We start from the raw sequence: 243,793 nt of genomic DNA, 5'->3' as shown, positions 1-243,793 counted from the left end.
TTGCCATTGAATCTTAAACTCAAAAGCTGGTGGTTAGCTCTGACTGACTGGTTTCTCAGCTGCTCACTAAGGCATGTAGCATCATCCTCAAACATCCTCTGTCAAGATGGATTACATTATAGATGCTGTACTCTGCTGCTAATTAAGACTATTTCTTATTCATTTCAAGTGGTGTTTATTAAAACAGGTCTAAAAGCAGCCCAAAGGATCCATTAATACAAGTGGTGGTCAAAATAACAAAAAGGGCTTCATGATAAATTGGTGTCCTGTCCAGAGGACTGCATTGATTCCTGGGAAATCGGACAGGATTTATTTTAGTTTCATGTTTTGCCACTGCTTTATCAGGGGTGTGGTAGTGGTAAAACATGAAAATGAAATGAATATGATATAAATATCTAGTGGAAATTGTTAGGTCTAGTAATTGCTATGCAAAATTGTATAGCAGTCAACAAATATAAGGGGAGTTTACAGGATTAAGTGAACCCTATTGTACAGTTTTCTGATGCTGTTTCCATATTCAAGAATGAAAATTTCCCCTTATGAGTACTGCTTAAACTATTAGAATAATGGAGCACCGTCAGTGTTCATCCCATTTACATCATGACAACTACATGAAGTTGTGGAGTGCAGACTGCCAAGTAGTTATTAATTTACATTCACAGCATTTAGCAGACGCTTTTCCCAAAGCGACTTACAATTACGACAATTTAAGCAACTGGGGGTTAAGGGTCTTGCTCAGGGGCCCAACAGTGGCAACTTAGTGGTGGTGCTTTTTTCTATTTTATTTATGCATTTTCTCCCACTTTCTCCAAATTTAGCATAGTCATTTTGTCTTCCGCTGCTGGAGGATCCCCGATTGCAGTCGAGGTGGGTATATTGCTGCTCACACCTCCTCTGACCCGCACACAGCCCTCAACAGAATCCTCCCTCACCCATGCACTCTGCACAGGCACCTGTATCTGCCAATCAGGGTCCTTACACAGCGTTTGAAGACCCCACCCACATAGTTCGGTCATCCCGCCCTAGCAGAACCGTGTCTGCTGCAGGCACTGCCAATTATGCCCGCTAGATGGTGCCCAGCCAACCGGTGGCAACGCCGATTTTCGAATCTCTGCACTGGTGTAGCTTAACCGCTGAGCTACCACTGCTCTATTAACCTTCCTAACTCCTTTGAAAAAAGAAAAGATTTGCATTAAGAATGGTTCAACCTTTTTTAATCAGTATAGTACTTGTATGACAGAATTCAGAGTGTAATTTAAGTATTTTTTCCATTTTCCAACTGGACACTTATCATAAATTAGAGTAAGGGCATTACCAAATTTCCTGAAAATGAGTGGACAGATGACTACCTTACTGTCTGTGGAGTTTGTCATGCTGCTTATGTCCACATGCATTTCCTGCCACATGCCAAAAAATTGTGTATTGGTCAATCTAAATTTCCCAGTGGATTTAAAAGTGAATTAGTATGATCATGTTAAGGCTGTTTTTCTTCCTACCTACTCAGATAAGATCAAGACCCACAGTGAACCAAAGACAGCATAATGACTAAAATAAGTAGGATAAGGCCACATGGATTGAGGGACGGATGGATATTTAGCACATGCTAAATTATTCACTTAATAATCAAGACATTTTTAAACTTCAAGTTTTGTGTTCTGGAGTTCTCAGATGTATGTCTACAACATTCCAAAAAGAAAACACATCATGTATGACCTCAAAGAAGCAAATGCTGCTAATTAATTGTTGGATTACTATGCCATCTCAGAAAAAAAAATTAAATTACCATTCAATGGTGAGAATAATAATTTACAAATGATGAACCTTTAAGGCCCAGGATAGGGCATTTCAACAAATTCAGTCCAAGGTCAGACTGTTTAATGCTAATAGATAATTAAACCCCAAGAACCTGTGTAAGCACATGAAAAGCATATGTTCATGACAGTAGAATTAGAAAAAGCTAATTAAAAGCAATAGTTCATTTATCAAGTAATGATGCAGGTAAATTATTAAATGATCATTGCTGGAAAATAAACAGACAGCTTTGAGGGACTACTGAATAAAATGCACTACCGTTTGACTTATGAAGGCCAGGTTTTCCCATTAGAGATGATAACAGATGTGCAGGCTACCCCTTTAATTAGATTTTTTGCACACCAGATTAGTTTGTGAACATAAATGCACTGAGTGTGTGTTAAAAAAGAAAATGTAGATATGATCCATGTACTGTTAACTAAAATAATCTGTAAGACATTCAACATTCAGCTTAGCATTTGCATAGAAACCTGATATGCAGAATCATGTTTACAATAAGCTTTTAATTTACAACTTTACAACAAACAAAAATAAAGCAATAAAATCACAATATTTACATGATAAAACATTTAAAATTAGTAAACTACAAAAGTTGGACCAAAACCCCACAGGACATCAAGTACATTACAAAAAATGAAGTGGGCAGAGCAGACATATGGCAGCCCACCCAATACAAGGCTTGCTGGAGGTGTGAAGACTTAATAGCTTTAGTTTTCCAAAAAACTAAAAATACTTCTTGGAGGGCCAGTGGGCTTCACGGAGTTCTCTCGGCATGGCCTTTTTGCAGCAGGGGCCAGGGACCCAGTCTGACCTCGTTTCTTCAACTGTAAAAGTCAGGAATGATAAAAAATGAAGGAACATTGCCAAGACAGTTTAAAAGTCTACACAAATAGGATTTAAATGAAATAGTACAGTTTACATCTACAGTTCACTAAGTTATGGTGGAGTTATTGTTTATCAAATTGTGGTTTGAAGTTAGTGATAAAACAGTGTAAATGAACGTGGAAAGAAGCATTTGTTGCTGATGCGTTATGATAAACTGTCAAAGTTAATATGGTTTATTATATAATATTCCAAATACAAATTAGATAAATAGCAGAGTCGTCCATGATACTCTCCAAAACTAACTAAATAAATAAATTTAGTTCATGATGATATTTTAAAGCAGTATAGCAGTACAGTGTTAAATAAAGCAGTATAGCAGCACATATCCAGACTGAAATGTATTTAACTGGTAATTTTAAACAACGTTCTTAGTGACGATCATCTTACTGACATATAACACGTGAAAAAATCTTGGACCCATAAGACTGCTGAGCCATCTGATCAACGCTTAATTTTTGTCTTGATATAAGATTGATTAGACTGGAAAAAAAACACTGTTTTTGGAATGTTCAGCTTACAATACTGCAGAAAACTAGTCTATAATCACCATTATTAAATGGATCAAACAAATCCAAACCTTTTGGATATATCTAACTGATTTCTTTCAACACTTAAGAGCTTAACTCTGCTTGTAAACACCGACTTCTTAACCGACCAAGGCTTCTTAATAATGCCATAACACTTTAATGCCCCCTGGTGGTAAAAAAATACAGAGCTGAACATTGTTACGTAATTAAAAACAATGCTATTTAAACAAACTTAATATTATTAGCTGTATCAGGTCTTATTTAAAGCTTTGTTGTAAAATACCTGCTTCTTGGGGCTGGTAGATGCAGGTGGCTCCTTCTCTGGGGACAGTGTCTGGAAGAGGAATCCTCGAGTGTTTCTTGGTGCGAGAGGGTTGCCATCAGAAATGTTGGCAAGTTTTTGCAGCACTGCCCGTGGCTGACTAAGCAGGGATCCTCTTTTCACCTAATGACCAAAAAATATTTTAAATTTAATAGCAAAATAAAACAGCTGTTTTTATGATAGGGTGTGGAAGATTGTAGTAAATTGCTTCTGAAAATCTATTCAACTTTACAAATAAATAAATAAATAGGTGCTCATAGGTACCTATTAGAAATACAAATGTTTGTGGCCAGTCTATAATGTCTGAAAAGTCACAATTATAAATTAACAGACTAGATTAGGGACAGTGGAAGCCTAGTGGATAGAGCTTTGGGCTATCAATCGCAAGATTGTCGGTTCAAATCCAGGTTCTGCTATGCAGCCACTGTTGGGCCCTTGAGCTAGGCCCTTAAGCCTGTCAAAGGTGCCGTACAATGGTTGACCCTGTGCTCTGACCCCAGCTTCCAAACAATCTAGGATATGCGGGAAAAAAAATTGAATTGTACTGTACACATGTATTGTTTGTTGGTTTATTAGGATTTTAACGTCATGTTTTACACTTTGCTTACATTCATGACAGGAACGGTAGTTACTCATTACACAAGATTCATCAGTTCACAAGGTTATATCAAACACAGTCATGGACAATTTAGTGTCTTCAATTCACCTCACTTGCACGTCTTTGGACTGTGGGAGGAAACCGGAGCACCTGGAGGAAACCCACGCAGACACGGGGAGAACATGCAAACTCCACACAGAAAGGACCTGGACCGCCCCACCTGGGGATCGAACCCAGGACCTTCTTGCTGTGAAGCGACAGAGCTACCCACTTAGCCACCGTGCCGCCCACTGTACACGTGTATATGTATATATGAAAAATTAGCGTGTTCTTCTTCTAGCTTATAAAGATTATGTAATGTAATAAGGAATTTTTAAAGAAAAAACATTTCATAACACTAAGACAAAAAATTGTTTTTGTGTCTGTCAGCTGCTCTTGCATTCAGGGGTCACCACAGCAATCATTCTGGTCATCATACCTGACCTCGACACAGTTTTTACACAGGACCTGTTCTAACGCAGCGCTCCTTATTTCATGTAGCATTGGGACCGGTACTAAGTGCACCTTCCAATGGCTAGGCTTTTTGGCCACCCTCCCCTCCACCTAGCAAATAACACTTCTGAGATTCAAACTCCAGAACCCAGCAGGAGTGAACTAGCGTGTTTTTACCGCTGTGTGCCACCCAAGCGTCCTCATTAAAGAATGCATAAAGCATGCATAACCAGAAGGTCACACATTGTACTCACCACAGGTTGACAGGGCTTCTGAAATGGGTTGGTGTTTGAGACCTTGCTTTGCACAGGCACTGCAGGAAGCTCTGCAAACAGCAAAGCGTTTAGACCTTTAATGTACATACTTAAGGGACAGAAACACAAATACACAACATGTTGAGACACTGACCTTTCTTCTGGAGTGCTTTAGCAGTAAATTTCTTTGCAAGCTTCATAAACTGGCTGTCGTCTTCTCCAATTTTCTCCTCATCCTCCTCTAGTTCCTCATCTCTCTTAGCTGTTTCAGACTATAAAGAAACAGAACATTGGTCTCAAAAAGCAATTTACACTTTAAAAAATTGAAAGAAAGGCTTTGTAGATTTGTAGCAGGTGGGTTGTCTGAAGTGTTTTGGCCAATGTGTTTACTGATTCCAGTAAGCCAACACCATAGGAGGTGCACCGTTATCATGATCATTGTCTATTGTGTGTGTCAGGGTGCTTTTTTAAATGAAGCTCTTTTATTCAATCAGAAACCAACATGATGCCAGAAAATCAGCATATTTTGTACTAATAGGCATGAACAGCACTGTGCCAAAAGCAATGCCTGAAGTGGCATCTAAAAATGACTTCAGTAGGAGTTGGAAGTATCTAGACCAGCATTTCTCAACCTTTCTTCAGCCACAGCACCCTTTAAAAGTACACATACTCTGGAGTCACCACAGTGTAAAATGTATTTAACAAACATACACTGAATCACTGACAACCCACATACACACACACATGGTCCTTAAAAGAATGAGCCTCTAAAAATGTAAGAATATTTTCAAAGGCAGCCCAGATAAAACCAGAAAGCACACTGAATAAAAAAGGCTGATCTAGACAACACAAGTTACACTTGTTATAGACTGTTATATATAGAACAGATATATAACCGCAGAATTTTTTTTTAGTTCGATTTTAATGTCTATACAACAATTAAATGCTGTTCCATGCACCCCTACATACAATAACACTTATTATTATGCATTGAAATGCTCATACCTGCTCTCGCAGCCACTGCTCCCTTTCTACCCTCTCCTTGTGCCTCTGCAGCTCACTTTGATCCACTTCATCCTCCTCCTCTTCTTCACCCTCACCAGTTATTCCAAACTCCAAGTTATCATCTAAGAGTGAGGCGAACATACAAAAAAAAACACAATTATAAAACAATTCTATTCCTACCTACAGGTTCATTATCAACTAAGAAACAAGTTCTGCAATGGGTTTAAACCAACCAATGTTTTTCCAGCGAAAGCGTCGCTCTCGACCAGGTCCGTCTGAGTGCAGGTCTCCATCAGCCAGGTAACGCTCCTGATATAAGCGCAGTTTACGCTTGTCGTCATCAAGCACCTGTTTCCTAAAAGCACACACACACAGCTTAGAGTACAGGCTATAATACACTGCACTATCAATTATTCGAACCACTTGAGTTAAGCCTATTTTCTAGTATTGACTGCCGCCTAGTGGTACGTCTGTGACACTGCATGTCATCACTGAAGCAACTACACTGTAAATAACAGAATGAATGTACACATTTCCATAACCAACGTTTTAAACTGTAATTTCTTATCTCCATGTTGAAGACTATACATTCTACATTTATATATACTTCTATTAAACGCTGTATAGCTTTGATACTTTTTGTTCGTTCTTTCATTAACATTCAGGCTTCATTGAAACTGTACATATCAAAAATGTCAGTGTACAGGTATATTTCTGATTAAGCAAGTCAGTAAAGATTCCTATGTTAAAACTACAATTTGGAAGCAATAACATGCAGATTTATCTTTTACAATTATTTTTACAAAAATATTTAACACGCATCTCCTGTGAAAGCTCACCAGCTGCTATACTTAGACACAGAAATATAACTCTTCCCATCATGTATTCTTACATGTGGATTTTGTTGACTTGGTCCATCAGCTCCTCATCTGATGGCAAATCTTCCTGTAGCTCCTCTTCCTCATATTCGTCACCTCCCTCTTCGTCCTCGTCCTCACTGCCCAGGTCACTGCCTGACAGCTCAGCCTCAGAATCCACAAAGTCAGTCATTTTTCTAAAGACACAGAGTAACAAGATCAACTTGTAGTTACTAACTACTGACACATATACAGGTTAAATAAACATTTTATTTAAAGTATAAAAAAGGTAAGCCATTATGCCATTACTAAAATGAGTGTACACACATGTCCAATATGCTGTTAAAACACCTTATTCTCTAAAAGACTCCTGTGGTATCTGGTAACAGGACTTAACCGCAGGTCCTTCAACTTCTGTAGGTTCTAAAGTAATTCATCCTACAGTACCATCACGATAGCTGGTAAAAGGGACAGTTGTGGCCTAGTGGTTAAGGTACTGGACTAGTAATCCAAAGATTGCTGGTTCAAGCCACACCACTGCCAGGCTGACACTGTTGGGCCCTTGAGCAAGGCCCTTAACCCTCAATTGCTTAGACAATTTACTGTCACAGTACTGCAAGTCGCTTTGGATAAAGGCGTCTGCTAACTGCCGAAAATGTGCATACAAGCCCAGCCAAGTGATCATTGAGAAAAGTGATAATTGAGAAAACATTAATTAATTAATTGCCCCGATGTCCAGTTCTGATGCCTGGATGCCCATTGTAGGTGTTTTTGACAGTGAACTGGGGTAAGGCATGGCCTACAACTGCACAGCACTACACACATAAGAGTTCGACACATTCACCTCCTCCACAGTATTAAAATGACCTGCAGGTCATCAGTAGCTATTCTGTCAGTTGTACCTGACAGCATAGGCTCATGGTTTGTGGCCGAGATCACTCCTTGCTGTATTGTAAATACCTAAATCTATTTGTTTGGCTATAATGATCTGGCCTTAATTCCTCATCAGGTCTGCTGAATTTAACACGTGTTGATGGTGGTTACTTCTAGTACACATTTGACATAACCCTGACTGTGACAAGCAATCGTTATGTTTGTTTGTTTGTTATAATGCCATGTTGTAATATTCCACAATCATTTAGAAATAGGGACGGCTATGCATTTTTGGGGGGGGGGGGGGGGGGGGGGATCCTAATGTTTTGGCTTATAGATGGGTGGGTGTCCATTTATCAACTGCTAAATAGATGCATCTCAGGAGTAAGCTGACTGAAGTTGTTCAATACTATATAGAGATTGTTACACACCAACATTGGGCTGAATGTTAGTTATTTTCCCAATCCTCAATTTTTTAGACTAGTACATAAATCAAGTCAATTAATTACAATTAACATGACTTACATCTTCCTTTTGCCTGGGCGTTGTCCAAAGACTGCATCCCTTTCCTCATCCTCTTGCTCTTCTACCTCATCCTCATTCTCTTCATCAGCCTCTGAGTCTTCCTCGAGCTCATCCTGGTGGGGGAAAAAAAAACATAACATGTAACCCATGACTCCTCTATATATTACAAAAACGTCACACTCGCCCCTTACCTTTTCACTGTTGCTGTCTACATCGGACATGAGCCGAAACTCACAATTGTCTTCTTCCTCTTCTTCACCCTCTTCTACCTTGTTCCTATTAAAACAGACCAGTGTCAGTTCGACCACACTGTTTAATAATGAAAGAAATGATATGCAGATTAAGGCATTGACTTTACCGGTTGTTCTTCTGATCAGGAGGCAGGCTTGTGACAGATTGCACTGGAGAAGCAGCTACAAGAGAGCAGAGACAAATTATTTGAAAATACCAGTGTCATAAGTTTGTTTGTTTAATTCTTAATGCCATGTCATCTGCAATGGCTATTATCATGGGCCAGTGATAGCTCAGTGTTTAAGGTACTGGACTAGTAAACAGAAGGTTGCCGGTTCAAGCCCTGCCACCACCAAGTTGCCACTGTTGGGTCCCTGAGCAAGGCCCTTAACCCTCAATTGCTCATTGTGTTCCGCTCACTGTGTAAGTCGCTTTGGATAAAAGCGTCTGCTAAATGCTGAAAATGTAAATGAAAATGTATCATGGCTAACTAACAGATTATGTAAATGTTAAGGTAGTGAGTCAATTTTTTTTTTTTTCCAGTACGTACAGTGTCAGAAGTAAACCATTACATTTACATTTTCAGCACTTAGCAGACGCCTTTATCCAAAGCGACTTACAGTACCGTGTCAGTATACATTTTGAGCAATTGAGGGTTAAGGGGCTTGCTAAAGGACCCAACAGCAGCAACATGGCAGTGGTGGGGCTTGAACCAGTGACCTTTTAATTACTAATCCAGCACCTTAACCACTAGGCTACCACTGCCAACCAAATATTCTTTACACAAATATATACACTGATAAGGCCTAACATTATGACCACCTTCCTAATATTGTGTTGGTCCCCTTTTGCTGCCAAAACAGCCCTGCAACTGCAATGCACTGTGTATTCTGACACATTTCTATAAGAACCAGCATTAACTTCTTTAGCAATTTGAGCTACAGTAGCTCGTCTGTGTCCACACGGGCCAGCCTTCATTTCCATACGTGCATCAATGAGCCTTGGCCGCCCATGACCCTGTCACCGGTTTACCACTGTTCCTTTCTTGGACCACTTTTGATAGATACTGACCACTGCAGACGGTGAACACCCTACAAGAGCTGCAGTTTTGGAGATGCACTGACCCAGTCGTCAACATCACAATTTGGCCATTGTCAAACTCGCTCAAATCCTTACGCTTGTCCATTTTTCCTGCTTCCGACACATCAACTTTGAAGATAAAATGTTCACTTGCTGCCTAATATATCCCACCTACTAACAGGTGCCATGATGGAGATAATTCATGTTATTCACTTCATGTCATAATGTTAGTGCTTCAGTGGTCATAATGTTATGCCTAGTCAGTGTACACTCTGCATGTATACACACACTGTGTATACATGCAATGTCAATTTTGCTGTACAGCTATTTGGCAAATATAAATTTAGTAACGGATGATGATTGACAGTGTATAAACACTAGAAGTGTGTTAATCAAATAGACCGAAATAGCTGTTTATGGGGGCTGCCAGTGAACTTACCAGGGCTGCCAGTGAACTTTCCTGAGCAGAAATCAAGCAATTGATCCATATCAGTATCAGAGCTTCCACGACTGCCCTCAACTCTTTGTTCTGCCTCCAGCATTCTAAGCTCCTCTCTGGGTCTGCTGGCTCTCGCAGGTTGGGTGGAGAAGTTTCCGGAGCAAAGACCCAGTAGCTCGTCCTCGGCTCCTGTCTGACTCTGTCTAACCGCGGCAAAGCCTCCAGAACAGAGCCCTATCAATTCGTCCATATTGGCGTCCATAGCATTTTCATCCAGGTTGTCTAACAGCAGCTGCCTTTTGTGTGAGCGGCTTGGGCCACCACGTGGACCTACGTTTAAGAACCCATCAGCATCTAGCAGCTGTGACTGTGTGTCCTCCTCCAAGGAAAATGGGCCCTGCGAGTCTCCTCCCTCAGGGGAAGGGACACCGTACAAGTCCTGTGAATCCTCCACAGGAAGGGTGAGGGAGGGCTCAGACATCTTACCAGAACTCTGTATAGAAAAAATTAATAATAAACAGAAATTCATGACAATAATAATCTGAACATTTAGACAAAAAAAACAAACAAAACAAAATTGTCAAATAAGTAATGTGAACCTTTTTGAAACCATGTACAGTATAAATGTTGCTGTAGGTCTGATTTTCACTGAAACACTGGGCACAAGACAGGAACACAGCCTGGATAGGACACCAAACCATTATGGGACCTAGCCAATCGTGTCCATGTAGATGCCTGGCCAGTTGATGGATGATGGACTAGCGTAACAGACCGCTGTGCCACCCAGGCATACTGTTAGTTAATAATTAATAACATAATTGAAGCATAGTTATAATTAATGACACCGAGGTGTAATTGCCTTTTTGCCATTAAATATGTGACCAGATTAAAAATTAAAAGAATATGCCAGGAAAATGAGATTTGAGAGCTAAATAACATAGCTCACTCAAAAAGGATGGGAAAAAGCTTGTCGCACCATAACAATGCATACAAGAAACAACTGACCTATAATACTATTACTATGGCAAAAGAATTGACAGTAAATACTTTATTATACTGACCTTGGATGCTGATCCAAGAAAACTGGGTCTGAAGAAGCAAGGTGAAGGTGAACGGAACACAGCTGCTGAAAGACCTTTGCTTGTAGCACGGCTCACAGGCTGATATGATGGCAGTGTCGAACTTGTCAACTCAAAGCTGCTGTTATGACTGTTGTCCTTAGTCAAGGAGAGTGCGTCCTCATCTTCTGTAGAACCCATAAGGCCAGCAATATTTTAATTATATTTCTAAACAACATAGACTACACTAGCTGCCATATGGAACAGAAGGACAGGAAAGACAGACAGACTTTTGCTTACCCATTTTGCTGTCATTTTCTTGACAGGCTTGCTCAGATTGCCTCACACCATCCCTGAAAAGACCAAAAAAAAAAAAAAAAAGACATTAAATTTAGAAGACATACATTTTACGTTTATAAAAAACCCGAAACACAAGCTCACACTTACCCTGTTCTGGAGCAGGAGTTGCCTGCAAACAGCATCAGAGTTCCATCAGCATCTGGGGTGGGAGATGGACTTTTAAAAATGGGAAAGCTTGGTCTTTTGGATTTCTTGCTTCGGTTTGTTCCATCTTCGTCTTCCTCTCTTTCACCCTCATCGGCCTTCTCTCCCTCTTCATCACCATTACCACCCAACAACTCATCAACCCCCTATCAATTGACATGAGCAAAAACATGTTAATTGAAGACAAAATACAATAAAAACAAGTTAAACCATATATAAAGTCATGGCAAAATATTACACGTGGCCACTTTGGCAGATAGGTGCAGATTTTTCAAACAACGTATTTAAATTAAGTCGTTTTCTTGTTTTAAGTAAACATACAACTTCTAGGTTTAGAACTAAATTGTTTTAGCAGTGCCTGGCTTTTAAATTTGAAAAAGGTTAAGTGAAAAATGCTCAGATACCTCTTCATCCTCTGACTCGGTCATCTCTTCTTCCTCCTCCTCGCAATCTTCATTGTCAAGTCGATGAAGAGCAGCCCTGCGTTCTCTTTCTTCCTGCCGATGGATAGCCATGGCCTGCTGCAGGCGAGACTTCAGTAAAACCAGTTTCTCTCCTGAAATATTTGAAGACACACTTGCTCTTTAAAATACGGTCTGATTGACAGAAAATTAGACTTCTCTCAGTCCTGCTTGGTAGGATGGTGACCCACCAGAGTCATTCAATAGATGACCCTCTATCTGGTCCTAATGTACATTTTGTTGACAGATTCCAGAAAGCAAGAATTTTAGCAAATTAACCAAATACATGTGGACCACACAGACAAAGCCGATAAACCCCACCATACTGGAATCATATATGAAACCTAATAGTTAGTGTACCTGGCTTAGTGTGTACAGGTTCCTCTTCTTCCTTGTTGACAGTGACTGTAATCGATTCAGCATGCAGCTCCTCCTGACCAGAGGCAGTTTTGTCTTTTCTCACAACATTCACGTGCATTGACCGTTCTCCCTTTGAGCGAGCGACTGGTTGGACGTGCTTTAAAAAACGTTCTTTGAGGGCTTCCAGAGCTGAGCCACACACACACCACAAAAACTGAACAATGAGGCAAGCAGATTTAAACGTACACAAAGTATAAGCACACAAGAGAACAGTTGCTGTCTCTACTATTACTTGTATGTATGTAAGCCATTATGAGAGCAGTAATCTAACACAAATGCAGTCTTCATGACAACTGGGCACAATTTTCATTGTTTGTGCTGCCATTTCCAACTGCACAATTTTACGGCTACCTCATCAGCGTTTCAGTAAACACTTTTTAAATGATGATTTCTTTTAAGTAAAATACTGTTCAGCCCTACCTGGCCCTGTGTAAAAAAGGTAATTAAAATTAATGTACAAGATTCCACAATAAGAAAGACACTGGGCAAAAATGGCTTCCATGGGAGAGCTGCAAGGCACAAAAAAGCCCACATCTGAATGGCTCAAAAGCAACACATATAAGGGTTTGTAGTGGCTGAATCAAAGTCCTGGCCTGAATCCCATTAAGATGCAGTGGCGAAACCTTAAACAGGCAGTTCATGCTCAAAAACCCTTCAACATAGCTTATTAAAACAGTTCTGCAAAGAAGACATACAGAAGACATATCTTCTGTATAAATGACCTATGATCATTTAAAAATATAGATATCACATCTATAAACACCTATTTAAAAAAACCTCAGAATTGTTAAATATCAACTATTTACGTACCATGACCAAAAGAATTTGTGATTAAGCAAATTATGATAGTTAAATGTGGCAGGCCTACATGCTATTTCTTTTTGCATTAATGTGTATGTATGTTATGTAGATGTTGTGTGTAAAAATTCTGAGCTTGAGAAACTCAATTTGAGTAGGAATGAGTAAAATAATTTTGCCCAGTAAAAGCCCCACTTTCTCACCTGGATTTGCTTGCGGAGGCTCTAGCAGGACAAAAGCTCCATCGTCGGCACACAACTTTGCTACAGGTGGCGGCACCAAACCCAGTTCACGCAGTCTGGCCAGCTTATCCTTCTTAGGTTTGGACACCATTTGCTCCTGATCTGCTAGGGTAGAGCCTTCCTGTGCAGAGTGTTCTGTACCAGACTCAGTTTGCTGAACAAGTGGCACCTCATGGTCCTTTTGGGGGGATTTAACCATCTCAGTAACCTTCACAAACTGAGTAGTACTAGTCTCTTCCACTAACTCAGCATTTACGTCGATTCCTGTTTGGACTTGTTCTGTTTCAATAGCAGCTTGGGTCTCCTCTTCATTTGCAATATCCTCTTTTTGTTGGCTAGAGCTGTCTGGAGTCGGTCCACCCACATCAGTCTGCTGGTTTGATAACTGCTCTGGTTCCTCAGCTTGGTTGTGTTTGTTGGATGCTGCTGCAGATGTTTCCAACATACGGGCCTGGTATTTGGCAGATCTTAAATTTGAGGAAAATACTCATACAATTACTTTTTGTAAGAAATATATAGAATCCTAAAAAATACATTACTATAGAGTATTTAAAATGCCTACTGAAGCTGAGAATTGAATATGTGTATAATAAATATGCCTACTTTAACAATGCCATAGCAGGCACATCAGGGCGAACTCTTCTCTTGAAGAACTGGTCTATGCCTTTGGGCTCTGGCATATGGTATGGAAGCCCAATATTAGACTCTGAAAGAAAAAAATTAATTTAACAAGGGTTTTATTTCTCGAAAAAAAAACCCAGTTGTAGGTGGTGTTTTGTATGTAAAACTAACCTCTAACAAACCGCTGACTCTCACTGTGGAGATGCTTCATGGCCTCCTTACTAGCCTTTGCAGCTTTTCTCTCCTGAGAAGTCCAAACACAACAGATTTCATTGATAAACTAAGAAAAATAGAAGGCAAAAAAGAATAAAACAGAAATGTCAGATGTTTTACCTTACGATGAGGTTTGTCTTCCTGCTCTTCATCCTCTTCGGAATCAGCTAAATAGTTCTGCTTTAGAAAAGAGAATAAGCAAACTGTTACTTGCACAACAACGTTCGAAATATTTTGCCATTGTGCAGAGTAGAATTGCTTTTACTACTTTTAGCCAACCCAGTAGTACCTGGTCATTCAAGTGAAGAGGAGAATAATACACCCCTAAATAAACATGAGCTCACAGATGTCTATGATTGGCTAAAATTGCTTTGACTGGACAGGAAGATAAATGGCATGTACTTCAACCCAAAGGGTAGGGCTCTGTTAAACTAACAACTATGGCATGGTCAGGATTCAAACTTAGTCAGGTGCACCAATGTTTCAGCGGGAACAATTTAACCCTTAATTTCCCTTAATCACCTTGTGCTTGGCCTTCTGTTTTACAGCATTTCTAATGGCATCCAGAGACTCCTCTTCTTCCATCTCTCCCTCAGATATTTCATCCTCTAGCTGAGCATCAAATAGATCATTATCACCCAGCATGCAGCCACTGTCATTGAGAGCCTTGGGTAATGTGGACTGGGATTCCTGAGAACAATAAATTCTGATCAGTGTCAACGAATTATTTTTTGACAAACATTTATTGAACATCGAAATTTGACCCACTTCAGCAGTGTTGGCCTTCTCTTTATGTCGTTTCACTTTGGCACCTTTCCGCTTTTCCTTCTCTTTGCGTCTCTGTGACTTGTCCCTCTTTTTAGCTTCTTTGTGAGGTTTGCTTGGCAGCTCATCTTTTTCTGGCTCACTCTCATCGCTGTCTAGAGCAATTCTTTTCACCTTCTTTTTCTTTATTGGTTCATCCTCAGTGGTCCTACTGCCCTCCACACTAGATTCCTCCAAGACAAGAGCTTCAGCCATTCCAGACACAGCCTCCTCCCCATCACTGTCACTATCCTGCAGCACCTTCCGGGACCGTGGCTTTCGGGTCATGACGACTTCCTCATCTGAATCTAGAGCTTAAACGTTCAAACGAGATGGAACAATATTATATATACACACAAGTTAGTAGTTATGATAGTCTGCCAGCTAGTTCTGCACTGATTTCATATTTTGAACTAAAAAGTCAGGAGCTACCAGTCCAAATGTCTATGTTCTCTTCCTGTAGTGTATATGTTGGTTGATAAAACACTCATAATATGAACTCTGTAAAGTTTGATGGTTTATTTGTTACCTCCTTGAGCCTCAGTGCCAGTAGTGGTTTCAGTCATAGCCTCATCATTGGGTGAGCCTACACCACTGTCTGAATCACTTTCTGCCTTCGGGCTCTCATCAGGCAGATCGACAGCCTAGCATTAGAAACAAATCATTTATGTCAAACTTATGTAGATAACAGTTTAAACAGTTGGCAAATACAGCTTTGTGATAATAAAGCATAAATCTCTTAGTTATGGCTGCTTTGTACAATTATTGCCTAAATCAACAGCTGCTGTATGCAAAAATGATGTGGGTACTTTGCATCATGGCACAGTATAAAGGCAAAACTCTGCTTACCATTTTATAATAACTATACTAATGTCAGAAAGAACTTTAATATACCGACTGCATCTCTATGAACTATGATTAGCATGTTTAGTTAGTGCTTGTAATGAACTATTTGCTACAAACTTTGTATAAAATCTACATCCTGATGCTGAACTGGTTCCACTGTCTGTGTTTATGTTCATCTTACTGTTCTACCTTACTGCCATGTTTACTACATTACACATCAGTAAAGCAAATACACTTGAAGATATAAAAATTATTGATACATTCTATATTTTAATGGCTTTATAAGGTTGTCAGTTATCAGTTAGCCTTTGACTAATGTCAGTTGTTATTAGTTAAAAAAATTTGACAAAACTTGCATTCCTAATTGAACGCAAGGGGATGAATAGCCAAGTGGATATTGAAATTTGCTGTTCTTCCCACACCGGTTTAACCTGTATTATATATTAAACAAGTGTAGCATCAAATTAAACCTAACATGTGGCTCTATCATATCAAATAACTCAACAACCCATATTGCCAAGATACAGTTTAAAACCTATATAAAGCCTATTCTAACACCACATGGCACTGTTAACGAAACCAGGATAACTATGATTTTAAAAAATGTAGTGTGAAAGTGTCCTGTTTTTTAACGTGTAAAGGAAAAAGCTTACTTATGTAAGTGTTTGATCAGTATCGACATGAATTATGCATTGCAGAATAATGCAACAAATTATGCTCTTATTAAATTACAATTCTAATAATTAATGATTATATTATCATATGTAGAATATAATTTTAATATTGTATTTTTATTTATTGTTGTTTCAACATATGTTGTACTTTTTTTTAATGTGAGCCATGAAATATTAGTGTCAAATCACTCATATTTAATTAACAAACTAATTATACAGCACTAAAGTCAATTTTATTGATTGCTCAGAATGATTATAGGTTGGCATTCTTTGCAAGGAAGAAATTATTTTCCAAGTTTCCTTCAAATTTGGAGGCACAAATTCTTCATTGCCTAAATTTTAAATATTGAAAAAAAGCCACATTTTATACAATGATTTAAGTTTAACAAATAAACAATAATTTAACGTTAAAATGTGCAGTGAAACGTTCCCTGTAAAGAATGCACTAGCTTATGACCTACTAAACATGGAATTTGAACAGGGGTGTTTAAACCATATGACAGTATATTAGCTTATCCAAAATTATTTATTTCATTTTAAACAGCCAAGTAAAGAAGCCAACGTTAGGCCACTACCAACCTGAACTACCTTTAGTTTGTTAGAGAAATAGGAAGAGCCTAGCCATGATACCAAACAAACTAGTTTTGTTTTTAATCTAACACACAGCCAAGACTTAAAACCAATATTAAAGTAAACAAGAGAACAAATACATGAGCGCAAATTCACTGCCAAATATCCTGTAAGTTTATGCGCCCTTTATAAACACAGATAGCCTAGCTACTTTTGTTAGCAGCAGCCAGGGAGGTTAGCCATTACTAAATGCGCGCGGTTCTGATATGATTCTGCACTGCACATGAATAAACACACACCGATGTAATCACACATACTACTAAATACTAAGACTATTAATAATCTAAAGCTAAAGTCAATGTCATGAGTGCATAGTTACCCTCTGGGAGATAAGCAAGCTCATCTTTTGTCCGGTGCAGCTACTCGGTCCAAAAACACATTAAACTCACCAAACTACAACAGAACAAGTTTAAAAAACTACCACTCAGATGAAAGAGGTGTGTGTTAGTTTTATAAAAACATGAACTACAACACTGTGAGTAAATATATTTGTAGACTGTGGTTAGATATAAAAACCGTCTCCCGCCTGAACGGCGTAAAGAAATTAAGCTTCAATCCTTCGCGCGCAGCACTGAAAGCACTCGCCTTCTGTCAGTACGTCACTAAGATCCAGCTCTTTGGTTGGATTAGCCTCTGCTGAGCTCTTTAAGAACGCACCGATTGGCTAGCTGGTTCAATGGGTGTGTTTCAAACCACACAGTACCCTTAAATGTAGTGCAATGAATTTGTAGCAATTTCAATCAATGGCATAGCTATTGTTTTGACACACTATTTAGCAAATAGGATGCGGTTTGGGACGCATGCGTGACTGAAAATAAACCATCAACAATACTACTACTACTACTACTACGCATAATAATAATAGGATTTGAAAACGTTGCAGGTATTGTGGTAACAGAACACTGTATTATTAACTTACAAAGAAATATTTTAAAAAGCAACAAGGATTATTTGTGGTAAAACCTGGTATTAACTTACCAAACTTACATGTCTTCGGGGGTGGCACGGTGGCTAAGTGGGTAGCACTGTTGCCTCGCAGCAAGAAGGTCCTGGGTTTGATCCCCTGGTGGGGCGGTCCGGGTCCTTTCTGTGTGGAGTTTGCATGTTCTCCCCGTGTCTGTGTGGGTTTACTCTGGGTGCTCCGGTTTCCTCCCACAGTCCGAAGACATGTCTGTTTGTTTGTTTACTGGGATTTGATTTACTGGCAAGTGAGGTAAACTGAAGATACTAAGTTGTCCATCACTGTTTTCTATATAACCTTGTGTGAACTGATGAATCTTGTGTAATGAGTAACTACCGTTCCTGTCATGAATGTAACCAAAGTGTAAAACATGACGTTAAGATCCCAGTAAACAAACAAACAGACATGTCTTCGGACTGTGGGAGGAAACTGGAGTTTCCAGAGGAAACCCACACAGAAGCAGGGAGAACATGCAGACTTTACACAGAAAGGGTTCAGACCTCTCCACTCCCCAAACTATTATGCAAAGAGAAAGCCAGTCAGAACGCCACTGAGTTCTCTGGGCCTGAGCTTATCTCAGGTAGATCATCCAAAGAACAGTGGAAACATGTTGGTTCCATGTTTCACCTTATGTTTGGAAAATTTGAGTTCTCTGTGCCAAAGATAACAGATTTACTCTGATAAGATAACTCTGTTAACAGCAAAAGGTACAAAAGGTGAGATCTGTTATGGAATGGGGGTGCAACAGTGCATACAGCAAGGGTTTGTCAAGAGAATTAAGAAAATCACAGATATGTGTTTTATTACTTTTTTAAAATGCTGCGTCTTTTCTGGAAGTAGGGTTTGTAAAATAAATAGGTGACATGAAATCACACAGGGAAGGAAATATTTATGGAAACAAACAGTAAATAAGCATATTCATAACACTAAGATTCCTAACCATAGATTTTGGGTTTAAATAATTATTAAGCTCCAAGTTAAAATCCTTAAAAGTCCTAGACTGAGTATTAAACATCAATAGTTTTATTAGAATATAAAAAATGTTTATTTTAATTCAAGATTCAATGTCTCTGGCTGTTACACAGACATATGTTTATACATTTACATAATCGGGAACTACTGTCTGCACTAAATTAAACATCATGTTCATATACAATAATAATTAATTGGTGCTTTATTGGGGGAATGGGTCAGTGGCAGTTGACTACAAAAAGCAAACCTCTTGGGGCTTGAAATGCAGGCAAGATATTACATCAGTAATTGATTGCAAAAAAGTTTTATGTGTTACTATTAATATTTGAATGTGCTTCACGTGCCCCTTCCAAATAAACCCCTAATGTGTTTCAGTGTTGTTCTTTATTTGATCAAAATACAACCCAAATCAGAAAAAGTTGGAACAGTATGGAAAATGCTAATTTAAAAAATCTTTTCAGTCTTTTGTGGAAAAAGCCTAATTAAGACTGATGTTAATAATTCATTTTCTCTTGTCTGATTACTACTTAATAAAGTAATCAGGGTTACCTTGGGTAATTACAATTAGGCAATTATGTAATAATTGTGACAGACCTAAAAAGTAGATTATACAAATGTCAACCTATTTCGAACAAAGTTTGTAAACCAGCTTTTTGGATAATGAAGTAATCAGCATAACCAAATCTTGAGGTATGTGTAATTTGGAGCAGCAAGAACAGATCCAATATTTTCAACATAATTAAAAATAACTTTACAGTGCAGGCAGCAGGTATCACGTTCAACCGACACCCATTCTACATTCGAAACCAGACCTTACTCACTAGTGCACCAATTATGGTGATTAAACTATTTTTTTTAAAGTCAGAACTTGATAAAAGATGTACAATATGTGTACAAATGCTATGTAGAACATGCCTAATGTCCTAGTATACACAGTCAATTAGACACCTCTTCATAGTTAGAGCCTAGTAGGTGGGCGCCATTTAAAACACAGTAGGGTGTACGGACCGCCTTACTAGTGGTGCTCAATTGCGCTTGCGCACTGAGGCGTAGCCATTCTGACGCATGCGCAGTTACAAATCCAATGGATCCGCTTTAAATCACACCGAAGACAAGGCAGCGAGCAGATCGAGCACTAGCTACGCATCCTTCAAGTTCTTAAATTAGCCCTATTAAGCTTCGAGATACCGCCCCCAATTTCAGTGTCGGTACGGAGCCGCCAGGCCGGGACAGAGACGGAGAGAGAGCCCTCGGCCATGGAAGCGCTCGGACCCGGTAAGCGTTGAGGTGAACGTGCGCAGGCCGGGAAGAGGGCAGCACAGGTTGGCGAAGCGACTGACTGGGGGCCGCGGCGCTTAGCTTGCGCTGCTTCTTTCTGTAGGCCTTAGCCACACGCATCAAAACAAACGCGCTGTGAACTACGACTTTGTGCCAAAAAGCATAGCGACGACTGTTTACACGTCGAATGGCGTCGAAAAACAAGATGTATAATTAGAAAGCCAACAAGTGTGTATGGCATGGGCTTGTTGTTTATTGTGTACAAGCGCAGCGTACGCACACAGGCAGCAGTGCGGAAGATGGGACGGCATTGTGGCGATAATGGGAATTTAACTAAGAAAAAACGCTTTCATACTGGTCTGTCCAGACCCAGATGTGTGTAGTGGGATAAAAAATCTGGCTGCTTTTTATTTAAAAAAAATGTTGATGGCTCTATGTGAATCGGGTGTATTTATCATTGTGTTTGAGAATATTTGAGACATTTTAGCGAACGAAATTGAGGACGGATCATTGGCGTTTTTAACTGGAATGTTTTCCCTGTAAGAATGTGTGCATTATACGTTTCCTTTGGCGTTGACCATACTGTAAAATAACAGGTGACAGGTTTTACCCGCCACTTCAACATTTACTGGACATAACGACACCTGTACAAAGACAGCAAGCAGGACATTACGACACAGCGACATGGCATTACAATCGCCTCCTGCATTCTACACAAAGCCTTTGTTAGGGTCTTGTCGGCCAAAATGTCAACTATTTTGAAATGTAGGCTCGGTGTTTTATCACTCCACACGCCATTGTTTAAAAAAGAGGAAGAAAACGTTGAAATACAAGCAGCTTCAGAAGAATTGGCAATCTTGGTAAAGATAGTAACGTTATAATAGTAATAGTAACGTTATAAATGAGTGTGTATGTGGTTAAAATATGATAGTTTAACATTTAAAAATAATGTGTATTTATTAAAAAAATGCTTATTAATAGGAATTGTCTAGGTGTCAGTTATTAGCACCCCTACATGTGGTACTTTGTGCAATATCTCTTTGTCATCATAACTGGACTCAGTGTTCTGCAATGCTTAATTAGAGTTACCAGTCAAAGAATCTGAGAGCTCTATAATACAACATACACCATATGGCTAAAAGTAATTTGACACCTGCCCATGAATTTGTTGGATATCCCATTTAAAATAGTGGTAATTGTAAATAATGGAATTAAAATAGTGCACTCAATGTGATCTTTTCAGCAATAACAGAGCTTTTTTATAAGACTTTAAAGAATGTCTGTAGGAATTTGTGCCCAAGTGCATGCTTGGGCAATGATATTGACCATGAAGCCTCAATTGATGTTGCAGTTCATTTCATAGCTGTTCAGTGGGCTGGCATGCAGGTCGCTGGAGTTTTTTTAAAATCAAGAACTTCATCATGTCTTCATAGAACAGGAAAGGGCCTTTGCTAAACTGTTACAGCAAAATCGAAGCATATCATTTTCTTTATATAACTGATTTGTTCCAGCCACCAGCTTTTATTAGAGTTTAGGTCAGGGGATTGCAGTTGCTGTTAAAAATGCTTGGTATTGTGGGAATCAATTTTTTAGTTTGGATATGTGGAAACGATCATTGTCCTTCTGCCATATTTAATAGAATGGATTAGGTTAGTTTCTTGTCTATGTCCATTTTATGCAAAACACATCTTGAGTGTGTGTCAAAGCTCTAGTTTTATGTTGTATGAATATACAAACTTATTTCACTGACATTTAATGAATTCCAAGCGCAAATGTTTGTGGTTAGATCAAAGGAACAACTGGTCTAGGTATGACCTTTAAATAGATTGTTGTCATAGAAGTGGTGTGGTGGTGGTTTTGTGACTTGGTGAACTCAAAATGATGTTTTTCTGCACATCTTAAACTGGAATTGTTTTGTTACTCTAACCATTCTCCTTATTGTGTTATTGGACAAAATACAATCTTCCTCTTACTGGGAGGTTTATTACAACTTTATTTTACACTTCCTTATTATTAGTCAAATAGTGGATACATGCATTTTCAGACATGATGCTCTTTTATAGCCGTTGCCAATTGATGATTAAAGATGTCCAATGAATTTTTTTATTTCTTTTACTGTAATTGAGTTTTCACATTTTAATTAATAACTAAGGGGATTTGACTTGCCATCTCACATGTTTACCCCAGAGAAACAGGAAGCTTAAATTCTCACTCGGCCCTTAAGAATTAAACTGATGAGCATTAGAGCTAGAGGCACACAGCAAAGTTATTTGTGTAATGATTTAGGGTATGTCTGCATACAGCTGTTCTGCATCATAAACGTGGTGTTAACAATGGTTTTTAGTCCGTATCTGGTCCTCTGTGAAGTAGTGCTGTGCAGTTGTGCGAATGTGTTTATCATTACTAAAGGAATTTCCTATGTGATAAACACTGCTCATATTTGCAAACAAATGAAATATTTAACACATACATTACATTTACATCTCAAACAGCAAACATTTACTGTGTACTGCTGGACAGTATTACTAAGGTACTGATTATATACACTGTTAAGTGTTGCCATCTTAGAAAAATGATTTATTTAAATGTTTCTATGAACAAATAACCTTGCTTAGACAATTGTAGTTAGTGTAATTTATCAAAAATGTGTGATCATCCGGTTTTAAGTCAGAAAAGCCTGTTAAAATCAGAACCGAAGCATTAGATTTCCAGACGGCACCCTTTAATTGCCCAGTTATACATTAATTTAAATGCAGAGATGCTTTTTTTTAGAAATACGAATTTGGCTTACATTAAAAGGCCTAATTGCTGTTGTCATCTCACCCTGTAGAGAGATTAAAATCCATGCTTGTTTGTTTAATTGCTGAATCTCTAATGGCCTGTTATAAGGCATGTGTGTTTTTAAGGGTGTAGTGGGTATCGTTCAGGGAACGGCACTTTTTAAATTAATAATTAATTTCTAAAAATTTAAGTTGGCTTTTACCACATGAGCACCCAAGCATTTTAAATGAATAAGTGTTAATATAATTATGCTTAAAAGGAAATGGTTGTTCGGCATCACACAGCAGTATCTGCTATAAAAATAGACAAAGATGAGACAAAAATATTTGTATGTTAGGGATGCAAATTTTGCTAATTTCTTTTAACGGCTCACCAACAATGGCAGTGATAGCTCGGTGGTTAAGGTACTGGACTAGTAAACAGAAGGTTGCCGGTTCAAGCCCCACCACCACCAAGTTGCCACTGTTGGGTCCCTGAGCAAGGCCCTTAACCTTCAATTGCTCATTGTGTAAGTCGCTTTGGATAAAAGCGTCTGCTAAATGCAAATGTAAACTTAGTGTACAGTTTACTGACAAGCATATAATGTCCCTGTAAAATGGAAATCAGAGTTTCATAAAAACATGTATTAATGCTTTATTAAATGCATATTTCCAGAAAAGCTGGGACACTTCTGCAAAAAAAACAAACCTGAAATTTGTTAATATGCAGTCGGACTCAAACAAGCTTCTGTTTGTGATTTTAATAAGTAATATCTTCATCATTCATTACTCAATGAGATTCTAAGCAGAGCTGGTGCATGCACACTGAGGGTCTGTCAAGTGTCAAGGTGTGTTTCAAACCGGCGTTCTTAGTCTCAGTAGCTGTAGTGCTCAATTTAAATCATTAATTAATTAAAATGACATTTTTTAACCAAGCATTAACCGAACATTGAGTTCTTAGGTGATCTGTTAATCATTGACGTTCTTAATATATATATAAATTTCCCCTCTCACAACCATTTATGTGGGAGACAAACGTCAAAAGTGAAAACTGAAATAATTACAGTAGTGTGTTCGTATTAACTAAAAGTAGTTAATTATATATATTATAACTAAATTAATCTCTTTTTTGCTAGATAGACCTCTTAACATGGAAATGTGGTTTAAGTTACAGTAAGGTGTTGAAGTCCAATACTAGCTCTACATGTGCTATTTTAAACTCACTTAAGACCAATACCCAGCCATTATCATTTTTTTGCAGCTTAATGTATGTGAAGTAGTAAATCAAATCGCAGGCTTCCAAAAAGGAATCATGTTGCAAGCTGGCAAATGGAAAGCAATGCTCTCTGTGCTTGACTAACAGTTTTAGCATCACTTTTTTCCTCATTTGCATAAAGGTAACTCTAGCTCTAACTCTAACTTTAAGACTAACACCTGAACTAAAATGCCAATTATTTAATTAAGGCAAATGTGAGCAAAGAGGAGGCAAGATCTTTTGGGCCACTTGTCTCACAACATTTACATTGTCTCTGTCTTGAGACATAAGGTGTTCTATTCTTGAAATTTGTGAAACCAGTCACTGTGACATTATACTGTTTCACTGCATTTGGACATAATTGCTTTGTATTAAAAAATACTTGGCCTATTTAGCCTTGGTGTCCAGAGCAACCTGGTTTTATGAAGTACAGAGAACAACAATCACTGTGCTCTACCGAAACTCATAATGAAAAAGAACATCATTGTAATGTGTGACATTACATACCTGCTTGATGGGGTGCAACCTTCTCTGTAACTAAAATCATTCACGATGATTCCCACTATCTGCTTGCTAAGCTAAGCTCCTGTTTTATGCAGTAACAAAAGATTTTCCCGCTCAGCTGTATGTAGTGTACTGAGTAATGCTATTAGGATCATTTCCCTAGTTATGGCTGGGTCAACACAACACTTACTTAGGAGACATCAGACTTGCTGTTTTGTAACAAACTCTTATGAAGTAGTGCAGACTCGGTTGTCATTAGGTGCTGCATGCTTTAAATCATCCGTTTAGTCCTGTAGAACGTTATGATTGGAATCCAACTTTATGGCTCTTGTGTGCTCAGTTAGGGGCCAACTTCCAATAAGCCTACAGCACCCTCCACCCCTTCCCATCCCCACTCGGCTATCGACCGGCCAGGTTCAGGGTTGAAGCAGGGTTCCTCATCGCTGCTGTAATTATTAACACTGCTGGCCACTCAAGGCACCTGCGGTGGAGGTCAGGGAGAATCACGGATGGCCTTGTGTGGCTCTTGCACGCGATTCTGAGTTCTGTTAGACCCTGCCCCTGGTACTGCACTTGACAACCATGGGCCTTCTCGATCAGGGGTGGGTTTGGTGCCAATGGCAGGGGAGAGAGAGGCTCAAGTTAAAACTTGCCTGGATTGGGTGAGAAATGGAGAAATGAATAATAAAAGATAAAAAACGATTTACCTAGGCATTCAGCATGATGGACCCGTCTTTTCAGCTAATGCACATTAACTGCCTTCAGTTTTAACTTATCGATAAAGTACTATAGAGGATGTATTACAACAATAAGCTTCCATTTTATTTCTTCTTGTAAAAGTGGTCCAACATTTTAAGCCAGTAATGGCTCTGATACAGATACTGTATTGGATTGGGAGATCCGTATTGGCATGGTTTGTGCCCAACTAATGTATTTATTTATTTATTAAGAAGTTTATTATTTTATTCTGTGGTGCTATTGCTGGCATGGTTCTTATATATAGATATATACATTTTTAAGCCACATAGGAGGCTTTTTTGTCCTTTTAACGGCCGAGATGATAAACTTAATAAATCATTTGTCATTACAGCAACCATAAAAAGTAGTTACAAACTGTTACGTACAAGGGTCTATAAGAAAAAAAGCAGCAGTTTGCAGATCAGTTTTTTGTTCTGTTGTGTTTTTACTAATTACCATCTTGTGTGCATTTTTGTGTGCACTTGTCTGTAAACTGTGTGTGTGTTTTTGTGGGACAATATAGTTTTGATGCACAAACCTATTTCAAGTAAAAAATGAGGCAACATCCAGTCTGAAACAACCAACAGTATGACTGTATATCTCAATTTGTGAGCAACTTTTGTATATATATGAGTGCCAAGTGTTTGAAATTGTGTTTCTCTGCTACACTGCAAAAGGGCTTTGGTGGGGCTTAACAGGCCACAACAGTTCATATGTCTGGATGTGGAGGCACACCATTAAACATCACAATCCCCCAATGTGGTGCTTGTGTTAATTGGAGCATGTAGAAACATGAGGGGTTTTAAAATGGCCTTCATTATTATACAGTTATATAGTTTGCACCCCCAGTGTGTAGGACCCCCACATTGTACAGGGCAATGAGTTTATACAGATTCAAAGTGGTACAGAGTATGAAAATCAAGGACTGTTTAATTCTCTAGTCTCCCATGTGGTCCTGTTGCTGTCTGTGACAAATTCGGCTTCTTTTGTCTGGGTGGCTTATGTAGGTTAAATTAAGGCGGTAGAGGGGTTAAGCCAGTAATTGAATTGTCTTTTTTTTTTTTTTACATTTGAGAGGTACGATGGCAAAATCGTCGTTTGTTTGCCTTTCTCCGTCAGATTTAGAAAAATATATATAATAAATTCTTTCATGAACACATTTATTATTATTTTTTATTTATTTTTTTTTTTTTCTGCAGGCCCGCCTGCCCCTACCTCCCTTTTCCAGCCACCACGCCGGCCTGGCTTGGGCACGGTGGGGAAGCCGATTCGCCTGCTGGCCAATCACTTCCAGGTGCAGATCCCCAAAATCGATGTCTACCATTATGACATTGAAATCAAGCCGGAGAAACGTCCCCGGCGAGTCAACAGGTGAGAGATTGTGATGGTAAGCAGAGATAAAGAGCATGATAATGACTAGTTTTACTTTCTGACATTATTTTTTTTGTTTGTTGTTGTGCAGAGAGGTGGTGGACACCATGGTAAGACATTTCAAGATGCAGATCTTTGGGGACCGGCAGCCTGGATATGATGGCAAAAGGAACATGTACACGGCTAATCCACTGCCCATCGGGAGAGACAAGGTAAGCTCTAAATTTAGTTTGGAATAGTGATAGACACGAATGTGTATATTCTTATAAGTATTATACTTATAATAACTGTGACTGGTCCACTCAATAGTGAAGGTTTAGTTGCTAATAGTTTCTTTTGGCTGGACACACATTGGTCAGGGTAGGCCAGCCCCCCTTATGCACTTTGTCTTTTTTAAACTGATGTAATAAGCATATCCAAATTAAGTCAAATGTGTTAATAACTAAGTTAGGGATGCAAATTTTGCCAAATTCTTTTAAACGCTGACCGGTCATCATTAACCGACAAATACTGAGTTTTATAATAGTGTTTATACTTTTTACACGTGCAATGTGAGGCATCCGTGTGTGATTTTACAAAGCAGCGAACAATTACAACCCCTAGCTAAACATGTTTATCATAATAAAGATGTAGTCAGTATATTAAAGCTTTTTCTGACATTAGTGTAGTTATTTTGCATCATGCCCCAGTACGAAGGTAAAACTCTGCTTATCATTTTATAATAACTACTCTAGAGTTTTACCTTCGTACTGAGACATGATGCAAAATGCTGTAAAAAAAACACTTAACATGCTGTCAGCCTCTATACTGACACAAAACAGCCTCCGTTTGGGATTTTAATGCGTAATAGTTCCATATTTACTTAAATACTTTAAGGCTACATATATGGATCACTTTCATACTTTTCATTAAAAAAAGTAACAAAAATCTCATCAAGACAGATACATGTTGCCAGTCTGACTGCCTGGTGGGAAACATAGTTTCTACCTGACCTTGTTTGTATTTCACTGTGATTTTAATTGTTAGAGCATTGGGAGTATAATTCTAAAATAAACTTTGTGAATGGATTGTGTTTATTTGTTTTCGTGTTTATTATTGCAAAAGCCATACCCGGCCATATGCAAATACTGCCCATGCTTAAAGTATGTTTGCAGGGTTATGTAATACTTTCTCATATTTTTAAAAGACTTACTTTTCTTTTATTAAATGGCTAAATAAAATGATGTTTCCTCAAACATGGCTCATTGTGTTTGTGTGGTGGCTTTGCTGAGATTCCACTCGAGTGCCTGTGATTTGAATCTTAAATCGAAGTGTTAACCACAAAAAACAGGTGCATTTTTTTTGGATCTACTAAATACAACATGGATGCTACATGCCAACAAACTATAGCATAAGTAGCATAATAATATTTTACTGCTTCCAATATTTACATAGTCCTGTTAATGCTGGAAATGAGATGTCATCCTTTCTATATGTAAAGCTGCTACAGTTAATGACTTGTATGTTTAATGTTCGGCTTATGTCTGTCTGTTTCAGGTGGATTTGGAAGTAACTTTGCCGGGTGAGGGGAAGGATCAGACATTTAAGGTGTCTCTGCAGTGGGTGTCAGTGGTCAGTTTACAGATGCTTCTGGAGGCTCTGTCAGGTCACCTGAACGAGGTCCCAGAAGACTCTGTGCAGGCTCTGGATGTCATTACACGCCATCTTCCCTCCATGAGGTGTGTTTGTGTACTGTTTTATACCAGTTTTTTTCCTCTAAGAATACAGTTTAGCTTAAAGTACCATGTACAGTGGTGTAAAAAGTATTTGGCTCTTCCTATTTTTTATTTGCTATATCGTCACAACAGCCTTGCCATTAGTAGATGCACTTTGCAAGTGTGCTCTCAGTGCTGGTCCCAAGCTCAGATAAAATAAGGAAAGTTGTTGCATCAGAATGATAAGCTATTGTGGCCCCTAAAATACAGGAGCAACTAAAAGTAAAAAAAATACATTTCTGTCTCATAAAATGCCCATTTGCAGCATTTAAATAACAACTGACCGGTTTGCAGTTTTTACACATTTTCCATAAAAGAAAATACATGATCCACATATGGTGGATTTGAATTTCAAAAATGAAGACTTTGTCACTACACCGTCACTACACATCCTCTGTCGCTCTGTTGCTTTTAATCTGAGACCTTTTAATTATTTGCATTCTCTTGAGGTTTTTGTGAGTGTCAATTTTTGCGATGTTGTTTAATGGTGTTTAATTCGTTTCAGTGAAGTGGATTATGTGCTTAAGAAGAAACTGAAGCTACCCTTAAAAGATTGTTTCTGCTTTGGTTTGATTGTGCTGCTGTGCCCAATTATCTAGCCAGTGAAACAACAAGATGCCACACTTTTGTGACTAAAAGGATGTCAGCAATCATGCAAACCGCTACACTGAATTAGTGGACAAACATCAGCTCCTAAATGTGTCCTGCTGATTGTGCAAATTATAAAGTCTGGATATTTGGACCTGGCTTTTTTACAAAACCAGCTGACAAATGGCCAGAGAATTTGGATAACTGGGAATACCCTAGTTATATAATAGTAATAGTAGCACCTTAGAAGGGTAGTGGTATAACTTCTGAAAATAAGAAATATACTGCTAATTCTATCCAAGAAGAAAAAAACTAGGTGAAAGTCGTCTACATTCTATAATGAAAAAAGAAAAAGACAAGCTTTAGGTGCATCAGTGAAGGTACAGACCAAAACAAGAAGTCTTACAGTTAAGAGTTTATGCACACTGAGCTGGAAAAAGCTTCTGGTGGAAGTCTGTGCTCTACAAAGGCACCAGTCTATTAAGAAATGCAGTCGTCTATACTATTATAATAAAGTGTACCAAGTTGGAATTCTCCTCGTAAGTGGAAGGCTCAGATGAGGAGAAGCTAAGCACTCAGCTATCCTGGCTAAAAAACAATCGGGTGTCTGTGCAAGAGTTTCCTAGAACTAGGTCTTGAAGGAGGATGCAATCATGTTTTGTCTTGATTGTGTCAAAAGAACTGGATTAAACACTAATGCCTTAATCAGAAGGATCGTGTCTTGTTGTAGAACCTGTTGGTGCTTTCGTGGCACAGTTAAACATCAACAAACTGCAGATTTACCAAAGAACAGACTGCTAACCGATGAACCACCGTTTCCCTGTATTTGAGTAAAGCACTTTATATTTTTCCACACCTGATGCCAAATGGTCTAAAGTCATTTTTAACTGCTTGGTTATTCGAGCAGTTTGTGTAGAAGTACACAGGAAACAATGCCATTTTGCCAGTACAAAAGTGTTTTTGCTGCATGTTATGTAAATGCAGCCTGTTTCGTCACTCCACCGGTGTTTAGTTCACATTCAGCATTCTAATCTGCATAAATTGTAAACTGTGGTGTAATACTGCAGTGATATTAACATGAAATAATGGACATTTTTGTACTGTTTGCTTCCACGTTTGCTTAGTCTTGCTTGAATCCCTGCAGTAAACTGTTGCATTGTGTGTGTGGAAGGGTGACGATGAGCAAGCTTGGAAATAAACACGTTTGTCTATATATATATATATATATATATATATATATATATATATATATATATATATATATATATATATATATATATATATATATATACATACATACAATAGATGTAGAAAAAAGGATGTTGGTTTTTTATATTAAATCATATGCTTACTATGACTGTGGTGCAGGTATACTCCTGTAGGCCGCTCCTTCTTCTCTCCCCCTGAAGGCTACTACCACCCACTGGGAGGAGGAAGGGAAGTGTGGTTTGGTTTCCACCAATCTGTTCGTCCAGCTATGTGGAACATGATGCTCAACATTGATGGTAGGTGATCATTGAAAGGAACCTTAGCTCCTTCCTTTTGTTCTTATTGTCTGTCAGAAACAGATATGATTGTGTAAAGAGAATACATGTCTTAAATTTTGTCAACAGTTGATGAATGCAGATGTAAATGACTCACAGTTTGAGTACCTTGTCTGTTCATTTCTATTATCTGGCATATCCATAATTGACTTTTTAATTAAAGAAAACTTATTGGACTAGGACTAACATATTCAGTTCAGTTCTTTCGTAGTGTTTTTAATGCTTTGCTGTCCCCCTATAGTCTTTTTTTTAAATTAAAATGATATTACAGTGTGGCCACACTCTGTCCAGTATTTACTTTCTGCCCACTTTCCCAAAGTAAATACCTTCATCTGTGTTCACATATTGTGCTTGTGATGTATTCCACATGAAATATTAAACTGGATAACACATAATGGCTCTTTTATATAATATGCAAGTAATAAAGTTGTTCTAAGTGCCATATTTTCAATCAAAGCTAGATATTGTTAGAGCCACAGTATATGTACAACTGGTTTATGTAAAGTACATGATCTAAGGAAACAGAATTTTTATATTTAATTCATTATAGACTAGAAAAGTAAGGAGCTTCACTGCAGGTTGTTGCACAAAGTAATCAGATTATGACTGACTTATCTACCCACGGATTGTAACTTTATCTATTGTGTGCTTTGTTTTTTAATTTCCAGTTTCAGCCACTGCTTTCTACCGTGCCCAGCCAGTGATTGAGTTTATGTGTGAAGTTCTAGACATCCAAAACATTAATGAGCAAACTAAACCTCTCACAGATTCACAACGTGTTAAGTTCACAAAGGAGATCAGAGGTAAGCGAGCATCAACACATTGGACATGTGTACTGACACAGCCTTTGCCACATCCTTTCTGATTAGAGTTGCATAGAAAAATGTATACCAATGACCAAATCGTAAATCAGCTATGTGTAATGTGTATACTGGTTGTCATGCATTTGCCCGTGTTGCTGTTTTTGTGAACAGGACTGAAAGTTGAAGTCACACACTGTGGGCAGATGAAAAGGAAGTACAGAGTTTGCAATGTAACACGCCGCCCAGCAAGCCACCAGACGTGAGTGTTTTTGCAGCACAATTACGACGACTTGCAAGCATTTTTTTTTTTTTTTAGCAATTCTTAACTTCAAACCTCATCAGAATGTGAGACTCATGGGCTGTGTGAATGTTGTAAATGAATTCAGGTTTAATAAGGTGAAGTAAATTAAAACCAGTCCCACTTCACCTAAGGTGCACATGTCCGCAAATAATAAATGCATAAATACGTAAAAAAACAAACTCTTTATTTTGTAGGTTTCCCTTGCAACTAGAAAATGGACAGGCCATGGAATGTACCGTAGCTCAATATTTCAAACAAAAATACAGTCTGCAGCTTAAATACCCTCACTTACCCTGCCTTCAGGTGGGACAGGAACAGAAGCACACATACCTTCCCCTAGAGGTAAGTCCATGTAGAACCTCCCCAGTATGGAATTTCAGCTGACTTTTAGATTTCTTAAAATTTCATACTTCATCATAGGAAATGCATGTGGACATTCTTGATAGTGGTCTTTTTGGCTATTACAACTACACCTATTGTTAACATTTTCATTAAGTGGTGAATATCTCCATAGTTGTTCAGTGTAGCATTGTTTTAATTCAAATGATCAAAATTCTGACCTGTAAGAGCTGCTGCAGTGTATAGTTCTCCCTTGATATTTGTGGGTTGATGAGGTTAATCGCAGATTCGCGATCAATAATTGAATTAAAATTTTGGGGAAATTTGCAGACTACTATAGAAAATCGCAGACTAAGTGCACATAAACTTGCAAGTTCAAATCTCGACAGAGCCACTGTCCAGGGTCTTCTACACCACTGCTGCAGTTTGCTATCACAGTGACTATTTTGGGCACCTGTTCACATATTTTGCCTGTTTAGGGATTGCCTTTCTCTCCCTCCCCATGTCTGTTGGCCTATGTTGTCACTGTACTGTTATATACAGTATTTATAAAACATCCAATACTATGGAGTGTATTATTTGGTGTAGAGTACTTTTTGTGGCAAGTACAGTTTGATTTATGAGTAAAATTTTATGACTAAAACAATGGTTTTAGTTTAGTTATGTTTTAGTGTCCACCTATGTTTTAACCCTTATACTTAACAGCAGTAAGAGATTCTTACAAATAAACCTCAGTCTTCTTTCTCCTTCTTTAGGTCTGTAATATTGTGGCAGGCCAGCGCTGCATAAAGAAGTTAACTGATAATCAAACTTCTACTATGATCAAAGCCACAGCCCGCTCGGCACCAGATCGTCAAGAGGAGATCAGCAGGCTGGTCAGTGATGTTTTGCATCATTTCATATTGTACATCACCACAAACCTTGGTTTTCAATGAGATTTCACAGATGTTTAAAGAAAAGTGCCACATTTCACAACAGTCATGAAGTAACACTCAAATTGAATGATGGACTAAATGGAAGCTACAATACACAGCATTGCCAAACCTTAGTTGAATGTAAACCAAGAACATCCAGTGACTGTGTGAGGCTTCATACTCTGTCTGAAAGACGAATATTATAGTCCGTGTTTTGACAAACAAAAAAAAAATTTACATTTTTAATTTCACAGCAAATTTCATATTACATAGAAAATCATTGTACGGTTCGTGATGTCATTTTCTTGCCTGTGAATTAGATAAGGCTTTAACCATAATGTTTTCAATTAGTTTCCTTGTAGTCTTCCAGAAGTACAGAAAATTCCTAAGCTTCCTAAGAAACTACTCTTATCTAGTAATGATTTTGTTTTTATAGTTGAGTTCTACAGGTAACATTGTAATAAAATGTCCATCTAAACAACTCTTTGATATTTTAAATCAATTAATGCCATTATGAGGCGAACTACTCACCTGGGTTCCATCCTAATGTTTAAATCATTAATGCATGTTTACAATTCATCATATTTCATGCTGCTCTGCATGTATTCTGTAATTCGAACTTGACTTGATAAAATATCAAAGTCTGTTTAAAATACAATAAAGCTGATCAGTAAAATCTTTTCTTTCTACTTTTGTTTGCTAAATACAGATTAACAATTAAGAGAATTCACAAATCACATTCTTTTTTTTACTGCATTTTGCATAATGAAGGTCTGTGTATTTGAAAAATAAATCTATTTTATTTGCTCTAGATTATTTTTTTTATTGAGGTACAGATGTGCTTAAACTAATAACTACAATACAGTTGGCTTTTTAATAGCGTGTTTTTAAATATCAGGCTGCATAGTCTTTTGGAAACTTCATTGTTTTGTAAACAATCTATAATCATCTGCATCACATAATAAAGGATAAAATATATTGCTGTTTGTTCTCCAGGTCAAAAGCAACAGCATGGTTGGTGGGCCTGACCCCTACCTAAAAGAATTTGGCATTGTGGTACACAACGACATGACGGAAGTGACGGGGCGGGTCCTCCCAGCGCCCATGCTGCAGTATGGGGGCCGGGTATGTACAGACACTGGGAGGGACTGTGGCAGGGTGAGTACTGGGGGCACGGGTGCAGGGTGAGTACGGGTGGGGCCATAAACATGGGTGGTTGTGTGTGTTGTGACTTGTGGTGGGTTGAATGGACTAACCAAGAGGTGGATGATCAGACTTGATTTTGTGTAGGTTATGTGAATGTCACTGGGGCTCCATAATTATGGGTCAAATTTGAATAATGGTGCTCGGGTGGCCAGCAGTCTATTAGACTAGTCCACCACAGCTGAGATATGGGTATAAATCACAACGGTTTGATTCTTTTGGTTTGAATTGTTATAAATATTATCAATGTTAAGTGTAATTATTCAAATAAAATTATTGTAATCATTTAGCGTTTAAAAATAAACAATGTTTCTATGGGATATTAACAAAAGTGTTGTTAGAAGTAAATGAAATGCACAGGTATGGTAAAGAAGCCAGAACTTACAACACATGCAGCTGTTTTGGAGTTTTTACGTTTGATTTAAATTGCGGAATTTGATGTTAAAAAAAAATTCTTCCTGACGGTAATGAGCAGCTTGTGGTTCAATTGCTTAATAAGACCTCTTAGAGTCTTTCAGCTAACTTGCTAGTTGTCTATACTGCTCTAGGTTGTATACCACTAATGACTATTGGAAGTCAGTTGTTGCCTGGGAATAATTGTGCAGCCCTGCTGTCAAAGATCTAAATATTTAGCGGTGTTTATTGTCTGGATCAATATTATTTGATGTTTTTTGGGAGTTACCTATCAATCAAGTCTGATCATTGTCCTCATGAATGTATGACGCTTTTAAAAGACTGCTTTTCTGTTTGCCTGATGAGTTACTACTCCAGTTATATTTAGCATTTGTGATATGTTCTCCTACCGACGTTCAGGAGTGTAGAGCATGTGAAGAGAAAAGCAATCTGTCATTTTTCTATTTAAAAGTTTCTTCATGAAATGGTTGTATTCATCACTTTCTGTTTAATGACATGGTTTTAAATGATAAATAAACAATATGCTAACATGCTTGTAATGTATATTTTAATGCCAGCATGTTTCTATGTCTTGATGTTTTAACCCCTTGCTATTGTAATTATCTCCAGTCTTTAGGGTCTGTATGTTTCAGTACTGAAATACGAAGCATGATGGCTCATGTGATGGCAAAATTCTTAAGCTGTTTAACCCTCAATTTAAAACAATAAAGTCACATTTCAAGATTTTCTAAAGACTGGAGTTGTTTAGTTTAAGCAAAATAACTGTTTATAGCTGATGTTTGAAACCATTTGCTTTAAGTTGATATTGGTAATTCATATACTAGTCTTGATTCTTACTGGTGATGCTGGACAGATGTGGGTTTGAACAGTGTCTTTTCTGAGGTAATGCTCAAGGGTTCGCTAAGAGTGTAGGGACTCTCTCCCCAGAATAAGACAGTGGCTACACCGAACCAAGGAGTATGGGACATGAGGGGGAAGCAGTTCTATGCTGGCATTGAGATCAAGGTGTGGGCTGTAGCCTGCTTCGCCCCTCAGAAACAGTGCCGAGAGGACTTGCTCAAGTGAGTAGGCTTAAGTCTTTTTTTTTTTTTTTTTTTTTTAACCCACCCCACTGTAGGACCAAATGGCTGTCATAGGTGCAATGTGCTGTTAAGTGTCCACACAGACAGAATGACTTATTATCTGTTGTGCTGCTGCATTAGGACTAGTAAGGACTTACACAGATAGCATAAAACTAAGCATGCGTTCAGCAGAGATGTAGCAGTAATCTTAATTGCTACTGTGTGTCGGCCGTTTTTCTATATTCTCCATTAGCAGAAGAGAGGAGCGGGTGCTTGGGTGGCACACCAACAAGGTACGTTGGGGTCCCAAGCCTGGATAAAAAATAGAAGGGTTGTGCCAACAAAGGCATCCGGCTCGTTTTTACAATTTGGTATTCAAACCAAAAAAGGAGTTTAAACAGCAGCTGAAAGAAAAGGAAAAAATGTGACTGACGAAACTTTTTATACAACTGTAAAATGTCCATTGATCTATGCATTTATTCCGATGAATTAATAAATCAAAAGAAATAATAAATCAGCCTCAGGCTTGAAACACACTCAGTCTGTAGACAAAATTTGCATTTGAGAACCCATTTATGCAGGTGTGGATTAACATTTATTGGCTTATGCTCGCCAGTGTTTGTATTGCTGCCTGATCTGCATATATTTTCCTGTTAATATTTACTACATGATCAAAGGCCTAAATGAGCTACTAATGTTACAGTTCTGCAAATTCTGATTGACTTAAAAACATCAAACTTGTTCTGGCAATTCTAGATCAAACCAAAGTGGCCTTAAATGTTATGTTTTATTCTTGCAGGAGCTTCACAGACCAGTTGAGGAAGATCTCAAAGGATGCAGGCATGCCAATCCAAGGCCAGCCATGTTTCTGCAAGTATGCCCAGGGAGCGGACAGTGTTGAACCCATGTTCAAGCATCTTAAAATGTCTTACGTCGGTTTGCAGCTTATTGTGGTCATCCTGCCTGGGAAAACACCTGTCTATGGTAATGAGATTAAATCTGTTTTGAACTAATTCGTAATGTAACTAGAAACCTAAAAGTGCATTAGGAAGTACTTTAATGACCAATGAATTAACCATGGAAGCATAGTAAATGATGAGCCAGCACTGAAACGGTGTTTGCAAAAAATTTTTGCCTCTTGTTCTTTAGCGGAAGTAAAGCGTGTTGGAGACACTCTGCTTGGCATGGCAACTCAGTGTGTCCAAGTAAAGAATGTGGTAAAAACCTCCCCTCAGACACTCTCCAATCTCTGCCTCAAGATTAACGCCAAGCTGGGGGGCATTAACAATGTTTTGGTACCCCATCAAAGGTAAATTACACCTGCACTTAATCAGTGTCATTTAAATAATCCCACTGTCATGATGCTTAAAGGCTGGCACTTCTTTCTTGGTATACATAGGGCTTCATACACATGGCATTCTTTTTTCCCCCCTTAGGCCATCTGTATTTCAGCAGCCTGTAATCTTCCTGGGTGCAGACGTCACTCATCCACCAGCAGGTGATGGGAAGAAGCCGTCAATAGCGGCTGTGGTGGGCAGCATGGATGGCCACCCGAGCCGCTACTGTGCAACAGTCAGAGTTCAGACATCACGACAGGATCTGTCTCAGGAGCAGCTCTTTAGCCAGGAAGTTATCCAGGACCTCACCAACATGGTGCGCGAGTTGCTTATCCAGTTCTACAAATCCACCCGCTTCAAGCCCACACGCATCATCTATTACCGTGGTGGAGTGTCTGAGGGACAGATGAAACAGGTGAGACCAACAGAAAGTGGTCTGTTTACTTATTTATAGCTTTTCTGTAAATGAGCATTGACAACACTGCTTAAATTCTTAGAAGCACTAGCACTTAAAAACGCCAAATAAGTTATGAAAAAACAATTCAACTCTACACCCTCATAGTCACACTAACACTCTAACCACTATACACACACAAGTAAAGATAGCAAATTGACCCCCTACTTTGATTTTTAAAGAATCTATAATTTAGCCATGATAATAGCCATAGCAGCTGACATGGCATTAAGAATTAAACAAACGGGATGTGGTGTTATTCATCATTGGTAAAGTTTTCAGTAAGGACGCACACTCTGGCTAACATTTGCTTCATTTCTCAATATAGATGTAGGATCAGGAATTATTAATTAATGTTGAGATTTTTAATACAATTGAAATTGTAATAATTGAGAGTTTTGAGCTCTCACTCTGTTGACTAGTGGTGTTACACCTGTCTGTGTATTGTAGGTTGCCTGGCCAGAGCTGATAGCCATCAGGAAAGCATGCATCAGCCTGGAAGAGGATTATCGGCCGGGAATCACTTACATTGTAGTGCAGAAACGGCATCACACACGACTCTTCTGCTCAGACAAAGCTGAGAGGGTAAGGGTTCCAGGGCATCTAACTTCTTTACAACTGACTTATTTACACAGAATTTAATTGTTTCTTTATTCAAAATCTAGAGCTTAAACCTGACTGCTTTGTCATTCTCTGTAGGTTGGAAAGAGCGGTAATGTTCCAGCAGGCACTACAGTAGACAGCACTATCACACATCCTTCAGAGTTTGATTTCTACTTGTGCAGTCATGCTGGTATCCAGGTGAGTCACACCTTCCTTTTGATCATTTACTAATACATCCATCTGTATGTTAGTACATAATTCCATGTGTGCTTGCTGTAGGGCACCAGTCGCCCCTCACACTACCATGTGCTGTGGGACGACAATTGCTTTACTGCAGACGAACTGCAGCTGCTCACGTACCAGCTGTGCCACACCTACGTGCGCTGTACACGATCAGTGTCCATCCCAGCACCAGCCTACTACGCCCGACTCGTCGCCTTCCGTGCTCGCTACCACTTGGTGGACAAAGACCATGACAGGTATGGTTATTTTGTCTCATGGGTAGCTGTTATCAGTGAAAGACCCTTTTAGTTCCAGTTTGACTGTGTATTGAAAATAGGCCTTTAGCTGACCAGACATGACATGATAATTGTTGGACACTTATTATGAGGTTCATGTATTTCACCTCATTGTAGGGAAGTTAAACATTCTTTAACATTTCAATAATTTTGTCATGTATTTGTTGACAAACTGGAGATGTTCTGCCCATCTTTGCTTATCAAAGACTTTCCTAGATACTGCTATTGTTCTAAACATTGATCACCTGTTGACATCACATCATTATTTAGTTTTTTTTTTTGTACCTTAGTACTAGTCCTTGGGTGGCATTGTGGCTTGGTGGGTAGCACTGTCTCCTCACAGCAAGAAGGTCCTGGGTTCGATTCCCAGGTGGAATGGTTCGAGGTTGCATGTTCTCCCTGTGTCTGTGTGGATTTCCTCCCACAGTCCAAAGGGGGGTAGACATGCAAGTATCTACCCCCCCCCCCCCCAGTGTAGATACTGATACAGACTCACTCAGTGGTGGAAACAGCACAGTACAGGCTCGTGTTCTTTTTAAGAAACCTGTTAAGAACTTTTTGTAGTTCTTTTTCTAATGTAAGGTGGTTCTGCTGCACAATATTTAAAATAAGAGCTATTCTTAGTTAATTATTGTGATATTGTTATTGTTATAAAGGTCCCTTGAAAGGATAATTATAGGTGGTGGTGTTACTATTTTCTTTTAAATTACAACACAAAAAAAAGAAATTTGAGTCTTATTTCAATTGCATTATACAAGAAAAAAAAAATTTGAAATCGTAATCGACAATCGGTTATAATTTTAAAATAATTTTTTTTTTTTTTTTTTGCAAAATTGCTCAGCCCTATTACCAAGTACTGAATGTGGTGGTAAAGTAACAGTGCACATGGACATTTGTTAAGAGCTAGATGTTTTTCATTCGTTTCGAAATGATGCTTTTATGCTATTTTTTTCAATGCTTTTATGTATTAATAAATAAGCTCTCTGTTTACTGAGGCATTTTGTTGTATATTTTCATTATATTCTAAACACATTACCATAATACCTTTTTAAAGTGAGGAGTGAACACGTGTATATAAAAAAATTTAATATCATAAAGTTCATCTTTGGTCTTAGTTTAAAAAGACATATTTTACATTGTAAAACTGTCATATTTTGTATTCATTACATGTACATGTACATGTTGAAGCTGATGCTGACTCTAAGCCAGTCCCAATGCCTTGTGGCTTTGTCCAATCTGCATGAGTTAATAATAGTGTTACTTTCACCTGCATATATAGAAAAAAGTAGGTAGGGCAGCTCGGTGGGTATCACTGTCACCTCACAGCAAGAAGGTCCTGGGTTCGATTCCCAGGTGGAACGGTCTGGGTCCTTTCTGTGTGGAGTTTGCATGTTCTCCCCGTATCTGCATGGGTTTCCTCCGGGAGCTCCAGTTTTCTCCCACGATCCAAAGACATGCAGTGAGGTGAATTGAAGATACTAAATTGTCCGTGATTGTGTTTGACATTAAATTTGTGAACTGATGAATTTTGTGTATTGAGTAACTACTGTTTCGGTCATGAATGTAACCAAACTGTGTAAAGCGTGATAACTACATGATAATATGTTTGTTGACACTAACTCTTTCTTTGTGGATGTTTTACAGTGCGGAGGGCAGCCATGTGTCAGGCCAGAGTAACGGCCGAGACCCTCAAGCTCTGGCTAAAGCAGTGCAGATCCACTATGACACCCAGCACACCATGTACTTCGCTTAACTGCTTCAACCAGCAGGAAATGCACTTCTTTTCTCTCTTTCTGTCTCTTTCTATTTATGTTCCTGTTTTCTTTTTTACAATATTTGTTTTGTATTAATCCACACCAAAGCGGTTCCAAAGCCAGAGAGCCGGCCACGCATCCAGTTCAAGCGGCCGGTCTCAGAGGAACCGCCCACCAGCAATCCTCCACAGAGACCACTAGTCTCAAAGGCACAGAGTAAAAACCCAGTTGAGCCATTTTTAGTCTGTTTTTCAGTTCTGAATGTGTTTTTAATTTTTTATTGGTTATATACACTGATAGAGAACCTACGCCATTTCGTCATGACAGCTAAGCTGAGCTTTGTCTACTTTTTTACCTCAAGCCACCATTGGCTGAAATGTCACATTTGTCTTTTGCTTTTGAGAATGTTTTTTTTTTTTTCTGTCCTTTTTATGGTCGTATTTTAACTCTCTCTACTGAGTCTTTTACAAACGAGGTGATCTGGGTATCCATACCCATTACTCTGCTCTTCATCTATTTTGCAAAAGTTGTGTGTGTGTGTGTGTGTGTGTGTGTGTGTGTGTGTGTGTGTGTATGTGCGTGCGCGCATCCGTAGATTTTTCATGGCAGGCCACTGAATTGTAAAGGAAGTCAAGGAGTAAACTGCTGTAAATGCCTCAGTTCATTTTATAGCTCTTCACATAGATATATATAAATAAAATATACATATATCTATATAAATAAGCTTATTTCAGTAGATTTTGCAGGATTGCATAAGCTGGTGGTTTTGTGTAGCAGTAACATTATTCCACAGTCATAGCTGTGTGAGAATGGAGCATCGGGCCAGAGCAATCGGAGCTTGCAGCAGATTTGTGGTCGGATACAAACCAAGTATGTCCTTGTTTGGACTGGCCTGTTAGGTGCGTAACACAGGTATAGACAGGAAATCAACCAATCGCAATCTAGCGTAGTTGATAGAAATGGCAAAGCTTTTTAAATGGCAGCACTCTCCCCTCCCTTTATGCATTTTTACAGACTTACAATCAGATTTTTAAGAGTTTAATATAAATCCTGTTTGTGATTGTGTTGTTGGTGTAGAAAGCTGATGTTCTTATTGTTGTTTTGTTGTTAATGTCTTTGCTGTTATGTATATCAGACTGTCAGCAGCTCGGTTGAATTATGAATTTTTTCAGGAGTCGTTTCATTGGTGTTGGGTGAATCTGGTTCCGTAGCTGAACATGTTGTAGCATTCTGTCCATGGTTGCGGGGCCCAAAGTGCTTTGGTTGGTCTTCCTTTTGGCTCCATTTGTTACTTATGATTTAATGTATTTGAAGTAATGAATTATTGTGGCAAAGACTTTGCTTTGCTTTTTTTTTGCCCTTTTAACCCCACCTGTCTGACTTGTCGGGGAGATAGGGGATTACACAGAGAAATGATGAATGACAATCAGGGCTCAAGGGGAATTATTAGGGCTGTTTAAATAGTTTTTTTTTTTTTATTGTTGTTGAGTATATGTATCAATATATATAAAGTTTTTTTTTTTTCTTTTCAGATGAAAAAAAAAAAATTGTATCATAACTATGAGAGAAATATAAGCACTGCCTTTGTTCTCAACACCTGGTTTAGTGTAGGGGAATGACGAGCCTTGTCCTGTGTTGTGTGGTTTCCTAGGGCCTCAGCATGCACCTTATCAGGCTTGCTGCTCTCTAAAAACCCTTTTGTAACAAACCATAAGTAAAGCCACAGGTTTGCTATGAATGAGTTTGAGCGCATGCTTGTACAGGACATGAATTGGGGCCTGTTCAGAACGATGGGGTCAAGGCCCTGCTTGCAATAAGCTGGTTAAAGATGTTCATGGTTTTAATTAGTGATCCCACTATTTTTTAGTTCTGACAGAATGATTGTCTCATGAAGGAGCATGAAGGAGGTTGGTCAATGGTAAAATGATTATTCCAATTCCATATTATGACACAGCAATACAGTTGAATGAACAAGGGGATAAAGCTAAAATTCTTCTCATTTATGTGACTGCTGGTATGATAGCCTGTTGGCTTTTATGTTTGTGTTATTTTGCTTTTGTCAATCAGTGGGAATGTGCATTCAGTGGACTAGCTTTTTAGGCTTCATAGAAAAGTATCATATTTGGACTTTGCTCGCCTGCATGCCAGAGTATTGTTCTAAATCTCCTACAGAATATTTATTGTCACAGAAAAAGAAAAAAAAAATATCTTCTTCAAAAATGAATTATTTGTGACTGCTTCGGTTTTTTCTTAGGGTAGCAATATTGACCAGTCTTTAAACAACATTCAAAAATTCTTTCACAGACGTCAGTAATTCCTGTGGGTCAGACTGGACGCTGAGAGGAGGTGATGGGTCGAGTCTTGACACAAGCTCCAACTCAAACGAGGTACCTTTTTCAATCAGGGAGCACCAAAACTGACCCGTCACCCCCTCTGAGCTCATGCCAGGTTGCCGTTTGTGCTCTGCAATGTTGTGCGGCTTTGTTAACAACTGTCTTACAGCGTCCAGATGCCTCAGGAATGCGCAAGAATTACCTCTTTTTAACCTTTTTAAACGAATTCTCACTACCCCCTGTTTTAAGAGAGCATGATGTTTTTTTTAATATTCTCTTTGATATATATATATATAAAGATTCGGTATTGGACAAATTGTATTGTAATTTATTTCTTTTTTGTGCGTGTAGCTTTTGTGCTGTATTTTACTGTTCTGAGCTCTGTGACTTGTCTAATAGCAATAGAGGGCGCTCTTTGACTTGTCGGGGCTTCCTCTGGCCTTTCCTATCAGGTTGCCACATCAGTTGATGTATTGCTATTGACATTTTAAAAAAATCCCCTCTTCCTTTTTTAGCCTGCAGGGAATATTCGTGTTATTGTGCAAATTAATAAATTGGTATTTTATGCCTATATTCATGACTTGTCTTTGTTTTCCATTTTTCTATCTGTGTACAGAGTGTGTAACAAAAAATCATTAACAGAGGATCGAAAATAAAAAGACATAACTTAAAGCAAAATAATGTAAAGGATTAATGAAAGAAAACAATTAACATCATTAACAATGTTAAAAAGGTCAATAAACTTGGTAGCAAATGAATAAAATTGAAGGCTAGCATAGAGCAATACGGCTCTCTGTGAGTACCCAAAACTGACAGGCCGTGGTGGATAAAGTACCTGAAAGCTATACTTGAGTAAAAGTACAAATATCTTACTAGAAATTTACGATAGAAGTTAGTCACCTTTTAGTATTAGTATTAATATTACTTGAGTAAAAGTTTGATCCTGAAGTATCTGATGTTTAATGCACTTTTCTGGTGTTAAATGTACTTGAAAAGTATTGAAAGTAGAAGTACAAGTAAATGCTGTTAATAAAAACGCAAGTGGTCAGAATTAAAAAAAAAATTGTTCTTTTAAGCCTGTAAAGCACCTTAACAATGTAATGAGGTCTTCACAACATAAGAATTTAAAGAACAGATACATTTTCTTCCTTCCCTCTGAACATGATTTGTGCTGTTGACATCATCTATTTAAAATCGTCATTTAGTATTTAGGTTTTTTTTTTTTTTACCTCATTACTAGACCTAAATTGCCCTGTCCCAACTTTTTAAAAACTTGTTGTAGGCCTGAAATGCATGTATATGTATATTAACACTTGAAATGAAGTTGACCAGACAAAACATGAAATATCTTTGGTTCATATCTGCAATCAAATAAGATTCAATGTTCTATACTGTCTCAACTTTTTTTCTGATTTGGGTTAATAGATACACTGATCAGGCATAACATTAAAACCACGTTTCTACACTGACTGTCTGTTTTATCAGCTCCACTTACCATATAGAAGCACGTTGTAGTTCTACGATTACTGACTGTAGTCCATCTGTTTTTCTACATACTCAAACAGCAGTGGTGGACAGTGAGTGGACACGGTATTTAAAAACTCCAGCAGCGCTGCTGTGTCGGATCCACTCATACCAGCACAACAAACACTAACACACCATCACCATGTTAATGTCAATGCAGTGCTGAGATCATCCACCACCAAATAATACCTACTCTGTGTTGGTCCTGACCTTTAAAGAACAGGGTGAAAGCAGGCTAAAAAAGTATGTAGAGAAACAGATGGACTACAGTCAGTTATTGTAGAACTACAAAGTGCTTCTATATGGTAAGTGGAGCTGATAAAATGGACAGTGAGTGTAGAAACAAGGAGGTGGTTTTAATGTTATGGCTGATCAGTGTATCTCACAATAATCTAAAACCACTGAATTTGAAGCAAAACTCAAGAGAGTTTAATAACGTATGGCGCTTTTAAAGATGTACATTTTCCTGAATACCAGGAATCTTTCCTCTGCCCGGTAACACAAGTTACCTGAAGAAATATTTGTCGGCAGGTGAGTTTTTGAAAATGATAGACATGTCTTCAACAGTTTTGCACTGAATTAATTCCTGCTGATTGTTCATTCACTGTAGAGCCAAAATAACTTTATTTAAGAAGATATTTACAATAAACTACGTTGTTGGATATAGCAGTCCACAAATACTGTACAGAATGTAGCTAAAAGAGAAATATTGCCGTGTAGTGGTTACTGGAGGTAATGCTACATGATGTGACCAGAAAAAAAACATTGTTCAATGCAAGGTGACAAGTTAGCTAGCTGATTAATTTGCACAGTGTGAATTGACGATTGTCTAGTTAGCTAGCTGTTATTTTACCCATTGAACAGGTCAACTTGGCCGTCATCGCAACAATTTCCTCCCCCCCTGAGAGATCTGGCAGATGTACTGGAACTGGTGTTGAAGGAATACAGGGAGCGTAGCATAATTTTCCATATGTTAGGGCTCTCTGTAAGAATCCGCCAGTGAAAAAGGGGTCAGTGACTTTATATCTGTCAAGTGGGGTGTGTGCAAGCCTGTGGCACTGGGCTTAAACCTTGCCCCCATAAATTGTCTGTATACAGTTTGGGAGCCCCTCTCCATATACACATGGATTCTAGCTCCTTTTGTTTACATTTTACCTACCAAATACATGCAAGTAATGGACTGTCTACATTGCCTCCTGGGTGGCACAGTGGCTAAGTGGGTAGTGCTGTCATCTCACAGCAAGAAGGTCCTGGGTTCGATCCCCAGGTGGGGAGGTCCGGGTCCTTTCTGTGTGGAGTTTGCATGTTCTCCCCGTGTCTGCATGGGTTTACTCCGGGTGCTCCGGTTTCCTCCCACAGTCCAAAGACATGCGAGTGAGGTGAATCAGAGATACTAAATTGTCCATTGGCCAGAGATACTAAATTGGCCAGTGATAGCTCAGTGGTTAAGGTACTGGACTAGTAAACAGAAGGTTGCCGGTTCAAGCCCCGCCACCACCAAGTTGCCACTGTTGGGTCCCTGAGCAAGGCCCTTAACCCTCAATTGCTCATTGTGTAAGTCGCTTTGGATAAAAGCGTCTGCTAAATGCTGAAAATGTAAATTGTCCATGACTGTTCGATATAACCTTGTGAACTGATGAACCTTGTGTAATGAGTAACTACCGTTCCTGTCATGAATGTAACCAAAGTGTAAAACATGATGTTAAAATCCTAATAAACAAACAAACAAACATTGCCTCCTAGTGTAAAGGACCTGGTCAGTAGTTGAATAAAGCAATAAGCCACGAGAGACCGTGCGTTACTGCGATTTTAAAATCATAGCAGTAATGCACGGTCTCGAGTGGCTTATTGCTTTTATAAAACGGCGGTCAATATAAAATATAATAAAATACAACAAAGTTCAATGTATAAATGTTTTTATTTAAAAAAACACTTACAAAAAGAATTCTTCCGTGAAATCAGGTAGTCCGTTAACAGTGTTGCTAGGCAACATGAGAGCGAACATAACATTTGCAATAAACATGTCTCCACAAACAGTATTACACTATTTCTTGGACGAAACACCCGCTTAATGATTAGGATTACTGTTTATATTACGCTTCCATGTATAGTACATGACTTAAAATAGTGTTCAACCAAGTTTGTACTTTTTCTTTTCAGTGGCATATTAATGATGTGAGGTGGTCATATACATATATACGTATACGGTCATATACGTACGTGTACGTATATCAGGGATTTTACAACGGCTTAGAACGCGGCTCAGCCAATCAGATTTTAGGACCGGAACTATCCGTTTTATAATATATAATTCTTGCCAATGGATTGGCACTCTGTTGTGTCTGTTCCTGCCTTGTGCTCAGTATTTCAGGGTGGCTCTAGACCCAACATTTTCCCTAACCAGGATGGTATACTTTTATTATGTAAACCAATGGTGACAGCATATTGATGCTAAACAGCACAAATGTGACCATCATTCTTTTCTATTTTGTCTTTTGTGTTATTTCGCCTGCACCTGACACTGCTCTTATTTTATGTCCTGTTGTCATGACCACTGTTGCCAAGGAGAGGGGACCTTATGAATAAAAAGAAACTTGAACCAGGGATCTTGTAGCCATAATATTTAATTCATTAACTGAGACAATGATATTCACATTTAGAGACCACTAAGAGACAAGCAGAAAAAACCTTAAATACATTAGTAGTGACATGTAAAATATCTTCAGAACAGATTCTGATTTTAGATGTTTCATTACTTAAAATTAATGTTGAATTAAAATTACATTTTATAAAAAAATCAGTTATTAGAATGGTGGGTGAATGTTGGATGAATGTGTGAGGGGGAAAAAGTTTTGCTTACAGTATTTCGTGTTATAAATCCAACACATTTGATGTTCAGAGCCTGGTTTCATTTACAATATTAGTTAAGAGTGCTTTTTATACAATTGGTTTTACTTTAGAGGTTACATTGCATTCACCCTTTCAATACTATTCATCTTCCTTTTTAAGTCTAACAATTTATTTATTTATTAAGCTGATTTTAAAAATGACCTTTAGATTGTTTTGTGCTAATTGATCCACCTAACAGACCAGGCTCCCTCTCCCCCTCCCTCCCTCCCTTTTTGGCCTCTCACTGACTCCCTATTCATTTGTTCCTTGTGATTTGGGTGGTACTGTCTGGCGCTGTTTTATTTTATTTTTTTTTAGATAGCATTTATTAACATCCTAAACACCTCTCATGTTTTTGGGTTTGCAAGTAAATGGACTATCGGTGCCTGTAAATGGACAGTAATCTGCCTATTTTATTGTAAGGAAGAGAAAACTCTATGTCTAATTTTGCTAACCATTTTTCAGTCTAAGCATGATTTTGGTGGACAAACCTTCTTTCTCAGTGATTTGCTGCATTTGAATTCAGACAGCTCATCTTTTTGAGGACGTGCATTGGTCAGCTGGATGAAATCCATCTTCGATTGTAGTTCTGTGCTAAGGTATCAGATTGTATCTACCTGACCCAGCTGAGTAAGCCAACACCAAACCAGGAGAGCAGCAGACACATTTCTGACAAGCCTAGATTCCTTTTCCACCAAGGAGCCTCATTGCTTTTTACAGCGGTAAAACTTTGGCTCTCCAGGCAAACTGGTCCTAAAGTCTTCCACGGCTGAATTGGGACAAACAATAGCGCTGGTCTGTGTCAATTAATAATTCATTCCATCAAAGAAGAAGAGGGACACTGTTCACCTGGTAAACGCCTGAGGACGGAAGATTTTGAAGAGAACATATGAAAGGCTGCTTTGATGGGTTTGGAGTAAAGTTGTTAAAACATCGGAAGAGAGCACCGGCCAAGTAGAGGATTCAAAAATCTGAGTGCAACTGGACAATCAGTTGCAAGGCATCAACCAAGTAGCCCTAGCTAGACCTGTAGCAGAAGAAAAAGTGTCGTCCCGGTGGTGGCCCGACGGGTGGTACAGAGACAGCAGGATCATGGTGAACACAGGAATGCAGCTGATCAGCTTCACTTGTGCTGTTACAGGCTGGGTGATGGCCATTGCTGTGACAGCTCTGCCACAATGGAAGGTCACAGCCTTTATAGGGCCTAACATCCTCACGTCTGAAATTGTGTGGCAAGGCATCTGGATGAACTGTATCTATCAGACAACTGGCCACATGCAGTGCAAGACTTACGACTCGTTGCTGGCACTGCCGCCTGACATCCAGGCAGCCCGCGCCCTCATGTGTGTGGCAATTTTCATGGGCTGGCTGTCCTGCACGGTTTCCTGCTGCGGCATGAAGTGCACCACATGCGCCGGGGATGACCGCCATGCCAAGGCTGGCATAGCGTTGTCCGGCGGGGTGCTTTTCATCGTGACAGGCCTGTGCGTACTCATCCCCGTGTCCTGGACAGCCAACACTGTGGTGCAGGACTTCTACAACCCAAACATCCCCATTCAGAAGAAACGTGAGCTAGGACAGGCCATATACCTAGGGTGGGCAGCTGCTGTTATCCTGATCATAAGTGGCACTGTGCTAAGCTGTACCTGCTCTTACATTGAGAAAGGACCCTACAGACGTGGCTACATTGGTCGCAGCTTTGCTAACTCCAGGCCATCGCCGATGGATTCCCCAAAACCTATTACCACCAACACTTTGCCCCTTAGGGAATATGTTTAAGGGAAGAAAAACACGAATGGAGCATGAGACGACAATACAGGGGTAAAAAATTATTGCATAACATACTGATCAAGAGATGCAGTTAAGTAGTGGTACTACTAGCACAATCTTTTTATATGTATACTGTCTTTTTGCTTCTTTCTTTCAAGGTAGCAGAACTAAGTAAAACTGCACTATAGTAAAGTATTTCTTATTTATCAGGTAAACTGATAAAATGTTCGATACACACTAGACTAAATAGTTAAACACTCCACAGTTTTCTTGATGTTTAAATGTTTTTAAGTTTCTGGTCGTTTTGCGAATTGTGTGCATTATTAAAATAATAGAATATTTTTTGAGAAAACTTTGAAAATGCTGAAGTACTCCTTTCAAGTAATATTCCTGTATTTTTCTTTTAAATGTATATTTACTACAGTATATTTATCAACTAACACTTACAATGAAAGGCTAAGGGCAGTTGTTAAATCTGTCAATAATAAGTAAAAACCTAAAATTGTTAAAGATAATGATTGTGCCCTGATACATTTATACTATTCAATAACAAGCCTGACAGACTTGCGTGAAAACAATTCTTAGTTTTTGCAAATGAGTGCGTCTGCTGCATTTGTATTAAGCCATGTACAAAAAACTCATACACATATACAAATATGTGAGGCCTTTTCACCAACGTCTCACATACTGTACTTTTATCCAACCTTTAAACTATGTAGTAATTAAATTCTGGTTACTTACATTTTCATGACTACATAACATATACAATAACACAACCACAAATGTGTTCTTCTAAAACAGAGACTATCTGGAATAATACATTATAAAGGTTCTGAGCTTTATGCAGAAATAAATTTCACTAAACAAGACATTCAACAGTACACGCTTTGCTTAAATGTAGGGCAGCATGCTATCACATGGTGTCAAGTACCTTGGTTGATCCTCTCCTCCAGTCTGTGTGGAATGGGTTTACTTGGGTTCCCTTTGCGTCCCAAAACATGTACAAAGTAAACTGGCTGCTCCATGTTGCCCCTTGGTTCAAAAGTAAATGTGTGTAATGCCCTGTGATGGAGTGGTGTCTTGTGTTTTCAGGTGGTACTAAACCCACTGCCCTGACCAGAAAATATAGCAGCAATGTAGGTATGGGGTAGAAAAAAAAAGAAAAAAGGTTTGATCCTTATCTGTAGTCTGCAAGGTGTTTGATTTGTCTGTGTGAGGAACCCACTGCAAACCTAGGTATTATATGGTGTATATACAAAATGTACACCATTAGCTTGTTGGATATTCTAATATAATACCACCACCATCAATATGGAGTCTCAACGTATACACTTTCCACAAAAGGTGTGTCTGTGAGAACATGTGCTCTTTCACTCATAAGAGCATTTGTAAGGTCAGGCCCTGAAATAGAACAAGAAGGTCCAACAATAAGTATGTCTTACACGGTTTTTCTTTCGTTTCTCAGTACATGCTCTTAAAATGTTTGTTTGTGGTCATTACACACTGCCATTAATGTAACAGCATAAAATCATGTTGAAAATAAGTCTGATTTGAATACATCACAGTAACTCTGTGTTCTACAGTCTAATTTTTATGAAAAGTGTTTTTGACTATGTAAGCATGCTTGCTGTGTTTAAGGTGTATTTATTCATTTATTAGAAACATCGGCTTCATGTTGTGACAATAAATAAATGTGATAAAAAAAAAGGTTTATTAGTTATCTGCAGTAATTATGCAACAGAAATATATTTTCAGAAGAACTACAAAAATCCTTGACAAAAATAGTTAACATTTGTAAGAAACCTCTTCTGTTTTAGGTCTGAAAAATAAGCATTCTTTAAAGATACTGAGAATTTTCTTTTACACGCTAAATTTTATTTATTTTATTAGGATTTTATTGTCATATTTTACACACTTGGTTACATTCATGACAGGACAGATAGTTACAGGTTACACAAGATTCATCAATTCAAGTTTTGGACAGTCATGGACAATTTTGTAGCTTGAATTCACCTCACTTGCATGTCTTTGGACTGTGGGAGGAAACCCACATATACATGGGGAGAACATGCAAACTCCACACAGAAAGGACCCGGACCGCTCCACCTGGCAATCGAACCCAGGACCTTCTTGCTGTGAGGCGACAGTGCTACCCACTGAGCCACCGTGCCGTCAAAGTGAAGTCAAAAACTTGTAAGTAAATGCTGCAACATTAGCAGAATTCAACTGCTTAGTCAGATTCCAAGAAGAAGGACACCTGTGACAGTGCATCTAAAACAAGATTACAGAAAAATATTCAACAAACAACTCAACTCAACAAACAATAAACTAAAACTAGTATAGTTTAGTATATATATTACATTAACTAAATAAATGTTATGAAATACTGACCATGCAAGACACACAATCCCTCAATTTTTGTGAGAGGAATTACCTGAAATTCTTTCCTCTCCATCAGGTGAGTCTAAAGATGCCCATCTCTTTGGCGCTGTCTCTATAAGTGTGAGATCATCAGGCTTCAGTGTCTCCAACAGGTTCTTTCTCTGAAGGTATCTTTAAATGCATTACTAAGGACAATGATACTTTACTCCAGAGGCTGTTTAATGCTTACATATATTATAACCAGGGCTGGTATTACATTATGCTGTGTATTCTGTAAACCTCACAACAATGTTTGTGAAGTGCATCATTAAACAGCAGTTAAAATTGTTGGTAGAGCTTTTTCTGCCTATTTTATTGGTTTGTATGTTTTACACTCACTTTAGGAACCTAAGGTCTGTTCTTTTGTCTAATTAATAATTTCATTTGGTTTAAAACAGTGCTTTAAGGTTAATTAAATTATTATATACTACTAACACTAACACGTTACTCATAAAGCCAGCAGCCTGAGCACCACACAACTCCAGAGTACTGGGAAATTTGGCTCAAACCTCACTTTCAAGATCTTTTAAAGGTTTGCCTTGTTGTCCCTATGCCTGTGTAGCTTTCCTTCTTAGACACACGTGGCCAGTAGGTGGATTTGACACTTAACTGCTCTTAGGTGTCATTCAGTGAGTAAATGCTTAAGCACTTAACAACCTGCGTCAATATGAGAACAAAGTGTTTGCTGCTAATCTCTGGATCCACCATAACCCTAATCAGGTAAAAGTGGTAATTGAAGATGAATGAATAAAGACTTTAGTTAATCCAACTGATTTAGGCAGCCAGTAGGACTGGTTAATTCAAATACATAATCTTAAGAAAACTAATCATGTGGTTTGTGATTACCATTAATTAATGATCTACCCACCATGAATACAGAAGCAGTTTAGAGTACCACCTATGGACATGTTTTTGCACGGTAAGAAGAAAGTAAAATACTTAAAGTACACCCATGTGAATATGTCAGACTCCATACAGAATAAAACTGGGCGATAAAAGAACACATTAGGTCCTGGTTCTATTATGCTCCATAATTAACTTCTGATTTCCTGAAGTCAAATCTTTTTAGTCCTGGCAACTCTATGTCCCATTTATCCTGGGGTCCTGTGTAATTTGTTTTTACTATTTCTACTGTGGTAATATCAAATAATTTCCTTAGAGTTAAAATAAGCACAGTATATGTTCTAGGATACTGTAATCGATAGAAACGTTCTGCATCCTGCAACCATTCCAACATGTCAGCAATAGATGGTGAAAGAGCAGATCTGGTCACACATAAGTGAATAGGAAAAGAGTTTTGCTCATAAAGTTGGAAAGCAGCAGGAAGCTGCTTATGGAGTGAATCCCGTACTGAGCAAAGAGCATACCTGCAAAAAAAAAAGAAAAATTAGAACTAGGTGATTAATCACAATCAAAATATTGCATGAACTCATACCAAGACACTGCAGTTTTACCTGATCTCTAGCTATCTGTGCAAGTATAATTACCATTAGCAATGATTTTAAAACACTTTCTTGTGCTACAAAGAACAATCATTTGTTTAATCAAATTCTGTTTGATTGGAAGTCTAATGCCATTTGTAGAATGAGTCAATACCTTAACAAAGATTCAAGAGAATTAACAAATTAGATTATATTATACTCATCATAAGCAGCCTGACTTGGGTTACAAATTGCCTTGGATCTTTGTAGTTTTCCCACATACAGTTGTGGATTTTTTTTGACTGATGTGTATCAGTGCATTGTTTAAAAATCAAGTCAGGCTACATTGTAGTGGCATTTAGAATAAAAAGGGAAATAAACTGTCCAAGACAACTTCTGTGTTGGGACTTCTCCAACCTGTACTGCACAGATGAAAAGAACCAGCGGTTTTGTCTTCAGGTTATATGGAGCTTGACTTTAGGGAAGTTATTTTGTTGTATCTACAGTAGTGTTCAAAATAATAGCAGTCCAACATTATTAACCTGATAAATCACTGTTTTTAGTAGAAATGCTATTTCTACATAGCAAAAAATTCACTTGAAAGTGTAGTAGAGTAATGAAAACAAAACAAACCCAACAATTAGGACATGCATCCCACTCATTCTGAGTAATCGAAGCATTGATTGAAAGGGGGTTGTTCAAAATAATAGCAGTGAGGAGTTCAATTGGTGAAGTCATTCATTCTGCAGAAGAACGGGTGTCAGTTTTGGCCCTTATTTAATGTAGGAGGGTGGCAAATGTTGCACAGGTTGGTCATAGCTCATTTCCTTCTGAAATACTGGGTAAAATGGGTTGTTCCAGACATTGTTCTGATGAACAGCGTACTTTGATTAAAAAGTTGATTGTAGAGGGAAAAAACATACAGAGAAGTGCAGCAAATTCTAGGCTGCTCAGCTAAAATGATCTCAAATGCCTTGAAGTGACAACCAACACCTGAAAGATACGGAAGGAAGCGTGGAACTACTGTTCGAATGGATCGAAGAATAGCCAAAATAGCAAATACTCAGTTAATGATCACCTCCAGAAAGATCAAGGAACATCTACATTTACCAGTGAGTACAGAAGATGATTAAATGAAGCCAATTTACCAGCAAGAACTCCTGCAAAGTCCCGTTGTTAAGAAAAAGACATGTCCTGAATGGGTTAACATTTGCCAAGGAACACATTGACTGGTCCAAAGAGAAATGGCTCAACATTTTGTGGACTGGTGAAAGCAAAATTGTTCTATTTGGGTCTAGTGGCCGTAGACAGTATGTCAGACGACCCCCAAGCACTGAATTTAAGCCAAAGTTCACCGTGAAGACAGTAAAGCACGGTGGTACAAAATGATGATATGGGGATGTTTATCATACCATGGTGTTACGCATATTTATCACATACGAGGGATCATGGATCAGTTTAAATATATCAGAATACTTGAGCAGATCATGTTGCCCTATGTTGAAGAAGAAATGTCCTTAAAATGGGTGTTTCAACATGACAATGACCCAAAACATCTTGGTTACAGACAAACAAGATTGAGGTAATAGAGTGGCCAGCCCAATTCCCTGACTTCAATCCCAGAGAGAACTTGTGGGCTGAAATCTGAAACGTGTTTTTTTGAGGCAAAACCCAAAATTGCAGAAGAACTGTGGAATGTAGTCTAATCATCCTGGACTGGAATACCTGTTCAGAGGTGCCAGAAGTTGGATGACTCCATGCAACACAGATCTCAGAAACAATTGTTCTGCCACTAAATATTAGTTCAGTAATTTAAAGTAAAGTGAATCCTCAAACATTTTTTCATGTTATAGATACATGTTTTGAGTTTTTAAAGAAAAATGCTGGCACTGCTATTATTTTGAACAGCCTAATATTCATTTTTCTTAATTTTCTGTAAAGGATTGACACAAACTGACTAAATTTTGTTAATGTTTTGATTTAGAATTGAAAGTGGAGTATTTTCAGTGCATTTGCATTTATGGAAATAAAAGTTATTATAATGATTTTGTGCTTTATTCGCTTTTTTAAAATCACTGCTATTTTTTTGAACACCACTGTACAACATCCTGTCAGATGGTTTCATGTAGCTGTGTAATTACTATTTTATAAATAACATTATGTTTAAATGTCATTATTGCCTTATTTTTATTATTGTTAAGGCAGTAAGAACATTTTATTAATGGCCACCTTTGTCAGTAGTTTTACTAAGGCATATCTCTCTCAGGCAGTTGTAGCTCAGTGGTTAATGTAGTGGCCTAGTAATATGAAGGTTGCTGGTTCATGTCCCAATATGCCACTGTTGGGCCACTGAGCAAGGCCCTTAACCTTCAATTCCTTGCTATGTATTCGGTCAACTCTAAGTTGCTTTGTATAAAGCATCTGTAAATGTAAACGCTCCCGGGGTCTGGTAGAGAATGCCGTCACAATCTTACCATCAAGTCCTCTTACTGGTTCTCTTGATCAATTGGAAATGGATATTAGCACATTAGGAATGGCAGGAATAGTTCTAGAGAACCATACTAAACTGAACTGTACTTTAGTGTACAGTGCAATAGAAGAAGGGCACAAGTGTGTCAAGACTCCACTTTTAACGCAACACAAATATAAGCTGTATTCTATTTGCTGCCATAAGGGACGCTGTACTGACTGTAAAATGTGATTTTGTCCAGTTTGGTTGGGTAAAGCAGTTTAATTTAAAAAGCACAGCAAAACTAGGGATATGGAAAAGATGTACAACAGGATGTGTGCTTAAACTGTGCTGGCCTTGTGTTTGCTTCTGCAAACGTGAATTATTTAAATATATGCTAGTAATGCAGTAGCTGGAGTATTAGTTTTTTGTTAGACACCAAGTAACTTACATTTTCTCACTTAATTGACCCAGGACAGTGTCTATAGCATGTAGCAGTTTAAGCTGGAGGCGCTCTTGTAGTTGTGGAAATGAAGACAGTGGAGTGTTATTCAGCGCTACATTCTTCAGCGCCCTCATCTGTTCCACCAGGTTCCCCAAAGAACCCATCAAAAGAGTACAATCCTCAAGAACAGTTCTCCAAGTGTTTCGATTCGTCTCCAAACTCTGAAAACATTTTCTGAGTTCTTGCTGTAGCAGTAATAATGCAGGCTGAGACATTATTCCAACATTAAAATAATTTCTCAAAGTATGTTCTTAAAAATGGGCACCATGTGCAATATTCAAGTTAGTTACCCACATAACATGTATTACATGTCAGAGTGTGCAACAAGTGTGCAATTCGGGAAGCAATTTGCCTCTTAAATCTATGTGTAATTAGGACTCGAAAAAACTTAGTTCTCTTAGATTTAGAGAACTTGTATTTGCAGTAATCTGATGCGCACGTGAATGAAGCTACAGACAGCAATTTTGTTTAAGAAACGATTATAACTCACTACAAAGACTCGGCTGCAAAACTAATCAACATTGAGTTTCTACGGTTTGTGTATAAATACACGTGTTATTAATAATCGAATATTTCTAAAACACTACCTTTAACAATCGGCTAAACCGCCTGGCATTATGTGCCTAGATTACCGTGTTAGCATTTTACACCGTCCTGCCTTAACTACCAATCCAGACCTGCCTTTCACAAGCTCGTCCAATAAGCTCTGCAGGTATTGGTCAGTCTAGCCTGTTGTCCTAAAAGCGACGAATGAACTGTGGTGAAGCTTTGGTGAGAATGACGTCACATCTCTTTCTGCTTGTTCATTGGTTAAGACTTTTTGTGACTGAATTTGAAAAGTCTGAGACCGCTGTGGCTGTTTTTGAGTCGCGAGTGGCAACAAGATCAGCAGGAAAAAAGAAGATAAAAACTAAAGGCATTTACTAACGAATCTAATCAGGTAATAAAACGTCTAATAATATATATAACTGTTCCACTACTATAACCTGTATTAAGTAAATGTGCACCTACAGATCTAACGTTTTCACTGTATAGAATTGAACGCAGGCCTGAAACAACGAATCTGATGTGGATAATGCAATAGATCTACAGCTACATGCGATTGTTTTAACCCGATCTAAATACTATAGACATGTTGAGTTAGATTCGTTGTAATACTCGTGTTTATGTAACATTTGGAGTGTTGTTAAGAAAGCGGATTAAAAAACCGGGGTGTGTAAAGCTAACCGGCTGTTAGGTAGCTGCCTGAAATGTAATCGTTGAGGCCTTAAACACGACCAGTTTCGCTTTTTGAAACAGACTTGTATTTAACATAGACTTACAAATGTACCACAGCTTGACTCCTGACAATGATGTGTGTCAACATAGTCAATGTGTTCTGTACAGTCACAATTATTATACAGTTGACCATTATAGCTAAACTTTATATTAATTAAATACGAGTTGACCAAACATGTCAATGTTTGGTTATATTGGCACCAAGCCACATGATTCATAACTCCTTCTTGCAGACTCATGTAAAATGGTAATTTGTTTAATAGTTAATATTATATAATTACCTATATTTATATAGTATTATAATATAATACTGTATAATAGTGCTTGTGCCAGTGTAGCCATAAAGCCTGAGCCAGTTACCGGCTCATTCTAAAGTATTTCTTTAGGATGGTCAGGAACTGCAAATTGACCAGTTGGGTGCTGCAAGGTAGAATTAAAGTTTTTCATTCAAGTGATTGGGCAAAAATGCTTCATGACTGCAGATTTAAACACAGTTATAGAAGCACTAATTAAAACTAAGGGTAAAATCCACAACATGGCATTCCTCAGGATTTTCTATGAGTGAGACAAATGTTGGCTAGGTGGACGCATCTATTGAATCGATGTCTTCGTCGTTCCTGTCTTCTTTTCCATAAATTAAAGGTATCATTTTTTTTATGCAAATATTGAGATGGGTCCAATTTCAGGTGAATTTGAAATTACTGAGAGAAATGGTAAAAGTTTATCTTATGGCATTCATAATGATTTACGGGACACATGTTAAATCTTTAAAACTTAAGTGCTTGGTAGTTAGCGGTCAGTGTTTAATTGATCAGGTTTTCTTACAGGATTACCATGGCTCCCAGAAAACGAACCACAAATGCCAAAACCAAAAAGAATCCCAAGATGCCAAAACTGGAAGCCTTTCTTCTTGACTTTGATGATGAAGGTAAGAAAATTTACGTTCCACTTGACCACCTCATCAACCAAAGCTGCCCTAGGTGCCTGGGACAGGTAGATGATGTTCCTGGAATGATCAGATTTTTACTTTTACTTGCCCAGTTGACAAAACACTAAGTAAATATTGGATTACTTTTATAAGTATTGTCCAGCTTTGGACCTTTTACATGAAATTTAGCAGGTTGTACCTTCTTGTACATAAAAGCCATATAAAGATGATTTAAAGACCAAACATACAAAAGTTTGTGGGCCAACTTTCCGGCAGCAAGAACGGCCTTTTTCAGTTCCTGAGTGAAAATGCCTCTTTACACTAAAGTAATCAAACCATGTCTTAATATAAAGATACCACAGTGGTCTGCACAGAGCTTTGACCTCAACATAAATTAACACATTTGGGATGTATAGAATTGTTGATTATGCTCATGACCTTCTCATTCAACATCAGTGCATGAGCTCACAAATGATCTATAGACAGAATAGGCAGAAATTCCCGAAAAACTCAAACATCTTGGCCAAATACTTTAAAAAAAAAAACAGTACAGCAAACTTGTGGATAAACAAAGCAGCGTAAAGGATTCTAAGAAATGTCAGTAATGCTTTCTAGCAGTAAACCAGTGCAATATCATTACAGCCACAAGCTGTCATGTTGTTATTTGCTAAACATATACATACTAAAATTATAGTTCATCAGTATGTCTTTTTAAATGTTCTTATATGCAAATCCTAGATAATATACAGCATGAATACGTTTTGCACAATTTTGTTTATTTGGTCTTTTCTAATTTAACTGTTTTGGTTCTTGTATACACATGATTTATCACAAAGCAGCTTTACAGGAATTATATGCTAGACCCATAATGAGCAGTTTCATCTTTCAATTTAGCACTTATCTAACCAGCAGTGATCTATTTCCTCCCAACTTTAAACCTGTTTATCTTGCACACAGTTTGTACAATAGTTGAGAGGTTAAAGGAGAAGACCAACAACCTTCTGAAAGATGCAGACAACCTGTATAACATGGCCCTGATCAAGCTTCCCATGGCTGTGCGACAAATGAACTGGATGCAATATTGTGGTATGTCTATATTTACACAGTTCCACATCTTCATCTACATAATTTTGGTTCTGGCATACGCAACAATGTTTTATACCTTTATGATGTTTTTTTTTTTATTTAATTGTACATTTTTTCAATTTATAAACTGTCATAAACTATGTTTAGTAACTGCAAAAATAACTTTAATTTTGAATAAAGCCGTGATAATTGTCCATTCTTAAAATATTTTCATTTATGGTGTAGACATGCACAATATATTTGTTCTATTTATTTATATTTATACTGTTTATTTATGACACTGTAGTAATTAAAATGTATACTTGATAAATTCCACCCCTGCTGTCTGTCAGTTTATTTACTTACTGCACTTTTTAAAAAAGTGCTGCACTGGAGTAGTAGTCTAATTGCATTGTTATACATAACCCTGTATTGTTATATCTGTTAAAATATATATGAATAAAATATAATTAATAAGAAATTAAGATGTTTCCTTTATCTTATTAGGTTCTGAAAAGCAAGAAACACCAGTGAATGAAATAAAGGCAAGTTCTCAATTGTTTATCATTGCTTTAAAACTGGGCTTGTACAACAAAGTATGTTTTAGACAAATCTTCCAATAACTGAAGCAATTTAAGATTATTAAGATTATGATGTGTCTTATCACAAGAATGTCATTTAGTTTGATTGGAGGCTTTCCAATCATTTTTTTTTTTTTTTTCTTCTTAATTTTTATCATATGCAGCAAAAAGAAGATACTGCACAGGTGGAGCTCACCATAGCACAGGAACATACAATTCTCCCAAAATCTGCCAAAAAAGGTAATTATTTTATTATTTTCTGTTTTGCAGTTCTGCTCATAATGGTGAGTTTAATATAATTTGCTTTCTTTTTGTATGTTTGTAGCTTCAAAGAACAGTTCCAACTCTGAAGATGAAGAGAATGTGGCACCTAAGAAAAAGGTTGGTCTAAAAATATTTAACATTAAATTTGGAAACATCAGATCTGTTAAGAGATGGATCTTTAACATATATTGATACTGTAGTAAAGAAAAAATGCTTACTGCTCTGATAAAATGACTATCTATGTAAAACACAACTTTGGAATTAATAATTTCATTGGTTGTCCCATGGTTACACTTGCTCCTTATTTGCATAGAATTCAGGAAATTAGTTACATTTTGCTTTCATAAATCATTGCAAAAGAAGTTACCTGTCTTTATATAAATTAAATGGAATGCAGAAAGAAAATGCTTTGCTGTGCTGCAGATTGTGCTGCAGAAAGCATTATGTTTCTGATGTGTTTTTTTATTTTATTTTTTTATTACACACAACAGGGAAGACCTAAGAAAGCACCAACAACTTCAAAGAAGGCCAGAGCTCTGTCTGTGAGCAAGCAGAATAGCACTATTAGAAAGTAGGTTATGTACCTAAGCATATTATTTAGTTTTGTATATGGTTATATGTTGTATATGTATTTGGTTAACACAATCTTTGGTTTGTTTTATTTTAAGATCCACTAGGAAGCCCTTGGTCACCCCAGCCAGAAGTTTCTTGGATTCCTCTGTCATAGGCCTCACTCCACTTATTACACCTCGCTTTGATTCCAGGTGAGTACAGATTTTTCATGATTTTGGTCCAACATTTTTCTACCAAGATTTGCTGTCTGGTCAAGGTGCCTGCACTAGTTGTGGTTCTTTTCCATTGGGCATAGCGTTGCTCCCTGTACAAAACACAGCCCTTAGTATGACCCCACCACCAGCAGGTAAACTGATTTGTCGAAGTTTCAGCTCTCCTTGGACAGTGTGGGGGTTCAAGCAGGCAGACATGAATTAGATTATGATGGGAAATTGGTCCAATAACAACTTGGCCTCTATTCTGTACTTCATGTTTGAGCTCCAGGCTATTCTACAGCTGTTTGTGGCTGGATGCTCATTGCCCCTGCTATTAGACAGTCACGTGTCTGCTGTGCGTTTGTCCATCACAGAGACTGGGAATAATGGAGATCAGTGCATGACTTTCAGTATGAGATACTGATCTCTGTGTGAACCTGCACCTTTAAGAGGGGGCTTGTGTTCGGATTAGCCCTTCTTGGTCCAGTATGCGGCAGTAGAGATGCAGCTGGGTAATTGGATGCAAGTAAAAGGAAGGATTGTGAGAAAAATGCGTAAGTAGAATTCTTAAAAAATTGTGACATTGTTAATAACTCTGCTCTTTTGTCAGGTTGCCCAAGACTCCTGCGGTGCGAGTTCCTCGTCACAGAGAAAAGGTATACAGCATCTCTGTGAACGGCTCTCCTATCGCTGGAGGTGCAGAGGACATCATCATTAATGTGCCTCTGGGTAACGGAGAGGTTAGTGCTGCTCTGTTAATGTGATGTAGCTTCTTTATGAGAAATACAAGAGGTACTAATCTGTGAATAAAAAGCAAAGGAAGTAAAGGCCTTGTGTACTTATTTGGGTGCTTTTGTTTTTAGTGTATTCAGCTGCTGGCCAGTGAGATGGATTCTGTTGATTTGAGTCAGCTGGACGAGAAGGCCATGCGCTCTATCAGACAACTACAGGTATGTCTGACATTATAATCTCCCATCCCCCCCAAAATGAAAGCATTAATTCATAATACATTTATCTCGTGGTTAAACATATCTTTACTCCACAGAGCCGACTCACTACTATTTGTGGAACAAAGTGACCTGATTTCATTGATCTACTTTCTCATCACCCTGGTTTTTAAATGCCTCTTATTCTAATTGACATTTGTTGTTTTTAAACCTGTTCTATGTTGTCTGCCTGTTTTGTTAATGTCAAATGGATTTTACACTGTACATAATTTTATTTAGAGAATGTACAGTAGTTCTCATTATGCTTTTGTTTTGTAAATACAACACAAGTTGATTACCAGATGTTGCTTTTAGTGTACCAGCTCAGCTCATTTAGCTAAAATAAGAACTGTATATATCCTGCTGTTGTTTAAATACCAATAGCATAAGTGCAGACTATCTTGGTGTTTATCCCCCTGAACTTGAATTGTAACAGTGCTGCTTTATGAACAGCTGCAATTAATGTTCAAAACAAAAGAAATTTAGGATATTTTTCTGAATGCTGAGTAAACAACCTTGTCAAAGCAACCTTGTTTAACTTGTCTTTTATTCATTTATTTTTTTACCTGCTTTACTGTGGTCAGTGTTAAAGGGGGTCCTGCACTAATCAAACAGTGGAACCTAGGCAGGAACACACCCTGGTTAGGGTACCACTCTTAATAGCTCCTGTATGTCACAGTTTTAGAGTTGATCATAAATGTGTAATATTCTTTTAAAAGTGCTAAGGTGGTTGTAGAATTCATTCCAGTCACGCTCATAAATAGGACCAATGCTTTAACAATATTGTGCCTCAACATTTTTGAATTTTATTTTGGCAAAAACTGAAATCAAAATATACTTCTACTCTATTACAATGTTCATTTGAGAGGTAAGGGGAGTTAGCATTAGGAATCCTTTATTGGGGGTGGAGTTGTAGAATATTTCTGAGTAAATGTATAATTGACTATATAGTGTATGACAGTGCCAGTTAAATCACATTTTCCTTAAAAATGTTAAGTTAAACACAGACTACTCCACATGAAGCAGTGTGGAAAAATCTTATAGATGAGGTTGGCGTACAGCTTTTGATGCAGCCCTAACCCATTCTGCAGTGTTTCCTCCCAAACATGACACCATGTCACCCAGCAAACCAGCAATCTCAGCCCTCTCTTCAGCACAGGGGGTATCTACAAAATCAGTGCAAATCAAATATCACAAACCACACTGTGTTACACAGGTCTTTGATTATACAGTAATAATGCACACTTACCAGTCACTGAATTAGATGTTTGTGTAAATGCACACCTTGGAACATCATAAATGCTTTCAGTCATTTCTGAAAGAGAAACCAATAGAGATTGTAAATAAGTGAATGACAGTGAATCATGAATGACTGACAAGGTGAACACATACCATGCCGTCTCTCACTGGCTTTCTGGTTGGACAGAGGGGTATCGTAAATGGCCTCTTCATAATTCAAGGCTGCAAATACAGATGTACAGAAATGGTGTTAAATTCATTCTAGTTACATAGTGCTGTCAAACAAGATTAATGGTATTTTCTACCAGGTGGTAAACAAAGTAACAGAAACACCATTTAAAATGAGTAATTGATGGACTAGTAATTGAAAGGTCGCTGGTTCATGCCAGGTTGCCAGTGTTGGGCCCTAACCCTCAATTGCTTATACAGTATACTGTCACAGTATTGTAAGTCACTTTGGATACAACTGTCTGCTAAATGCCGAAAATGTAAATATAAACTTGGTATATAGAGCAAAATCCCTGACTCCAGACCAATTGAAAAAAATATTTATATGGTCAGAGTACTCAACATTTATTAAATTAAGGAACGCAAACAAATCTGTGATTAAATTGTGTTTTGCAATTTAAGATGTGATGTGAATCTTCTTAGGAGTGAGTGTCCTGTTAAGATAATTTCAAGAGTACAATGGGCAATCTTAAAAGAGGTGAGAAAGAATTAAAAGGTAGTAGCTGAAGACACTACAAACTGAAAAACCTATGTTTGTGTGTCCACTTTTGAAAAAACACTGAACAAGTATGGTGTTCACAGAAGGACACAACAAAGGAAGCTCAGGTCAGTTGGAGCTACTAAAACTCGCCCTAGGTGTGAGTGTGTATGAGAATGTGTTTGTTTGTATGTGTACTCTGTGATGGAATGGAAATTTGTGTGTCCCGGGGTGTCCCTTGCCTTTCACCCAATGAACACACACTGTGACCCTGACCAGGATAGAGCAATCGTAAACAGACAGTGAATGAACAAATGAATGAATTATTGGGAAAAATCCAGAAAAAAAGAAAGTCCTGAAGGAGAATGTCTACACGTCAGTTTGTAATGTTCAAATACATTTGGGTTTTCCAGCAGGACAGTTATGCAAAGAAAACAAGCATGTCCACCTCTGAATCAAAACATAAGGTCAAAGTCCTGAATCATATTAAGATACTGAGGCAAGTTCAACAAAACTATCCTTTTTTCTTTTCATTTCCATCAGTTTCTTACACTTCTGCAAAGAGTGGGCCAAAATTCCTCTACAGTGATGTAAAAGAGTCATTGCATGTTATAGCCAACATTTGATTGCAATTGTTACTGCCAAGATTGGCACAGCCAGTTATTAGGTATGGGGGTAATTTCTTTTCACATGGGTAATAAAAAATGGAATGATCATTTAAAAGCTGCATTGTGTGTTTACTCATGTTGTGTTTATCTTAAAATTAGTTAGAAGATCTGAAACATTTACAAAATGGAAAATACAGGAAAAATACTTTTTCCACAGCACTGTAATCTGTTAGCTATAGTAAGAAGTATGGATGATGGCACTAACCTTTGGGACATGGTAGGATGTCATAATCATTCTCAAGTTCGATCACTTCTGTTGTCTGCTCTAGTTCATCTCCTGTGTCGTGACTGCTATCATCAGTGTCACCCACATCTAAAGACATGAAATAGGAAAGAAATGAATAGTAACAATGGTGCATACTCAATTTAGACAAGAACAAAACAACATTTATTTTAAGGTCTAAAACACTTAAGAAAATACATTCTATATTTTATGTTTTAATTGTCCCACAGTTCTTTTTTTAAGACCAATAATGAAATCGTACTGGTATAACTGACAGTTAGCAGTTATGGAACAGCATACTGAACAGAACATTTGTGTGTAGATTTGCATTACATGTAAGAGGATCAGAGCGCATTCTGGTAGTACACTGACTGGATTGAGGCATGATGAAGTGAGACCTCCTAACCAGCGAACCACTCCCTGCTGGGGTTGAGCTACTGTCGCAGTTCAAGAGGCAAATACTGGACTGAGTTCTCCGCATGTGATCTGGCGCAACCTTCCTGAATACATAAACACATGGAACAGTGTGCATTGTATTAATTATATTAGTTCATCACACAGAATTAACCGCAGCTTATACAGAAATGAACAACACTATGTGATAAGTGCCAAAACTGTCTTAACCAATATTTTTTTAAATAAATTGTTCACTTTAAAAAATATATAGATAAACAAGGATTCTTCAAAAAGTTTCCACACTTTTAAAAACTCTATTTATTAAGAATTTTAAAAACAAATGACATCACTTTTCTACAGTCACCTTCCAATGCATTTTTCCCAGCGTCATACCAACTTATTAATGCCATCAGCAAAAAACATTTTTGGTTGAGCGCATAGCCACTGATGCACATGAAAATCTTCTACCCCTTAAAGCTTCTTTGAGCGGTTCAAAAGGTGGAAATCAGACGGTGCTAAACCTGGACTTTAAGCTCTCTCTCAGCTTCTCAGACACGACCAATACTACTCCAACGAAAATATAAAAGTGCAGAAACTTTTTGAAGATCCCTCATAGATTTTGCTTTCTTGGTTGTTTATAATAAGATAAGTATCTGTTTCAAAATCTACATTGCCAAACTAATAGAAATGTCAAAATGGGGTGTGAGATAAAGTTGTTTTCAGGGTGCTGAATAAATGTTTGAATTAAAAACACAGGAACTTGTTTTGTCTGTAAATTTTGAAGTAACCAACATATTGACAATTGTACTACAGTTCCAATCAGAAATGGAGAACTAATTTTTATTGGTTGAACGATACAGCAAATGAACAAAGACAATGAATTCTGTAAGAGGATATTTTGTTAATACTGGCATGTCACAATAATGAAACACCCACATTATACAAAAACCTACCGCTAGTCTGTATAACCAAAAGTTGGGCTACAACATGATTAAACCATTGTGATCAATACCAACCCTTAATTGGCTTTGCGCCTATAAATTGTTATGCAAACAGCACATAGAGATGTTCAAGCTGTGGTGCAACCATGGTGAAAACTAAGGAGCTGTGACAAAAGCTGAGAGAGGAGAATATGTCATTATACCAAGAGGGCAATGGCTTTAAGAAGATTTTGCATGAGAAGAATGGGAGAAGCTTCACCAAGAGGTGTCAGCAGCTTGTTAGCACTTGTTAGCAAAATCACTTATTAGAGGTTATTAAAGCAAAAAGATGTTCCACCAAGTACTTAAACTGAGGGTTAAATAATAGGGCTTATTGACGTTTGTCAATAGAACTGATGTTTTTCACTTAGTCTCGAAATTATGCCAACCTATCAAATTGCTTTGTTGTGTCAATAAATAAGCTCTCTGTTTACTGAGACTTCTTGTTGTATATTTTTATTCAGTTCTATCCACATCATAGAATACCTTTTGAGATGAGGAGGTACTATTTCTGATTGCAATTGGTATGGGTATGAACTGTGGTGTGTGAATAGCATTACCAATAAGAGGCAGGCTCAGTAGTGTTCGAGGCATGATGTTTCAGGGCTTTCAACAGCTGGCAAATCCAGTGATGTCTAAGATCTGCTGTTTCTGCTGCCTGTAACATTTCTAAACGTTATTATCATTTTCAAGGGTAGTAGGTTAGGACGGTTTAATGCTGCTCCACTCCAGTGCCCCTTTAAAAACATAATATTTGCACTTTACCATTTATTCAAGCTCACTCATGATCTATACGGACAATGATTGGTTCGTCTAAGGGTGGGACAGGGTATTCCTCATGACTGCTGCAGTTACAACCCTCTGTTTGCTTAACAATTAGAGATTGGTGCATGACTCTGTATGTGATTCAGATCTCCATATGAATCTGCATGCAGGTAAAAAAGAAGCAGTTGGCTATTGCTCACCTGTTAAATGGGATGTGTGTTGCTCAGCACTACCAAAGTCACACATAAAGCAGTATTCCATAAAGAGATTTACACACAACTCTCAGGTAGTCTGGTACATCGACCAGTCAACAAAGGCCATAGCTGCAGCAGCATTGACCATTCTTCCATCAAACACAACCAATCAAGTTTGTGTGGGTGCCTAGCTAGTCTATAGCACACTTGGATCTAGAGCATGAGATTGCTGCACCACATGAGTGCCAAGCATTGGACCTGCTGAAGTGACCGTCCTGTTATGAGTCCTTATCTGAATCCAATTAGACGTTTGCAAAAGTAGCTCAAAGTTGCAGTAGAAAGATGAAGCCCTTCAAACTTGTAAAGCTGACACAGTTTGGGACAAAAAGAGTGGGCCAATCTACCCACAGAGAGGTGAAGAAATCTCATTTAGAATTACACAAAATGCTAGATTAAAGTCCATTAAAGTCTTCCAAATGATAGGCTATAAAAATTAAGGGTACAAATATTTTTGTTCATCTAATTTTTATTTATTTAATTATTTAAAAATATGTTCAATGCAAATTTTAGAAAGTTTTATTAAATGTAAATTAAAGATGAATAGATACAGTACAATTCTATCAGTTTCAGCTTAATATATAGATAATTGAGGGTTTTTACATCCTCAAACTGGCTTAAAGTACACAGTAAAAAGCACCACAGGAACTCACCAGAACTTTCTTCTTCCCATTTTTAAGTGTAATCTCAAACAGATAAAGCTTGTTGTTAGTTCTCATTATCTCATTCACAGATTCAATCTGAAAAATAAAAAAATCAATCAGTCAAACTCTTACTAAGCCATATATTTAACAAAACAAGATACACAGCCTGGCAAAAAAAAGTCACACTAACATTTAGCTGAACTGCCTTTAGCTTTGATTATGGTGCACATTTACTATGGCCTTGTTTCAAAAACTTCACAATAGATCCAGAGTTGCATTATTATTATTATTATTTAATCCAGAGTTGCATTATTATTATTATTATTATTATTATTTAATCCAGAGTTGCATTATTATTATTATTATTATTATTTAATCCAGAGTTGCATTATTATTATTATTATTTAATCCAGAGTTGCATTTAATCCAGAGTTGCATTATTATTATTATTATTATTATTATTATTATTATTATTATTATTATTATTTAATCCAGAGTTGCATTATTATTATGATTATTATTATTATTTAATCCAGAGTTGCATTATTATTATTATTATTATTTAATCCAGAGTTGCATTATTATTATTATTATTATTATTATTATTATTATTATTATTATTATTATTATTTAATCCAGATTTGCATTATTATTATTATTATTATTATTATTATTATTATTATTATTATTACTATTTAATCCAGAGTTGCATTATTATTATTATTATTATTATTATTATTATTATTTAATCCAGAGTTGCATTATTATTGGCCATAATCTTGTATTGACAACTCGAGAGTGAAACTACTCTGTAAAGTCTTCTCCAGCACCATGCCAAGGACTTATTATTGGGGTAAGGTCAGTGAGCATGAGAAATCATTTTCACCACACATTTTTACTTGGCATTGTCGTCCTGTCTGCACATTTAAAGCTTTGCTTGCTAATTAGCTTCACTAACAAGTGGCTTTCCTATGCCAACTGTTAATCCTAATCCTTTGGGTTTATGTCGCATTGTGCATGTGGTAATGCTCTTACTTTCACTAATATAGCCATGAGTTTTTTTATCTTTATGATTCAACTTTTAAGTGATCTGCTTTGTTAGTTTAAGTGATATCTGATCATCCAAGATATTTCTGACCACTGTTCTTTCAGGTGTTAATAATGCGATGGGCAGTTCTTAACCACAATTACTGTAATTTTGGCCTCCTCTCTTTACTTTTCTTTGCTTGTTGCAGGCCTATATTAGTTATTTATTAGGATTTTAATGTCATGTTTTGCACACTTTGGTTATATTCACGACAGGACAGATAGTTACTGGTTACACAAGATTTATTAGTTCTAATTTTTGTATCTTCAATTCACCTCACTTGCATGTCTTTGGACTTTGGTAGGAAACCCACACAGACACGAGGACAACATGCAAACTCTACACAGACAGGACTTGGACCACCCCACCTGGGAATCAAACCCAGGACCTTTTTGCTGTGAGGCGACAGTGCTACCCACCGAGCCACTGTGCCACCCCTGCAGGTCTATTATATGACCCTTTCAAAAAACACTTTTTTTTAACCACATCCAGGATAGGTCTTTAGACATGGTTTAACAAACTGAGAAGCTACTCTGCATCAGTCACTGTGAAAGGCATTGTTGTCAGCTGTAACATATTAAATCAATGCAGTACTTATTAAGTCAAAGGCTCATGCGTATTTGCTTATTTAAATCCATTAGGTGACTTTTCCTTAGCCAGGTAGTGTATGTTCTCATGTTTTCGTGTATGTAAATGGTACACTACAACTTTATATGTAAGTTACATACTGTGTAGTAAAATACTATACAGACTAAATATAAAATGTGATATGCAAGAAAAAAGTAAACACCAGACCTTACCTCAAATAAGTTATATTGTCCTCTAAGCTTTAACTAAAAAAACAATGACACATCTTTATTGACTTTATAGACTTTTTTTCTTAAATTATACATGTATATCCTTACATAATATATACTGTATTATATTATATACTTCCTTATATAATATATTCTTTGTAGCGCCCAGGTGGCGCAGCGGGATATATTGCTTGCACACCAGCACCTCAGTTCAAAACTCGGTGTTGCCACTGGTCGGCTGGGCGCCATCTCGTGGGCATAATTGGCAGTGCCTGCAGCAGATACTAATTGTAACAGTAACAGTATCTGCAGGGTGGGGCCCGGACTATGTGTGGGTGGGTCTTCATACGCTGTGTAAGGACCCTGATTGGCGCCTGTGCAGAATGCATTGGCGAGAAGAGGAGGGCTGTGCACGTGTCGAAAGAGGCGTGTACAGCTACGTGCTCTTCTCGGATGCAATCTGGTATCTCTCAGCAGCGGAAGACAAAATTGAGTGCACTAAATGCATTAAAAAATCAATAATAATATATTCTTTATTATTATTATGAAAAATTCTCAAATCTATGTGTGCCATAATTATAAGGTATGTTTTTTTGTTAAAAATTCAAATGAAAGACCAGTAGCACAGTGAATGTTTTCCAGGGGCGCCAATATTTGTGAAGGGCACTTTACATGGCATTATATTGCACCACCTGACATGCTCTATTGTAGAACTAACACACACACACATTATTAAGGTTTGGAATAAAACAATACACACCATGACAAGCTCTCAAATTCACACACTTTGAACACCGGACTAAACCAGTGGCCATGACAGTTTCATGTTCCTCTTGTATTGTTGTATTTCTTACTTACATTAGAGTAAGAAAATCTGATTACTTTATTGTTATTAATTACTAAGTTGCTTTAACTTTGTGTTAATTATTAGTTATTTTTGAGCTGTATGTTTAACATTTCCATGTATTTCATGTTTCAAGTTGCAGTATCTTTAATATATTTAAAGCTTTAAAATGAACATTGTTTTTTAAGAATCAGTGCACAAAGTGTTCAAACATACTACAATAAATCACCTAAATATATGAAAATAACTTGTGCTAAAATCAGACTGAAATGAAAATGAAGTGATTTCTAATAGCACAATACAATAGACCAATTTTACCAACTAATATCTTTAATATCAATAAATTAAATATGAATACTTACAGTGATCCCAGGTTTCTTTTTGTAAAATAAGAGTGTTGTATTGTGGAGTTGAAACCAGTAGGTAACCCACCTAAGTTTCTGATGAAATCAGGAAAAGGATGGTGTCATTACAGAAGCACAGGTGATAAATGACTAAATTCAACGAACTGTGAATTCCAACATAATGTATAATACAAAACAATTAATCAGTCAGTCTGTAAAACTACAAAATAACTGCTTACTATTTTGTCTTTTCTTTTCTTCAAAAACCCTTGACATAATGGTGTAAAAACTACATCTTTGCCTTCTCCAGCAGCCATGTTGCACTGCAGCTTATGTCTGAGCTCAGTTATACTGAATAGAGATGTAACAAACATTAACTTCCTGTTTTTTGAGAATTTGGTTCAGGTTGAAAAGCCGTTTTGATTTCCACTTCTGTGTTTTATCCAACAGTGATGTATTGTCAACAGTGTAAAGGTAAAGATATTCCAAAGAATAAAGATTCCTAAATGTGTTTTAATTACACATTTGTTTTGTGTTGTTGAGCTTTAAGAACCAGTTTATAGTTTGTAAATTGATAACAAGAAAGCATTTATCTACTAATGGTAACATGCAGTTAAGTTGTTGTGTGTTACTGTATTTACTGAGGCTGAAATACATAGCGGTGACACGGTGGCTCAGTGGGTAGCACTATCGCCTCACAGCAAGAAGGTCCTGGGTTCGATCCCCAGGCGGGGCAGTGTGTCTGCAGTCCAGGGTGTTACTGTGTGCCTTGTGCCCATTGAAAAGCTGGGATAGACTCCAGCACCCCTCCCCCAGCGACTCTGATTGGATAAGCGGTTAAGAAAGTGAGTGAGTGGAATACATAGCATGCAGTATTATGGGAATGTTACAGTTTATTCATGATTGGCTACATCTGGAGTGGTGGCTGGCATCCTGTGATGGACTGGTATTTCTGTCTTGCATCCATTGTTTCCCAGTGAAATCAGGGTCACTGCCACCTTGTCCAAGATAAAACAGTTTATAAAAAACCCACAAAATGTCGATTTTTTTTTTTGTTATTTATAAATGTAAATATATCTGACATTTGGGCTATACTGTTAACAAATTAAGTTATGACTTTGAAATGCAGTGCACATTTCTGGTAGCTTTGAAGTTTGCATAGGATTTTACAATTTTATAATGTAGCTAACAGTTCGTCACATACTAGAAGCTGAGGGTTTTGGTAAGATGTATTTTTTGGTTATTTTTAAATGTATAATACTGGAAAGCTGACAATCTGAATTTTTGAACAATAAGCTTTTATGTTCGTATCATAAAGTCATCCAGAAATGGCTTCATTTATTTCTTTGTGAAACGGAAGGAATTAATAAAGAACATAACAGGAAGAAGTTTAAAAAATGTGGAACCAAAATCAGTTCTTGGAAGAGTTTTTCGTTAAAGGCTGGGGAACAAACATTTCAAACTACAGAGATTTAATCAAGATCACAGTTTTCAGAGTATTTAATTAATTAAAAAGGTTGTGCTTGGGTAAATTTGGTTATAAGGCAAATGTTAGATTAACTTTATTCTTTAATGTTAGCATTTTTTTGACGGGTGATATAAATTCTAAGCTAAGAATTCACACATTAACATGTTTACATTTTAATTGTTAGATTTATGGTCTTATTATATATTATGTGAAAGGAAATGGTCAAAGTTTGATTCAAATGCCTAAGTTCATTAATGGCCCAACAAATATAGAATTCAAACCCATAACTACTAAAAGTTTCATTTAATTTTCTACCACCACTTTATCCTGGGCTGTTAAAATCACAAAGAAAAAGATGACCTTAAAATTAAAAGCCCATGGTCTTGGTGTCCACATGCTTTTGGACAAATAGTGTACTTTGACATTTCGTTATCATTATGGTTGAGGTTTATTAAATCCATTTAATAAAAAGACTGTGATGCATCTTAGGCTTAACACCCCTGATCTGATAAATTAAAAAGAAAATGCATTAAAAAGAACACAGGGCTAGATCACACAGTAGTTTATTGTAAATGTTTGAAGGGTCAGAAATGAGTACAACAGTAGTTTAATGGTTCTGAAATGAGTTTGCACTGAAAATAATACAATATACCATGATGAAACTAAAGAGCAAAAAAAGCACTGTGATCATCTTAAACAGATTGATAAGAGTACATATTTAGTGTGGAGCTTATTGATGAGTTCTCATAGAGACCGTGTCCCATTGACCTGACCACAGAATCCACACTAGGATTTTCTAGAAGCATCCGAGACCTTGTGATCTTGTCGACATGGCAGGAAAGCTTAGTCAGCTCTCACTGCATAGTCTGTGACAGTTAGAGGTGGGCAAACATATAATAATATAAAAACAAAACATATATGATAAAAAAAACTTTTATTGTGTGTAATTCATGCAAAGTCAAACTGTTTTGTCTGACAAACATAAAGTTAATAAATTAATACATCTAAAGCATGCTCGAACAATTATGACCTTTGCTTGGAAATTGCTTAGTTTCAGCGCTTCCTGTAGGTGGATTTGAGTTTTGTACTGCCTTTTGTTCATTGTAGCTGAAGGTGACCACCAGCAATATTTACATTTATAAAGAGAGCTTTCCATTTACTCCCATTCAAACTCATGCTTCTGCGTGGACTAAAACGGGTCACGCCTGCTAATACTGATCAGAAAATAATAACGACGCATTTTAAAACCAGTCTGAAGTGTCTGTTGTGTTTAATTACACAAGATTGCTGATACGAGAGCAACTCAAACCTCCAGAGAAGAGAAACACAGTTAAAGAATAAGGATGCATTTCATTTTAAATAGAAAATGTAGCTATCTTGATCCTACTTGCTTCCTCTCAAAGGGGAATGACTGGACTGGAAGGGACGAGGATGAAAGGGGTGGGTTGCAGTTTTTCTTTTTTCCATAGACAAGATTGTAGTCACATGCTGCAACTGTAACTGATCACCGATGCTTGAGAAGTGCTTTATACATGGCAAAGCCCAACACTGCGCAGACAGTGGCCCCGACGCTGGCTCGCAGCCAGAAGGTCGAGTTCTTCAGGTCTGCTTGGGTCATATGCCTGCATGCGAGAGAGGACAGGAATTATCACAAAACATTCTTGATGCATTTCTTTAAGTGGTTAGATGACAAATGACAAATCCAAGCACAGTTATTTCTAAAGTACAAAAGAATAGTTTTTGTTCTTTAAATGCTAAGGAACAGAGACAGGTTGTAAGGTTCTATAGAATTATTCTGTGGTTCCCTTTATAGACTAGGGAGGGTCAGATTAGTAATACATCATCGGTTTCATGATTGGACAACTAAAATTAAATTTCTTATTGTCTTGTATAAAATGCACTATACTAATATGTTTGCTTGAGAAACGTTTGACATCTGATCATTTTAATTAACCTGAAACAGATTCACTCCAACAAACATTGTAAATGTTAAGTAAAGGACTCATGATGGTGTCATGTCATGGTGAGTCTGGAGCAAGACAGAAACAGGGGGCTAATTCATCTTATTAGCCCTGAATACTTTTCCTTACTTAATCACACCTCCTAGAGGCAATTTTGAATAGTCAAACCACTTTTTGGGAGGTGGAACGACTTTGGAAGACCATACTAAACACCTCACAGATCGTGACCATAGATAAGGTTTAAACCCATGCCCTTGGTACTTTAAGCTGTGCAGCACCCACACTACCATGTCTGTAAGTATTGTGACATTTGTATTGTGTCACTTAACCATATTAGATATTGTTTTTTTGTCATTTGATCATCCCCCAACACTGAAGTGTAAGAATTCTATGAACTGGGCCTAATAGCTACTTAGGATGTGGGAGAGGGAAAAGCAGAAGCACAGTGGAGAAAAAAGCAGTGAACGCTTTACAAGGAAAAAGGGGTATACATGATGAACGCATTGCTGTGATGCACAAGAAGAGAAGGAAAGGTACATTCTGTTTCAAAAGCAAAAATAAAGCACAAAGCCATTAAAACAACTGCACAGTGTGGGCTATTAAACAACAAGTCACGTCAGCCTTACCAGGAAATTTTTAACCTAAACTCAGCAGAATATCCTGCTTATGCCAAGTTCACACTACACGACTTTCTGATTTGTCGGGTCTCTGTACAGTTCACACTACACGACTGAATCTTTTGCACTCAGGAGTCTTTCAGTCGGTGTATATTTCACACTACACGACTGATCGGTGATAGGGGGTTTCACACTACATGATCTATCACCAACTGGAATCACAGGCGAGCTTCTCTGGTGTCCCTTTTTTTTTTCTTCTTTTTTTTTTTTTTTTTACAAAAACACACGCGAGAAGTGACGAGGGGTTTAATGAAACCACGTCCAAAAACGCATGTCAACAAGTAGCGAGCGATCAAAGTGTTTGTGTGCTGATATGCAGCGTAAAATCAAGGAGGAAAAAATAAATGAATCTGAGTGGATTTGGCAACATGAACAGTATGGATTGTTCTGTAGTGAGTTAGAGGTTAATTAATAATTTTGCAATGCAGTGTCGGTGTTACGTTTTGTAGAGGACGATCAAATCAGAAATACTGTAAAACGTGTGTGTGCCGGTGTATTCTGATATAAACTATATTATCTATATTATTAACTATATTGTCTGTCCCACTTGTTTCCTCTACACCGTATCCTGCGTTCTCATTGGCTGTTCGACATGTCACTCATTCTCAGTCGGACATCTCAGATCAGATATCTGACCTGCTAGAAAACTCAATCCAGTCGCCGAGCGCTCGGTGAGCCGGTCGGATCGAGTTGTTGGATAGTTCACACTTAGCGATTGAGAGCCGAGTTTTGATCGCCGAGTGAACGCCGAGTTGCTCCTCTCTAAACAGATGCTAAATGAAGGTGTAAACCTGTGTATGTATTGGAATGTTTGTTTATTAGGATTTTAATGTCATGTTTTACACTTTGGTTACATTCATGACAGAACAGGTAGTTACGGGTTACACAAGATTTATCAGCTCAAGATTAAAGTTAAACACTGTCACAGGCAATTTTGTATCTCCAATTTACCCAACATATACTGTATGTATTGGGAATGTGGGAGAGAACCCAACATCACAAATGTAGGTCACTTTAGATAAACAAATGCCAGAAATGTAAATGTACTACGTTTGTGTTACGACTGTAAAACATGTAAACCATTTCTTTTGCTTATAGGAAAGAAAAGGTTCATATATTAGGCAGTTCTGCAACAGTTCAGGCACACGTACAGTTGCCGACCGCTTATTTTCATCTACAAGAAAGAGACAGGGTCTTACAAAGAGCTGTATCGCTAATGGAGATCCTTATTTTTCTATTCTGTGATCTTTTCCCCTCACACAGCCAACACCACCAACTCTCAGAGGTCTACTTGCAGCTACACCACCCAGGCGCTCCTTTATTCTTATATTTCATTCTTTCATTTCAATGCTGTTTCGAGTAAACAGGTTTTAAATTTTTTCTTGTCATTTCTTGACATTGAAATTATTAATTTTTATAGAGGAGATGTTTATATAGGCAGCATAATAAATATTAACACACAATTTTGCTCTTTCACAACCCACAGCACATGCAGAAACTCAGAAAGCAGATACAACCCCATTCACTGAAAGCTGCCCTAACAAGACACAACATTTAACCATCCAGAAATAATTTTCCTCTCAATGAGACTGAAAACCGTCCTGGTCTAAAACACTGTAGCTAGCGGCCCAGGTGAGGTCGGTTATTACCTGGGTACAAACAGACTCCTCCATGTGGCTTGTGTCCTTTACATAGCAGACTGTGTGTACCTGATGGATGAGGCTGGTCTCCTTACCAGCCAAAAGACTAGCACACACCACAAAAACCCAAGGCTCCTTAAGTACATGCACAATGAGACGACAATTCAAAAACCCCATGTGGTAAAGTTGCGCTAGCTGCAACCCGCTCACCACACACCCCATGGCCACTTACAGACAGACACACAAACTGCAAGGAAGCGGAGAAAAAGCCTAACTCCTCGAGCAGTGGTTCTCAAACTGTAGCACAAGTACTACAAGTGAAAGTTGAAACTTGAACATGTGGTACTAAAATGATATGGTATGTAAGGTTCGGAAAACACTGTGTAAGCTACTCAGGCACTGTACTTTACTACATCTATACATCACACTCAGTGATATCCTGATACTTCAGAGACATATCTTTTAAAGAAATAGACCTCTGTCCAAATAAAATAAAGATCCTTCAAAAATCTAACATGGTCTTAAAAAACAGGTACCAAGATAAATAATACCAACTGTGAGAAATCAGACTTGATAAATTGCTAACGTACATCTCAACACAAAATGTACTGCTAGTGTTAGCAAGTACTGAAAAACAGCTACATGATGGCACAACACAACTTATACAGAGTAAACCTCTGTGTGCATTGTGCTCTTGATAAGTGTTTGTGTTTTTGTGTGTCGGTGCAAGGGTAAGTGTTGATCAGGGGTAATACTTGGACTACAAAGTTTGAGAACCACTGTCAAAGCCCAGTAAACTAACAGTGTTCATTGTGTATTGTGAAACTTTAATGTTGGTTGTGAGTTTGGCTAATGTCTTGCTAGAGTGGTGCAAATGTGATCCGTTATGTGTCAAATCATAGTGAGAGACACTTATCAAAACATAACATTAGGTTAAGCGCAGACAAGATCTTGACTAAAGCCTAACTGTTTAAGTCACAGGCAATGTTCAGTTCTTCAACAGAGGCATATGAGGACTTGAAGTATTTAGTGAAGGTCTATATATCAGCCACCAAACACAAAGCACCAAACCAGCAACCACAAGGATTTGCTAATTAGCAGAAATGTCTGTAAGTTACCTGAAGAGTGAAAAAATATTACCACAGTGAATAAACATACCAGCTATTAGTATTCTAACATCATTGTACACATGCTCTCACACACAGGTTGGGTTTATTCCTCATCATGTCCCTGCCCTTGATATTCATCATTAAGATTTTTCAGTCCAGGTAGTGAAACAGATAAAAGCAGACATGCATGCAAAATTAAGAAACATTTAGCAAAAGTGATGCAACACAAAAACAATCAGGCCCAGCCAAACAGATGAGAATGAACACCTACAGAGGGAAAGAAAAGAACATGACAAGAGTACAAAATTAAAATTCAATAATATTATATTAAAAATACAGGCTTTATAGGGCTCCAAGCAAATGTTTGTGTTAGCAAGGGACGAATAAAACCAACAAGGGACACAGAAAATTAAGAAATTGGAGATTTAAAATATGTGGTACTTTATAACCTGACAGCCTGATTTTTTATTATTTAATATTTCCACATACACTAATTCTGAAATCAGATTACAACCCTGAATTAAATACCAATAATTCATTTGTTGCAAAGCTAACAATTGTAGATGCTAAAACCTTTCCTCTTTATCGAATACAAAGTGATAGTAAATGTTTTTAAGAAAAAGCTGTATTTCTGATTAGATTCTGACAGAAAAAATCTTAATTGGTCGTTGCTATTTGGACAGTTAGCTAAAAAGCCATCAGCATACATGTAAGCATGAAATATGGCAGGAATGTCCAAACTTTTCTTGTTGGGGGCCAGATGAAGAAAAAAATGCAATGACAAGCCACTGACTATGTAAAAAAACAAAAAATAAACCTACCTAATAAAACACGTCTATTTTATTTGACTGATCAACTTTAATAATCCATCTTTGACAGGCTTGTGCAAACTGAAATCTTTTTCTTTTATGGGAGTTTTTTTGGAACCGCCATGTCTTTCCAAAAATTCAGGAACAATTCGGTGTAACGGTAATGTTTTGAGCTTGGAGAAATAAGATGGGGAGCTTTAGACTGTTTTTGTGTGACAGCGACAGCCAGTGTTTAAACTAAAAATCTTTTTTTTTAACCTGCAGGCCAACTTGCATTTAACTTATAAAACACCTCAAGGGTCAGTGTAAAATGGTAACGGGCCGCAGTTTGGACACCCCTGCCTTATGGGTCTGTTAAATATATATTTTGACTAGCTGCTTCATTGTGGTCAATAACAATGCCATTCGAAAACACTGGGCACAACGAAGGAATACAACCTGGTCAAGGAGCAAAGCCATCTCCGAACAACAAAGATGTTCATGCTCACTCACTGCCTGACGCTTTAGCTACAAGTTTTAGGAGTGAACCAATCAGAAATTGATTATGTCGAACACCACTCAGTGAGGACATCCAAGTACCAAACCTAGATCCTCAGTCTCATGTTATGCAGCACCAACACCTGACTAGCTCAGCACATACCACTATGCTGTTCTTAGTACCACTGTTTTAAAATCAATACTTAAACCTAATTTCTTGAATGTCTCCTGGGGAACCAAAGGAAGCATTAAGATTTAAAAAGTTGTTACATATTAAAAAAAGCGAAAATCATTTTAAAAATTATATTACACTTGCCACAAAGAGACATTTAAAAGTAAGACACAAAATATAATAAGAACCATAGCCAGAAAGAATTAAACGCTTTGAGGCTAGAGTACTGCAAGCAGGACAACGGATAAAAAAGTTAGTAAATGAGGAGTTGTTTGCATATCCACCCTATAGGATTTATACAAGAAATTTACTGACTCAGGCTGTCAGTTCTACCATTCAAATTCACATATTAATAGGGATGCTAGGAAAAACATCATTTCATTGAGCAAACTGGTTAATTGGTGGACGCTATCATTCATTCAAGAATCTGCCATGCATGCTTAAAAATGTCCAACAGCAGCAAGCAGCCAAGGATAGCAGTATTAAGTGAAGCATCATATGAATTGCAATGTACATATAATGTTCTACAAACAAAGTGTGTTAAAATAATAAAACCATAGCATTAATCTACATTATCCTGTCACTTGTTTGATAAAATAGATTTATGCACGTCCAGGCTATTTTCCCTAAAAATAAATGTCTGTACTGTTTTGCTACTAAAAAATGTAGTTAAAATACATAAAAGTAGAAAGAGCTACTAAAGGCTACTAAAAGATTCTCTGGTCCACCATATTAGCAGTTGCCACATAATAGTTTAGACTCCCAGGCCAATTCTAAAACAACCACTCTTCACTCACAAACCCCCAGTATACTCAGGGTCCTTGGAATTATCCCTAACCCTGTCAAGTCCAGGTCTCCAAGTTTTGAAAAGTCTTTTTATAGAAGCAGAGCCAAAGCTGGAGTGCAGAGGTATATAGTCGGTCAGCAGTAAGGCGGGTAGAATGCAGGGACATGGCTTAGCAATGACACTAAGCAAAGGTCCAAAGCATCTGAATAATGCTCTGGAGTCAAGCAGAAATGAAAGCCAACTCCCCTCGATCACATTACCATTGCAGGAGAAATTATCAAAATGTGACGCAAAATAAAAAAAGTTGCTTGAGATGACCTCAACATCTTAACAGTTTAAAAAAAATCAACCAAGCCCGACCAAAGAAACACAAAAAGCAGAATCAACAGTACAGAAAGAGCCAAGGCCCTGGACAGAATACCTCTACCATCAGTGGTGGATATGCAATGTAAAGAGAGGAGGCATGTTAGAAAGCGAGGGTTAAAGGTGGCCCTGAAGAGCAGAAAAGAAGTGGGGGGGGGGGGGGCAGAACTGGGCTCAGAGACCTGTTCACAATGACACTGTAGAGTTTGGCTCTGACCGAGCGCAGCAGCTCACTGTTCAGCAGGTTCTGACTGATGCAAAAAGTGCACCAGTTGCAGGTACACATGCAGCGTAGTTTGGCGTGGCTGCGGAGACAGACACACACAGATAGGAAGAGCAGATCAGAGTCAAGTGTGGTTTATGTCCTGGAGAACTGAGGCTTAATGGTTCCATTTCCTTTAATGATTAAAGCTTCTGCCCCTTCTCCACACAACTTAAAAATAAACCTAAAAATAGATCCACATTCACACTATAACTAAAGAATCCTTGGCTGCTGATTATGAAATAAAAAGTGCAGTTAAATACACAAAAAACACGTTATGGGGGATGAGGGGCACTGTAAGTATGCTGAAAGCTAGTACGTGGGTTTGTAGAGTGTGCCTTTACAAAGAAGAGTGTGCGTTGGGTCATTGCCCTGCTGTAGAAATCATATTGTTTGACTCAAACCTAGTTGTCTTACACTAGGGGGCACCCTTCACTCTAAAATGTGCTGATAATCCTCTGATTTCACATTCAAGGCCTCCAGTTTCAGAGGCAGCAAAGCAGCCCCACAACATTATGGATCCTCCACATGTTTCACTTTTCTTTAAAGCCTTCTTTTCGTTATCTATAAGCATAACACTAGTATGCGTTGCCAAGGACCTCTAGTTTGGCTTTATCTGTTCATAAAACATTTTCCCAGAAGGATTGTGGTTTGTCTGTGTAGGTTTTGGTATAGTTCAGTAGTTCTTTATGCCCATCTTTAAGCAGTGGGGTCCTCCTCTACGTTCAGCTTTTTTGTTCAGTGTACAGCGAATGGTATGGATTGAAACCATCACTCCAGATGTCTCAAGCTCAGTCTGAAGTTCGCTGTTTCCTGGGTAGTAACCTTCTTGATAACATTCCGAACTGTTGAAGCCGGGATGCCAAGGTCTGGCAATAGTCTAGTATCTTTTAGACTGCTTGTGCTTGGTGATAATGGAATTTCTGGTTAGCTCAGACAGCTCTCGTCTTTGCCATTGTGAACAAGAAAGAGGAAATAAACTGGTCTTTGTAGTCATCAAAGCCCCCATTAATAAGCTAATTCAATTATTGTGAACACTGACATATTGGGGACAGGTGAGTAATTTTTCAATTAATCACAGGTTAGATTTTGTCCTTCGTTTTAAACTGAACAAATGGTGCAATTAATTGTTTTAATTTTGTAACCTTTTTCTTTTCCAGTTTTTATTATGTTATTTTGTATTTTTAGCTTTGTGCTTTTCTGTATCAAAAATTTGTGATATCTAGGCGGTTTCACTAAACACGTTATTTCAAAAGATATTTTACATGATGAACTCAATATTCAAGGTTGCAAATAATGTTGACAACAACTATATACAGAATAACAGCTGCTTTCCAGAATTAAGCTGCATCCAAAGGGAATTCATTTGAGCACTGATGGTTTTGTTAAAAGGCGTATTCTTAAGGGCAGTGATTTTTCATTTCGAGGGGATAACTGTGCCACAAACAGCAAACTATTTACTTCATAGTTTTTTATTTGATTTTCTGATCTTGATGACTTGCATGACCTTTCATTTATAGCCTTCATGCATTTTTAAATACATTTTGAAGCATTTTAAAACTAAACCCAAACATTGTTTATGAAATTGTAACCATTTTATGTACACAGGGAGAAATTATGCACATCTTTGGTACTGTGTGTAGTCTAGCTTTACAATCATAAAAAGGGGACAGAATTCTCCAGCTCACAACCATGTTATAGATTATAGTGAGATTAGAGTGTTAAAGCACAAAAATGACAGCTTTGATTAAATGGATTAGCATAAGATTTACTTTGTTGTGTCTACAATAGCCTTACGACTTTTACATCAAACATCTGTTTCAGCAAAAGTCAGATAAGTCAGTTCCTAATTGGAATGGACAAGTGTGTTACAGGGGTGTAACTAAAGATGTTCTTGTAAAGCAAGTGGCTTTCCTGTTTAGTTCAAAGAGATCTTAAATCAAGCAGAAAAAATGCATACAAATGCTGGTGAAGAGTTGTCAGTAGAGAGAAGAATTTTAACCTTTTTCCCTATTTAATGTGTCTTAAATCTCTCAGCAAAATGATTTTTTGTAGAATACTGGGGCTAAGTAGTAATGTGCTACATTTACTGGGATCAATTTATTCAAGTACAAACCTTTGAAATACTGCACCTCTAATCAGTGTCTCCAGGTTAGGCTCCAGATCCACCATGATCCTGATCAGGATGAAATACTTACTCAACCACTCCAACCTCAGCACCTGACCTTACAGATATTTTGACTGAATGGTGTTCCCTTATATGTGAAGTATAGTATATGTTTAATATCAATCGCTATTGCACATAGTTCACTTTAGCAGTATTCAGAGCTGCTACATGACTGATCACATTGCTACTGCCATTGCTATATTGCCTTGCTACTATTGCACGTGACGCCTTATATGGAAACCGGGAGCCTTCGTATACGGGATTCTTTAATCCCTTTAATAACTACCTCATATTTCTCACTTGCACATTCATACGTATTTCATGCCTGTCCATACATAAAAGTAAAGCATTGCACTTTGCATACTTTCTCCACTGGAGAAACTACTTGAATAAAATCTCGTTAACAGCTTTCCATCAAAAGAAACACTAAGTATTTGCACAACTAAAAAGCATTATCTGAGCAGTTTCAATCTGTGTGTTATGCCTGTAGTTCTTTGCAGCCCAACACTGGACACTGTACTATACACTATAATTAACTGATTATAAAAATAATTGCTAACATACTCATGCATTTGTTCGAAAAGACCAGATTAGATTGCAAAAGTTATATAGTTGTGCATTGTATTATACTGTATAGGATTTCTAAACTAGATTTAATTAGGAATACAGGACAGAAAGAGTTGAACGGGGTGTACTAAATAAGCTTTACTCACGGATACATGGCCATGGTGGTTAGCTTGGTGTAGATATCTTTGCTGGGTGCCTCGGCTGTGTTGCAGGTAAAGAGCTGTGGTGGGTGCAGCTTGTGTCTTCTACAGAAGTCCAAAGGAGTTGAGCTGTAGAGCTGACGAATCTCGTGCAGGTCTGACTTGGCAGCAATGATCATACACGGTGTCTTGCTGTCCATAAAGTATTTCTGTGCAGAGTAGGGATAGGGTTGTGTGATTCCTTAAAACTTATCGTTATAGTTTTCAACCGAATTTCAACCGAATTTCAACCGAATAAACTGTAATAAAATTCTGGGAGAAAACACAAACAAGTGAGAGAACATCAGGAAAAACTTAAACAAGAACTGGGGACGCTCAGGTGGCGCAGCAGGATGCGCTAGCACACCACTGCAGCATGTTCAGATTTTGGAGTTTGAATCTATGCCTGTGCAAGTGTGGGGGAGATCACATAAAGCATATCAGGGCTCTCTGTACATGTTACGCTTGTGTGTACGGTTCTTAACACCGGCAGGTGATAAGAAGCTGCCACAGATTGTATGCGTTTCAGGTGGAGTATAGTGATGGAGAAAAAAGCAGGCATCGAATGCAAGTCCCCACAACCTATGCTGCTGTGCAACACCAACTCTACCAGTTGGTAGAGAGATATGGTCCAATGATGTTGAGGCAATAAATAAATTGGTAATCTTATGTACACTTATGGGTAAATTAATAACAAATAATGAGTAATTTCTTTTAATGACCATTTTTAAATTACTATTTAAACAGTTAAGGATGTTTTAAAAATGATTCTTATACTTCATCAACAACAATAAACATTTTTAATAATACAGTCAAATGTATTAATGTTCAATCAGAATAAGACTCGTTAGGCATTTAAAGGTTTAACCACAGCTGAACGTTCATATCTAATATTATTGGTAAGCACAGTCATTAAAAGCTTGACAAACCTTATAGGACTTTGCGCAGTACTCAAAAGAGCGAGGGTTACTGACATCATATATCAGACAGATGACATCACAGGCCAGGTCAGCTTCTGAGAGAAACTCACAATCTGGGTGAATCTCGTGCAGCTAAGAACGAGGCAGACAGAAACACAATCATCACTGGCCTACATTAGAACTTGTTTCACACCTAATCCCTGCTAAGGGTACTATTTTAACTTACCAGCAAGTACTTCTCCTGCCCATAGACATATGTAGTGCTAATTGCATAGAAGGATTTGTGGTCTTCCCTAATCCTTTTCTGTCGCTGCAAGGACGGAGACAAACAGATAATTAATTAAATGTTCAGTTTCATATTTTTATGTTCCTATTGAAGAAGTCATCATTATTCAAGATTTAAGTGGCTTTATTGTCATTTCAGCTATATACAAGTTCTTATTTAAATTAAACAATGTTCCACCAGGACCAGGGTGCAACAAAGAACACAAGTAAAAACAACACAGTATACACAGTGCAGAAAAAAAAGCTAACATCACCCTCAAAACGTGAGGGCTAGCATTTGCTTGCTCTGTGACATGTGAAGCAACCAACTGCTTTAAATTCAGGGTGACCAACCCGCTTTAAAGAGGGTGCTAACAATTCTTTTTAGTTAAGCAGTAGTATCTTGACTTTTTTAATATCAATCTTATATTTAAGCAATATTATAAAGCAAGCAGCAAAGTGTTAGTTATTGTACTGTAGTTACTGACTGTAGGTGCTTTTGGGTCTGATGCTTTCCCGCATTTACACTGTCTCAGTTTCATCATTTAAAAGAACATATGAGCATAATGAATAGTATGTTAGCCTACAGAGTACATTAGCAACACATTAAATATGCTATATTAAATACAGTAAAATTTCTTTTACATCCATAAGGGCTTTACTATAATAAAAGATAGCAGATATGGTTGTTTCCAAGACCATTTCAATAATCAGATGACTGCCAAACATGTATAAGGATCAGATTTTTTTCTATGTAAAAATGTACTAACTGGTACCAATGCATTCATTCACAGTAAGACAGCTATACTTACAGAAAGGTTTCTGCCCAGAAAGGCTTGCAGAAAGCCACTCTTGCCACTGCCTCGCGCTCCCAGGACGTTGCAGCGGAAAACGCTGCGCTGGGTCTGTTTCTTTTGCAGGTCAATGTGCTTGTTCCTGGTGACTACATTAAAAAAATACATATTAACACACTAAATCTGATCTCTGTTACTGCTTACAGGGCTATGTGTATTAAGCCTTTTGCAACTATTTTAGATGAAACATCGCTACAGGCTGTGAAAAGAAAACATGTATGTATAAAAATAGACATTGAGCTGGACATACAGCTTACATGATAAGTTCCTAAGGGTAATTGTCTCCTACACGATATCAGAGGTGTAGCCTATTAATACTATATTATTATGGCACTTAGGGGCCATTAACAGTGGTAAGTTTTGCATGCAATTTCTTCTATTTATTTAAACTAGGTATAAACCATATTGCAGGTATCCATATTCTTGTAGACATATAACCATTTAAACAACAGATGTTACATTTCTAACTTTGCAAAAGAACATTGTGTAAAAAATTGAGGAATGTTTTTTAGGCAGGTTTGGACACAAGCCTTGCAACTAGGGCTGAAACGATTCCTCGAGTAACTCGAGTAATTCGATTACTAAAAATGATCGATTCAAATTTTTTGCATCGAGGAATCGTTTATCCCATACACCGATACATAGCTCACGGTGTTCCGCACGGACTTTCACTTTTACAACGCGATTACGCTGTGTGCAGGTGGTTCGCGGCAATTAAAAATTGGATGTTAATAAAAGTACATCTAATATGCATTACAACAGGACTGATTTTGATGGGGGGCTGTGTCTTTAAATATCCGTAAGTTTGGATTTACGTGTGCGCGAGTGTTTCAGCTTCACTGTAATGCGAACAGAACTGACTGTGATTGACGGTGGAGTTTTAAAACGACATGAACTTTTGAATTGTTTATTTACTAAAGTCAGATGTAACGCTGGTTAAGTATCACAATCTAGGCTCTAAATCGCGGTACTAAACAGAAATACAAGAACATGAACGATGTGGAGCATCACACCTGAAGCTTCACTAACTAAACTGCACAAGCAACAAAGATTGTTTATAAAGTTTAACACGTCCAGAACTGAAGCAGTCAGGACCAGCTCAGTGATTTTAAAAATAATATTCAACAATAACAAAGGACTAAAAAACAAATGAGGTGAATAGACTCCAAACAAAATAGTGTAAAGTTTAAAAACCTGCACATTTTGTTCACATTTGTTTTAGTTTTTTTGCATGTTTGTTTAATTAGTGAAATAATGTTGATGTTTGACTCTGCTTACTTCTAATTTTCTGATTGTAACATCTAAACATAAACAGCTTATTAGAACTGCACAATTTACTGCTTTTAATAAAGAGTGGGCAGCTGTAGCCTAGTGCTTAAGGTACTGGACTAGTAATTAGAAGGTCGCTGGCAGCAAGGTTGCTGCTGTTGGGCCCTTGAGCAAGGCCCATAACCCTAAATTGCTCAGACTGTACTGTAACTGTATTGTAAATCACTTTGGATAAAGGCATCTGATAAATGCTGAAAATGTAATGTAAATGTAAATAAAGAGATAAAATTAATATTGAGCAGAATTAAGTTCACCTTATTGGTCTGGCCCTCACAACAGTCCCAGTTTCTTATGTGACCCCTTGGAAAATTAAATTGCCCACCCCTGGTTTATTATGTATATATTTCTCTTTAAACTGTCCTCTATGCAAGTAATACAAATATATAGTTTGTTTCAATAGATATGTCATATTTAATCTTATATGTATTTATTTTTGCTCTTTATTAAAGCAAAAGTACTTCTTATCCGATTACTCGATTAATCGCTGGAATAATCGATAGAATACTCGATTACAAAAAAAATCGATAGTTGCAGCCCTACTTGCAACCCTAGTCATGTCATTATGGGCTGAGTTTGAAGTCTGGCATCTGGATCATTTTAACAGAACATTGGATTTAATTAGGTTAATAGCAGACCACAAAGAAATGGATGACGGTTTAATTAGATTTGGCATGTTGCAGCTACTGTGCCTCTTATTAAGGCATATTTAGGATCAAAGCATCTGCTAAATTGCGTAAATGGATAGATTATTCTTGGTTAATAGCCTTCCAAAACTAGACACGCATAAAAAAAAAAATGCAATTTTACTGCAACTTTTTACTTTCGCAAATAAAGGCCTAAGACTTCCATCCTCTAACCTGTAATGGCAGCAGCCTGTGAGTCTTGCTCATGAATGATTGAGTAACCAAGGTAACCCAGGTACTCCAAGCAGCGCTGCACATCCATGTATGTTGTTAGCCTGAACAAAAATAACAAGACATGTAAGAATGCTGTTAGCATACAAATAAATGCAAACTGAGCGGCTCTTTAGACCATAACTGGCATGACTTACGTCCACTGGGACAGGTAGCCCTGGTAGGTGATCCAGCCCTGTTCATTGGTGCAGACTGTGTTGTTGACATCAGGACCCCAGGGCATGTAGGGGAAGACTTTAAACAGATCTTTGAGCTCATCAGGAGACAAGGCACAGTCCCGATCCTACAACACAGTTTGTGTCATTCTGTTGTATGCTACTTTCAATAAAATGACTGGCTATCAGAATGGGCACAATAATGTTACACATCAGTGACTAGTTTTTATGTAACCAGCATCACTCTACCTAGAAATTAAACAAGCCATTCTGAGTGTATGAACTTACCTTGTCGTGTTTGTCAAAGACACTCTGCAGAAAGAGATAAGCATTGTGGTTCAGTTCTGTTGTGCAGTTAGGAGGGATTTTTAGCCTGTAGGAAAAAAGGCAACCAATTTAGACTTAATTAACCCTGCAGCTGATAGAAGCAGAAAGTGACCGAACAATAAGGGCAAGGGTATTTTAGAGATAGTTGATATGCAGGGTTTAAAATGTTCCTATTTAAAAAAAATAAAATAAATGCAAATAAAATAAAAATAAATGTTAACATATGTTACTGTGGCTATGGCATTGTTAGGATTATAAATGAAACCATTTATTCCTTCAACATAACCTTAGTTTTGCCAGATAATTCTATTTGCTTTCATGTTAACGCTCAGCATGTTGTGAACTGCAGTGTGTCGTTTCATGGATACAAATCCCTTAATTCAAAGCAACACTAAGGAAACAGACTGGTTTGTCAGGGAACAGTTACAGTGGGGCCAAAAAGTATTTAGTCAGCCACTGATTGTGCAAGTTCTCCTACTTAGAAAGATGAGAGAGGTCTGTAATTTTCATCATAGGTACACTACTACTATGAGAGAAAAAATGAGAAAAAAAAATCCAGGAAATCACATTGTAGGATTTTTAAAGAATTTATTTGTAAATTATGGTGAAAAATAAGTATTTGGTCAATAACAAAAGTTCTGTTCAATACTTTGTAACATAACCTTTGTTGGCAATGACAGAGGTCAAACGTTTCCTGTAAGTCTTCACCAGGTTTGCACACACTGTAGCTGGTATTTTGGCCCATTCCTCCATGCAGATCTCCTCTAGAGCAGTGATGAAATTTTCTATGGGGTTGAGGTCTAGAGACTGGCTAGGCCACTCCAGGACCTTGAAATGCTTTTTACAGAGCCACTCCTTCATTGCCCGAGCGGTGTGTTTGGGATCATTGTCATGCTGGAAGACCCAGCCACGTTCCATCTTCAATGCTCTCACTGATAGGAGGTTTTGGCTTAAAATCTCACGATACATGGCCCCGTTCATTCTTCCCTTAACACGGATCAGTCGTCCTGTCCCCTTTGCAGAAAAACAGCCCCAAAGCATGATGTTTCCACCCCCATGCTTCACAGTAGGTATGGTGTTCTTGGGATGCAACTCAGCATTCTTCTTCCTCCAAACACGACGAGTTGAGTTTTTACCAAAAAGTTCCATTTTGACCACATGATATTCTCCCAAACCTCTTCTGGATCATCCATATGCTCTCTGGCAAACTTCAGACGGGCCTGGACATGTACTGGCTTAAGCAGGGGGACACGCCTGGCACTGCAGGATTTGAGTCCCTCTCGGCGTAGTGTGTTACTGATGGTAGCCTTTGTTACTTTGGTCCCAGCTCTCTGCAGGTCATTCATCAGGTCCCTCCGTGTAGTTCTGGGATTTTTGCTCACCGTTCTCATCATTTTGACCCCACGGGATGAGATCTTGCGTGGAGCCCCAGATCGAGGGAGATTATCAATGGTCTTGTATGTCTTCCATTTTCTTACAATTGCTCCCACAGTTGATTTATTCACACCAACCTGCTTGCCTATTGTAGACTCACTCTTCCCAGCCTGGTGCAGGTCTACAATTTTATTCCTGGTGTCCTTCGACAGCTCTTTGGTCTTGGCCATGGTTGAGTTTGGAGTCTGACTGTTTGAGGCTGTGGACAGGTGTCTTTTATACAGATAACGAGGTCAAACAGGTGCCATTAATACAGGTAACGAGTGGAGGACAGAAGAGCTGCTTAAAGAAGAAGTTACAGGTCTGTGAGAGCCAGAAATCTTGCTTGTTTGTGGGTGACCAAATACTTATTTTCCACCATAATTTACACAGAAATTCTTTAAAAATCCTACAATGTGATTTCCTGGATTTTTTCCCCCTCATTTTGTCTCTCATAGTTGAAGTGTACCTATGATGAAAATTACAGACCTCTCTCATCTTTCTAAGTAGGAGAACCTGCACAATCAGTGGCTGACAATACTTTTTGGCCCCACTGTAAGAAGCAGTCCATGTACAGAAGAGGAGAAGGATATAACATGGCACACTATAATGTATTATAATGTATTTTTCCCCGCTGAACCTTTTCCTCTTTATCTCCAAGCCAGTTCATTTAAAGTCCTGATTGTGATTCCGCTCCCGCCTGCCCAACCACGATCAAGGAGAGTCGGATCACCACATGTCCCCTCAGACACATGTTCAATCTGCAGCCTCTTCTTATCACCTGCCAGTGGTGCATTCACACATAGCCATATCACATACAGAGAGTCACTCTAGTCTATGTGACTCCCCTTCTCACTCGGGCAGGTCTGAGAAATCGCATATCGAGGCAGGAAGAGACCTGGTCCGACCTTCCCTCCCTCAAACATGGCTAATTGTGTTTGTGTAAATGCCCAGCCAGGACATTCTTTCTTTCTGAACTGCATTACTTAAAAACATACAGAACACAGGGCAGGACTCACAGTGGAAACAGGTATTCCTGGGTTAGCTCCAAGTCGTCATCATAGCCAAACCTTCGGAGCACAGTCCATGTGGTTTCATGCCTCCCTCGCTGGATAAAGAGTGTGTGCAGAAACAAGAAGCCTGGCAAAAACAGACGACTATGCTTCACAAGAATGCTTGATAAAAACATTGGAGAAATTCATCTCACACAAAGAAAATACTAGATGTTGAGGACTGCTGTCCAACTCTGCTAACCTTTAAGAGTGAGCCCGTTGTCCCTGACCCCATCCGTCATGTTCCGCCGCACAACATTTTTTACATCCTCCAGAGCTTGAGGAGCCAGGGGCATGTTAAAACAGGTCCTCTGTGAAAAGGAACATTCTACTATTAAACTAACTGAACCAGTATGAGTAATCATATCCCTTAATTATTCAGTATAAGTACGTGGATTTATGTGAGGAAAAGAAGCATGACTGGATCCTTAGATTTAGTAATAAAGAGTGAACATAATACCTGAAAGAAATTAAGTTCATTGTCATTGAGAATGCCATCATTGTCCAGGTCAGATATTTTGAAGATTCGCGTAAGTGCTTTGATGCAAGACGGTTTCATCTGCAACGAAAACAAGCATATTTATTTTGTAATTTTCTTTTTATTGGGAAGATCTTTTAAAAAGAAAGAAAAACAAGTACAGAATTCACTTGTAACAAATCCAGTGTCACAATTAATGTTTCAAATATTGTAAACCAAGAGTACAATTCCTGTAACAAACAAAACACACAGTTGGGGTAAATTGTAGCAAAAAACTAAGACACCAGAATTTTCGACTTTCCCTTGTGATTAAATCACCATTTTAAATATAAAAACTTTTTACAATGTGAATGGGGAGGCTTACTTTTGAATAGAAACAAGAAGAAGAGGGTGGAGAGGTCATTAAAGTCTGAACAAAGTCTGGTCGTTGGGGTCCTATGTAATCTAGCCATTTAGACCAAATCTGATTAAATTTGTCCTTCTGAATTCTTAAGGAATAAGTTTGCTTTTCTATAATAAAAAAATTTCGTAAACAATATCAATCCACTCATGTATTTGAGGAGGTTCAGTGGACAACCATTTTCTGGTGATTACTTTCTTACTTGCAGCCAACAAAATCGACAGTAATTTCTTATCATTGCGACACATATCGACAGAGAGGTTTCCCAGATATAGACAATCAAAGTCAAATGGTATGTTTATCTTGAATACAGTACAGACAGCCTGATGGATAGCTTTCCAGTACCCAGACAGAATAGTACACTCCCAGATAATGTGGAAATGACCTGCACCGTCCGAACCACACGTTCTCCAACACCCGGATCCTGAACCTTGATACCGTTTCTGTGCCGGTGTAATAAAAAATCTAAGGATGTTTTTCCAGCAGAATTCTCTCCAGGTTAGGCAACTTGTTGTGGCCCACTAAAATTGACATATTTTTTCCCAATTGTGATATTTTCCCCTCTTTTTCCCACTTTTCCTTAACATAAAGCATGTTATGAAAATAAGCATATTTAAGCATATAATCCTTATGGTCAGACGGCTGGGTCAAAAGTATCGACAGTTGCTGGGCTGCCAAGATTAATCGATTCCAGAGAACATGAAGGCTATGGCATCTGGTACAGACCAACCGAAGATACCTATATAACTGCTATCATTTCAACACTGGTGATGAGGTAAATGTGTACAACACAGTGCATCAAACCCTTCTGTGTATGAGGCTGCATAGTCACACACCAGTCAAGGTGCCCATGCTAACTACTGTCCACTGTCACAAGCACATACAGTGGGCAGGTATCAGAAATGGGCATCTGCTGCATTGTAAGAAGGTCGATTGGTCCGACTAATCCTGTTTTGTCCAAGTTCATGTGGATGGCTGGGCACCAGGATGCACCGTAGGACAATCCACCTCACAACATACAAAAGTTCAAACACCTGCTGGTAATGTCCTGGTGCCAGATATAACAGGACTCCTTCAGATGTTTTGTGGAGGACATGTCCCTCCTGGTCAGTTTTTTTGACAGCTAACTTGGCAGGTGGTCATAATGTTTGACTAAAACAGTGTAGATTAGAAAAAAAAAAAAAAAAAAGAGAGAGAACACCACATTGCTGCAACATAAATGCATCGTAGTGTCTACCAAGTTTGAGAAGCTGTAAGTGGGTTAAGGTCTACTGCCAATGTAATAACTAAGACTGGAATGCCAGATGCCGTTGTGAACAAGTCAAAAAAAGGTCTAAAATATTTATAATGTAGAGTTTTACCTCTTTCTCTTCTGGGCAGTAGAGGGGCCCTGTAGGGTGCAGAACAGCCTTCTGGGCATAGTAAAACAACTCTGAAATATTCTTCAGATTTTTTGCAGAACACTGAGAAGGAACAATACAGGATTACTTGTCTTGAAATTTCAACAGCAGGCTAAATTAAGATACTTACAATTTAAACTTAATTCTACATCAAAGTACTTTTCTTTTACCTCAACACAGGTCTCAATTTCTGAGTATTGGTTCATGATGGGGAGTATTGTCTCCATGCTGCTGTGTTCCACCAGGTCTGATTTGTTCCCAACAAGAATCAGTGGCACCCTGCAAACCAGGACATCGCGCTTTTACTTTCAGGCTGGTATTATTATTGATGGCAAGAGATTTACCAAAAATTAAAGGATAGCTAACAGTGCATACTTTATAAAGGCATTGTTATACACACTAAGATCAACTACCCACCCACTGAATAACTGCTTGGCACAAAAGCATTACAGTTTGTGCTAATTTTAACAACACTGCACTGTATTAATTCAAGCAATACAACTAATGCTGAAAAAATGTCTAAATATCTAGACGTTTTGTGATGTAGCCTTTACATACACTATAAGGACAAATGTATTGGAACATGATCTATGAGTGGTGTTATTAAGAAGTGTAAGCTTTCCAGAGGTGTAAGAACCACAGCAACTTAGCCATAATGTGGCAGACCCCTTAAATTTACAGAGTGGTGTTGCATAAAAGTCGCCAATGGTCTGCTGATTCAATAACTACAGATCTACCTACTACCTACGCTTCAACAGCACAAAAACTGTGCACTGGGAGCTTTATGGCATGGCTTTCCATGGCCAAGCAGCTGCATGAAAACCTTGCATCAAAAAGCCCAACGCCAATTAGCAGATGAAGTGGTGTAAAGCACACCAACACTGGATCAATGGGACATGTTCTGTGGAGTAATTAATTACGCTTCTCTATCTAGAAGTCTAATGGCTGAATTTGGGTTGAACAAATGCATTAAGCCAACTGTAGTTTGGTGGAAGAGGGATAGCACTAAGCCTCTTAGTTGCAGTGAAGTGGAATTTTGGACAATTCTTTGCTTCCTCCCTTGTGGGAACAGTTTGGGGAAGGCCCTTTTCTGTTCCAGCATGACAAAGCAAAGTTCATTAAGGCATGGTTGGATGAGTCTGGTGTCAAAGAACTTGACAAGCCCTGTCCCGGGATGAATTACAACTGAGATTGTGAGCCAGTGCATTATCAGAACTTACAAATGCTCTTTTGAATGAATGGGCAAAAACTCCCACAGACAACACTCCAAAAACTTGTAGAAAGTCTTAATGCCTATGGATTTACAATGGAATAACATAAAAGCTCTTGTAGGTGTAGGTGTCCAAATACTTTCGTCCATATAGAGTATATACATTTTATAAAACAGTGACAAATAGTGAGTATGTATGGACCTGATTAGGAGCTTGTTAAACATCCTATTCCAAACATATTGCTACTAATATGGAGTTTTCCCAGACCTCTTTTGACCCATAACAGCTTCCACTACTCTGGAAAGACTTTCCACAAGATTCTGCAATGCATTCATGGAAATTTGTGCCAATTCATTAAAAGAGCATTTGTGAGGTCAACAAAAAATGCCTGGTCTGCAATTCATTATACCAAAATTCACCAAAAGGTGTTTAATGGGGTTAAGGTCAGGGCTCTGTGCGGGCCACAGAAGTTCATCCAGACCAAGTTGGCCAAAGCTTGTCCTTATGGACCTGGGGTGTATAATTTTGAAGTAGATATCTAGACTTATTAATGATTAATAGTAAAACAAGAGTGGTTGAATACTTGTTCTACCAACACCTTAAGACATATTTTAGAAGACCTATACTAAGCCTTCTGAGTGCAGACAGCCACACACCTGCTGTCCTTGTCTGTTCTGTCGTTTATTAGAGGAATCCAGTGGCTTGTGACCTAGTGTAAAGAGAAACACCCGTAGTAGTGACAGAATATTAAAACATGCTATGAAAACACCAGCCAATGTCTATTTGTTAAAAAGAGCAAACCTACCTTCTCTATTGATTTTTTGTTGTTTACAGAGTAGACAATGCATATGACATTTGCCTGTAACATAAGAGAGTTGACTTTAAAATACCAGCTTACATAAGTCAACCTACATTCAACTATTTTAGTGCAATCACTCTCACCTTGGATATTTCTTGGTACAGCTGCTCATCTGACTGTTCTGCTTCTATAAATAATAATTAAAAAAAGCTAACCTCAGAGAACAAGCAGAAACTAACATGAAGGTAAAAATGAAATGCTGCAGGCCAGGGTGTGGATCATTTCCCCCCTCAATAACACTACTGTGTAGACTTTACCTGAATAGTCCACTATATGTGTAGGTACTCTCTCAGGAGTGACATCAGCTGGAATGGTGATTTCCTCAGCACGAAGAGGAACCTTTTAATGTAGAACCATGGCAGATGTTAAACACAAGTGTAGCATTAGTGAGCTGGGTGAACTGTTTTGCAGCATTACTGAAAGTTTAGCTGCGTAATATCTGATCAGTAGGGCTGCATTTTGCTTTATAAATGGGATTGGGGGCAAACTCTACAGAGCTAGTCAGTATTTGCATACACAAAGTGCATTTAAATGATTGGTGGACCTCATAATTTGGTTTTGTTGCCATCGTATACCAGGTATCAGTGAGACTGTTTGAACATAAAAATGCATGCCAGTAGTGAAATCTTTGGTATTATAATCCAAACTGTATTAACAATTTAGTTTTAACAAGGTTTTAAAGGGGGGAATTTAACTGGAGTGCAATTAAATATAAGTTTTAACATGATTGTCAAAAATGTAAGCTACTATGAATTTCCTTTGGCACTAGGCAGAGAAAGCCAAAACTAAATAAAACCAAATTTAAGAAGTAGCCTACAAACAATTGTAAAAACATGCAACTTGAAATTAAATATTACAACAAATTGGCCAACATATATTTTAACAAAGGTGCATACAAATGAAAAACAGAAACAACATGGAATGTCATATAAGTTTAAAAAGCAATAGCAATGCAATTCAGTCAATGGAATAAAAAAAGTAAGTTACCTCATCTGGGAATTCTTCACTGACAAGTGACATGATCAGTGACGTCTTCCCCACTTTAGCTGTGTGAGGGGAAAAAAAACCTGGTCAATAACTTAATGCAGTGAACATACCAAGATGTCTTTATATCCCTACTGAGCAGAGTAGACTCTGGCCCTGTCAAATCAATTATGCTAAATATATATTAAGGTTTGGATGAGTTTTAATTCAGCATTAAAACAAATCTGTATTAAAATTGTTTAATAAAAAATATCAAATAATAATTTAAACACTAAACTAGGCACATATTCAACTAAATCACATTGTGTGTAAAGCACCTGCAGCAGATAATACCTCCACTACTCCGACAACCGTATTATGGATGGAAATACACAGTTACTTACTTAGGATCATTTTCTGCCTTTAAAAATTATTTTAAATAAAGTCTACATTAATGGTAAACTTTGCAAAAGTAAAATAATTACCTAAATTAAATCTTATTAAATCTTATTTATCTTATCTTATTTATCTTACATTATTTAAGTAGAAAAAAACACTGCTGTGGTCATCACAAGACCAGCTGGGTGGCAGAACAGTGCTATTAGGACCTATAAGTAACCAGAATAAAAAACAACTACTGACCATTCCAAATAAGTAAAAAAGAAAGGTTTTAAATGAGGACAAAAACAATTCCGGCTTTACTGACAGAAGAATACAATGAGAGTCAGGATTCTTCTATACATACAATGTGAAACATGGCAGTTCATAAAAACAAAGTCAAGCAGCAGAAACTGGGGACAACAAAACTACAGACAGGCAGAGGGAAAAACCCACTAACCAAGATGACCAGCAACTCATTTGAATGTCACTTAACAACTGGATGACATTAAGAGACGTACAAAAAAGTTGGGCATGGTTTGAAACTGGCTCCTAGGGGCAGAGTTGAAATTGTATGAGCAAAAATCCCAACACCTCATCCAATGGTCAAATAGAGACCTGCAGAAGCCTACAAGACTCGCACCCACTGTGGTGTTTATTAAAGAAACAGTGATGACCTGGGGGTGATTCAGCAAGAATGTAATCTGGCAGATTTGTTTTTGGAGGACCCATGAATCACGCAATGAACAAAGTTAAATCTGGAAGAAAACCTGCTTCCTTCTGCTGTCAGAATGTTTATAAACTCAGCAAGACCAATCAAGGTGTGGTTAAAGATCTCTCAAATCTCCAAGCATGAACCTCTTTGGAAAACCTTTTAAAAGTGATCAATAGGAAGATTGATAGTTATATGCTATAAAGCCAAGCTGCTTGAATTTTCGTGCCAGACGTGGCATCATTTTGCCCAACAGCAATGTAAAAGACTGGTGGAGAGCATGCCCAGACGCATAAAAACTGTGATTGAAAATCAGGGTTATTCCACCACACACTGATTTCTAAACTCATCATTATTAAAACATACAGTATAGCAGTATGTTGTTTAAATGAATCTAAACTTGTTTTCTCTGCATTTTTGTTTAAAACAGTGCATTTGTCTGTTATTTTGACCAGTTATCATTTTCTGCAAATAATAGCTTTAAATGACAACATTTCTATCCGTAATTTAAGAGAAATGTTGTCAATTGTTTATAGAGTTAAATATAATGCTCATTTTACTCAAACACAAACCTATTAAACTATAAAGCCAGTGTTTATCACGGTCTATTACGTTTTTCCAGCGCTGTATATATATATTTTTTCTATTTTATTTATGCATTTTCTCCCAATTTAGCGTAGTTAATTTGTCTTCCGCTGCTGGGGGATCCCTGATTGCAGTTGAGGTGGGTATCTTGCTGCTCATGCCTCCTCTGACCCGCACACAGCCCTTAACGGAACCCTTTTTCACCCATGCATTCTGCACAGGTGCCTCTCTATCCGCCAATCAGGGTAATTACAAGACCCCACCCACATAATCCGGTCACCCCACCCACATAATCCGGTCACCCCACCCACATAATCCGGTCATCCCGCCCTGCAGGCATTGCCAGTTATGCCCGCTAGATGGCACCCAGCTGACCGGTGGCAACACCAAGTTTCGAACCAATGATTTCAGAATCTCAGCGCTGGTGTGTTAGAGGAATATCCTGCTGTGCCACCTGGGCACCCTGTATATTCATTTTAGGGATGTAATGCTACTACTATTAATAATAATATTGGTACCAAGACTGATGCCTAAAAGATTGAATCTGATTTGACTTTTTTCAAGTTTGATACTGTCAACAAATCTTTTCAAGCAAATTGATACTGTCAACAAATCTTTTCAAGCAAATTGTGCAAAATGTGAGATGCTTGTTCCTACTGTTTATGTAAATATACTGACCGATCACTTTCTGACTGGAACAGTCTGTGCCCTCAAACCTGATTTTAGCAAAGCACCATATGAACAGGAGCAACAGAAGTTAAGAAGCAATTCTCCACTTTTAAATAAGATAATTGCACTTGGTTAGGACTAATCATCAGACACAGCAGTCGGGTAACTCTAACACAAAGTATAAATGGCTCACTGTTTTCACAGCAAACTAAAGACAAGCTCCAAGAGAATCATCAAGTATTTCCAAAGATTACAAGATTGTAAATGACGTAGTTCAAATAACACGAATGTAGTTTTCTACAGATGTAGTCTCATGCATCCTACTTTACTCAACATTGATTTTTTTAAGCTCTACCAGTTATTTCAAGATGACCAGCACTTGTCTGAGAGGTTACACTTCAGCTTTGAACGTCTACCCTATAATTTTACACATAAACTGAGTATTTCTAAAGTAGTTTTGCATTGTTAGAGTTTTATATAACATTATACATAAATCGGTGAGAAAGTCAACAGGACTTTTAAGTTCTATTAATAGTCCTATTTGTTTGACAATAACCGTCTGCTAAAATTACAATCGTGACATGTCTGTGCAGTATATATTGTGATGAATACAAACTTGTTAAACACAATGTAAAAGTGGAACTTCTGTATTTAATGTATTAATTATTCCTATACTGAGAAGAATAATTGCGATGATCATTCTAGCTATTATCGTGCAGCCCATACAGTGCATCTATATTACGATATAGCCATACTGCCCCACTGTATTCTTACTATATTAGATTATTAAAGTAACATATTAAATAGAATAGGGATAAAATGGGTTCATGTTTTTCAATCAACTTTGCTCAGTGAAACCCTGCCAGCATCTGCTGATTGTGCTGATCTAGTTAGCTGGATGTCAGAGTAAGAAGTAGTCACCGATCTGAAAGGGTGGACAGGCAGCTTCAGTGTTGATGAACTGCAGAAATCTGAGGCTACTTTCCTCAGTGCACAACTGCACATAAGCACACTAAAGAGCTCAGCATGCCAGCACAGAGGCTTATCAGACTGGAATGAAGGCGTCATGGAAGTTAAAGGAAGTGGGCGCGTTAAGCAGCTAGCTAACCGGCTAAATTAGCTCACTGCAGCGCTCCAAACCTGTGCATTAGCTCAGTAACACAACAAAGTCTACTTACGTTCCCCAACAAGTAATATCCTCACGTCCTTCCTCATTGTGGTCACGTATATCCAGTTAATACAAACACGAAACTCTTGTAGATAACATGTGGAAAACCACCTGCACAGTCTGCCCGGCACACTCTGTCTGCTCCTGTCTTCCTAAGCTATGCTAAGCTAATGACACAGGCCGCGCATGCGCAATTCACCGTTCCCGGGCTCTGTAGGACAAACCGGACAGACGAACGACTTTCTTCGTTTTTGTCGTTGTTGTTTACGACTCTGAAAAACACTCGCAGCTCATTTTATTTTTGCTCAGAGATTATAACCACAAAACATTAGCTACTTCATTTAAAACACCACATTTCCTGGTTTACTTCTAAATACACGCTAATGGAACGGCTTACTAGTGACCACGGCAAGTCCAGTGGATCAAAATTGAAACGCGTTAAAAAAAGTCTTCTAACTCTGAAACAAACCAAACCAACAACAAAAAACATACAAATACGAAACATACAGCCCCACTTAAAGGCAGCTGCTAAATTTGCACTGCTGTTATTATTGTTAGTAGTAGTAGCAGTAGTATTTATTTATTATTTATTAGGATTTTAACGTCATGTTTTACACACTGGTTACATTCATGACAGAAACGCTAGTTACTGGTTACACAAGATTCATCAGTTCACAGGTTTAATGTCAAACACAGTCATGAACAATTTTGTATTTCCAATACACCTTATTTGCTTGTCTTTGGACTGTGGAGGAAACCCACACAGACACAGAGAGAACATGCAAACTCCACACAGAAAGGACCCAGACCACTCCACCTGGGAATCGAACCCATGCAGGACCTTCTTGCTGTGAGGTGACAGCGCTACCCAGATTCTGATTACTGGCAACATACAGATAGTGTCTCTCAAAACATCCTTCAGGCTTCTTAATGTCTCACTTATTATTCCTCTAATTGTATCAATCCATGTTGTTGCTGGCCTTCCTCTTCCAGCTTCAACTCTTTTAAGGATAATTGTCTTTGTCAATAAATTGGTTCTCCTCATAGTGTCTCCAAAATAAGAAAGCTTAAGTTTGATTATCTTGGTGTTTGAGAGAGAGGGTAAGCTTAATTTAATCAAGGATCTATTTTTTTCTTTCTTTGCAGTCCAAGGTACTTTTAAAAGTCTAACAGCACCACATTTTTAAAACATTGATATTCTTCCTGTTCCGTTTTTTTACTGTCCATAAAGTCCATAAACTTTCACATCCATAATCCATAATTTTTACATTTAAATACTAATTAAATACTAATACATACTAATTTTCCAATTAGTGTTTTTCCTATTGTCATGAAATGTGTCTTCTTCATATTGAGCTGAAGTCCCATCTTTTGACTCTTTAACTTGGTTCTTTAACTTTTCTTATAAGGGCCCTCGAGTCCTGGTTTTCTGTTATGAGAGTTGTTATCTGCATGTCAGAGGTTATTAATGTTTCTTTTACCAATCCTGAATCCTCAATCATCTTCCTAAAGTACTGGTTCTCTTATTATATGTTCAGAATTTGCACCAGTGTAAATTAGCTCTCAATGTTTTGAACAATTTTTCCCAGAATTTCCTTTATAAATTACTGTTAAATATGTGAATTGTGTTAAAGTTCTGCCCCCAGAACTGCCACTCACTTGATGTGTTTTTGCTTCATTGTGTGGAGAATGCTTATGCATGAAATATCTTAGAGCAGCAGTTTATTACATACAAAAGCCTGTCTGGCATCAACAACAATGCCATGGTCAAACTGAAATCACTCTTTCCCTCATTTAGATGTTACCCGTGTCACTGTGTGCATTGTGCTTTTGTCCCATGACTGGCTGATTTGTTAATTAAGTGGAGTACAAGTAGTCTTAACAAAGTGGTGGGTAAGTGTATGTAGAAATTTTATTTATTTACACAAAGTGGACAGTTTGTTTTTTTTGTAGTTAAAAACTCAACCACCATACTGACAATATCTTTAAAAAAAGGCCAAACAACAAGCCACAGTTCTTCTACCTTTATCATTCAAAGCACCATCATGTAATCTTAATGTTTGGTACTAAAGATTTCTAAGAACAGAGCTAATACCAACGATCCATTCTCAACAGGTATTATATCAGCCTCTTTTCTCTGGTAGGTAAAACAGACCAATGTTGGCCAAAACATCCAGCCTCTGATGCAGCTTATTTGCCTCAATTTCTCATTGATTTTATGTAATTTCTGACCTGTTAATTCTGATATTTCCAATATTATCTTGCACCCACTGTGTTTTTAGACTTTGTGTGCTTGCACCCTCTAGCTGCACCTTAAAGTATTTTGTCATATGTGGTTTTACTTGCTAGTAAGAGCTTTACTAAATCCAAATATAAAAGTATTGTTGGGTGGCAAAGCTTGAATTTTACAAAAATCTGGAGTAACAGCAATCATCCTGTTATAACAAAATATAACACCATGGTAACATATTTCACGCACCCTTTGCCTTTTACTTATTACATATTAGCTGTTATCTCTTTTTAATCTAGTAAAACACGTAATGAAAGTTTAATTAATATGGCATTATATACACCCTTGGAGATCAGTGTTGCATACGGAGTTACACACCAGACTCCACTATCCCTGAGCAGACGCCAGCAGAGGTCGTAATTGCATCAGAAGTGTTTGTGAGGTGAGACCACATTATATTATTCATTCATGCAGACATCCTTGAAAAAGGATTGTTCCTTTTTATTGCAAATCCATCCAAAAACATTTATTAAATATATGCAAAATAATTACAATAATATTAAAAATAATAATGATTTCAGTCAGGTAATTCTGTGGTTCATACAAAACCTCGGCAGAGAAGTATGCAGTGCCAGTGACTGCCTTGTATCTTGTATACCAAAACTCTAAAGTAACTCCATGAAAAGATTCAGTTTAAACAGGCATAATGCTTTTTCTCAGTTGTGCTTGGCATCTGATGTCAGTCTTTGAAGTATATGTCTGATCCTCCCTACCACACCTTTGAACATTCCTTCTAATAATGCCTGGTCATCTTCTCCTACGGATATCAGCCTCCCCTGCAAAATAGAAACCAAAATAAGCTTAGATGTAATGAAATGTGCTTAGATAACTAAAAACTAAAAACTAGCAGTTCATTACAGCTAAATATGCTAATCAAGATGCAACCAGTGCCTAGAAGCTACTTTTATAATTTAATTTTCTATAATTAAATACAAAAAGATATAGCAGAATATTTCCCGAGGTGAAATATTTCAATTGTTTGTTGAAAATAATGTTTTACACATATCCTCAAGAGCAGAGTTAGCCAATGCTGTGCTTCTCCTTCTGTGCTGCTGTGTGTAAGAGATCTCCAACCGTTTATAAAGGCCATTCCAAAAGCTTCACTATTGCGAAACAACTCAAATTCAATAAAAAAGACCTGTTCCAGTTTAATAAGTTATTGATTAATCGATGACTGATAAAGTCCTGCAGCTGATCAGGGATTGTTTGTTTGTTTATTAGGATTTAACGTCATGTTTTACACTTTTGTTACATTCATGACAGGAACAGTAGTCACTCATAACACAAGGTTCATCAGTTCACAAGGTTATATCCATTGTCATGGACAATTTAGAGTCACCTATTCACCTCACTTGCATGTCTTTGGACTGTGGGAGGAAACCAGAGCACCTGGAGGAAACCCACACGGACACAGGGAGAACATGCAAACTCTGCACAGAAAGGACCCGGACCGCCCCACCTGGGGATCGAACCCAGGACCTTCTTGCTGTGAGGCGACAGTGCTACCCACTTAGCCACCGTGCCGCCCCCAGCTGATCAGGGTAAAAAAGAACTAAAAGACATATAACCACATATTAAGTGTGTTGTAACAATTTATAAAAGAACTAAATACATTTATGTTACTTTATTTTTGACTTAATACTAGGTAAGTATTACCATAGTTGTCTTGGTATTGATAATTAGCAGTATTATTTGAGATCTTAAGGAAAAATTGTAAAGATTGTCCAGTAATAAGAATAGGGTGGCTAGCAATATTCCAACAGAATGAATCTTAAAGCTATACATAAAGCATGGACTACACAAATAAATTAATATGATTAGTAATATTTATACCGAGGGTCACAAATGTGCTATTTTAATGAGCGATCATAAAAGCTATCACTTGCTTAAGGAGAAATGTGAACTGAGAGTCATGACTTACTGGTGTAATCCTGAGGGAGCATTGGCTTTGAGATGATCTGTCTTAAGGCCCCTATCCACTCCCTCCGCTCCTGTTCCTGTTCACACATGAATACAAACTTCCGGTCCGGAGTCTCCACTGAAATTCCACACTTCCACTTGTTTCCTCTGGTCCCTTTAGGCACACACTCGCTCACTGAATACCCATGATTCTCTGTCCCAATAAAAATGACCCCAAGCTCCACAGCATCCTTGACAACAATATGAAAGTTATGCTTCAGTTTACTTAGCTTCAAAGATTCCATTATTAACAAAAATCTAAAACAATAAAAGATATTAAAATAAAACCAAGAACTTTAACTAAACCAGAAATGTTTAATGTTTGAATGCTAATCTTTCATAAATAAAATGAATTTAAATGTATCTTACAAAGTGTACATGACTTAATTTACTATGCAAAAGTGTCCATTCCAGTGATGTCACAAAATGTAGTCTATACTACATATCTACATTAAAAAGCCTGAATAGTGGTAGCCTAGTGGGTAGAGCTAAGATTGTGGTTTTGAATCCTGGCTCTGCCATGCAGCCACTGTTGGACCCTTGAGCAAGGCCCTTAACCCCTTTCAGCTCCAGGGGTGCTGTACAATGGCGGACTCTGCGCTCTGACCCCAGCTTCAAAATAAGCTGGTATATTTCACTAAAAGAATTTCATTGTACTGTGCATGTGTATATATATAAATGCGATCTATTCTGTATCTATTCTATTCTGTATGTATTGCAAGTACTAATTTACACACTTTTAAACATTTTATTTTTATATTTGTGTTTGTAATGTAAATGGAATGTAAAACCCCTCAAATAAAATTAAAAAAAATGTAGAATTAACATATACCATTTCTTACCAGCTCATTTTTAAAATATAGTAATTTCCTGTCAAGGGCATCCAAGATAAACCATCTCTTCTTGAATGGCTCTCGTTGCTGTTCAGAAACAAAAAAAAATTAACTTCTATATGGCAAAAACACCTTCTATGTGGACACCCATTCTAATTAATGAGTTCAGGTGTTTCAGTAACACCCATTAATTATATGTGTATATAAAAACAATAATATAAAGCCAATTTCATGCTTTGTGGTAACTGTTTGGTAAATGCACATGCCGGTTTTAGCATGACTGTGCCCTTGGGCACAAAGCGAGGTCCATAAAACATGGTTTGACAAGTTTGGTGAGAAGGAACTCAACCCCACTGAAAACCTTTGGGATGAACTGGAATGTTGACAGCAAGCCAGGCTTTTCATCAGTGCTTGCCCTTGACAAGTGCACCCTGTATAAAGCCTTCCCAAATAAGTGGAGGCTGATATAGCCACAAGTTTAGGTGGCAACCTCATATACTGCCCAGGTCCACAGGATCATGATCTGGTGTCCACATACTTTTGGCCATACAATGTATAATAATATTCACAAAATGAACTGGAGCATTTATAACTGATTTAGAATTGTTAAAATGACTAGTGTTTTATTCTTCTGCTGCTATTATTTCTTATATTAGGTGAGTCACTCACCGAAGGACCTGTTTTTTCCATGTAACCTTCTTTAATGTAGTTTCTGGTAATCCATGGGATTAACTAAACAAAAAAAAACAAAAAAGAAACAAATGTCTTATACAATGATTGTGCTTGATTAGTCACATAAATGAAATGTAACACATGACAAATGTATATGTACATTTACTACAGCTAAATCATCAGTTAAAGCAAACAGTAATCAAAAGTTTACCTCTGTATCAGAAGCTGTAGGGAACGCTGTCTTCAGGTAGACAAAACGGGTAGCCCTTATTGCATTAAACCAATTTACAATCTCCTAAAAGTACAACAGACAGGACAGCTTTAGTGCTAAAAACATTTAAGGACACTAAAACTGCAGGAAAAACAGTGCCTTCAAGACTAAGGAAAGTCTTTCTGATTACTGGGCTTTGCTATTCCAGTCACAACTAGTTCTAACAGATGTAAGGGTTCTTCAAAAAGTTTCTGCACTTTTTAAAACTCTATTTATTAAGAATTTCAAAAACAAATTACATCACTTTTCTACATAGTTACCTTCCAATACATTTTTCCCAGTGCTGTACCATCATAATGCCATCAGCAAAAACCCCCACTGCTTTCACATCATCATCACATGAAAATCTTCTTCCCCTTAAAGCTGCTTTGAGTGGTCCAAAAAGGTGGAAATTAGATGACACTAAATCTGGACTATAAGCTCTCTCTCAGTCTTTCAGACACGACCAATTACTACTCCTCCTGTCCTTACTGTTTCCGACCAAAAATATAAAAGTGTGGAAACTTTTTGACGATACAATAAGTAAAATGGTAGTGGAATAGATTGCACTGAAAAGCTGTTACTGATACAGCTGTACTTGCTGGTGATGTGATATAACTGTCGGGTGTTAAGAAGCACAAGCATACAGAATTTAACCACCCAGTGCTAAGGCATGTAGTGCTATTCCTATGTTGTATGTGTAGTTTTATAATATTAATAATAATTACATTCAAAATTATAAATACTGATCTAAATTCCCTGAACATATTTGTGAGTGACTGAGTAAGTGATTGACTGATGTTCTGCAATGGTTTGGCATCCTGCCTTCAGTATTTTTCAACCAGTGTTTTTAGTTGGCACCAGCCCCACCTTGATGCTGATCATGATAAAACATAAAAATAACAATATTAATACTATAGATACTGAATGCAGAAAAGATTACCTGCCCACTTTCATGGTAAACAAAGATGTTTCGGGTGTGGTCATCCACACTGTAAGCGAGCTGTAGGCCATGAGGATGTCCAATCTTCTGCGGCTGTAATGTTGCATTCAGACTTTGTAAAGAGATAACTGCCTTTGGACCTTTAGATTCCTAAACATTAAAGGAAATATTCATTTTTTCATTTATAAGTTATCAGAGCATTATTCAATGAGTATCCCAGTACAGAACCTACATATACACTATGTAGCCAGTATGTGAACGCCCCTCCTAGTTATTGTGTTCAGGTGTTTCAACCACACCCATTGCTTACAGGCGCGTACATTTAATTATTTTACATTATATGCTTCCAAAGAAACAAATAAAGACAAGGTTTAAAATTTAGGTGTAAAGGAACTCCACTGGCCTGAACAGAGCTCCGACTCTAACTCTACTAAACACCTTTGGGATAAACTGGAAAGTCAGGTTTTTATTGTCATCCAACAGCAGTGCCTGACCTCACAAATGCACTTTTGACTGAATGAGAGCAAACATACTTAGACACCATTTAAAATTGTATTAATATGATAAATGAATAAACCTGAAAAAACCAACTCCGTATAGGGCATAGGGTTTTAGAATACCACGTCCAACAAGCTTATTTACATACTTTGGCCATATAATATACTAGGACCAAATGTATAACAAATAACAAATACTGTATATATGTATTTATTGTGATTAGCTCCACATAAAACCAGGACTGGCCAAAGACCTACAAATAGCAATTTAAGTAGTAGCATCTGCAATTAAAAAAGCCAAGTAAGCAAAGCATGCATGTCTTTGAGTAACAACAATTATATTTCTTAATCAAAAAAGCTTAATAAGGCATTCTCACATCCTCCTTGTAATACTTCAGGGTGAAGTCCTGCTCTGATAGAACAAACTTCCTCTTCAAAAACTGTCCATTGTCCTTCCCTTTTTTCCACAGCACCCCTTCATATATGCCTATGATTGAGGAAAGCAATAATTACCAAGAATGTACAATTAGAAATACACCTTTAAAATATATCATCCTTACATTAAAGCTACCACTGTACTTTTGGTGCACATTATACACCAATAACTTAATATCGAATCCCCAGATCACATGACAGGTATGATTTGTTAATAGTAAAAGCAATTTCTATTAAAAGAGTAAAAGAAAAATACTCTATTAAGCCTGTTAAAAAGAAATAAAAACTACAACCACAGATACACAGGTCAGTTTTAGAGTTGTTACCAATTTTCAACATGAATTAGCTGTGTTAAAGAAAAACCTCTAACAATTAGGTGATTTTGAGATTGAGATGTGGTATTAGGACAAATTTTCAAAGATGCTAGGCTAGACCGTGCAAATTGTGGGTGCATCAGTAAAAAAAAACTTTTTATTATTCACTCTCAAAAGTTAACCATTTGATGCACAACCTGGGTCAAAAGTGACCCAACTGAGTTTTTATTTTCTATATCTTTGCAATAAATTAATTTCGTCATTCAAGCTTCCATGAATTTTTCAATTAACTTGTTTTTGATCATCACAAATCCTTATTTCAGTTTTATATTTTTTGCTTTTTTAATAAAAATCATTTTTGTATCACTACCCTTGCACAACATGGGTCAAAAATGACCCTTATGTATTTACTATGGAATTTGACAGAAACTACTGACATTTGTAAGTGTTTGTAGTCAAAAACATATTTACTGATCTTTTGAAATACAACCAAAGATTAGGCTCTTGAATCTTGAATATGTCCAATACTATTTGCTTGCTAGCTGTTTACACATTCTAGTATAGATAGCTTTTATTAGCTAAGACAGCAAATACATGAATACAAATGTGCATATGAAAATATTCTTGAATGGATGAATATGGGTCATTTTTGACCCATGTTGTGCATTAGAAGGGGTTTGCTTAGCTTGTGCATCAAAGGGTTAAGGCATGTATTTTAAACAGGAACAAGCAGCATCAATGAAGAGGAAAATTGGCCACAGAGGAAGTTCACTGTAAGATTTGGTAAGCACTTTTTATTATAGTTGCTTAATACACCAGAAGTACAGCCACAAAAATAACTACAGTGCTGTAAAAAGTATGTCTCTCACTTCATTTCATCTACTTTTTTCTCATTTGTCACATTTAAATGTTTCAGATCTTCAAACTAATATCAACATAAGACAACACAATTAAGTGTTATCTCTGTCTAATACTAAAAGTAGTCTGATGTCCTGAAACATTTAAATAAAATTAAAGAAAAATTAAAGAAATTGGGAAACATTTTTTAAAGTATTATACAGATTTGGTGCTCTGACTAATCACCACCACTGAGATTCGAGTTTGAATCTCAGATGTGCTACTAACTTGTGTTTGGACCAAGCTAAAAAAAATTCCTTAATTCACAGTGTTTGCTATCAACTATAAAGCAGAATGAGAGTATGGACAGAAGTCATACAGGAATCACAAAGTCCAGTAATTGCATTGCATAGTGATATTAACAGTCAACAAATACAGCATTTTACAGGGACAGGTGTAGCCTTTGGTTCAAATACACTATCTTGATGACTATTATTTTCTATACTGCCAAAATTATTCAAAAGTGGTTAAATTACAAGCAGGATTAAGCCAAGTCTTTGCCAGGTTTAAAAATAGCACAGTGGCCATGCACTTAACAGCTAGCCATGTAAGACCACACAAAAAAGAAGAATAAAATAGTTAAGAAAGAGTGAGAATGAAAACTCGGTGCCACCAATGCCAGCTACCTGACCCAACATCAAGTAACAACCAAGAGCCCAAACAGAAAGAGGGTAATAATACCTAAAAATAATAAAATAACATAACAGAAGAGAACAAAAAATCTGCAGCCTGAAGCAGCAAGAACATAAAACAGATAGGTGAGTTGCCACAAAAGGTCGGACTGCCACTCCAACACCAGACGCCATCTGTGTCTGAGCGCCTTAACCTCGGAAAGGTAGGAAGACACAGAAAATGAGCAAGAGGATAGCTAAAATGCCTAAATTTAAAGGACCTCCACAGCTCCTGTGAATTAACCCTTAATGAGGCGGAGAGACTGCTGATTAAAGAAACAACACTTTTAATACCTCATGCCAGCCATAATGGCACAGGTAGACGTTATACCATAATTAGCACTCCTTGGCTGTCTATATGACAATGTGGGCCCAATAACAGCAGCTATGGTTGTAAAATGACTCATTATTAGATACACTTATAAGTCATTATAAACTTTTATAACCTTAGTTTATCGTTTTCTATAGAATACTTAAACATAAGGCCTAAAGATTACTAATTTACCTGATGCGTAGGCTCGTAGCTTATTTTCCTCTGTAAACTCCTGCCTTTCATACTTGGCTCTAATCCACTGCTCCCTTAGAACCCTACAGCACCCAGAAAAAAAACATCAAATAAAACAAACAAGAATACATAAAAAGAACAGCAAAGTAGCCCACATGGTTAATGTAGTTATCTCCAAAAAGATTGTGGAAAATTTCTTATTATAAAAAAGAAATTCCAACATTTAGTTAAAACTAAATCTGATACTAAAATAAAAAGTAAAACAATTTAAAAAATCCTAGTACATTTAAAAAACAAATCACAGTTTTTTGGTACTATACATTTTCATTAAATTGTAATTAAATTTATTAAATGTAATTCAGTTTAATATAAGAGTTTAACTAAGTGTTTAAGGAATTCTTAAGCAGTCTTTGACTACATGTTTTACTGGGGTGTAAGAATTAAAACTTACATATTTATTAGCATTACAGCATTTATTAGGATTACAGAAAAAGCCAGTAAAAATAATCTAAAATGTGTTGACTTTCACAAATTAGGCAATGGCTGTAAAATGTCCATATTTACTGACAGGGCAATAATGAAGAGTTTAACTAGAAAATGAAAGAATCTGCATAGAAAAGGACAGAGGTCTATTTAGTCCCCTTCACACACTCTAGAAAACTATTTTCAGGAATCACAGAGATAGTGACTGCTTTCTGAGTTCAGTAAATTTTTCTATTCAGTAAATCTACAATTAGAAACCATCACATTCATGCCAGCAACTCTTTGGAATGTGTTATAGAAAAGGCCAATTGTAAGTGCCTGCAGTTTACTAAATGCTACTGAAATTGACATTCTAATTGGGCTCAAACAAAACAAAACACACTGAAATTAGACTGAAACTAAACACACTTTGGCATGATGTTTTGTTTCCTCCAAAAGCCACTAGATTAAGACTAAAGATTTGTCAGCCTGTGCCAAGAAACCAAAATTTTGGTTGTGGTTGAATCTTTCAGCAGGGCAGTATTTCAAAACATTAAGCCTTTGCTATGGGCATCCCAGTCCCCTATTTTTAACATACATTTGTAAACATATGTTGCTGCATTCATGTATTTCAGTTAAAAATTGATCTGCCCATTTCTAAATATATATTTTAAAACTATTCAGGCATGACATAGTTTTGGTTTTAATATTGCTTGACTGATTGCTTGTTTTTTATTACTTCTTATTTTAGTGGAATGAAAAAGTATACTTTATTGTGTTGTGGATTTAAAATGGTTATAATTCCTATTTGTGTAATGAGGAAAACAGAAATCTCTTTTTGACAAAAGTATTGAGTCCCCAATATTCAGAGCTTTGTAGAAGCCAACCGGGTGCAATAACAGCTGCACCACAAGGTTTGCACACCTGAATCAAATACATTACTAATTTTGCAGCTGACTATATTTACTGGTTCAGATATATCAAGATATATCAGTATTAACAATAGAAGTGTCTATAACTGTATAACTATAAACATTTTAGAGAGCTGATCAAACCACTTTTGTAGAGAACTGAAAGGACTAATAAACACACAGGGCCTGACACCTAACACCCAACCCCCCCCCCCCCCCCCCATCACCGCCACCCTAGCTGAAACAGGAATACATGAGTTCCCTTTCTTGTTACCAACAATGATGCATATTCTTACTATGCAGCCAAAATTTGTTTGCCACATCAGCAGGGTTCCACTTCCCTAATAAAAATATTTTGTAATCCCAACAGCAACGAACAAATGCAAGTCTGCGGAACAATTTCCACTTTCAGTGCCTGTAAATTACTCAGACTTTATAAATGTCCTCAAGTCACCACAAGCGAGTACTTACTCACAGTCATTGTGCTGAGGCTGATAATAGAAGACGGGAACACATTTTTCGTAGAAGTCTTTGGCAGTTTGGTTTCCATGGGCTTTCATGAACTTCATTTTAGTCCATTAATGCACATGAAATATAAAAGAAATCAGGTCAACAAGAGCCAGTGTAAAATATTTCACCTAAAATATTACAAACAAATGACAAATAAAAGGAAAACCGAATATAATACTTCTTAGTACAATGTTGAGCCACCGAAAGCCAACATTACAGCTTCAATGCACATTGATTCTAGATTATACAAGTCTCTGGGCCTATTTTGGAAGAAAAACTCTACTGTGATACAACATTTTCAATTGGTTATTTGTGTTGAAGAGCACAACCTAAAACATTAGTCAAAAGTGTTTCATAATGTTGCAAACTGGTAACTGCAAACATATCATATGATAGATGTTAACATCATAGTAATCAGGAACATTAAGTCACAATACTTTTGTATCAATTTGCAGGGACTTTTCCACTAAGGTAACAAATGGGCCGTTACTATGCCAGTGAAAGGCACAATTACTCCATTACACAGTTTCAAAACTCCCGTTGCAGAGACCAATCATTAATATGTTTAAGAATTCTCTTAAAGTAAAACACACATAATGTAACACATGAAAAGTCTTAATAATAAAAGTTATATCATTCTGTTAGAACATTCAAGTTCTCTTTCCATGTTGATCCAAAATTATGGTCAACTGGGTCTGCTTAGTATACATATATTAATAACTGCCACAAAGCATGATGCACATGACTAGGTGTCTCATGGTGGACATCCCTTATTTGATGGCACATTTCTATTTACAAATGCTTACCTCTACAAGTTCATCATCCCAGAAGTCCAAGCGTATGGATTTTATTCGGCTTATATTTGAAAGATTGCGATGAGTTCCAGAGCAATTCAGACAAACAAACATGCCAAGAGTATACGATGCCCAATCTGGCTCTGCAAAGTACATATGACAATTAAATTTGAATTAGAAGTGGGTAGTACGGGAAATATATCACATTTCATTGCACTAATTTCCTGATACTCAATATGTGCCACAATATTTAGTTTTTGGGAGGTTTAACAAGCCCAGATAATCCAGCACTGATTAAAACTGACCTGACAAGTCTTTGTACTGTTTATGAGCTATTGTGAACTGTGCTATTGTGTTTAAACCAGTCTGCCATGGTCTGGTGTTTACATAATGGGAAAATACAGCATTGCCTACACAATATGGTCAAAGGTAAGTGGACATATGAATATGAATGTGTTGGACTCTCACACCACCATCCCCACCCTTGCAGCTCTAATAGCTTTCATTATTCTATGAACGTGTTTCACAAGAGTTTGTAGTGTGTCTGTTCAAATTTGTGTTGATTTAGTGAAAAAGTCTTTGTGAGGTCAAGCAAGAAGGTCTGGCTCAGAATCAACATGTGAACTATTCCAATGGTTGAGGTCAGAGCTCTGTTCAGGTCACTGAAGTTCCTCCAGACCAAACCATGTCTTTATGGACCTCATGTTGTTCACTGGGACACAATCAAGCTGAAATAGATTAGAGACTTTTATAATTATTGTCACAAACTTGAAAGCAAATTATAATTAATATAATTGATTTTATTCCTTATTATTTATTGAATGCCTTCCCATTAGAGTGGAGGGAGTTATAGCTATCAAGGGTGGTGGGCAGGGGGCAACTTTATATTTATGTCTATGAATTAGAAATGGAATATGCAACAAGCATGTGGTCAAATGGCTGCTCTTTTTCTGTAACTGGCACACAACAAAAAGATTTAAGAATTTGTTTTTTTAATATTGTGTTTTTTTAATATGCTTGGTGAAATAAATACATTCAGCAACTTGAATTATTAATGTGAAGATTTAGAAGGTTCTATGCTAATATTATTTCTGTTGCATGGCATTGTAATTACTTGTTAATTATTAATTTTGACATTAGTTGAGCATTAATTTGTGGTGGTTCCTGGATCGCCTTTATCCTTTATTTTCTTCTCGTAATAAACTGAGTATGCGATTTTTCACACCAGTCTGAACTGTTGACACAAGGCAGGGTGAGTCCCTGAATTATGCTGTTAACATAAAATTATGACTAGACCATCTGCATGTCACAAATCAACAGCCAGACTTCTGTAAGTCGCTCTGGATAAGAGCGTCTGCTAAATGCAGAAAATGTAAATGTAAACAGCCATGCCACAGTCCAAGTCATTTAGATCACTTTATATATTGCACTGCTGCTACACATGACTCGCTGCTTGGAATGAATAAGCAGACGTATGTTTGTTTGGTTTTTGATTAAAGCCGTATATGTTATAAGCCTACTGTAATTCATTATACATTAGTATATCTTGAGTATCTTGTTATTTATTTTACAATACTCACATTTATACTGTTAGTTACTATACAGCAGGCTTTATGTGAGTATACTTTTGTGTCTTATACATCACAAGTGTGTGTTGTTATTCACAGAATATGTGAGTATAAGTTATGCATGCTTGTAAATACACTGTTTTTACTTTATGTAGCTATGTTATTTAATAAATAGTACATGTAATTTATTATATACATGTCAGTACATTTCTTCATTATACATTTGAATGACCTTTGATATACATGTGTACTCTAATTTATTTGACAGCACATGTGAGTACACTGTTATTTAATATACAGTACATGTGTTTTATGTAATTTACCATACAGCACATGTGAGTACACTGTTATTTAATATACAGTACATGTGTTTTATGTAATTTACCATACAGCACATGTGCGTACACTGTTATTTAATATACAGTACATGTGTTTTATGTAATTTACCATACAGCACATGTGCGTACACTGTTATTTAATATACAGTACATGTGTTTTATGCAATTTACCATGCAACACATGTGAGTACACTGTTATTTAATATACAGTACATGTGTTTTATGTAATTTACCATACAGCACATGTGCGTACACTGTTATTTAATATACAGTACATGTGTTTTATGTAATTTACCATACAGCACATGTGAGTACACTGTTATTTAATATACAGTACATGTGTTTTATGTAATTGACTATACAGCACATGTGAGTACACTGTTATTTAATATACAGTACATGTGTTTTATGTAATTTACCATACAGCACATGTGAGTACACTATTATTTAATATACCTACAGTACATGTGTTTTATGTAATTTACCATACAGCACATGTGAGTACACTGTTATTTAATATACAGTACATGTGTTTTATGTAATTGACTATACAGCACATGTGAGTACAGTTATTTAATATACAGTACATGTGTTTTATGTAATTTACCATACAGCACATGTGAGTACACTGTTATTTAATATACAGTACATGTGTTTTATGTAATTTACCATACAGCACATGTGAGTACACTATTATTTAATATACAGTACATGTGTTTTATGTAATTGACTATACAGCACATGTGAGTACACTGTTATTTAATATACAGTACATGTGTTTTATGTAATTGACTATACAGCACATGTGAGTACACTATTATTTAATATACAGTACATGTGTTTTATGTAATTGACTATACAGCACATGTGAGTACACTGTTATTTAATATACAGTACATGTGTTTTATGTAATTGACTATACAGCACATGTGAGTACACTGTTATTTAATATACAGTACATGTGTTTTATGTAATTGACTATACAGCACATGTGAGTACACTGTTATTTAATATACGGTAGATGTGCTTTATGTAATTTACTATACAGCACATGTGTTAATGTAATTGACTATACAGCAAATGTGAGTACATTGTTATTTAATATACGGTAGATGTGCTTTATGTAATTTACTATACAGCACATGTGTTAATGTAATTGACTATACAGCAAATGTGAGTACATTGTTATTTAATATACGGTACATGTGCTTTATGTAATTTACTATACAGCACATGTGTTAATGTAATTGACTATACAGCAAATGTGAGTACATTGTTATTTAATATACGGTAGATGTGCTTTATGTAATTTACTATACAGCACATGTGTTAATGTAATTGACTATACAGCAAATGTGAGTACATTGTTATTTAATATACGGTACATGTGTTTTATGTAATTTACTATACAGCACATGTGTTAATGTAATTGACCATACAGCACATGTGAGTACACTGTTATTTAAAATACAGTACATGTGTTTTATGTAATTTACTATACAGCACATGTGAGTAGCTATTTAAGTTTTATATTGGAAATAGAGTACATGTGTATGGACACTCTTGTCAACATCTTATACGTTATACTTTATTGGTATAACTTGTATGCGGCACTTCTGTAAATATACTGTATTAAAAATACACTTTCAGTAACTCAGATTATAGGTTTGGAAGTGCAGAAACTTGTAGAATGATATTTGATGTCATCAGAGAATTAATGTTACTCACCCGGTGCGCAGCAGTCCGCACAGCAGCTGTTCTTTGGCAGCTTCACTAATTCCAAAAGAATCTTTTTGTTCTTATCTCGATTTGCCATGAGACGTAATTCTAAACCTACTTTGAAGGTTATCTGTTGGACATCGGAGTTCAGGTATTTGTAGGAAGAATGTCCATTCCGAAGAACTGAACAAGTCTGCGTTACACAGGTTAGTAATACACTTGCTGTGAGCCGCACCCACTGACTGCGGTAAAGTTAGTTTTATAGAGCTGATGGGAAATGACTACAATTTTACCAGCGTAACAAGTGCTGTACTAGACAGGCGCTGTCTGTCTGCTTCCCCTCTCTAACAGACCCCAATTCGTCAGCAGCTAAACCACAATAAAACATACACCGATTAGGCATAACATTATGACCACCTTCCTAATATTGTGTTGGTCCACCTTTTGCTGACCCATCAAGGCATGGACTCCACTAGACCCCTGGCCCTGAAAGTGTGCTTTGGTATCTGGCACCAAGATGTTAGCAGCAGATCCTTTAACTCCTGTAAGTTGTGAGGTGGGGCCTCCACGGATCAGACTTGATTGTCCAGCACATCCCACAGATGCTCGATTGGATTAAGATCTGGGGAATTTGGAGGCCAAATCAACACCTTAAACCTGTTGTTGTGCTCCTCAAACCATTCCTGAACCATTTTTGCTTTGTGGCAGGGCGCATTATCCTGCTGAAAGAGGCCACAGCAATTAGGGAATACAGTTTACATGAAAGGGTGTACATGGTCTGCAACAATGCTTAGGTAGGTGGTACGTGTCAAAGTAACATCCACATGGATGGCAGGACCCAAGGTTTCCCAGCAGAACATTGCCCATAGCATCACACGCCTTCTTCCTATAGTGCATCCTGGTGCCATGTGTTCCCAGGTAAGCGACGCACACGCACCCGGCCATCCACATGATGTAAAACAGAACGTGATTCATCAGACCAGGCCACCTTCTTCCACTGCTCTGTGGTCCAGTTCCGATGCCCAAGTGCCTATTGTTGGCGCTTTCGGCGGTGGACAGGGGTCAGCATGGGTAGCCTGACTGGTCTGTGGCTATGCAGCCCCATACGCAACAAACTGGGATGTACTGCACTTTGTATTCTGACACCTTTCTATCAGAACCAGCATTAACTTCTTCAGCAATTTGAGCTACAGTAGCTCGTCTGTTGGATTGGACCACACAGGCCAGCCTTCACTCCCCAACACATCAACTCTGAAGATAAAATGTTCATTTTCTGCCTAATATATTCCACCCACTAACAGGTGCCGTGATGAAGAGATAATCACTGTTATTCACGTCACCCGTCAATGGTCAAATGTTATGCCTAGTCCGTATAATACTGTAGGTGAAACAGTTTAAATAAAGGTTATCAGCCCAAGAAAATTAAAAAGCATAACCCCCCCCCCTCTGTTTTTATATTCATCCCTCCTTCAGTCACTATGTAGTCTTCTGTATCAATGGCCTGAATTGTGAAGAAAATAATTCATTTGTGTTCATGTTGTATTCACTAACTTCTGTTTAATGCACTCTTTAATCATGGAGCAGCTTGCATTGATACATTGTTTCGAAACAATTTGCTTTAATCTAGACATGGACCCCATTCATCCGAGGTGTATATGTACAGTAGTGTTCAAAATAATAGCAGTCCAACACCATTAACCTGATAAATCACTGTTTTTAGTAGAAATGCTATTTCTACATAGCAAAAAATTGACTTGAAAGTGTAGTAGAGTAATGAAAACAAAACAAACCCAACAATTAGGACATGCATCCCACTCATTCTGAGTAATCGAAGCATTGATTGAAAGGGGGTTGTTCAAAATAATAGCAGTGAGGAGTTCAATTGGTGAAGTCATTCATTCTGCAGAAGAACGGGTGTCAGTTTTGGCCCTTATTTAATGTAGGAGGGTGGCAAATGTTGCACAGGTTGGTCATAGCCCATTTCCTTTTGAAATACTGGGTAAAATGAGTTGTTCCAGACATTGTTCTGATGAACAGTGTACTTTGATTAAAAAGTTGATTGTAGAGAGAAAAAACATACAGAGAAGTGCAGCAAATTAATTAAGCTAAAATGATCTCAAATGCCTTGAAGTGACAACCAACACCTGAAAGATACGGAAGGAAGCGTGAAACTACTGTTCAATTGGATCGAAGATTAGCCAAAATAGCAAATACTCAGTAAATGATCACCTCCAGAAAGATCAAGGAACATCTAAATTTACCAGTGAGTACAGAAGATGATTAAATGAAGCCAATTTACCAGCAAGAACTCCTTGCAAAGTCCCGTTGTTAAGAAAAAGACAAGTCCTGAATGGGTTAACATTTGCCAAGGAACACATTGACTGGTCCAAAGAGAAATGGCTCAACATTTTGTGGACTGGTGAAAGCAAAATTGTTCTATTTGGGTCTAGTGGCCGTAGACAGTATGTCAGACGACCCCCAAGCACTGAATTCAAGCCACAGTACACTGTGAAGACAGTAAAGCATGGTGGTACAAAATGATGATATGGGGATGATCATACCATGGTGTTACGCATATTTATCGCATACGAGGGATCATGGATCAGTTTAAATATATCAGAATACTTGAGTAGATCATGTTGCCCTATGTCGAAGAAGAAATGTCCTTAAAATGGGTGTTTCAACATGACAATGACCCAAAACATCTTGGTTACAGACAAACAAGATTGAGGTAATAGAGTGACCAGCCCAATCCCCTGACTTCAATCCCAGAGAGAACTTGTGGGCTGAAATCTGAAACGTGTTTTTTTGAGGCAAAACCCAAAATTGCAGAAGAACTGTGGAATGTAGTCTAATCATCCTGGACTGGAATACCTGTTCAGAGGTGCCAGAAGTTGGTCGACTCCATGCAACACAGATCTCGGAAACAATTGTTCTGCCACTGAATAGTAGTTCAGTAATTTAAAGTAAAGTGAAACCTCAAACATTTTTTCCTAATATTAATTTTTCTTAATTTTCTGTAAAGGATTGACACAAACTGACTAAATGTTGTTAATGTTTTGATTCAGAATTGAAAGTGGAGTATTTTCAGTGCATTTGCATTTATGGAAATAAAAGTTATTATAATGATTTTGTGCTTTATTCGCTTTTTTAAAATCACTGCTATTTTTTTGAACACCACTGTATCTAGAGACAAGATTATCTCTACATGTACGGTTGGAAAATATACTTTGAAAAAGTACTCTGCTTCAGGAACATGGAAGAGAAATTGTTAATAAACAAATGGTGAGGGGAAGATGTGACAGTTTTTTGTAGATTTAGAGACTACATTTGTTTATTTCAGAAGCTACAATGTATAAACTTTCTACATTTTCATTTGTGATTTGATGCAAATTCTGTCACTGCGATGATTGTGTACTGAGAAGTGAAAAGTTAAATAATTAGATCTGGTCTTATACAAACCATTTAGTGTTAAAAATAGCTTACTGTAACTTCCCAATCAAAATAAATAAATGAATATTGACACAAACAAGAATTGACACAGATTAGGTTACGTTAGTGGAAAAGCCTGGTTCACTACAATAAGGACTGCACAATACACTGTGAGCAATTTAAGCAGTAGTCAAATGGATTGAAATAGTTGTAAAAATGTCCATATTTATTGGTTAGGATTCATTACTATTTAAATTAAACATGGTCATAATTCTAAAAATGAACACTGGTTATAGTCTGTCAAAGTGTACAAACAAGTGAGAAACTGAAACTGAATTTTAGTGGCTAAGTACAAAGTTTGGAGTGAACGTGTGATAAACGGAACAGTAAGTGATACATACATTTTCAGTAAAAATACTTTGACAATTTCAATTTATTACTTGATTAAAAACACATGGCATGATAAAAGTACAAAACATGAGAAGCTCCACACCAAGTTATATAAAACAGAAAAATTCACCAACATAAAATCTCTCTTCAAATTAAGGGATATAATATTACTGTACAAATGCATATTCATTAGCTGCCACACACAGGCTGCCTCAACATGCTGTCATCAGATTATTCAAGGGAAACTTGAGGCCAGGTGCTGAAGAGTGCTTTTAGGTAGATCAAGATGAATGCCATCAAAGTAGTGCATGAACCTATGGAAACAAACACAACATTTAATACTTGAAGATTTTATTGGGAGGTGGTGTCTGAGTGCAGTTTAGCCACAACGGTTAAGGTCCTGGACCACTGGATGGGATGGTTTCTGATTTACACCCCACCATAACGAAATTGTCACTTCTGGGCCCTTTAATGGCTTGCAATTGTAAGTCACTTTTGATAGAAGTATCAAGTGCCTTTTAATGTAAATGTGTCTCCAAATTAAAAAACAAAACAACTAAACAACTCACAATAAAAGTCTGAGACATTAAATAAAATGCACCGGCCCATAGCATAGTTTTTTTTTTTTTTTTTTTTAGAATATGTTAATGTTTCAGATGCTGTAGCTTGTTTGGTTTGTATAGAATGAGAGATGTAAACCACATCCTGTCCTTGCATATATTTAACTGAGGTTAATAAAAAGGCCTGTGGTACATCACTTTTCTTTAATCGGTTTATTAGATACAAACTCAGCTAAAACCCGCATAGCTTTATAAGGTACATGTACACCAATGAGCCAAATCATCAGGAACACCCGCCTAATATGCTGTCAAAAAAAGCTCTAACCTGCCGAGACATGTACACCACAAAACATTTGAAGGAGTCCTGTAGTATTTGGTAGCAAGAAAACACAGGTGTTTAAGTAGGTCCTTAAACGCCTGTGCAAACTCATCCACAAGTAATCGACACACGTGCCCAACCGTTCACATAAACATAGAGAAAAAGCAGGATCTGTATGACTAGTCAACCTTCTTCCATTGCTCAGATGAAAAGTTTTGATGCCTGTGTGCACATTGTAGGTGCGTTCAACGGTAGACAGGAGTTAGCATGGGTAGTTTGACTGGTTTGAGATCATGCAGCCCCGTATACAAAAGGGTTTGACAGACTGTGTGCACACATTTATCAAATTTAAACCACAATAGCTCTTCTTTTAGTCTGTACCAGACTCCATTGCCTTCAATTCCTCTGGAATCAGACAGTCTTGACCACCAAACAACCAATCAGCAAGTTCCTCCTCAGACCACTGTCAAAGTGTACACACCAAGGCCAACCCTTGATGTTTCTAAGATACTTCAACCCTGTCATCTCGCCATAATGATTTGGCCCTTATCAAAGTCACTCGGGTCTTTATGCCTGATCGTATCTGTTGCAATCAACATATGCACTACAAGCAATTACCATCATCCCAAATAACATTAGATATAACCCTGACTGATACGCACCTGCAGTGCTGAGAATTTTACACAAATGTCTAGTCAATGTTGGTCCTATGGTGGCTGTTTCCACTGATGGACCATGGCATTTTTACCAGCTGTATATCTACAGTTTTATTTAGATCTGTTTATTTGATCTAAAAGCACTAAGTAGGCAACTTAAATTATATACAGTGTATCACAAAAGTGAGTACACCCCTCACATTTCTGCAAATATTTTATTATATCTTTTCATGGGACAACACTATAGACATGAAACTTGGATATAACTTAGAGTAGTCAGTGTACAGCTTGTATAGCAGTGTAGATTTACTGTCTTCTGAAAATAACTCAACACACAGCCATTAATGTCTAAATAGCTGGCAACATAAGTGAGTACACCCCACAGTGAACATGTCCAAATTGTGCCCAAAGTGTCAATATTTTGTGTGACCACCATTATTATCCAGCACTGCCTTAACCCTCCTGGGCATGGAATTCACCAGAGCTGCACAGGTTGCTACTGGAATCCTCTTCCACTCCTCCATGATGACATCACGGAGCTGGTGGATGTTAGACACCTTGAACTCCTCCACCTTCCACTTGAGGATGCGCCACAGGTGCTCAATTGGGTTTAGTCCATCACCTTTACCTTCAGCTTCCTCAGCAAGGCAGTTGTCATCTTGGAGGTTTTCGAAGGGAGGGGATCATGCTCTGTTTCAGAATGTCAGTACATGTTGGAATTCATGTTTCCCTCAATGAACTGCAGCTCCCCAGTGCCAGCAACACTCATGCAGCCCAAGACCATGATGCTACCACCACCATGCTTGACTGTAGGCAAGATACAGTTGTCTTGGTACTTCTCACCAGGGCGCCGCCACACATGCTGGACACCATCTGAGCCAAACAAGTTTATCTTGGTCTCGTCAGACCACAGGGCATTCCAGTAATCCATGTTCTTGGACTGCTTGTCTTCAGCAAACTGTTTGCGGGCTTTCTTGTGCGTCAGCTTCCTTCTGGGATGACGACCATGCAGACCGAGTTGATGCAGTGTGCGGCGTATGGTCTGAGCACTGACAGGCTGACCTCCCACGTCTTCAACCTCTGCAGCAATGCTGGCAGCACTCATGTGTCTATTTTTTAAAGCCAACCTCTGGATATGACGCCGAACACGTGGACTCGACTTCTTTGGTCGACCCTGGCGAAGCCTGTTCCGAGTGGAACCTGTCCTGGAAAACCGCTGTATGACCTTGGCCACCATGCTGTAGCTCAGTTTCAGGGTGTTAGCAATCTTCTTATAGCCCAGGCCATCTTTGTGGAGAGCAACAATTCTATTTCTCACATCCTTAGAGAGTTCTTTGCCATGAGGTGCCATGTTGAATATCCAGTGGCCAGTATGAGAGAATTGTACCCAAAACACCAAATTTAACAGCCCTGCTCCCCATTTACACCTGGGACCTTGACACATGACACCAGGGAGGGACAACGACACATTTGGGCACAATTTGGACATGTTCACTGTGGGGTGTACTCACTTATGTTGCCAGCTATTTAGACATTAATGGCTGTGTGTTGAGTTATTTTCAGAAGACAGTAAATCTACACTGCTATACAAGTTGTACACTGACTACTCTAAGTTATATCCAAGTTTCATGTCTATAGTGTTGTCCCATGAAAAGATATAATGAAATATTTGCAGAAATGTGAGGGGTGTACTCACTTTTGTGATACACTGTATAAGAGCACTCAGACAGTAGGTAAATCTAACTAAGTAACTAAATTACTCAACCTATTCCAAATTAACATGTGCTGTTTCTTTAATGAATGGTGCTCTGACCTCCGTTTCACTTTGCCCTGTTCCTTCAGTCTCTCTGATCTACAAATGGTACGCAAAGAGGGCAGGTAGTCCATCAACACTGCTGCTCTGTTTCCTTGTGTGCTAAATGACCGGCTGGTGAGAACAGTGTTAATCACCTCCTTCCTAATCTTCAGTGCCCTGTTAAACATAAAACATAACATTCAGTAAGGTTAGACTACTATAGGTTTCACAGACATGTCAAGTGTTGTATTAGATCAGTAGACTCTAGTAAGACAAACTATTAAATCAGACCATATTTTTTAACATTTAATGTAGCCTGATTTAAATAATGTTTTTGCTTCGACGTCTGTAAATGTTAAGATCTAAAATAGACATTTAAACATAACTGCTAGTTAATAAAGGTTGTTTCTGAAGCACCTGCTTGATTCACCGTTTATACTGAAGCTTTTACTTCCTGCTTTGAATGAATGGAACAATACATTATTCTTAAAGTTTGAAAAGTCACTTCCAGTGTTTGTTTACAAATTAATATGGTGCAGTTTTTAATGTATTACATTTTGCCTACTGCAAGGTAGGTTAAAACTGTTCGTGTTGTCTTGTGTAAGAATTTCTGTTATAGTTCCAGGCATGTGTACTTGATTTTCTCTCCTTGGTGTATTTGGGGCATTTTATAAGTATGTGTTTTATCGTAATAGGGCTTGTTTTTTCTCTGACTAGTTGATCCACTTTTTATTCCCTGCTATCTTGCTATGTCCTGGTACCCAGCATAATTTTATGTCATATTCTGTGAGTTTGTTAATTGTCCTTTGTATGTAATAAATGATAGGGTGGTCTGATGTACATGATTCTAGTGCTTTAAAGCATAATTGTAAGGTAGATTTGTAGATTTTAGTTTTCTCCTGCATATTTTCGTGCCGAATGGTGGTAAATAATGACATTAAATGGCTCTGGTAAATGACACTTTGACATAATACTGTGTGCGAACTTTTTATTGCCATATCCTTACCTGGGTTCACAGACTGTGCTGTGACAAAGGCTGAAACTCTGCCTGTGTGAGGCTACAGGAAGGGTAAGCTCCTCCACCGTCTCTTTCCTGATCTGCTCGTCCAATTCCTGGACCTCATTCCAGATCTTAGAGATTTGATCCTTACACTTCGAAAAACTCAGACTACCTAAAGCAGCTTGAAGTTCCTCTGCGTCAAATCCACTCATACGACCTCTACTATCTAGACGAACTTCATCAGTCATACCACTCTTAATATTTGCTCCTGGCCAGTAAAATGTTTGTGGTCGACAAGCGCCCTCTACCTGAGAAGGCACGTGATGCAGAGATGAGTCCAAGAATGACATATGGTCCAAGTACTCAGCTATTGTACTTAGACAATGTGACACAGGCTTACTCCTCTTCCTCTCAGCTTCAGACATCTCAGCTCGCCGCCTCCGTATTGAAGTTTCCAATGACTTCTGAGCAATCTGATCCTGGGCTGGTCTGATGTCCTGATCCCTAGCAAGGTCAAGGCTGGGTTTGGGCAAGGACAAGAAGTCATCTGAATCAGAATCGGACTGAAGAGCATTTTTACTGTCCTTTTTTAACTGCTTTTTACGCCTCATTGTGGAAGACACTTTAAGAGGGCTGGAGTCATCACATTGCTCCCCCTGCAGTACCCTGCCATGGCTGGTCTGGGACGCAGGCTGTGGTTCTGGATTTAATGCTGATTGTGATCCAAGAGTGGGTCTTGGCAGTGGACGAATAGGCAAAGGCAGAAGCCCCTCCATGTTTGAGTAGAGCAAATTCACACCTCTCATGTCAGCCTCCAGACTCCAAGATCTCAGGCTTTCTATAGCTGAATAATTACTCTGAAAGATGAAATATAAAGCAGACGTCAAAGTACACTAATGTTACGGTTGTGCATTAATTTACTGAATTTCCTATTTAAAGGCAAGATATATTTCATTTGCAAAGGTGGGTATGTGTTTGTGTATATTTGGGCCTTGGGTGGAGCAGCTGTAAATTATGCTAGCCCACTAGGACAGCTGGGATCCAGCATTCATATTCCCAGTGTAAAATGTATTTTACTGTAAGAAGAAACCAAATAAAAAAACAAAACACTACACCTGTTTTAAAGTGTCAGTGTGGTATAATTCACCCCTTAGACATGAAACTTGCTTTACTGCTTATTTAACCTCTAAAATATTATGTACAAATATGTATTTATTATATAACTAAAGAGAGAAAACAACTGAAATTTACCTTAAATAAATCATCTCCCCCTTTTTCATGATTAATGTTTAGGAGGCCCAGCAAAGACTCTGTGCATCCAATATGACACGGTGGTAAATTGGCCAGAGGTAGTGTTCCACCAACACCTTTCACCTTAGCAGTCTCACTCCTTCCATCACACTCAGGGCCTCCTGGGGAAAACAATAGTATTAAACTTTGCCTTCTGTCACATTTGTGCCTGCCTTTAATTCCCTACTGACCTTTTTCTCTTTTTAATAACAAATGTAATTACCTGATGGTGAGATGGGGCGTGGCACCTGGCATCCTCCTCCACTGCGAGTCCAAAACTGCAGGTGCAGGAGGCTCTGCCGTACGTCACATTTATTCCAATGCAGCAAGCTTGTCAAGTCCTGTGTGTCTGTCCTCACATTTTCCACCATACACAGAAGCTGCAGGTAACTCGCAACATCCAGCTGAGGAAAATATGATGGGAAAACTCTACTTCAGACCAGCGTACAACAAGTAATTTCACTAAAGATTCAAAGCACAAATGGTCTTACCTCAGAAAGAGCTTGGAAATGGATTTCTTCAAAACAGCCATCAAAAGTTGTGCTAAAGGTAGGATCTGAAAAGGTAAGACTTGCATAAATACCATAATTCTATAAAAGCTGTTTTGTCAAACAACCCAAGCACTATTCTTGCAGTTACCACTGGTTGTTAGGATGACCGGTCTCTTGGTTGTGGTCATGAAGGTTTTGATTGCAGCCAGGAACCCAGAATCATCATCAAATATGACATCAACTTCTTCAAACAAGATGAGAGAGGTGGCAGTTCTTTTGCCCTGGTCTTCCGCTGTGGGCTTGGTCTCCAAACTTCTGCTTTCAGCTTGCGTTACTTTAGCAGATTTTTTTGGACCAGCTTATTTAAAAGAGAAGCAACAATTAAAATTATTTCATTAATCTTGGAATTATTATTTTCCACTATTTATTTACACAAGTCAACTGATGTGGAAATGTAGAACATGATTTCCAAACCATAATAAAAACTGCTTTTTAAATCAGATTTTACTGGTTAAATCCCAGATTTCTTGAACTTACTTGCTTGAGCCTTCTTGTCTTGATTTCCAGCATCTTTGCTGGGAGTCTTTCCACCCATTTTAAAAAAATTAGCTAGTGAAACTGGTGCCAGGCCTCCTTTTTTCTGTGTACCACGAGGAGACTGGGGGGTTTTTCTGGGAGATGACACAACTCTTCTAGGGGAGTTCACCTTTCCTGTTATGGGATAAAAATAAAAAATCAAGAATTTTAACCAATACAACTGAATCATTGCTAATTCCCCTACTGCAATTCTCTTGACGCTTGTGCCACCCAAACATTGGCCAGGAAAAGCTGAGACCGACACAAATGGCGTGTTGCTGGCCACATCTTTTCACTGACAAGCTTATAGCATCTTATCGAAAGAGCAAACACATCACCAAATATCATATGAAGTCATACATGCTTATTTAGTAACAAACAGTGTAGTAAATGTGGCAATAACGTAGAATAGTAAAATGAACACTAAACCTAACTAGTCCAACAACATTACAAGCAGAAACTAAAAGCTAATCGAAGAATAAAGCTGCAGTCAGTACATTGAAGGACTTCCTAATAACATTAGTGTTGTTTTAAGATAAACAGTATTACCTTTATACTGGAGCATGATGCAAAATACCCACATGTGCAAATATTAACATGCATACAGACTTTATACTGATGCTAAAAATCTTCATCGTTTGTGATTTTAATAAATAATCAATTAGTTGTTCATTCTTTCAATTACAGATATTAATGAAATATGCTGGGTCTTTAATCTTCTCACATCTCCAATTATGACCTTTGTAATTTCATACAAAACTGCATTTCATAAAAAAACTGCACCTGAATAAACTGACAATGTCACTCAGTGGTAAAACCAGCAGAAAGTGGTTTTACTGTGTCTAAGGTAATAGGCTTAAATGTTGGGGTGAGTGTCTATATGCACTCAGCCTCATGGTGGGTGAAGCAGAGAGCTTTTCATGTGAAAAAGGCCTTGTGTCTATTATGGCAGGACTTCTGCTGATTTTCCTTTTCTTTTTAAATAGCTTTTAGCTTTAATAGTTTTGTTTCCCTTATTTCCACTCCTTAGTGTGCCAAGACTGGGTTTGCCTTCAGCTTGTTCAGCAAACTTGCCAGCAAAGTCTTTTGTTGCTTACCTTGCCTCCCCACAGCCTGCCTTGGAAATAATTGTTGCTTTGCTCTCAGAATTATATAACAAAGTGTGACTGAGATTAACATCAATGAAAATCTACAGAATGGTTTTAAACTTTCCACTCACTGGGTGAAGAGCCAGGTTTGGCTGAACTACCACTGCTGCTGCTGTAACTGTTGAAGTAAGTGGGCTTATAGGCATTGACCCCTTGGATGTCCACTTGGTGAGACTGTGTGGCCTCCTTCAACTGAGACAAGATCTGACGGCCACTTCGCTGAGAGGAACAATTCACCTCAAAGACCTAGGGCCGAAAATTCAATACAATGCCACCAGTTAACAGACAAGCATAATACAATTAATTGATGTATGCCATTAATAACAACCAACTTTTTAATTAAAACAAATACATTCATAAAGAAGAAACATACCTTAAATCCCAGCTCCTGAGCACATGCATATACAGCTGCAGTCTTGCCAACTCCAGTGGGGCCTGTGATCAGCACTGTATTACACAGCATGTCCTCTGTATCCTCCATCCACTCATTACCATCACCATCAAACCAGGAGTCTACACAGACACACAGCAGTCAGCAACATGCAGACCCAAATGATTTATTCCAACTTTGTTTATTTTACCATTGCTATCCTCTTCTTGCTTTTTCTCCTGCTGTTTTCTTCTCTCTTCCCGATCAGCCCGGAGTTTCCACTCCTTTAGCCAACTACATTAAAAAATGAACATCAGTAATTAACTCTTTCAGTTCACAGTAAAGGTGTCTGCATGAAAAAGCTTTTAACAGGTTCTTTAAAAGCTTTAAAAAGTACACACCTGTGTAACTTCCTAACTGAAGCTGTGTTTCCAATGATGTCATTGGAGTGCTGTGGCTGGTACTTCTCTGTCCAAAGCACATCCTCTCTTACAGGTTCTAGAAAAATAAAGATGAACAAAAAGAGGAAGTGTCAACTGAAACATGTGGACACTGTAATACCATGAAGTACTGTCAGTAGTTATCAGTTATTCACTTATATATTCACTTTATTTTCACTACTGCACTAAAGGAAAAATACAAAAGAAGAATAAAACTAATTTATCTGCCAGTGGAAGGAAAACCTAGGAACATGCTGCAAAATATATATATTTTTTATAATAATTTGTGCCAAAGCCCTTTTGATCGAATGGTTTAAAACAAAGTTTTTAGTTCTAGTTTAACCTACTGCTTTGCCAGATGTAGTGCAAACACTAAGCTTTTTTGTTTCCCATCAATTAAAAAAAAAATCTGACGTTGCATAAGTGCACAAGTAAGTGACTCTAACCCCATATTAAGTTCAGCCCTTCTAGTAAGGTTTTCCTAATAATTACTTAGCTGCATCTTATAGCAAGCCATGGTCTGCAAATAGCTTACAAAGCATCAAATGGAATCATATCATTGAAAGAAATCAGTGAGTACATTTCCAAGGCATTACCATCAAATATGGTAAAAACAGTCAACAAGTGAATTAAACGAGGCACAAAAGTGACATTAGCAAAACTGATAAAAACAAGAAAAAAAATCAGTACAAGGGGCTGCCATAAGGATTACAGCAACATTAAAGAAGCTGCAGGAAGTGCTGGTTGTGTACTACATGTGACAATCTCTCGTATTCTTTATGTATCTGGGCTGTATGGTTAAGAGGCAGAAAAAACATCCAGGCCTGGCTACATTGTACAAAAATCTATATTAATTCTGGTGGAAAAAAAAGAGTTGGCCAAATTTAATGTTTATTTAATTTACACACACAAAATGTGAAAGTAAGTGAATAACATCTAAGCATCTATGGTGTTCTTTATAGTATTTGTGTTTTATCTGTGGTTTTAAATGGCAATTTAAATGGCAATATGCTTTGTGTTGTGTTTCAGTCATGTGTGTTTGAAGCTGTCTCTGGGAGAGCAGAGCTGCATTCTTGTACACAGTTTCAACCCCTTTATGTTGCTTACTTTAACCATGATGCTACTGTCCCAAACAGCACCATTGCTTAAACATCTAATAAACATCTAATTTATTTTTGGTCTCCATTTATCATTACAACCCCATCAAAATATGTGTTCCAAAAAATTAACTTTACAGCACATATTTTTCTGCTGTCATTTTTTATCTATGATATGATTGTAAAATGTTGAATGTGGTACTGATTTAAAGTAACCTTTACCTTTGGTGGAGATCACTGAGGGTGGAGAATCAAGTATAATAGGAGAGTCACACTGCATTTTCTTAAGAGGTTCCTTCTCTGTCTGCTTGTTTCTCTGTGACCGCCTTCTGGAACCTGTGCTGGGAGCCACAGGGTCAGTGGCCTCTGGTGTCCGTCCGTCTGCTAAGCTTGGGCTGTCCAAAATGACTATGGGCTCCTCTTCCTTATGAGTCGACTTCTGTTTTTTGGCTAGCTTGCCTGATTTCTCTAACTCATCTACACGTTTCCGCTTCACACCAACAGACGCAGTCAGGCAAGTGGGTAAAGGTATTTTGGACCCACATTCACTTTCTATTGTAAATAATTAAAGCAAAATGTATGTAACAAAATACTTCAGAGTAAGAAAGGTTGTTTATGCTCCTTACAACAAGATATTTTCTTACCTGAACCCATAGCCTGCATATAGTCCTGGTGTTTTTTTAGAAAGCGGGTGAAGAATCGTTGAACAGGAAAAGTGGGATTGGATGTGCTAATTTCTTTTAACAGTTGCTCTCTAATAGGCTCAGTAAAATCTTCACGCCATCCAGAAACCTAAACAGATTGGAGAGACAGGAAATTTTTTTTTAGCCTTCCAATATGTGGACTAATCCAAAGTACAAGATTTGTGAAGGACCGTTATATGGGCATATATGGCATTTCTTTAAATAGCATTAGTAAAAATGCTATTAAAAACATTTCTAAATAAATTAAAATTGTCATACTGCCCAACTTGGTCTTCAGTTGATGCACTAATATCTTACCTTTTCTCTGCAGGATCTCTGAGCAGGAACAGTAAGGTGACCTGTAGGGCCCTCCAGGGACACCAGTGGGCTTAATGGTAAGTGGTAACTATCTTTCAGGCAACTGAGAAAAGGATTTTCAGGCCATGGAAGGGCCCACATTGAGCAATCTATACAAAATAATGACAAACCAAATGTGTTAACTGATTTTAGTCAACAAAATTAGACACTATAAATTATAGATGAGAATCGGCCTACCCATTGGTCTCTGCTGCACATGAACAACAGATCGGAATGAAGCACAGGCATGAGCGTAGGCTTCTCTATTAGCTGCTGTCCTAGCAATCTGTCTTTTAAAAGACTCGGGTAGACCACTCTTCAGAAACTCCCTCTTTGCTCTGAACTGCTCGTCATCTTGAGAGTTTTCAGAACCATCACAACTGTAGAAGTAAAGTTTGGAAGAAAAGGTGTGTAACGTGTCAATAAACAAGTCTATAATGTATTTGAGAGTATCATATTTATTTTTGTCCATTTCTTTTCCAATGAATACCTGCTTTCATCAAGAAGGGAAATCACTACTGCATGTCTCTGAGGTTTCCTGTCCATAAACATGGGTGCTACTTTGCCTGCTGTAGCAAACACAATCAATTAATAACATCATGTCATCTAATTTTGTGAAAAAGAATACAAAGTCCGTATTTTATATAACACATTACCTGAAACGATCTTAGAATTAGCCTTGTTGGAAAGCATGCTCTTGCCTAACACTTCATTCAGACTGCGAAGTTTTTTCTGACTCTTGTCAAGTTCTTCTGACTTCTGTGCATTGCTGCTTGGAGCAACATCCACAAACACTACAGAGTCCTAAAAATGACAGACAAATAACAACAGGTTATACAGTTACTGATCAAAGCTGTTTTACTGAACATAATCGAAACCTGTACGTAAACACAACAAAAGCCTCACCTCATCCTCGCAATAATTCATTTTGACCGATTCTTTGCTCCTTGCAGAGCGTCGCACAGAGGGCTGATCCCATGAAGGAGCCTGTTTACTTTGCTGAAGTGCTTTGGCTTTCTGTACCAACTTTTTAGCTTGTTTTCTTTTTTTGAGTGCATTTAATTCCTGTTAAAATAAAGTAATTAATAAGTTTATTGGCTTAAAAATACAAATGAATAACAAAAATGTGTGTGTGCATGGAGGGGAAATTACTTTTGCTGAAAGAGGACTTGATATTTCAAAATCTCCAGATTTTCTGACAGATGATGGAAACACTCTGGTGAGTTTAATTCTGTTTGAGAAAACAAACAAACAGTAATTTAGTTTAAGTTAATAGGTGCAATCAGAATGACATTATGAAATTAATATCAACATAAACATCACAATATGCTTTTCTAAAAGCATTACTGAAATTGCCAGTTCAAAGCAAATTTATACTCTGTATAGTATTCTATAAAACAGCAAATATGTGTACACACACACACACACACACACAATTACTGATTGTAGTCCATCTGTTTCTCTGCATGCTTTGTTAGCCCCCTTTCATGCTGTTTCTCAATTGTAATAGGACCTACAGAGCAGGTATAATTTGGGTGTTGGATCATTATCAGCACTGCAGTGACACTGACATGGTGGTGGTGTGTTAGTGTGTGTTGTGCTGGTATGAGTGGATAAGACAAAGCAATGTTGATGTAGTTTTTAAACACCTCACGGTCACTGCTGGATTGAGAATAGTTCATTAACCAAACATATATCCAGCCAACAGCGCCCCCTGGGCAGCGTCCTGTGACCAATGATGAAGGTCTAGAAGATGACCAACTCAAACAGCAGCAATAAATGAGCGATCGTCTCTGACTTTACATCTACAAGGTGGACCAACTAGGTAGGAGTGTCTAATAGAGTGGACAGTGAGTGGACACGGTATTTAAAAACTCCAGCAGCACTGCTGTGTCTGATCCACTCATTTACATTTTCAGCATTTAGCAGACGCTTTTATCCAAAGCGACTTACACAATGAGCTGAACACGATGAGCAATTGAGGGTTAAGGGCCTTGCTCAGGGACCCAACAGTGACAATTTGGTGGTGGCGGGGTTTGAACCGGCAACCTTCTGTTTACTAGTCCAGTACCTTAACCACTGAGCTATCACTGCCCACTCATACCAGCACAACACACACTAACACACCACCACCATGTCATTGTCACTGCAGTGCTCAGAATCATCCACCACCTAAATAATACCTACTCTGTGGTGGTCCTGACCATTAAAGAACAGGGTGAAAGCAGGCTAAAAAGGTATGTAAAGAAACAGATGGACTACAGTCAGTAATTGTAGAACTACAAAGTGCTTCTATATGGTAAGTGGAGCTGATAAAATGGACAGTGAGTGTAGAAACCAGGAGGTGGTTTTAATGTTATGGCTGATCGGTGTATATGTAATACTTTACAATTACACAATATTGCCCTGCACTTTACTCTGTTTCCATTTTAGGTATTAATATAGACTAAGTGATAACAGCTAAAAACAGCAAAGGTAAAGAGACAACTGGCTGAAACACACCTGATTGGGCTTCCTTGCTTGTCCACAACAGAAAGCATCTCAGCCCTGTAAACATTATTTTTAGTTCTGTGAGATTTTGGAGTTGAAACTTGTGCCACAACTTCCTGAGAAACTGTAGCAATTTCTGCTTTCTCCTGGCTTCTTGTCCTTCTAGGCAAAGAATCTTTGTCAGTCACAGAAGCTGTCTGTCTGCGTGTGAGATCTCTGGTAGATCTCCTTAGCACTTTGGCACTGGGAATGTTACTGTCAGCAACAGCATCACTTTCATTACCCAACTCCATTGGGGTGGGTGGATCCTCTTGCTTAGGAGGTATTTCTACTTGTGCAGACGACCCTGTCTGATTTTTCTTCAATGATGTCTTACTCTTTCTTTTCACTCCACTGCTGATAGGTTTATCTGTACTCTGCTTTGGTTTCATCTGGTCAGAATTGTTTTCATCAGTTTTCTCTTCAGGTTGGACTGTATCAGGTGTATTTTCCTTGTCCTGCCTTAATTTACCTGAGGCCTTGGACATTTTAGCTTTGGAGCCATCTGAACTTCGCTGCTTAAAAGCATTCATGAATTGCTTTCTTTCTTCCTGTGTGGATTTAGGAGTGGAGCTGGATTCAACTACAGCAAGCTCCAAATCTTCTTCATGAAGAACCACATTCGATTTTCTTTTAAGGTCAGGAAGAATGTCTGCAGCTACTTGAGGGGTTGTGAAGGTTGATATTTTGTCATCTTCCGTGTGGCTCTTTTTATTTCTAGTGAAAATTGATGCCATTCTTAACTGAGGGCTTTTGATTAATTCAGGTGAAATAGAATGCACTTCAGCTTGCACTGTTAGGGTTCTTGGTGACACCTGTGGTACTGCAAGTTCCACGTCACTCACATCCAGACAAGACTTAGAATCATGTATTGGTTTGGCTGTGCAGGTTTCTGACTTAGACTCTGTCATGTCATTTTCATTGACCTGACTCTGTACAAACTCTTCAAAAGACACAGTTATGGTGTTACAGCTCAGTGCTGAAGTTTCATCCATGTTGACTTCCAGGCTAGCATCATTAAGAGACTGCTCCTTGTCCTCAATAATACAACTTTCACTATGGCTAACTTTAGCTTTTTTGTTTGTCCTCACCACTGGCTTTTTATTTCTACCTTTACCCTCAGCAAAAGATGTGCTTTCTTTGCATAAACTATCATCCTCTGTATTTTGAAGAGTCGCCGCTTTAACTTTTTTCTCATCTTCATATGTCTCCGTGGAATTCTTACATTTAAGGGATTCTTCACTTAAGCATATTTCACTGCTTATTTGAGAAGGTAGAGCTGCAGTGTCACTTCCAAGCACAGACAGACCACCTCCCTCCTTCACCATGGATTCACATGGGCTATCAGTGATTACTGCACAGACATCACTGAGAGCTTCTTGTTCATGTAGCTTGTTTTGCTGCTTGATTTTTCTGGTGCGTTTTTGCTTCTGTGCTCCACTCAGTTTAGTAGAGGCCTCCTGAAAGCTGGATGACTCCGTAGACTGAAGGTCAATGCACTTTTTTACAGAGCTGACCTTCTCCTGTGCTGGGGGGGTCTTCCGAAAGTAGTCCTTTATATTATTTGATCGAGGTGGAGAGAAAGGTTTTTCCACAGTTTTGGTCAAAGGCATAAAATAGTTTGTGATGGTCCTTGTAGGTACTAAATCATCATCTTTTTTCATCTTCTTGCAAGGCTAGGTATTAAAAAAGGAGAACGAGTTACAATTCTCAAATTATTTGACACTGACAAAAATTATCAGTGCATTATTAAAGAGCAAAATGTCAAACCTGCGTAGCTTCAAAATCTTCAATAACAGCTGCTACAGCAACAACACCAGCCATTGCTGCTTAATCTTCAACCTACAGCTATATGGATGTTACAACACAACGTGTCATTGTTTAGCTGTTTTTGCTGGCATAGTAAGTGTCAGCTATGTTCTGTGAAAAAGGAATTAGCATATTTACATATGATGGCATTCCAGTGGGTTCTATTTCGCTTTGTCTTTCTCCAAAATTACATACCAGACACATTAGAACTATAAACAGTTACAACTATAACAATTAGCTTTATAATGAAGTCCAATAAGACACAATAAAGATTAAGGCAATGAATCTGTATGTGAGATTACATAGCAGGATTAAAGAGTGATACTTGATTCAAGCATTAATGTTTCCATTATTTTCATGACAGTCAACAACATGGTGTATAATAATGTTTTAATCACATAAGCAGATTAAGTGATGAATTATGCATGGAACTTTTTGTGATATGAAAATGCATTGAGATCTCGGATCCTGTGCAAATCATTACAAAAATGTACTGGTAACATTACATAGCAGGTCGAATACATTTTCTCTTAATGATACACATGGGTATAAGACAAAGTTAAGTTTCTAACCCTGAAGATAAAATCAATTAACTTTTAACCACTTCTGAACATACAGCCAGTGTTTTAGAGTCACTTTGTCAGCAAAGCTACAAAAACTAAAACATGAAAATGAATAGTGGATGGCTTGTGTTCTACTGATGTATCTAAACCACGTAGCCGAACTCTTCTTGTTCCAGACTGTTGTACAGCAATGTCACAGGGTTCCTAAAGATTTCCTATTGTTTACACTAAAACTGCCTTCCTCTTCTTTGTGACAGTAAAAACGTCATTATTTGTTTACATACACATAAAAACCCGATAATACAATGTATTTGTATGAAACACTGTGACCTTGCACTGCATAGTACTTTTTAAATAAAGATGTAAATACACTCACCAGTTGTCCTTCTTGAATGAAAAAGATAATTCATTATCCGTGAAGCCTAAACTATAGAGGTTACACCAACAATAAACTGTAGTCACGGTAGTGCTCCAAAGCTAATCAATACATACAAACAAAGCTAGCTGGCCAACTTATTTCACTGACTAGCCAACAACTCCTCCACAAAAATATGTATGCCATAAAGTTAACAAACAACACTTGACACACATAAATTTAAGCTTACAAAATTTCTCCTTTAGATAAAGTCCGGACAAAACCATTAAACTTTTTAACCGGACTCATTTCATGTACAGTAAATGCAAAAGCCGAAACTCGTTCATTATTTTTCCCGCAAATGGCGCCAAACAACACCGACCGCTTCACCGCGCCGAATCCACCAATCACAGCGCTCTGCGTCATCGCGCACGAGAGGATATTGCGTACATGTACTCACAACCAGAGCCGTAGATAGAGAGAGTTGCGACACTCCTTGATCTCGCCGCTACGCGGTCACGTGGTTCATGTAACCCTCCAATAGTTCCAAACAAACCCGGCGCTGTCATGTTATCATATGGGACAGGCAGCAGTAACTGACATATTAAACGGTAAATAATAAAATATTGTACAGTTTCTGGGTATTTTCACCTGTCTTTACATTTACTGCATCTGCTTTAATGTCAATATAAAGTGGAAGGTATATAAAGTGGAAGATTGATGTTTATAATGACTTGGTAATAGGTCGTTCTTGTTAGCACACAGTACATTATATTAGCATACATTACATAATGCGATATCATTAAGTATTAGAGACAATATACAGTACAGAGATTAAAGTTTTTGGGGTTTTTTTTTTGCATAAACTAATCTCCCTTCACTCTCCTGAGGATTCATAATAATAATAATTTTGGTTAAACACTAAGCCATGTGGCTGGATTCATAAGGTTTACCTGCACTGAATGAACAGATTGATAAACACACTACCGTAACCTTTAACATTATAGTGCAGGTACAGGAAATAGCATTAATTCATCTCTTATTTCATGAGTGATTAATAATTGATTCCTACATGTAATACATTAATGAATTCATTATGAATATGCACAAGTTCATTTTGTCTAATGTAAGTGGTGGACAAGGTACACAAACCATGTAGTTGAGTTCAAGTAGAGATATCGAAGGTAAAATATTACTCCAGTAAAAGTAGTAGTGAAAGTAAAATACTCTTTACCTCCACTTGTGTAAAAGTACTAAAGCATTTACCTTCAAATGTACTTAAGTATGAAAGTAAAAGTAGCATGATTTATTGTGGTCCTAATGTTTTATTATCATTTCTGTAACAAGACTCTTGATTAATCAACTCATTTTAGGTGAAAAGACTCTAGTGGCATTAATTAATCTGACACTATTTTTTCCTCAGTATTTTCTGAGATATGTGTTCACAAAGCAGGATTTCTCCATGTAACTTAGGTCTAATGTAAAATCTGTTCAGTGAGAAAATAGTTAACCCTTGCTCAACCACACAGCCTTTATATTTTAAGACACTGACATACAGTACAACATAAGCATGTATCATGACAATCTCAACAAACGGCAATGTTTTGCCTGGTTGATGAGATCATAGCATGAGAAGAGAGAATGACAAATTTAGGTTTCAAATATAGGGATTTATTTAAGAATTCCTCAATGTAAGAGGAAACAACAAGACAAGACAAAATGGTGAAGTATGAGCAAAAATGTATGTGTGCAAATAAAAAAAATGACTACATGTAACATTTTGTAGATTCACTGTCGTACCATGGTTGGCTGTGCAGCATTTGGATGCACCAATCGGTCAGAGAAAGGAATGCAGATGTATGGCTTTCCAAAGGAAAGAGACAGAAGAAAAAAATGGTTAGCAATGGTCAGCAGAAGCAACATGACAATCACACAAAACTACAATAACAGAAAACTATGTCAAGTAAGTTATATGTAAAGTGAAATAGAAAATTATCTGTGGTAAACATTTCAAAGTGATTTGTTTTTAAACAAAGAGCACATTAGAAATCCAACTGACCATTATGGGGTATGTCTAAAGCATGTGTGGAAGCTGAACTTGCAAGCCTTTCTGCAGGCACATTTTGAGGAGGATCAATTCATTTCCACAAAAAAAGGCCAAATGAAGTTGAGGGCTGATGCCATTCCCACCGTATTTGTACATCGCTCTAGGCCTAAGAGGAGGAAGGCCCCTTCACTGAGACTTCCAGAAGAACTGCTAACAGTTACTGCAGTGACCAGTGACCACAACTACTATGCTACAAATACATGTGGTATGATATTGTACATGTGAACTCTCAGTAATATATACTACTCTAAATCTGAAAAAGTTGGGATGGTATGGAAAATGCAAATAAATAAAGCAGTGATTTAGAAATGTATGTAGTTGTATTGAATTGCAAACAGTATGAACAAAGGATATTTTATCTTTTACAGCTTTATTCCATTTATTTCATTCGCTAAAGGCATGTACAAAGGCATGCATCCAGGAAAGTTTTTTGGAAGCAAAGATAGGGGGAAGATAATCACTTTATCAGCAAATGTGTAAGAACACTGTTAAAAACCTGTGGGAGTGGAGGCATTTGGGTTGTACCATTGTACATGAAATATTCCATATGCATACTGTCTGCAATGAAATTAAATCCAACTAAAAGTACTTTTACAAATAATTCATTTCTTCATTTACATTCACCATACCATCCTAACCTTTTCTGATTTGGGTTTCTAATAATATTCCTCGTTTCACATCAGTTCATGTCTAGCCTACATTCCTGCCATGTTGTTAATCAGCACATTATTGTTTTTAAAGAAATTGAGGGAGAATTTGAGGAAAGAGAGGGTGCAGATTGTGGCAAATGTGAGGTGAATGAGATGGATATTCCAGTACATCAAATGCATCCAGTGAGTGAGCATCTAGGCAGTCAGCATCCAGTGAGTGAGCATCTAGGCAGTCAGCATCCAGTGAGTGAGCATCCAGTGAGTGAGCATCTAGGCAGTCAGCATCCAGTGAGTGAGCATCTAGGCAGTCAGCATCCAGTGAGTGAGCATCCAGTGAGTGAGCATCTAGGCAGTCAGCATCCAGTGAGTGAGCATCTAGGCAGTGAGCATCCAGGCAGTGAGCATCCAGGCAGTGAACCAGGAGCCAATCAGCCAGAATTCAGTCAGCAAGATCTGAAAGAGGAACTGAAAACTGAAAGAGCAATGAGAAGAAGAGCAGAGAGCACACTGAAACAGCAGAAAAAAATAAATGCAGCACTGAGGCAGAAAAACATTATGATTCAGAAGAAATTTGCAGCATTTTTAACAAAAGATCAAATTACAGCAATTGGACTAAAGAACAAAAGAGGGATGCGGTGGGGAAATGAAACTGTAAAAAAAGCAATAAAAATCCGCTTCACTGCAGGTACCACTGGCTACAAAATGCTCCAGGAAATGCAAATTCCACTACCGGACATAAGAACCATACAAAGAAGGATGCAGCACATTAAGCTGGAGCCAGGAGTATTAGGGGAGGTATTTGAGATGCTAAAACTGAAAGCTGATGGCCTCACAAAGTTTGAGAGGGAGTGTGTGCTTACTTTGGACGAGATGGCCATCACTCCGAGTGTGGAGCTGCATATGGGGACAGGCAAGGTGTATGGGGATGTGACGCTACCCAATCACACAGGAGCTGCAACACATGCCTGTGTTTTTATGTTGGCAGGAATCACCACACGATGGAAACAGATAGTGGCATACCACTACAGTGGTAATTCCACTGATGGGGCAGTATACCGGCCAATCATCCTTACCATAACAGAAATGGCAGCCTCTATAGGGCTTCATGTGGTGAATGTCACAACAGACATGGGCAGCCCTAACCGAGCAATGTGGAAGTCCTTTGGAGTTCACCACAATCAAACATCGGTCCCACATCCAGTCCAGTCGCAAAGGAGGCTTTACTTCATGCCAGATGTTCCACATCTGGTAAAGAACCTGAAAAGTGCTCTGGTCCGTGGACAGACGTTTATCATTCCACCAGATGTGGTTGGAAAGGAAAAACTTTCATCTAATGAGGTTTCCATTGGTCCATTACAAGATCTGGTAATATTTCAAGAGGGGATGCCTTTAAAAATTGTTCCAAATCTTTCCAGAAAAACACTTCAACCCAGCCACTTCGAAAAAATGAAGGTGAGCTCTGCGATGCATGTCTTCAGCAAGGCAACAAGTGCTGGCCTCAAGTACCTGGTGGAAGAGGAACAACGGCCCAAATTTTATCTCACAACATCTTGGTTTCTAGAGCAAGTTGACCACTGGTTTGATCTTATGTCCTCACGCCATGTCATCACAGCCTTGAGCCAATTCAAACCAGATGAGTATCAAAAAGCCATTAGCTTCCTACAGGACATGATCCATCTATTTCGTGGTCTGAAGATCGGTTGTAAGGGAACCTGGAAACCAGTACAAACCGGAGTTGTGATGGCTACATCAACAATACTGGAAATCCAGCAAGACATGCTGAGCCAGGGACACAAGTTTGTGTTGACAAGCAGATTCACACAAGACTGCCTGGAAAACACCTTCAGCTGTATTAGACAGAGGAATCCTGTCCCAACTCCAGTGGAGTTTAGTTATGCACTGCGAGCAATTACAGTTGGACAGTTTCTGTCAACAGTGAAAACTGGAAGCTACCAGGAGGATGAAAGTGACCATTTAGCAGACTTCCTGGAGACAACTGACAGCTTCTGTAGTCCTGGTCTGAGGGTGGAGGAGCTACTGGATTCAAGAGCAGCACCTGAACTAACAAAAACAGACACATGTGTTTTATACCATCTTGCAGGCTACATTGTTAAGAAGGTAATCACTAACTCTACAGTTTGTGAGAAATGCAAAGCTGCAATTACAGGCAACAATGAGAGTCCTGATGGAGAATGCAGCATTTTACTACGACTGAAAGAGTTCAAGAGGGGTGCTCTTTACCAGCCATCAGATGAAGCATTTGATCTCATCTGTAGAGCTGAGCAGCTGTTCCGGGTGAGAACAAGTGTTTCCATCATGGAGCTCCATGATGCAGTGACATTGCTGGAAAGAGAGGCCATGCTCCTTGGAAAGCAAGCTTCCCTTATGCCATGATCTAAAAAAAAAAATTATCACCAGGTACATCAGGCTGAGGTTACGAATAGAGTCTAGGTGTATCAGAGCTGCAAGGAGGGAAAAGCAAATTGATGATGGGCATCTTGGAAGTAAGAGTCAGAGCCGAAGGGCAAAGAAGACCAAATATTCTTCAGCACCAACAACTATGACAATTACATCACTGTCAAGTACCTTGATCAATGCCATAAACATTAGTTGTGAACCTGCAGCTGCAGTTTCAAGCTGTGGAGGAACTGGAAGCCTGGTTGCTCCAACAGCCTCATCAACACTCATATAACCTCATAAGTCATGCCAGCCTAGTCGTTGTTATGCCGGGTGGCACGGTGGCTAAGTGGTAGCACTGTCGCCTCACAGCAAAAAGGTCCTGGGTTCGATCCCCAGGTGGGGCGGTCCGGGTCCTTTCTGTTTGGAGATCTGAAAAAAAAAAATGTTAAAAATCCTAATAAACAAACAAACATTGTTATGTCAGCTTCTTCATCCCTTTGGTTTCATGTGTGTTTTATTTTTGAGCCTTTATGATAATGTTCTAATATTTTTATTAATTGTTTTATTAATTGTTTTCTATCATTAATCTAATATTGTTCCATCGTCAATCATTAATACTGTTAATACAAAAATATCCCTTGTGAAAAGGAAGTCCACTTAAGAGCACTTAAAGTATATTCTTTTGAGGTGAAGAGTACAATTTTCATTTAACATACTTGTGAAAATACACATGGAGCAGCTTCTCTCACTGTGTCCTCACTCGTTTTTCCTAAGAGGTTGTCTAAAACCAGCAAGCTAGCCAGCTAATGTCAGGTTACCCAAATCAATTTTCATTCATTTTAACACAACCATGCACTAAAACGGCAGTAGTGCAGCTAACATTAAGTGTAAACATAAACCAGTTGATAACCAGAACAATTTAAAATGTAACTTTACCCTACGTCAACAACTAAGAGTGATTTGACTGAAACTCAGCAGTGAAACAACCTCGATAGCTAGCTAACTGGCTAAGCTAAATTCGGTTATACCTATTAATTAAGATAAACATGTAACATTTAGTGCTGAGAAAATGCTAAACAATAACAGTATTAAGTATATTAATGACATTAAATTCATAATTTTTTTAAAACAAAGCAACATACAGCTAAAAATGTTTGATAAGTAGTGGAAATGAATGGGGCTCTATGGGTTGTTTGGAACTATACAGAGCTCCACAACCCGGAAGCTGCACAGAAAATATGTCCCGCCCCCTTTCCAACGGTTCCCTATGGGAGTGTCGCCACTCTGTTCTCTCTACCGCTCTGCTCACAACCAGCTAGTCTAGCACATCAGCAAGTACCTTCAGCAAGTTGTACTGGAACCGAGACTCTAAAATGAAATGTAGAACAATTTGTGACTTGTTTTTGTGTGTAGTCTTCATAAAATAAATGTTACTGCAACTAGCTCACACACACCTTGGTCAATGTGGTTACAATCCCTTTCACACATACATTTATTTAAAATATTAGGGTGATTCTTCAATTGCGGGCTCTTTTGACCATCTTAACTTTTGAAAAATAAAATTAGGAATAATTTAGTTTTAATTATGTCAAGATAATGCTAGAGCAAATACTTAATGATGGCTACAATTGAGCTTATATAGAATTTTAATATTTCACATTTATTTGCGAAGTGGCATAGCAAAATGTCATTATGTGTTGGTAATGACGTGTTGCGGTAATGACAATTTTTACTTTTTTAAAGAAAAAAACTAGATAGGCCATGGATTTGCTAAAGCTAGTCAACAGCTAGTACAAGATGCACTTTAAATACATATAAATAATGTGTAAATTTCTTTTTTTTGGTAAAGTACTGCCATACTGACGTAAATGGTAATGACGCTGAATAAATATACTCTATGATCAGGAGGAATACATGATTAAATTACTCACATTTTCAGACATTAAAATGTTAATCTTCTCTCATGGCTGGCATGTGCTTCCTTGCGAGTCTTTGTTTCCATGGTTACAACATAAACAAGTGTTACCTTCAAATGATTCCCTACAGAAACCATACACTGTTGCGGTAATGACGATAATGCTGGGGACAGTAATATATTGCTCAAAAATATGCATAGGTTGTACAAATATGAAAAAAAAAATTACATTTTGTTTCTTTTTAAGTTATTATAAAACTCATATTGTGATTTTTATAATGAATTGATCACTTTTTAGCATTTTATTAGAGCAGAGAAGTTTTAAAGTCTGGGTTGGGGACAAGGCCAAAGTAGCAAAATATTGATGTTTAAATCATCATAAAAAATGAAAATCATAATTATTTTGGTATGTAATTTTTTTTAGTGATGCAATGAATGATCTTTTTAATACCTAAAATATTTGTTTTGTAATAAAGTATTTTTTACACAAATTTATAACTTAGGGACGTAAAAGTTCCCCCAATTGAAGAATCACCCATTAACAAAATGCTTGGCACTGTCGCCTCACAGCAAGAAGGTCCTGGGTTCGATCCCCAGGTGGGGCGGTCCTTTCTATGTGGAGTTTGCATGTTCTCCCCGTGTTTGCATGGGTTTCCTCCGGTAGGTCCGGTTTCCTCCAACAGTCCAAAGACATGCAAGTGAGGTGAATTGGAGATACAAAATTGTCCATGACAGTGTTTGACATAAAACTTGTGAACTGATAAATGTCACAAGTCACTACAGTTTCTGTCATTAATGTAACCAAAGTGTGTAAAACATGACGTTAAAATCCTAATAAATAAATAACAAAATGCTACTCCTTATTAGAAGTTCAATAATGAAAAGAAAAAAATCCCTAGAAATACTTACGAGTGAACTTAAGGATACAAGAAACAAAAGGATAATCTTATTAATATTTCATGTTTTAAGGTTCACCTGATTAACCACTGTTTTATGGGTCCGTTTCATTGGGCGAATGGCTACAAAAATGTCAAACAGGTTGCCAGACCATCACAGGGCAGACACACACCCACACTTTTAGTAGTTCCAACTGGCCTGACTGCATGTCTTTGAAATTGTGTGAGGAAACAGGAGCACCCAGAGAAAATCCAACACAGGGAGTAGGGAGTACATGCAAACTCCACACAGAAAGGACGCTGGTCACCCTGCCAGGGAATTGAGCCCAGGCCCTTTTGCTGTATGACAGCACTACTCACTGTGCCACCATGCCGCCCCTGAGCAATTAAAAACACTTAAATGGTCAGTAACCAGGGATAGTCAGTCCATTTGCACTTCTAAACTACATAACCAAAATCTGTGTTGGTGGGTTGCTGGAAGAAAGCATCTGCTGTCACGGTCCAACAAACAAATGCCCAAGACAACATTTGTTTGGATAAATATTATCACAGACTTTATCAAGCAAGCTACCTACAAGTATTAAATTTAAACCTGACTGCTAAAAAGCTTAAACTAGTAAGTGATTGAATGTTTCAGTAGAAAAAAAACACAAAAACAATTTACTGACCACAAAAATAAGGTCTTGCAATGGCCAACTCAGTATTATGTAATTATGTAATTTATATTTGGCGTGGAATTATTTTGGAGTTGGGAGTTTTCTATTATTTGTTATTAGCAGCAGATTGTAGCATTGGTATTAGTTAGACTGGCATACAATTGGAGCTAGGTGTATTTAAACATGGCAGAAACAAACTACAGAAATATATAAGACTGTATACATTATTGATAGATAAGGTTTGCTTTTTTTGGCTGTTACCATTAGGGCTTGCCACAGCATCTCACATTTGTCTCCATCTTGCTCTCTCCTGAGCATCCTCCTCTGTCACCCCAACTACCCTTATGTCCACCCTCACTGCATTCATAAATCTCCTCTTCGGTTTTTCTCTCTTCCTTCTGTCTGGAGTCAGCTCCATCCTCAGCACCCTTCTCCTAGTATAACTTTCACCTGGTGTTCCTGTTTCTTTTTAAAATGTGTGTTCACTAAAGCCATTCCCAAACCTACCACCATTTTCCCTTCCCATCTTCTTTTCCATCATTCCCTCTGTTTCCTTCACCAACATGCCTATTGAAGTTAGCTTAATCACAACTCTCTCTTCTTTGGGTACACTCTCCACTACTTCATCTAACCCACTCCAAAATCTTCTTTCTTCTCTATCTCACAACCCACTTGTGGGGCATATGCACAATTTTAAGCTTGCGACTGATCACTCTATCAGACACTCTTTTCATCACTACTAAATTCTTGACGTACTCTTTTTTTATTATGCATACTCAATTTCTCCTCTCATCTACACCAACGTAGACCAGTTTAAACCCACCTCTAATTCTCCTTGCCTTACTCTCTTTTCAGTTGGTCACTTGCACACATAACACATCATCTCTTCTCCGCTCTATCAGCTAGCTCTCTCACTTTGCCAGTCATAGTGCCCATGTACAATGTTCCAGCTCCTACCCGGGGCAGTGCGGTGGCTCAGTGGGTAGCACTGTCATCTTACAGCAAGAAGGTCCTGGGTTTGATCCTCAGGTGGGGCGGTCCGGGTCCTTTCTTTCCTCTGGGAGCTCCATTTCCTCCCACAGTCCAAAGACATGCAGTCAGGTTAATTGGAGTTACAAAATTGTCCATGACTGTGTTTGACATTAAACTTGTGAACTGATGAATCTTGTGTTATGAGTAACTACCGGTCCTGTCATGAATGTAATCAAAGTGTGTAAAACATGACGGTAAAATGCTAATAAATGAATAAATGAAAATAAACCTCCCTACCCTTACTCCTCTTTTTTTTGCTGGTTAACATGTTTCCCTTTCTTCTTTTCCTTCTTGACCCAAACAGTGGCAAAGTTTCCACCTGTACCCTACTAACCAACAGTGCTAATACCCGGGCCTTGAATGATCCATATGTAAAACTAACTTTTGATCTGCATATCTGAGTTGGCAGATGCCCTTCATGATGCAGCCCTCCCTATTGATTCGGGCTTGGGACAGGCACTAGTTCACTGGTAAATGTACCCTGGGTGGCTAGATTAACAAAACACCAGACAGTGCAAGATTATAATGTAGCGTCACCGCTAGGGGGCCGCCACGGGCTTTACCCAGAAGCCCTTGCGGCCATGCTGTCCGTACTTACCGTGGCCGTGTAGCCCAGTGTTGGGGCTGGGGTGGCTACGGTGAGGGCTGGATAGGCAGCCTTTATGTTTGTCTGTTGTATGAATGTCTGTGTGTATGAATGAGTGTCTGTCCTAATCCACTGAGTGAACTGCCAAGGGCAGCTCACTCGCAGCCCCGACGCTCCGCCACTATATATTAAATTATATTACAGTAGAGAAGTTAGGTGGTGCAAGCAAAATAAAATAAAATAAAATGTTTGTTAAAATCTATATTTGAACATTTGTGCATTTTAAAATGTACAAAATAGTACTAAATGTTATAATTGTTTTAATGAGTTTGAATTTATATATGTTTTTGTTTTAATTTTCATTTTTAAGGAGTTCTGTTTCTAATATATCGTAGTTTGGCTGTTGTTGCTTCAGGTTGTTGCTTGGGGACTTAGATTTTGAAAAGCAATTCCGTTGGCCGCCATTGTTATTATCACTGTGGCTACTAGGTGGTCACGCAACTGAAACTGAGGATTCTGTCAATTCACCCAGGGAATAGAACAAATACCAAAACTGGTAGGAGTTCGTGTTTTAGGTACTAAAATAATAATAAAAGTTGACATTTTATTATGCACAGCGTGAAGTTGTTTTAGAGTTTGGAGTTTTCTATTTTTTGTCATTAGCAGCAGATTGTAGCGTTGGCACAAGGTGGATTTGCATACAATTGGAGCTCGGTGTCTCACGAGCTCGTTAGCAACCTAATATTTTAAAAAAAGTCTTTAAAATATTTCCTTTTCCTCTGGTTTTGACCAGTGAGTGGTGTTAATGGTTTTAATGGTTAAATGGGTTAAAGGTTTAGCTTCAGTACTCGTTAGGCTCCGAAGCTACGGTAGTTAGATGATGAACACAAGGAGATAGTGATGCGCCACTATTAGTATATACAGGAATAAGGGAATTAAATGTAATGTACTGTGATACCAGTTAGTTTTACTGAAGCTGGTAATTGGCTTTCAGTGGATATCAGATTAACACTTAAATAAAATGAAATAAAGTTCAGTGAAGTTAAACGTAAAAAGCTAAACTCTGTATTAGCTGCTTAACACTTTCACATATATTGTTTCCATACTGTGTTTTCTTGTTCGTTTATTTAATATCTATTTATATATCTCTAAGGAACAGTACTAATGTAAATAAGTGTAAGATAAAAACGTTGACTGTGTAAGACATAACCATGAGTTCACTGTCTTTTTCTTCTTGCAGGATTTGACCAGAGATACTTGCATTGTGTGATTGTGTGACTAACAGCTCTGCCTGTGATCCTGTTGCTAGGAAGGGCTCAGCAGTGCCTGGGAGCCCAGGGAGCCACTGTCTGAGTCCCTTGAGGTTGTCGCCAAAAAAACATTGGACATGAACCCCACAAAAGGAGGCCTGGTCATTTTCACAGCCAACTCCAACCCGTCCAGCAGAGAGCTGGGTAAAAGGATCGCCGAGTAGGTTGCTGTTGTTCTTTGTATTGCTGAGATTAGTTTCATTGTTTATTTGTGATTTGTTTATTGTGCAATGATGTTTAGACTGTAAAGTTGAAAATATTGAAGGATTTCTAACATAGTTCTTAGCTAGTCAGCAGAGGTTTGTGAGTTCAAAACCCAGACGAAGAAATAGGAACATTTTTCGAGTAAACAAAAAAGTACAAAAGTACTGTAATTTAAAAATGACTATAAAATAGCTACAAATCCGTAAAAGTACTTGATTTATATGGAGAGTAAAAAAAAACATAGCTTATAAAATGGTACACAATGGTACATCAGGTTAAAGAACATAATAAGCAAAAATGCTAATGGTTAAATGCAAATGTAATTAATGTGTGTAGCCAATGTTCCAATATTTTCAATGATCATATGTATTGTATCTTGTAAACAGAAACACATTTAGAATTCGAAGCCTGCAACACACAGCAACAAAGTTGAGACAGAGACATTTTATAGAATATATTTGGTTTTTAGAATATTAAGGTTACAGCATTCCACAATTATGAGGCGAATGGGTTACAGTTGAGGGACTCATGATTGGGTATAAAAACAGGATCCACCAAAGGATCCCTCTTTTTAAGCAATCATGGCTGGTGGCTCACCACATTGTGCCAAACCTAAGGAGAGAATTGCCAATCAGTTTAAAAAAAACATGCAACATGCGGGAAACCATTGTTGAGGGTGTGTGACCTTTGAGCTTTCATAAACTGTTATCAGTGAAAGGTGCAAAAGCCAACATATGTCAGGCTGCTATTGAGGTGACATCTTTTCCTGGGAAGTCCATGATTATTTAAGCAAGACGATGTCACACCTCATTTTACATGCACTACAACCATAACAGAGAATGTGTGTGCTTGACTGGTCTGCCTGCAGTCCAGATCTGCTGCCTATTAAAAATGTATGGTGCAGCATGAAGAGGTGAATCAGACGACGGTGAGCACGGACTGTTGAATAGCTGAAGTCAGAGAAGATGGAACATGGGTTAAACAGGCATCTGTCCCATCTTTCTGGAGTGTGTTGCATGCATCAAATTCTAAATGTGTTTACATTCAGTTGCCTCACTGTGTAATACAATGCCTACATTCCTTTCAGGTTGAAATCCTCAAAGCATCAAGCAAATGCAGAAAAATGCCACACTGAAATAAAATTGATTGAACCAGCAACCTTATGATTACTATTCTTGTAACTTAGCCTCTGGGCTATCAAGTCTCAACTTTAAATTGAACAGTTGAGTCACTTGTTAGCTGCCTGAAAGGTATTACATTTTAATCAGTGAATAAGCTGCATCAGTAAAGCTCATAAACATGCTGCCTTGTAGATCACATCAGCTTTTCTTCTGACATACTGCTGCCTTTTTAATGGGAAATCTTTAAATTAGGACATTAGTACCTTAGCTTGTGACACATGCTGCCTGTATTTGCAGCCTGTATTTCTAAGCTATAGGTCAATCATTAACAAACAATAAAATGTTATTGTGTGTATCCAGCCCGTAAGTCTTGCTTCTGTCTAATAAGATAGCCTAGATACATATTTAGCTATAGTTCAACTTTTGTGGGTTCAACTTTTTCATTCATTTTGCCCAGTTTCTGCATGTTTCACTAAAAATAGATGTAAAACTATTGCTCGCCATGTAACCAGTAGCCTGCACAATACTATTTTTGGGTGCTGCCTGACAAATTTGAAGTACTTTATTGCTTTTCTCTGCAGGCATAATACTTAGGTGACCCACCTTAAATTTTTAATGGCAGGGAAAACTCTCTGCATGCCCTTACTAAGAATAATTACAATTCAACACTAATCCTTTATCTGGATTAGTGTTGGAAGTCAAACAGTTTTACTAAATTTACTTTTAGAATACATTTTTAAATATCTGTGTGCATTTTTAAGGAAATTGTTAGTGTTTATGAACACCTGCTGTCTGCTCTTGAAGTGACACTCATTTAAAAGTGCTTGCTACGGCAGCTCATATACTAAAATTGAAACGATACAGGCTCAGTGGGTAGCACTGTCACCTCACAGCAAGAAGGTCCTGGGTTTGATCCCTAGGTGGGGCGGTCCGGGTCCTTTCTCTGAGGAGTTTGCATGTTCTCCCCGTGTCTGCATGGGTTTCCTCCGGGAGCTCCGGTTTCCTCCCACAGTCCACGACATGCAAGTGAGGTGAATTGGAGATACAAAATTGTCCATGACTGTGTTTGACATTAAAGACTTAAATTGATGAATCTTGTGTAATGAGTAATTACCGTTTCTGTCATGAATGTAACCAAAGAGTGTAAAACATGATGTTAAAATCCTAATAAATAAACACTCAAGTAAGAATTATGCCATACTGTTTTATTAATTGCCTGTCTAATTTCTATGCAAATAATACATTCTAAAAAGTGACACTGCAAAATGACAGTGAATTTTACTTCAAATAGGTTTCTTTTGTGGTTAAAACTAAACTTTAAGGGTTAATTAAAATGATGAAATTTTTGAACATGAAGCTAAATAATTACATTCTCCTTTGTTTTACTAACGTTATCTTTTTTTATTTTTTTATTTTATGGTATCATCCTGCCTGTTTCTGACAGACGGTTGGGTGTGGAGCTTGGTAAAGTGCAGGTCTATCAGGAGGCTAACAGAGGTGAGCTGAGTAGAATACCCCCCCACCCCAGTGTAAACAACTTGACCTTGTTGTAGGGTAAATTGCTGGCACAAGCTGAACTGTTGATTTTGCAAAGCAGCAGCTCATACTTTGCATTCCTGGCTGTGAAGTGCAGACAAAACAAAGTGAAACTAACACACTGTTTGTGCACTTGACTTTCTGCATGGGAATATATGGACTTTTTTTATATACAGTACATGCTGGAAACCTTTAGACCGTATGTAAAATGCTTCTATTTTGCATTGTTTAAAACAATGTTTTTATTACAAATCTTATCAGCTGAACAATTTGTGTAAAAGGTTAAATCTTTAAAAAGAACTATGCTGAGTATTTGGTATGGCCATATTTATAATTGGTGAACAATAGCTGCAACTTAGTTAACTTAAATGAGGTTCTGATGAGTTGATGAATTACGGTAACACGACTTCAGAAAAACTTTTTGTATGAAAGTGTCTACTTGCTTTGCAGTAGTACAAAATACATAATTACATGACAATAACAAAACATTTTGAAGTGTATGCATTTTTCTTTAATGTTTTACTCAAATTGTTACTCTGCTTCTATGATTTGTAATGCAAAGCATTACATTACATTAGCGAAAAATGCCAAGTTCATTCACAGTCTAAGAATTTTGGCCGAATTGTGCATGGTGCACAATGTCTAGTCTAGTGCAAACATTTAACTAACCTGCACAAATGTATACAACATAAATAACCATAATTTTCTCAACACAGAAACACGGGTTCAAATCCAGGAGTCTGTGCGTGGTAAAGATGTCTTCATCATCCAGACTATATCCAAGTAAGACGTTTACATTGGTAATAATAGTCTTTATATTCAGACTTTGTTTGAAATGCAGTAATTTGCCTGGTTTAATGCACTTTCATGTTTGTGAACTATTTAATAAATGTCTGGAAATATTACTGCAAATCAAGACTCCAATACTAAAATCCCACATATCTATGACAAACATGGAGCTAAAGAACAGTAGCATACTAGAAGCTGGTTGTTTGGCTTGCTACTGTGGTGTATTTGGAGGACATTAGGTCATTCTGATGCTGAATTGTTCAATATCTGTATTTCTGGTATTTGTTGTAATGATTTTTTTTTTTTTCTTTTTTTTTTTTCTTCTTTTGGCTGCTCCCATATTTAGGGCTTGCCACAGCGGATCTGGTCTGCATACCAGACTTGGCACAGTTTTTACACTGGATGCCTTCCCTGCCCCCATCTCTGTGGTCAGACATAGCCAATCATGTCCATACAGTGTGCTAGTGTACTTTACTGCTGGACCACCCGTGTGCCTTTTGTAATAAGGATTAAGGTCTAGAAATGTTTATAGGCCGATTTGGGCATTAAAGTCTACTAATTTATTAACTGTAAAATAAGAAACCTTTAAAACAGATTTATTTGCTTGTTCAGGGGTTGATGTGCTTTTTTTGCTCTTGAACTTTACTCTTAACCACATTGTTCTTATAAATTTTTGTTTGTTTATTAGGATTTTAACGTCATGTTTTTACACTTTGGTTACATCCATGACAGAAACGATAGTTACTCATTACACAAGATTCATCAGTTCACAAGGTTATATCAAACACAGTCTTGGACAATTTAGTGTCTCCAATTCACCTCACTTGCATGTCTTTGGACTGTGGGAGGAAACCGGAGCACCCGGAGGAAACCCACGCAGACACGGGGAGAACATGCAAACTCCACACAGAAAGGACCCGGACCACCCCGCCTGGGGATCGAACCCAGGACCTTCTTGCTGTGAGGCGACAGTGCTACCCACTTAGCCACCGTGCCGCCGTTCTTATAAATAAGCTCTTATACCTCTTGAACCATTGAAATGATGATTGAAATAAAAAAAAACCAACTCAAATCTATATGTGATAGGTGTCCTTTGAGTATTTAACCCACTCTCTGGAACCTCTGAATGTTTCCTGTATTTTTGCTAATGCTTTTTTCACTAAGTTTTATCCTCCTGTATTTACAGGGATGTTAATACAACTATCATGGAACTGCTTATTATGGTGTACGCCTGCAGGACCTCCTGTGCTCGGAATATCATTGGCGTCATTCCGTACTTTCCTTACAGTAAACAGTGCAAAATGAGAAAACGAGGTTCCATCGTCTCCAAGCTGCTAGCTTCCATGATGTGCAAAGCAGGTAGGGCTATTAGTGTTTGATTTTTTTTTAGGAATAAAACATCTAAGTGTAGATTTACCTAGAGTTTCTCAACTTCGGTTTTGATGGCTTATTATGTTTTAGGGAAAACTAGAAATGGTTGTTAACAGTTTTTAAGGGATGTTTTAGGGATGTTTTCCTAAAATATCCCTAAAATGTATGTTTTAGGAAAAACTAGAAACAGGACTGAAGTGGAGAAACCCTAGACAGTGCAGTACCTCTTTTTTGGTTCCAAATTTCTTGTCTAAAACAATTATATTAATCTTTGGCCAGGCCTAACTCATCTCATCACAATGGATTTACACCAAAAGGAAATCCAGGGCTTCTTTAACATTCCAGTAGACAATCTGCGAGCTTCTCCATTTTTACTGCAGTACATTCAGGAAGAGGTAGGCCTGCTGCTTGAACGCTAGCAGCACACTTTGTTCTTGCTCTAATTTTTTTAAATGTTTAGCTGTAAACAGTGTTTTTATGGTTCTTCATTTCTACCGTGAACGCTCTATTTGTCTTTTATATGAATTTTAACTCTGACAATAATGAGAAAAAACATGAACGTAGATCTCCTGCAGGCAATTGATTAGCATGTTTTGGGTCAACTTGGCATTCAAAGGGAAGAATCTCAGTTAAATACAAAATTACTGAACATAGGTTTAATATGATGTAATATTTCTGTTCTATTGAAGCCTCAATAAACACCCAGAGATTTTGGATATTGCAATATCCAGAACTGTTAGACGCTATACTTTGTGTTTTTAGAATGGTGATGGTAAAAACTCTAATGGTTGCTTTGGCAAAAAATGTATTTTAACCTTCAGTTTAATTTCATAGACTTAAAGAATTTATACCAAGCTGTATTGAAGCTGTTTTGGTGGCTTGGTACGGCTCAGCCTCTCACATAAACACTTTTTCTATTGGTTTTTACATGTATTTGTGCATTTGTTTGTCCTTTTGACTAATACTCTTTCTCACCTCATATGCAGATACCTGACTATAGAAATGCTGTAATTGTTGCCAAGTCTCCGGCATCAGCTAAAAGGTAGTTTTACAACTTGCATATATAGTTGGCTCTGTGTGAACTATTTAAAGAAAACCAGTAAAAAAGTAAACTAATCCGTGATCTTCCCCGTTCTTTGTAGGGCCCAGTCATTTGCTGAAAGGCTCCGGCTGGGCATTGCTGTGATCCATGGTGAGGCACAGGATGCTGAATCGGATCTTGTGGACGGACGACACTCTCCACCAACGGTCAAAAACATTGGTGCTATTCATCCTAGTCTGGAGATACCATGTGAGCTTTTATACTTTATGCTATGACTTGATGTCACTTCATTTATGCTCTAAATACAATGTATTTTTGTTAAAAGTTATTAACTATGTTTTTATCTTCATCTCACAGTACTTATCTCAAAAGAAAAGCCTCCAATAACTGTGGTGGGAGATGTAGGTGGTCGAATTGCCATCATTGTGGTGAGTTTTCTTAGGCTCTGACTCATTGATTTCTTTTTCTTAACAAAGTAACATTGAAGACAAATACATGCAGATACCATTAATTTGTCTAAAACATCTGAATTGATTTTACAGGATGATATTATTGATGATGTGGATAGTTTTGTGGCAGCAGCTGAGACACTGAAGGAGCGAGGTGCTTACAAAATTTTTGTCATGGCCACTCATGGAATCCTTTCCTCTGATGCACCCCGTCTTATAGAGGAGTCTGCCATTGATGAGGTCTGTAGAATAAAAAAAAACTGTTTTCAAAAAGATTTGTGGTTTTTTTAGTCTTTCTTATAAAGTGGTTATACCGGCATCCTTGACAGGTGGTTGTCACAAACACCATTCCACACGAGATCCAGAAATTGCAGTGTCCCAAGATCAAGACGGTAGACATCAGCATGATCCTGTCTGAAGCAATTCGCCGCATTCACAACGGAGAATCGATGTCTTACCTGTTCCGCAACATAGGCATGGATGATTGATAAGGCTGGTTGGTTGCTGCACTATCACTGCCAGTTGCGTAAAGTGCTCAGATGTCCAAATTTTCTTAATATAAATGTACCTTGTGGCCAAAAGTTAAACACGCATTTGTTGTTTTCTTTGTTTGCTTTTTATTGTTTGTTTTGGTGTAGCTTGCTACATTGTAATGTGCTCAAAGGTCATGACATTTAGGTAAAAAAGAAATGTCTAAAAGAGGTGAGTGATGGGTAATAGCATTGACTGCTGTTGGCTTTGTGATTGCTGATTTGTACTAATTTACAAAAAAAAAAAAACACTGGCTGTTTTTGTTGTATTTGTATAGAATGGCTAATCAGGGTTCAGATTGATCCATTGTGTCAAATTATTTCAAATCACAAAAAGAGGAATTTCTTGATTTGATCCACAAAGATAATAACACAGTGGCTGTCAGTTAGTACTATGCCATAATAATGAACATATGTCATTGCCTCAATACTTCCAGTTCTACTAAATATGTATGTGTAATTTATTAGATGGTTGAACAGCAGTTGATTTTGAGTGTTTTTTTTTATTTATTATTATTTTTTTTTACAAAAGACTAAATGCAAGTTTCTATTGCAGGAATAGTAATTAATTGTAATACATTCTTGAATGTTTTTCCTTATGAAGAACCTTAGCATGACAATGCTGATTTGCTTTTACCAGCTAGGGACCAAAAGCTTACTAATTAACTAAAACCGTTACCTTTTTTCTTTGCAGGATTTTTTGTACTAATTATTCAGCCTCTTCTAATTGCAGCGCTTGAATAATTATCAATAAATTAATATTGTTTCAAACACTGAATGTTTTATTTGTATGTATGGCCTGATCTGATACCCTCTATCGTTATCAGGTGTAGTACTGGCCTAAACTACAGGTAAAATTGGAATAGGGAATTGGGTGCTTTTTTCAGATTCGCTTTGCTGACATTGACACATACTGATCAACTTTTCATGTTAACTGACGACTCGCATATCCTTACACCTTTAACGTTATCAGTTAGTTACTTGGTTACTGAAATGATGTCAAATGCTATTTTGGTATAGTTTGTATGTGGCAGGGCAGTGATAGCTCTGTGGTTAAGGTACTGGCGGGGCAGTGACAGCTCAGTGGTTAAGGTACTGGCGGGGCAGGCAGTGATAGCTCAGTGGTTAAGGTACTGGCGGGGCAGGCAGTGATAGCTCAGTGGTTAAGGTACTGGCGGGGCAGGCAGTGATAGCTCAGTGGTTAAGGTACTGGCGGGGCAGGCAGTGACAGCTCAGTGGTTAAGGTACTGGCGGGGCAGTGACAGCTCAGTGGTTAAGGTACTGGCGGGGCAGTGGCAGCTCAGTGGTTAAGGTACTGGCGGGGCAGTGGCAGCTCAGTGGTTAAGGTACTGGCGGGGCAGTGGCAGCTCAGTGGTTAAGGTACTGGCGGGGCAGTGACAGCTCAGTGGTTAAGGTACTGGCGGGGCAGTGGCAGCTCAGTGGTTAAGGTACTGGCGGGGCAGTGACAGCTCAGTGGTTAAGGTACTGGCGGGGCAGTGGCAGCTCAGTGGTTAAGGTACTGGCGGGGCAGTGGCAGCTCAGTGGTTAAGGTACTGGCGGGGCAGTGGCAGCTCAGTGGTTAAGGTACTGGCGGGGCAGTGACAGCTCAGTGGTTAAGGTACTGGCGGGGCAGTGGCAGCTCAGTGGTTAAGGTACTGGCGGGGCAGTGGCAGCTCAGTGGTTAAGGTACTGGCGGGGCAGTGACAGCTCAGTGGTTAAGGTACTGGCGGGGCAGTGACAGCTCAGTGGTTAAGGTACTGGCGGGGCAGTGACAGCTCAGTGGTTAAGGTACTGGCGGGGCAGTGACAGCTCAGTGGTTAAGGTACTGGCGGGGCAGTGACAGCTCAGTGGTTAAGGTACTGGCGGGGCAGTGGCAGCTCAGTGGTTAAGGTACTGGCGGGGCGGTGGCAGCTCAGTGGTTAAGGTACTGGCGGGGCGGTGGCAGCTCAGTGGTTAAGGTACTGGCGGGGCGGTGACAGGTCAGTGGTTAAGGTACTGGCGGGGCAGTGACAGCTCAGTGGTTAAGGTACTGGCGGGGCAGTGGCAGCTCAGTGGTTAAGGTACTGGCGGGGCAGTGGCAGCTCAGTGGTTAAGGTACTGGCTGGGCAGTGATAGCTCTGTGGTTAAGGTACTGGCTGGGCAGTGATAGCTCTGTGGTTAAGGTACTGGCTGGGCAGTGATAGCTCAGTGGTTAAGGTACTGGCGGGGCAGTGACAGCTCAGTGGTTAAGGTACTGGCGGGGCAGTGGCAGCTCAGTGGTTAAGGTACTGGCGGGGCAGTGGCAGCTCAGTGGTTAAGGTACTGGCTGGGCAGTGATAGCTCTGTGGTTAAGGTACTGGCTGGGCAGTGATAGCTCAGTGGTTAAGGTACTGGCGGGGCAGTGACAGCTCAGTGGTTAAGGTACTGGCGGGGCAGTGGCAGCTCAGTGGTTAAGGTACTGGCGGGGCAGTGGCAGCTCAGTGGTTAAGGTACTGGCTGGGCAGTGATAGCTCTGTGGTTAAGGTACTGGCTGGGCAGTGATAGCTCAGTGGTTAAGGTACTGGCGGGGCAGTGATAGCTCAGTGGTTAAGGTACTGGCTGGGCAATCAGAAGGTTGCCAGTTCAAGCCCCACCACCACCAAGTTACCACTGTTAGGCCCCTGAGAAAGGCACTTAACCCTCAATTGCTCAAAATTGTAATCATAATTGTAAGTCGCTTTGGATAAAAGCGTCTGCTAAATGCCGAAAATGTAAATGTGAACGTAGATGTTAACTCTAGGTCGCTTGCACTGGTCGAATCAGTTGATGAGTTAACTGAGCGTTTTCCCCCCCTTTTCCTCCCCAAATTTCAAATGCACCTAAACGTGTCACGACCATGTGAGAACGTGCACTCCGCTCATTAGTCAGATTTCGAGGTGGAATCAAGACAGTAAATACAGAAAAAATTCTGTTTTGGACTAGTAGTGATGATCGATCCGCCCATCCCTAGTAATAAGGTTAGAACAGCCGTGTGAATGTGTCAATACCTAGCCTAGCCAACTAGTTCACAGCAAAGATACTAACTAAAACCCAAATAACTCATACACCATAACTATTATTATGAAAGATATACAATAAAGACTTGTGCACCGTGTGCAGTGTTCTAACTATACGACAGACATTACAGCTGTGAGTTAATATCCAAGGTAAAGAACACAGGTACTTGTTAGCTTAGTCGCCAGTGTTAGCTGCTAAGCTAATTGCAGTGATTTCTGTTTCTTTAAGCACTAATTAATTAATCATTAATATTGTAATACATACATTTTGGTCAGATTTCTTGTTTATGGGTGCTTTGCTTTCTCACAACGTTACCATCATGGCATAATTTCCCTCGGGTTAAGTAAAGTATCTATCACCACAAAGCGGCTAACTCGTAGTTGTGTTTGCTGGGTGAATAAATATGTACATTTTTAATAGTGACCGAATACATGTGTCCTTGTTCATTTAAAATAAAAATAGATGCTAATCTGTTTACATTTATAAGCACAAAGTCAAAAGAAAAGAGCTCTCATTCACCAAAACACAAACACGGAATGAGAGCCTCACTACGCATGCTCCGATTCATGAAACTGACCTACGTATTAGGGTTGTTTCGTGAATTTGCGTAAGGTGCGTGAAGTACGAAGGTGCGTTTGTACTTTACCTATGTATAATTTACACTATAACTTCCATAAAATTGTCCCTATTTCTGTATGTGCAAAGAACAATATTCAAAAACTTACAATCTTTAGTCAGAAATAAAAGTTAAAAATATTAATTAGATCCAAGAGAAAGTTTCAGCAGGGAGATTGATATATGCTTCTGCTAGCTTTAAGTGGCATCAAGGACACAAAACAAAATCGTGGACTAACATTAAATGTGGTTTTCATTATTTGTTAAACTGATGATAATTAGGCCTAAATTTCATAATGCACAGAAGCCTTTAAGTATACAAAAGAACCATCATCTCGACTAAAGAACCATTGTTTTTAAGTGTGTGCAAATCAGGACAGTAATCAAGTACAGTTATGTAGAATTTCAAATATATGTACTTTATTTGTACTTGTAAATAGACAGAGACAAAAACTAAGTACTATTTGTGCAAAATAAGCAGCATAAACAATACAAACATTTACTGCTACAAGTGCAACCAACTTAGCTTATCAATGCTGTTAACAGATGATTATTTATCCAAACAACGATCCCTGGCATCCTAGCTGAGTTTGCCTCAGTATGATTTCCTCTCATCTCATTTCGCGGCTGCTTCTCCAGATTTCACTACTTGGAAAGAATAAAAAAAATTTATGCAGGTATCTTTACTGCTACTTTCACTAAACCGCTAACAAAAGCCATACATACACAGCGGCACGTCGGTGACGTCACCTCGCTCAACACACGTGACAGATACAGACCTATGAGCAATTACTAATGAACTACTGGCTCCCTAAACCGACACATCATTCATTTTAATGTGTATTATATTGCTTATTTACATTTAATTAAGTAATTTATTTCAGTTCCATATATGAAAATAATAATTTCTGCTCGTTATTTATGACAGTTTTGATAATAAACGGAAATTTGACCAGATGAACCGTTTTCAGAATGTTTTGTGGTGTTTCTGCGCCATCATGTGGATCTTTGCTGAGGTAACTTGTCCAGTTGCTCTGTGTATCTAACACAGATGTTAACCCAGTTAATGCTAGATTAAGTCGATTTATTACCATTTCTGATAGGTGTGTCTTTTGTAAAAGCTTTAGTGAATCGATTGATCACTTATTCTTGGTTTGTGTCTATATCTTTTCCTTTTGTGTAGATGTATTCTGAGATTTGGGTAAAAAAAATTGTTGAAGATGTTCCAATTAAAAACCAATATATTTTGTATATATTTGATAACCCTCTCTTTCAGCCAACTGAATCGTATATAATTAATCTAATTATATTACTAGCTAAATATTATATTCATAAAACCAAAAATGCTTAAAAATTTATTTTATAAATTTAGATTTGAATACATATTTGCAAACAGTAAATTTCTTGAGCCCCTCTTTGAACAAGAAATTATGTTGTAATTTGTCTTTAAAAATTGTCTTAAAGCATATTAGATTTATATAAAATAACGCATTTCTAAGGAGGGTTTTATTTTGTCTTTTTATTTTATGTTATGCTGTTGTAACAATATTCTTTAAATGATTTGTAATTCCTCTGGCTTTTTTTTTCTTTGTTTCTTTTATTGTTGTTGAACTTGTACTGCAAGCATATTTTTTGGTAATATGTTCATATATATTAAGTGTACTGTTATGTTTATTGTATACTGTTTCTTTAAATGAAAAATAAAAATAAATAATACGTGTCCACTTGCTAGTTTGGGTTTAGCTCGTCCTCTGGGGAGGTTTACTATATAAATAAGAGACTAAATAAACATTAAACAATGTGGCTACTGTTAGGATAAATCTTTTGTTCAAAAGGTCCTGAAGAAAGCAGTCGAAGGAAGTCCAGAAAGTACTCTTTAAAACACTTTATTAAGTGTAAAAATAATCTGTGAATATATATCAGAGCTAAGCCGATCGGCGCTCCTTTTCTCCTGCAGTATAGAAAACAACCACGTAAGAAAGAGGGCTCCTCTGAGCCCGCCGTCCTTTTTTAAACTAGTCTAGGCTCCTCCTCCTTTACTGCTGGTGGAGCCAATGAAATGTGCTAAAGAGGCCCAGGCTCCGCCCTCTGCCAAGAGATTATGGCAGCCGCCATTTTGAATAGACCATGTGGGGGACATGCGGCATGCATGTCGTAAAGCTTGGAAAATGCCGTCAAATTTCCCATATTAAATGTACGTCTTTGTTCTGAAAAACCTAACACCCCCCCTTGAAAGCATCTTAATGCTTTCACAATAACTTTTAACTATAGGTTAGGTGTTTCTAGATCCCAGGAGATAAGGATAGCCGTCAGCAACCCCCCAATTTAACCCCTTCTGACTACATGGCCACTGGGCTGAATTTTATACAATAAAACGTTTCTAAAAAATAAAAAGGCTACCAGTTAAACTAAAGGAACCGTACCTATCGCAACAGCTCCTAACCCTGAAACAAACAAACAAACAAAAAATAATAAAAACAGGAAATCAAAATAAAGTAATTTAAAAAATAGGAAATCAAAAAGAGAAGAAAAATAAACTAAACACAATGGGTGCGTAGCTTCCACAGGAAGTCCGTTCAGGTTGTCCTCCACCAGACGGAGCTGCAGATATTCAGAAGGGGCCCATAGCTCCTGTGTCTCTGCATGACTCCTAATGTCTTATGGATTCTCCCCTGTCGGCCTTACCTGTTTCCACAGCAGCACAAACATTTCCTAAAAATAGCAGAGTACCAAACATATATATACATTGTAAACAATCCTGAACTAACCCCTTGCGTTTTGTAGCTAAACTATGTGTGTTGCACTTAACTAGTGTTTTCAAAGATGGTCTATGTGTCTGCGAACTATATGTTTATGTTTTTTTTTTCTCCTAGTCTAACTAAATTCTCCCCCCTCGTCTTGTTCCGCTCCGTTGATTCCGCTGGACTCTTCTTCCACATAGTCGGTTTTGTCGGGCTTTCTGCTGTGTTTAGTTCCCTGTTGGCTGGTTCAGTTGGTGTCACTTCTGTCTCTCGGAGTGGGTCTTCCAGTCCCCTCAGTGTCTGCCTCTGCCAGTCCTTCCTTCCTCTCGGTGTATGATCCGTAGTGCTGGTCCTCTCTCCTCATCTTGTCTGGTCGGTTTTACCTTTAATTAAGCAGAGTTAGTAGCACTTATGCCGCTCGAAGTGGGTCTTCCGGCCCACCTTCAAGGGTATCCTCCTCATCATCATCTACCTGATATCTCGACAAATCAGCCAACACCATCTGGATAACTGGTGGATCCTGCCCCCCTCTGCTTCCTCTACTCACTATATCTATTACAAATCTTCCCATTAACACCCTGATACACGGGACACAACAACCACATACCACTAAAATTGCCGTTCCCACGCATGCTGACATCACCAAACTTGCAATAACTTCCTTCCATGGCCCAAACATCCCTTCTAGCCACTTAACCCATTCATACACACATACAATCATACAACAGACAAACATATAAGCTACTTACCCAGCCCTCACCGCAGCCACCCCACTCCCAACAACGGGATACACGGCCACGGTGAGCTTAGACACCACTGCCGCAAGGCTTTCTGGGTAAAGCCCGTGCCAGACCCAGTGGCGACGCTACACTGCCCCCTCCCTAATGGTCAACCGTCCCGGTGACCCACTCACCAGCGTCCACTGGGTGGCTCCATGTCCGGACCGCACCCCATTACACTGCCGAGTCGCTCTTCCACCCACTGCTGGACCGGGCACCCTGCCCCTACAGCCACCTGGGCTAGCGCACTCACACAGACCGGGCATATTGGCTCACCAAACCATCAGAGCCACCCAAACACCACGATCCCACTTCTGACACCAATGTGGCGCCGGCGAGTAAGGAAGGTTAGCGTCAGGGCCGCAAGTGAGCTGCCTTTGGCAGTTCATTCAGTGTTTTAGGGACAGACACCCATTCATACACACATCCCTTCTGAAAAATGTCCCCTGTTTATCGGTTCTGGTTTGTTGCTCCTGAAACAGGTGTAATTGTCTTTATAAGCTTTGATGTTGGTTGGAGTTGGTTCCTGAGTTAGTGGGTGAGACATGGATAAATTCTCTATATGTTAAATTAGACATTTTAGACCGCTTTAAAACAACCTTTCGAGCAAAATCTGTAACACGTATTAAGACAAAGATAAACTGGTTTTAACGAGACACACCCTAGAACAGAAGATTCCTGCCTAGTCGAAGAATACGAGTATTCTTTTAACATTCACTGGCACAACTCACTCGGTTGTCCAAACACAACTCAGACAAAAGAACGTAAACCTCAGTACAACAACAGTGTCTACTGGAAACAAACAATTACTTCACCGCGACCGACAATGGCCCTATGGAAACAAACATATACTTCAAGGCAATCGACAGTGATCCCCTGGAAACAAACAATTACTTCACCGCGACCGACAATGGCCCTATGGAAACAAACATATAGTTCAGGGCAATCGACAGTGATCCCCTGGAAACAAACAATTACTTCACCGCAACCGACAATGGCCCTATGGAAACAAACATATACTTCAAGGCAATCGACAGTGATCCCCTGGAAACAAACAATTACTTCACCGCGACCGACAATGGCCCTATGGAAACAAACAAACACTTCACCGCGACCGACAATGGCCCTATGGAAACAAACATATACTTCAGGGCAATCGACAGTGATCCCCTGGAAACAAACAATTACTTCACAATTTGTCTCTCATACTGCATTAACCCTTCCTGCTATATAAAATTCCACTTCAAACAGTTCAAACTGATCAGAGCAGAAGGTGCATACACATTACATCTAACATTTTCTACACTTATTCTACTTCATCATCGCCGCATGCTAGAGAGCCTTCAAATTTTCTAAATCACATTTTTTCCAATACAAAATCACCAATCCACTATTTATTATTTACTCTGCCATACTTAAAATAACAACAGCTCTGCTATATCAACTTCCATCAGTCCTACAAACCCCTGACTTATATTATTTAATTATTCAGATTTTTACCCCAACTTTTGGTCACTGGTACTAACACACCTCCTGCTTCTAACAATACAGACTCCATTTCCCACAATCCAACAGACTCTCACATGACCATCTCCTGCTCCTAGTCAGCCAATCCCTCATGCTCATCATCACCAGCGCTTTGATCCACTTTGGCTTTCTTGAATCACATTAAACTCTACTTAAACAGTTCCATTTAGTTAACTCACTGCAAAGTACTACCAACCTATACTATCTCTATTGTATTATTGTTACATCTCCCTACAAATGTCATTAACCCCACATCACTATGGTACCTGCATCCCTACTCTCACTAAAACACAAGCACTTGTAGCTCTTTCTAATTTACTCTTGTAACCAAAACTTTTTCTACACGAATTATTGTTATTCTAATACCTTACTGTAAAATACATCCAAAACCTCTATAAGATGTTACCGAACCCCTCACTTTTTATTATGGAACCCAGATCTTCAGGTGGATGTCTATTAAAACACACCACTGTCCCACACGGTCTTGAGATTTCACTGCATAACGTCTCCATCCAGTCTCACATCAGCTTTCCCTTCCTCTTGTCTGATGATGTCATTACTTTGGCATTCTGTACCTCAGCACCCCATATGCCTCTTGAACACTGCTTTACTCAAACATCAGAATGCAACAACAGCCATGACACCCATCTGCAAGATCTGGTATTCATAATTTTTACATCATCTTTGGTACTGCATAAGTGTCCACCATCCTCAGCCAATACACAGTAGATTAAATATCAGACTTCTCTTTACTCATGCAGGGCCTGCAGTTTATGGCCTCAACCCCCCGCTGGGTTGCTGTGTGTCTGTGAAACCTATGACCTGGGTCTCCAGTCACCCCCCTTCATGTACTTCTCTCCTAACAAGTTATTTTCTTCTCACTATTCCCTCAATCTTTAAATTGCACTCATCTATGATCATGCATAGTATTGCCACAAGGTTTACTGCACCCCATTGAACCAATCTAACTTCTTCAATAAACTATATAATATAAAATGAGTGAGTTGACCTGATCAATTAGCTAGAAAAGATTCATCGGATACAACACAAGCATCAAATATTAACAATTGTCAATTAACAATTTCCAAAAAATATTACCAATTAAATTGAATCTTACCGGAGTCTGTGTAAGCAATTATATTTAATCTCCTGAGACCCGAGCTTTGATTTTTTCAATGCATTTTTCCTATTCCTTTTGTTTTTAACCTTATTAGTTGGGCGACATGGTGGCTCAGTGGGTAGTACCGTCGCACACTGTCACAGCAAGAAGGTCCCCCCTCCGCGGAGTCCGCATGTTGTCGTGTGGGCTTTCCCCGGGTGCTCCGGTTTCCTCCCACAGTCCAAAGACATGCCAGCGAGGCGAACCAGAGACACTGAACTGTCCATGTCTGTGCCCGATATAACCTGAATCCCGTGCAATGAGCAACCACCGCTCCTGTCATAAATGCAACCAAAGTGCAAAACATAACGTCAAAATCTCAATAAAGAAGCAAACAAACTTTATTAGTGTTCTAGTACTTTTGCTACCACTAGCTGGCAGACAAAAGTGTCCACTAATGGGAACAATCGGTCTAGGTTTAGCAGGTCAAGGAATAAGGCATAACAAAACCAAAATGTAATGTCCTCATATGTGACCGCAGGATCGCAAAAGATTACCTTCACCAGGCGTCCCTGAATCTGCATGCATATACGTACCTGAATCTGCATGCATATCCGTAGGTCTGCCAGTCCAGCTGCCCCAGCACAATGTATCACAGGATTTAATACACAAAGCGGCATATTATACATAAATTCTTATTCCTGCCATAATACTCCTGCCATATTTAAACATAAACTCTCATTCCTACCATTATACTCCCCCCTTTTTTCAAATTTTACAATCAAATCTTGAAAATAAAACATTAAATAAACCTTCTAAATGTGTTTATCCTGTTGGAAAGCACAGAATTTTAAAGTTAGTTCAATCAAAGTCTGGTGTTAGCTGGACCTGTAAACAAAAGTACACTGTAGTGTTTATACAATCATTAACTTGATACGTGAGATGTGTTCCTTTCAGTTATAGAACATAATTTGGACTCACCGAGTAAACAGCAGGAGGTCTCCTCTGTGTAATGCAAACGGGAGTGGATACAAACCTCAACAGTAGTTTTTAATTCAAATGTAATAGAAGAAACGTTGTCCTTAACTCAAATGCAATAGAAGAAACATGTTGATGCAACAATTAAAACAGTTAGGGATGTGTGATGCGTCATTTCAAATGACATAACTTTTTTTAAACTGTACAACCACCAGCGATGTTTTGCAAAATGATTCGAATCCATGAATCGGCTCTTCTAACCGAAACAAAGGAACCGACTCTTCCGGCAGTCGCCATGTAAATACGCGGCTCTTCAAAAGGAACCGAGACAAAAGACTCGACTCCCTGTCGCAACTCACTGAATTCGCGATTTCTTTAGCGTTTTTTATTTTTATTTTTATTTTGCTCGGTAACAGATGCTATTCAAAATGTAACAATTACTAATACAAAACATACTTAAGCAAAAGCAAAATTACAGTCTGTGAAATGTGCTTTAAAAACTACTGTGTTACAGTAACCAGTGCGATCAGAGCGGTAACACTAAGCACTGGATTCGTGTATGTATGTGAATTGATCGAATTTGTTTTAAAATCATATCCCCGCTATTGAAACATTCCCCACTTGCGACATATTGATGTCGAATTATTGCCCAGCATTACCCCACACATTAAAACAATATAACAATCTCTCAACAATACATGCAAAGCTCCTAACACGATTAACAAGCGTTGGGTTAGTCAAAAATTTTTTAATCTTATTCACTATAACAACTCTGATTAAGGAGATTTTCCTTAACTATTTGTGTGAAAATGTCCTATGTCACACATGGATGAATTCCACTCTTTCCTGGTTTAAGAACCTTAAAGTTCAAGAGCGCTATCTACCTTAAAATACACTTAATAAGGTACCATACATACTTCATCTTAACTCAGTTATCTTAAGATTATAAAAATAAAGTTGATTATAAAATTAACTGCAGCACTTACCCAATCCAGGCGTACAAAGATAGCCGATGGACAAAGATACGGCAAGCTGCTCACATAGAGCCAAAAATGGCGGATACACAGAAAACCACGCTCAGCCCTCCCAGAGCCAAAATGGTGGACAGACAGAAAACCACGCTCAGCTCTCCCAGAGCCAAAATGGTGGACAGACAGAAAACCACGCTCAGCTCTCTGGTCCAAAATGGCCGCCGAACAAAAGAAACCACGCTGCGCAACCCAGAGCCAAAATGGCGGACAGACAGAAAGCCACGCTGCGTTCTCAAGAAACAAAATGGCGGATAGACGGGAGACCACGTTGCATTCCCAAGACAAAATGGCGTACAGACAGAAAGCCACGCTGCGTTCTCAAGAAACAAAATGGCGGATAGACGGGAGACCACGTTGCATTCCCAAGACAAAATGGCGTACAGACAGAAAGCCACGCTGCGTTCTCAAGAAACAAAATGGCGGATAGACGGGAGACCACGTTGCATTCCCAAGACAAAATGGCGTACAGACAGAAAGCCACGCTGCGTTCTCAAGAAACAAAATGGCGCCGACAACAAAAGAAACCACGTTGCACATCCAGCACACGGTTTCACAGACAAACATACACAGAGACTTACTGACAAACAAAACTCCTGATGTACTGTTTTTCGAACCTGATTTAGAATTTAAAGTAATCAAATTACTCCAGCCCCGTTCCCGAAACAGACAGGCTAGTTAGAATTTTAGAACGACCGAATAAGGCTAATTCCGTTATCGAAACAGACGAACTAGCCGAGTCTCGTTTCCGTAACAGCCAGACTCCTTTGAGATTAATAATCAAATTACCCGAATTCCGTTACCGAAACAGACGAATTCGTTAGAATTTATTACACTCGAATTAAGTTCGCTCCGTTACCAAAACAGACAAGCGTCCTTTCCCTTCAATTGTGTTCCATACACAATGGCGCCCTTAACATTTATTTTAACCGGTTTGGTTCAAATTCAGATATCAGGAAACACACATTTTTAGCTCCAACATATATTCACAGTTTTAAACTATCTAATGATACTTTAGTAATTTAATCAGACACTTACGGATTCTGAGATTCACTTTCACACTCAGTACACTAAATAATAAATGCATCTAATATATACAGTGTATCACAAAAGTGAGTACACCCCTCACATTTCTGCAGATATTTAAGTATATCTTTTCATGGGACAACACTGACAAAATGACACTTTGACACAATGAAAAGTAGTCTGTGTGCAGCTTATATAACAGTGTAAATTTATTCTTCCCTCAAAAAAACTCAATATACAGCCATTAATGTCTAAACCACCGGCAACAAAAGTGAGTACACCCCTTAGTGAAAGTTCCTGAAGTGTCAATATTTTGTGTGGCCACCATTATTTCCCAGAACTGCCTTAACTCTCCTGGGCATGGAGTTTACCAGAGCTTCACAGGTTGCCACTGGAATGCTTTTCCACTCCTCCATGACGACATCACGGAGCTGGCGGATATTCGAGACTTTGCGCTCCTCCACCTTCCGCTTGAGGATGCCCCAAAGATGTTCTATTGGGTTTAGGTCTGGAGACATGCTTGGCCAGTCCATCACCTTTACCCTCAGCCTCTTCAATAAAGCAGTGGTCGTCTTAGAGGTGTGTTTGGGGTCATTATCATGCTGGAACACTGCCCTGCGACCCAGTTTCCGGAGGGAGGGGATCATGCTCTGCTTCAGTATTTCACAGTACATATTGGAGTTCATGTGTCTTTCAATGAAATGTAACTCCCCAACACCTGCTGCACTCATGCAGCCCCAGACCATGGCATTCCCACCACCATGCTTGACTGTAGGCATGACACACTTATCTTTGTACTCCTCACCTGATTGCCGCCACACATGCTTGAGACCATCTGAACCAAACAAATTAATCTTGGTCTCATCAGACCATAGGACATGGTTCCAGTAATCCATGTCCTTTGTTGACATGTCTTCAGCAAACTGTTTGCGGGCTTTCTTGTGTAGAGACTTCAGAAGAGGCTTCCTTCTGGGGTGACAGCCATGCAGACCAATTTGATGTAGTGTGCGGCGTATGGTCTGAGCACTGACAGGCTGACCCCCCACCTTTTCAATCTCTGCAGCAATGCTGACAGCACTCCTGCGCCTATCTTTCAAAGACAGCAGTTGGATGTGACGCTGAGCACGTGCACTCAGCTTCTTTGGACGACCAACTCGAGGTCTGTTCTGAGTGGACCCTGCTCTTTTAAAACGCTGGATAATCTTGGCCACTGTGCTGCAGCCCAGTTTCAGGGTGTTGGCAATCTTCTTGTAGCCTTGGCCATCTTCATGTAGCGCAACAATTCGTCTTTTAGGATCCTCAGAGAGTTCTTTGCCATGAGGTGCCATGTTGGAACTTTCATGACCAGTATGAGAGAGTGTGAGAGCTGTACTACTAAATTGAACACACCTGCTCCCTATGCACACCTGAGACCTAGTAACACTAACAAATCACATGACATTTTGGAGGGAAAATGACAAGCAGTGCTCAATTTGGACATTTAGGGGTGTAGTCTCTTAGGGGTGTACTCACTTTTGTTGCCGGTGGTTTAGACATTAATGGCTGTATATTGAGTTATTTTGAGGGAAGAATAAATTTACACTGTTATATAAGCTGCACACAGACTACTTTTCATTGTGTCAAAGTGTCATTTTGTCAGTGTTGTCCCATGAAAAGATATACTTAAATATCTGCAGAAATGTGAGGGGTGTACTCACTTTTGTGATACACTGTATACAGAGAACGTCTGTTTACCTTAAGCAGGCGCGCGCCTTGTACTGAGTACAAAAGATTTTTTCAGAATTCCTGGTCTTACCTCAGTCAGCTGAATTAATTCTGATGCAATCCTCAGACCTCTTGAACCATCCTCTGCTACCATTTGTTAGGATAAATCTTTTGTTCAAAAGGTCCTGAAGAAAGCAGTCGAAGGAAGTCCAGAAAGTACTCTTTAAAACACTTTATTAAGTGTAAAAATAATCTGTGAATATATATCAGAGCTAAGCCGATCGGCGCTCCTTTTCTCCTGCAGTATAGAAAACAACCACGTAAGAAAGAGGGCTCCTCTGAGCCCGCCGTCCTTTTTTAAACTAGTCTAGGCTCCTCCTCCTTTACTGCTGGTGGAGCCAATGAAATGTGCTAAAGAGGCCCAGGCTCCGCCCTCTGCCAAGAGATTATGGCAGCCGCCATTTTGAATAGACCATGTGGGGGACATGCGGCATGCATGTCGTAAAGCTTGGAAAATGCCGTCAAATTTCCCATATTAAATGTACGTCTTTGTTCTGAAAAACCTAACACTACACCGCAACAGCGTCTGTACAGGAGCTCAAATACTAAAGAAAATAACACTGAACACGTTTCCATGTTGTGTTTCAAGCACTGAGGCGTGCACAAGGTGAGCACAAGAAACCGGGTGGTCATACCACATAGTTATGCTTAACGGGTGAATAAATATGTACATTTTAAATATAGACCGAGTATATTTGTCCTTGTTCATTTAAATTTAAAAATAGATGCTAATCTCAGTCTCAGACTTAGGTTCGTTTCTTCCTTTGGTGTGATTCGTTTGTGTAGGTGTGAACACACACTTGGTGTGGACCAAAACAACCTCACCAAGACCCTTGAGAGGAGGCACAAACTATAGAGCAGTTCGTTTGTGGTAAGAACGTGGTCCGACACAACTAGCATGTCGTACTTTCTTAATATTAGCTGCCTATTGCTCAATTGTCAGAGGGCATGACGTCTGAGGCAGTCCAGCATTTGTTTGGCATTCTAGTGATGTAATATAGCCTGTCATATTTCCACAGCTATAAACAAATGACATCGCTTAATGTTTCTCTATGTTTAATTGCACAGAAATATGCACTACTAGGGGTGGGTGGATCGATACCAACCTTGGTATTGGAATCGGATCGATACTAGCATGATGGAAAGGATAGTTCAGTTTTACTTGTATCTGCTACATTGAGTACGTTTCTCTCGTTTCATAATAAAGTAAAGAGCATGTCTGTACACACACACACACTGCTCCTCTCACATCTTACACGCTCACCTCGCCCCTCCCCTCCTGCTCTGCTGTGTTTTGTTGTGGTACCGTCACGTGTCTGAGCGGCTCTGAGAGACCGAACACGTGTAGCAGCAGTGAGTGAGAGAATGGAATACTTTTTGAATACTTTGCTTTGCACATACAGAAATAGCGGCAATTTTATGGAAATGGTGTAAATTATATGTACGTAAAGTACAAACGCACCTTACGCACTTTGCGCAATCTACGCAAAAAATTCTCATTCTGTGGGTTTGTTTTGACGAGTAAGTCCTCCTTGCTTTTGACTTTGTGCTTATAAATGTTAACAGATTAGCATCTATTTTTAAATTTAAATGAACAAGGACAAATACACATAATGTTGTCTGCATTGTTTAATGGCTCCTGTATTTGTCATTATGGAGCATTAGTCCAACCATATTTTAATAGGGATGAAATGCCTAATGGTACAGTATGAAACTGGGTAGAGAAATGCTTAAAGTCTGGAATATTAGTAAAAAGTTAAAAAATGGTATTGGGGACTTGTCTTATTGCTATTCCAGTGAACCACTGTAACATACCAGTTTAAGACAAGAAGGGGCACTCAATGACCATCGTGCTTGTAAATCGCGTACACAAACATTTACTACAAATAACTGAATAATATGAGATTATTTACACCGATCAGCCATAACATTAAAACCAGCTCCCTGTTTCTTCGCTCACTGTCCATTTGATCAGATCCACTTACCATATAGAAGCACTTTGTAGTTCTACAATTACTGACTGTAGTCCATCTGTTTCTGTGCATGCTTTGTTAGCCCCCTTTCACCTTGTTCTTCAATGGTCAGGACCCCCACAGAGCAGGTATTATTTAGATGGTGGATCATTCTCAGCACTGCAGTGACACTGACATGGTGGTGGTATGTTAGTGTGTGTTGTGCTGGTATGAGTGGATCAGACACAGCAGTGCTGCTGGAGTTTTTAAACACCTCACTGTCACTGCTGGACCGAGAATAGTCCACCAACCAAAAACATCCATTCAACAGCGCCCTGTGGGCAGCGTCCTGTGACCACTGATGAAGGCCTAGAAGATGACCAACTCAAACAGCAGCAGTAGATGAGCGATCGTCTCTGACTTTACAGCTACAAGGTGGATCAACTAGGTAGGAGTGTCAGAGTGGACAGTGACTGGACAAGATATTTAAAAAAAGTCCAGCAGTGCTGCTGTGTCTGATCCACTCATACCAGCACAACACACACTTACAACCAAAATAATACCTACTCTGTGGTGGTTTTGTGGAAGTCCTGACAATTGTAGAACAGGGTGAAAGCAGGCTAAAAAGGTATGAAGAGAAATAGATGGACTACAGTCAGTAATTGAACAACTACAAAGTGCTTCTATATGTTAAGTGGAGCTGATAAAATGGACAGTTGAGTGTAGAAACAAGGAGGTGGTTTTAATGTTATGGCTAATCAGTGTATAATGCCATAAATGTTTCTATCACTCAACAGTTAGGTCTGTGTTTTTGCTGATAGTTGTGTAACAACAGGGACTGCTGTGCCATTTTGAGCTTCAGGAATAGGGCATGAGTTCCCTATTATACACTTTATGGCTCCAAAGTACAGCAGAACAGGTGAAATAATAGTGAGTTTACTAGCGAGATACTAAGTGAGATACTGAGTGTAGCGAGTAATTTTTAGAGCACTTGTTATATCTAATTGTCATTTTAAATTACAATTAATTTAGCTTAATTTATAATTGTCTATAGTGCCTTCAAAATGTAATTGTTGTCCTATTTATTTATTTATTTTTGCATTAGCTCCACTTAATTTTCCAAATGTTTTAAACACAATAAAATATTAAAGTTAAGTAAACAGAACACAATTTTAAATAATAGCACCAACTCCATAAACTTTACAAATATTTGTGGCACATATAGCAGCAATATCACTATGAGCTAATGGTTAGGTTAGGATAGTGTATTTATTCCATATAGTGTATTTAATTAGTCAATGTTTAACATATTTACACATGATCTTGATGAGCTTGAAATGCTTATTTTTGGCTTGATTATTAGGTGTATTGCTTCTTTGTGTTTTTCTTTTCCCAATTGTGTTCTTGAAGACCACTTAAAAATAGTGGTAGGTAGCACAGCTGGTAGAGTGGACACAGCGAAATGGACCAAGTGACCTAGGTTTGATCATTTTATAAGGGTTCTTCTCTGTTCTCCCTACTACTGCAGCTTAATGATAATAAATATCTTCCAGGTGTGAGTGAATAAATGTGTAAGTGTGTTGCCTTTAACCAGATTGGTGCTCAGTTAATTGTAATGATTTGATGTATAATAATGTAGTTGCCACTGTTGGCCCCCTGAGCAAGGCCCTTAACCCTCAATTGTATTCAGTCATAATGGTAAAGAGCTTTGGATAAAAGTGTCTGCTAAATACTGCACAAATTGTATTTAATCATAATTGTAAGTTGTTTTAGGTGGCTTAGTGGGTAGCACTGTCGCCTCACAGCAAGAAGGTCCTGGGTTCAGTCCCCCCCCCCCCGTGACCCTAATTGGATAAGCGGTTAAGAAAATGAATGAATGAATGTAAGTTGTTTTGACTGAAAAGTTGCTAAATGCTGAGCCATTGTCAGACCTTACACTGGTGCAGTGGGACTACTTTATGTCACAGTTTCTCCAGGAGCACAGGTTTCCCCCCACAAGTCCAAAGACATGCAGTCAGGCAAATTGGACATAAAAATTGCCCTCTATGTGTGTGTGTGTGTGTGTGTGCCCTGTCATGGACTGGTGACCTGCCCAGGGTGTTTCCAGCCTTTAACCCAATTAATCATTTTAAAGTACTTAAAATGCAACTACAACATTCAGGTTATCACTCTTGAGCTTTCCCATTAGCACAATTTGTCATTTTCTGATAAATTTCAGAGAACAACATGGTAATTTACCCTTCTATTCTTTTTAAAATTATGTGCCAAAAGATCAAGATTTAACTTTTGAGGTGGATGCAGAACCCTGCCTAAAGCTTGTTTGGTGTAATTGGATGGCCCTGTTTCTGTCCTGTTGGGCCTGAGGCTGTTTTTGGGAAGAATTATGATGGCCTGCTGGGGCCTCAATTTGAGCGAGTCAGAAGTTTGGCTCAAAGTTTGGCTTGATGCTACAGGAGCTGAGTGTCAAGTGAGGAGCTTGTCAGAAGATGCTGGAACTGCATTAGCAGCCCTGTTCTGTTCTAACTTATTTTTAGCTGCTTTTCAATTATGCTCCAAGTGCAGATATGCAGGCCTTGTTGGATGATAACTGCAGGATAGTTGCTGATGCATATGCATGAAAATGCATGATGTATAGGTTAGAGATTAGATGTAGCTCTACATACTAACACAACTAAAATTAAGCAAACATTTTTTCCCCTAATTGCAATACTGTGGCTTAAGTGGTCTATAGTTATCAGCCTACTGATTTTTAGTACAAGCGTCATGGATTTGTGTTGCAAACTGGCTAAGAATATGTTTACAAATTTCTTAAAACATTTGTAATATTTTATCATCCCTGTATTGGTTTTCTGAGTTTGCTTAGTGTATAAAGGAATCTTACTCTTTCTTACATCTACTTTGGGGTTCTCTAATTTTTATTTTATTTGCACAAATATGTTTCAATCCTGGTCCCTCCTCAGCAAATACTTGTGAGCAGGACACAGGATTACATTTAGATGAATTAATATCAAACCTATGAGGTCCAGCCCTTAAGCCAGCCACTGTTCTTCTGTTTTTGCTGCTCTGTTTTGTCCTTGGTATCCACATTTTTGTTTGCATGCTCCTGCAGCTCAGGTGTGTCACCATGTCAGGTGAAACTTAAGTGGGGGTCAGGCTTTAATTTCCAAAATGGAACTCAGTTTACACCATCTGAGAAAACTATACATTGAGCCTCTGCCACTTTTAGAACTGGTACAGGTGCAACTTTACTTTGCAGTAAAAGTGAATGCTTTGCTGATATCTGTGAGTTATTAGTGCCACATATGTCTATAGAATGGTGGTCCAAGTTATTTATCATTGAATCCAATTTAAGTTCATATTTCTTATTCAATTGTTCTGCTGTTATATCATGTGCTTTCTGTACATCAGTCACAATCTTTAATGGATTACTAAGTGGTTTGGCCTCTGTACCTTGTTGCAAAGGTACATACAGGGGTTGGACAAAATAACTGAAACACCTGTCATTTTAGTGTGGGAGGTTTCATGGCTAAATTGGACCAGTCTGGTGGCCAATCTTCATTAATTGCACATTGCACCAGTAAGAGCAGAGTGTGAAGGTTCAATTAGCAGGGTAAGAGCACAGTTTTGCTCAAAATATTGCAATGCACACAACATTATGGGTGACATACCAGAGTTCAAAAGAGGACAAATTGTTGGTGCACGTCTTGCTGGCACATCTGTGACCAAAACAGCAAGTCTTTGTGATGTATCAAGAGCCACGGTATCCAGGGTAATGTCAGCATACCACCAAAAAGGACAAACCACATCCAACAGGATTAACTGTGGACGCAAGAGGAAGCTGTCTGAAAGGGATGTTCGGGTGCTAACCCGGATTGTATCCAAAAAACATAAAACCACGGCTGCCCAAATCACGGCAGAATTAAATGTGCACCTCAACTCTCCTGTTTCCACCAGAACTGTCCGTCGGGAGCTCCACAGGGTCAATATACACGGCCGGGCTGCTATAGCCAAACCTTTGGTCACTCGTTCAAATGCCAAACGTCGGTTTCAATGGTGCAAGGAGCGCAAATCTTGGGCTGTGGACAATGTGAAACATGTATTGTTCTCTGATGAGTCCACCTTTACTGTTTTCCCCACATCCAGGAGAGTTACAGTGTGGAGAAGCCCCAAAGAAGCGTACCACCCAGACTGTTGCATGCCCAGAGTGAAGCATGGGGGTGGATCAGTGATGGTTTGGGCTGCCATATCATGGCATTCCCTTGGCCCAATACTTGTGCTAGATGGGCGCGTCACTGCCAAGGACTACCGAACCATTCTGGAGGACCATGTGCATCCAATGGCGGTGCCGTGTATCAGGATGACAATGCACCAATACACACAGCAAGACTGGTGAAAGATTGGTTTGATGAACATGAAAGTGAAGTTGAACATCTCCCATGGCCTGCACAGTCACCAGATCTAAATATTATTGAGCCACTTTGGGGTGTTTTGGAGAAGCGAGTCAGGAAACGTTTTCCTCCACCAGCATCACGTAGTGACCTGGCCACTATCCTGCAAGAAGAATGGCTTAAAATCCCTCTGACCACTGTGCAGGACTTGTATATGTCATTTCCAAGACGAATTGACACTGTATTGGCCGCAAAAGGAGGCCCTACACCATACTAATAAATTATTGTGGTCTAAAACCAGGTGTTTCAGTTATTTTGTCCAACCCCTGTACATCTCCAGTATTTCCTCTATATCTTCAGTAGAAACTGTTTCAGATTTGTTTGTAGCTGAGGCACAGTGATTGATTGATAGCTCGATGTATGCTCACATGAGCCAGCCTCTAAATCTATTTCTTGGAACTCTGATGTTAATGAAGTCAGGGAATGTGCAGCAGTGTTTGTGGGCGAGTCCATCTCAAAAAGTTTGAAACCATGTGGTATCCTTGTTACCATCCCATCACACCCAGAATCAGCCATAAAAGAGTCAATGAAGTCAAAATATCCCTCTGATGAAATGGAGTAAGAACAGGAAATCTCAGCTTGATAACAATCAACAGTATTTGTCTCATTCTTGTCAGGTTCTAGATCTTTAGATTTTTGCCACTGATCATCTTGGAGAAATTTGTTACACATCGTTTCTGAGGTTCTCTCAAAGCTTTGGTTAAATGAGGTAGTTTCAAAGTGTGCGGATAAGGTATGAGTGGTTATAGAGTTTGTTTTAACACTGCAGCAAGATGTTCCATGATTATCCTGTCGATTTACCTCACCTTGTTCAATACTTGTGTTTTCTGTAGTATTTTTTATCAGAACTCGTTCTCTGTTCAGTTAGAAGGTCAATTAGGCCTTCTGTACCATGGTCCACAGGTGAGTCTTTCATGTCTTTATTGCTATTGTGAGGTGTTTTTGGATTAGCAATTGAGATTAGTAATACAGCCTCATCTTTAGGACAGCTAGGTGGAATTGGTGTCTCCTTAGAAGGTTCACAAGGTTTGTATTTTTTCTCTAGGCCAACCAGGGGTTGAATAAGTGGTTGTTCATTAGCTGAAGCAGCAGAAAGTGAAGAGGACTTAAGTCTAGATCTGGGGTGAGACCTTTCAGACAGATACTTTTCTGGAAGCTCTATTGGATTTTTGAATCGAATAGCTTGTGAGACCTCAAACAACTCTGACCGCATGGGATGAGCTTGTAGTGGTTCCTTATATTCTCTTATATTAATAAATCCTATCACATCACTCGGTGGGTCAGGCTTGGGCCAAACAGGAAGGTAGTCAATCATGTTGGCTTTGTCTAGGTGAAGCAGTCCAGGGTGAACAAGTGGAAACACCTCTTTTATTTGTTCAGTACAGTCAGTCTTGGCTGTGCATTTCTCAGATGGCAAACAGTTGCTTCTGACAGTCACATTACCACACACCAGAGCATATTTGGGGTTGTTGAGTTTGAGAGCAATGATGTCTGATGGCAGTGTAGGTGATGGTTTAGAGATTTGGTTTAGAGGTACTCGCTTGGGCTCATTTTCAAGTTTAATCTTGTTTACGTTAACCGCATTAGACATCACATACAGATCCTGGAATAACAGGTCAAATAATTCCACAACTTGTCCTGTGAGCACTGTACTGATGCTTCTGTCAAGTCTGGAGGCAGACCATGTAAAACTGCAAACAAACAAAAAGTAAATAAATTTAGCCTTTTAAGTAAAAAATGCTATAGGTAAAGTAACAAACAAGTAAAATGTAATTAACAAGTGCAAATTACCACATTTAGTTGTTCCAATATGCTAATAGGTAAAACGTGGGTTTTGATCTTGAATGGGGAACAACAGACTGTACATCTGGGGACCTGATTTTGAAATTTGTCACTAGTACCTGTCTGTGAGGAGTTCTTAAGTTCTTTCCATGTCCATGTGAGTTTTCTCCATGTACTTTAATTTCTCTTGCAATGCATTGGTCAGCCAAAACATGACTTAATGTTTGGGCTGACCAACTTAACTGTATATTGTAAATAAAAACAAATCTTGAATTGATGTATAAAATGTATAAAATATGTAAGTTACACCATGTTGAAACATTCCACAATAAGCGGGTGAATTAGTAGTAGGTGAGGGTATTAGAAGGTATAACTGACAGGTCCACAAAAAGCTCAGTCTAAAGCAAGCTAAGATGGGTCATGGCTTACCATTTTGTGCAAAACTTCATGAGAGAATTGTTAAGCAGTGGTAATAATTTAGGTATTTCACCATATGCAAGATCTTCAAGCGCTCACACAGCATTGCATGAGAAAGTCCTACTACTGTGATTATATAGCCACATGGGCTCACGACTACTACAGAAAACCAGTGACAGTTAACACAGTACTCCACTACATCAAAAAAAGCAACCTAAATCATGGTTATTTTTGGCAAAACAATGCCAGGCCTCATTCTATGTGCCGCCATCAGCTTGGCTTTGTTTGTAAACACAGAGTATGTGTGCTTGAAGATCTGTCTCCTATTGAAAGTATATGGTGCATCATTGGAGAGGAGAATCAGACAATAGTTACTACAGACTTTCAGCATCTGAAGTCTTGTATTCAGCAAGAATGGGCAAAAATTCATGTGCAAAACAGTAACAATTAGTATAGCCAGTTCCCAAATGATTACAAAGTATAATTAACAGGAAAGATGAGGTAACATAGTGGTAAACATGCCTCGGTTCCAAGTTAATATGAGGGTGTTGCAGGCAACAAGTTCCATTTGTTTACAATTAAGTTGGTAATATTTTCTTTGTGCCTTTTTCATGTAAATAAAGGTTCAGGAGAAATAGTTTTTTGTATTAAGACATTCTGAATTTCTTTTATTTTCTTGAAAAAATACACTCTTCACTCAAATTGTTATGCTGGTTATATGATTTGCAATGAAAAACAAAACAGAAGCATGTTTACTAGTGGTAATACTTATAATCTTTTGTAAATGAACTGACACTTTGGTTTGTTACCAATAGAAAAGAAATACTAGATTGTTAACAGATTCACCTGTATGACCCGGTCACTGCTTTGTCTCCATCAACAAACATGAATTTTTGACTTTGGCTCCCACATACTTTCTTTGATGAATGAGCGAAAAACCCAGTTCCTCCAATGCTTCGCACTCTTAGGTTCTTGAAAACACACAAATGTTAAAAAAATCAATACATATCTTTAATGTGCAATTGAAATATAACATTTGTTGCATCAGTGAAAGCAGTTTTTCATTACAGGAATTTTGTATATGCTTTGTGACAATGGTTATCCATGTAAACATGCAGCTCCTTCTGTGGAACATTGTGTACTACAGAAGATCTGCACTGACAAGCATCTGCGTCTACAAGCTAGTATGGCATACAGTACTACTGTCTGTAAATCTGTAATAACATTTGTGATGAAAGCAGCAATTAAGTGTCTGTTTTGTAGTAAATATAAATTGCCACACCCTCTACAGGGAATGCACTTCTGCACATTTAATGCATGATTATTGCTTACATAGACAAAGCAATGCCACAGTTTTTATTAATTGTGTTAATACTTTGTATAATGTATTATATTAATACTATCATTACTACTATCAAGTTATTAAACACCTACATAACATTGCTGATCTTAATTGATACTGATAGTCTGTATGACCTAATGTTAGATTACAACATGATTAAATAATTGGGAACTCAATAACTACCCTTAATTTGCTTAAGCTGTGATGTGTTATATAAACACCATAATTTCTCAACCATGGTTTGTTTGTTTGTTTATTAGGATTTTAACGTCATGTTTTACACTTTGGTTACATTCATGACAGGAACGGTAGTTACTCATTACACAAGGTTCATCAGTTCACAAAGGTTATATTAAACACAGTCATGGACAATTTAGCATCTTCAATTTACCTCACTTGCATGTTTTTGGACTGTGGGAGGAAACCGGAGTACCCGCAGTAAACCCACGCAGACACAGGGAGAACATGCAAACTCCACACAGAAAGGATCTCAACCATGGTAAAACTATGTAGCTGTCACAAAAGCTGAGAGAGCAGATCATTTGATTGCACCAAAAAGGCAATGGGTTTTGCCAAGACCTTAAACATTCCTAGAGACAACATTGGGAGTATTGTCCCAAATACAAGTTCCAAACTTATGGTGCAGCAGCAAAATCTCCCTGGCCATGGGAATTATCCCACAATTTAACCAGAGGCCTTACCAATCTAACCAGGACAATGCAGAGGTGTTAGTGCAATAGACCTGATGAAGGCTGGGTCAAATGTTTTACTGCCAACCATAAGTCATCTAACAACCAGTGACTTCATGGCCACTCTTACTAGATTATGACTGCATACATTTGTAAGTAAGTCAGGCAAACCTAAACATAGAGTCAGGGCTCTCTGCAGGCCAAGCAAGTTATTATTTTTTTTTTTTTTCACTTGTCTAAAATGTCATTGTATGCTCTAGTTTTAAGATTTCCCTTCAGTGGAACTAAAAAGCTCAACCCGAACTATGAAAATCTGCCCTTTCTTTGTTCTTGGCATTGTGCATGGTCATTTTAGGCTTATGTGAAGCTTTTGCCCATGGAATCCCAATCCATGAAACTCCTAAATGATTCTTTTTTTTGGAACAGTTTAAGACTTTGTAGTGTGTGTTGCAATTATCTTTGTGAGTTTGTGTGACTATTGCTTCATGGCTGAGTTTTTGTTTGTTTGTTAACTTTCAGTTAACCTCAGGGGGCCTAGGAAAAAAGAAAAAGTTGGCATCCTTTGACAGAGCCATGTTGAAAGTCACAGAGCTCTTCAGTACAACCCAATTTACTGCCAATGTTTGTTTAAATAGATTGTATAGCTGTAAGCTTTTATGCACCGGTTAGTAATGAATGTGGCTGAAATGGCTAAATCCACTTGGTTAAAGATGTTTCAACATAATTTGGACCATTTATTGTATATGGGCAGCATGAGCATTCTGTTTTTTTATTCTACCTAATGGTACTCTGCTAAAAGTACAAAAACAAATATTTTTATCAGTAGCTGATTGGAAGTGTAGTCAGTGTGGTTTAGCATGGTTATCTGGAATCAGTTTTCTTTTAGTCTGAGAAACAGTAACATCAGGTCATTTGGTGGGCACAATGTAGGCTAAAATCTAACATTAAGTTATATTTTGGCTCAGGGCTGCCTGGACATTTCTGTCCCAAACATTTCTGTCCTGAAACCATGCTCTTTTGGCTCACTGACACCTGGTAATCAAGACTTACACAGTGATCCAGCACATATACAATGATTTAGAAGTGTAACTAACTAGATATTGTTGTCGATTCAGCAGTACAAATTTGTAAAATATGTGGCATACCTTGAGGTGTCCGGTGTGCATTGCTGCTCTCTCACACATGTTCAAGAAATGGGGAACCCCGGTAGCCTCCAGTATGATATATACAGCCACCTTACGCTTAAAGCTTGCATCTAAAAGATCCTTAAAGATGTCCACATCTGTAAGCAAATCCATAACCACTGCAATGACCTGAAAAGGTAGGGTTGAGAAGATTGGATAGCATTTAAAATTTTTAGGAAAGATTCATTAGCCTGTTGGACGATAGCTACAGTACTACAGTGAGTTATGAACTGCATGTGATATGATTACATACACTTTGCTGGACTTTGATTAGCTTATCATCAATTCAGCAGCAATAAAAGAAGAGATAAAATGCTAAATACACATCGGCAGAAATCAATTTTGAATATTTGCTATTATTCATTTATAGTAACTGCTTCATCCAAGTTGTTTTGGCTTCAGTCATGTGCTAAAAATGAATGCGTGGGTAAGTGTGTGGTGTCTTGAGATAAATGGCTGCCCTATTTTGTCTAAATTCATAGTCTGCACTCAGTGTTTCTGGGTAATTTCCTGATTTAACACCCTTAAGGATGTGGTGTATCAAATAAATGGACTTTTACAGATTTTTCTGTTGTTAAAGTGTGTAAACATATCATATATCTAATATAATAAGCAGAATTTGCTTACTATTTATAGGGTTGTGTTTGAGCAAAATTCCAAAAATAAATTTGATCAATTAGAACATTTATTAGCAGAAAATGACAACTGGACAGCATAACAATAATGATGCAGTGTTTTCTAAACTCAAATAATGAAAGGAACACAAACTAAAAGTTTTAATGAGTTTATAAATCAGTATTTGGTGGAATAACTCCAATTTTCAATCACAGCCTTCATGCGTCTGGGCATACGGTCCACCAGCCTTTCACATTGCGGTTGGGTGATGTTAGGTTTTTCAGAACAAAGACGTACATTTAATATGGGAAATTTGACGGCATTTTCCAAGCTTTACGACATGCATGCCGCATGTCCCCCACATGGTCTATTCAAAATGGCGGCTGCCATAATCTCTTGGCAAAGGGCGGAGCCTGGGCCTCTTTAGCACATTTCATTGGCTCCACCAGCAGTAAAGGAGGAGGAGCCTAGCTGAGTTTAAAAACCGGCGGGGAGAAAGGTTCGGCCTCTTTCTTACGTGGTGTGTCTAGACTGCAGGAGTAAGGAGTGCCGGCCGGCTTAGCTCTGATATATATTCACAGATTATTTTTACACTTAATAAAGTGTTTTAAAGAGTACTTTCTGGACTTCCTTCGACTGCTTTCTTCAGGACCTTTTGAACCAAAAGATTCATCCTAACAAATGGTAGCCAGAGGATGGTTCAAGAGGTCTGAGGATTGCATCAGAATTAATTCAGCTGACTGAGGTAAGACCAGGAATTCTGAAAAAATCTTTTGTACTCAGTACGAGGCGCGCCCCCTTAAGGTAAACAGACGTTCTCTGTATATATATTAGATGCATTTATTATTTAGTGTACTGAGTGTGAAAGTGAATCTCAGAATCCGTAAGTGTCTGATTAAATTACTAAAGTATCATTAGATAGTTTAAAACTGTGAATATATGTTGGAGCTAAAAATGTGTGTTTCCTGATATCTGAATTTGAACCAAACCGGTTAAAATAAATGTTAAGGGCGCCATTGTGTATGGAACACTTGAAGGGAAAGGACGCTTGTCTGTTTCGGTAACGAAGCGAACCTAATTCGAGTGTAATAAATTCTAACGAATTCGTCTGTTTCGGTAACGGAATTCGGGTAATTTGATTATTAATCTCAAAGGAGTCTGACTGTTACGGAAACGAGACTCGGCTAGTTCGTCTGTTTCGGTAACGGAATTAGCCTTATTCGGTCGTTCTAAAATTCTAACTAGCCTGGCTGTTTCGGGAACGGGGCTGGAGTAATTTGATTACTTTAAATTCTAAATCAGGTTCGAAAAACAGTACATCAGGAGTTTTGTTTGTCAGTAAGTCTCTGTGTATGTTTGTCTGTGAAACCGTGTGCTGGATGTGCAACGTGGTTTCTTTTGTTGTCGGCGCCATTTTGTTTCTTGAGAACGCAGCGTGGCTTTCTGTCTGTACGCCATTTTGTCTTGGGAATGCAACGTGGTCTCCCGTCTATCCGCCATTTTGGCTCTGTCTGTCCGCCATTTTGGCACTGGGTTGCGCAGCGTGGTTTCTTTTGTTCGGCGGCCATTTTGGACCAGAGAGCTGAGCGTGGTTTTCTGTCTGTCCACCATTTTGGCTCTGGGAGAGCTGAGCGTGGTTTTCTGTCTGTCCACCATTTTGGCTCTGGGAGGGCTGAGCGTGGTTTTCTGGGAGAGCTGAGCGTATTTTTCTGTGTATCCGCCTTTTTGGCTCCATGTGAGCAGCTTGCCGTATCTTGTCCATCGGCTATCTTTGTACGCCTGGATTGGGTAAGTGCTGCAGTTAATTTTATAATCTTAAGATAACTGAGTTAAGATGAAGTATTTATGGTACCTTATTAAGTGTGTTAAGGTAGATAGCGTTCTTGAACTTTAAGGTTCTTAAACCAGGAAAGGGGGTACTTAGAGTGGAATTCATCCATGTGTGACATAGGACATTTTCACACATAATTAAGGAAAATCTCCTTAATCAGAGTTGTTATAGTGAATAAGATTAAAATTTTGTGAGTAACACAGCGCTTGTTAGTCGTGATAGGAGATTTGCTGGGTGTATTGGTTCATGTATTATTGAGAGATTGCTATATTGTTTCTTTGTTTAATGTATGGGGTAGTACTGGACAATAATTCGACATCAAAATGTCGCAAGTGGGGAATGTTTCAATAGCGGGGATATGATTTTAAACAAATTCGATCAATACACATACATACACGAATCCAGTGCTTTAGTGTTACCGCTCTGATCGCACTGGTTACTGTAACACAGTAGTTTTTAAAGCACATTTCACAGACTGTAATTTTGCTTTTGCTTAAGTATGTTTTGTATTAGTAATTGTTACATTTTGAATAGCATCTGTTACCGAGCAAAATAAAAATAAAAACCGCTAAAGAAATCGCGAATTCAGTGAGTTGCGACAGGGAGTCGAGTCTTTTGTCTCGGTTCCTTTTGAAGAGCCGCGTGTTTACATGGCGACTGCCGGAAGAGTCGGTTCCTTTGTTTCGGTTAGAAGAGCCGATTCATAGATTCGAATCATTTTACGACACATCGCTAGTGGTTATAACGTTTGAAAAAAAAAAGTTTTATGTCATTTGAAATGACACATTACACATCCCTAACTGTTTTAATTGTTGCATCATCATGTTTCTTCTATTGCTTTTGAGTTAAGGACAACGTTTCTTCTATTACATTTGAATTAAAAACTACTGTTGTGAGGTTTGTATCCACTCCTGTTTACATTACACAGAGGAGACCTCCTGCTGTTTACTCGGTGAGTCCAAATTATGTTCTATAACTGAAAGGAACACATCTCACGTATCAAGTTAATGATTGTATAAATACTACAGTGTACTCCTAAAATTGAACATTATTATCAAATGCTGTAATGTACTTAATCCTACCACTTTTTACTAATTGCAGGAGATGGTAAACATCATGACTGTATTACTCTATCTATTTTTTCTGGGCCTGATAGGAATCCTGAATTGGAAATGTTTGTGAAAGGATTTGCATCCAGAGATGCTGCAACAGACAGGAAACAAGTGGGCTTAGTTAAAATTTTAGCAAATGATACTTTGTGTCATTGTCCCTCCTATTCAATTTAAGTGGAACTATTTAAGTAAAGTTTTGTTCCAATTTTACAGGACAATGCCAGAGGTGACACTGCCGACAAAGCTGTTGCACACCTTCCACTGCTCACTAACGACATTATTTGTTTACAGGTCCAGCTAACACCAGACTTTGATTGAACTAACTTTAAAATTCTGTGCTTTCCAACAGGATAAACACATTTAGAAGGTTTATTTAATGTTTTATTTTCAAAATTTGATTGTAAAATTTGAAAAAAGGGGGGAGTATTATGGCAGGAATAAGAATTTATGTTTAATATGCCGCTTTGTGTATTAATTAATATGCCGCTTTGTGTATTAAATCCTGTGATACATTGTGCTGGGGCAGCTGGACTGGCAGACCTACGGATATGCATGCAGATTCAGGTACGTATATGCATGCAGATTTAGGGACGCCTGGTGAAGGTAATCTTCAGTCTTACCTCACATATGAGGACATTACATTTTGGTTTTGTTATGCCTTATTCCTTGACCTGCTAAACCTAGACCGATTGTTCCCATTAGTGGACACTTTTGTCTGCCAGCTAGTGGTAGCAAAAGTACTAGAACACTAATAAAGTTTGTTTGCTTCTTTATTGGGATTTTGACGTTATGTTTTGCACTTTGGTTACATTTATGACAGGAGCGGTGGTTGCTCATTGCACGGGATTCAGGTTATATCGGGCACAGTCGTGGACAGTTCAGTGTCTCTGGTTCGCCTCGCTGGCATGTCTTTGGACTGTGGGAGGAAACCGGAGCACCCGGGGGAGGCCCACGCGACAACATGCGGGCTCCGCGGAGGGGGGACCTTCTTGCTGTGACAGTGTGCGACGGTACTACCCACTGAGCCACCGTGTCACCCAACTAATAAGGTTAAAAACAAAAGGAATAGGAAAAATGCATTGAAAAAATCAAAGCTCGGGTCTCAGGAGATTAAATATAATTGCTTACACGGACTCCGGTAAGATTCAATTTAATTGGTAATATTTTTGGAAATTGTTAATTGACAATTGTTAATATTTGATGCTTGTGTTGTATCCGATGAATCTTTTCTAGCTAATTGATCAGGTCAACTCACTCAGTTTATACTATATAGTTTATTGAAGAAGTTAGATTGGTTCAATGTGGTGCAGTAAACCTTGTGGCAATACTATGCATGATCATAGATGAGTGCAGTTTAAAGATTGAGGGAATAGTGAGAAGAAAATAACTTGTTAGGAGAGAAGTACATGAAGGGGGGTGACTGGAGACCCAGGTCATAGGTTTCACAGACACACAGCAACCCAGCGGGGGGTTGAGGCCATAAACTGCAGGCCCTGCATGAGTAAAGAGAAGTCTGATATTTAAGCTACTGTGTACGGGCTGAGGATGGTGGACACTTATGCAGTACCAAAGATGATGTAAAAATTATGAATACCAGATCTTGCAGATGTGTGTCATGGCTGTTGTTGCATTCTGATGTTTGAGTAAAGCAGTGTTCAAGAGGCATATGGGGTGCTGAGGTACAGAATGCCAAAGTAATGACATCATCAGACAAGAGGAAGGGAAAGCTGATGTGAGACTGGATGGAGACGTTATGCAGTGAAATCTCAAGACCGTGTGGGACAGTAGTGTGTTTTAATAGACATCCACCTGAAGATCTGGGTTCCATAATAAAAAGTGAGGGGTTCGGTAACATCTTATAGAGGTTTTGGATGTATTTTACAGTAAGGTATTAGAATAACAATAATTCGTGTAGAAAAAGTTTTGGTTACAAGAGTAAATTAGAAAGAGCTACAAGTGCTTGTGTTTTAGTGAGAGTAGGGATGCAGGTACCATAGTGATGTGGGGTTAATGACATTTGTAGGGAGATGTAACAATAATACAATAGAGATAGTATAGGTTGGTAGTACTTTGCAGTGAGTTAACTAAATGGAACTGTTTAAGTAGAGTTTAATGTGATTCAAGAAAGCCAAAGTGGATCAAAGCGCTGGTGATGACGAGCATGAGGGATTGGCTGACTAGGAGCAGGAGATGGTCATGTGAGAGTCTGTTGGATTGTGGGAAATGGAGTCTGTATTGTTAGAAGCAGGAGGTGTGTTAGTACCAGTGACCAAAAGTTGGGGTAAAAATCTGAATGAATAAATAATATAAGTCAGGGGTTTGTAGGACTGATGGAAGTTGATATAGCAGAGCTGTTGTTATTTTAAGTATGACAGAGTAAATAATAAATAGTGGATTGGGGATTTGTATTGGAAAAAATGTGATTTAGAAAATTTGAAGGCTCTCTAGCATGCGACGATGATGAAGTAGAATAAGTGTAGAAAATGTTAGATGTAATGTGTATGCACCTTCTGCTCTGATCAGTTTGAACTGTTTGAAGTGGAATTTTATATAGCAGGAAGGGTTAATGCAGTATGAGAGACAAATCGGCGATGATGAACTAGGAATAAGTGTAGAAAATGTTATATGTAATGTGTATGCACCTTCTGCTCTGATCAGTTTGAACTGTTTGAAGGGGAATTTTATATAGCAGGAAGGGTTAATGCAGTATGAGAGACAAGTAATGAACTATATGTTTGTTTCCATAGGACCATTGTCGGTCGCTGTGATGTAATTGTTTGTTTCCAGGGGATCACTGTCGATTGCCCTGAAGTATATGTTTGTTTCCATAGGGCCATTGTCGGTCGCGGTGAAGTAATTGTTTGTTTCCATAGGGCCATTGTCGGTCGCGGTGAAGTAATTGTTTGTTTCCATAGGGCCATTGTCGGTCGCGGTGAAGTAATTGTTTGTTTCCAGGGGATCACTGTCGATTGCCCTGAACTATATGTTTGTTTCCATAGGGCCATTGTCGGTCGCGGTGAAGTAATTGTTTGTTTCCAGGGGATCACTGTCGATTGCCCTGAAGTATATGTTTGTTTCCATAGGGCCATTGTCGGTCGCGGTGAAGTGATTGTTTGTTTCCATAGGACCATTGTCGGTCGCGGTGAAGTAATTGTTTGTTTCCAGTAGACACTGTTGTTGTACTGAGGTTTACGTTCTTTTGTCTGAGTTGTGCCAGTGAATGTTAAAAGAATACTCGTATTCTTCGACTAGGCAGGAATCTTCTGTTCTAGGGTGTGTCTCGTTAAAACCTATCAGTTTATCTTTTTCTTAATACGTGTTACTGATTTTGCTCGAAAGGTTGTTTAAAGCGGTCTAAAATGTCTACAGGAGCAACAAACCAGAACCGATAAACAGGGGACATTTTTCAGAAGGGATGTGTGTATGAATGGGTGTCTGTCGCTAAAACACTGAATGAACTGCCAAAGGCAGCTCACTTGCGGCCCTGACGCTAACCTTCCTTACTCGCCGGCGCCACATTGGTGTCAGAAGTGGGATCGTGGTGTTTGGGTGGCTCTGATGGTTTGGGCCAATATGCCCGGTCTGTTGGAGTGCGCTAGCCCAGGTGGCTGTAGGGGCAGGGTGCCCGGTCCAGCAGTGGGTGGAAGAGCGACTCGGCAGTGTAATGGGGTGCGGTCCAGACATGGAGCCACCCAGTGGACGCTGGTGAGTGGGTCACCGGGACGGTTAACCATTAGGGAGGGGGCAGTGTAGCGTTGCCACTGGGTCTGGCACGGGCTTTACCCAGAAAGCCTTGCGGCAGTGGTGTCTAAGCTCACCGTGGCCGTGTATCCCGATGTTGGGAGTGGGGTGGCTGCGGTGAGGGCTGGGTAAGTAGCTTATATGTTTGTCTGTTGTATGATTGTATGTGTGTATGAATGGGTTAAGTGGCTAGAAGGGATGTTTGGGCCATGGAAGGAAGTTATTGCAAGTTTGGTGATGTCAGCATGCGTGGGAACGGCAATTTTAGTGGTATGTTGTTGTGGTATCCCGTGCATCAGGGTATTAATAGAAAAATTTGTGATAGAAGTAGTGTGTAGAGGAAGCAGAGGGGGGCAGGATCCACCAGTTATCCAGATGGTGTTGGCTGATTTGTCGAGATATCAGGTAGATGATGATGAGGAGGATACCCTTGAAGGTGGGCCGGAAGACCCACTTCGAGCAGTATAAGTGCTACTAACTCTGCTTAATTAAAGGTAAAACCGACCAGACAAGATGAGGAGAGAGGACCAGCACTACTAATCACACACCGTGATGAAGGAAGGAGACTTGGAAGGACTGGCAGAGGCAGACACTGAGGGGACTGGAAGACCCACTCCAAGGGACAGAAGTGGCACTAACTGGACCTGCCTACAGGGAACAACCCACAGCAGAAAAGCCCGACAAAACCAACTATGTGGAAGAAGAGTCCAGCGGAATCAACGGAGCGGAACAAGACGAGGGGGGAGAATTTAGTTAGACTAGGAGAAAAAAAAAAACATAAACATATAGTTCGCAGACACATAGACCATCTTTGAAAACACTAGTTAAGTGCAACACACATAGTTTAGCTACAAAACGCAAGGGGTTAGTTCAGGATTGTTTACAATGTATATATGTTTGGTACTCTGCTATTTTTAGGAAATGTTTGTGCTGCTGTGGAAACAGGTAAGGCCGACAGGGGAGAATCCATAAGACATTAGGAGTCATGCAGAGACACAGGAGCTATGGGCCCCTTCTGAATATCTGCAGCTCTGTCTGGTGGAGGACAACCTGAACGGACTTCCTGTAGAAGCTACGCACCCATTGTGTTTATTTTATTTTTCTTCTCTTTTTGATTTCCTATTTTTTAAATTACTTTATTTTGATTTCCTGTTTTTATTATTTTTTGTTTGTTTGTTTGTTTCAGGGTTAGGAGCTGTTGCGATAGGTACGGTTCCTTTAGTTTAACTGGTAGCCTTTTTATTTTTTAGAAACGTTTTATTGTATAAAATTCAGCCCAGTGGCCATGTAGTCAGAAGGGGTTAAATTGGGGGGTTGCTGACGGCTATCCTTATCTCCTGGGATCTAGAAACACCTAACCTATAGTTAAAAGTTATTGTGAAAGCATTAAGATGCTTTCAAGGGGGGGATTGTTAGGTTTTTCAGAACAAAGACGTACATTTAATATGGGAAATTTGACGGCATTTTCCAAGCTTTACGACATGCATGCCGCATGTCCCCCACATGGTCTATTCAAAATGGCGGCTGCCATAATCTCTTGGCAAAGGGCGGAGCCTGGGCCTCTTTAGCACATTTCATTGGCTCCACCAGCAGTAAAGGAGGAGGAGCCTAGCTGAGTTTAAAAACCGGCGGGGAGAAAGGTTCGGCCTCTTTCTTACGTGGTGTGTCTAGACTGCAGGAGTAAGGAGTGCCGGCCGGCTTAGCTCTGATATATATTCACAGATTATTTTTACACTTAATAAAGTGTTTTAAAGAGTACTTTCTGGACTTCCTTCGACTGCTTTCTTCAGGACCTTTTGAACAAAAGATTTATCCTAACAGTGACTTTATGCCACTTCTGGCAAGCAGCTTAGCTTTTTTGATAGCTTGTAACTAGTGCTGGGCGGTATGACGGTACATTCGGTATACTGGCTTTGATTCCTCGTATGGTATGGATTTTTCATATACTGTCATACCGTAGCATATCGGCATATAGGCAGCAAATCATATAATATTGTTCGCCGCTAAAAGCGCTATGGAGTGCTGTGCAGATTAGGTACAGCTCACTAGTAAGCCAGGTAGCGTTAGCACAACAGTGTTATCAGATGAGAGAGGCTTCCTCAATATGATGGAAAAAATAAACAAAAACAGAAAACAGATGGAGGATGGAGGATGAAGAGAGGACCAAATATGCATCGGAAGAACCTGACAAAGAAATGAGCTGTGTCGGCAGTTTAGAACAGACTAAAACACAAAGTAATGTATGATTTGTCGAGCCACAACTGTTGCAAAAAAGCAAAGGTGGACATTACTAACGCAATAATAATCCACCTATGCAAGAACATGATTCCTTTATAGACAGTCAGAGCAGTTTCAGAGCAATAATTAAACTCTGGATTCGAGGTATGTCTTACCGAGGTGAAAATGCTAGCTGGAAGCGGAGATATTTAAAGTTGTCCACTTTTCTACAACAGACCTGTGGTCATGTTGTACAATGGAGTTTGCAAATATTGTTTTATTTGTTAAAGGGAGAGCTAAGGGTAATTGTATAACACTTAAATATTGAAGAAACAATAAAAATTTTATATATTGCAACTGATTCCATCAAATATTGTATCATTTTGTGGGGCCAAGCAAAGCCTTCATTACATACACGGTGAAATTTTTTATTCTATGTACTTATGACAGTACAATCAGCCACAGAAATACAAAAAATCCTAGTCATACAAAAAAACTATGAAACCGTCAGGATCTAAAAAAATATTGTCATACACATTTTTGGTCATACCGCCCAGCCCTACTTGTAACGTTCCTCTGATCACATTCCAGAGGTTCCAATGGGATTAATATCTTTCACAGCATTATTGACCTGGCTGTGTGGCATGTAGCCTTTTCCTACAGGAAAAACAATCCTCTGAGCTGGGGAACATTGTCAGAGCAGGAAGCAGGTTTTCCTCCAGGATAACCTTGTACATGTCTTGATTCGTGCAGCCTTTAGAAAGACAAATCTGCCAAATTCCAGCCATGCTGCAGCACATTCAGATCATCACAGATCATTTGCAGTGTCAGAACTCAACTTATTCAAAAGCTGGTGTGTATATCAGCCTGTAAGCAAATCATTATGTATTACATTCTGAATTTATTTTACTTAGACTAGCATTATTATTGCTTATGTAGAGGCAGCTGTAGCCTAGTGGTTAAAGTACTGGACCAGTAATCAGAAGGTTGCCGGTTCAAGCCTCACCGCTGCTAGGTTGCCACTGTTGGGCCCCTGAGCAAGCAAGGCCTTTAACCCTCAATTGCTTAGACTGTATACTGTCACAGTACTGTAAGTCGCTTTGGATAATGACTTATATTAAGTCATTATCAAATAGAAATATTAGTGATAATAATAACAACAATAATCATATAATTGTAGTGCATATTTAATCCCACGTACGTAGGATTACATACTAGCTTACTCTCAATGTTTATTATAGCTTAATAATAATAATAACTACAACAGTAATAATGATAATAATAACAATCTGACCTTTCGTGCTTGTGCTATCATTTTCCGAACGATTTCTTTGATATGCGAATGACCAGGCAGAGGCGGGTGCACAGAGACTCTGGTCACTCCGTGGTAGAAGGCGCGTGGCGGCCAGCCCAGATCTAACTGTGGGAGTGAGCAGTCCGAGCGCTCTGGCCAGTACTGCAGAGATAAATGTGTTCCATCACTGTCCCCATTAAAACCATCAAAGTGATCAGGAGAAGCTGGACAGGAGCTGAGCGAGCTCCAGGTCAGATAAAAACGGCTGAACTCGGTTGGTTGTGGAAGCAGTGTGCTCCTTCTTCCAGCAGCTTCTCCAGTGCTAACCTCTGTTCCTCACTGTACAGAAACTCCACTTCACTCTGACACTCGGCCATTAAGCTAACAATCAGATATTACATTGATGGTTTAAATGTGCTGCATTCGTGTAAAATGATTTTAAACGCATTTACTTTGTTGTTGTTATTTAAAACCAAACTGTTGTGCTCCATAACCTGCTGCTCCTTTCTAACTTTCTGCTTTACTTGTTGAGGCAGTACTGTTACAGCAACGTCTCTCAGGTAATTTTATCACTGTGTTGCCAGATTGATATAATATATTCACTATAGTGGCGTAACTAGGTGCTCATGGGGCCCAGTGCAAATATATATATACAGTGTATCACAAAAGTGAGTACACCCCTCACATTTCTGCAAATATTTCATTATATCTTTTCATGGGACAACACTATAGACATGAAACTTGGATATAACTTAGAGTAGTCAGTGTACAACTTGTATAGCAGTGTAGATTTACTGTCTTCTGAAAATAACTCAACACACAGCCATTAATGTCTAAATGGCTGGCAACATAAGTGAGTACACCCCACAGTGAAGATGTACAAATTGTGCCCAAAGTGTCAATATTTTGTGTGACCACCATTATTATCCAGCACTGCCTTAACCCTCCTGGGCATGGAATTTACCAGAGCTGCACAGGTTGCTACTGGAATCCTCTTCCACTCCTCCATGATGACATCACGGAGCTGGTGGATGTTAGACACCTTGAACTCCTCCACCTTCCACTTGAGGATGCGCCACAGGTGCTCAATTGGGTTTAGTCCATCACCTTTACCTTTACCAGTTTTCGAAGGGAGGGGATCATGCTCTGTTTCAGAATGTCACAGTACATGTTGGAATTGATGTTTCCCTCAATGAACTGCAGCTCCCCAATGCCAGCAACACTCATGCAGCCCAAGACCATGATGCTACCACCACCATGCTTGACTGTAGGCAAGATACAGTTGTCTTGGTACTTCTCACCAGGGCGCCGCCACACATGCTGGACACCATCTGAGCCAAACAAGTTTATCTTGGTCTCGTCAGACCACAGGGCATTCCAGTAATCCATGTTCTTGGACTGCTTGTCTTCAGCAAACTGTTTGCGGGCTTTCTTGTGCATCAGCTTCCTTCTGGGATGACGACCATGAGTTGATGCAGTGTGCGGTGTATGGTCTGAGCACTGACAGGCTGACCTCCCACGTCTTCAACCTCTGCAGCAATGCTGGCAGCACTCATGTGTCTATTTTTTAAAGCCAACCTCTGGATATGACGCCGAACACGTGGACTCAACTTCTTTGGTCGACCCTGGCGAAGCCTGTTCCGAGTGGAACCTGTCCTGGAAAACTGCTGTATGACCTTGGCCACCATGCTGTAGCTCAGTTTCAGGGTGTTAGCAATCTTCTTATAGCCCAGGCCATCTTTGTGGAGAGCAACAATTCTATTTCTCACATCCTCAGAGAGTTCTTTGCCATGAGGTGCCATGTTGAATATCCAGTGGCCAGTATGAGAGAATTGTACCCAAAACACCAAATTTAACAGCCCTGCTCCCCATTTACACCTGGGACCTTGACACATGACACCAGGGAGGGACAACGACACATTTGGGCACAATTTGTACATCTTCACTGTGGGGTGTACTCACTTATGTTGCCAGCTATTTAGACATTAATGGCTGTGTGTTGAGTTATTTTCAGAAGACAGTAAATCTACACTGCTATACAAGCTGTACACTGACTACTCTAAGTTATATCCAAGTTTCATGTCTATAGTGTTGTCCCATGAAAAGATATAATGAAATATTTGCAGAAATGTGAGGGGTGTACTCACTTTTGTGATACACTGTATATGTGTAAACACTTTATATTTTTTATTTTTATATTCTTGAATGCTGCTGTAACACTGCAAATTTCCCCCCGTGGGATAATAAAAGGCTATCTTATCTTATCTTATCTTATCTTATATACAGGTCCTTCTCAAAAAATTAGCATATTGTGATAAAGTTCATTATTTTCCATAATGTAATGATAAAAATTAAACTTTCATATATTTTAGATTCATTGCACACCAACTGAAATATTTCAGGTCTTTTATTGTTTTAATACTGATGATTTTGGCATACAGCTCATGAAAACCCAAAATTCCTATCTCAAAAAATTAGCATATCATGAAAAGGTTCTCTAAACGAGCTATTAACCTAATCATCTGAATCAACGAATTAACTCTAAACACCTGCAAAAGATTCCTGAGGCTTTTAAAAACTCCCAGCCTGGTTCATTACTCAAAACTGCAATCATGGGTAAGACTGCCGACCTGACTGCTGTCCAGAAGGCCATCATTGACACCCTCAAGCAAGAGGGTAAGACACAGAAAGAAATTTCTGAACGAATAGGCTGTTCCCAGAGTGCTGTATCAAGGCACCTCAGTGGGAAGTCTGTGGGAAGGAAAAAGTGTGGCAGAAAACGCTGCACAACGAGAAGAGGTGACCGGACCCTGAGGAAGATTGTGGAGAAGGGCCGATTCCAGACCTTGGGGGACCTGCGGAAGCAGTGGACTGAGTCTGGAGTAGAAACATCCAGAGCCACCGTGCACAGGCGTGTGCAGGAAATGGGCTACAGGTGCCGCATTCCCCAGGTCAAGCCACTTTTGAACCAGAAACAGCGGCAGAAGCGCCTGACCTGGGCTACAGAGAAGCAGCACTGGACTGTTGCTCAGTGGTCCAAAGTACTGTTTTCGGAAATCAAGGTGCCAGAGTCTGGAGGAAGACTGGGGAGAAGGAAATGCCAAAATGCCTGAAGTCCAGTGTCAAGTACCCACAGTCAGTGATGGTCTGGGGTGCCATGTCAGCTGCTGGTGTTGGTCCACTGTGTTTTATCAAGGGCAGGGTCAATGCAGCTAGCTATCAGGAGATTTTGGAGCACTTCATGCTTCCATCTGCTGAAAAGCTTTATGGAGATGAAGATTTCATTTTTCAGCACGACCTGGCACCTGCTCTGCACTGGTGAATGGTTTACTGACCATGGTATTACTGTGCTCAATTGGCCTGCCAACTCTCCTGACCTGAACCCCATAGAGAATCTGTGGGATATTGTGAAGAGAAAGTTGAGAGACACAAGACCCAACACTCTGGATGAGCTTAAGGCCGCTATCGAAGCATCCTGGGCCTCCATAACACCTCAGCAGTGCCACAGGCTGATTGCCTCCATGCTACGCCGCATTGAAGCAGTCATTTCTGCAAAAGGATTCCCGACCAAGTATTGAGTGCATAACTGAACATAATTATTTGAAGGTTGACTTTTTTTGTATTAAAAACACTTTTCTTTTATTGGTCGGATGAAATATGCTAATTTTTTGAGATAGGAATTTTGGGTTTTCATGAGCTGTATGCCAAAATCATCAGTATTAAAACAATAAAAGACCTGAAATATTTCAGTTGGTGTGCAATGAATCTAAAATATATGAAAGTTTAATTTTTATCATTACATTATGGAAAATAATGAACTTTATCACAATATGCTAATTTTTTGAGAAGGACCTGTATATTAATTAAGGGTACTCACTCAGAAGTTTATGTGGCCTGCCTTGAGCTCAGCAAAATCATCTACAATAGATTTCAAGTCCATATTCCTGGCTCTGGTATTTTTAATGCACAGTTTTAGTTATTTTAATTGTACTTAACGAAAATATTGTAATATAATAATAATGACCTGGTGAGTGCAACCAATAGGGTGTGGGCAGTGAGGTGAGTGGTTAAGTTCATGTCGTGCAGCTGATAAATAGTGTATATAAACTGTGTTTACCCAATGAATGATGTCACAGTGTATCCTAAACTAGACCTCTGTGATATTTACACTTGTTTGGTATTTAAAAAAAATTAAACTGTTTCTTGTAACACAATGTCTTGTAACTTAAGTCTGATTACAATTGGCAAAGGTTAGAAGAATAAGAGTGCTTGAGAGCGTGTGACAAATTCACTACCAACAAAACACAATATAAAAGAAAACATAACATAGTGCATTCATGTCTGTCAGTAAGTGTAGTAAAGTTAAATTTCACTTTCATACTGACAAAACACTTTTATTGTAAATATTACAAAATTCACTTGTTGCCAAATTTCTGCTGTTGAAATATAGGGTTATAGGCTGTCAAATGCTTAAGGTTACAAGGTCTGAACAACTGGTAACCCTATTTTTAACATGAAACCATAAATGAGTTTTCTTTATTTATACAAATATATCTATCAGGGATATTTTATTGTAAATGGGGATGTCATAAAGCAAATGGCAATTATTTTAATCCCAAAAACACTGGGTTAGCTTTTGCCCCCCTGTCATGGATGGCGGTGTTTTTAGCGAATCTGGCAACGCGGGCAGTTACCCACGCTAACCAATGATTGCGTGGCTGAGTGCCCTTCAGACTCATTACAAAACCGAGATGATTCCATTGGACTGTACATGCTTTAGCAAGGACAGGCACTGGTCTGCTGTACAAGGAACTGGTAAAGAGGTTGGACATTGTAACGGTATGTGGGCTAGACGGACAGGAGGGGCGGACACAAACGCGGAGATGTGTGATAGAAACTATATTTAATAATAATAAAGACAAGACAGGGTTAAACTGACAGAACAGGACTAAACAGGACTAAACAGACTAACTGGGCTAAACAGACTAACTGGGCTAAACAGACTAACTGGGCTAACAGACAGGCTAAACAAAGACTAAACAGGCTAAACAGACTTAACAGGCTAACAGACAGGCTAATCAAAGACTAAACAAAGATAAACTGAACTAAAGCTAGTAACACGGAGCTAACACACAGAGCTAACACACACAAGCTAACAAACAAGGATTAGGCTAACAGACAGGGCAAGGCTAACAGACACGGACCAGGCAAACAAGAGCAAACAAGAGCAAACAAGAGCAAACAAGAGCGAGAACAGACAGAGTACCAGGAGCAGAGATACCAGACGCAAACAGAGTTACCATGAAATAGTCTCCAACCTGCCCATTGCCCCAGCTCTCCTTATAAATGCTCCTTGATGAGGAGCAGCTGGGGCTGATTAGCTCAGGGAGCCAATCACCTGTGAGGCATGGCAGGGGAGTGAGTGTGCACACAGAGAAGAGGGGCGTGGCACATATGAGCACACCGAGGCTAGCAGTGTGACAGATGCCCCTCCCAAAGGCACTACACCTGGAGTGCCTAAAAAAAAACAAAAAACAAGGAGGTCCTGGGCCCTGCGGGGTAAATTTGAAGTCATTAAAAATGTCCTCAGGCAGGCGTGATAAAAATGGTGGGACGCAGGCTGCCGACAGAAATCCAGAGGCGCAGTCGGGGAGCGCCGACGAGAGTTCAAAAGCGCCGTCGGGGGGCGCCAATGTGGGAACAGAAGCACCATCGGGGGGCGCCAACACGGAAACAGAAGCGCCATCTGGGGGCGTCATCTCGGAAACAGGAGCGCCATCTGGGAGTGCCGACGAGGAAACAGGGGCGCCGTCAGTGGGTGCCGATGAGGAAACAGAAGCACCTTCGAAGGACACCAACTCTGGAACAGGAGCGCCATCAGGGGGCACCAACTCTGGAACAGGAGCGCCATCAGGGGGCGCCAACTCCGGAACAGAAGTGCCGTCGGAGGACACCCACTCAGGAACAGAAGTGCCGTCGGAGGACACCAACTCAGGAACAGAAGTGCCGTCGGAGGACACCAACTCAGGAACAGAAGTGCCGTCGGAGGACACCAACTCAGGAACAGAAGTGCCGTCGGAGGACACCAACTCAGGAACAGAAGTGCCGTCGGAGGACACCAACTCAGGAACAGAAGTGCCGTCGGAGGACACCAACTCAGGAACAGAAGTGCCGTCGGAAGACACCAACTCAGGAACAGAAGTGCCGTCGGAGGACACCAACTCGGGAACAGAAGTGCCGTCGGAGGACACCAACATGGGAACAGAAGTGCCATCAGGGGGCACCAACAAGGAAACAGGAGCGCCGTCGGGATGCGCCAACTCAGGAACAGGAGCGCCATCGGGCTGCGCCAACTCGGGAACAGGAGTGCCATCGGAGGACACCAACTCAGGAACAGAAGTGCCGTCGGAGGACACCAACTCAGGAACAGGAGTGCCATCGGAGGGCACCAATTCGGGAACAGAAGCGCCATCGGGGGGCACCAACTCGGAAACAGAAACCAGCTGCGTGGAGCCTGGCGAAGAGGCTTCGGGAGTCAGCTGCGTGGAGCCTGGCGAAGAGGCGTCCGGAGTCAGCTGCGTGGACCCTTGAGAAGAGGCGTCCGGAGTCAGCTGCGTGGACCCTTGAGAAGAGGCGTCCGGAGTCAGCTGCGTGGACCCTTGAGAAGAGGCGTCCGGAGTCAGCTGCGTGGACCCTTGAGAAGAGGCGTCCGGAGTCAGCTGCGTGGACCCTTGAGAAGAGGCGTCCGGAGTCAGCTGCGTGGACCCTTGAGAAGAGGCGTCCGGAGTCAGCTGCAAAAACACTGGAGAAACGTCATTAATCAGCTGCACAAATGTTTGAGAATCTCCTTGATTCAGCTGTGAGGACCCCGGAGAGGCATCCGAAGTCAATGGTGAAAACACTGGAGAAACGTCATTAATCAGCTGCACAAATCCTTGAGAATCTCCTTGATTCAGCTGTGAGGACCCTGGAGAGGCGTCCGGAATCAGCTGCAAAAACCCTTGAGAAACTTCTTGAAACAGCTGTGAGAACCCTGGAGAGGTGTCCAAAGTCACTTGCGAAAACACTGGAGAAACATTCAGCTGCGAGGACCCTGGAGAGGCGTCCAAAGTCAGCTGCGAAAACACTAGAGAGGCGTCCAAAGTCAGCTGCTTGGACCCTGGATATGCGTCAGAAGCCAGCTGTTTGGACCCTGGAGAAACTGGACTCAGCTGTGAAAACACTGGAGAGGCGTCCGAAATCAGCTGCTTGGACCCTGGATATGCGTCAAAAGTCAGCTGTTTGGACCCTGGAGAAACTGGATTCAGCTGCGAAAACACTGGAGAGGCGTCCGAAATCAGCTGCTTGGACCCTGGAAATGCGTCAGAAGTCAGCTGTTTGGACCTTGGAGAAACTGGACTCAGCTGCGAAAACACTGGAGAGGCATCCGAAATCAGCTGCTTGGACCCTGGATATGCGTCAAAAGTCAGCTGTTTGGACCCTGGAGAAACTGGACTCAGCTGCGAAAACACTGGAGAGGCGTCCGAAATCAGCTGCTTGGACCCTGGATATGCGTCAAAAGTCAGCTGTTTGGACCCTGGAGAAACTGGACTCAGCTGCGAAAACACTGGAGAGGCGTCCGAAATCAGCTGCTTGGACCCTGGAAATGCGTCAGAAGTCAGCTGTTTGGACCCTGGAGAAACTGGACTCAGCTGCGAAAACACTGGAGAGGCATCCGAAATCAGCTGCTTGGACCCTGGATATGCGTCAAAAGTCAGCTGTTTGGACCCTGGAGAAACTGGACTCAGCTGCGAAAACACTGGAGAGGCGTCCGAAATCAGCTGCTTGGACCCTGGAAATGCGTCAGAAGTCAGCTGTTTGGACCCTGGAGAAACTGGACTCATCTGAACCTGAGTACACGGGACTGGAGCCGGCGAACAAACAGAAGGACCCCCGGAGCCCTTGGGGTCGAAACAGGAAACGGGACCTAAATAATTTTGGCTGGCTCCTAACGTGGACTTGGGACAGTCACGAGCTTTATAAGCGGGCACTGGCTCCTGGACCACATCCGCAGTGGGCACTGGGGAAAATTTAACCTCCCCAGTGGGCACTGGATGCCAGGTATAAGCTGCAGTGGGCACTTTGCTACAAGAAAATTTGGTTCTCATGAGGCCCTCAAAATCCTTCACTGAGTTCAGCACAACTCCCCTGTCAGACCAACGCTGCTTAGCCCACTCACGAGCAGCACCCCTCAGTCTAGACATCATAAATCGTACCTTGTCGATTTCAGTTGGCTGGGGGTCCAGAAGGTTCTGCAGGTAGAGCTGGCTCTGGAGAAGGAAGCCTTCAACCCTATGGTTGCTTCCATCATAAGGAGCCGGCCTACTAAGCGGGAAGACTAGAGGAAACCTCATAGAGCCAAAGTCTGGGAAAGAATAAACCAGCAACATCTCGCTGTGTCCTATACGGGAGACTATTCTGTAACGGTATGTGGGCTAGACGGACAGGAGGGGCGGACACAAACGCGGAGATGTGTGATAGAAACTATATTTAATAATAATAAAGACAAGACAGGGTTAAACTGACAGAACAGGACTAAACAGGACTAAACAGACTAACTGGGCTAAACAGACTAACTGGGCTAAACAGACTGAACAGGCTAACAGACAGGCTAAACAAAGACTAAACAGGCTAAACAGACTTAACAGGCTAACAGACAGGCTAATCAAAGACTAAACAAAGATAAACTGAACTAAAGCTAGTAACACGGAGCTAACACACAGAGCTAATACACACAAGCTAACAAACAAGGATTAGGCTAACAGACAGGGCAAGGCTAACAGACACGGACAGGCAAACAAGAGCAAACAAGAGCAAACAAGAGCAAACAAGAGCAAACAAGAGCAAACAAGAGCAAACAAGAGCAAACAAGAGCAAACAAGAGCAAACAAGAGCAAACAAGAGCAAACAAGAGCAAACAAGAGCGAGCACGGACAGAGTACCAGGAGCAGAGATACCAGACGCAAACAGAGTTACCATGAAATAGTCTCCAACCTGCCTATTGCCCCAGCTCTCCTTATAAATGCTCCTTGATGAGGAGCAGCTGGGGCTGATTAGCTCAGGGAGCCAATCACCTGTGAGGCATGGCAGGGGAGTGAGTGTGCACACAGAGAAGAGGGGCGTGGCACATATGAGCACACCGAGGCTAGCAGTGTGACAGACATACAGATGTAGTATTGTAATCTTGTTGTTTTAGGAAGGTATAAAACTGCTGTATTCTGAATGCAGATCTAATTGTATACATTAAACATCAAAGGTCTAGGGGACTGAATACTTTCTTAGTACATTGTATCTCCTTTGTTCTCTAATTTATCTGTATTCACAGCTTTTTAAATGTGTTTATCTTATTTCACAATATTTTTTCTTAAATGTTCTTGTCAAGACACTCTTTACATTTTTTCTCTCACACTCCTGATCTTCTCCAGCCTTTTCTCAATATACTTTGCCTTTTTTCCTTTTCTTAGTATATGTTACAGAAAAATTTTAATTTACACTAGAAGTATTAATACATAATTAATTTCTACCAGTAGTGCCAGTAGTCATATTCCAATAATACTGCTACAATAGAATGTTAACATGGTGTCCATGATAAACAGTGCGTCAATTGCTTTGTATGATCTCCAAAACCCAGTTCTAGCTGGTTTAGTTATAATTAATGTTATCGCATCCACAGAGCCTCTATGTGAGACTCGGTTGGTGTGATCCTTCTCTGCAGACAAGATTAAAACTTTTATACTCACAATCCAGTCTTTGAGGTATTTTATTAAGGGTTTTTCCACCACATATACTTAGTATATCACACTATAATCTCAGTCTTCTTCCTTTTCTTACATAATTACAATAGCATTATTCTTATTTTGTCAGCTCATTATCATCTTAATCTTTGTCTCTTACTAAGTTTTTTATCTTCTTAATCCACTATCGTCTCGATCGTCTATGTCATTCTTAGTATACGCCTAGTGTTTATCTTTCTCTCATTTTATCATTTCTGAGTCATCTTCTTCCATTATTTATCTCAACACACTCCCAGTCTACTGCATGTCTTCTTATCTCATCGCACTCTTAATCTTTTCCTTCTTGCATCTTTCTATGCTGTCAATTTTATTTCTTTCTGCCTTATCATTCTTAGTTTTCTCCTTCACTCATTCATCTCACTATACTTGTTTTTTATTTTTTTTATTTTACAATGCCCTGAAACTTATTGTATAATATTTTTTCCTCTCTTCTCTTATCATACCACGATCCCATTCCTAACCCTCCCCTTTGTCCTTATTGTTGGCTACTAGTGATTTGATTGTTGTACAACTATTTATAGGTTTCTGTTTATATATCAACTAAAAAAGAACAATATTCTTAAGTGTTATTAACCTTTTTCTTTGCATACTGTTAACAACATTTTTGACAAGACTTCCACAATACTGTGTATTTCATAAAAGGATGTTAATCTTTGATTATTTTGTTTTACTTCTTATGAGTTTATGCAGTATTTGACATGTTTGTCATATAAATAATGATATAGTGTATGTCAGCTGTTTGATCTAAGCACATTCAGTACAGTAAATAACATGATCTTAGATGTTTAATTTGTTTATTTACTCCACACAAATTTATGTTAACACACCCAATAGTGCAGCTACAGGAGAGAGGGCAGTGGGTAAATCTACTGCACTGACAACCTAAACATAGACACCAGTTCTACTATTGGATTTCACACCTACTGCCTACTTTATTTGAGTAGGCTCAATAAACAACTGACCCGAACATCTCATTATTAACACATCTTTATTTTCATCTGACTACTACAGTAGCCACTTATGTCTGGTCACATGGAAAAAAATACTGAACAAATATAAAGACAAATATATAAAAACATCACAAAAACCACAAACGCTCAAAAGACAATAAATGTAACATACATTAGGTTAACAGATTAGGTTTACAAAGTGCTGCATAATATTTCACTTTAGAGATATGTGCATAATAGTTTAAATCCATCAGTGCGTTGTGAACAGAAGGCAGCAGCCTGGACAGGCTGCCTTTTGGGGCAGCGTTTTCGGAATTTAGAGAAAAAACTCTCAGTTGGAAGTCAGCTGCCCACTTGGATGACTTTAAAGGTAGCATTGCATGTATCCTTTTTAAACCTAATTATGGACTGGATTCAACTTCATTATTTATCTTTTTATTATCTTTTTCCATTCTGTGAATACAGAATAATGTTGTAGTAAAAAACACAATTAATTTCTGTGGCAAAGCTAAATGTCCCTAACTTGTCTAACTTGCCTTGTTTACATCACATTAGTATACAAGTTAGCTTGCCAGCTGATTTGATGTAAAATTAGATGCTAATGAATAGCAATGACTAACTTTACCAAAGAAAAAGCTGTGTGAGTTAAACACATAAAAAATTGGATAACTTGTATTATTGATTAAAAGTTATATATTCCTATTCAAGCTTCTGTAAACAAATGTTGTAATACTAACACCACAAAAACATTTTGCCTTTTCAGATAGATGCTGATTTGAGGATGATTACTTAAAATATCTGAAATAAACATATTTTGTCAGTGTGTTAAAATAATACATTAAATAATAGGAATGTTTACAGCTATTACAAACTTTGGACTATTCTATTTTTTGAAAGCAATATATTCCTTTGTGAGAAAATATTAATGATGTGTTATGGGATTATTAGCCAGTTGAAACCACTCTAACTGCTCTTACTTAATGATTTATTTAACATTGATTAAATAATTCAGCATGTATGACTCCATTTAACTTTTTCATACTTTTGATTTATTTAAAATTATGATGACCTCAAATGATGTCCTGAAAGCCACAGTAATGCTACTAGTAATTATTTAAGCTCAAACTTCTGCCCAAAACTGCATCTGAAGGATATTTGAAGAATGTATGGTCGCTGTCCTTAAAATTAAATGCAATTTTATTATCAGTTACCTCTGTTTAGTGATGCTCCTTTATTATCTCTTTGGTTACTGTCAGATAGTTCAAAGGTAGATTCTTAGTGTCAATGGCTTTACTACACTGGGGGCTAAGCAAAGTTGATAATACACCAGTCTGTAACAGTTCACATGTAAAGATTGACCAGTTTCCTCTGCCAACATTGCCTTAAACTGTGATTATTAAGTGATAAATGAAATCATGGATTCTGACAGAAGCTCTGATGAGGGGTCAGTGGTAAATAGGCTTCACATACTCTTTGGGAAAGACGCCCACCCTCCCATTACAGCGCCCCTTCCAGCACTCTGGGTCGGAACAGTCCAGCAGGTCAATGATATCACCACGCAAAAACTGCAACTGGGAGTTGTGTTGTGGGATGAAGTCAAACAGGGCGTGGGCATAATGAGGTCTCTGCTAAAAAAAAACACAAAAAAACAAGCACAATTCAGTATACCAATGACTTATCCAGAACTGATTTGTTAACCTGTACTGAGCGTCAACCTGTTCTGATCAGATAATGATTAACATGATTAGTTTCATTTGTGTTTCTTTTAGAGGTTGGTAATAATCGGTTATCGCTATATCATGAAATAAATACCAGCTGGAATAAACATAATATGGCAATCTGTAGACATTTGATTATAAATCTGTTGGACATCACGTGTGCCTCTATTGAACCTTGTGCTCATTCTGTCAAAAGAACATGTGTGAGGTCAAGTTCAAATTAACTCCACAGGAGTTCAGTGCATTTCAGGACAGCACTCCTGTGCAGGCCACCAAGGGCCTTCAGACCGCACTTGTCAAACCAAACTTGGACATTGCTTTGTGCCTAGTTCATGTCATGGGACAGGAAATTGCCTTTCCCAAACTGTTGCTATAAAGTTTAAAGCTTGTATATTTTGTCTTAGGATTTTGCCACAACAGATCTGGTCCACATACTAGACATGGCACAGTTTTTACACCAGATGCCCTTTTTGACACAACCCTCTTATTTTAAGACAAGTGCACCCTTTTAGTGGCTAGGCTGTTTTGACCAGCCCCCAACCCCCACCACCCAGACATTAGCCAATCATGCCCTTGCAGATGCCCATTTGGCTAATAGCACTACTGAGATTCCTACCCCAAATCCCCGGATGTCAGTGGCAATGGGCTAGTGTACTTTATAACTCATCACCCTAATGTCCATAAGGTTGAAATTGTGTCCTCATACTTTTGGCCATATATTGTACAGTAAAAACTGTAAAATGTTTTGGATGATGGTTTGGGGCCAGTGAAAACCCAGTCGGCAACAGAATAAGACCAGTGGGCTGCTACTTTAAGATCATGGGCTTACATGGGCTCAAATAATATCCATTGTCAATTGAATTAGTTCCTGTTGGGCTAGTAAAACAGGTAAGTATATTCCAGATTACATGGCACAGGTTGTATCTATAGATTTTAAATGCACATATCACATTAGTCTTATAATTACCTTTTGTGAGCGTTCTGCCTCGCAAAGGAAGACTGTCCTTTCTTTAGCAATGCTGTTACTTTTGTAGAAGTCCACCAGCTGGTTGAGGGAAGCAAAAACCTCATCCCAGACAAAGTAATTCCCCTCTCTGTTGTTCAGAACCTTGAAGTGTTGGACATGATCACCATAGCTGTTAAAAAAATATTCCTGGTTTATTTGGGTACCCGTTTGTACATATATTTTCTTTGTTTACACTTTTACACTTAAATTTCTTCCCTCATCAAAAATATAAATGCTATTTCTCTATTGCAAACCAGTTTCCACTTTGGTAAGGTAAATGCTCACATACATTTAGGAAACAAAAAAACAATATAATAACATAAGTTAGGACAAGAGGTTATATGGTAAATATGGTAAAGTGTGGAGGATGCCCTGGTCTCTTTTGAACTGCTGATGTTAGCTTCCGAGTCATAGTGTTCATGAAGATGAAACAAAAATGATTTTCCAGGTGCTCAGTTCCCTGGCTTTGTCTTGTTCTTTTTCTTGTTTCTAAAAAAGGGTTTGGTGTTTGTGGAAAAATTTAGATTTCATACTTTTTACCTAATATATCTATATAATGAATCAGAAATAGAGCTTTTGCTTGTTGGAATTTAGAGAAGAATAAGTGCCATGTCTGCACAAGTTTCTTAAATCTTTGTATGCCACAATTAATGGAATTCATTCATGTAGTGCATGCATCTTTTTTGCTAAGAAAGCAGTTCTACTTAGTCATCTAATATAATGCTTAATACGACTGCAGAACACACAGCAACGTATCAAAGACCAGGCCTTCATACAGAATCTCTGTAGGTTTCTGTATCCAGGATCCTGCATAGTTAATAATAATAAAAATAATAACATCCATAATAATAATAATAATAATAACATCAATAATAATAATTATTATTATTGTGTCATTGCAAACAATGCCTTGTCTAAGAACTTTTCATTTTTATTAACGTATATTACTTGAAAGAAATGTCTAAAAAAGAGGCATGAAAAGCCAATAGTAATAGTGATGCTCCAAGTCCAACTAAACAGAAATATAAAAGATAGATAAAGAACAGAGAGGACCATAATGACATAGAGAGAACGCACATATACATGATGATTAAAGCACATCTGTGTATACAACACATCTACAAAGAGCAGTGATTTAGCAGTTAGTCAAGCTACAGTAATGCATGATCTCGTATTATTGTATAATTAAAAAGGCCAGTATTTGAAATGCAAATAAAAACGAAAATGATGATTTTAAACTAAGGTTTGTAATTGTTGTGCAATAATTGTTATTGTACAATAATATAGTGCAGTCACAATCATAATGCCAAGCAATGTGGTAGTACAGAAAAATATATGATATGTACATGGTAGGCCAGTTAAAGAACTGTGAAACTGGTTCAAAATTATTTAGGCCAATGTATGAGCATGAGTCATTTCCCCTTTTGTGTGAATCCTTTGCTCCTAGATAGACAAAGTTTTTTTGACACTTCTAGACCAGTTTACCAAAAAACAAATCAAGCTTTATTGTACACAGAAAAAAACAGAATAATTTAATTATTAGTGGTTATTACAGGTTTAATATTCAAATAGTGCACTAAGTGTAATGCCAGGATAAGTCTTTTTGAACCCTACAAACAACCCTTTTTTGTGGTTTCAAAGAGCATTCTTTGGTCCTTTAGCATTTTTCCATTGTTAAGCAAGTTACATAGTTTACTGGCACCATGATATGATAAGAAGTACAAAAACAGATGTTTGAATATTAATCAACAGCTGGACAAATTATGATGTTTATACCATGATGTAAATGTGTTTTTAAATTAAGTTTAAATATAAGATTTTAAACAAGATTTCTTAAGTGTCTTTGGATGCTCTATGTTGTAATATTGCTGGACCAATACTTGCCGGACCCACATTGTCCAGCAGGTGGTATGGAGGTGCACATTAACTGAAAGCATTCTGCGCCTATTAATGCTGATTTGCTTCACCTGAGGGTTATCTCTATAACTGTTGTTTAGATTCAGCTTGGTGTTGGATACCTGTCTTGTTACCTGCTTGTTTGACTGTGTGTCTCTTTGTTGGTTCATTAGGCTGCTATGCTGGGCTGAAGGTTGAACTTGACAACATTCCTGGCCTCTCACGCAGGTGCTTTTGCTAGTGCCTTTAGACACTTTAAGCCTTTTCTATTGTCTTTCTTGTTTTATTTTCCTCTATGATCTGCTGTGGATATGTGCCACTTTTTTGTTGTTGGTTGTGTTTGCAGACAAAATGAATAATCAGTCACTTAGCTTAAAACTTATTTGTGTAGATAAATGAAACAGCTGGTGTGAAACAATCTCTTACACTTTACTCTGTAAGGTAATGCAGGGCCCTAAGCCACAAAAACCATTTTCCTGTTTTTAGCAATGTGAATTTTTTTTTAAATATGTTAAATAAGCATGCACAACTGAGCCAAAATGTGTTATTAAATCAGCATAAAACATCAGCATATACATTTCTTTAATTTCAGTTTCATGATACCCAGCACAATGAGGAACAAAAGGGGATTTTCCATGTTTGCACAACTTATGTATTTAAAAATGATCTGATTAGAAGTTCTTGTTTTGTGATCTAGTTTTCCAAGTAATTTAAATCCAGACCTGAAATAACAACAATCACCCATTTGGGTTGTCCTAAATCACATACAGCTGTACTAAATAGTTTGTTAAAATAGTGCACATACTACTGGGTATTAGTAATATACGTCGTACTAATATTTCATAGCCATAATTTTGTGTACATTCTGATAGCACAAATTTAACAGGCAGATCAACCAACTGAGCTTGCGTAGTCATGAGTTTAAAAAAAGATTTTCTGTAAACTTTGTAGCGTTTCAATAAAAAAATTAAATGCTGAATTTAATGACATCACTCTTAGGAAGTGTCACATAATTTTTACTTCTTATCTCCATTTGCAAATAGAGATAACTTAATAAAACTAGAGGGGTATCATTTCTGAATAAAATGCAAGTGTGATTGCAGCCAGCAGTGGTATGTGGTGGGTTGAATACTTTTGGTGAGAGATGTGAGTGAATTTATCTGTCTATGCGAGGGGTCAGGAGTAAATACTATTGCTCAGATAGTTGATTGTGTGTATGTGCATCCACGCAGTTGATGGCAGGTGTGAATACTTTTGCTCAGACAGGTAACTGTGTGTATGCAAGCTACCAGTCAAGCAGAGTAGAGTTGAATGGGAGTGTATGAGACATAAAAAAGGGGATAAAAACAGACACGGCAGGTGAAAGAGTCTGCATATCCAAAAACTGTATACAGGCCATGGTGTCATCAATGGGATGGATCTTTTAGAGTTGGAACGGTGTTGATATCTTAACAATGTGACTAGAATTGCAGCTCAGCAGTGGAAGAGTATGTTGGGGTTGAATAATTTTTGGTGAGATATGTAATATTGTGTGTGCAAGTATGTATTTGGTCAGGGTATGAATACTTTTGCTAAGATAAGTGATTGTGTGTGTGTGCAAGCATGTATTTGGTGGGGTGTGGATGTTTTTGCTTAGACAGGTGCTTGTATATGTGCATGTGCTCAGCAAATGCTAATGTGTTGCTTGGGGATTGAAGTTATTCTTGTTGGTTGTTAAGCTTTCTGAGGTGGTTGCTAAAATATAGCTAGATGGTTTCTATGGTAACAGGTTGTTACTATGGTAACAATGGTTGCTAAGGTGTTGCTAGTTGCTATGATAAAAGTTTAATTGCTAGCGTGTTGTTAAAAGATTGCTAAGGTGTTGCTGGGTGAATACTAAGGTGTACCCATGTTTTTTTTTTATTTATTTTTTATTTTATTTTTTTATGCATTTTTCTCCCCATTTTTCCTCCCGATTTAGTGCATCCAATTTGTCCTCCGCTGCTGACAGACACCAGATTTTGCATCCAAGGAGAGCACGCCGCTGCCCACACCTTCTTTACACGTGTACAGCCCTCCTCTTCTTGTCCGTGCCTCCTGCACGGGCGTCTCTTCTGCCAATCAGGATTCTTACACAGCGTATGAAGACCCACCCACCCACATATAGTCCGGTCCTCGGTAGTGGGATATGGGTGTTGGTTGCTAAGGTTTTGCTTTTAAAAATAAATTAGAGATGGGCATGGTGGGTAAACTAATTTGTGTATCCAAAAGCTGTAAACAAGCACATCTGTAGCGATCAGACCAAACATTACAGAGATGGTCCTATATCTATATCTTAAAAACTGTAGGATGAGTTAGTTGTCAAAAATCCATTACATTAAATTTTTACATTTAGCATACGCTTTTATCCAAAGCGACTTACATTTTTCACTGAATACAATTTGAGCAACTGAGGGTTGAGAACCTTGCCCAGGGGCCCAACACTGGCAACTTGGCGGTGGTGAGGTTTGAACCAGCAACTTTCTGATTACTAGTCAAGTACCTTAACTGCTGAGTTACCACTGCCCTATGTGGCAGAATAGTAATAAGAAAAATATATTGTTGAATAACAGTAGTGATTGTACATTGTAAAATGTCTAATGATGGATTTTATATAAATTTGCCCATATTAGAAGTTATTTTTAAAATAAATGTTGCTTTGTATAACTTTAGCAGTGTATAAAAATGGCTTCGGCAGCTTTCACACAGTAAGTATGGAAAGCCGCATTCAGTGTCTGACCTCAAAGCCACAGTGGTTTTAGCTGAAGCACAGGAAAAAATCGCCTGCATATGTACGCACGCTCAATTCTATAATTAGACAAGAAGACGGTCTACTTTGGTGAGCTACTGTCAGTTATCTGGAGCTCAGTGGAACCTTTCATGTTAGGGGATTTAGTAGCAATTACCCTCAAATTAATGTCTGTTGTATTCAGATCAATACATAATGTACTTCTCAAGAGTACAGACTGGTTTTTAGTATTTTTTATGAGCTTTTTTAAATTAACATCATTTTTACCATGAATGCTTTGTTATGGCCTAGATAAGTAAATCATAAACAAAATCAATTTTTTTGTGAAACAAAAGTGAGAAATGTAATCAGTGAATCTCTAAAACTACTTACATACAAGGTCGACCTTCTACAAACCTTTTAAAAGTAGTTACAAAGATAAGAAATACAGCTATCTTCTATAGCTGGCTAAAATTAAATGAAAGGAAACTGCTTTCTATTTAGCTAACTTTTTAAAATGATGTTTTCTGTCTTGTTTACAATTGGCTTGTTATAGTGTTTGACTCATTGCATCACTGACCAATTAAACTTCTAAAAATGATGAAAACAAGTTGCCAAGGTGTACTGATGTTGCTAAGCTTGTGCTAGATAGTTGTTAAGCTTTTGCTAGTCAACTGCTAAGCTAACAGGTTAGTTGCTAAGTTGTTGCTTGGTGGTTGTTAAGGTGTTGCTAGGCATCAATAGCTGGCTAAAATTAAATTGAAGGAAACTGCTTTCTATTTAGCAAACCTGATGTTTTACGATTGTTTACGATTGGCTTGTTACAGTGTTTGACTCATTGCATCACTGACCTATTATACAGCTAAAAATGCTGAAAAACAAAAATCTTTGCTAACACAAAGCTTATTACACTTATATTTGGTGCACATAGCCTAGGCATATTAATGTCCTCATTTTGGGTAGGACAGCGGCACAGTATGGGTGACATACAAAATCAGGTTCTTGTGGACCTAGTTCTAAATCCCCATAATTAGTCACTGTCTGTGAGGGGATTTTTATTTTCTATTTATGAGAGTTGCTTTTAAAACACAGACATGATATCTAAGTGCAGCCATGCTGTAAAAGGACCAGAGAATGTGAACCATGTAATGAACCACAAGGAATCAGACTACAAAGAGTCATATATACAAATACATTATGCACCCAGTGGGACACCGGTGCAGTTGATTTAACAATTAACAAATCAGGGGGGTGGAGACAGAAGGGGTGTGTAGCAAAACCAAAACACTGGCTGCATCCGAAATCGCATACTTCCATACTGAACAGGACACGAAAGCAGAATATGTAGTGTGTCCGAATACGTAGTATTCATTAAACAGTACGCGAAAAGTACCCGGACGGCCTACTGATGCACACTTGTGGTCTGATGATCTGTCCCATAATTAAACTGGAGCTGCAAAGGCGTTCGTAGCGAAGAAGAAAGATCCCGAAAAGCAGAGTAAGCATTAAAAGCAAACATAAAAAATGTTATAATTAGTCTGCGCAGCGGTAAAATACAATAGCACACGAGAGCTGGGATTTCGAATACATCGTATTGAATGTCAGCTCTGCCATCCGGCTAGGCTGGGCGGCTATATGAACAACGTTTGGCTGTCGTTCATCCAGGGAAGGTGCCAGATAGGGACCTCATAACTGATGCAAGTATGACCTCTGCTGGCTGATTGATGGCATCTGCACAGAGTAGAGGAATAATGCGATTACGGTGTGGCTCTCCATGCACAAGGCTGATCTGCATATGAACTCGCCTCGTGCAGGTGAAAAGATGCGGTCGGCTACTGCACACGTGTCTGAGGGGGCGTGTGACAGTCTCGCTCTCCTCAATCGGGGGCGGAGGTCAGCACCAGTAGAGCGGAAGCATAACGCAATTGGGTAAAAATTGCTAATACTTGTTAACTTAAATAAGTTGACATGGCTAATGGTTAATGCTAATGCTTACAAGAAGCCTAGTAGGTTTAACAGGTCTGAAAGAGGAAAGAGTAGACTCCCACAAAGATAAAATAATTAATAACCCATTTTTGGATGCCAGAATTCACCGGAATCAGTTCTGGGTTCCAAAGCTTTCAAGTCCATGCCACACATCATAAATAATTCAATGATTCATTGAGAGATTAGGCTGTCTTTGTCTGACAAATACATCCTACTGCAAAATCTCCTCCATATTTTACATATTGGCGGGCTGAAAATTATGTAACATAAGTTATTAAAAACATGAGTAAAGTTGTTTTGTTTACACTTGAATGCTCAGGTCCATACCCAGGATTCATTTTGGGCTTGTTTAGAAGAGGGAGTCATCATTGTAGGATTCAATTCGCACAGAGACTGCCCTTATATACAGTACTTTTACACAATTGTGCAGACCGTTACTAACACTTTATTGTACCTTTGTAGAATGAGAGGTAAATCTCTATATATGATTTACCTTAAAAAGACTTTCACACATAACCCAAATTCACCAAACTGAAGAGGAGCAAAATGTACAAACAGTAGCTGTAGCTGCAATTTTTTTGCTGTGAGATCTTTGTGGGAGAGAGATTTATTTCTGACACATAAGCAATAACTGTGATGTTTCTCAAAAATATACTATTTATCCTTTGCATAAAATTAAAAACATGCATCAACAAAAACCTATAACAGTCAGACTGCACAGAATATGTAGGAGGCTGACCTATTACTGAGGAAATTAATGACATATGACATAATACATAGTGGTTAATAAGAGAACTTTATACAGAACAAGTCAGGTAACAGGATGTACTACGTGGTATATGTACATGAGAAAATGTTTCTTTCTTTAAGTGTGGGACTATTCTTAGCTTTTATGGCATGGCCATCAGTTAGAAAATGTCATAGATGGAGCAAGTCATATTTCTATTTTAATAATGTGTTAAAATGCCTTGCTAATACATACAGACATTTTATCTGAGGTGGATATGAAACTATTCGCTCAAACATCCAACAGGCCCTACCACTACAAATGCAAGGAATGTCGGTCTTTCAACCATCTACAGCTCATAAAATAATGAAAAGATTCAGGGAATCTAAAGGCCAAGGATGGAAACTGAATGTAAATCCTATTTATTCAAATTATTCTCCAGGCCACTCAAGGAGGATCGGTCCCTGCTGAGTCTGGTTCCTCTCAAGGTTTCTTCCTGTCATTTTAAGGGAGTTTTTCCTTGCCACTGTTGCCCTCGGCTTGCTCAACAGGGGTTTTTGGTCTGTTGGTCCTGGATTCTGTGAAGTTGCTTTGAGACAATGTCTATTGTAAAAAGCGCTATATAAATAAAGTTGACTTGACCTGAATGTGTGTGAGCAGTGAGGAACCCAGTTGATCTCCCTCCTGCAGACACAGCCAGGGGTGCGTGTTGGACGCCTGGTTAAGATCAAGAGCTCAGATCTCAGCACATTAGACTGCTGTGTCGTAGTTTAAACTTTTAGATATTTATTTATTTATTAGGATTTTAACATCATGTTTTACACACCTTGGTTACATTAATGGCAGGACAGGTAATTACTGGTTACACAAGATTCATCAGTTCACAAGTTTAATATTAAACACAGTCATGAACAATTTTGTATCTTTGTAATTTTTTTCTAATTTTGTATTTTGTAATTCACCTCACTTGCATGTCTTTGGACTGTGGGAGGAAATTAATGCTACTGGAGGAAACCCACACAGACACGGGAGAACATACAAGCTTCACACAGATAGGACCCAGACTGCCCCACTTGGGGATCGAACCCAGGATCTTCTTGCTGTGAGGCAACAGTGCTACCCACCTAGCCACCATGCCGCCAGATTTCTAAATAAAAATTATGTTTCATTGTTTTTTTTATTATAAAAAAGTTATTTTCCTTAACTTGTTTTCTTTATGGAGGATTTGTTATAGTTTCATAATGAAATTGCTCCTAATATTTTGTCCTAGTATAAAGCATTAAATTTTGTTTAAGCAATTTTGGGTGAAAACGTTTAAGAGTAAGTCATAAGTATCTTTAATATGTTTATTTTTACATGTCTTAATGGAACATGTTAATAAATACATTTAGGACAATGTAATCAGATTTTAACCATTATATTTAACATATTCTGTCCAATTCTGCAGATGGAACCAGATATAACAGGACGGGTGTAATTGCTAACCCACCTGACAGATATGGAGAACTCTCCAGGTGCACTCTCGCTTTCCCTTACCAGAAACGCTCCACACTCCCGGTGTCGCAGTCGTCCCTCTGCAACATGCCGGGAGATCCGGCCAGCAAACCACCTACAAACAGTAAATTTACGCTTTTTTCAGCTTTAAATAGACACAAGACAGTGTATTATGTACTGTGCTTCAATAAACAATGATTTGGTACTTACGTGTGAGGTCTTAAATTGATATAGTTCTTGGGAACAAAGCCTTTTCTTCCCATTAACTCTGCTGTGTACCAGTTTGGATCATCTTCCTTATTGGTAATCTGGCATTAAAGTACAAACAAGCTGTGGCTTAGTTATTTTTTAACTCATACTGGGCTCGTATAAAGTCAATCAACCTATGTGTTGACCACAGTTAGTCTTAATGTCAGATGTCACTTACCTTAAGCACATCATCTTTCTGAAAGCTGAGTTCATCACTCTCTGTGGAACGAAAGTCGAAGAGAGCCACAGCCTCCATTCCAAAAATCCTCTTTAAGCTGTTTACAATACAGCGGCCGAAAAAGGATCTGCAGATCTGACACACTAAAAAGAACTGTCCTGAAAATAGAAGCTACAGCTCAGAGATCTGAACAGGAAAAAAGCATCACACACATTGCAGCAATGCACAGACAGACAGCCTGTACACTGGTTGAGGGGAGGCTAAACAAGCTGCCCAGTACAACACGATTATATGTGAGAGAAAAGCTGGGTGTGAAATATAGACCTGAGAAGGAGGAGGTGGCGGATGAGAGAGAAAGAGAGAGAGAGAGAGAGAGTAGGACGCAAGGGAGGGGGTGGTAGTTCCTGTCTTACAAGGAAATAGCAGAACAAGAAACAGGAAAGCTTGCAAAATTAGATGAGGAGAAAGAAAGAGAAGTTCAGTCAAAGATTTTATTTTAAGAAACGGCAATAATGCCATGGCACAGTGGTAGGGCCAGCTGTGGTTCTGACACCTCCATGAAATACTGTAAATAGGGCAAAAATATTGGCTGTTTTAAATTGACACTATATGTGAGTGAGTGAGTGAGTGAGTGAGAAGCTTCCAATATCTTACCTCAAAACCCTTTCTTAATTAAATGGGTACTAATCTCCACAGACTTACTTTAAAGTTAAGAGTGAAGGCTTTAATGGCATGGTATGTTTTTTATGTACAGTTTCTCTTTAGTAATGCTCTTTAACTCATTCTAGAGCTGCAACTGTTATATACTGTACATATCACAAACACTTTACATTTAATATTGTTTTTATTTTACATGAATGACTTAAAAAAGTACAAACAAATCCTGATTGCTATATATAACTGTTGTGTGTAATCTGTCTGCCTTTCTTTTGTTTTCCAACCACATTCTGTTGCACTGAAGCTTGACAATTAGATATGCGTCAGCCTGGTAAACCGCGCATGTGTATCAGGCCAACAGAGGATGTGATGTAAAAAAAACATCAAGCTTGTACAACAGATGCCTTCCTGAAAGCAAAGACCACAAATACAAAGGTGTAGTCCCCTTCCCCTTAAACCCACCAAAGAACAGAAGTGGAACTTAGGTAAAAACTTTTTAAAACATTATTTTCTTTATTTAAAGAATAAAATAATCCAATACACATGGAGTGCTTTAGTTTTAGTTATTGAGTTTTTTAAATTGAGTCCACCTACATGTTATCAATTGGATATACACTGATCAGCCATAACATTAAAACCACCTCCTTGTTTCTACACTCACTGTCCATTTTATCAGCTCCACTTAACATATAGAAGCACTTTGTAGTTCTACAATTACTGACTGTAGTCCATCTGTTTCTCTGCAGTAACACTGACATGGTGGTGGTGTGTTAGTGTGTGTTGTGCTGGTATGAGTGGATCAGACACAGCAGCACTGCTGGAGTTTTTAAATACTGTGTCCACTCACTGTCCACTGTCCACTAGACACTCCTACCTAGTTGGTCCACCTTGTAGATGTAAAGTCCGAGACGATCGCTCATATATTGCTGCTGTTTGAGTTGGTCATCTTCTAGACCTTCATCAGTGGTCACAGGACACTGCCCACGGGGCGCTGTTGGCTGGATGTTTTTGGTTGGTGGACTATTCTCAGTGAGGTGTTTAAAAACTCCATCAGCATTACTATGTCTTATCCACTCATACCAGCACAACACACACTAACACACCACCACCATGTCAGTGTCACTGCAGTACTGAGAATGATCCACCACCCAAATAATACCTACTCTGTAGTGGTCCTGGGAGAGTCCTGACCATTGAAGAACAGCATGAAAAGGGGCTAACAACGCATGCAGAGAAACAGATGGACTACAGTCAGTAATTGTAGTCATTTGAAGCCGTTCTTGAAGCTATGGGCATAATTTCATAGAAATGTCAAACCCACTATAGTTGGTGACTAATATTTATTTTTTTGCATACAGTGCAAATATCTGTAGAGCAGTGGGCAGAGGAAGGTGTAAAGTGTAGTTTCCTCACACTGTACAAAATCTAGGCCCAAGCATTGTCTTTTAAATCAGCTGGCAAGGGCATGCAGCTTTCTGTGGTCTACAAGAGGTCAGGAAGTGAAATGGAAAGTAGATGCTATCTTGATCATGTAGACTTTTTTTTTTTCTCTTTTAGAAAATCAAGGTGACTGCATTTTCACTTCTTTAAAACCATAGAAATTAGTATAGAGCATTGGTGAGATCTAAGCTTTTTTTTAACTCAAATAGCCAAATCCACTGGTATATGAGTGCCTACATTCTTTTGACCATGTACAGTATATTCAGATTTAAAAACTAGGGCATAAAGTTTTACTTCATTTTTAATGTCTGTATCAACTAGGGCAGTTTTTTTCAGCACCCGTCCTGGTGAGACACTGCCCTACACCGCCTCAGCTTTAACAATTATAATAGTATAAACTAATTATATCATAATAGTATAATTAGCTCCAAAGCTAGATCAGGAGTTTTGGGAAATTAGAAAACTTTAAATGCATTAAAGCATTGCGTCCTGACATAGGGAAAAGAACTGTGTACATAAATGAGGACAGTATTCTCACTGCTTGCACAGTTATGTTACTGTCACTAGATTAAGAATATTATGATCTTATTATTATCTTCCCATATGAATGGTAATCAAATAATTTTAAACACCATGGTCATGCTAATAACATGCCTAATTTTAATCACTTAGAGCTTGAGCATGTGCCTGTATGCACTCTTGAAAATGTATGGGCATGCTCCTGATGAGACAGGGGATGGTGTCCTGGGAAATCTCCTCCAAGACCTTGATCAGGGCATCAGTGAGTTCCTGGACAGTGAGTCTGTGGTGCTGCTTGGCAGGATCAGATGCACTGAAACATAATGTCCCAGTGGTTCTCAACTGGATTCTGGTCTGGTGAGCACCAGTCAATGGCATCATTGCCAGTAGCCTGCTGGAGGTCATTTTGTAGAGCTATGGCAGTGCTTTTCCTGTTCCTCCTCACACAAAGAAGCAGATACTGGTCCTGCTGCTGGGTTGATGCCCTTCCATGGCCTGGTCCAGCTGCCCTTCGTGCTCTTAAGACCGTGTTGAAAGCAAACCTTTTTGCAAAAGCACCTATGAATTTGCCATCCTGGAGGAGTTGGAATATCTGTGCAACATGAATGGGCTGCAGGTACTGCATCATGGTACCAGTATTGACAAGGACACTACCAAAACTACCAAAGTTTAATTGACTTGGTGTTATATACTGTTTCCTTGATTTTACTTGATCACTAAATGGCCCAAAACCCTAATAGGTTGGCTCCTGTTAAAATGCATTATATAAGTATCCCACATATTTTAAGCTACCTTTACATAAGGGGCAGGTGAGTTGACAAGGTAACAAACCAGTTACTAGTGTAGCAGCTTCGGGACCACAACTACAGTTTATTTCTGTAATAATCTGTAATTTGATTTTTTAAAAAAAAGAAAGGTATCATGATTGCAAGCAAAGATGGGTTATGGCTTACCACTTTGGGCCAAACCTCAGAGAAAAAAAAGTCAATAATTTCGAAAAGAAATGAGGTCTTTACCATCAAAAACAACATTGTGCAAAGATCTCAGTCCCTGTAGGCAAGGCCAGAAACCACTGTGGCTGACTTTCAAGCCTTCTGGTGGCATTGCACGAAAAACTGTCATGCTGCTCTGATAAATATAACCACATAGGTTCAGGAGTACTTCGGAAGACCGTTGTCAATGAATGTAGTCTGCTGCTGCATGAAGAAATGCAAACTTAACCTCTATTCTGCAAGCCATAAAGCAATTTTATGCAAAAATGCTACAAAGTTCTCTGGGCCGAGCTCATCTCAGATGAACAGAACAAACGTGCTAAACGGCAACAAGGAGTATCTCGAGTTTCTGAGTCATTAAGAAGGGTAAGTAATATGAATAGTAATGTAACACAAACATGCCTCTATTCCAACTCTTGAGCGTGTTGCTGGTGTTAAATTTAGCTTGTATTTACATTTTTTCTTCTTCTATTTTTCCCATAGAAGTATGGGGGGGGGGGAAGTATCCCCCCCCCCCCCCCTAATCTAGTCGTGTCCAATTACCCTGATTGCGTCCTCTATACTGATTCGACCCTTCACCGCTGACTGAGGACGCCTCTCAACTGACATACGCCCAAATCCGGCACGTACAGTCAGTACAGACTGCATTTTTCACCTGTACGAGTCGAGTTCATACACTGACAAGCACTGTGTACGGAGGGCCACACCCCCATCAGCATCATTCCTCAGCCCTGTGCAGGTGCCATCAGTCAGCCAGCAGGGGCCGCCGTTGCACCAGTTATGAGGACCTATGATTCGACTTATCCGACCCCTATGAACAACAGCCAATCGTTGTTCGTGCAGCCGCCCAGCCCAGTCGGAAAGGCAGAGCTGAGATTCGATACGATACGTTTCTACTGTGTTATTTATTTAAGACAAAGTCGCAGAAACACTGATATCATAGTACAGTGCCTTTAAAAAGTCTTCATACAGTCTTACAGCCTGGAATAAAAACATATATACACTGATCAGCCATAACATTAAAACCACCTACTTGTTTCTACACTCACTGTCCATTTTATCAGCTCCACTTACCATATAGAAGCACTTTGTAGTTCTACAATTACTGACTGTAGTCCATCTGTTTCTCTACATACTGTGTTAGCCTACTTTCACTCTGTGGTTCAATGGTCAGGACCCCACAGGACCACCACAGAGCAGGTATTATTTAGGTGGTGGATCATTCTCAGCACTGCAGTGACACTGACATGGTGGTGGTGTGTTAGTGTGTGTTGTGCTGGTATGAGTGCTATCAGACACAGCAGTGCTGCTGGAGTTTTTAAATACCGTATCCACTCACTGTCCACTCTATTAGACACTCCTACCTAGTTGGTCCACCTTGTAAAGTCAGATGAAAAGTCAGAGACGATCGCTCATCTATTGCTGCTGTTTGAGTTGGTCATCTTTTAGACCTTTATCAGTGGTCACAGGACGCTGCCCACGGGGTGTGTTGGCTGGATATTTTTGGTTGGTGGATTATTCTCAGTCCAGCAGTGACAGTGAGGTGTTTAAAAACTCCATCAGCATTGCTGTGTCTGATTCACTCATACCAGCACAACATGACTATTGAAGAACAGCATGAAAGGGGGCTAACAAAGCATGTAGAGAAACAGATGGACTACAGTCAGTAATTGTATAACTACAAAGTGCTTCTATATAGTAAGTGGAGCTGATAAAATGGATAGAGTGTGTAGGAACAAGGAGGTGGTTTTAATGTTATGGTTGATCGGTGTATATATCTTTTTTGTTTATTTACACATTTGCCTTACAACATACAAGTACAGTAAAAAAAACACTTCTAAAAATTAATTTAAAAAATGAAAACAGCAATCAGTCTGTTTAAAGATGTTTCTACCAGCGTTGCACAACTATCTTGGGGAAACATTTACCCATTCTTTCTTGTGGAATTGTTTAAGTTTAGTCAAATTCCTTGGAGACCATCAATGCACTGCTCTCTTCATATCCACCCACAGATTTTCTGTCAGGTATGGGTCTCTTGGTAAGTGAAAGACATTCAGTTTCCTATCCTTAAACCACTGCTTTGTTTTGTTGGTGTGTTTGGGATCATTGTCATGCTGGAAGGTAACCTGCTGCCCATCTTCAGCTGTCTAGAAGAGGGCCAAATTTTTTCCTCAAGAATTTAGATGTACTAGGCAGCATCCATTTTGCCTTCAGTCCTGACCAATTGCCAGTTCATGATAGAAACATCCCCATAACATAATGTTGCCACCACAGGTATGGTGTATTTTCTGGAATGCTGGGTTTGGTTTTCTCCAAATATACCAGTATAGAATTCAGTCTTGTCTCATCTGACCATAAACCTCTTGCCTAATGGCTTTAGAATTTGTTCTTCAACACGTTATCACAGAGCCCTTTAAAAAGCACCTTTGCAACCATGGTTAATTATGTGTTACCAAACCACTCAGGTGGCGCAGCAGTAAAGTACTCTAGCTCACCAGAGTTGGGGTTTCGAATACATCGTATCGAACCTCAGCTCTGCCTTCCCGACTAGGCAGTATTTAAAAAACGATTGGCTGTTGTCCAGGGTTAGGGTAAAAAGTCGGTCATAGGTCCTCATAACTGGTGCAACTGCGGCCCCTGATGGCTGACTGATGGCGCCTGCAGAGGGCTGGAGAATAATGCTGATGGGGGTGTGGCCCTCCGTGCACAGTGCCTGTCAAGTATATGAAAAATGCACTATCTGTACTGACTGTGCGTACCGGAGGGGGCGCATGTCAGTTGAGAGGCGTCCTCAGTCAGCGGTGAAGTACTTTGATGGTGAAGGTAAAGACATTTAAATGGTTTTAGGTTTTATTTTTTATTTTCATGGTATAATGTGACAAAAGACAAGGATTTTGATAGGGTATGGCAATTTTTATAGGCACAATGTCTGGGCAGTTGGACTCTAAAATACAGTATCCACATTAAAACTGGGTGTACAAATGAGTGACATATGAAAATAAACACACTACCAAGGCCAGAACATACAGTTTGTTCTTGTATTTATCTCCTTCCAGTCTCAAACTAAGACAACTGATACATGAACAGGGTCATGTGAAGTATATTAAAAGCAGTAAAACTGCTTTTTGTCACAGCGATGAAAACGTTTTCAAAAAAATGGCTTTGCCTATTTTTATTTCAATTACATTTAATTTAGGAAAGAAAGCTGCTCTAAATTGCCTGTAGGTGTGAGTGAGTAAGTGTTTGTTGCGACTGACTGGTTTTATTCAGTGTGTGTTTCTGCTGTGCACCCAGTGTTTCCAGGTGTTGCTGAGCTAAATAAACAGCTCGGATGACATACTTCTTTTTCTGATAGTTTACTGCATCTCTAAAATAAATATATGTACAGGAATACTAAAGCATTTTATAAAACAGAATTGTGAATGTGTAAATACAAACAGGGTTAAGGACCTTGCTCAGGGGCCCAACAGTGGCAACTTGTGGTGGTGGGGCTTGAACCGGCAACCTTTTGATTACTAGTCCAGTACCTTAACCACTGAGCTATCATTGTTTATTGCACATAAGGCTGTGTATTTCCAGCTCTTAAAGGGAAAAATAATCTTTTACCATTAATTCTACAGTATTTCTAAACTAAAAACTTAAATCAGGGGTTTTAAATGAGAGGTTTTGTTTTTGGTCCTGGATTCTGTAAAGTTGCTTTGAGACAATGTTTATTGTAAAAAGTGCTACATACAGAAAGTTTTTCTGGGTAGTTGCTATGCAGTTGCCAAGGGGTACTGAGGTTGTTAAACCATCGCTAGTTGTTTACTAAAATGTTGCTAGTTACTTGCTATACTAACAAGTTAGATGCTAATGGGTTGTTAAGTTGATGCTGAGGTGGGAAATAGGACATAGGAGGGGGTTGGTATGGTGTTCCAAGGTGGATGCTATGGTAATGGGTTGATTTGTAAGTTACCAAGGTGTTTTGGAGTTACTAATGTTGTTACAGGTGGTTGCTAGGGTGCTGGTGGGTGGTTGCCTTGGTGTTTTTGGTGGTTGCTAGAGTGTGGTGTGTGCAAGTATGTATGTGGAAGGAGGGGTGTAAATACTTCTGCTCACAGTTGATTGTGTGTGTGTGCAAGCACATAATTGGTGGGCGTGCGAATACTTTTTTCTCAGACTCAGGTGACTGTAGGTGTGTAAGCTATCGGCCAAGCAGAAGTACAGTAGATGGATGTGCATTTTAAAAAAGAATGGGAGTTTAAAAAGGCTTTATACAAACATGTTTTCCCAATCAGACCAAACAATACAGTTGGTCCAGTGTTGATATCGCAAAAAACTGCAGACTGTAATAATATAACTACTAGTAATAACAATAATATAATAATATTCATAACAATTAATTACTTCAGGTCAATCACCATAAATGTACAGTTTTGTATCATAAACTTTAAATCTAATTATGAGATTTCAGACTAAACTAAAAGTCAGCTTCTGTTGAAGCATATATGATTTTTCAAGTTGTGGCTCGAGGCGGCACGGTGGCTTGCACTGTGCAAGTGGGTTGCACTGTCGCCTCACAGCAAGAAGGTCCTGGGTTCGATCCCCAGGTGGGGCGGTCTTGGTACATTCTGCATGGAGTTTGCATGTTTTCCCAGTGTCATTTACATTTTCTGCATTTGGCAGACGCTCTTATCCAGAGCGACTTACAGTAGTGCTTCCATAGTAAACATTTCATTACTCTAGTTTAAGTAGACAACAGTCCAAGAACACAAATCTGCTAAAACCTGTTAGAACCAAAGTGTTTTTTTTTTTGTTTTGTTTTTTTAAAGAAATGAAAGTGTTAGTAAGTAAGTACAAGTCAGCTTAAGTGCTTAGTAAAAAGGTGGGGTTTTAATAGTTTTTTAAAGACAGCAAGAGACTCAGATGTTCGGACAGACAGAGGGAGTTCGTTCCACCATTTGGGTTCCAGTACAGAGAAGAGCCTTGATGCCTGTCTTCCTCTAGTCCTGGGTGGAGGATCAAGTCGAGCAAGACTAGTGGCTTGGAGGTTGCGTGGTACAGAGCGGGGTGAAAGGGTGTCCGCGTGGTTTTCCTCCGGGTGCTCTGGTTTCCTCCCACAGTCCAAAGACATGCAAGTGAGGTGAATTGGAGACACTAAATTGTTCATGACTGTGTTTGATATAACCTTGTGAACTAATGAACCTTGTGTAATGAGTAACTACCGTTCCTGTCATGAATGTAACCAAAGTGTAAAACATGATGTTAAATTAAGCAATAGAACACGAGAGGGAGTGTGTAGATCATCACAGCCGTGATGTTATTCGCGATAACACACAACCTCAAGTGTTCTATTGCTTTTATACAACAGTTTTTACAAAATAAAGAAAGAAAATAAACCAAAGAAGCCCTGAATTTCATAATAAATATGCTTTAATGTTGACAATACCTTCCACCAAAAAGTAGTTCCACAACGAATATAAAGTTTAACACTACAAAGCAGACATCCCAAGTCACAAAAACTCATTTCAGGGAGGTAAGAACAACAAGAAGAAGAGGGCAAGAACCCCCCAAGGGAAAAAAAGAAATAAAAAACCTCTCACACACACACCAAAGGATATGGGTGAGAACAGAACTTTTAGGAGCTGCTAACTGGGCTATTAAGCTAACCGTTCGCGTTACAAACACATTAATGTTCCCTACATAGTGCACTAGATTGTGTATCAGACACGGATTTATGTTCCCTACATAGTGCACTAGATAGTGAATTAGACAATTGGTTATGTTCCCTACACAGTGCGCTAGATTGTATATCAGATAACGGATTTAAAACGCGATCGGGAAAAAAGTCTTTGTGCGTGCGCGTTTATGTGCATGAACATGGCTGGATTACTGACCGGGCCAGTGGGGCCCTGGCCCAAAACATTTTGCGATGCCTATCAACATTTATGATACAATATATTTTTATTTCCGAGGGCCCTCCATTTTAAGGATCCTCTGACTATTAGGGACTTTGACCCCAGGGCCTCTTGGGGGCCCTAGCCATGCTTTTGGGGCCCCTAGCCATGCTTTTGGGCCCTAGCCAAAATACTTCTCTGTTATAGTTGACTCCACTACAGACCTTGTTCATGTGGACCAACTTACTTTTATTTTCAGGTTTGTTAATAATGACGGACATGTAGTTAAGCTTTTCTAGCTTTTGAGCCTATTGAAAACCATAGTGGGGACAGTTTGGCAGAGTGTGTCGTTGCTATGGTGGAGAATCTGGGCCTAGACTTATCCAACTGTAGGGGCCAGTCATATGATAATGCAAGTAACATGTCGGGAAAGTACAATGGAGTCCAAGCTCATCTTAAACAAAGAAACCCTTTGATTTGTTATGTCCCCTGTGCAGCACATTCACTGAATTTAGTTGGTGTCAATGCTGTTGACAGTAGCCCAGAAGCTGGACGTTTTTTTGACTTTGTACAGGCAATGTACACATTTTGTGCATCATCTACACACAGGTGGGGAAAGGTTTTCCGTGATACTGATATCAAACTGACACTGAAATCACTGTCAGGTACTCGATGGAGCGCACGAGCTGAGTCAACTAAGGCTCTTTGGAAATATTATGCACAACTGAGAGAGGCATTGAATGATAAGTCTAAAGATATGGAGGAGAAATGTGTAACTCGAAGTGTAACTTCTTCGCGCTGTATCCCTAAAAAACCACTTATGTTCTCCGGGTCACTTTGAAAATCTTGACCCCTAACAGTTACTTCTTAAAACTTCGAGCTAGGAGGACAGGGACAGTGCCATACGGTGCGTCACGTAGAGGAGAGGCTCCTGTACGGTCCTGGCGAGCTTCTGGCCTTTTGTTCGCGCTGTAACCCAAAAAAACACTTATGTTCTCCGGGTCACTTTGATAATCTTGACCCCTAACAGTATTCTTTTTTTTTACTTCGAGCTAGGAAGACGGGGACAGTGCCATACCGTGCGTCTCATGGAGGAGAGCCTCGTGTACGGTCCTGGTGAGCTTCTGGCCGTCTGTTCTCCCTGTAACCCTAAAAAACCACTTTTGGTCTCCGGGTCACTTTGAAAATCTTGACCCCTAACAGTAATCTTTTTTTACTTCGAGCTAGGAGGACGAGGACAGTGCCATACGGTGCGTCTCGTAGAGGAGAGCCCCCTGTGCGGTCCGGGCGAGCTTCTGGCCTTTTGTTCGCGCTGTAACCTTAAAAAACCACTTATGTTCTCCGGGTCACTTTGAAAATCTTGACTCCTAACAGATACTTCTTAAAACTTTGAGCTAGAAGGACGGGGACAGTGCCATACGGTGCGTCTCGTCGAGGAGAGCCCCCTGTGCGGTCCGGGCGAGCTTCTGGCCCTCTGTTCTTCCTGTAAGCCTAAAAAACCACTTATGTTCTTCGGGACACTTTGAAAATCTTGACCCCTAACAGTAATCTTTTTTTTTGCTTCGAGCTAAGAGGACGGGGACAGTGCCATACGGTGCGTCTCGTAGAGTAGAGCCCCCTGTGCGGTCCTGGCGAGCTTCTTACCTTTTGTTCGCGCTGTAAGCCTAAAAAACCACTTATGTTCTCCGGGTCACTTTGAAAATCTTGACCCCTAACAGTAATCATTTTTTTTTACTTGGAGCTAGGAGGACAGGGACAGTGCCATACGGTGCGTCTCGTAGAGGAGAGGCTCCTGTACGGTCCGGGCGAGCTTCTGGCCTTTTGTTCGCGCTGTAACCCTAAAAAACTACTTATGTTCTCCGGGTCACTTTAAAAATCTTGACCCCTAACAGTAATCTTTTTTTACTTCGAGCTAGGAGGACGGGGACAGTGCCATACGGTGCGTCTCGTAGAGGAGAGGCTCCTGTGTTGTCCGGGCGAGCTTTTGGCCTTTTGTTCGCGCTGTAACCCTAAAAAACCACTTATGTTCTCTGGGTCACTTTGAAAATCTTGCCCCCTAACAGTTACTTCTTAAAACTTCGAGCTAGGAGGACGGGGACAGTGCCATACGATGCGTCTCGTAGAGGAGAGGCTACTGTGCGGTCCGGGCGAGCTTCTGGCCTTTTGTTCGCAATGTAACCATAAAAAACTACTTGTGATCTCCGGGTCACTATGAAAATATTGACCCTTAACAGTAATCTTTTTTTACTTCGAGCTAGGAGGACGGGGACAGTGCCATACGGTGCGTCTCGTAGAGGAGAGGCTCCTGTATGGTCCTGGCGAGCTTCTGGCCCTCTGTTCTCCCTGTAAGCCTAAAAAACCACTTATGTTCTCCAGGTCACTTTGAAAATCTTGACCCCTAACAGTAATCTTTTTTTTCACTTCCAGCTAGGAGGACGGGGACAGTGCCATACAGTGCGTCTCGTAGAGGAGAGCCCCCTGTGAGCTTCTGGCCCTCTGTTCTCCCTATAACCCTAAAAAACCACATGTTCTCCGGGTCACTTTGAAAATCTTGACCCCTAACAGTAATTTTTTTTTTACTTCGAGCTAGGAGGACGGGGACAGTGCCATATGGTGCGTCTCGTCGAGGAGAGGCTCCTGTGCGGTCCGTGCGAGCTTCTGGCCTTTTGTTCGCGCTGTAACCCTAAAAAACCACTTATGTTCCCCGGGTCACTTTGAAAATCTTGACCCCTAACAGTAATCTTTTTTTTTACTTCGAGCTAGGAGGATGGGGACAGTGCCATACGGTGCGTCTCGTAGAGGAGAGGCTCCTGTGCGGTCCTGGCGAGCTTCTGGCCTTTTGTTCGCGCTGTAACTCTAAAAAACCACTTATGTTCTCCGGGTCACTTTAAAAATCTTGACTCCTAACAGTTACTTCTTAAAACTTCGAGCTAGGAGGACAGGGACAGTGCCATACGGTGCGTCTCGTCGAGGAGAGGCTCCTGTACGGTCCTGGCGAGCTTCTGGCCCTCTGTTCTCCCTGTAAGCCTAAAAAACCACTTATGGTTCCCGGGTCACTTTGAAAATCTTGACCCCTAACAGTAATCTTTTTTTACTTCGAGCTAGGAGGACGAGGACAGTGCCATACGGTGCGTCTTGTAGAGGAGAGCCCCCTGTGCGGTCCGGGCGAGCTTCTGGCCCTCTGTTCTTCCTGTAAGCCTAAAAAACCACTTATGTTCTTCGGGACACTTTGAAAATCTTGACCCCTAACAGTAATTTTTTTTTTTACTTGGAGCTAGGAGGACAGGGACAGTGCCATACGGTGCGTCTCGTAGAGGAGAGGCTCCTGTACGGTCCGGGCGAGCTTCTGGCCTTTTGTTCGCGCTGTAACCCTAAAATACTACTTATGTTCTCCGGGTCACTTTAAAAATCTTGACCCCTAACAGTAATCTTTTTTTACTTCGAGCTAGGAGGACGGGGACAGTGCCATACGGTGCGTCTCGTAGAGGAGAGGCTCCTGTGTTGTCCGGGCGAGCTTTTGGCCTTTTGTTCGCGCTGTAACCCTAAAAAACCACTTATGTTCTCTGGGTCACTTTGAAAATCTTGCCCCCTAACAGTTACTTCTTAAAACTTCGAGCTAGGAGGACGGGGACAGTGCCATACGGTGCGTCTCGTAGAGGAGAGGCTCCTGTATGGTCCTGGCGAGCTTCTGGCCCTCTGTTCTCCCTGTAAGCCTAAAAAACCACTTATGTTCTCCAGGTCACTTTGAAAATCTTGACCCTTAACAGTAATCTTTTTTTTTACTTCGAGCTAGGAGGACGGGGACAGTGCCATACGGTGCGTCTTGTCGAGGAGAGGCTCCTGTACGGTCCGGGCGAGCTTCTGGCCTTTTGTTCGCGCTGTAACCCTAAAAAACCACTTGTGATCTCCGGGTCACTATGAAAATATTGACCCCCAACAGTAATCTTTTTTTTTACTTCGAGCTAGGAGGACGGGGACAGTGCCATACGGTGCGTCTTGTCGAGGAGAGGCCCCTGTGCGGTCCGGGCGAGCTTCTGGCCCTCTGTTCTCCCTGTAACCCTAAAAAACCACTTATGTTCTCCGGGTCACTTTGAAAATCTTCACCCCTAACAGTTACTTCTTAAAACTTCGAGCTAGGAGGACAGGGACAGTGCCATACGATGCGCCACGTAGAGGAGAGGCTCCTGTACGGTCCTGGCGAGCTTCTGGCCTTTTATTCGCGCTGTAACCCAAAAAAACACTTATGTTCTTTGGGTCACTTTGATAATCTTGACCCCTAACAGTAATCTTTTTTTTTTTACTTCGAGCTAGGAGGACGGGGACAGTGCCATACCGTGCGTCTTATGGAGTAGAGCCTCGTGTACGGTCCTGGTGAGCTTCTGGCCGTCTGTTCTCCCTGTAACCCTAAAAAACCACTTATGGTCTCCGGGTCACTTTGAAAATCTTGACCCCTAACAGTAATCTTTTTTTACTTCGAGCTAGGAGGACGGGGACAGTGCCATACGGTGCGTCTCGTAGAGGAGAGGCTCCTGTACGGTCCTGGAGAGCTTCTGGCCCTCTGTTCTCCCTGTAAGCCTAAAAAACCACTTATGTTCTCCGGGTCACTTTGAAAATCTTGATTCCTAACAGTAATCTTTTTTTTTTACTTCGAGCTAGGAGGACGGGGACAAAGCCATCCGGTGCGTCTCGTAGAGGAGAGGCTCCTATACGGTCCTGGCGAGCTTCTGGCCCTCTGTTCTCCCTGTAAGCCTAAAAAAACCACTTTGAAAATCTTGAACCCTAACAGTAATCTTTTTTTTTTCCTTTGAGCTAGGAGGACGGGGATAGTGCAATACGGTGCGTCTCATAGAGGAGAGGTTCCTGTATGGTCCTGGCGAGCTTCTGGCCTTTTGTTCGCGCTGCAAACCTAAAAAACCACTTATGTTCTCCGGGTCCCTTTGAAAATCTTGACCCCTAACAGTTACTTCTTAAAACTTCGAGCTAGGAGGACGGGGACAGTGCCATACGGTGCGTCTCGTAGAGGAGAGGCCCCTGTGCGGTCCGGGCGAGCTTCTGGCCTTTTGTTCGCGCTTTAACCCTAAAAAACCACTTATGTTCTCCGGGTCACTTCTAAAATCTTGACTCCTAACAGTTACTTCTTAAAACTTCGAGCTAGGAGGACGGGGACAGTGCCATACGGTGCGTCTCGTAGAGGAGAGCCTCGTGTGCGGTCCGGGCGAGCTTCTGGCCTTTTGTTCGCGCTGCAACTTTAAAAAACCACTTATGTTCTCCGGGTCACTTTGAAAATCTTGACCCCTAACAGTAATCTTTTTTTTTACTTCGAGCTATGAGGACGGAGACAGTGCCATACGGTGCTTCTTGTCGAGGAGAGCCTCCTGTGCGGTCCGGGCGAGCTTCTGGCCCTCTGTTCTCCCTGTAAGCCTAAAAAAACACTTATGTTCTTCGGGACACTTTGAAAATCTTGACTTCTAACAGTAATCTTTTTTTTTTTACTTCGAGCTAGGAGGACAAGGACAGTGCCATACGGTGCGTCTCGTAGAGGAGAGGTTCCTGTATGGTCCTGGCGAGCTTCTGGCCTTTTGTTCGCGCTGTAACCCTAAAAAACCACTTATGTTCTCCGGGTCACTTTGAAAATCTTGACCCCTAACAGTAATCTTTTTTTACTTCGAGCTAGGAGGACGGGGACAGTGCCATACGGTGCGTCTCGTAGAGGAGAGCCCACTGTGCGGTCCTGGCGAGCTTCTGACCTTTTGTTCGCGCTGTAACCCTATAAAACCACTTGTGTTCTCCGGGTCACTTTGAAAATCTTGATCCCTAACAGTAATCTTTTTTTTTACTTCGAGCTAGGAGGACGGGGACAGTGCCATACGGTGCGTCTCGTAGAGGAGAGGCTCCTGTGTTGTCCGGGCGAGCTTCTGGCCCTTTGTTCGCACTGTAAGCCTAAAAAAACACTTATGTTCCCCGGGTCACTTTGAAAATCTTGACCCTTAACAGTTACTTCTTAAAACTTTGAGCTAGGAGAACGGGGACAGTGCCATACGATGCGTCTCGTATAGGAGAGGCTCCTGATCAGTCCGGGCGAGCTTCTGGCCTTTTGTTCGCGCTGTAACCCTAAAAAACCACTTATGTTCTCCGGGTCACTTTGAAAATATTGACCCCTAACAGTAATCTTTTTTTTATTTATTTTGAGCTAGGAGGACGGGGACAGTACCATACGGTGCGTCTCGTCGAGGAGAGCCCCCTGAGCAGTCCGGGCGAGCTTCTGGCCTTTTGTTCGCGCTTTAACCCTAAAAAACCACTTATGTTCTCTGGGTCACTTTGAAAATCTTGACCCCTAACAGTAATCTTTTTTTTTTATTTCTAGCTAGGAGGACGGGGACAGTACCATACGGTGCGTCTCGTCGAGGAGAGCCCTCTGTGCGGTCCTGGCGAGCTTCTGGCCCTCTGTTCTCCCTGTAAGCCTAAAAAAACACTTATGGTCTCCGGGTCACTTCAAAAATCTTGACCCCTAACAGTAATCTTTTTTTTTTTTTACTTCGAGCTAGGAGGATGGGGACAGTGCCATACGGTGCGTCTCGCAGAGGAGAGCTCCCTGTGCGGTCCGGGCGAGCTTCTGGTCTTTTGTTCGCGCTGTAACCCTAAAAAACCACTTATGTTCTCCGGGTCACTTTGAAAATCTTGACCCCTAACAGTAATCTTTTTTTTTTACTTCGAGCTAGGAGGACGGATACAGTGCCATACGGTGCGTCTCGTAGAGGAGAGGCTCCTGTGTGGTCCTGGCGAGCTTCTGGCCTTTTGTTCGCGCTGCAACCTTAAAAAACCACTTATGTTCTCCGGGTCACTTTGAAAATCTTGACTCCTAACAGTTATTTCTTAAAACTTCGAGCTAGGAGGACGTGGACAGTGCCATACGGTGCGTCTCGTCGAGGAGAGCCCACTGTGCGGTCCTGGCGAGCTTCTGGCCTTTTGTTCTCCCTGTAACCAGTGATAGCTCAGTGGTTAAGGTACTGGACTAGTAAACAGAAGGTTCCCGGTTCAAGCCCCGCTTACCACCAAGTTGCCACTGTTGGGTCCCTGAGCAAGGCCCTTAATCCTCAATTGCTCATTGTGTAAGTCGCTTTGGATAAAAGCGTCTGCTAAATGCTGAAAATGTAAATGTAACCCTAAAAAACCACATATGGTCTCCGGGTCACTTTGAAAATCTTGACCCCTAACAGTTACTTCTTAAAACTTCGAGCTAGGAGGACGGGGACAGTGCCATACGGTGCGTCTCGTAGAGGAGAGCCTCGTGTGTGGTCCGGGCGAGCTTTTGGCCTTTTGTTTGCGCTGTAACCTTAAAAAAACCACTTATGATCTCCGGGTCACTTTGAAAATCTTGACCCCTAATAGTAATCTTTTTTTTTACTTCGAGCTAGGAGGACGGGGACAGTGCCATACGGTGCGTCTCATGGAGGAGAGCCTTGTGTACGGTCCTGGTGAGCTTCTGGCCGTCTGTTCTCCTTGTAACCCTAAAAAAACACTTATGTTCTCCGGGTCACTTTGAAAATCTTGACACCTAACAGTTACTTCGTAAAACTTCGAACTAGGAGGACGGGGACAGTGCCATACGGTGCGTCTCGTAGAGGAGAGGCTCCTGTACGGTCCTGGCGAGCTTCTGGCCTTTTGTTCTCCCTGTAAGCCTAAAAATCCACTTATGTTCTCTGGGTCACTTTGAAAATCTTGACCCCTAACAGTAATCTTTTTTTTTATTTTGAGCTAGGAGGATGGGGACAGTGCCATACGGTGCGTCTCATAGAGGAGAGCCCCCTGTGTTGTCCGAGCGAGCTTCTGGCCTTTTGTTTGCGCTGTAACCCTAAGAAACCACTTATGTTCTCCGGGTCACTTTGAAAATCTTGACTCCTAACAGTTACTTCTTAAAACTTCGAGCTAGGAGGACGGGGACAGTGCCATACGGTGCGTCTCGTAGAGGAGAGGCTCCTGTACGGTCCTGGCGAGCTTCTGGCCTTTTGTTCTCCCTGTAAGCCTAAAAATCCACTTATGTTCTCTGGGTCACTTTGAAAATCTTGACCCCTAACAGTAATCTTTTTTTTTATTTTGAGCTAGGAGGATGGGGACAGTGCCATACGGTGCGTCTCATAGAGGAGAGGCTCCTGTGTTGTCCGGGCGAGCTTCTGGCCTTTTGTTCTCCCTGTAAGCCTAAAAATCCACTTATGTTCTCTGGGTCACTTTGAAAATCTTGACCCCTAACAGTAATCTTTTTTTTTATTTTGAGCTAGGAGGATGGGGACAGTGCCATACGGTGCGTCTCATAGAGGAGAGGCTCCTGTGTTGTCCGGGCGAGCTTCTGGCCTTTTGTTCTCCCTGTAACCCTAAAAAACCACTTATGTTCTCCGGGTCACTTTGAAAATCTTGACCCCTAACAGTAATATTTTTTTTTACTTCGAGCTAGGAGGACGGGGACAGTGCCATACGGTGCGTCTTGTAGAGGAGAGGCTCCTGTGCGGTCCGGGCGAGCTTCTGGCCTTTTGTTCGCGCTGTAAGCCTAAAAACCACTTATGTTCTCCGGGTCACTTTGAAAATCTTGATCCCTAACAGTAATCTTTTTTTACTTCGAGCTAGGAGGACAGAAACAGTGCCATACGGTGCGTATCGTAGAGGAGAGGCTCCTGTGCGGTCCTGGCGAGCTTCTGGCCTTTTGTTCGCGCTGTAACCCTAAAAAACCACTTATGTTCTCCGGGTCACTTTAAAAATCTTGACCCCTAACAGTTACTTCATAAAACTTCGAGCTAGGAGGACGGGGACAGTGCCATACGGTGCGTCTCGTAGAGGAGATTCTCGTGTGCGGTCCGGGCGAGCTTTTGGCCTTTTGTTCGCGCTGTAACCCTAAAAAACCACTTATGTTCTCCGGGTCACTTTGAAAATCTTGACCCTTAACAGTTACTTCTTAAAACTTCGAGCTAGGAGGACAGGGACAGTGCCATACGATGCGTCTCGTAAAGGAGAGGCTCCTGTGCGGTCCGGGCGAGCTTCTGGCCTTTTGTTCGCGCTGTAACCCTAAAAAACCACTTATGTTCTCCGGGTCACGTTGACACTCTTAACCCCTAACAGTAATCTTTTTTTTTTACTTCGAGCTAGGAGGACGGGGACAGTGCCATACAGTGCGTCTCATAGAGGAGAGGCACCTGTGTGGTCCGGGCGAGCTTCTGGCCTTTTGTTCGCGCTGTAACCCTAAAAAAACACTTATGTTCTCCGGATAGCTTTGAAAATCTTGACCCCTAACAGTTACTTTTTAAAACTTCGAGCTAGTTGGACGGGGACAGTGCCATACAGTGCGTCTCGTAGAGTAGAGCCCCCTGTGTGGTCTGGGCGAGCTTCTGGCCTTTTGGTCGCGCTGTAACCCTAAAAAACCACTTATGTTCTCCGGGTCACTTTGAAAATCTTGACCCCTAACAGCAATCTTTAAAGACTTTGCTATACCTTGGTAGACTTTGCTATACCTTGGTAGACTTTGCTATACCTTGGTAGACTTTGCTATACCTTGGTAGACTTTGCTGGACTTTGGTAGACTTTGCTATACCTTGGTAGACTTTGCTGGACCTTGGTAGACTTTGCTATACCTTGGTTGACTTTGCTATACCTTGGTAGACTTTGCTGTACCTTGGTAGACTTTGCTGGACCTTGGTAGACTTTGCTGGACCTTGGTAGACTTTGCTTGACCTTGGTAGACTTTGCTGTACCTTGGTAGACTTTGCTATACTTTTTAAAACTTCGAGCTAGTTGTACGGGGACAGTGCCATACGGTGCGTCTCATAGAGTAGAGCCCCCTGTGTGGTCTGGGCGAGCTTCTGGCCTTTTGTTCGCGTTGTAACCCTAAAAAACCACTTATGTTCTCCGGGTCACTTTGAAAATCTTGACCCCTAACAGCAATCTTTAAAGACTTTGCTATACCTTGGTAGATTTTGCTATACCTTGGTAGATTTTGCTGGATCTTGGTAGACTTTGCTATACCTTGGTTGACTTTGCTATACCTTGGTAGACTTTGCTGTACCTTGGTAGACTTTGCTGGACCTTGGTAGACTTTGCTGGACCTTGGTAGACTTTGCTATACCTTGGTAGACTTTGCTGTACCTTGGTAGACTTTGCTATACCTTGGAAGACTTTGCTGGACCTTGGTAGACTTTGCTGGACCTTGGTAGACTTTGCTATACCTTGGTAGACTTTGCTATACCTTGGTAGACTTTGCTATACCTTGGTAGACTTTGCTATACCTTGGTAGACATTGCTATACCTTGGTAGACTTTGCTATACCTTGGTAGACTTTGCTATACCTTGGTAGACTTTGCTGGACCTTGGTAGACTTTGCTATACCTTGGTAGACTTTGCTGGACCTTGGCTGACTTTGCTATACCTTGGTAGACTTTGCTATATCTTGGTAGACTTTGCTATACCTTGGTAGACTTTGCTGGACCTTGGTAGACTTTGCTGGACCTTGGTAGACTTTGCTATACCTTGGTAGACTTTTCTGGACCTTGGTAGACTTTGCTATACCTTGGTAGACTTTGCTATACCTTGGTAGACTTTGCTGGACGTTGGGAGACTTTGCTGGACCTTGGTAGACTTTGCTATACCTTGGTAGACTTTGCTATACCTTGGTAGACATTGCTATACCTTGGTAGACTTTGCTATACCTTGGTAGACTTTGCTATACCTTGGTAGACTTTGCTATACCTTGGTAGACTTTGCTGGACCTTGGTAGACTTTGCTGGACCTTGGTAGATTTTGCTATACCTTGGTAAACTTTGCTATACCTTGGTAGACTCTGCTGGACCTTGGTAGATTTTGCTGTACCTTGGTAGACTTTGCTATACCTTGGTAGAATTTGCTGGACCTTGGTAGATTTTGCTGGACCTTGGTAGACTTTGCTATACCTTGGTAGACTTTGCTGTACCTTGGTAGACTTTGCTATACCTTGGTAGAATTTGCTGGACCTTGGTAGACTTTGCTATACCTTGGTAGACTTTGCTGTACCTTGGTAGACTTTGCTATACCTTGGTAGAATTTGCTGGACCTTGGTAGATTTTGCTGGACCTTGGTAGACTTTGCTATACCTTGGTAGACTTTGCTATACCTTGGTAGACTACCAAGCAAAGTCCAGCAAAGTCCAGCAAAGCCTACCAAGGTATTGCATAGTCTACCAAGGTATAGCAAAGTCTACCAAGGTATAGCAAAGTCTACCAAGGTCCAGCAAAGTCTACCAAGGTATAGAAAAGTCTACCAAGGTATAGCAAAGTCTACCAAGGTATAGCAAAGTCTACCAAGGTCCAGCAAAGTCTACCAAGGTCCAGCAAAGTCTACCAAGGTCCAGCAAAGTCTACAAAGGTATAGCAAAGTCTACCATGGTCCAGCAAAGTCTACCAAGGTATAGCAACGTCTACCAAGGTCCAGCAAAGTCTACCAAGGTATAGCAAAGTCTACCAAGGTCCAGCAAAGTCTACCAAGGTATAGCAAAGTCTACAAAGGTATAGCAAAGTCTACCAAGGTATAGCAAAATCTACCAAGGTACAGCAAAGTCTACAAAGGTATAGCAAAGTCTTACAAGGTATAGCAAAGTCTACCAAGGTCCAGCAAAGTCTACCAAGGTATAGCAAAATCTACCAAGGTACAGCAAAGTCTACCAAGGTCCAGCAAAGTCTACCAAGGTATAGCAAAGTCTACCAAGGTCCAGCAAAATCTACCAAGGTCCAGCAAATTCTACCAAGGTATAGCAAAGTCTACCAAGGTATAGCAAAGTCTACCAAGGTATAGCAAAGTCTACCAAGGTCCAGCAAAGTCTACCAAGGTATAGCAAAGTCTACCAAGGTCCAGCAAAGTCTACCAAGGTATAGCAAAGTCTACCAAGGTATAGCAAAGTCTACCAAGGCATAGCAAAGTCTACCAAGGTATAGCAAAGACTACCAAGGTACAGCAAAGTCTACCAAGGTATTGCAAAGTATACCAATTTATAGCGAAGTCTACCAAGGTATAGCAAAGTCTACCAAGGTCCAGCAAAGTCTACCAAGGTATAGCAAAGTCTACCAAGGTATAGCAAAGTCTACAAAGGTCCAGGAAAGTCTACCAAGGTATAGCAAAGTCTACCAAGATATAGCAAAGTCTACCAAGGTATAGCAAAGTCAGCCAAGGTCCAGCAAAGTCTACCAAGGTATAGCAAAGTCTACCAAGGTCCAGCAAAGTCTACCAAGGTATAGCAAAGTCTACCAAGGTATAGCAAAGTCTACCAAGGTATAGCAATGTCTACCAAGGTATAGCAAAGTCTACCAAGGTATAGCAAAGTCTACCAAGGTATAGCAAAGTCTACCAAGGTCCAGCAAAGTCTACCAAGGTCCAGCAAAGTCTTCCAAGAAATAGCAAAGTCTACCAAGGTACAGCAAAGTCTACCAAGGTATAGCAAAGTCTACCAAGGTCCAGCAAAGTCTACCAAGGTCCAGCAAAGTCTACCAAGGTACAGCAAAGTCTACCAAGGTATAGCAAAGTCAACCAAGGTATAGCAAAGTCTACCAAGATCCAGCAAAATCTACCAAGGTATAGCAAAGTCTACCAAGGTATAGCAAAGTCTACCAAAGTCCAGCAAAGTCTACCAAGGTATAGCAAAGTCTACCAAGGTATAGCAAAGTCTACCAAGGTATAGCAAAGTCTACCAAGGTATAGCAAAGTCTACCAAGGTATAGCAAAGTCTACCAAGGTATAGCAAAGTCTTTAAAGATTGCTGTTAGGGGTCAAGATTTTCAAAGTGACCCTGAGAACATAAGTGGTTTTTTAGGGTTACAATGCGAACAAAAGGCCAGAAGCTCGCCCAGACCACACAGGGGGCTCTACTCTACGAGACGCACCGTATGGCACTGTCCCCGTCCAACTAGCTCGAAGTCTACCAAGGTCCAGCAAAGTCTTCCAAGAAATAGCAAAGTCTACCAAGGTACAGCAAAGTCTACCAAGGTATAGCAAAGTTTACCAAGGTATAGCAAAAAGTCTACCAAGGTCCAGCAAAGTCTACCAAGGTCCAGCAAAGTCTACCAAGGTCGGTTGGTAGACTTTGCTATACCTTGGTAGACTTTGCTATACCTTGGTAGACTTTGCTGGACCTTGGTAGACTTTGCTGGACCTTGGTAGACTTTGCTATACCTTGGTAAACTTTGCTATACCTTGGTAGACTCTTCTGGACCTTGGTAGATTTTGCTGGACCTTGGTAGACTTTGCTGTACCTTGGTAGACTTTGCTATACCTTGGTAGAATTTGCTGGACCTTGGTAGATTTTGCTGGACCTTGGTAGACTTTGCTATACCTTGGTAGACTTTGCTGTACCTTGGTAGACTTTGCTTTACCTTGGTAGAATTTGCTGGACCTTGGTAGACTTTGCTATACCTTGGTAGACTTTGCTGTACCTTGGTAGACTTTGCTATACCTTGGTAGAATTTGCTGGACCTTGGTAGATTTTGCTGGACCTTGGTAGACTTTGCTATACCTTGGTAGACTTTGCTTTACCTTGGTAGACTTTGCTATACCTTGGTAGACTTTGCTATACCTTGGTAGACTTTGCTGGACCTTGGTAGACTTTGCTTTACCTTGGTAGACTTTGCTATACCTTGGTAGACTTTGCTGGACCTTGGTAGACTTTGCTTTAACTTGGTAGACTTTGCTGGACCTTGGTAGACTTTGCTATACCTTGGTAGACTTTGCTATACCTTGGTAGACTTTGCTATACCTTGGTAAACTTTGCTATACCTTGGTAGACTTTGCTGGACCTTGGTTGACGTTGCTATACCTTGGTAGACTTTGCTATACCTTTGTAGACTTTGCTATACCTTGGTACACTTTGCTGGACCTTGGTAGACTTTGCTATACCTTGGTAGACTTTGCTGGACCTTGGTAGACTTTGCTATACCTTGGTTGACTTTGCTGGACCTTGGTAGACTTTGCTATACCTTGGTAGACTTTGCTATACCTTGGTGGACTTTGCTGGACCTTGGTAGACTTTGCTAAACCTTGGTAGACTTTGCTGGACCTTGGTAGACTTTGCTATACCTTGGTTAACTTTGCTGGACCTTGGTAGACTTTGCTATACCTTGGTGGACTTTGCTGGACCTTGGTAGACTTTGCTGGACCTTGGTAGACTTTGCTATACCTTGGTAGACTTTGCTACACCTTGGTAGACTTTGCTATACCTTGGTAGACTTTGCTGGATCTTGGTAGACTTTGCTATACCTTGGTAGACTTTGCTGGACCTTGGTAGACTTTTCTGGACCTTGGTAGACTTTGCTATACCTTGGTAGACTTTGCTATACCTTGGTAGACTTTGCTGGACCTTGGTAGACTTTGCTATACCTTGGTAGACTTTGCTATACCTTGGTAGACTTTGCTATACCTTGGTAGACTTTGCTATACCTTGGAAGACTTTGCTATACCTTGGTAGACTTTGCTATACCTTGGTAGACTTTGCTGGACCTTGGTAGACTTTGCTATACCTTGGTAGACTTTGCTATACCTTGGTAGACTTTGCTATACCTTTGAAGACTTTGCTGGACCTTGGTAGACTTTGCTGGACCTTGTTAGACTTTGCTGGACATTGGTAGACTTTGCTATACCTTGGTAGACTTTGCTATACCTTGGTAGACTTTTCTATACCTTGGTAGACTTTTCTATACCTTGGTAGACTTTGCAATACCTTGGTAGACTTTGCAATACCTTGGTAGACTTTGCAATACCTTGGTAGACTTTGCTGGACCTTGGTAGACTTTGCTGGATCTTGGTAGATTTTGCTATACCTTGGTGGACTTTGCTATACCTTGGTAGACTTTGCTGGACCTTGGTAGACTTTGCTATATCTTGGTAGACTTTGCTGGGCCTTGGTAGACTTTGCTGGACTTTGGTAGACTTTGCTATACCTTGGTAGACTTTGCTGGACCTTGGTAGACTTTGCTGGACCTTGGTAGACTTTGCTGGACCTTGGTAGACTTTGCTGGACCTTGGTAGACTTTGCTATACCTTGGTAGACTTTGCTATACCTTGGTAGACTTTGCTATACCTTGGTAGACTTTGCTATACTTTAATAGACTTTGCTATACCTTAGTAGACTTTGCTATACCTTGGTAGACTTTGCTGGACCTTGGTAGACTTTGCTATACCTTGGTAGACTTTGCTGGACCTTGGTAGACTTTGCTGGACCTTGGTAGACTTTGCTGGACCTTGGTAGATTTTGCTATACCTTGGTAGACTTGGCTATACCTTGGTAGACTTTTCTATACCTTCGTAGACTTTGCTATACCTTGGTAGACTTTGCTGGACCTTGGTAGAGTTTGCTATATATTGGTAGACTTTGCTGGACCTTGGTAGACTTTGCTGGACCTTGGTAGACTTTGCTATACCTTTGTAGACTTTACTGGACCTTGGTAGACTTTGCTGGACCTTGGTAGACTTTGCTATACCTTTGTAGACTTTACTGGACCTTGGTAGACTTTGCTGGACCTTGGTAGACTTTGCTGGACCTTGGTAGACTTTGCTATACCTTGGTAGACTTTGCTATACCTTGGTAGACTTTGCTGGACCTTGGTAGACATTGCTATACCTTGGTAGACTTTGCTATACCTTGGTAGACTTTGCTGGACCTTGGTAGACTTTGCTGGACCTTGGTAGACTTTGCTGGACCTTGGTAGACTTTGCTCTACCTTGGTAGACTTTGCTATACCTTGGTAGACTTTGCTATACCTTGGTAGTCTTTGCTATATCTTGGTAGACTTTGCTGGACCTTGGTAGACTTTGCTATACCTTGGTAGACTGTGCTATACCTTGGTAGACTTTGCTGGACCTTGTTAGACTTTGCTGGACCTTGGTAGACTTTGCTGGACCTTGGTAGACTTTGCTATACCTTGGTAGACTTTTCTATACCTTCGTAGACTTTGCTATACCTTGGTAGACTTTGCTGGACCTTGGTAGACTTTGCAATACTTTGGTAGACTTTGCTATGCCTTGGTAGACTTTGCTGGACCTTGGTAGACTTTGCTATACCTTGGTAGACTTTGCTATACCTTGGTAGACTTTGCTGGACCTTGGCAGACTTTGCTATACCTTGGTAGACTTTGCTATACCTTGGTAGACTTTGCTGGACTTTTCTGGACTTTGCTAGACCTTGGTAGACTTTGCTATACCTTGATAGACTTTGCTGGACCTTGGTAGACTTTGCTGGACCTTGGTAGACTTTGCTATATCTTGGTAAACTTTGCTATACCTTGGTAGACTTTGCTGGACCTCGGTAGATTTTGCTGGACCTTGGTGGACTTTGCTATACCTTGGTAGACTTTGCTATACCTTGGTAGAATTTGCTGGACCTTGGTAGATTTTGCTGGACCTTGGTAGACTTTGCAATACCTTGGTAGACTTTGCTATACCTTGGTAGACTTTGCTGGACCTTGGTAGATTTTGCTATACCTTGGTAGACTTTGCTATACCTTGGTAGACTTTGCTGGACCTTGGTAGACTTTGCTGGACCTTGGTAGACTTTGCTATATCTTGGTAGACTTCGCTGGACCTTGGTAGACTTTGCTGGACCTTGGTAGACTTTGCTATACCTTGGTAGACTTTGCTGGACTTTGGTAGACTTTGCTGGACCTTGGTAGACTTTGCTGGACCTTGGTAGACTTTGCTATACCTTGGTAGACTTTGCTATACCTTGGTAGACTTTGCTATACCTTGGTAGACTTTGCTATACCTTGATAGACTTTGCTGGACCTTGGTAGACTTTTCTATACCTTGGTAGACTTTGCTATACCTTGGTAGATTTTGCTGGACCTTGGTAGACTTTGCTGGACCTTGGTAGACTTTGCTATACCTTGGTAGACGTTGCTATACCTTTGTAGACTTTGCTGGACCTTGGTAGACTTTGGGGGACCTTGGTAGACTTTGCTATACCTTGGTAGACTTTTCTATACCTTCGTAGACTTTGCTATACCTTGGTAGACTTTGCAATACCTTGGTAGACTTTGCAATACCTTGGTAGACTTTGCTATGCCTTGGTAGACTTTGCTGGACCTTGTTAGACTCTGCTATACCTTGGTAGACTTTGCTATACCTTGGTAGACTTTGCTGGACCTTGGTAGACTTTGCTATACCTTGGTAGACTTTGCTGGACTTTGCTGGACTTTGCTGGACCTTGGTAGACTTTGCTGGACCTTGGTAGACTTTGCTGGACCTTGGTAGACTTTGCTATATCTTGGTAGGCTTTGCTATACCTTGGTTGACTTTGCTATACCTTGGTAGACTTTGCTGGACCTTGGTAGACTTTGCTGGACCTTGGTAGACTTTGCTGGACCTTGGTAGACTTTGCTATACCTTGGTAAACTTTGCTATACCGTGGTAGACTTTGCTGGACCTTGGTAGATTTTGCTGGACCTTGGTAGACTTTGCATTACCTTGGTAGACTTTGCTATACCTTGGTAGACTTTGCTATACCTTGGTAGACTTTGCTAAACCTTGGTAGATTTTGCTATACCTTGGTATACTTTGCTATATCTTGGTAGACTTTGCGGGACCTTGGTAGACTTTGCTGGACCTTGGTAGACTTTGCTATATCTTGGTAGACTTTGCTGGACCTTGGTAGACTTTGCTGGACCTTGGTAGACTTTGCTATACCTTGGTAGACTTTGCTGGACTTTGGTAGACTTTGCTGGACCTTGGTAGACTTTGCTGGACCTTGGTAGACTTTGCTGTACCTTGGTAGACTTTGCTATACGTTGGTAGACTTTGCTATACCTTGGTAGACTTTGCTATACCTTGGTAGACTTTGCTATACCTTGGTAGACTTTGCTGGACCTTGGTAGACTTTTCTATACCTTGGTAGACTTTGCTATACCTTGGTAGATTTTGCTGGACCTTGGTAGACTTTGCTGGACCTTGGTATACTTTTCAGGACCTTGGTAGACTTTGCTGGACCTTGGTAGACTTTGCTATAACTTGGTAGACTTTTCTATACCTTGGTACACTTTGCTGGACCTTGGTAGACTTTGCTATACCTTGGTAGACTTTGCTGGACTTTGCTGGACTTTGCTGGACCTTGGTAGACTTTGCTGGACCTTGGTAGACTTTGCTGGACCTTGGTAGACTTTGCTATATCTTGGTAGGCTTTGCTATACCTTGGTAGACTTTGCTATACCTTGGTAGACTTTGCTGTACCTCGGTAGACTTTGCTGGACCTTGGTAGACTTTGCTATAACTTGGTAGACTTTTCTATACCTTGGTACACTTTGCTATACCTTGGTAGAATTTGCTGGACCTTGGTAGACTTTGCTATACCTTGGTAGACTTTGCTGTATCTTGGTAGACTTTGCTATACCTTGGTAGAATTTGCTGGACCTTGGTAGATTTTGTTGGACCTTGGTAGACTTTGCTATACCTTGGTAGACTTTGCTATACCTTGGTAGACTTTGCTATACCTTGGTAGACTTTGCTATACCTTGGTAGACTTTGCTTTACCTTGGTAGACTTTGCTTTACCTTGGTAGACTTTGCTATACCTTGGTAGACTTTGCTATACATTGGTAGACTTTGCTGGACCTTGGTAGACTTTGCTTTACCTTGGTAGACTTTGCTGGAACTTGGTAGACTTTGCTATACCTTGGTAGACTTTGCTTTACCTTGGTAGACTTTGCTATAGCTTGGTAAACTTTGCTATACCTTAGTAGACTTTGCTGGACCTTGGTAGACTTTGCTATACCTTGGTAGACTTTGCTATACCTTTGTAGACTTTGCTATACCTTGGTAGACTTTGCTGGACCTTGGTAGACTTTGCTATACCTTGGTAGACTTTGCTATACCTTGGTAGACTTTGCTGGACCTTGGAAGACTTTGCTATACCTTGGTAGACTTTGCTGGACCTTGGTAGACTTTGCTATACCTTGGTAGACTTTGCTATACCTTGGTTGACTTTGCTGGACCTTGGTAGACTTTGCAATACCTTGGTGGACTTTGCTGGACCTTGGTAGACTTTGCTGGACCTTGGTAGACTTTGCTATACCTTGGTGGACTTTGCTGGACCTTGGTAGACTTTGCTATACCTTGGTAGACTTTGCTACACCTTGGTAGACTTTGCTATACCTTGGTAGACTTTGCTGGACCTTGGTAGACTTTGCTATACCTTGGTAGACTTTGCTGGACCTTGGTAGACTTTGCTGGACCTTGGTAGACTTTGCTGGACCTTGGTAGACTTTGCTATACCTTGGTAGACTTTGCTATACCTTGGTAGACTTTGCTGGACCTTGGTAGACTTTGCTATACCTTGGTAGACTTTGCTATACCTTGGTAGACTTTGCTATACCTTGGTAGACTTTGCTGGACCTTGGTAGACTTTGCTATACCTTGGTAGACTTTGCTATACCTTGGTGGACTTTGCTATACCTTGGTAGACTTTGCTGGACCTTGGTAGACTTTGCTATATCTTGGTAGACTTTGCTGGACCTTGGTAGACTTTGCTGGACTTTGGTAGACTTTGCTATACCTTGGTACACTTTGCTGGACCTTGGTAGACTTTGCTGGACCTTGGTAGACTTTGCTATACCTTGGTAGACATTGCTATACCTTGGTAGACTTTGCTATACCTTAATAGACTTTGCTATACCTTGGTAGACTTTGCTATACCTTGGTAGACTTTGCTGGACCTTGGTAGACTTTGCTATACCTTGGTAGACTTTGCTGGACCTTGGTAGACTTTGCTGGACCTTGGTAGAGTTTGCTGGACCTTGGTAGATTTTGCTATACCTTGGTAGACTTGGCTATACCTTGGTAGACTTTTCTATACCTTCGTAGACTTTGCTATACCTTGGTAGACTTTGCTGGACCTTGGTAGAGTTTGCTATATAT

General features: G+C 39.3%; 11 protein-coding genes and 1 long non-coding RNA gene across 17 annotated transcripts; 4 read left to right on the top strand and 8 right to left on the bottom strand.

Annotated features, from left to right (window-relative positions):
- Positions 1 to 2,295: 2,295 nt before the first annotated feature.
- On the bottom strand, positions 2,296 to 17,653 carry LOC134307321 (claspin). Its single transcript, XM_062990456.1, has 24 exons — positions 17,491 to 17,653; positions 15,551 to 15,665; positions 14,986 to 15,335; positions 14,740 to 14,907; positions 14,338 to 14,394; positions 14,176 to 14,248; positions 13,987 to 14,089; positions 13,345 to 13,850; positions 12,284 to 12,472; positions 11,867 to 12,018; positions 11,406 to 11,608; positions 11,259 to 11,311; positions 10,962 to 11,146; positions 9,901 to 10,393; positions 8,509 to 8,563; positions 8,342 to 8,426; positions 8,151 to 8,263; positions 6,788 to 6,949; positions 6,129 to 6,250; positions 5,896 to 6,017; positions 5,045 to 5,162; positions 4,891 to 4,961; positions 3,508 to 3,669; positions 2,296 to 2,636 (listed from the first exon to the last, which is right to left on the bottom strand). The coding sequence occupies exons 1-24, from the start codon at positions 17,512 to 17,514 to the stop codon at positions 2,520 to 2,522; spliced, it is 3,798 nt and encodes a 1,265-aa protein (XP_062846526.1). The 5' UTR covers positions 17,515 to 17,653; the 3' UTR covers positions 2,296 to 2,519.
- A 349-nt stretch (positions 17,654 to 18,002) lies between these two features.
- On the top strand, positions 18,003 to 43,506 carry ago4 (argonaute RISC component 4). Of its 2 annotated transcripts, none has more exons than XM_063012978.1 (18): positions 18,003 to 18,054; positions 26,838 to 27,009; positions 27,101 to 27,221; positions 28,546 to 28,727; positions 30,720 to 30,856; positions 31,564 to 31,698; positions 31,870 to 31,957; positions 32,194 to 32,341; positions 33,094 to 33,213; positions 34,249 to 34,410; positions 35,797 to 35,930; positions 36,730 to 36,914; positions 37,080 to 37,239; positions 37,367 to 37,682; positions 38,172 to 38,306; positions 38,421 to 38,522; positions 38,604 to 38,803; positions 40,487 to 43,506. In XM_063012978.1, exons 3-18 carry the CDS (start codon positions 27,117 to 27,119, stop codon positions 40,593 to 40,595), a joined length of 2,418 nt encoding a protein of 805 aa, XP_062869048.1. In that variant the 5' UTR covers positions 18,003 to 18,054; positions 26,838 to 27,009; positions 27,101 to 27,116; the 3' UTR covers positions 40,596 to 43,506. The 2 variants fall into 2 exon arrangements, with proteins under 2 accessions (XP_062869048.1, XP_062869041.1); XM_063012971.1 differs by lacking the exon at positions 18,003 to 18,054 and adding an exon at positions 20,199 to 20,379.
- Positions 43,507 to 48,434: 4,928 nt separating this feature from the next.
- On the top strand, positions 48,435 to 49,121 carry cldn35 (claudin 35). The gene has a single exon (XM_062990455.1). It carries the CDS (start codon positions 48,435 to 48,437, stop codon positions 49,119 to 49,121), a length of 687 nt encoding a protein of 228 aa, XP_062846525.1.
- Positions 49,122 to 50,804: 1,683 nt separating this feature from the next.
- On the bottom strand, positions 50,805 to 56,560 carry airim (AFG2 interacting ribosome maturation factor). The gene is made up of 4 exons (XM_062990453.1): positions 55,855 to 56,560; positions 52,727 to 52,900; positions 51,547 to 51,665; positions 50,805 to 51,383 (listed from the first exon to the last, which is right to left on the bottom strand). Exons 1-4 carry the CDS (start codon positions 56,121 to 56,123, stop codon positions 51,343 to 51,345), a joined length of 603 nt encoding a protein of 200 aa, XP_062846523.1. The 5' UTR covers positions 56,124 to 56,560; the 3' UTR covers positions 50,805 to 51,342.
- Positions 56,561 to 56,743: 183 nt separating this feature from the next.
- cdca8 (cell division cycle associated 8) lies at positions 56,744 to 62,299 on the top strand. The gene is made up of 11 exons (XM_062990449.1): positions 56,744 to 56,848; positions 58,014 to 58,114; positions 59,072 to 59,200; positions 59,687 to 59,724; positions 59,925 to 60,000; positions 60,086 to 60,141; positions 60,516 to 60,595; positions 60,693 to 60,788; positions 61,402 to 61,531; positions 61,655 to 61,741; positions 61,837 to 62,299. Exons 2-11 carry the CDS (start codon positions 58,021 to 58,023, stop codon positions 61,867 to 61,869), a joined length of 819 nt encoding a protein of 272 aa, XP_062846519.1. The 5' UTR covers positions 56,744 to 56,848; positions 58,014 to 58,020; the 3' UTR covers positions 61,870 to 62,299.
- Positions 62,300 to 62,608: 309 nt separating this feature from the next.
- LOC134307265 (uncharacterized) lies at positions 62,609 to 64,671 on the bottom strand. The gene is made up of 4 exons (XR_010009795.1): positions 64,596 to 64,671; positions 63,170 to 63,238; positions 63,027 to 63,092; positions 62,609 to 62,943 (listed from the first exon to the last, which is right to left on the bottom strand). It is a non-coding gene; the product is annotated as an uncharacterized LOC134307265 (long non-coding RNA).
- Positions 64,672 to 72,736: 8,065 nt separating this feature from the next.
- rhot1a (ras homolog family member T1a) lies at positions 72,737 to 99,540 on the bottom strand. 2 transcript variants are annotated; one of them, XM_062990448.1, is made up of 20 exons: positions 99,421 to 99,540; positions 95,923 to 95,981; positions 95,193 to 95,274; positions 95,019 to 95,062; positions 94,882 to 94,935; positions 94,733 to 94,785; positions 93,036 to 93,144; positions 92,827 to 92,928; positions 91,048 to 91,146; positions 90,790 to 90,898; positions 90,555 to 90,675; positions 88,084 to 88,168; positions 87,778 to 87,923; positions 87,584 to 87,684; positions 85,356 to 85,486; positions 84,506 to 84,589; positions 84,289 to 84,411; positions 83,327 to 83,529; positions 80,367 to 80,489; positions 72,737 to 73,811 (listed from the first exon to the last, which is right to left on the bottom strand). In XM_062990448.1, the coding sequence occupies exons 1-20, from the start codon at positions 99,455 to 99,457 to the stop codon at positions 73,694 to 73,696; spliced, it is 1,983 nt and encodes a 660-aa protein (XP_062846518.1). In that variant the 5' UTR covers positions 99,458 to 99,540; the 3' UTR covers positions 72,737 to 73,693. The 2 variants fall into 2 exon arrangements, with proteins under 2 accessions (XP_062846518.1, XP_062846515.1); XM_062990445.1 differs by lacking the exon at positions 80,367 to 80,489.
- Positions 99,541 to 102,161: 2,621 nt separating this feature from the next.
- adap2 (ArfGAP with dual PH domains 2) lies at positions 102,162 to 116,075 on the bottom strand. The gene is made up of 11 exons (XM_062990442.1): positions 115,988 to 116,075; positions 112,366 to 112,496; positions 111,521 to 111,612; positions 109,677 to 109,759; positions 107,232 to 107,341; positions 106,358 to 106,507; positions 105,376 to 105,459; positions 105,162 to 105,224; positions 104,502 to 104,579; positions 103,622 to 103,850; positions 102,162 to 102,476 (listed from the first exon to the last, which is right to left on the bottom strand). Exons 1-11 carry the CDS (start codon positions 116,073 to 116,075, stop codon positions 102,448 to 102,450), a joined length of 1,137 nt encoding a protein of 378 aa, XP_062846512.1. The 3' UTR covers positions 102,162 to 102,447.
- A 3,607-nt stretch (positions 116,076 to 119,682) lies between these two features.
- On the bottom strand, positions 119,683 to 135,951 carry atad5a (ATPase family AAA domain containing 5a). Its single transcript, XM_062990441.1, has 23 exons — positions 135,860 to 135,951; positions 134,882 to 134,959; positions 133,085 to 134,787; positions 131,735 to 131,813; positions 131,489 to 131,647; positions 131,239 to 131,386; positions 131,073 to 131,151; positions 130,781 to 130,962; positions 130,544 to 130,692; positions 130,187 to 130,334; positions 129,765 to 130,094; positions 128,407 to 128,503; positions 128,217 to 128,299; positions 128,009 to 128,148; positions 127,707 to 127,881; positions 126,449 to 126,622; positions 126,060 to 126,269; positions 125,912 to 125,976; positions 125,644 to 125,824; positions 125,382 to 125,542; positions 124,137 to 124,987; positions 123,149 to 123,307; positions 119,683 to 120,114 (listed from the first exon to the last, which is right to left on the bottom strand). The coding sequence occupies exons 2-23, from the start codon at positions 134,933 to 134,935 to the stop codon at positions 120,036 to 120,038; spliced, it is 5,406 nt and encodes a 1,801-aa protein (XP_062846511.1). The 5' UTR covers positions 134,936 to 134,959; positions 135,860 to 135,951; the 3' UTR covers positions 119,683 to 120,035.
- A 10,594-nt stretch (positions 135,952 to 146,545) lies between these two features.
- prpsap2 (phosphoribosyl pyrophosphate synthetase-associated protein 2) lies at positions 146,546 to 154,489 on the top strand. 4 transcript variants are annotated; one of them, XM_063012958.1, is made up of 11 exons: positions 146,546 to 146,636; positions 147,390 to 147,550; positions 150,160 to 150,212; positions 150,968 to 151,034; positions 152,227 to 152,399; positions 152,691 to 152,806; positions 153,398 to 153,453; positions 153,554 to 153,702; positions 153,811 to 153,881; positions 153,996 to 154,142; positions 154,232 to 154,489. In XM_063012958.1, exons 2-11 carry the CDS (start codon positions 147,468 to 147,470, stop codon positions 154,388 to 154,390), a joined length of 1,074 nt encoding a protein of 357 aa, XP_062869028.1. In that variant the 5' UTR covers positions 146,546 to 146,636; positions 147,390 to 147,467; the 3' UTR covers positions 154,391 to 154,489. The 4 variants fall into 4 exon arrangements, with proteins under 4 accessions (XP_062869028.1, XP_062869006.1, XP_062869022.1 ...); XM_063012936.1 differs by having other exon boundaries at positions 146,557 to 146,636; positions 147,321 to 147,550; XM_063012952.1 differs by having other exon boundaries at positions 146,567 to 146,655.
- A 19,406-nt stretch (positions 154,490 to 173,895) lies between these two features.
- Positions 173,896 to 192,005, bottom strand: fam83ga (family with sequence similarity 83 member Ga). The gene is given in 7 exon segments (XM_062985923.1): positions 173,896 to 173,922; positions 176,456 to 177,095; positions 178,450 to 178,574; positions 180,780 to 180,947; positions 191,629 to 191,857; positions 191,859 to 191,912; positions 191,914 to 192,005. Coding segments are annotated over 7 exon segments (1,335 nt in total).
- Positions 192,006 to 203,276: 11,271 nt separating this feature from the next.
- grapa (GRB2 related adaptor protein a) lies at positions 203,277 to 214,616 on the bottom strand. Its single transcript, XM_062990439.1, is given in 6 exon segments — positions 203,277 to 204,039; positions 205,097 to 205,265; positions 213,980 to 214,099; positions 214,195 to 214,292; positions 214,412 to 214,499; positions 214,501 to 214,616. Coding segments are annotated over 6 exon segments (774 nt in total). The 3' UTR covers positions 203,277 to 203,856.
- Between the last annotated feature and the right edge of the window lie 29,177 nt (positions 214,617 to 243,793).

This window comes from Trichomycterus rosablanca, chromosome 2, assembly GCF_030014385.1.
Source record: "Trichomycterus rosablanca isolate fTriRos1 chromosome 2, fTriRos1.hap1, whole genome shotgun sequence".
Classification (NCBI taxonomy): Eukaryota; Metazoa; Chordata; class Actinopteri; order Siluriformes; family Trichomycteridae; genus Trichomycterus; species Trichomycterus rosablanca.
Note: the sequence above shows the minus strand (reverse complement) of the source record. Positions and strands in the feature narration are given on the sequence as shown.

Bases quoted from the DNA above. Each gene is read 5' to 3' on its own strand.
- ago4 (XM_063012971.1), top strand. The intron at 30,857-31,563 runs GTAGGTGATCAT...TTTAATTTCCAG, and splicing joins CATGATGCTCAACATTGATG to TTTCAGCCACTGCTTTCTAC. The intron at 38,523-38,603 runs GTGAGTCACACC...TGCTTGCTGTAG, and splicing joins GCAGTCATGCTGGTATCCAG to GGCACCAGTCGCCCCTCACA.
- adap2 (XM_062990442.1), bottom strand. From the start codon at position 116,075: ATGGCAAATCGAGATAAGAACAAAAAGATTCTTTTGGAATTAGTGAAG. The intron at 107,342-109,676 runs GTAAATTAGTAA...CCTCAATCATAG, and splicing joins GCTACGAGCCTACGCATCAG to GCATATATGAAGGGGTGCTG. The intron at 105,225-105,375 runs GTAAACTTTTGA...TTTTTTGTTTAG, and splicing joins CTACAGCTTCTGATACAGAG to TTAATCCCATGGATTACCAG.
- atad5a (XM_062990441.1), bottom strand. From the start codon at position 134,935: ATGGCTGGTGTTGTTGCTGTAGCAGCTGTTATTGAAGATTTTGAAGCT. The intron at 128,149-128,216 runs GTAAAATAAACA...GTGTCTGTGTAG, and splicing joins GCAAGAAGAGGATAGCAATG to ACTCCTGGTTTGATGGTGAT. The intron at 125,977-126,059 runs GTAACTGCAAGA...TTACCTTTTCAG, and splicing joins GGTCATCCTAACAACCAGTG to ATCCTACCTTTAGCACAACT.
- cdca8 (XM_062990449.1), top strand. From the start codon at position 58,021: ATGGCTCCCAGAAAACGAACCACAAATGCCAAAACCAAAAAGAATCCC. The intron at 58,115-59,071 runs GTAAGAAAATTT...TCTTGCACACAG, and splicing joins TCTTGACTTTGATGATGAAG to TTTGTACAATAGTTGAGAGG. The intron at 61,742-61,836 runs GTATGTCTGACA...TTTACTCCACAG, and splicing joins GCTCTATCAGACAACTACAG to AGCCGACTCACTACTATTTG.
- rhot1a (XM_062990448.1), bottom strand. From the start codon at position 99,457: ATGAGGAAGGACGTGAGGATATTACTTGTTGGGGAAC. The intron at 90,676-90,789 runs GTTAGCAGAGTT...TGTTTTTGCCAG, and splicing joins CAACGGGCTCACTCTTAAAG to GCTTCTTGTTTCTGCACACA. The intron at 84,412-84,505 runs GTAAGTTAAAAT...CCTCGTTCTTAG, and splicing joins GGCAGGAGAAGTACTTGCTG to CTGCACGAGATTCACCCAGA.
- cldn35 (XM_062990455.1), top strand. From the start codon at position 48,435: ATGGTGAACACAGGAATGCAGCTGATCAGCTTCACTTGTGCTGTTACA.
- prpsap2 (XM_063012958.1), top strand. From the start codon at position 147,468: ATGAACCCCACAAAAGGAGGCCTGGTCATTTTCACAGCCAACTCCAAC. The intron at 150,213-150,967 runs GTGAGCTGAGTA...TTCTCAACACAG, and splicing joins CTATCAGGAGGCTAACAGAG to AAACACGGGTTCAAATCCAG. The intron at 151,035-152,226 runs GTAAGACGTTTA...CTGTATTTACAG, and splicing joins ATCATCCAGACTATATCCAA to GGATGTTAATACAACTATCA.
- airim (XM_062990453.1), bottom strand. From the start codon at position 56,123: ATGTCTCAGCCTGCATTATTACTGCTACAGCAAGAACTCAGAAAATGT. The intron at 52,901-55,854 runs GTAAGTTACTTG...TTTTTTTTGCAG, and splicing joins GGTCAATTAAGTGAGAAAAT to GTATGCTCTTTGCTCAGTAC. The intron at 51,384-51,546 runs GTAATTCCTCTC...ATCTTGTTTTAG, and splicing joins TGGAGAGGAAAGAATTTCAG to ATGCACTGTCACAGGTGTCC.
- LOC134307321 (XM_062990456.1), bottom strand. From the start codon at position 17,514: ATGAGCTTGCTTATCTCCCAGAGG. The intron at 12,473-13,344 runs GTGAGAAAGTGG...TGTGTGGCTCAG, and splicing joins GCCTCCGCAAGCAAATCCAG to CTCTGGAAGCCCTCAAAGAA. The intron at 4,962-5,044 runs GTCAGTGTCTCA...TGCTGTTTGCAG, and splicing joins TAAAGCACTCCAGAAGAAAG to AGCTTCCTGCAGTGCCTGTG.